At 45.7% G+C, this 256,328-nt stretch overlaps 7 protein-coding genes across 8 annotated transcripts in view; 6 read left to right on the top strand and 1 right to left on the bottom strand.

Annotated features, from left to right (window-relative positions):
• Positions 1–17,188: 17,188 nt before the first annotated feature.
• Positions 17,189–49,185, top strand: DNMT3B (DNA methyltransferase 3 beta; the record flags this gene model as incomplete). The annotated part of the gene is made up of 20 exons (XM_081948138.1): positions 17,189–17,345; positions 18,954–19,036; positions 19,715–19,867; positions 21,279–21,407; positions 23,390–23,548; positions 25,028–25,135; positions 26,747–26,888; positions 28,136–28,276; positions 28,502–28,546; positions 29,869–29,948; positions 30,303–30,415; positions 32,460–32,643; positions 34,892–34,976; positions 36,788–36,933; positions 39,587–39,677; positions 39,792–39,940; positions 41,969–42,054; positions 44,768–44,837; positions 46,031–46,149; positions 48,638–49,185. The coding sequence occupies 20 exons, from the start codon at positions 17,189–17,191 to the stop codon at positions 48,777–48,779; spliced, it is 2,382 nt and encodes a 793-aa protein (XP_081804264.1). The 3' UTR covers positions 48,780–49,185.
• A 5,772-nt stretch (positions 49,186–54,957) lies between these two features.
• On the top strand, positions 54,958–82,032 carry MAPRE1 (microtubule associated protein RP/EB family member 1). Its single transcript, XM_081948130.1, has 9 exons — positions 54,958–55,112; positions 60,631–60,754; positions 65,626–65,771; positions 73,118–73,325; positions 75,786–75,866; positions 76,140–76,255; positions 78,683–78,835; positions 80,215–80,940; positions 81,039–82,032. The coding sequence occupies exons 2-8, from the start codon at positions 60,634–60,636 to the stop codon at positions 80,269–80,271; spliced, it is 882 nt and encodes a 293-aa protein (XP_081804256.1). The 5' UTR covers positions 54,958–55,112; positions 60,631–60,633; the 3' UTR covers positions 80,272–80,940; positions 81,039–82,032.
• Positions 82,033–91,475: 9,443 nt separating this feature from the next.
• Positions 91,476–152,977, top strand: EFCAB8 (EF-hand calcium binding domain 8; the record flags this gene model as incomplete). Its single annotated transcript, XM_081949192.1, has 27 exons — positions 91,476–91,543; positions 96,177–96,240; positions 97,989–98,166; positions 99,439–99,557; positions 99,897–100,000; positions 100,784–100,967; positions 103,705–103,810; positions 105,174–105,258; positions 106,024–106,136; positions 107,655–107,728; positions 115,007–115,137; positions 116,845–116,912; positions 117,670–117,818; positions 118,806–118,943; positions 119,812–119,907; positions 121,735–121,962; positions 124,888–124,958; positions 125,974–126,181; positions 127,419–127,646; positions 129,367–129,501; positions 134,883–135,110; positions 137,168–137,326; positions 146,136–146,304; positions 147,572–147,704; positions 148,742–148,943; positions 150,912–151,010; positions 152,765–152,977. 27 exons carry the CDS (start codon positions 91,476–91,478, stop codon positions 152,975–152,977), a joined length of 3,750 nt encoding a protein of 1,249 aa, XP_081805318.1.
• Positions 152,978–159,648: 6,671 nt separating this feature from the next.
• LOC309389576 (uncharacterized protein) lies at positions 159,649–202,909 on the top strand. Its single transcript, XM_081948126.1, has 16 exons — positions 159,649–159,702; positions 163,680–163,800; positions 165,469–165,559; positions 167,933–168,037; positions 170,497–170,625; positions 176,508–176,556; positions 178,637–178,697; positions 181,170–181,252; positions 183,003–183,170; positions 184,757–184,798; positions 187,880–188,041; positions 192,053–192,126; positions 192,839–192,887; positions 193,669–193,726; positions 195,222–195,301; positions 202,772–202,909. Exons 2-16 carry the CDS (start codon positions 163,698–163,700, stop codon positions 202,811–202,813), a joined length of 1,296 nt encoding a protein of 431 aa, XP_081804252.1. The 5' UTR covers positions 159,649–159,702; positions 163,680–163,697; the 3' UTR covers positions 202,814–202,909.
• Positions 202,910–218,757: 15,848 nt separating this feature from the next.
• On the top strand, positions 218,758–240,848 carry LOC309390113 (uncharacterized protein; the record flags this gene model as incomplete). The annotated part of the gene is made up of 14 exons (XM_081949193.1): positions 218,758–218,863; positions 220,171–220,279; positions 223,138–223,245; positions 224,401–224,553; positions 227,733–227,796; positions 229,489–229,552; positions 230,179–230,270; positions 230,409–230,588; positions 233,154–233,174; positions 233,276–233,422; positions 233,936–234,003; positions 236,422–236,464; positions 236,548–236,611; positions 240,730–240,848. The coding sequence occupies 14 exons, from the start codon at positions 218,758–218,760 to the stop codon at positions 240,846–240,848; spliced, it is 1,338 nt and encodes a 445-aa protein (XP_081805319.1).
• Positions 240,849–241,230: 382 nt separating this feature from the next.
• Positions 241,231–256,328, top strand: part of LOC309389571 (BPI fold-containing family B member 6-like) — a 71,287-nt gene continuing 56,189 nt past the window's right edge. Inside the window, exon 1 of one of the 2 annotated variants that reach the window (XM_081948112.1) lies at positions 241,231–241,306. In XM_081948112.1, coding sequence (XP_081804238.1) covers positions 241,290–241,306 — 17 coding nt within the window. In that variant the 5' untranslated portion in view covers positions 241,231–241,289. Of the gene's footprint in view, positions 241,307–252,780; positions 252,804–256,328 lie in introns of those variants that run through there. The other variant, XM_081948114.1, reaches the window with a different exon arrangement.
• On the bottom strand, positions 248,925–254,081 carry LOC309389602 (uncharacterized protein; the record flags this gene model as incomplete). Its single annotated transcript, XM_081948154.1, has 5 exons — positions 254,044–254,081; positions 251,810–251,977; positions 249,870–249,937; positions 249,653–249,695; positions 248,925–249,014 (listed from the first exon to the last, which is right to left on the bottom strand). The coding sequence occupies exons 2-5, from the start codon at positions 251,942–251,944 to the stop codon at positions 248,925–248,927; spliced, it is 336 nt and encodes a 111-aa protein (XP_081804280.1). The 5' UTR covers positions 251,945–251,977; positions 254,044–254,081.

The raw sequence follows: 256,328 nt of genomic DNA on the forward strand, positions 1-256,328 counted from the left end.
AGAAAGGAGGAGAAAGACAAGAAGAGAAAGAGAAAAGGAAACAAGGGGAAGGAAAAAGAAGGGAAGGAGAAAGACAAGAGGAGGAGAAGGAGGTGGAGAAGGAGAAAAGGAAACAAGGGGAATGAGAAAAAGGGAAAGGAGAAAGGGAAGGAGAAAGGATAAAGGAAAAACAGAAAGAGGGTGGGGAAAAAAGGAGACAGACAAGAAGAGGACTAGAAGGAGATGGAGAAAAGGAAAGAAGAGGAAGGAGAAAGAAATGAGGAAAAGAGAAGGGAAAGGTGAAAGAGAAAGAAAGGAAAGGAAAAGGAGAAAGAAAAAGAAAGGGAAGGAGAAAGAGAAGGAGTGGGATTTACGTTTTGCAAACCTATGGCTTTTGCATGAGTTAAATCAATCCCCCTTTTTGTCTAGCAAGGAAGAAACCCAAGTAGGACTTTGCCACCCCCTCCTTCCTCCCCCCTTTGCAACCTGCCTGACTGCAAGTCCCAGGGGGGGAGGGCTAAAGGGGGAGGAGGGGGAGCCCTAATTGTGGGAAGTGACCTTGAGGCTGCTTTGTCAGGCAAAAGACCCTCATTAAGTGGAGAAAGCCACCCTTGGGGGGGCCTGGAAACGCCTCTTGCAATGCCAGAGTGGGATGAAGGACACCTCCCCCCAATCCCCTCACCCAAAGGGAGCGAGGGAGGGGCTGCTGTTGCCCAAAGGCTGGCACAGTTGGCCTGCAAGGGGCACCGCCTGAGGGCCAGGCCAAGGGGCTAATCTCTCCTACAGGGCCTTTATTTATTTGTTGATTAAATGTAAGCACCTTCCATCTCCATGTCCTGCAGGGGAAAAAGTTGCTTGAGAATTTTAAATATTTGGCTTGCAGGTTCCTGGGGCCTCCATCACCTCTAGGCCTCACTGCTTGTTTCATTTCAACCCTTTCTCCCCTGGTCTGTAGGGTCTTTTCTTCCTCCTCCTCCTCCTGTGCTCTTTCTCCTCTCCCTTCTTCCTTTTTCTCCTTCCCCTCACCTTCTGATGTTCTTTTGTTTTCTTCTCTTTGTCATTCTTCTCTTTTCCACTCCTCTTTGTCCTTCTCTTCTTCCTCCATCTCTCCTTCTATTTCTCTCCTCCTTCTGTGCTCTTTCACTTTTTCTCTCCTTTTCCTTTTTCTTCTCCTTCTGATGTTCTTTCATTTTCTTCTCTCTTCGTCATTCTTCTCTTCCCCTTCTTCCTTCTCACATTCTATTTTTCCCCTCTTCCTCTTTTTCTTAGCCACCTTTTTCTCCTCTCCTCTGTCTACACTCCTTCTTTTTCCATCTCCTTGTCTTTCTGTTCTTTTGCTTCTTTGCCTCCACTCCTTCTCCTCTCTTTTTCCCTCTCACATTCCCCTATTCCTCCTATCTTTCTTGTCCTTCATTTTCTCCTCTTCCTTCTTCCCTGCTTTCCTCCTCCTCCTTTTTCACCTCCTCTCTCGTCCTCCTCTCCTTTTTAATCTTTTTACCACTCATTCTTTCTCTTCTTCATCCTCCCCTCCTTATCTCCTCCTCCTCCCTTCTTCACCCCTTTCCTCCCCCTTTTTCTCCTCTCCTTCTCTCCTTTTTCTTCTTTTCCTCCACTCCTTCTCCTTTCTCTTCCCCCCCCCCCTCCTCCTCCTCCTCCTCCTCCTCCTCCTCCTCCTCATCCAGGCTGGCCTCCCTTACAGAGCTGTTGTGGCAGAGATGTAGAGGAACTGTTTGAAAAGAGAAAGGAATGCAGTTTCAAGAGTAGACATGATATGGATTTTTAAAAGTCTTCTGAATATATTTCCAAAAGTTGACACCTAAATCTTTCTCTGACCATAATCCAGTTATTTTGGTACTTAGAAAAAAGATCCTTTAATGAGTTTGGGATGCCAGTAAAGCCATCTTGATAGCTCTTTTATACAATATTATGGTCCAAAGAAGATGAAATTCCAGGAAAAGATGCCAGAGAGATTGAATTAAATCAGAAAGAAAGAAACAGAATTGCAAAAGGCACCACTGAATTCTAAAATTTTACATCCAATTAAACAGTTACTTCATCAGTTGTCTAGCTTAACAATTAAAGAAACAGAAACAAACTGAATCATGCAAAACAAAAACATTTTGAGTTTGCAAATACACCAGGAAGATGGCTGGCATACAAATTAAGAAAGGAAGAAGAGAGTGAAAATGAGAATATGCAATTGAGAATATCCGTGAAGGTGACAAAGTAATAAAAGATAATGATCTTATTAAAAAGTCCTGTCACAATTTTTACTCCAGTCTTTACAATGTGCAAGAACTTGATATGCATAAAACAGATGATTATCTGCAAAGACAACATTTACTTAAACTTTCATAAGCCCTGTTGATTTGTGAGAAAAGAAGGACCAATGTCCTCAGGGGGTCTCTACCTCTAGGTTTTGCCTCACGAGCCCCCAAACATACTACCCTTCCTGTGTGGGGGTAGATGTGTGTTTGGAAAGAATTTGGTTGTGCTCCGAAAACCTGCTCAGTTAGGCCCCGAAAGGTGCTTTGGACAACGGAACAGAATAAGAGAGTTGGAAGGGGACTTTGGAGGTCATCTAGTTCAACCTCCTGCTCAAGGCAGGAGACATTATACTATCCTGGTCAAATGGTACTCTTGTTTATTTTTGAAAACCTCCAGCAACCAGGAGCACCCACAACTTCTAGTGGCAAGCAGTTCCACTGGTAGTTCTGTCAGCAAATTTCTCCTTACTTCTAGGCATACAGAATAATAGAGTTGAAAGGGACCTTGGAGGTCTTCTAGTCCAACCCCCTACTTAGGCAGGAAACCCTATAGTACTTCAAACAAATGGTTATCCAACATCTTCTTAAAAACCTCCAGTGATTGAGCACCCCTAATTTCTGGTGGCAAGCAGTTCCACTGGTTAATTGTCCTCACTGTCATGAAATTTCTCCTGAATTCTAGGTTGTTTCTCTCCTTGACTAATTTCCAACTTTTATTTCTTCTCCTGCCTTCTGGTGCTTTGGAGAAGAAGTTTGACCCCTCTTCCTTGTGGCAGCCCCTCAAATATTGGAATACTGCTATCATGCACACATCTTCTGAATCAATCATTTAATGAGAATAGAGCTGGAAGGGATCTTGGAGGTCTTCTAGTCCAACCCCCTGCTCAAGCAGGAGGCCCTAGACCATTTCAGATAAATGGTTCTCCAATCTCTTCTTAAAAACCTCCAGTGATGAAGCAACAATAACTTCTGGAGGCAACTTCTGTTCCACTGGTTAATTGTCCTCCCTGTTAGGAAGTTTTTCCTTAATTCCAGGTTGCTTCTCTTTTTGGTTAATTTCCATCTGTTGCTTCTTGTCCTGCCTTCAGCAGCTTTGGAAAATAAGTTGACCCCCTCCTCTTTGTGGCAGCCTCTCAAATATTAAAATACTGCTATCGTGTCACCCCCTATTCTTTTGTGAACTGTGAACTTCTTTTCATTAAACTAGATGTACCCAATTACTGCAACTGTTGTTCTCCAGACTCATCACCACAATCTTCAAATGAAATTAATTTACATCAGAAATGGGTGAGACAAAACACGCATCAGGCAGGACTATATCCTACATGCCAGGAGGTCATCATGGAAACAAAGTGGATTGCATGGCTCATTTCCATTCCTTCCCTCCCCCCCCCCATCCAAATATCTAAGGTGGTGGAAAAATACAGGTGACCCTTGGCTTACAACTACAATTGTGCCCAAAATTCTGATTTTTTAAAAGTCAGTTTTGCCCCATTTTAGGACTTTTCTTGACACATTTGTTTGCAGTTGTTAAATTGGTAGCACAGTTGTTGAGTGAATCTGGTTTTTTCTTTGCTTGTCGGGATGTCGCAAAAGTGGATCATGTGACCCTGGGACACTACGACCGTCATAAATGTGAGTCAGTTGTCAAGCATCCGAACGTAAATGGCGTGACGCTGGGAATCCTGCCGCCGTCGTGTGAAAAATGGTCCCGAGTCACTTTTTAAATTGCCGTTGTAACTTTGTGGGGTCCCTGAGGAAGTTGTTGTAAAACAGGGGTATCCAAACTTGGCAACTTTAAGACTTGTGGACTTCAACTCCCAGAATTCCCCAGCCAAGTTGCCAAGTTTGGACACCCCTGTTGTAAAAGGACTACCTGTATGTCCCCAAATTTGTTTTCCCAAATTGAGAGGGTGGGATAAACTGACAGCGAGTGGATAAATGAGGTTTGGGGCAAAAATCAAGTGGATTCGAACCATGTAGATCAAGCTAAACAAAAGCTGACATTAGGAATCCTGATTGCTTTGCTTGTTTTCTTGCAGAAGTTTCACGACTCAACTAGGGAACATCGTCAGTGCTAATAAGAAGTGGAGAAGACTCCTGTGAGTCCCTTGGACTGCAAGGCCATCCAACCGGTCAGTCCTAGAGGAGGTCAACCCTGGCTGCTCTTTAGAAGGCCAGATCCTGAAGGGGAAACTCAAAAGGTTTGGCCATCTAATGAGAAGGAAGGACTCCCTGGAGAAGAGCCTCATGCTGGGAACGATGGAGGGCAAAAGAAGAAGGGGACGGCAGAGAAGGAGGTGGCTGGATGGAGTCACCGAAGCAGCAGGCGTGAGCTTCAATAGACTCCAGAGGATGGGAGAGGACAGGAAGGCCTGGAGCAGGGGTCCCCAAACTTGGCAACTTTAACACTTGTGGACTTCAAGCTGGCTGGAGAATTCTGGGAGTTGAAGTCCACAAGTCTTAAAGTTGCCAAGTTTGAAGACCTCTGGCCTGGGGCAAAGTTGTTCATGGGGTGGCGATGGGTCAGACACCACTTCGCAACTAACAACAACAGCAAGCTCAAAGAGCATCAAGACCCCCTCAGTGTCAACCCTGAGCTACAGATATTCTCCTTTATTCAAAGCTGACATGTTTGTAGGAGTCAGAGAGCACCGAAATGTCTGGATTTTAATCATATCGGTTCCTTTGCAGAAGGCTGCTGCAGATTTCCCGATTCCGGCTTTCTTGCAATCGTGAGAATCCAGCTTTCCTCCTTCGGCTGTGCAAACCAGACCTTGCCCTGGGTGATTCCTATCCATTGGGCAGCCCCCTCCCCTTTCAGCCCCAGGCCCGGGGAGCTAATTGGGAATGTGGAATTTTTACAAAACACGGAGGTGCATTTATATACCGCCTGCTGGAAGAAGACAAGAAGGCTGGTTCCAGGCCTTTTGCTTGTCAGGCACACTGGATCTGGAGATCCAAAGAGGATTGCAGGGGGATCCCAGAGAGAGATAGACTCTCAAGGTCCTTCCATAGACTCCCCCAGCCTCCCTGCCGCTGCTCCCCTTGGTTACAACTTTCGGTTTCGACTTTGCAACTTGGTGGGCCTAGCTACCATTGAATATTGGGTGAGGACTTTGTGGGTTTCCATTCTCTTTTTTTGGGGGGGGGGTCGCCCAAATATTCGCTTTTCTGCCATCTGCGGTGCAAAGGAACACCTCCCTCCTATCTAAACAGCCAAGGAACACAACCACTCCCGCTTGCAATTTGCACCCCAAAACTTCACCTGGAGTAAAACGTCTCCAAAGTGTGTGGGGAGAGGCCCCTTTCCTGGATTGTGAAACAACCCCCCCCTGCTCCCAGGGACCCTCTCTGCCCAAGTCCTGGGGGGGTAGGGAGGGAGAGAGGAAGGCCTCCAGGCAAATCAGGGGGGAGTGCCACTTTCTTAATGCAAATCTGCCCCTTTGCTTTTACTTAAATCCTGCCTTCCCCCCCACCCTCCAGGCTATTTGGGGGGAGGTGGGGGGAGAGAAAGGAAGCCTGACCCGGGCCGGCAACTCCTTCCTCTCCTGCCCCCCCCCCTCCAGCAGGGAAAGGCATTCACCTGGAGATCCGCCTTTTTGTCCTTGCCCGGACCAGGCAGGATTACAGAGCTGGTGGGGTGAGGGGAGGGAGGGAGGGGAAGCGAAGGGAGGGGCGTGCTTTGCCATCCGATCCCCTCCTCCCCCTGGAGGGGTCGCCCAACCACCCAGGCCCCGGCTGGGCTTTGGCGCAAGGCGGGCGCAGTGCGCGGAGGGTTAACTCGCCGCCCAGGTCGCCCGGCGGGTTGGGCTTCGGCCGCTTCCGATTCGAAACCCGGGAAAAAAAAGAGGCACGCCTGGCAGCGGCGGAGCGGCGAGCAGGTAGGCAGGGCGGCGGGAGCGGCAGCAGAGCCAACCTGGCCGGCAGAGGGAAAAGGCAGCGCTGCGGAGCGGAGCTGGGCAGCGGAGGAAGCTTTCCAGCCGGGGTTGCTTTGTCTGGGCTGGGGGCGGGGGGGGGCAAGGACCGGTTTTGGGCTCGGTGCCAGCTTTGGATCCCACTCCCCACGCGCCCCTTTGGATCCGGCGGGCGCCTGCTTGGCTGTGCCCTGCAGAGAGAGAGAGAGAGGAGGGGGCTGAAGGAAATGATATGAAGTTACTACTTTTAATCAAACGTGAAAAGGTTACTTTTGTAGTCTGACAATGTTACATGTTTATAAGGCTCTGGGGAGGACCTCTGCCCCCTCCCTTCCTGCATAGCCCCCCCTCCCCTCCTTGCCCCCCACCCCCCACTCCCAGGCTGCTTTCCCGGGGCTGCGAAGGGGCGGACAAGCACCTGGGCTGGCCAGGCATCCCCGGCTCCGCTCAGCGCATCCCGGAGGTGGGAATTGGGGCGGGGGGCGAGCTGATTCCCGCCCGGCCGGTGGACATAGAGGGAGAGCCCCGACAACCCTGCCAGGTAGGTCTCCGGAGGGGAGGGGGGGTTTGCTAAAGGAGAGGAGGGGGCAATTCAGTGGGAAAGGGGTGAGCACGCTACGGAGCCTTCCGGCATGCCTTGGGGGTCTTTTCCCCTCGGCCCCCAGCCCCATTTCCTGCTGGAGCCCCTGTGGGAGGAATCAAAAGGTAGCCCCCCACCCTTCGCAGGCGGAAGGGGGGGCGCCTGGCCGTCTCCCCCCCAAGGATGTCCACCCCGCCCAGTAAGAAGCCTCGAAGGCTGATCCATGGCCAGAGGTGCGGGTGGGGAGGGGGCGGCCCGTGTCCACGCTGGTCCCGCTCCTTTCCACGCGCCCCCTTCGTCCGGCTAGCCGAAACTGGACTCGCATCACGTGCTGGCGGGCCGGAGGGTGAGAGAACGTGCTCCGAGCCTCGTTTTACGACTCCTCCAAGTCTCCTGCTCGGTCGCTTCAGGTGGGCGAGCTGGAGGGTTGCGCTGTTAGGGGGTCGCTCCCCCCTCCCCCAGGCAAGAATGATGGGAGTTGTAGTCCATCCACCAACAAAGAGCCTCGTGATTTTGGGAGGATGATGGATACTAGTCCACCAAGGAGGTTGTGTGTTTTGTGTTGTGGCTTTTGTGCCCTTTTGTGCATCCTTTTGGGCTAGGGGGAAGGGATTGCAGCAGCCAAAAAGGCTAATACGATCCTCTCGGTTGTATAAACAGAAACAGAGAATCAAAATCACGTGAAGTGCTAGTACCGCTTTGTAAAGCCTTAGTAAGGCCACACTTGGAATCCAGCATGCAGTTTTGGTCCCCACATTGCAAAAGAGATGTTGAGACTTTGGAAAAAGTGCAGAGAAGAGCAACTAAGAGGATTAGGGGACTGGAGACTAAAACATATATTGCGGGAATTGGGTATGGCTAGTTTAGGGAAAAGAAGGTCTAGGGGAGATATGATAGCAGGATTTCAGTATTTGAGGAGCTGCCCTCAAACTATTCTCCAAAGCACCTGAAGGCAGGACAAAAAACAATGGATGGAAACTAACCAAGGAGAGAAACAATTTAGAATTAAGGAGAAATTTCCTAAAAGTGAGGACAATCAACCAGTGGAACTGCTTACTACCAGAAGTTGCGGCCACTCGACCACTGGAGGTTTTTTAATCAGAGACTGGACAACCACTTATCTGAAATTGTATAGGCTCTCCTGCCTGAGCAAGGGGCTGGACTAGAAGACCTCCTAGGTCCCTTCCAGCTCTTGTTATTCTGTAATTCTGTAAGGGTCTCCTGCCTGAACAGGGGGCTGGACTAGAAGACCTCTGAGGTCCCTTGCAGCCCTATTCGGATTGATGAGGGAAGGGAGAGGTCTAGCCAACTTCTCTGCTTTTCCCAGAAATGTACAACAATTCCCATGCTCCTGGCCACAAACACAGGGAGCCCCCTAGACTTACAATCATTCATTTACTGACCGTTAGAAGTTGCATCACTGAAAAAAAGTGACTTATGAACAGTTTTCACAGTATAACCACGGAAGCATCTCCCCCACGTGATCAAAATTCAGCCCATGAAAACTAGGATGTATTTAGGATAGTCATGTGATCACAACATCCGTAGCTTTCCCAGCCACCTTCCAACCAAGTCAATGGGGGAAGCCAGATTCACTTAATGACTGCATGATTCCTTTAGCAACTGCAGTGATTCGTTTAACAACTTGTGATAAAGGGGCTCTTAAAATGGGCCAAAGGTCACTGGTCAACTACCCGGCTTAACAGTGGACATTTTGGGCTTAATTGTGGCTGTAAGTCAGGGGTGTCCAAACTTGGCAACTTTAAGACTTGTGGACTTCAACTCCCAGAATTCCCCAGCCAGCTGGCTGGGGAATTCTGGGAGTTGAAGTCCACAAGTCTTAAAGTTGCCAAGTTTGGACACCCCTGCTGTAAGTCAAGGATTACCTGAGCAGGTACTCCTCAAATTACGACCACTGTTGAGCCCCAAATTTATGTTGCTAAGTGACAGTTGTTAAGTGAGTTTTGCCTCATTTTATGGCTTTTTGCCACTGTTAAGTGAATCACTGCAGCTAATAAGTCATCTGTGAAGTTTGTTAAGTGAGATTTGCCTCGTTTTATGACCTTCTTTACCTCTTTTGTTAAGTGAATCGCTGCAGTTGATAAGTTAGTCACCTGAGATATTTCTTAAGTGAGTTTTGCCTCATTTTATGACCTTCTTTACCTCTTTTGTTAAGTGAATCGCTGCAGTTGATAAGTTAGTCACCTGAGATATTTCTTAAGTGAGTTTTGCCTCATTTTATGACCTTTTTTTGCCACGGTCGTTAAGTGCAGTTGATAAGTGAGTAACCCGGTTGTTAAGTGGATCTGGCTTCCTCGTTGAGTTTGCTGGTCAGATGGTTGCAAACGTGGATCACACAACCTTGGGACATAGCAACGGTCATAAGTATGAAACAATTGCCAAGGATTAGAAATTGGATCACATTTGTTCTCTGCAAAGGTCTTGTGTGAAAAATGGTTGTAAGTCACTTTTTTCCAGTGCTGTTGTAACTTCGAACAGTCACTAAATGAACTGTTGTAAATCGAGGACTACCTGGATCGATAGAACTGCCATTAGCAACTCAAAACGAAATGAATAAAAATTGCAAAACGTCTTTGCCGCTACAAAGTGGTTTATTTGCACGTTTAGCGCATAAAAGCCACATTATGCCTATCACTTCTGGGCCCATGGCCTTTATGGGCAGTCCTCGACTTACAACCGTCCATTTAGCGACCGTTCAAAGTTATGAAGGCATTGAAAAAAGTGACTTGGGACCTTTTTTCACACGACCGTCGTGATCAAAATTCAGATGCTCAGCAACTGATTCAAACTTATGACGGTCACAGCATCCTGGGGTGGGTCAGGTGATCCCCTCTGGTGACCTTTATTGGCAAGTGAAGTCCACAGGGAAGCCGGATTCGCTTAACAACCAGGTGACTCACTTAACAACTGCTTTGATTCGCTTTACAACTGTGGCAAAATTCAAGTGCTTAGCAACTGATTCATACTTATGACGGGTCGTAGCATCCCGAGTGTGTGTGTCACGTGATGTCCTTTGGTGACCTTCATGGACAAGCGAAGTCCATGGGAAAGCCGGATTCGCTTAACAACCGGACGACTCACTTAACAAGTGCTGTAAGTTCACTTAACAACTGTGACAAGAAAGTTGTAAACTGGGTAAAACTGTCTCGTTTAGCCACAGAAATTTTGGGTAAACTGGCATCCTGGGGTGACTTCAGACAGTTTTTTGCTTTTGTATAAAACATCTTAACTAACACACCTCCCCAAATCTGGTGCTCTAGGAGCAGGGGATTATGGGAACTGAAGTCCAGACTTGCAAGGACCATTCAGACTATAGAAAGCAAGCTTTGTATGAACTTCTTAGTTACGGCTAGTCCTTGACTTTATGACAACAATTGGGATCAGGATTTCCATAATTAAACAACACAGTTGTTAAGCGAGCCACGCCCGATTTTATGACCTCTTTTTGGCCACAGTTGTTAAAGCAAACCACCGCAGCCATTAAGCGAACCACGCAGTCATTAAGCGAATTTGGCTTACGTCGCTAGTCAGAAACTGGCTAAGAAGGTGCCAGATGTTGATGGTATGAGCCCGCGATTCCGGTCGCAGGATCTGCTACAATGGTTGTAAGTGTGAGGACTTTTCCCCCAGGGCTGCCGTAACTTGGAATGCTGGGTAAATGTCGGTTGTAAGTTGAGGACTAACTAAAGAGAGAGTTTTGCAGAATAGTGCATGGTTGAGCGTCTTTCTTTTGGTTTCTGTTTTTTTCTTTCTGCCCCTTGCCTTCCTCTGCACCCCTTTCGCATTCTGTCCATCTTTCCTCAAGTCTGGGCCACAAAAAGGTTGTGAGACAGTTGAAGATCTAATCAAAGCCATGTCAAGACACACACACATTTAGAAAGTCTGCTTCTCTTCGATGCGCCCCCCCCCCCAATTACAACATGGCTGACTCATTCAGCTTATGGTCACCTATAACTTCAAGATTTTTATTTTGCCTGCAAGCTTTATTGGTGCATCTGATTTGCTGTTCTGCAAGGGAAGAATGTCCCCTTTCTTGAGTGTCCCATTGTTCCTTTCAGGCTGTTTCCCCAAACTTTCCCAGATAACCCTTTATCTGTCTTCTAAAGCAGCAGATAAATCTCTTTGTCTAAGCGGGAGGGGCTCTAGGATTGATAAGATAACCTTTATTGTCATTTTTTTTTACTATGAGCACCCTGGCCCCCACTGAAATGAAATTTTCCTCCTCTTTTTCTTCCTTCTTCTTCTTTTTCCTCTCCTCCTCCTCCTCCTCCTCCTCCTCCTCCTCCTCCTCCTCCTCCTCCTCCTCCTCTTCCTCCTCCTCCTCTTTCCTCCTCCTCCATTTTTCTCTCCTCTCCTCTTTTACACTCTCCTCTTCTTCCTCCTTCTCTACCTCCCCCCCAAACCCTCACTCCCTTCTAGCACTGATGATGCTCCCTAGTTGGGTCATGAAACGTTTACAAAAAGATAATCAAGCTTAGAGAGGACCAAGGACCCTACAGTCATCTCCTTCTCCTCCTCTTCCTTCTCATCCTCCTCCTCTTTCCTCCTCCATTTTTTCTCTCCTCTCCTCCTCCTCCTCTTCCTCTTCCTTCTCCTTCTCCTCTTTCCTCCTCCATTTTTTTCTCTCCTCTCCTCCTCCTCTGCCTCCCCCCCTAGACCTCTCTCCTTTCTAGCACTGATGATGTTACCTAGTTGGGTCAGGAAATGTTTACAAAAAGATAATCAAGCTCAGAGAGCACCAAGGACCCTACAGTTGTCTTCTCCTTCTTTTTCTTCTTCCTCCTCCTCTTTCCTCATTCATTTTTTCTCTTCTCTTCTCCTCCTCTGCCTCCCCCCCCCCCAGACCTCACTCCCTTCTAGCACTGATGACATTACCTAGTAGGGTCATGAAATGTTTACAAAAAAGATAAGCTTAGAAAGGACCAAGGACCCTACAGTCATCTTCCTCCTCCTCCTCCTCCTCCTCCTCCTCCTCCTCCTCCTCCTCCTCCTCCTCCTCCTCCTCCTCCTCCTCCTCCTCCTCCTCCTCCTCTTCCTCCATAGCATATTCCCCCAGGTGCAGAGTCTGCTTTTTGGATCATTGAATGCTACTGTGCACGGTCAGCTGAGTCTCTGGGGCATCAGGTCACCTCTGTTTTGGACACCCGCGAGGCCATTGGCTTCTAGTTGGTAGGCCGTCTTGGCCACCACAGTGGAAGGTCTGCTCTTGGGCAGGTCCATACCAGCGGAGTCGCCCTTCTCTCATCTTCTCTATAACTGGTGCCACACCAAAATGCTGCCAAATGGTGTCATTTGTGTGTGGTCAAGAAGGGAGGTGCCCGATATCCAACGGAGCCTTCCTGTTTCCATGGCACGGAGAGAGCTTTCGGTCCCTGTTGTTGCTGCCCATCATTCAGTGCCATGCAGTGTGACGGGGCAGATGGTTGTCTTGTAAATCTTAGATTTAAGTCTGGTGGCTCCTTGTCTGTCCCATGGCACACCCGTGAGTTCTCGCCAATGCATCCAGGCTGCTTTCGCCATATATAGCTACCATAGCCGTACCTAACACACATATATACATACACATGTGAATGGCATGGAATGGAATAGAATAGAGAATAGAATAGGACAAGAGAGGACCTTGAGGTCTTCTAGTCCAGCCCCCTGCTCAAGCAGGAGAACCTATAGCCGTGATGACGAACGCCAGCTGTTGCCCTAGATCAGCTGCAGTGCTCATGCGCGTGCCAGCCAACTGATTTCCGGCCTTTGAAGGCTCTCCGGAGGTCCGGGGAGGCCGTTTTTGCCCTCCCCAGGCTTCAGGAAAGCCTCTGAAGCCTGGGGAGGGTGAAAAACGGGCCTACCTTTGAGTCATAGCTTCAGAGGCCAGAGGCTTCAGTGCGGCTCCAAAACAGGGCAGGGGGTGGTGGTTCGTGCATGGGGGTGCTTGGAGGGGATTGAATTATGGGTGTGGGCACGCATGGACATGCTGTCACACCCGAGCCAAAAAAAGGTTATCCATCACGGATCTATTCCACTTCCGATAAGTGACTGTCTAATCTCTTCTTAAAAATTTCCAGTGATAAACACACACACACCACACACACACACACACACCACAAACACACACACACACACACACTTGTGGGCCCTGCTCAAGCATCCCTTCCATGCCCTGTCCTGGATAGAAGGGAGTGAACTGCCGATAATCTTTTTCTGCCGTCCTCACCACTCTCTGCACTGCCTTCTCCTCCCGAAGCAGTGAATGCTTCCAAAGCAGACGGTCGTGCCGTAGGACAGGATGCTCTCCATCGACCCTCTATCGAAAGTGATAAGGACGGGGGGGGGGGGGAGGTACTTTTCTCAGGTGATGCAGAAAATGCTGGCTTCTCTCAACGTCACGCTGGGAGACCAAGCGAGCAAGCCAGCCTATTTCTTAGCTGCGCTCCCAGAAATTGGATGCTGCTAACCACCTCCGCAGGTGAAATATTAATCTGCAGAGGTGTGTGGCTGTGCCCTGCCGTTTCCAAAATCAACGGCTCTCTCTTTAGTTTTTCCTATGTTTAAAAGGAGGCTGTTTTTGTTATACCAATACAATACAATATGGCAGAGTTGGAAGGGACCTTGGAGGTCTTCTAGTCCAACCCCCTGCCTAGGCAGGAAACCCTACACCGTTTCAGACAAATGGCTATCCAACTTCTTCTTAAAGACTTCCAATGTTGGGGCATTCACAACTTCTGGAGGCAACTTCTGTTCCACTGATTCATTGTTCTCACTGTCAGGAAATTTCTCCTCAGTTCTAAGTTGCTTCTCTCCTTGATTAGTTTCCACCCATTGCTTCTTGTTCTGTCCTCAGGTGCCTTGGAGAATAGCTTGACTCCCTCTTCTTTGTGGCAAACCCTGAGATATTGGAAGATATCTGCTATCCTGTCTCCCCTCGTCCTTCTTTCTCTTAAGCTAAACATACCCAGTTCCTGCAACTGTTCTTCATATGTTTTAGTCTCCAGTCCCCTAATCATCTTTGTTGCTCTTCTCTGCACTCTTTCTAGAGTCTCCACATCTTTTCTACATCGTGGTGACCAGTTCACCAAACCCTCTTCAGAGTGGAATTTAGGGACCAGAAGTGATGTGATCTCTTTCGAGGGGATCTTGTGGTGAAGAACCATCAGTGAGCATCAAGCCAGGCATAGATCTACTTAAGTCTTTCCATCCCATATGCATGTCAGTTTGTGTGGTTTGCTCACAGACCTTCTCTAGGCTGCCTTTATGCTCTCCCAACTGGGTTGTTTTCTTGCAGACGTTTCATTGCCCAGACTAGGTTACATCATCAGTGCTAGAAGGGAGTGGGGTTTACTCCCTATTTATATACTAGAGACTTGCCCTGTCCATCTTGGTGGGAGTGTTATTTTAGCCTGCCTTTTATTATTCTTTACAAATAACTCAAGGGGGCTTTGGCTAATATTTTTTTTAACTCCTCTTGGTGGTTTTCTTGCAGACATTTCATAACCAGACTTTGCCCCAAAGGCACTTTTCAAAGGACAACTTTCCTGGGTTTTCTTTCCTTGAAGACATTTCACTTCTCCTCTGAAGAACTGAAGGTTCTTGGGGGAGAAAGGAAACATTTTCAAGGAAAGAAAACCCAAGAAAGTCCAGTTGAGTCTTAAAGGAAAAGGTTCTCTCACACGTGCGGGCTATTTGTTCCTGACTCTAGGGGGCGGTGCTCCTCTCTGTTTCAAAGCCAAAGACAGCCAGCACTGTCCGAAGAGGTCTCCGTGTTCATGTGGCCGGCATGACTCAATGTCGAAGGTGCACAGAAACGCTGTTCCCTTCCCACCAAAGGTGGTTCCTATTTTCCGACTTGCATTTTTTACCTGCTTTCAAACTGCTAGGTTGGTGGAAGCTGAGACAAGGAACGGGAGCTCACTCTGTTACGCGGCGCTAGGGATTCGAACCGCCGAACTGCCGATCTTTCTGATCGACAAGCTCAGCGTCTTAGCCACTGAGCCACCCTAACCCTACCAGTTGATTCTTGAAAAGCTCTTTTGGGACAACTGAGCTGGATGATTGAGAATCTCCATAGACCAGCTAGGTAACATCAACCTTTTGCCCTTCTGCCACTGATGAAGTTATGTAGCTGGGTCATGAAATGTCTCCAGGAAAACCACCAAACTCAGCTGCTCAAATAAATGCATGAATCCAAAGATGGCAGCTCTCATAAAGGGGGTGACATTCCTCCCTCTCCCATCCCAACTTGGGGCTCAGAATCATTTCAATGATGCCAACAACAGTTTCTCTTGCGTTCGTCAAAAAGAAAACGTCTTAAATACCCAGTGCATTCTGACATCTTTATCAAAAAGACAGCTCACAGAATTACAGAGCTGGAAGGGGCCTTGAAGGTCTTCTAGTCCAACCCCCTGCTCAGGCAGGAAACCCTACACCACTCCAGACAAATGGCTATCCAACATCTTCTTAAAAACTTCCAGCGTTGGAGCATTCACAACATCTGGAGGCAAGCAGTTTCGCTGATTAATTGTTCCAAATTTCAGGAAGTTTCTCCTTAATTCTAAGTTGTTTCTCTCCTTGGTTAGTTTCCACCCGTTGCTTCTTGTCCTGCCTTCTGGTGCTTTGGAGAATAGCTTGACTCCCTCTTCTTTGGGGCAGCCCCTCAAATACTGGAAGGTTGCTATCATGTCACCCTCAGACCTTCTTTTCTCTGGACTGGCCAAACCTAAATTCTGCAACCGCTCCTCATATATTTTAGTTTCCAGGCCTTTAATCCTCTTAGTTGCTCTTCTCTGCACTCTTTCTAGAGTCCCAACCTCTTTTTTTATATCGTTGCAAAGGTAATGGGTTAGATAAAGTCATGTTAAATCCCTTTTCCCTCTAAGCTGGCCCATTTCCAGAGACCCTGCCACAATCCCTTTAAAGGGGAAGGGTCTTGAGTAAATTGCAATTTGGATGCAGAGAGTGCAGACCCTTCTTCCTAAGTGAAGGGAAGCTGGGAAATTGCTAAGTTGGAAAACAGACGTTTCCTGTTGCCGGAGACCTTCCGGTGATAATGTGGTTATATCGAGGAAAGTGGGAAGGAAGGCTGGAGGAGGGAGGAGAGAGAGACATCCAGCCACTTCCTCTGCTTGGAGGAACTGAGTGAAGCATTCTGGGAACTGGGGTTTTTTTTTCGGGGGGGGGGGGGAGGAGGGGAGAAGTGTGGATGAATCCAGGAAAATGCCCCCAAATTTAGGACTTCCAGTTTTCCAAAGCTGGATATGTATCGGCCTCTTTGGGGACAAGCAGTTCTCAACTTGCAACCGTTTCGTTTAGGGACCGATCCTCGCAGTTACGCATTGCAGCGTCACATAATGAAAATTTGGTTGCTTAGCAACCGGCATGAATTTATGCCATCCCGGCTCATGGGGTTGTCATTGGCGACCCTGCTTCAGACAAGCCAAGTCAATGAGGGAAGCTGGATTCGCTTAATGACCACCTGATTCGCTTAACAACCACAGCGATTTGCTTAGACGCTGTGGCAAAAAGGTCGTAGATCCGTGCCGTTGTTAAATGAATCATCCATGGATTGTTGGAAGTCATCTTGTTTTAAGATGAGACCACTTCCACTCCCAGAATTCCCCAGCCAGCCATAGGTTGAAGTCCATATATTTTACAGTGGCCAAGGTCGGAAACACGGGTCTAACTAGGCCTGAAAAAAAGGGAGATTTTTCTGAAACGCACCCATCTTAAAGCATGCCGAGTAGGGAATTCTGGAAGTTGAAGTCCCCCCATCCTAAAGCAAGATGGATGGGGAATTCTGGGAGTTGAAGTTCCCCCATCTTAAAGCCTGCTGAGTGAGGAATTCTGGGAGTTGAAGTCCCCCCATCCTAAAGCAAGATGGATGGGGAATTCTGGGAGTTGAAGTTCCCCCATCTTAAAGCCTGCTGAGTGAGGAATTCTGGGAGTTGAAGTCCCCCCATCCTAAAGCAAGATGGATGTGGAATTCTGGGAGTTGAAGTCCCCCCATCTTAAAGCCTGCTGAGTGAGGAATTCTGGGAGTTGAAGTCCCCCCATCCTAAAGCAAGATGGATGGGGAATTCTGGGAGTTGAAGTTCCCCCATCTTAAAGCCTGCTGAGTGAGGAATTCTGGGAGTTGAAGTCCCCCCATCTTAAAGCAAGATGGATGGGGAATTCTGGGAGTTGAAGTCCCCCCATCTTAAAGCCTGCTGAGTGAGGAATTCTGGGAGTTGAAGTCCCCCCATCCTAAAGCAAGATGGATGGGGAATTCTGGGAGTTGAAGTTCCCCCATCTTAAAGCGTCCTGGCTGGGGAATTTTAGAAGTTAAAATTTGACTCAACTTGCAAAAAACTCTTAAAATGGGAACATTGCAGCTGTGGGGCAAATGTTCTCATTTGCGGCCCAAGAAAACGGGAGCTCTTCACAGGGATGGGTATCACGGGATGAAATTTGGTTTGGCTCAAGGTTGTCTTCCTGGAAAATCTCTCCTGCAGGTTAAGATGAAAAGAGAAAAGAACCTCAGCTGGACGATGGATCGGTCCTTGGTCAATGGGGACTGCAGCGACTCAGACCCTGCCACCGAGGAGAACGAGGCTGCAGGTACCTTGGCACCCAAGGGGTCATCAGATTTTGGGGCAGCCTGGAGCCCCCTCTTTGACCGTGGGATCATCAGTCAGGTTCTAGGAAATGGGTGGGCTTGCCTTGTTTGGGAGCTTGGACTGGATGGTGGGGACTGGAAGGATTTATACTCCTTGCAGACTTCCTCCCCCCCCCCCATCCACTCAGAGCTGAAGAAGCTTCTTGGATAAGAAGCGAAACTTCTTCAAAGAAAAAAACCCAAAAGTCCAATTGCCTCTTGAAAAAGCACCTTTGCGACAACCAGGACCTGTGCGACTGAAAATCTCCAGAGAGGAAGAGAGAGAAGGAAGGAAGGATAAAGAGGAAGGAAGGAGGAAGAAAGGAATGAGAAAGGGAGGATGTAGAAGGAATGAGGGAGGAAGAAAGGAGAAGGGAAAGAGGGATGGAAGGCTGAAAGGAAGGAGGATGGAGGGAAGATAAAGGAGAAGAAAGGAAGAAGGAGAGGGAGAGAAGGGAGGAAGAAGGAGGGGAGAGTAAAAAGGAAGGACAGAAAGGAAGGAGAAGAGACGGAGGGAGGATAAAGAAGGAAGGAGGGAGGAAGAAAAGAGAAGGGAAGGAAGTATGGAAGAAAAGAGAACAGAGGGAGGATAAAAAAATGAGGGAAGGAGGAGGGGAGGGAGAATAAAGGAAGGAGAAGAGAGGGAGAATAAAGAGTGGAAGAAAGGAGAAGGAAGGGAGGATAAGGAGGAAGGGAGGGAGTATAAAGGAGGGAGGAAGAAAAGAAGGAAAGGAGGTATGGAAGGAGGAGGAGGAAGGAAAGAAGGGAGGGAGGGGAGATAAAGAGGAAGAAAGGAAGGAGGAGAAAGGGAGAACGAAGGAAGGAGGGAGAGAGTAAAGAGAGAGGAAGGAACAAAAGAAGGAACAAAAGAAGGAAGGAGGAGAGGAGGTTGGGGGTGGAGCATGTGTACCATTTCAGGTGTCCTCTTAGAAGAAGCTCTTGGGTCAAAGAAGGAGACCTCTTGATGGTCTCCAGATCCACTTGGTTAGGAAAGGAGACTCTGAAGAAATATCTCCCAAGCTTGACAACTGGAAGACAAGCTGCCTGGGGGGATTCTGGGAATTGAAGTCCACCCATCACCAAGGTTCAGAGATGCTACTCTGGAGGCTCCCAGCATGGACGAATCATTGGCCTGTGAGGTGGTCCTTGACATACGACCACAGTTGGGACCAGACCTTTCAGTGAGATGGTTATTAACTGAGTCACACCCAATTTCACAACCTTTCTTTGCTTAACGACCGCCGCATTAAAAGGTTATGCAATCGGGTGCAACTCCGATAACGACCATCTCCCCCTTAGCGATGGATGTGGTCGTAAGTCGAGGACTGCCTGAATTTTGTGAACCTGGGAATGGCCGTTCTTGCTTGGCCAGGTGCCCGCAGGGAGTTGGAGGCCCGTGGGGCTTCTGACGGGCTTCAGAACTAAACATCTGCAGCTGCAGAGAGGTTGAAGAGAAGGGTGGGAGACCATCAGGAGATCTTTGGGTGCTGGGCTGGGCCTCAACCAGGCAGGTGTGGGTGTCAAACCCCAGGCCCACCTCCCTCTTAGTGACGGACGCTTCCTTTGCACAGATGCCAGCCAGGTGGCAAGTGTGACCTACAAGATAAAAGAGGAAGAGGAGGAGGCTGATGACATCCCCAAGAAAGCCCAAAAGGTGAGCGAAGAACAGGAAGCGCTAGTTTGGCCTAGTGGTTAAGGCACCAGGCTAGAAAGAGGGAGTCGGTGAGTTCTAGTACTGCCCTAGGGACAAAAGCCGGTTGTGTGAATTTCGGCCTCTTGGTAGGACATGGTGAGCTCTAGGAGATGGGGAGTTCTAGTCCCGCCTTAGGCGTGAAAGTCACTTGGCTGACTTTGGCCCAATCACCAGGAGACGGTGAGTTCTAGTCCCGCCTTAGGCGTGAAAGCCACCTGGCTGACTTTAGGCCAATCACCAGGAGACGGTGAGTTCTAGTCCCGCCTTAGGCGTGAAAGCCAACTGGATGACTTTGGGCCAATCACCAGGAGACGGTGAGTTCTAGTCCCGCCTTAGGCGTGAAAGCCACCTGGCTGACTTTAGGCCAATCACCAGGAGACGGTGAGTTCTAGTCCCGCCTAGAGGGGATACTAAAGGTGGGGTATAAATTAAATAAAGAAATATGTCTGTAGCGAATGGATTTGGGGAGCAGTGGACAATGCATTTCTCCCCTGGGGGGGTGATGGAGGACGGTTTTGGGCGCTCAACCTTTCCCTTTCTGATGAGGGGCGGGGTAGCGTTTAAAACAGGTCCGGGGGTCCTTGGGGAAGAAATGGACCCTCGGATCCTAACGCTTTTCTCCCCTCGGGGGGGTCCCAGGTCCCGGTGCGAGGAAACGCTGGCTGGGAGAACAGCCTGAGGCAGAAACCGGCCCCCCGGATCGTCTTCCAGGCCGGCCCCGCCTCGCAGGAGAAGAAAGTCAAAGACGACGTGGAAAGCATCGAAGGTTTCAAGGAACGTCACAAAATCAGGGTAGGAAGTCTTCTTTTTTCCTTTTTTAAAATTCAAACATTGCAAAAAAGCAAAATATAGGCAGTTCTCGACTTATGGCAGTTCATTTAGCGACCGTCCAAAGTTACAGCAGGCGCTGGGGGGAAAAAGGACCATTTTTCACACTTAACGACCCTCGCAGGGTCCCCGTGGTCATATGATCAAAATTCAGACGCTAGGCAACACTTGTCTCGTCTTTACGACGGTTGCAGTGTTCCCTTGATCCCCTTTTGCGAACTCCTGACGAGCCAAGCCAACGGGGGAAAGCTGGATTCGCTTAAGGACCATGTGACTGACTTAACAACCACCGGTATTCACTTAACACCTGTGGTAAGGAAGGTCGTTAAAATGGAGCGGAGCTCGCTTCGCAAAAATGTCTCTCTTAGCCACATAAATTTTGGGCTCCCATTTGGTCGTAAGTCGAGGACTACCTCAACCCAATAAGATTACCTGCATGCAGAATGAGAAAAAGGGAAGGACTCAAGGTAGTTTTCCTGAAAACTAAAAAAAAAAACGGGGAAAAAACACTGGAAGGAAAAGTTGAGGTAGTCCTTAACTTATGACCGTTCACTTAGTGACCATTTGAAGTTGTAATAGGCTGATCTGGGGGGGGGAATCGCAAACGGGATTCCCTAACCCCTCCCCCCACATTCATGATTACATTTTACGAAGGTTTTGCCTAAAGCCAGAAATAAATGCTGCTCATAGCAAAAAATTGGTTCGCTTAACGACTGTTAAAAACCGTCACAAAAAAGGTCATAGAACGTGGTTTGATCACGTCACCAACCTGCTCTCCAACTGCCATGAATTACGACCACGATGGGCAGGTTCCATTATGGTTGTAAGTCGAGGACTATCTGTGTGAGCCAATCGCCAGGAGACAGTGAGTTCTAGTCCCGCCTTAGTCGTGAAAGCTGGCTGGGTGGCTTTGGGCCAATCAACAGGAGACGGTGAGTTCTAGTCCCGCCTTAGTCGTGAAAGCTGGCTGGGTGGCTTTGGGCCAATCAACAGGAGACGGTGAGTTCTAGTCCTGCCATAGAAACCAAAGCCAGCTGGGTGACTCTGGGCCGGTCACCAGGAGACGGTGAGTTCTAGTCCTGCCATAGAAACCAAAGCCAGCTGGGTGACTCTGGGCCGGTCACCAGGAGACGGTGAGTTCTAGTCCTGCCATAGAAACCAAAGCCAGCTGGGTGACTCTGGGCTGGTCACCAGGAGACGGTGAGTTCTAGTTCTAGCACGGCTGGCATGGAAATTCTGGGAGCTGAAGTCCCTAGGGCCCAAAGCTGCTGCGGCTGGAGTTTTCTCGGTGTCTGCAAGGACTGTCTGTTTCTTGGTTTGAGATCCTCTCCTTCTGCATGTGGGGTGGGGGTCTCAGTTTCCCCTTCTTTTCCAGCACTCCAAAAGACTTTCTGGATGTATCCAGATAAACTACTCCGAAGAGGAGAATTCCAGACAGCAGGAAAAGGCCGAGGTCCCAAATGGCTGTGACTACCGAACAGCTAGAAGGATGGCAGAATATCAGGTGGGAGAGGGACTCTGGGGGCGGGGGGGAGGGGGGGGACTTCGGCAGCTAATTTAAAAGTTTTTAAAGGAGACATTAAGTTACTCTTCCACTGCTATTGCTAGAAATGGGTGCCCTCCGAAATAGTTTCAAGATTTTAAGTTTGAGCCAAAAATCCATTCCTTATAATGGATAGGTAAAGCTTCCTCTCGCACATATGTACTAGTCGTTCCTGACTCTAGGGGGCAGTGCTCATCTCTGTTTCAAAGCCGAAGAGCCAGTGCTGTCCGAAGACGTCTCCGTGGTCATGACTCAACGCCGAAGGTGCACGGAGCGCTATTCCCTTCCCACCAAAGGCGGTCCCTATTTTTCTACTTGCATTTTTTACCTGCTTTCGAACTGCTGGGTTGGCAGAAGCTGGGACAAGGAACGGGAGCTCACTCCGTTAGGCGGTGCTAGGGATTCGAACTGCCGACCTTTCTGATCGACAAGCTCAGCATCTTAGCCCCTGAGCCACCGTGTCCCTTTTATAATGGATAAACCATCCTAAACGTCCAATTTTAAAAAATGGAGAACTCAGATTTGCACCAGTCTTCAAGGGTCCTTATATTGTTCCAAGAAGAGATTTTAAGATATATTTTGTCTGCTGCTGCATTCCCCCAGTCAACTTAAATAAGTTATCTTGTTAAAAAATAATAATAAGATGGCCTTTGCTCTTGACAAATTCACGTTGCCTTGTGAATTTCTGCCTTATTTCCAAGGAAGGGGAAATTGGTTGACGTCTGTATGATCTATTGTAAAATCTTCCCAAGGGTTGACAAAGAGAATCAGTTTGGGCTAGTGGTTTAGGCACTACGCTAGAAAGAGGGAGACGGTGAGTTCTAGTCCTGCCATAGGCACGAAAGCTGGCTGCGTGACTTTGGGCCAATTTCCCGGAGACAGTGAGTTCTAGTCCTGCCTTAGGCATGAAAGCCCATTAGGTGACTTTAGGCCAATCACCAGGAGATAGTGAGTTCTAGTCTTACCTTAGGCATGAAAGCTGGCTGGGTGACTTTGGGCCAATCACCAGGAGACGGTGAGTTCTAGTGCTGCTTTAGACATGAAAGCCAGCTGAGTAATTTTGGGCCAATGACCGGGGAAAGGTGAGTTCTAGTTTTGCCTTCGCAAAAGCCAGAGGAATGACTTTGGGCCAGCCCCCCCTTCTCTCTCAGTCCAGCCCACCTCACAGGGTTGTTGTATTGAGGAAGATAGGAGGAAGAAGGAGTATTGTGTGCATTTGCTTCCTTGAGTTATTTGTAAAAATAATAAAAGAGGGAACTGAATACAATAAATAACAAATACAATAAATAGCAAGCAAGCAGCAAAATAACAACAAAATAAGAAACAAGTAACAAAATAAATAACAAGTAAAAAGTAACAAAGTAAATAAAGAAGAAAATGAATAAATAAGAAAATAAATAAGAAAATGAATAAATAAGAAAATAAATAAATGAGAAAATAAATAACTAACATAACAAATAACAAATAAAAAATAAATAACAAGTAGCAAGTAACAAAATAAACAAGAAAATAAATAAAAAATAGATCACAAAATAACATAATAAATAACAAATAAAAATAAGAAAATAAATACATTACAAAATAAGAAAAACAAATAACAAATGAAAATAACAATAAATAACAAATAAGAAAATTAAAAAAAATTAAAAAAATAACCTGATGCTCCATTCTTGGTCAAAACTTGGCCCATCATTTTTTTTTACCAAGGCTGAAGTCCTTGCTCACCATCTTTTGCTCTGGGGAGTTTGCTTCTTTTATTTACTGATTAAATTTACACGCCACTCATCACACTGTCCAGTTGCATCCGGAAGATGCTGGCCCCTAACCCAGGGGTGTCCTAACTGAATTCTGGGAGTTGAAGTCCACAAGTCTTAAAAGTTCCCAAGTTTGGAGACCCCTGCCCTAACCCTAACTGACCCCTCTCGTTTCTCTTTGACTCGCAGGACGGGAAAGGATTCGGAATCGGGGAACTGGTCTGGGGGAAGATCAAAGGTTTCTCGTGGTGGCCAGCCATTGTGGTGTCCTGGAAGACCACCTCCAACCGCCAGGCGGCCCCCGGCATGCGCTGGTTGAAATGGTTTGGGGATGGAAAGTTTTCGGAGGTGAGGGGCAAGGCAGGGGAGGGGGATGGCTGAGAAAAGGAGCTGCCTCTTTGCCTCTCCTGTCTTACTCATCTATCATTTTCTTAGCTGTAGTTTGTGGAATCAAAGGCAACTACCTGGGTTCAGACACATTAAACCACGAATGATCGCTTACAGATCACTGCGGAGACCAACTTAAAGCAGTTTTGCAACTTAGATGTATTTTAAATATATTTTCAAGAAAGCTTGCAGTCAAATTTATTTCCTGGTTCACGATTTGATGATAAATTCTATGGAAAGGTGTTTTTTTCCCCCCAAGTCAGTGTAGGAGTCCACTTAACGGGTGGGCTCTGTTGTTTGGGGCAGCCTCAGCCCCCTCCCCAGTCCTCCCAAGTCTTTTGTGCTGTCTACAGGAGCATGGAATATACATGGCCTTTTGACTAACTGAAAAGTTTGAACAAATGACCAGTGGAATGGCTTGCCACTAGAGATTGGGGCAGATGAAATCTGCTTTTTTTGCAGTTTTCAAACCCAACGGTTAAAAAAAAAAGGATGGCAAAAAACTGCCTTTGCTAGGTAATTTATTCATTTGTTAAATTTGTCATCTGTCTCACTGTGGGGCCACTCTAAGTGGCTTGCAATGATAAAAGGGAGGAAAAATGAAAGCTGGCTGGGGAATTCTGGGAGCTGAAGTCCACCCATCTTCAATTGGTCCCAGATTTGGGCAGTTGAGGATGCTGCCCCAGGGAGGGGGTCTTTTGGGGGACGGCTGGGACAAAGAGGCGAAGATCTGAGAGGTTGGGTTGAGTCCCTTTCTCCTTGTTGAGCCGTGGTGGCGCAGTACTGCAGGCTACTTCTGCTGACTGCCGACTGCCTGCAATTTGACAGTTCGATTCTCACCGGATCCAGGTTGACTCAGCTTTCCGTCCTTCCGAGGTCGGGTAAAATGAGGACCCAGATTGTTGGGGGCAAGAGGCTGACTCTGTAAACTGCTTGGGGGGGGGGAAGAGGTATATAAGTAAGGGCTATTGCTTGTGAAGGAAAGAAAAAGGAAGGAAGGAGAAAAGCAAGTTGGAAAGGAAAGGAAGGAAAAAGGAAAGAAAGAAGGAAGTCGGGAAGGAAGGAAAGAAGGAAGGAAGGAAGGAAAGAAGGAAGGAAGGAAGGAAAGAAGGAAGGAAGGAAAGAAGGAAGGCATGGTGACCCAGTGGTTAGAATGCCTTATTGCATGTTAACTCTGCCAACAGCCAGCAGTTTGATCTTGACTGGCTCAAGGTTAGAGCGCAGCACTGCAGGCTTCTTCTGCTGGCTGAAATTTGGCAGTTTGATCCTCACCAGGCTCAAGGTTGACTCAGCCTTCCGTCCTTCCGAGGTGGGTAAAATGAGGACCCAGATTGTTGGGGGCAAATATGCTGACTCTGTAAACCGCTTAGAGAGGGCTGTAAAGCACTGTAAAGCAGTATATAAGTCTAAGGGCTATTATTATTATTGCTATTGTTACAGATCTCCGCTGACAAGCTGGTGGGGCTGGTATATTTCCAGGAACATTTCAACCGCACCACGTTTCAGAAGTTGGTGTCCTACCAACAATCCATTCTCCATGTTTTGGAGGTAAGAAGGGGGCTGGGTGGAAAGATGGCAGAGAAGATGGTGGGGTTGGCATGTGGAAAAGACAGGCGGGGATGCCCATCAGGGTGACAGCATGGGTAGCTGGAAGGCAGTTGGCACCAAGGGAGCCTCTGTGGGGTCATTTTTGCTCTCTGGTTCTCTTGCAGGCGTTTCATGACCCAACTAGGGAATATCATCAGTGCTGGGAGGGAGCGGGATATGTGTAATGCAGGGAGGGGGGAGAGGAGGAGGAGAGGGACGTTGGTGATTTCTGAGCTTGGCTGTTTTCTTGTAGACGTTTCATGACCCAACTACGGGATATCATCAGTGCTGGGAGGAGAGGGATATTGGTGCTTTTTGAGCTTGGTGGTATTCTTGCAGACGTTTCATGACCCAACCAGATAATTGATGGCAAGAAAGAGGAGGAAAAAAATACTAGGAAAATCTCCCTTGAGTTATTTGTAAAAATAATAAAAGGCGGGATTCAAATAAATAAAAATAAAAATAACAGTCCCACCAAGATGGACAGGACAAGGTCTCTAGTTTGGTATATAAAAAGGAAGCAAACCCCACTCCCTTCAAGCACTGATGATGTTATCTAGTTGGGTTATGAAATGTCTGCAAGAAAACAGGAGACCACCAATCATCTCACAGTTGCCCCATTCCACTCCTCCTCCTCCCTGCAACTCCCCCCCCCCCACCTCTTTCACAACTGATGATGTTCCCTAGTTGGGTCAAGAAACGTCTGCCAGAAAACTACCAAGCTCAGAGAGCACCAAGGACCCCACAGTCCTCTTCCTCCTCCTCCTCCTCTTCCTCTTCCTCCTCCTCCTCCTCCTCCTCCTCCTCCTCCTCCTCCTCCTCCTCCTCCTCCTCCTCCTCCTCCTCCTCCTCCTCTCTGCAAACTCCCCTCTCTTCTAGCACTGATGTCGTTCCCTAGTTGGGTCATGAAACGTCTGCCAGAAAACTACCAAGCTCAGAGAACACCAAGGACCCCACAGTCCTCCTCCTCCTCCTCCTCCTCCTCCTCCTCCTCCTCCTCCTCCTCCTCCTCCTCCTCCTCCTCTCTGCAAACTCCCCTCTCTTCTAGCACTGATGTCGTTCCCTAGTTGGGTCTGCCAAAAAACATTCAAGCTCAGAGACCACCGAGGACCCCACATTTTAACCCAAAGCTACAGTCCATGGCTGCAGTAAAATCGCCCTTGATTACCCCTGAATGGACATTCCTTCCCCTCATTTATTGATATCTTTTTGTGAGATTTTGTGCGTGTGTGTAGAAATGCCAAATCCAAACCCCTCCAACGCTTCAAAACCCACTCGTGCCTCTTAAAAGAAAAGAGGCTGGGAGGCTTCCCTGGGTGGGATTGGGACTGATCCACCAAAGATCCACCTTTGCACTGTCAATGGGTTGTTGGACAACCATTTGTCTGAAGTGGTGTAGGTTTGAAGTGGTGTAGGGGTTGGACTAGAAGACCTCCAAGGTCCCTTCCAACTCTGCTATTCTATTCTATTCTATTGGCAGGGTGAGTGGGGAGGGGGCTTCTGGGCATTTCCTCCAGCTCTATTCCACGCCCACCGCAATCCTTCTGTGACCAATCTTCTTGTGGGTGGCAGGTTGCAAGCAGCCGAGCCGGGAAAACTTTCCCCAGCGTGGCTGGGGAGTCGCTGGAGGAGAAGCTGAAGCCCATGCTGGATTGGGCCAACCAGGGATTCAAGCCCGCTGGAGAGAAGGGGCTAAGGCCCCCCAAGACTTTAGGTAAGACCCACCCCAACCCCAGCAAAGGGCATCCGGGTTGTTGGCTGTGACCACACAGGGCTTATTATCCAGGGAGATCTTATTTCCAGGGAAACGGGGTAGGTGAATGAATTCTGGTCGCCACGATGTAAAAAAGATGTGGAGACTCTAGAAAGAGTGCAGAGAAGAGAAACAAAGATGATTAGGGGACTGGAGACTAAAACATGAAGAACGGTTGCAGGAACTGGGTATGTTTAGCTTATTATTATTATTATTTTATTCACATTTCTAAACCGCCCCCTCTCCCAAAAAGGGACTCGGGGCGAGCTTAAGAGAAAGAAGGACTAGGGGAGACATGATAGCAGTCTTCCAATATCTCAGGGGTTGCCACAAAGAAGAGGGAGTCAAGCTATTCTCCAATGCACCTGAGGGCAGAACAAGAAGCAATGGGTGGAAACTAATCAAGGAGAGAAGCAACTTAGAACTGAGGAGAAACTTCCTGACAGAACAATTAATCAGTGGAACAGAAGTTGCCTCCAGAAGTTGTGAATGTCTCAACACTGGAAGTCTTTAAGAAGATGTTGGATAGCCATTTGTCTGAAACGGTATAGGGTTTCCTGCCTAGGCAGGGGGTTGGACTAGAGGACCTCCAAGGTCCCTTCCAACTCTGCTATTGTATTGTATTATTATTATTATATTGTATTATAATTATAGGTGAGACTGGGGATTGATTATCGGTGTCTCTAGGGCAGAGTTCTCAACCTTGGCCACTTGAAGATGTCCGGACTTCAACTCCCAGAATTCCCCAGCCAGCGAATGCTGGCTGGGGAATTCTGGGAGTTGAAATCCGGACATCTTCAAGTGGCCAAGGTTGAGAAACTCTGCTCTAGGGCAGAGGGGTGAAACAATTTCTTCCAAATGCCATTTATCCTGGACCCTACTTGAGCTCCAAACACCCTTCCCCAAGCGTTAGCGCATTTATTGCAAATAACACGGCTGGCTCGCTTGTGGGCGCCCTTCGCACCTGTGATGGGTATGCGCTGTGGGCGCATGCATCATTCAACAGAAATCGTTTCTGTGCATGCGCAGAACTCAAAAATATGACGGTGGCAACTGGGGCACCTGTTCGGGGGCGTGGCCAGCCTGGGTCGCTGCTGGTTCTGTGAGCCAGCCAGCTTGCCGCTACTGATCCAGCCAAAGCGGGCCGAAACGGTAGGAAACCCCCTCCCCTCCCCAGGGCTACCTACCTACTTATCTATTTTTTGCAGACATTAAACCGTTTCCCGCCATCATCATAGAGGACTCGAGCCCCCCCGATCTTGCGCCCCCACCCAAGCGATCTAGGACCAATGGGTCCAGCAGTACCAGCAGCACCAGCAGTAAGGAAGCGCCGGAGAACCGATCCAGAGGTGTGTGTGTGTGTGTCACTTCAACAAGGAGGGTGGGGGCGGGGAGGCTGGGATGGGGGCCTGGCATTTGTGGGGTCTTTGGGGTAAAGATTCGGTGTGTGTGTTTCACCCGGCAATTCTGGGGGGCTCCTTTAAAGCTTCCCCTTTTTTTGGTGGGGGAAGAGTCCTTTCTGTACCTATCTCTTCTCGGTTGCTCACGAAACGATTTTTGTGATCCTTTTGCAGAACGGATGGTTTCTGAAGCCAAAAATAACAGAAAGACTTTAGAAGGTAAGGAGCTTGCAACTACTCCTTTAATGACCATTCCAAGTTACAACGGCGCCGGGAAAAAAGTGCCTTAGAAACTCCTTTCCACGCAACAGTGGCAACATTCCTGCCATCACGTGATCAGAATCCACCTGCTTGGCCACCGACTCGTATTTACGACCGTTGCAGCATTTAGGGGTCACGTGATTCCCCCTTCTGCCACCTTCTGGTGAGCCAGGGGAAGCCAGTTTCGCTTAACAACCGGGTTACCAACTTAACAACTGCAGGGTTTCGCTTAACAACTTTGGCAAGAAAGATGGCAAAAAATGGGGCAACCTTCATTCAACTAACTGTCTCTCTTAGCAACGGAAATGTTGGGCTCTGTTGTGGTCGTAAGTCGAGGACTGCCTGTATTGGGTGGATTTGTGTTGGGCTGGGGGGTGAAGTCCCATGGCAAATGCTCCCTTCTTGGAGATGTGGCCAATCAGAAGTTCAGCCATATGTCTGAGTCATTTATCCAACTGCTAATTTGCATCTTCTGGACGCTGAGTTTTGAAGTCCCTTCCCTCCTTTTTGGAAGGTGGAAATCAATTTCTTTCTTGGCATCTGGGCTCAAGTGAATGGACTATTCCCGTGTTTTGATAATGGGCAACATCTAAGTCAGGGTCTCTCAAATTTGGGCCCTTTAAGACAGGTGGACTTCAACTCCCATAATTCCCCAGCCAGCTTCTCTTCTGGGAGCTATAGAATTCTGAGAGATGAAGTCCATGCATCTTGTGGTGACTTGAAAATACTAATGGCTGGGGAGTTCTGGGAGTTGAAGTCTATCCATCTTAAGGAGGTTTGAGAAACACTGGTGGAGGCAGATGTCTGGGGGATTCTGGGAGTTGAAGCCCACAAAGCTTAAAAAATGTTTGAGAAACAAATGGTTTAGGAGCAGCTCATTATACAGCCTGGGGGGACTCTGGGAGTTGGAAGTCCACCTACCTCAAAGGGGTTTGAGAAATCCACGTGTAAGCTAGGGAATTCTGGGAGTCGGAACTTAAAGGGGTCAACTTTGAACTGAACTACACGGTCAACACCTATTTCTCCAGGTCTGTTTAGTTTTGGGGAGCAGGCAGGAGATGGGGGGTTGGGGGGGGGGGGAAGAGGTGATGTGTGGCTGTTGTCCCGAAAGGCCTCAGAACCCCAATTCTCCAAAATGAATGGAATGGATTTTAAGTTCCTTTCCCTGGCTGGTGCTGGAGCCTGGTGGATTCTGGGAACTGAAGTCCAGAACATCTGGAGGCTGCCTATAGGATTGCTTATGGGGGGGGAGGTGTCTATCCTGAACTCTCTTTCAACAGACAGCTGCCTGTCCTGTGGAAAGAAGAATCCAGTCACCGACCACCCGCTGTTTGAAGGGAGACTCTGCAGCACGTGCCAGGTAAGTTGGGCATGAGGCGGGCAAGGGCTCTGCTTTTACCTGGCATCAGGTAAATCCCTTCACCTGGCCGAGGCAGGGCTGGGATGGTTTACCTTTCCTCAGTTGCAGCTCATCTCAATAGGATGATGATGATGAGGCTTCTTCGGCAGGAAAATTCTAAATAGCCAAGAATCCTTTCCTAAGATTTTGGTTTTTAGAGGCCATCGGACTGGCCTCTTGAAGCTTCTTTGACTGTTGTTTCAATCTAATTTGCTGCCCATCTCAAATGTTTAGGGAAGACTACTTTGCAGTGACACGGGTAAACTTGGACAGAAAATGACAGTTTTCTTCATGTGACATGTGATTTTCTCCTAGGACCGGTTTCTGGAACTTTTCTACATGTATGACGAAGACGGGTACCAGACGTACTGCACCATCTGCTGTGAAGGAAGCGAGTTACTTCTCTGCGACACTGCCAGTTGCTTCAGGTGGGCAATTCCTCCACTGGGCACTGGCCATTAAGGAAGGAGAGAGCTAGCTGGATAATGGATGGATAGACAGATAGTTGATATGATAGGTTTATAGATAAAGATATGGATGGGTGGGTGGTTTGATGGATAGATAGATAGGATAGAATAGGATAGGATATATATTGTTGATATGCTAAGATAGATTGATAGAGATATGGATGGATGAATAGATAGATAGATAGTTGATATGATTAGATAGATGGATGGATGGATGGATGGATGGATGGATGGATGGATAGATGGATAGATAGATATGATAGACAGACAGACAGACAGATATAGCTAGATGGATGGATAGCTAGAGATAAATTGTTGATATGATAACAGATTGATAGAGATATGGATGGATGGATATATAGATATATAGTTGATATGATTAGATAGATAGATAGATAGATAGATAGATAGATAGATAGATGATAGATAGATAGATAGATAGATAGATAGATAGATAGATAGATAGATAGATAGATGATATAGATAGATAGATAGATAGATAGATGATAGATAGATAGATAGATAGATAGATAGATAGATAGATGATAGATAGGTGATAGATAGATAGACGATAGATGATAGATAGATAGATAGATAGATAGATAGATAGATAGATAGATAGATAGATAGATAGATAGATAGTTGATATGATAGATAGACAGACAGACAGATATGGCTAGATGGATGGATAGCTAGAGATAAATTGATATGATAACAGATTGATAGAGATATGGATGGATAGATAGTTGATATAATTAGATAGATAGTTGATATGATAAATTGATAGATAGAAATATGGCTGGATGGATGGATTGTTGATATGATAAGAAATTGATAGAGATATGGTTAGATGGATGGATAGGTGATGTGATGATAGATATAGAGATATGGATATATACATAATGGATAGATGATAGAGTCATAGATAGAGATAGATAGATAGAGAGCGAGAGAGAGATACATTATGTAGAATAGGTAGGTGGGTAGATATAGGATGGATAGACAGATTGATAGTTGATATCATAAGATAGATACATAGATAAACAGATTAGATCAGGGGTAGTGGTCCCGACCCACAGGTTGAGAACCACTGGATTAGATAGATGATAGATAGACAGATAATGGATAGATGATAGAAATATAGAGATATAGAGATATAGAGATATAGAGATATGGATATGTATGTGTGTGTGTGTGTGTGTGTGTGTGTGTGTGTGTGTGTATATATATATATATATATATATATATATATATATATATATATATATATATATATATATATATATATATATATATATATATATATATATATAAAAGCTGGTTTTGTTGTATTCGGGTCTTTTCCCGTGTAAGGTTGAGATTGTCTTTGCAACGTTTCGGCAGGATCACACCTGCCATCTTCAAGCTGTGGGCTTAAAATATATATATACATACACACAGATACATACACACACATAATGGATAGATGATAGAGATAAAGATACATTATGTAAAATAGGTAGGTAGGTTGGATAGACAGATCGACATGGATAATAGTTGATGGGATAAGATAGATACATATAGACAGACAGACAGAGACAGAGAGTGTGTTAGATATAGATAGACAGATAGACAGACAGCCTTTGCTGTTGAAGTTAGCTTGGAAACAGGTAGTGACTTACAACCATAATTAAGCCTGTAATTAAGCTTGCCTTTATGACGATTGCCGTTTCCCGGGGTCATGTGATCCCCCTTTGTGACTTTCTGACAAGCCAATAGGGGATCTCAGATTCGCTTTGCAACCATGTGACCTTCTTAGCAACTGTCATGATTCTCTTAACGCTGATGTCAAGAAAGATTGCAAAACGGGCCAAAGCTCCCTTAACGACCGTCTCACTTGGCAATGGAGATTGGTGGGCTCAACTGCGGTCATCAGCCAAGGACGGCTGCGGCCTTGCAATGGGGGGGAGGGGCTACGACATTGTGACTTCATTGTGGCTTCTACGATTTCCCATGTCTTTTGCAGCTGCTTTTGCGTGGACTGTTTGAACACGTTGGTGGGACGGGGCTCGGCGGAAGCCGCACGGAAGGAGGAGCCATGGAGCTGCTACATGTGCCGGCCGCCACAGCGCTATGGCCTTCTGCTCCGACGGCGGGATTGGAATACACGCCTGAAGGAGTTCTTCACCAGCGAGGAAGGGCAGGAATATGTAAGGAATGGAGTTGGGGGGGGAGGGAAGGGGAGATAAGCTTAGCTGCCCCCCTCCAGCCATTGAAAAGAGGGTGTCCCCTCCTCCTTGCCAGCTTTTCCAGAAAGTAAGGCATTTGATAAGGTAGACCATAACCTACTACTAGATAAAGTAGAAGAATGTGGGTTGGACAGCATCACCACCAGATGGATTCATAACTGGCTGACCAACCGCACTCAACGTGTAGTCCTCAATGGAACTGCATCTACATGGAGGGAGGTATGCAGTGGAGTACCTCAAGGCTCTGTTTTAGGCCCAGTACTCTTCAACATCTTCATCAATGATTTGGATGAGGGAATAAATGGGGAACTCATCAAATTTGCAGATGACACCAAGCTGGCAGGAATAGCCAACACTCCAGAAGATAGGCTTAAGATACAGAAGGATCTTGACAAACTTGAACATTGGGCACTATCTAATAAAATGAAATTCAATGGTGAAAAGAGTAAGGTTCTACATTTAGGCAACAAAAACGGAATGCACAGGTACAGTATAGGTGGTAGTAACTGTGAAAGGGACCTTGGAGTCCTAGTGAACAAGCATTTAAATAGGAGCCAGCCGTGGGCAGCAGCTGCCAAAAAAGCCAACACAGTTCTAGGCTGCATCAACAGAGGAATAGAATCAAGATCACGTGAAGTGTTGATACCACTTTATAAGTCCTTGGTAAGGCCACACTTGGAATCCTGCATTCAGTTTTGGTCGCCACGATGTAGAAAAGATGTGGAGACTCTAGAAAGAGTGCAGAGAAGAGCAAGAAAGAGGATTAGGGGACTGGAGACTAAAACATATGAAGAACGGTTGCAGGAACTGGGTATGTTTAGCTTAAGAGAAAGAAGGACTAGGGGAGACATGATAGCATTGTTCCAATATCTCAGAGGTTGCCACAAAGAAGAGGGAGTCAAACTATTCTCCAAGGCACCCGAGGGTAGAACAAGAAGCAATGGGTGGAAACTAATCAAGGAGAGAAGCAACCTAGAACTGAGGAGAAATTTCCTGAGAGTTAGAACAATTAATCAGTGGAACAGAAGTTGCCTCCAGAAGTTGTGAATGCCCCAACACTGGAAGTCTTTAAGAAGATGTTGGATAGACATCTGCCTGAAACGGTATAGGGTTTCCTGCCTAGGCAGGGGGTTGGACTAGAAGACCTCCAAGGTCCCTTTCAACTCTGTTATTCTGTTACAAAAATCCACGCAGTCAATCATAAGGGATGGTCTTCACCCAGCCGCCTTAAGAAGAAATCACTGTTTTTTTTGGAGAGATTTGTACAAAATTCAACCATCCGGCAGCTTTTTGGCTTTTGAGGCTGGGGAAAACTTATTTTCCTGATTATTATTATTTTTAATCCAAAACACGGGAAGTGTATTTGGTGTTTTGCAGCTTTATTTTTCCAGCCCAGCCTTCCTTTCCCTTTTGAAGAGGGGAGCTGCCTGCCCCCCATTCCCCATTTTAGTAGGTACAGACAGCCCCTGAGTTACAACCAATCATTTAGTGACCATTCAAAATTACAACAGTGCTGAAAAAAATAACTTGGAGGACCCTGCTTCATACGTATGACTGTTGCAGCATCCCTGGGGTCATAGGATCAAAATTCAGAGACGCTTGTCATCTGATTCATAGTTACGACGGTTGCAGTGTCCCAAGGCCACATGATCTCCTTTTGTGACCTTCTGACCAGCAAAGGCAATGGGGGAAGGCAGATTCACTTAATGACCGTGTGACTAACTTCACAACTGCAGTGATTCACTTAACAAATGTGGCAAGAAAGGTTGCAAAATGGGACAAACCCCACTAAACCCCTGTCTCGCTTATCAACTTACATTTTGGGCACCATTGTGGTTGTAAGTTTTACAACCTGTAGTTCTTTTGCTTAAAAGACTGCTTAACGACTGCTTCGAGTCACTTAACGACTGCAAGAGGGAGACAGTGGGGATTGGGATTGTTTGACGGTCGCCTAGGTGTCTTGCTTAATGACTGCAATGTCTTACAATCTAAATTCCAGACTCAGTTATAGCCGTAAAGCGAGGACTACCAGTATTATATTCCCTCCTCCTTGAATCGGAGTAGCGAAATGAATAATTCTCCAGACTTAGGAGAGGGACGGAGGCTAACGTTGGTGGTGCCAAACTGACCCACCTAACAGCTGCTAGTGTGGGTTTTTGTGTGTCTCACACATGCCTCTTTTTTTTTTTGTCCTCTCACCCCATCAAAGGAGGCACCCAAAATCTACCCTGCCATCCCAGCTGCAAAACGGCAGGCCATCCGGGTGTTATCACTCTTCGACGGCATCGCTACAGGTGAGTCCTTGCTCAGGTGTAACGTATTAATGCCCTCCAAGGTCCTTTCCAGCTCTACTCTGATTGATTGATTGAGCAGGGGGCTGGACTAGAAGACCTCCAAGGTCCTTTCCAGCTCTATTCTGATTGATGGATGGATTGAGCAGGGGGCTGGACTAGAAGACCTCCAAGGTCCTTTCCAGCTCTACTATGATTGATTGATTGAGCAGGGGGTTGGACTAGAAGACCTCCAAGGTCCCTTCCAGTTCTATTCTGATTGATGGATAGATTGAGCAGGGGGCTGGACTAGAAGACCTCCAAGGTCCTTTCCAGCTCTATTCTGATTGATGGATGGATTGAGCAGGGGGCTGGACTAGAAGACCTCCAAGGTCCTTTCCAGCTCTACTCTGATTGATTGATTGAGCAGGGGGTTGGACTAGAAGACCTCCAAGGTCCCTTCCAGTTCTATTCTGATTGATGGATAGATTGAGCAGGGGGCTGGACTAGAAGACCTCCAAGGTCCTTTCCAGCTCTATTCTGATTGATTGATTGAGCAGGGGGCTGGACTAGAAGACCTCCAAGGTCCCTTCCAGCTCTATTCTGATTGAGTCACATATTGACTATATAATGGCAGCAATTCACTTAACAACTGGACAAGAAAAGTTGTAAAACGGGGGCAAAAGCTCACTTAACAGATGTCGGGTTCCCTTACAGAAATTTCACACTCCATTGTGTGAAAGAAGAGAGGGAAGAATTTCCTGTCTGCTCATGGAGAAAGTGATTGTGATGTGCTTTTTAACATTTTTTTGTCACACTCTAAATAAATAAACCCCCTTAGCAGCGATGCCTTCAGGAAAACTGGCAGTGTCGTAAAGCAGGGAGAAATGTGCGGCTCTACCACGTCAAGCCGCTGTGAGGAAAATGGCAAGACCCACCGTAATTTCTACTACCATCTTCCTCCACAAAGTTTCCGTCTTGGCACAAAATTGGGGAGAATCAGTTTCCTTCTTTAAAGCTCTCTATCGCTTCTTCTTCGTCCTTTTATCAAAAGATTTTTTTTTCCTTCCTGTAACTCACTCCTTTTTATTGGCAACCATTCCACTTGGCGTGTGTGAGTAGTCCTCGAGTTACGGTGGTTTGTTTAGTGACCGTTCGAAGTTACAACGGCATTGAAAAAAAGGAAATCATGACCGTTTCACACTTACGACTGTTCCAGCGTCCCCCGGGGTCACCTGATCAAAATCCTTGGCAACTGATGCACATTTATGATGGGGTCTCGGGGGTGGGGTCACGTAATCCCCTTTTGCGACCTTCTGACGATCAAAGTCAACGGCGGAGACAGATTCACTTAGCAACCGCGTGACTAACTTAACCACTGCAGGGATTCGCTTAGCAAAAAAGGGGCAAGAAGGGATGCAAAATGGGGCAGAAATTCATTTAACAGCCATCTCGCTTAGCAATGTAAATGCTGGGCTCAATTGTGGTCGTAAACCGAGGACTAGCTGTGCACTTATGTACTGGAAAAAGTACACAAGTGACACAAAAGTACACAAACACTTGTTTTATAAGCACAAATATTGTTTTATAAGCACAAATATTATTGTTTTATAAGCACAAATATGATTGTTTTATAAGCACAGATATGATTGTTTTATAAGCACAAATATGATTGTTTTATAAGCACAAATATTACAGGGTGTCCATTTGAAATGGGAGGGTTGCACATCCTTTTTCCCCAGCGACACAAGGTGGATTTTTCCCGGGCTGCCTGCTCCTCACCCACCCCTCCCAAAAGGATCCTCTTCCCATCCCTGACCTTTCTGCTTTCCTAGGTTACCTGGTTCTGCGGGATCTGGGCATCCAGGTGGACAAATACATCGCTTCGGAGATCTGCGAGGACTCCATCTCGGTGGGGACCGTGCGCCACGAAGGGAACATCCGATACGTGCATGACGTCCGGAACATCACCAAGAGACACGTAAGGAATCCGGCGTTCGGGAGGGAAATGCCTCAAGGCAGGCCATTTATTGGAGGGTTAGTGGTGGGAGTCAAAAGAGGCAGCAGCCTAGCATCCCTTTCCAAAGCCAGCCCAGCAGGCTTTGATGTCTTTGGGGATTCTCAGCCATGCAGGCCCTGGTTGTCCCAAAGGTGCTTTTTTCTTTTCTTTTTAAATAGATTTTTATTGTGTCCCCCCCCCCCCCAATCTATAAATCTATAACAACATTCAATCATCACGTTAACATTGCTGTGTCATCGTATCTTATATCGCTTCTATATTTATATACATTCACAGTTCTATACATTTCTCTATTGCTTTTGGCTAAATTAACTTCATTTCTGTCATGCAACCATTTATACCAATTACCCCAAATTTCATAGCATTCGGACTCCTCCTTGTCCTTTAATCTTAATGTTAATTCGCCCATTTCTGCACAACCTAGAATTTTCCGAATCACTAATTCATCCGGGGGAATATTAGTCGTTGCGCAGGGGCCATGCTAATCTTCTCTCTGTATTGTTCCAATTTTAGTATATGTGCTGCCAAAGCGAGAACTCCAAAAGGTGCTTTTTTTCAAGAGGCAGCTGGACTTCCTGGCTCTTTCTTCCTGAAGAGGTTTCGCCTCTCATCCGAGAAGCTTCTTCAGTTCTCTGTTTATACTCCTTGCAGACAGCTGGTCATTTGCTTCCTTCTAGAGCAGGAGAGTCAACCTCAAGGCCTGGGGTGTGTGTGTCTGTCTGTGCGCTTAGTGGTGATATCTAATAACACCCCACCCACCCCAATCGGTTCTGTGGGCGTGGCTTGGTGGGAGGGGGGTCATGTGACTGGGTGGGCATGGCCAACTCCCCCCCCCCCACCACTTTCAGCAACTTTTTAAACTTTTTAAAGCATTTGGGTGAACCGGTAAGGAAAACATGCTTTAAAAAGCGGGAAAAAGCTTCTGCCAATCGCACGGCTCACAGCTGCTTTTTTTTTTTTTACTATCGGTTCATAGAACCAAAGGCAATCATCCCTACTGGTTCGGCCAAATCGGGCCAAACCGGGAGGATTTCACCCCTGGGCCCTGGAAACAGTGAAGGACCAGCCCACGGTGCCTCTGCCAGTGAAAATGGAGCTTGGGAGCATCCCTCCCAAGGTCCATTTTCGCTGGCAGAGATTTGCAGGAGGACGTTGCAGCCGAAAACGGAACTCGGGAGCCTGTCTTCACTGGTAGAGCACCCGGACAACCCCCCCCCCCATGTGCCCACAATACGAGTGATGTCAAGCTGTCAATGCCCACCCTGGCCACGTCCATCCCGGGCTCCCCGAGGTCAAACAACCCCTGAAGCTATTTGTCTGAAACGGTATAGGGTTTCCTGCCTAGGCAGGGGGTTGGACTAGAAGACCTCCAAGGTCCCTTCCAACTCTACTATTGTATTGTATTGTATTGATGCGGCCCTCAATGGAATCGAGTTTGACACCCCTTTTAGAGGATTGTTGAAAGACTTGAAACATTCCTCCAAGCGGACTCGACGACCCTCTAAAAAGGATGCAAAGGACCAGCTTTGTCTGCAAGGAGTATCCATCCTTCCCTTCCCCACCATCCAGTCAGAGCGGAAGAAGCTTCTGGGATGAGAAGCAAAACGTCTTCAAAAGAAAAAAAACAGGAAGTCCAGTTGCCTCTTGGGGGGGGAAAAAAAGCACCTTTGAGACAAGCAGACTAAGTCAAATCATTCTTTTTTAAAAACACACAAAAAAATATTGAACAGGTTTTTTTAAAAAAGAAAAAAATATGCATTTTTGCAAGGTAGAGATAAACATGTATAAATGGAAAGAAGGATTGTGAATTAAGGACTGTATATAATAGTATTATATGTATATAGACAAAGAGAAACGGAAATAAGGGGGGAGAAGTGCATTTACAATGGAGGTACACCGAGGTGGAAATGTTGTACAGAAGGAAATTGCAAAAAGTCAAATCATTTTTGTTTTCCCTGGAACTTTAATTCTGAGGACGCTTATTTGCACTGATGACGTTACCTAGTTTGAGTAATGAAACGTCTGCGAGAAAAACCAAGCCCTGATTTTCTTGCAGACTTTTCATCACCCAACAAGGGAATATCATCAGTGACAGAGGAACAGGTGGAGGAGGAGGAGGAAAAAAATTGTTGCTCTTGATGCTCTCTAAGCTGGGTGGTTTTCTCATAGACGTTTTGTGACCCAACTAGGTAACATCATCAGTACTAGGGGAGAATGGATAAGGGAGAAGGAGGAGAACTCTGGTGTCTTCATTGCTCTCAGAGTTTGCTTATTTCCTCACAGTCATTTCACGACAAACCTGCAGCACGCAGTTTCATGTGACTGTATCCTATGACTGTTTTTGACATAACCTGGAACTGCCTTCCAGTTTTCCGCAAAAAAACAGCCCCTATCGAACCCGTGGTTCGCATAGCAATGTCACGTTGGCCTAACGACGGCCCCAAAACACAGGTCATAACATTAGGTCGTCTGTACGGGCGACCCAATTTAGAGCCCAAAGACTTACGACCGTGATAACGTAAGCTCAGTTACCTTTCTAACACGAGGACTAGTTCCTTTTAAAAAGAAGGAAGCAGGGACGGGGGCCGCGCTGTAACGAGGGTCTCCCTTGCAGATTGACAAGTGGGGTCCCTTCGATTTGGTGATTGGCGGAAGCCCCTGCAATGATCTGTCCATGGTAAACCCCGCCAGAAAAGGTTTGTATGGTAAGCGGAGGGATTTGAAATCCGTTTTTGGGGGGGGGGGCTTGGATCGGATTCCGGGGCACCGAGCTCTTCTTTTAACCCCCCCACCCCTTCCTTGACCCTTCTGGCCAACAGAAGGGACCGGCCGGCTCTTCTTTGAGTTCTACCACCTCCTGAATTACACCCGTCCCAAAGTTGGAGAAGACCGTCCCTTCTTCTGGCTCTTCGAAAACGTGGTCTCCATGCGGGTCAACGACAAAAGGGATATCTGCCGATTCCTGGAGGTAAAAAACGGCCCTGGGTGGGCCAGAGACCAAGAAAATGGGGGGGGGGGCTTTGGGGGGCTGCCGTGAAGTTTTTGTCCTTTGCAGCCGGCAGGCGTCCTCCTGAGACGGGAACGTCAGAGGCTGCTTAGTGTAAATCAGGGGTGTCCAAACTTGGAAACTTTAAGACTTGTGGACTTCAACTCCCAGAATTCCCCAGCCAGGCTGGCTGGGGAATTCTGGGAGTTGAAGTCCACAAGTCTTAAAGTTCCCAAGTTTGGACACCCCTGGTGTAAACCAGGGTTAGCTGGGCAATTTTGGGAGCTGTGGTCCAGGCGGCTTAGGAGAGGGCAAATAAGAATAGAATAGAAATTAGAATAGAAATTAGAATAGAAATAAGAATAGAATAGAAATTATAGAATAGAATAGAAAGAATAGAACAGAATAGAAATAAGAATAGAATAGAAATTATAGAAAAGAATAGAATAGAAATTAGAATAGAATAGAAAGAATAGTATAGAAAGAATAGAAATTAGAATAGAATGGAATAGAAATAAGAACAGAATAGAAATAAGAATAGAAATAAGAATAGAATAGAAATTATAGAACAGAATAGAACAGAAATAAGAACAGAATAGAAATAAGAATAGAAATAAGAATAGAATAGAAATTATAGAAAAGAATAGAATAGAAATTAGAATAGAATAGAAAGAATAGTATAGAAAGAATAGAAATTAGAACAGAATGGAATAGAAATAAGAACAGAATAGAAATAAGAATAGAATAGAAATTATAGAACAGAATAGAACAGAAATAAGAACAGAATAGAAATTATAGAAAAGAATAGAACAGAAATAAGAACAGAATAGAAATAAGAATAGAATAGAAATTATAGAAAAGAATAAATAGAAATAAGAACAGAATAGAAATAAGAATAGAAATAAGAATAGAATAGAAATTATAGAAAAGAATAGAACAGAAATAAGAACAGAATAGAAATAAGAATAGAATAGAAATTATAGAAAAGAATAAATAGAAATAAGAACAGAGTAGAAATAAGAATAGAATAGAAATTATAGAAAAGAATAGAATAGAAATAAGAATAAAATAGAAATTATAGAATAGGATGGGAATAGAAAAAATAGAAAATACAATAGAGCTGGAAGGGAGCTTGGAGGTCTTCTAGACCAACCCTCTGCTCAAGCAGGAGACCCTCAGACCATTTCAGACCAGTAGCTATCCAGTCTCTTCTTGAAAGTCTCCAGCATTGGAGCACCCACAATTTATGGATGCAAACCATTCCTCTGGTTAATTGTCCTCACTGTTAGGAAGTTTCTCCTTAATTTCAGGTTGCTTCTCTCTTTGATTAGTTTCCACCTGTTGCTTCTTCTCTTCCCTTCTGGTGCTTTGGAGAACAGGTGGACCCCTCCCTCTTCTTTGGGGCAGCCTCTCAAATACTGGAGGACTCCTATCACGTCTCCTCTAATCCTTCTTTTCTCTGGACTGGCCAAATCCTGCAACTGTCCTTCGTATATCTTTTGTCTCCAGGCCTTTAATCCTCCTTGTTGCTCTTCTCTGCACTTTCTCCAAAGTCTCAACATCCTTTGTAATGTGGTGACCAAAACTGGATGCAGGATTTCAGGTGTGGCCTTACTAAAGCTTTACAAAGCAGTTCTAATCCTTCACCTGATTTTGATTCTATGCCTCTGTTTTATGCAACCAAGGATTGTATTGGCTTTTTTGGCTGCCGCCACACACAGCTGGCTCCTGTTTAAGGGATCGTCCACTAAGACTCCAAGATCCCCCTCACAGTGACTGCTTTTGAGCCAGGTTTCGCCTAATCTGTCCTGGTACCTTTGATTTTCCCCTGCCCAGGTGTAAAACCTGCCTTTGCTCCACCTTAAATTTCATTTTGCAGAGAGGAGGAGGAGGAGGAGGAGGACTGTGGGGTCCTTGGTACTCTCTGAGCCGAATAGTTTTCTTGCAGACCTTTCATGACCCAACTAGGTAACCTCATCAGTGCTAAACCGCCCTTTCTTTTCTCTCCAGTGCAATCCGGTGATGATCGATGCAGTCAAAGTATCTGCTGCGCACAGAGCCAGATATTTTTGGGGCAACCTGCCAGGAATGAACAGGTAAGAGAGAAGTGGACGCGAACGAGCCCTTGGCCTGCCAAAGAAGTTACAGGGTGAAGAAACTCCCTGTCAGGCGTGCCTCCCTTCAAAATCCCAAGAAAGGAAACCCCCAACTCCATGTTTGTTGAGAAGAGGCACTTTTACTGAGTTTGAAATGATAGCAACGAAAGAAAAGCGAGATCTGAAGCAAAAGGCGCTAACCCAAAATGGTGTCATGTGGGGGGCATCTTCAGGTGCTTTTGCCCATCTGGTATTCCAGGACGGTTGACCTTACGACCATTCAGCTGTGTAGTAGACCATGAGAACAATCCTCCCTTTTTGTTCACACAGGCTGCCTCCTCCAGCACACTTCCCCTCCCAAAAGCCAATCTTCTCCCCTCCCTGTTACTATGGCAGTCCAAATAGCAAGAAAGCAAGCAAGCATCAAAGAGGCTGACATTCGGCCCTCCTGCAGTAGAGGTGTTAGCCCTGAAAAAAACACACACCACAAAATAGACATCATAGAAACAAAAGAAACAACCGAAAATACAGGGGCATTTACATTAGTCACGTCAAGGCTTCCTGATTTGCAACTCCTGTCACCCATAGCAGATTGGAAAGGCTGGGGTGTACGTTGTACAAGCAGTCCTCGACTTACGACCAAAATATGAGCCCTAAGTTTATGTTGCTCGGCAAAACTTTTTGTTGTGAGTTTTGCCCCCATTTTATGACTTTTCTCACCACCGTTGTTAATTGACTCACTGAAGTTGTTTAGTTTGTGAGATGGTTGCTAAGCGAATCCAGATTCCCCAGTTTCTTGGCTTGTCAGAACGACGCAAAAGGGGAATCCCCTGGATGTTGCAACCCATCCTATGTCCATGCTTCCGAATTTGGATCGGGTGACCCCAGGAGGCAGCAGTGGTCCTAAAGTGTGAAAAGCGGTCCTTTTTTTCACTGCCGTTTTAAGTTTGAACGGCCACTAAACAAGCGGTTGTAAGTCGAGGATTACCTGTACACTTGTGAATTGGAGAGCGAGAGAGCAGGGACCCTTTCAGGGAAGACTGTGCCCACCTGGGAAAAGGAGGAGGATTTGCACACTCACAAAATGGCTCCTAAGCTGGGCATGATGTCTTTTTTACTACTTCCCCCAGGCAGCAGTGGGTGCGTGTGTGTGTGTTCCTTTGTCGTTTTTGTGTATGGAAACATCTTTCAGTGTTCCCCCCTCCCATGTAATAGACTCTCCCCCTTCTGTTTCCCTCTTTGTCTCTCTCTCCTCTTTCTCTCCCTCTGTCTTCCTCTCCCTCCCTCCCTCTCCTCCCCTCTTTCTCTCCCTCTGTGTGTCTCCACCTCTTTCTTCTCTCTTTCTCTCCCTCTCTGTCTTCCTTTCTTTCCCTCTCTCTCCTCACTTTCTGTCTGTCTCCCTCCCACTCTCTCCCTCTCTGCTTCTCCTCTCTCCCTCTCTGTTCTCCCTCTCTCTCTGTCTCCCTCCCCCTTCTCTCTTTCTCTCCATCTCCTTTCTCCCTCTCTGTCTCCCTCCCTCCCTCTCCTCCCCTCTTTCTCTCCCTCTCTGTCTCCCTCCCACTCTCCCTCTACGCCCCTCTCCTCTCCCCACTCTCTTTCTCTCCCTCTGTTTCTCCTCTCTCTCTTTGTCTCTCTCCCTCTCCTCCCCTCTTTCTCTCCCTGTCTCTCTCCCACTCTCTCCTTCTACGTCTTCCTTCCTCTCTTTCTCTCTTCCCCCCCTCTCTTTCTCTCCCTCTCTCCTTCTGTGCTTTCTCATTGCATGTGTATTTTTGACGTGATTTCCCGGGGAGCGTTCCCTGCACCCTACAAAGCGAGGTGGGAAGTAGATTTCTCAGTGGTTTACCCACCCACACATCCACCCACGCAAGAATGTCTGTGAGATTTTTTGAAATACAGATGTGCTGTTAGTCTGCGTTTGTGTGCTTGAAAGGAGGGATGTGTGTGGGGAGGAAGAAGGGGACAGGGGGGAGGAGGAGGAGGACAAGGAGGAGAAGCTTAGAGAGGGCGAAAGATTGCCCAATCCTCCTCCTCCAACCCTCCGCCTTTCTACCGCTAATGACATTACCTAGTTGGATCATGAAACGTCTGCAAGAAAAGAAAGCTCAGAGAGCATCAAAGACCCCACTGTGAATCACAGAGTCTCGTAAACCTTTTCTCTATGATTAAAAGCTAGAACAAGTGATAGAAAGAAGAGAAGGGGGAATATTTGAATTGAATATCAGAGTTGGAAGGGACCTTGGAGGTCTTCTAGTCCAGCCCCCTGCCTAGGCAGGAAACCCTATACCATGTCAGACAAACGGCTATCCATTTGTGTATCCATATTAGTGTATACCAGGGGTGTCTGGGAGTTGAAGTCCACAAGTCTTAAAGTTCCCAAGTTTGGACACCCCTGGTGTATACACTTTATAACAATACAAGTAATAACAAGATATAACATTGAATAATTGAATAATGATGGACCATAACCTAATATAAGCATTTATTGTTATTATTATTGTTATTGTTATTATTGTTATTATCATTAATAATAATATATACATAATTTGATTGAATGTAATAATTACAATTAATTTTATTAGCTTTATTTGTATCAGAATGTGTGACACCTCGGTGCCACACTATCCACCCATTGATTTGATTTATATATATATATATATATCAATATATAATTTAAAAACGTGAACATAAATCAAGACATCTTTCCTCTTCCCAGGCCCATGGTGCCCTCCAAGGGGGACAAGCTGGAGCTTCAGGATTGCTTGGAGTACAGTCGGAGGGCGAAGGTAACCCCGATTGTCCCCCCATTATTCTTGCCTGGGATAAAGGAGGGTGCGGAAGGTTTCCCGTCCGTGCATGCCAGCTGCCTCCGGATGTCGGGATTGCAAAGTGTGTGTGTGTGTGTTGGCCCCCCCTTTTTTTCTGGCCCAGGGTCCTCGGTCACCCTGATGCCCAAAGGGGGAAAGTAAGAGGCAGCCCTATACTTACAACGGTTACAAGGACCGTCCCAGGTGGCCGCAAAGAAAAATCAGCAGGCACCCCACCCCCCCCCAATTAGGAATGCTACCTGCGCTGACAATGCTCCCATTGTTTACCTGTCACTCAGAAACCACCGTGACGAGCTTTTGTGTGTGTGTTTTTTTCATTCGAGAGGGCAGCGATGGCGAACCTTTTTTGGCTCGTGTGCCATAAGTGGGGGGAGCGCAGGGGGGGGCATGTGCAGGTATGCCGCACCCATAATGCAATGCGCGACCCCACCCAGTGCACATGCGCGCACTAGAGGCGCGACCCCCCCATTTTATGCATGCTTTTTTCACCCTCCCCAGGCTCCAGAGCCTTTATAGGAGCCTGGGGAAGGTGAAAAGAGCCCCCCTCGCTCCCCCTGGAAGCCCTCTGGAGGCTTCAGGGACCTTCAGGACGCTTCCCTGAAGCCTCCGGAGCAGTCAAAACGAACCTCTGAGCAAACTGGAAGTCCCGAACTTCCGGTTTGCCCGTAGAGCTGGTTTTTTGCGCTCCGGAGGCTTCAGGGAAGCTCCTGAAGCCTCCGGAGGACCTCGGGGAGGGGGGGGCTCTTTTCGCCCTCCCCATGCTCCCATAAAGCCTCTGGAGCCTGGGGAGGGAGAAAAATGGCTTTAAAAAGGGGTGAACTCTGACAAATGGCTCCGCGTGCCACACAGGTTCGCCATCTCTGCGATAGGGCATTTATAATCTTAATAGATTTATAAATCTATTGGGAAATCTTTGCTAAATAGAATTAACATCACCAGGGCTGGATGCCATTTGCCATCATTTGCATTTTTTAAAGAAAGAAAGTTGTCAATGCTTACGTTGCCCCACATAAATAAAATTTCAAATGCAAAAAAAAAAGGGGGGGGGAAAGGAATGCTACCTGTGCCGACATCCTTGGTCGCTCGGGAACCTCTGACCTCCCCCCCCCCCCCCCGGAATGGCCGTCTTCATCTCCGCTTTCCTTCCGCAGATGAAGAAAATACGGACCATCACGACAAAGACCAACTCCATCCGGCAGGGGAAGGGGCAGACCCTGCCCGTCTCCATGAACGGGAAGGACGATGATTTGTGGTGCACCGAGTTGGAAAAGTGAGGAGTGGGCAGGGTGAGGGAGCCCCCCGTGATGGGGAGGAGGGAGGGAGGAAGTGGTGGGAAAACACGTCAGTCCTGGAAGGGCTCCCATAGGGAAGACTCTATGGCAGCTTTACGAGAGCTTCAACTCCCAGAATTCCCCACTCGGCATGCTTTAAGATGGGAGGACTTCAACTCCCAGAATTCCCCACTCGGCATGCTTTAAGATGGGAGGACTTCAACTCCCAGAATTCCCCAGCCAGGGTGTGCTTAATGACAGCAGTGTTTGTTTTATGACCACTGCATTCACTTAACAACCTTGCACAAAATGTTTGGAAAATCAGGTCCTCCTTGGTGATCTTCACAACTCTCACGACGGACATTGCTGGCTCAATGACCGTCATAAGTCAAGTCGCGTCTGTGCCTTGTACTTGGCAAAGAGAATGAATCGATTATTCTGCATTTATTCTACAAGTTGGAGACTCCCAAGAGTTTTCCCCAACCCGTTGCTCAGATAGATTGGTGTTCACACGTTCTCATACAGACCCAGGTTTGAAGAGACGCTCATTGCCATTTTCTGATCGTTTTCTAGTCTTGCAAAACTTCCTTCGGCTCTTGTTTCCCTCTTTCATGTTCTTGAGATGTTTGGGAATCTCCTCGGCATTTTCTTCTTGGTGTTGTTTTACAGCCTGCAGAGGGGTAACCCATTTCTCTGTGACTGTGAGTAATGCTCTCATTTCCCAGCATGAAATGTCAAAAAAGCAGACATCCCCTTGAAATGTAACACAACCCTAAAATTCTGGGGTCCTTGGGGCTCTCTAAGCTGGGTGATTTTCTTGCAGACGTTTCATGACCCAACTAGGTAACACTATCAGTGCTGAAATGGGGGGAGTTTGTAGGGAGGAGGAGGAGGAAGACTGTGGGGTCCTCGGTGCTCTCTGAGCTGGGTGGTTTTCCTACAGACATTTCATGACCCTACTACGTAACATCATCAGTGCTGCGTTGCCTGTTAGTATTACAATACAATACAATACAATAGTACAGTTGGAAGGGACCTTGGAGGTCCTCTAGCCCAACCCCCTGCCTAGGCAGGAATCCCTATACTGGTTTCAGACAAATGTTTATCCAGCATCTTCTTAAAGACTTCCAGTGTTGGGGCATTCACAACTTCTGGAGGCAACTTCTGTTCCACTGATTCATTGTTCTCACTGTCAGGAAGTTGGTGGGAAACGTCTTGGTACCATGTTTCCCCCCAAAATAAGACAGGATCTTATTTTCTTTGGACGCCTGAAATAAACTCTTGGCCTTATTTTTGGGGAGGTCTTATTATTTTTGAGGTGCAGTTCCTCACTTGGGTTGTTGTTTACTTTTAGCTTGTTTGGTAGCTCTTGATTGGGGTGTTGTAAGTTACAACCGTGTTAAAAACAGTGACTTATGACTATTTTTCACACTCATGACCGTTGATTAAAGGCAATCTTGGGAATTTGTTATAGGCAATTATAGGCACTAGTAATTACAGATAGTCTTCGACTTACAACGGTTTGTTTAGTGACCATAACGGCAATGAAAAAAGTGAGTGATGACCATTTTTCACACTTAACGACCGTCGCAGCATCCCAGAGTCACGTGATCCCTTTTGCGATCACCTGACAAGCCAAGTTTAAGCCAGATTCACTTAACAACCATGTTCCTAACTTTAGCAACCACATTGATTCACTTAACAACTCTTCCAAGAAAGGTCGTAAAACAGCGTCCAGCTCACTAAACCCTTCCCAGCCGGTTTCGGACAAGCGACGTCAATGAGAGAAGCCGGATTCTCTTTTTAATGAGTGCATGATTCACTTAATGACTGCAGTGATGTAACAACCGTGATGTCAGGATCCCAATCAGCATCCAAAAGGAAATCAGAGTCTGAGGCAAAGTATCCCTCAAACTTCCAATTGATGAAAAGAGCCATGTTGGCCCATCTGGGGAAACCCGAATCTGAAATCTTCCCGGTTTTTCCCCGCCAGTTGAAAGCTCAAGATCTTTCCCCCCACCCCCACCAGTCCATCCCATGGTCCAATCTCCCACTGCCACGCTGGCAGCTTCCACCCATCCAGTACCGGTCAGGTGCAGAGACAAAGGATGACCTTGGCTTTCTAGAAAGGAATGTTGTTATGGCTGCTTATCATCTAACTCCCTACAATCCCCCCTCCCGTTTTCCCACCATAGAAAATGCCTAGTAGAAGAATGGAAAGTGTGGCAGGCCAAAGACCCACAAGAAAAGATGGCTGCAGGCCTGACACGTGTGGGAAGAAGAGGGGAAAATTGGGCACGATTCATTTAATGACTGCCTTGTTTAGCAATAGAACATTTGGTCGTAAGCCGAGGACCAGCTGTATTCGTCTTTTGGGCCAACTGTGTGGGAGGTCCAAAGAGAGTCCCCCTCTTTGTGGGGAGGGGGGAGTCCCAACTCTCTCCTTGCAGATTGGGCAGAGGGGCTAATGGTCTGTTCTCCCCACAGGATCTTTGGCTTCCCCCTCCACTACACCGACGTGTCCAACATGGGGCGCCTGGCACGCCAGAAGCTGCTTGGGCGGTCGTGGAGTGTCCCCGTCATCCGCCATCTCTTTGCCCCCCTGAAGGATTATTTCTCCTGCGATTAGGCTGCAGGGGGTCCTGTGGTCTCCCGGGTGGAAGGAGAAGAGCCGAGACCCCCCGTAAAGGAGACCTTCTCTGCAGAAAAATTCTTTCCATCCACGACTTTCTTCCATGCTCGCCAGACTTTTTGCGTTCCTGTTGTGCCAAAACAAAAAAAACAAAAACAAAACACCGCAAAACCAACACAGATTTTGGGGGAGCTGCAGAGAGGTACCATTCCCCCCTTGGCGTGTGCGGACGGGGAAACTGAGGCTCCTCGAATGAAGAGTCGTCTTCCCACCGGCCGCGAGCAACAAAGCGAAAACTTGAAAACGGGAAAACTGTAGGATGCAATCCCAAAGTGCCCCGTCTGTCTGTAGCAATGAGCCAGTTTGACTTGGGTTTCTCTCCCGCTGTTCGCACTGTGGGGGGGGGGGGGGGGGGAAGTAGTAGGAAAATTTCTTTTTTTTTCTTTTTCAATTTTTGTTTTAAAGAACGTAAAACTTGGGGGGTGGGGATAGACTTTTGCAGCCATTTTGCAGCCGGATGTGAAAATTCCTAGAGAGGAAAAATTCCTAGAGAGGAATTTTGGGCTAGATGCAAAGCGGGCGATAATCCTACTACACGGAGCCAAAATGGGGGTGGGGTGGGGGTGGGGAGATAAAAAAAACGAACCGTGCCATACGCTGTTTTACTTTTAAAATTACACAATGCCTTAAATGCAGAGAAAAATGCACTGCGGGGTATTTTAGTGCAAAGAACGCTTCTTCGACCCATTTCAATATTCGCTGGGTGTTTCTTATTTTTTTAAAGAGCTTTGCGAAGAGCCTTTGCCACCACTATGGTCTTTCAGAGGCAGGGAAATTCCCAGTGGGCCGAAATCCACCACATCCCCCCCCCTGAAAAAAAAAGACAATCTACAAATGTTTACCATGGTTTAAAAGCTGCTACGAGATTCTCAACCCTGTAGCTGCCTTTCTGTGCTTGGACCCCCCATGGACTTCAATCCTCACCAATGCTGCTGCTATTTTCATCCGTTTGGTTGTTTTCCTTGACTGTCCGTTCTTCAAACCCTGATTTCAATAGACCAGGATAAGGCTTGGATGGGGTGGAAGCCACTCCCGGGGGGTGGGGGGGTGGGATGGGGATAAAGGCACTGGAGACCTTGAAGGGTCTTTCTGCTCGTTCGTTTCCTAATCTGAAACTTTGCGTTCCCACGTTCGCCTCGGCGGGCAGGTAGGTGAGCCTTACTTGATGCTTTACTCCAGACTTCCCGGTGTTTGTATGAACCAAATTTGCAGAGTTGCAGGAGACAAGTTGCAATCCTTCTTGTTCTCTGCAACAAAGACGCCTGCCAAAAAAATCAAGATTATTTTTTTTCTCCAGATGACGCAAACCCTCTTTTGACACACTGGCAGAAACAGGGGTGCCCGTGTTGCTCTTGAACCAACTTCCAACTTGCCATCCGAGATAGGGGGTGGGGGCAGCGGGGGGGGGGGGCTTGGCTTGGATGTCAAGATTGCCAAAGTTCCTCAGGGGACAAGCCTTTGGATTGCAGACGTTCGATCTGTTAAGGAAAGTTTTCTTAAGTCGGCCGCAGAGGAAGTTGGGAATATTGTCCACTGCTCCAGTTTGGTAACATTTTTCCCCTGCGGGCAAACGGGCGCTGTTGGGGTGGGGGGTTATCTCTCTTCCTTGTCAGTATTTGAGGTTGCCAAAGGAATGCCACTTGGCATTATCTGACGACGCAGTTTCTGCGCACTCCAGATGGTGTTGCCCCAATGGGGAGTGTGCAAAAGGCGTCCAGCTCTCGTCAGTTCTGTGCCAAGAGGATTGCCCACGTCTGGCTCTCTGCCCACCACTTTTGCCAGTCTTTCCTTTGCCCAATGCCCGCTGGCAATTCTCCAGCGGCTGCAGGCATCCCAATGGATCCTACTCCGGTAGGAATGACGGGTCTCAGGGACGATCGAGTGCCACTCAAAATGGATGCCAGGAATTTCAGGGCAGAAGGAGAGATTCCTTTCAGTGTGTGTTGTGTCGTGTTCCTGAGCCACTGAAATCCCTGCCCGAGTTGGGTGAAGTGTGTTTTTGTGAATCCGTGCGTGTGTGCGAATGCGGTGGGTGATACCTCCGGAATGTGAGACAATCATTACTGTATTATATCTTAGGTGTGTTTGCTGGTTTGTGAACTGAATCCTGTGAATGTAGTTTGCATGGCACAAGCGAAACGAATGAGGTCAAATGGGAATTCTGCAGGACCCCCCCGACTTGGGGGGCTGTTTAGGGCATAGGGGTGAAAGTGTGGGTGCTTGTAACTAGACATTTGATGTGCCTTCTCCTTGTCTCTCCTCTTTCATCCCCTTTGAAGAGTAGCAAATCTTCCATCTTTAGTCTCTGGCATTATTTTCTATTTGATCCCTTCTGGTTTTCAAGAGAATATTAAAATATAAATAAGAGTTCTTGCGTCCCCAAAATGTAGCGCCCTTTTACGGCATTTTTAAGGGGGAACATTTCAGAAATGTCATTTCCAAGATGTTCAAAGGGCCTCTTACGTTGGTGCTATGTTTTTCTTAATACTTTTCTAATGTCAAAATGTGCTTTTATATACTCTTTTAAAAAAAATAAAACTATCTTTTTTTCTTTCTTTCCTTTTTATTTTTTTAAAAAAGAGCTTCATGGGACTGAAGCTCGACCCCAAAAAGGACGGCTGCAAGTGAGCCTTAGCGAGTGGGGTGGGTGGGGGGCAACGGCCCACTTTTTTTCCTTTGGTCTTCTTCGTGCTGGAAACAAAACGGTTTTGACACACGTTTGCCTTAAACATTTATCACAGTTTAATTAAAGTCAGTGTTCTTCTATAACAGAGCATAGCCCGTTGTTTTTATTTTGGGGGGGGGGTTGTATTCGTAAACGGCCCAGCAGATACGGAGGGTGGGTTGTTCAACCACTTTTGAAGACAGATGAGGTCAAAGCGTGACTAAAACTGTCAACTTTACGAGGTGTGGACTTCAACTCCCAGAATTCCCGAGCCAGCCATACATGGCTGGCTCAGGAATTCTGGGAGTTGAAGTCCACACCTCATAAAGTTGCTATAGCTGTGTCAGAGTTTGTTGCAGCAATCACATCCAGAAAGCACACACAGGTAACTGTTTCAGCAGGATTCATTAATTTCTCTTTACATATAATATAACACGTGAAATAAGTATACAATACCCAAAACAGGTTTTTCCCAACATGGTAGCAATTACAAGCAACACGGGCAGAGGAGAGAACAGTTTCAGTTCAGAGCAGCAGACTGGACTTTTGAGCTCAGCACAGACTCAGAGCTACAGAGCTAAGCCGTGCCCTGGCTCCTAGCTGTCTTGTTGCTCACACAAGAAATACTGTTTCAGTTTCCAAACAGCCCTCATTGGCTGACTTAGTTACTAAGCCCTATTCCAGTTCATGAATATTGGACTGACAAGGTGTTTATCTCTTGCTTAGGAGGCAGCATTGCCCAATTCTATCCTTCCTAAATTTGTGTTATGAGATCTTTACGAAGGTCCACTTTTTTCTTCAGTGGGTGGAAAGGATGCAATTAGGGTGGAATGAGGTCTCTTCCCCATCTGTGATTTGCAGCTTTAAAAGGGCCTCCGGTCCATTTTAGGTATTTGAGAGGGGCTGTGTATTGAATATAAACTCCTGCAGGCAGGGATTTGAGAAGGGCTGCGTATTGAATATAGAATATTGGCCAAGTGGGATTAGACACACAAGGAAGTAGTTTCCAGTACATAAGATCTCCGTGTTACATGCAAAAAGCAAGAAGAGTATTTCCACACCTGGAATACTGCATCCAGTTTTGGTCACATTCCAAAAAAGATGCTAAGAAGGGTGTTGCTTTGAGTTCCGAGCTTGTCAATATGGTTGCAAGCATTTCGCCGCCATTTTTGGAGACATCATCAGTGTGTTTTGAGTTGACAAAAACCCAACTCACAATGTAATGATGATGTCTCCTCCAATGATGGGTGACGAAGACGGTTGCAGGATATGGGTTTGATTAGTCTAGGACGGATATGATAGCAATATTTCATTATTTGAGGGGCTGCCACAAAGAAGAGTGAGTTAATTTATTTTCCAAAGCACTGGAGGGCAAGACAAGAAATGGATGGAAACTCATTAAGGAGAGAAGCAACCCGGAATGAAGGAGAAACTTCCTAACAGGGAGGACAATTAACCAGTGGAACTGCTTGTCTCTATAAGTTGTGGGTGCTTCATCACTGGAGTTTTTGAAGAGGAGATTGGACAGCCATTTATTTGGAATTTGCTTTGAGCAGGGGATGGACTAGAAGACCTCCAAGGTCCCTTCCAACTCTTGTTATTCTGTTCTCTTAGTTTAAAGAAAAGAGGACTGGGGGGGACATGATAGCACCTTCCAATATTTGAGGGGCTGCCACAGAAAAGAGGAGAGGGCCAAAGCACCCGAAGGCAGGAAAAGAAGCAACGGATGGAAACTAATCAAGGAGAGAAGCAACCTGGAATGAAGGAGAAACTTCCTAAGACTGAGACCAATTAACCAGTGGAACTGCTTGCCTCCAGAAGTTGTATGTATCACTGGATGTTTTCAAGAAGAGACTGGACAATCAGTTGTCTGAAATGGTAGAGGGTATCCTGCTTGAGAAGGGGGCTGGACTAGAAGACATCCAAGATCCCTTCCAACTCTATTCTGATTCTAATGATAACCATAATGATACAGTGCTCATCAGAGAAAGTAGTAGCAAAGATGAGAAGATAATAGCAACACAGCCCTACTACAGGGGTAAATATCCTTGGGAATAAGACAGTGCTGTGGGAATTAGGTGTTGACAGAGTGATGGCACAAGGGGAAAAAATTGTTTTGGTGTGTAATGCCCAAGTCATAGATGACACCAAGCTATTCACTACGGGAAAGAATTAGGGAGTGGAAGTGAGGGAATTCTCCAACCCGGGTGTTTGTGTGTACCAGAATCAAAATAAATTTGAGGAAAAGGCACTTTTTCAGTTTTCCAGTTCAACTAGTTCATACCTATTACTAAATTGTAGGAAGTTAGCATCCACCCCTATATTTCCCTCTACACACAAAAGAAGGGCAAAACAATGCCTGATATAGAATTAAGCCCCTGGTCCTTTTGCTCCTATAGGAAGTTCAAAACCCACCCCTCTCCTAGAAAAATGAAATATCCTGGAAAATGTTGAAAAAGGCAGAATATTATAATTTCCCTGGATCAGAAATGGAGAAACGTGTTTTTAGGCAGGAAGCAGACTCGCTCTTAATAGCCCCCACCTTTGTCAATGGGCCATTAAAAGGCCTGGGCCAGTCTATTCTACATATCAAGGATATCCCCCTTTCAGCTCCAGGGTGATGGGATTAACATGCATGGAAAAATTCAAAAGAGCTGCTTGTTTGTTCAACAAGCTGAATCTAATCAAAATGAACTTCAACATAAATTCAAAATAAGGCAATTTCTGCTAAGTGAGTATTAAGCGAAACCATCCTTTGAAAAAAAATATGCAAACTTGGCTTGGTTTAAATTGCGGGGTTTATTTCCACCGCGTGGTCAAAGAGCTTAATATGTGACAGGAGGATAACTAAGGGTAAATAACCCAAAGGATTTGGATTTAATGCCCAGATTTAACCCTCTTAAAAAGTATCTTTGCAATCAAACGGCCTTCTCTGCCCTCTCAGCCTCCAAGAAAATGAGCCGGAGGGAAAGAGCTCCTCGGCAAGGCAAGGCCCCTCTAACACAGAACTCACTGCCCCGGCAGCGGCAGCCCAGCGGAAGCCTCTAAACCTCGATTGGCTGCTAAGGACTGGCCACGCCCACTCCCGCGAGCGCCGCCAATGGAAACGGGAGCTGATCAAGCGTTGCTCGGCCTCTTCCGGCCTGAAGGCCGAAATGTGGGCAGGGCGGGTCTGAGGGGCGGCTAGCGTTAACATTAGTAATAACTTACAATCATAATAATACTTTATTTTATTTAATAAATAATCTTTTTAATTTTTGAATAAACGAATAAATAGAGCGGAAGTCTACATATATTAAAAAAGCTAAGGTCGAGTAAACATTGAACGAGGCCTAAAGAAGCTGAAAGCCGCCCCCTGAAAAAGAGGGGAGTGGCCTATAGGGGAGGCGTGCCCTGTGGGAGGGGACGCGGCCTCAGCCGCAAGGCGGGCTCTTAGCAACGGCGCCAGCCCGAACCCCGCCCTCTAAGGGGCGTGGTCCGCCGTCGTCGACGCTTCTTCCTCTTCCGTTTTCCCGCGGGTGACGTCAGTGCGCCTGCCGGCCTGCGCGTGACGTCAGATCCCGGGCGAGGCGGGCGGGGCCGGGCGGAACGGCGGAGCCGCTGAGGTAACGCGAGGCGGGCGAGGCGAGGCGAGGCGGGAGGCCCCAAAATCGAGGCGGTGGCTCCCCGCTCGCTCCCTTCCCTTTCCCACGCCTCGGCCTAGGCGAAGGGCTAGGGGGTCCCATGCCAGTTGCGCCCCCCCCTCGCCTCGTGGGGGGAGGGGGAGAATGAGGGACGGTTGGGGAGGGGGGAGGGGTCGTGGCTCTGCCCGGCCGGGCTTCCCGTAACTAACCCGGTTAGTGGGCCAGGTTTTTTTTTTGCAAAGGATGGGGAGGGTCCGCCACCCGTCCCCCCCCCGCCCCATAAGGTGCCTGCCCTCCCTCCTTATGGGTTGGGAGGGGGCTGCTTGGGGTCTAAAGAGGGGCCCCCTCCCCACCCTACACGCTGCTTTTGAGGAGGGGTCTGCTCCCCTCCTCCCCCCTCCTCAGGCCCTGCTATTCCAGCCCTCCTCCTTGGGGGTGGGGGTGGGGGTGGGGTCCTTCCCCGGGAGGGGAGGGGGCTTCCCTGCACCTAAGTTACCTCCATGGGGTGTGTGGGGTCACCATGGGGGAGGGGGAGGCTTCTATAGGCTGCCCTGTCTGCAGAAAAGGGTGGGGAGGGGGCTGCTTTTATATATATATCATTTATTATTTTATGAAATTTCCACCCTGCCTTTCAATGACTTTCTTCTCTCCTTTCTGCCTTTTGGGGGGTTGGGGGAGAAAGTGCTGCTTTTTTCTTATTTTATTTTTTCCTAGATTTCCACTCTGCCTTTGAGAGAATTGTTCTGGGCACGTGCAGAATCCTCTCTGCTTTGTAGGTGGGGGTGGGTGGGCTTTTTTCTATTTTGTTTCATTCATAAATGGCCACCTTGCCTTTTAGGGAGTTGCTCTTGGGCATGTGCAGAGAGTCCTTGTTGTTTTGGGGTGGGGTTGGGCTGGGGCTGCTTTTTCTTTTCTTCTGACTTGTTTTAATTTATTTATTTAATCTTAAATTTCCATCATGTCTTTAACTGACTTGCTCGAGGCATGTGCAGAGTCCTCCCTCCTGGTGGGGGGAGGAAGGGAAACAGCTGCTATTTTTTCTTCAGAGTGTTTATTTTATTCTTAAATTTCCACTTTGCCTTTTCTCTGACTTGCTCCAGGCATGTGCAAAGAGTCCTTCCTGCTGGTGGGGGAAAAAGGGCTGCCCCCCCCCCTTTTATTCTTAAATTTCCACCTCTGCCTTTCAATGACTTGCTCTGGGCATGTGCAGAGTTTTCCCTCCTCCAGTCCCCCTCCCCCCCTTTCATAAGCCCAGTGAGAGAGAACGCCTGGCTCCCCAAACTCAGCTTATATTTAGGATGTATTTATTATATTCCATATTTATTAAATTCCATTTATTTTTCTTCATTTTGGGGGGCATTTTTACACCGCCCATCTCTCTTAAGGGACTCTTTGCATCCTCCTTGATACTGCTGGGAGAGGCCATATTCCCAATTCTCAGTTTGTGTTCCCAAACTGTGGGTCCCACCTTAGTCTTAATGGCAGAAAAGCTCTTCCATTTCAGAAGCAGGAAAGCTGGCTCCCGCTGGAAATTGCTGAGTTTGGTTTCCATTTCTCCCCCCCCCTTCACCGCCGGCTGGGAGGGGGCCGTTATCCGGCAGCATTTGGAGGACCGCAGTTATATGCCCTGTGGTGTGCCTCCCTCTCTTCTAATCTCCTTGCGCAAGGACTTTTATTTATCTGTTGCTATTTATAATAAAACTTATATACTGCCATCTCATGGTTTGGGGGGGGCCTCTAGGAATATCAACGGGTTAATAATAATAATAATAATTTATTAAATTTCTAGACCGCCCCCTCTCCCTGGGTTCCCTTAGACTTGGTAACAGGCATCCTAAAACTGCTCCAGTCGCCAGAATGGGAATCCTTCAAATCCTCCCTGTGCTCTTCTGCAGTGGTTTTTCAAATTCAGCAACTTCAAAACGTCTGGACTTCAACACCCAGAATTCCCATGCTTGAACAAAAGAGGGGTGGGGTGGGGGTTGGACTAAAAAACCTCCGAGGTCCCTTCCATATCTGTTATTCTGTTATCCACTGAATTGAAGGCCACAGTCTTCAAGCGGCTGTGAAAAACACCCCTCTAAAGCCTTTTTCTTAATATTAATTTTTCACATATCTGAACCGCTCATCTCCCTTTCCTCTAGCTGGCTGGGGAATTCTGGGAGTTGAAGTCCACAGGACTTAAAAGTCTCCAAGGTTGAGAAACACTGCTGTATAGTAAAGTATCACAATATTAAAATATACAGGTAGTCCTCGACTTACGACCACAATGGAGGCCAAAATTTCTGATGCTCAGCGAGACAGTGGTTCAGCCAATTTTGTCCCACTTTTCTTGCCACCATTGTTAAGTGAATCACTGCAGCTGTTAAGTGAGCCACGTGGTGGTTAAGGGAACCTGGCTTCCCCATTGACTTGGCTTGTCAGAAAGTTGCAAAAGGGGGATATGAGACCCCTGGGATGCTGCAGCTGTCATAAATATGAACCAGATGCCAAGTGTCTTCAGTTTTGGTCACTTGACCAATGTTGCAACCCTCGTAGGTGTGAAAACCCAAGTCACTTTTTTTCAGTGCTGTTGTAACTTTGAATGGTCACTAAATGAACTATCATACGTCAAGGTCCACTTGTATTAAAAAAAGTTAAGAAAGGAGGCAAGGATTATAAAACAATGTTCAAGCTAATTAAAATTTGAAGGGAGGGCTTTCAGGATACTAAAAATGGAATGGAATAGAATAGAATATAATAGACAGGGTTGGAAGGTACCTTGGAGGTCTTCTAGTCTAACCCCCTGCTTAGGCAGGAAACCCTACACCATTTCAGACAAATGGTTATCCAATATCTTCTTAAAAACGTTCAGTGTTGGGGCATTCACAACTTCTGGAGGCAAGTTCTAACTGTCAAGAAATGTTTCCTTAGTTCTAAGTTGCTTCTCTCCTTGATTAGTTTCCATCCATTGTTTCTTGTCCTGCCTTTGGGTGCTTTGGAGAATAGTTTGACTCCCTCTTCTTTGGGGCAGCCCCTGAGATATTGGAACAATGCTATCATGTCTCCTCTAGTCCTTCTTTCTATTAAACCAGACATGCCCAGTTCTGCAACCGTTCCTCATATGTTTTAGTCTCCAGTCCCCTAATCCTCTTTCTTGCTCTTCTCTGCACTCTTTCTAGAGTCTCCACATCTTTTCTACATCGTGGTGACCAAAACTGGATGCAAATATTCCAAGTGTGGCCTTACCAAGGCCTTATAAAGTGGTATTAACACTTCACGTGATCTTGATTCTCTCCCTCTGTTGATGCAGCCTAGAACTGTGTTGGCTTTTTTGGCAGCTGCTGCAAACGGCTGGCTCCTATTTAAATGGTTGTCCACTAGGACTCCAAGATCCCTTTCACAGTTACTACTGTTGAGCAAGGTACCACCTATACTGTACCTGTGTATTTCGTTTTTCTTGCCTAAATGCCTGCTTCTCTGAGCTTTCCATCCCGTGGGTTTTCATACCTTTCCAGAAGGCCAGGAGAGTTGGGGGCCTGGCCCACCTTTGGGGGGGGGAGGTGATACTGCCCAGGGCAGGGGCAACAGCAGAGGAGGCGCTCTTCCTGGACCCTTGCCAATTGGAGATGTTAGTTGATGGGCTCTGCAGCATGCCCTCCCTCCCTCCCTGACCAGGTGGGACAACCTGATGTAATGGGAGGAAGACAGTTGCCTAGGTAGCCCGGCCCTTTCCATTCTGATCACAATATCTCCAGCTTCTGCTCCTTGTAGGGGGCTTGATGCTGAAATAATCTCCTTCTCTGGCTTCTGTTTCCAATCATCTCTGTTTGCCAGGGGTCCCTGGTGCTCTCTGAGCTTGGTTGTTTTCTTGCAGACTTTTTTTACCCAGCTAGGTAACGTCATCAGCGCTAGAAGGGAGTGGAGGATGGAGGTTGAGGACTGTGGGGTCCTTGGTGCTCCCTGAGCTTGGTGATTTTCTTGCATATATAAAAATGAGAGCTAACCCCACTGCCTACTATCGGTAGCACTGATGACATTACCTAGCTGGGTAATGAAACGTCTGCAAGAAAACCACCAAGCTCAGAGAGCACCAAGGACCCCTCATTTCAACCCTGACCTTCAAATAGTTTCCTCAGTCTCTGTTATTAGCCATCATTGCTTCCTTCAGTTTGATCGTCATGCCTTCCGCTGTGTGGAATCTTTCCTTCTCAAGACCCAAACTTTCATTCCATAATATCTTCAACTGCCTTCAACTATCTCTGACCCCATTAATTTTCCTTTTCCCTCCCCGTTAACGTTAGTTCCTAGTCCTTTGGGTCTAAGGGTGTTAAATCTCGGATCCATTTGTCAGTTCCTGTGTGTGTGTGTGTGTGTGTGTGTGTGTGTGTGTGTGTGTGTGAAAACACCTCTGGCCTAGAGCGATTTCTATGCAAATGAGCAAATCACTTATCAGACCCCATGTCCCTCATAACAGAAAAGTGAATCACCTGCTAATGAGGCTGTTTTCCTCCTCTTTTCTGGTAGGCCATTATGCCTCTGTGTAAAATGGCAATAGCACTTAGAATTGTTCACTGCTTCACAGAGCTTTCCAGCCCTCTCTAAGCAGTTTACAGACTCAGCATATTTTCCCCATTAATCTGGGTCCTCATTTTACCCACCTTGGAAGGACGAAAGTCTGAGTCAACCTGGAGCCAGTCAAGATCGAACTACTGGCAGTTGGCAGAGTCATCCTGCAATGCTGCATTCTAACCACTACTCCATGACGGTCCGTCCTTCCTTCCTTCCTTCCTTCCTTCCTTCCTTCCTTCTTTCCTTCCCTCCCTCCCTCCCTCCCTCCCTCCCTCCCTCCCAGTGTCAACCTATGGCCCCCAACAATCCGGGTCCTCTAATTATAATATGTATGTATGTATGTATGTATGTATGTATGTATATGTATGTATATGTATATGTATATAGTATATGTATATGTATATGTATGTGTATGTATATACACGTGTGTGGCTGGTTTTGTTGTATTCGGGTCTATATATATATTGTATTTGTGCTGATAAATAAATAAAGGGAGACTAGTATAGATCTATTTCAAGCTATTTAGCTCTCATCAGCTAGCCATACCCTTACTGGGATTTGAACCTGGGCTGTATTACATATTAGGCAGATGTATTAGCCACTAAGCCACAGGCTCTCCTCCTTTATTTATATGCATACATACATACATACATACTTACATACATACATACATACATACTTTTTTTGGCATCCTTCAGTCTCAAAAGACTATGATATCGTGCTCTGGAAAGAGGTCCTAATGCAGCATCTGGGGTGTTTGTGTGTGTGCGTGTATATATGGGGGAATTCTGGGAATTGAGAATTAAAGTCCACCTTCACTTCTCTCTGGTAAAGTGAGCTTCATTAAGAGAGCGCCCTAAATGGACAATGACTCAGATGACGTCTAGAGACAGCTATGGCTCCGAACTCTGAGTAAAATCGTGTCCTTTCTCCATCGATTTTTCTTTAGAAAATGGCCGTGAACGTGTATTCCACCTCTGTGACGAGTGATAACTTAAGCCGCCATGACATGCTCGCCTGGATCAACGAGTCATTACAACTAACTTTAACCAAGATAGAGCAACTCTGTTCAGGTAAGAAGACCCCCCCCCCCTTGAGATCGGAAGACCCTCCGTTCAATGCCTTTGTTCATCACTGTTTCTCCTTTTCAGCAGTTGGGAAGGGTAATGGGCCCACTCTGGTGGGTAGTTGCTTGCATTCTGTCTTAAGTGTGCATTTATTTTATCAAACTTACATCTATCCAGCTCACCAAAGTACTGCCTTTGTATCAAGAAGCAATGGGTGGAAATTAATCAAGGAGAGAAGCAACTTAGAACTAAGGAGAAACTTCCCGACAGTTAGAACAATTAATCAGTGGAACAGAAGTTGCCTCCAGAAGTTGTGAATGCCCCAACACTGGAAGTCTTTAAGAAGATGTTGGATAGCCATTTGTCTGAAACGGTAGAGGGTTTCCTGCCTAGGCAGAGGGTTGGACTAGAAGACCTCCAAGGTCCCTTCCAACTCTACTATTGTATTGTATTGTATCATTGGCCCAGTCTTCTTGAAATTGCTACTTGGAATGCTTACTATATCTTCCTAGGGAGTAGAATGAGATTCTACCTGCACCACTTTTTTGGGGGGGGTGGGGGGTGGGATCTTAAGTGTGTCTTTAACTTTCTATGCAGTTGTGTGCTTTAAATGTCTCATTTGGGCAAAATGGTGGAGAGCTGAATAGCAATAGCCCTTAGACTTATATACTGCTTCACAAGTGCTTATTGCCCTCTCTAAGCTGTTTCCAGAGTCAGCCTCTTGCCCCCAACAATCTGGGTCCTCATTTTACCAATGTGGGAAAGATGGAAGGCTGAGAACCTACAGCCAGTCAGAATCAAACTGCTGGCAGTATGCAGAGTTTTCCTGCAATACTGCATTCTAACCACTGTGCCACTATGGCAAGGGAGGGAGGAAAGGAATGGAGGGATGAAGGAAGGAAGGAAGGTAGGTAGGTAGATATTGCAATAGCAATTGCACTTATATGCCATTTTACAGCCCACTCTTAAGTGGGTTACAGAGTCAGCCTCTTGCCCCCAACAATCTGGGTCCTCATTTTACTGACCGTGGAAAGATGGAAGGCTGAGTCAACCTTGAGCCAGTCAGGATCAAACCCCTGACCGAGAACCCCAGTTTGTCTGCAATACTTTTAATAGAATAGCAGAGTTGGAAGAGAGGTCTTCTAGTCCATCCCACTGCTTCTGCAGGAAACTCTACGATCCCAGACAAATGGCTGTCCAATCTCTTCTTAAAAGCCTCCAGCATCGGAGCATTCACAACTTCTGGTGGCAGGCTGTTCCACTGGTTGATTGTTCTGGCTGTCAGAAAACTTCTCCTTAATTCCAGGTTGCTTCTCTCCTTGATTAGTTTCCATCTGTTGCTTCTTGCTTCCTGGTGCTTTGGAAAATAGGTTGAACCCCCCCCCCCTTTTGTGGCAGCCCCTCAAATACTGGACGGCTGGTATCCTGTGTCCCCCTAGTCCTTCTTTTCTCTAGACTGGCCCTGCCCAATTCCTGCCACCGTTTTTCGTATGTTTTAGCTTTCAGTCTCCTACTGGCGGCTAAACATCTTTGTTGCTCTTCTCTGCGCTTCTCATTTCTGTCCTGTATCTGAATATTTGGAAACTCTTTATAAAACGGAGCCTCGAACTACGCAGAAGGAAAGGCTGTGGGAGCCCTTGTTTTGCACTGGTCCCGGTGGAAGGCCGCTAGTGTTTGTCCTACTGAGGGAGCCTTCTTCCTTGCGATGAAACCTCGGAGGAAATGAGCCTGCAGTAGCCACAGTAACCTTGCAGACTTTTTAAATCTATTGTTTTAAAATACAATGCAGAAAGGATTACAGGTCGTCCTCGGCTTACGACCACAATTGAGCTTAAGCAAAACGATTGTTAAGTGGGTTTTGCTCCGTTTTACGACTTTTCTTGCCACGCCTGTTAAGCGAATCCCTGCAGTTGTTAATGACACGGTCGTTAAGCGAATCTGGCTTCTCCCTTGACCTTGCTTGTCAGGAGGTCGCAAAAGGGGATCACGTGACCCCTAGGGCACTGTGACCGTCATAAATATGAGTCCATTATCAATCGCCTAAATTTTGATCATGTGACCTCGGGGATGCTGCAATGGTTATAGGTGTGAAAAACGGTCATAAGTCACTTTTTCCAGTGCCGTTGTTAACTTCAGACGGTCACTAAATGAACCGTTGTAAGTCAAAGACACTGTAGTCCTAAAAGAAAAAAAAAATCAGTTTTCAGTTTTAGGTTCTGCACTGCAACACAAATCGGATCCCAAATATTTCTTTGCTTTATCACAAGTCCGCCCAAAAGTTACATTCCCAATGGTGAACGGTCACTAAATGAATGGTTGTAGGTCAAGGACTCCCTGCGATCCATAGGGGTGCGCAAACTGTGTTGCCCTGAACTCTTTTGAGCACTTCACTTCCAGTGAAGGTGTCTGTGGAGATTCTCGGTCATCCAGGTCACGGTTGTCCCAAAGATGCTTTTTCCAGCTGGACTTTCTAGGTTTTTCCTGGAAGACTTTTTGCTTCTCATCCCAGAAGCTTCTTCAGTTCTGCCTGAATGGGGGCGGATGCAAGGATTTATATTCCTTGTGGTCATCTGGTCGTTATCTCTCTCTCTGAGGGCTTATCTGTGCCCTCAGGGGTCACCTGTATCAGCGTTCAAATGGGTGTGCAACCTCCTTGGAACTTCACTTTTCAATGAAGCATCCTCCCTCATTGTGAAACTGGTGTTTCGAGTTTCACGCTTGCAATTCCAAGCATTTTGAAAGCGTTTAAGCTAAAAACCCTTCCAACTCGCTCTCAAAACAGCCTGATTTGCAAAATAAGATGTGGAGGCTCTAGAAAGACTGCAGAGAAGAGCATTGGACGGGGATTGGAGGCTAAAACGTACGAAGAACGGTTGCAGGAACTGGACCTGGCTAGTCTAGTGAAGAGAAGGACCAGGGGAGACAGGAGAACAGTCTTCCAATATTTGAGGGGCTCCCACAGAGAGCAGTGGGGGGGGGGGGTCAAGCTCTTTTCCAAAGCACCCAAAGGCCAGACAAAGAATCATGGAATGAAACTTGAAATGAGGAGAAATTCCCTGACAGGGAGAACAGTCAACCGATGGAACAGAAGTTGCCTTCGGACGTTGTGGGAGCTTCATCCCTGGAGGCTTTCAAGAAGAGACTGGACTGCCATCTGTCAGAAATGGTGTAGGGTCTCCTGCTTGGGCTGGGGGGGATTGGGGTTGGACTAGATGACCTCCAAAGTCCCTTCCAACTCTGTTATTCAATCTGTCTCGGAGCCCTTTCCGGTTCCTTTTCTGCAGTTAAAACTTGAGTGACCAGATCCCTGATGTTCCATTGTAATCAGCTTCCTTTTAATTAATCATCAGGAGCTGTTTGTTTTTTTAAAAAAGACACCTAACCCCTTGCACAAAGCCAAGACCTGACATGTGATGTCCTAAGGCAGGGGTGTCCAAACTTGGCAACTTTAAGACTTGTGGACTTCAACTCCCAGCTCTGCTGGCTGGGGAATTCTGGGAGTTGAAGTCCACAAGTCTTAAAGTTGCCAAGTTTGGACACCCCTGTCCTAAGGAAAACACACCGGTATTTTCTGTTAGTACACTGGAAAAACCTAATGCAGGTAGTCCTTGAATTACAGCAGTTCATTTAGTGACTGCTCAAAGTTACAACATCATGGTAAAAAGCGATGACAACTGTTGCAGCATCCTCGTGGCCGTGTGATCAAAATTCAGATGCTTGGCAGCTAATTCACACTTACGACTGTTGCATTTTCCCCCGTGATCCCCTTTTGGGACCTTTTGACGAGCAAAGTCCATGGGGAAGACAGATAACGTGTTACTCACTTCGGAGCGATTCCCTTAACAACGGTGGCAAGAAAGGTCGTAAAATGGGGCAAAACTCCCTCCCCAAACGCCTTAACCACAGGAAATGGGGGCTCAATTCAGGCCCTTCGACTTACGACCTGAATTGAGCTCCAAAATTTCTGTACAGGTAGTCCTCGAATTACGACCACAATCGGTCCCAAAATTTCCAGTGCTAAGTAACATAGTCGTTCAGTGGGTTTTGCTCCATTTTAGGTGCAGATGTAACTGGGAAAAGATGGTCCTTCAAATAACTGGGAGGAAGCCACGTTGGAGAAGGCCCTTCTTCTTGGTCCCACCAGATGGACGTCCTTAAGTGAGGGGAGCTCCCATTTTGGTTGTATCTTGGTCTCATAACATCCTTTGTCTCCCCACTCTGGAGGGTTGGGTAGATGTAGCTGGGAAAAGATTGTCACTGTAGATATATTCATGAACTGGAATAGGGCTTAGTAACTGGGTCAGCCAATGAGGGCTGTTTGGAAACTGAAACAGCATTTGCTTGTGTGAGCAACGAAGAGGCAGCAAGGAGCCTGGGCGTGGCTTAGCTGTTCTGTACTAAAGCTCTGAGTCTGTGCTGAGTTCTAAACTAGTCGTCTGCTCTGAACTGGAACTCCTCTCCTCTGCTTGTGTTTTGCTTGTGTTTCGTTGGAAAAGCTGCTTTTGGGATTGTATATTTACTTCATGTGTTTCATATATAAAGATAAGTTAATGAATCCTGCTGAATCAGTTACCTCTGTGTGTTCTTTCTGGATTTGATTGCCTGCAACAAACTGGCTCCTTCCCTGCTGTGTGAAGAGTAAGGCAGATAAAAGAACAGAATGGTGTCTCTCCTCCTCCAGATACTTTCCCACCCCACTGTTTGAATCCAGTTCCTCCCACAGATTTCTCCTGCCACGCAGCCTCCCACAGAAAACAGGATTGGCAGCCACCAAGGAAGTCCTCAGAGAATTCTGGTCTTTTGCCCCAAATGCCTTTGCTAAGATCTGACGTTCACCACAATGTTTCTCTCTCCCTCCCTCTCTCTCTCTTGGCCAGGTGCTGCTTATTGTCAGTTTATGGACATGCTGTTCCCAGGTTCCGTCACGCTCAAGAAAGTGAAATTCCAAGCAAAGCTGGAGCACGAATACATTCAGAATTACAAGGTCCTACAAGCAGGTTTTAAGCGAATGGGCGTTGACAAAGTAAGCGCTTCAGGAATAGATGTTCACGTTGATTTATTTTGAATATTTACTCATTCATTTGTTTTGAATATCGGTCAGAGGCTAGCATTCCCCCATTCTCAAATTGATACTTAGTGCAGGGGTGTCCAAACTTGGCAACTTTAAGACTTGTGGACTTCAACTCCCAGAATTCCCCAGCCAGCAGAGCTGGCTGGGGAATTCTGGGAGTTGAAGTCCACAAGTCTTAAAGTTGCCAAGTTTGGACACCCCTGACTTAGTGGCTCGGACGCTGAGCTTGTTGATCAGAAAGGTCGGCATTTCAGTGGTTTGTATCCCTAGCGCCTTGTAACGGAGGGAGCTCCCGTTCCTTGTCCCAGCTTCTGCCAACCTAGCAGTTCGAAAGCACGTAAAATTGCAAGTAGAAAAATAGGGTCCACCTTTGCTGGGGAGGTACCAAGGTTTCTGTGCGCCTTTGGTGTTTAGTCATGCCGGCCACATGACCACGGAGACGTCTTCGGACAGCGCTGGCTCTTCGGCTTTGAAACGGAGATGAGCACCGCCCCCTAGAGGCGGGAACGACTAGCACATATGTGCGAGGGGAACCTTTACCTTAATACTGGAATGGTTTCCCCCCCAGTCTTGTTCAATTTAAAGCAGATATATTTCTTTCGACAAAACTGGAATAGTTTTTCAGCTTTATGATGTACCTTTTCCAGGAAAAGCAGCACTTGGTATTTTGTTTTTTTAACATTGTGTAGCTGAGGTGCCAATCACCTGTATTGCTCAATATAATAAGGTGGGATTTTTATTTTATGAAGTAGGAAAGTATTTTTCTTGTCAAGTTGCAGTTTGTGCCATTTATGCCTGCACTGATTGTGGCTCAAAACCAGAGAAGTTAAAAGTTCCTGATTTTTTTTTTTTGGGGGGGGGGGGGAGGTTTTAATCTTTGTCAAGATATGACTAATAATAAACCTCATGAAATACTTTTCTATTCCCAGATACTTTGTGCCTGAGTTAAGAGCTTCTGCTTGGCCAGTCTCCTTTTCTGTGGAAAGATATTTATCTGAATTTTCAGAAGGTTTATAGCATGTAAATTTAAATTTAGGAGCATTCAGCTGTGCTTGCCTCCTTTTAAAATTTTAAATCTGATGTACTCTTTTTATATTCTCATGTTTTATTGTACACCACCTACAGCAGGGGTCTCCAACCATGGCAACTTTTAAGACGTGTGGACTGCAACTCCAATCCACACGTCTTAAAAGTTGCCAAGGTTGGAGACTCCTGGCCTAGAGAGTCCCTCTTTGAGTGATTCAAAAATGTGAAATACAAGTCCATAGTTAAATTGTGGGAGTAAAAGAATGCTTAAATTGCTGCACTTGAATTACTGGAAAGGCAGAAGGAATGTGGGTTTTGATATGCTAATTTCCCCATGAATAGTTTTGACTCACTGCTGTCTTTCACATGCAAATTGGATTTGGGATTTCTGTAAGTCCACTGCAGCCTTTCTCAAACATTGGAAGATGGGCAGAGTTCAACTCCCAGAATTCCCCCAGCCAGGATCTTGGAATTGCCACGGTTGAGCGGGATTCAGCGGTGATATTGCCAAGTTCATGGACTCCACAACTGACCCCGGAAATTTCTGTTGGCAAAAAAAGAGAGTGGTTAAATGAATTTTGTCCTGTTTTATGACCTTCCTTGCCACGGCTGTTAAGTGAATCCCTGCAGTTAAATTAGTCGTTTTGCTCGCCACGATGTAAAAAAAATGTGGAGACTCTAGAAAGAGTGCAGAGAAGAGCAACAAAGACGATTAGGAGGCTAAAACATATGAAGAACGGTTGCAGGAACTGGGTATGTCTAGCTTAAGAGAAAAAAGGACCAGGGGAGACATGATAGCAATGTTCCAATATCTCAGGGGTTGCCACAAAGAAGAGGGAGTCAAGCTATTCTCCAAGGCACCTGAGGGCAGAACAAGAAGCAATGGGTGGAAACTAATCAAGGAGAGAAGCAACTTAGAACTGAGGAGAAACTCCCTGACAGTTAGAACAATTAATCAGTGGAACAGAAGTTGCCTCCAGAAGTTGTGAATGCCCCAACACTGGAAGTCTTTAAGAAGAAGTTGGATAGCCATTTGTCTGAAACGGTATAGGGTTTCCTGCCTAGGCAGGGGGTTGGACTAGAAGACCTCCAAGGTCCCTTCCCACTCTGTTATTCCATTCGTTTCTGTTTCTGTTCTATTCTATTCACGTGGTTGTTAAGTGAATCTGGCTCCCCCATTGTCTTTTGCTTATCAGAAGGTGGCGAAGGGGGAATCTCCTGACCTCAGGACACTGCAACCGTCATAAGTACATGCCAGTTGCCAAGCCTCTGAATTTTGATCACGTGATAAAAAAAAATCATGCAATTCAAGCATGCAGCAATGGTTGTAGGTGTGAAAAATGACCCCAAGTCCCTTTTTTCAGTGCTGATGTAATTCTGAACGGTCACTGTTGTAAGTCAAGGACTTTCATTTCTAACCAGGATATCAGAGTTACAAAAAAAACCCTGCAGAATACCCTTTATGTTTCTTGACTGTATTGGAGTGTTGGGAGAAACGTCCTTCTGGGTTCAGTTCCAAGTGGGGGAAAAAGACACTGGAGACACGGAGGCTCCTTGGAAAGTTGGTTTAATGGTGGACAGGATCACATGGCTTCAGCTCCTGGACAGAAAAGGAGGATCACATCCTTCCAGATGTTGGGTGAAGAAGAAAAGAGAAGCAGAGAGGCTGAAAGTCCCTGGTTTTATGCCCTCTCTGGCCTTTGATCTTCAGCTTGTATTCTGATTGGTTGTCAGACTCCCATGGGGACATGCAGGGGCAACTCTGTAGGGTGTGAGTCTATGTTTGGTTGAGCATGGCTTCTTCCCAGGTGCCCTGGGGTGAGATGGGTCAAGAGCTAATGCTATCATGCCTTAACCCTTGAGCTGAAGGGGGAGATCTTTGTTATGTAGAATAGACTGACCCAGGCCTTTTAATGGCCCATTGAGAAAGGTGGGGGCGATTAAGAGCGAGTCTGCTTCCTGCCTAAAAACATGTTTCTCCATTTCTGATCCAAGGAAATGATAATATTCTTCCTTTTTCAGCATTTCCCAGGATATTTCATTTTTCTAGGAGAGGGGTGGGTTTACTTCCTACAGGAGTAAAAGGGCCAGGGGCTTAATTCTATATCAGGCATTGTTTTGCCCTTCTTTTGTCTGTCTTTTTTCTCCTCTCTTGGGGGACATTGTTGTTGTGAGGCCTAGGTGGGGACTCACATCAGGTTGACAGTTGACCTGAAAGGTTGTGTCCTCAGCTGTTGGAGAAACAGGCTGCTCTCTAGATATCCCACTCTCCCTCTTGTTAAAGAAGAACTAAGGGGAATCTTCAAATCCACAGTTGTCCACCATCTAAATTTTGTCCAAACATAACTCTGGAGGGCAGAACTGGATCACATTGACTCTATTCATTGGACGTTTCACCATTTGTCTAGATCTCAAGTCAGTTTTAATAAGCCTTGGCAGCTTTAAGATGCGTGGACTTCAATTTCCAGGAGGCTGGGTGGGTCTTCAAATGAAGAAAAACCCCAGAAAGTCCAGTTGCCTCCTGTAAAAGCCCCTTTGGGACAAGCGTGACCTGGATGATGACGGAGAATCTCTACAGACCTTTAGCTGTACAATTTGGGATGAAGACCCTTGGAATGGGGTGGGAGGAGGAACGGATTTCCAGAAAAAGTGCAGACTGCAGGAACCATTTGCCCCACTCAGGTGACCCTGAGGACACAGATAAACCCCCAAGAGCTTCAATGACCCTCCAAAAGGATGCAAATAACCAGCTGTCTGCAAGGAATATAAATCCTTCCCCTCCCCACCCTCCAAGTCAGAACTGAAGAAGCTTCTGGGATGAGAAGCGAAACGTCTTCAAAGAAAAAGCCAGAAAGTCCAGTGGCCTCTTGGGAAAAAAAGCACCTTTGGGACAACCACGGATGACAGAGACTCCCACCCACCTTGAATTGAGACCCTCCGCTTTAAGTGGTTCAACCTCATTTCATGGCCAGAGGGGAGATTTTACCAAGCAAACAGCAGCCTTGTAACTGTCTTTCCAAGTTAGTTTGGGGAAACAGCGATGATGTGAGTTAACCCCCTTGGTTTAGTTGGGCCCAGTTAGTTTGCTGTGAAAAGACCAGTGCTTTCGAGGCAGGCGAATGCAAGATCATTACCCCCCCCCCCCCCAAGTAACATGAATTTCTGTTACCAAAAAAATAATAATAAAAGGAAACCACTTTTAGCTGTTTCGCTTTGTAGGAATAATAACACCCCAAGCCTGTAATAGGCAAGACACTTTACTTGCACCCAAGAAAAGAATGTGCGTGCTTTCACGTTCTCCAAGGAAGTTTTTGTAGGCTAGATGTTACAAAAAGCGTATGTGTTTCTAAATAGCCGTGGATTGCAAGACCTTGGGCTGAGTAAATACCAAGATTAGCAGCTTTCTCGCTTCTAAGGAAGTTTGTAGCAATTGAAGATTGAATTAAGTAACAGGAAGTTTGGGCGAACCTTGGAATGTACACAATGCCTGGGTTGTGGGGTTTTTTTGTGTGGTCCTTCCCCCAAATACAGATGATGGGGTAGAAATTGGACAACCATTTGTCTGAAATGGTTTAGGGCTTCCTGCCTAAGCAGGGGGTTGGACTAGAAGACCTCCAAGGCCCCTTCCAACTCCGTCATTCTGTTCAGTGTCTGAATTATTTCCAATATTTTGACACCTTAGGAAATGAAGAAGCAGATCATCTAAAGAAAATTGCAGAACAAAAGAGGTGGAAGAAGCCTTAAAATGGCTGAAGTTGAGAAATACGGTTCCTTTGAGTTTCCACCATGTGATCTGGCCTATACCAAGGTCAATCAATCAGTATAGAGCTGGAAGGGACCCTGGAGGCCCTCTAGTCCAACCCCCTGCTGAAGCAGGAAACCCTATGCCATTCCATACTAATGGCTGGCCAGTCTCTTCTTAAAAACCTCCAGTGATGGAGTATTTACAACTTCTGGAAGCGAGTTGTTTCACCGATTAATTGTTCTCACTGTCAGGAAATTCCTCCTTAATTCCAGGTTGCTTCTCACTTTGATTAGTTTTCATCCATTGCTTCTTCTCCTACCTTCAGGGGCTTTGGAGAATAAACCATCATCCTACCTTTTCTTGGCTAACCAAATGCCAGGATCCTGAGGGAAGAAATGCAATTTGGTCTTTCAGTGGCGTGTTGTAAAAAATCCTTTTTTTCTGGAGGAATATATAATTTCCACATCATTCAAAGATGATGTGTCTCTCTCTCCCTGCCTAAGGGCAGAGGTGTAGGGTGGACTAGAAGCCCTCCTAGGTCCCTTCCAGCCCCATAATTCTATGTCTATTTCTATTCCACTTAAAAAAGGGTCAGGGAAGGACAGAGAAGATGATCAGAGGATTAAGAACTAAGCTGTAGGAAGAGAGATTAAAAGGTTTAAGAGTCTGTTACTTCAACCCAAGAGAGATGGGATAACACTCTTAAATATTGGCAAGGAATTCAAACATAATTTCAGAACGTTCTTTAGGATCCTATCCTGCGCGGCATAGGACAATGAATTTAAGAACCAGGAAGCTATAGGCAGTCCTTGACTTATGACCACATTTAGAATAGAATAGCAGAGTTGGAAGGGACCTTGGAGGTCTTCTAGTCCAACCCCCTGCCTAGGCAGGAAACCCTATACCGTTCCAGACAAATGGTTATCCAATCTCTTCTTCAAAACTTCCAGTATTGGAGCATTCATAAATTATAGAGGCAACTTCTGTTCCACTGATTAATTGTTCTCACTGTCAGGAAGTTTCTCCTTAGTTCTAAGTTGCTTCTCTCCTTGATTAGTTTCCACCCATTGATTCAGGTGCCTTGGAAAACAGTTTGACTCCCTCTTCTTTGTGGCAACCCCTGAGATATTGGAAGACTGCTAGCATGTCTCCCTTAGTCCTTCTTTTCATTAAACTAGACATGCCCAGTTCCTGCAACCGTTCTTCATATGTTTTAGTCTCCACTCCCCTAATCATCTTTGTTGCTCTTCTCTGCACTTTCCAGAGTCTCCACATCTTTTTTACATCGTGGTGACCAGAACTGAATGCAGTATTCCAAGGGTGGCCTTACTAAGGCATTATAAAGTGGTATTAACCCTTCACGTGATCTTGATTCTATCCCTCTGTTGATGCAGCCTAGAACTGTGTTGGCTTTTTTGGCAGCTGCTGCACACGGCTGGCTCCTATTTAAATGGTTGTCCACTAGGACTCCAAGATCCCTTTCACAGTTACTACTATTGAGCAAGGCACCACCTATACTGTACCTGTGCATTCCGTTTTTGTTGCCTAAATGTAGAACCTGCTTTTTTTCACCATTGAATTTCAGCCCAATTAAGCCCAAAATTCTCCCCCCTTCCGGGATTTCAGCAGGATTTGAACAGACAAATCCTGTCCGCCTGTTTTGCTTTGGACTCCTGCCCTGAGCAGGGTGGGTGGGTGGGTGCTGGAAGGGCTAGGACATCCACTTCCCACTCTTAAGATTTTATGAATTACAATGATTCGGCCATATGAATAGTCTTCTGTAAAGCTTTTGTCGATGCTTAAGTTTTACATAATAAGATCTGGAAATAAAAACAAAATACTGACTTTTAAATGTTTTGTGCTTCACTTCAAAAGTGTAACTTAAACATCACAATCACCTTTGTTTTTGCAGTTTTCTATGTTTGTGTGCGGGGGGAAAACCTTCATATTTTGTGATGTTTTAAAACCTTCATCCCGGTGGTTTGGGACCAGCTCCTGGTGCCAGGTCAACAAGGCTATTTTAGTTCAGAAACAAAGTAAACCCCTAACTCCCATTTCTGCACGAACCAAGGAATTTTTTGTAGTCTTCAAAAAGGAGCCTGCCTATCACAGTTATAATTCGTGACAGTTGTCAATTTTATGACCTTTCTTTCTGGCCGTTGCTAAATACACCAGTGGTTTTTTTCATGGTGTGCTTTTGCGGCAAACCTGATTTAAATGCCAGGGTTTTTTTGCATTCGTAAAAATGCAAAGTTGTGTCATAAAACCGAGACACATGACTGCAGGGCGCTGCAAATGGAACATAGATGTGGTACCGACATGCGTCACAGGACTGAGGGGGAGACCATAAGACCTTTGAATTTTGGGTCATAGGTACTCTCCCAGGTACTTCCGTCAGAGTTTCAAATGGTCACTAAGGTGCTGGTCGTAAGTCGAGGACTACCTGTTTTGCTTTTAGAAACCTCTCTGCTAGAATTCTGGAATGCATTTCTCGTCTGGACTAAAGATCTTCATCCTCTCTCCTCAGATAATTCCTGTGGACAAATTAGTGAAAGGGAAATTCCAAGACAATTTCGAATTTGTTCAGTGGTTCAAGAAATTCTTTGATGCCAATTATGACGGAAAGGACTACGACCCCGTGGCAGCTCGGCAAGGCCAGGAGACGTGCCCCGCCCCCACTCTGGTGGTCCCGCTGCTGAACAAACCTAAGAAGAACCTTGGTTCTGGTGGCACAGGTAAGAGAGAGACTTTGCGTCAGGCACTGTGGGTGCTTGGAAGTTCTAGTGCTCTGCCCTGGGCCGGCTCTGCTCTTTGGGGATGATGGGAGAAGGAGTCCCAATGGCAGGGTTCCAAATAGCATCCAAAATTAAATCGGCAAAGGATTGCCCAAAGTTCCAATTGATGAAGAGAGCCACGTTGGCCCATCTGGGAAAACCCGAATCTGAAGGCTTCCTGGTCCCCCCCCCCCCCCCCAGTTGAAAGTTCTAGATCTTGCCCCCACACCCACAAGTCCATCCCATGGTCCAATCTCTCACTGCCACGCTGGCAGCTTCCACCCATCCAGTTCTGGTCGGGTGCAGAGACAAAGGATGACCTTGGCTTTCTAGAGTTTTTTTTTTGTTATGGCTACATAGCATCTCGCTCCGTACAATTTTCCCACCATAGAAAATGCACAGCAGAAGAATAGAAAGTGTGGCAGGCCAAAGACCCACAAGAAAAGAGGGCTGCAGGCCTGAAACCCAACATCCGGGGAGGCCCAGGAAGGGAACATCCCTGTTGCCATAGGCAGCATATCAGGGCTTCTTTGTGCCGTAGCATGTGTTTGGTGGCGTCGCTCGCCAGATTTCAAGCGATGCTTAACGTGGCAAAATGTGCAGGCTTATCCTGACAGAGGTGAGGTGGTGATTTGATTGAAAGGCCACATCTGTCAGACTTGCGACCGCTTAAGCCTCCACATGGAAATGATCCTTGGCTCCTTTTGTTGAGAAAGATGTGTCCTGTTTCCCCAAAAATAAGACCTATTGTGAAAATAACACCCCCCGTGTGTGCCGAATATAAGCCATGCCCCCCCCAAATAAGCCCTACTTAAGAGCTGGCACATCTGCCCACCCACCCATTCCATCCGGTTGCTGGCGGTGCCATTGGCATGAGGTGGGGTAGTGGTGGAGCTGCCCCATGCGCCCTGCAAATGCCTTAGCTCAGGGCCTCCGCAGCCTGGCCATCCACCAGCAGCCATGCGCAGCAGGAGCCCACGTGAGCCCTGAGCCACATCTTCTGCTTCCTCGTGGCCACAACGGAGCAGGAAGCCGAGTGGTGCGTTGGTGCTGTGGCCGCATGAGGTCAGGGCATGGATGGGCCTGGCTGTGGGGGCCCTGAGGTAAAGCAGTGCGGGGCATGTGGGGCAGCTCCGAGCGACGGTGGCACTAGCACTCTCACGGACTCCTGCTCTGCCACGAGCAAGCAGAAGTGTCCCTCCAGCACATGGGAAAACATAAGACACCCCCCCCCCCAAATAAGCCCTACTGTTTATTTTGGAGCCCAAAAGAAAATTAAGATCCGGTTTTATTGTTGGGGGAAAAACGGGTAGTTTTATCAGAAGTCCAAGCGTATTTACAGTATAACACATAGCCAGAATTGAGCGTGTGCCACAATCCCAAAATCCAACGTTTCCCTCCGTTACCTGCCTCCTGTCACCGGCCCCTCCACGCCCATCAGATTCAAGCAAGAATGTGTTCAGAAGCCACTTCAGGCAGAGCTTGGTGTGCGGCTGCCTCCCTCTCCCAGCTGAGTGACCTTGAAGCACTGTCTTGGGGAGATACGGCAGTTATCTGTATCTCCCCAAGATACAGATAACTGCTGTATCTTGCAGATAAGGGTGGGGGAGTGTCCACCCTTCCTCCCCAGAGCTCATGGCAAAACTCTCACCCCATGCTTGCTTGTGTGAAGCAAGAGCCCTCCACTGTTTATCGGAGGGATCCCACAATTAAGACCCCAAGGGAAGAGAATATTTGTAGGTCGAGGTTGAACTCTGGCGTCCTTGGATCTCTCTGAGCTTGGAGGTTGTCTTGCAGATGTTTTATGACCCAGCTAGGTAACATCATTTGTACTAGAAGGGAGTGGGGTTAGTGGAGGAGGGGGAGGAGGGCTTGTAGGGTCCTTGGTTGCTCTCTGAGCTGGGTAGTTTTCATGCAGGCGTCTCATTCCATAACTAGGTAACGTCATCAGTGGGAGAAGGGAAATGGGGTTTGCTCTTCGTTTATAAGCTTGTGGCTTGTCCGTGGGGAGTGGTCTTGTTTGTTCCTTAACATCAAGATTAACACTAGACCAGGGGTGTCCAAACTTGGAAACTTTAAGACTTGTCTTAAAGTTTCCAAGTTTGGACACCCCTGCACTAGACCAACAATCAAGCTGTGCAGTGCTTTCACAATCTAGCCAGTGCAGCCTTCTTAAAATGCAGGGCGCTTGGACCCTTGCCCGGTGAGCAATGAGAATGTATCTGCTGAACAAAACTCCGCACTGGAGACATGAAGGGCATCCGGCCATTCAACACTCTGCTAGCTCCGTTCGGTTGCCCAGCCTCCACCCCGCAAGAGATTACGGGGTCATTAAAAGACAACGACGATCCGAGGTCTTGTAATTGCGAAGTGCTTTTGTGTTTGTGCATCCCAGTTAGAAGAAAACTTCTCTTTTTGTAGATAACAGTTTTGTGGGGACTTCGGACCTGAAGGCGGCCAGAGCTGAGTCTCCCCTTTCCTTAAAGAAAACCGCTGCAATCGGTACTAAGTGGGTGGGAGGAGCAACACCTGCCTCTCTCTCTCTCTCTCTCTCTCTCTCTCTCTCTCTCTCTCTCTCCCTCTCTCCCTCCCTCTCTCTCTCTCCCTCTCTCCCTCCCTCCCTCCCTCCCTCCCTCCCTCCCTCTCCTTTTGGGCTCTTTTGTAGCACACACCGGGTTGCACGCTTCGGGTGTCGTTCACTTTGGTTGGCAGCCGTGCCGAGGCCCTGCGCCCCACTGCAGAGCATGGCTAATGCGCTTCCTCTCTCCTTCACAGCCCCGAGGCCCATGGTCGCGCAGCGAACAACGGTGGCGAATAAACCCGGGCCTCCCATGATCAAAAAGGCCCCTGGGGGAATTGGAGAGGACGAATCGGCCGAATTGATACAGCAGGTGAGTTTCGGGAGTGGGTGCCGGGCGCCTGTCAGCAGCGATAAATCGAATCTAAGCAGATGAACACAGTTGGAGGTCATCTAGTCCAACCCCGCCCCTCCCAAGCAAGAGACCCTAGAGCAGTGTTGGGGGACCTTTTTGGCACCGAGTGCCAAAACAGGAGGTTGAGCATGTGCCGGAAATTGGAAGAGCGGCCGCTTAGTGTGCATGCGTGCGCCAGAAAGATGATCTTCCAATTTATGGTGCTTGCATGTGCACCGGCCTTCTGGCATACATGCACACGTGAAGAGCAGGTGGCCGGTGCACACGCAAGCGCCGTAAACTGGAAGAGCAACTGCCTGGCATGCGCATGGACACTGGCCGGCTACTCTTGCGGTTTGGCGCACTTGAAGACCAGCTGGCCTGCGCGCCGGAACCCAGAAGAGCAACGGGCGATGGCTCACTTGGCCGGAGAGATGACTCTACCCCCGTGCCGCAGGTTCCCTCTCGTGGCCCAACACCGTTTCTGACCGGGGGCAGCCCAGCCTTCTCGTCTTGGAGGCCTCCAGGGACGAAGCTCCCACAACCTCCGAAGGCAACTGGACTGTGATGTTTCCTGATGGAAATGTCGAAGCCCTTCATGCTGGATTTAAACCACACGGGTCTCCAAAAGGGTCCGGGGGTGGGGGAGTGTCTGTTAGCCCCTCTTGGACCTCCATGTCATGGTCCGTTCGTAACTGGGCCATGGAGCCAGTGACCGCGGCCACACAGCTCCACTTGTGTAAGTGGTGAGTGCTCACGGTCCCAGCTCCAAGCTCCATTTGTGCGAGCATTTGCCGCTTATGCAAATGGAGTGCCTCACACACACACACACACACACACACACACACACACACACACGGGGGAGAGAGAGAGACAGAGAAATGCCTGCATTCTAACCACTGCGCCACCAGGGCTCAGAGAAAGGAAAAAGAAAGGAGAAGGAGAACGAAAGAAGGAAAAGAAGGAAGGAAAATGTTTCAGTTGCAGTAGCACTTATATACCTCTTCACAGTGCTTAACAGTAAGTGGTTTTACAGCCAGCATATCACCTCCAACCATCTGGGTCCTCATTTTACTGACCGTGGAAGGATGGAAGGCTGAGCTGATGTTGGTCAGGATTGAACTACTGGCAGTGAGCAGAGTCAGCCCGCAATCCTGCGTTCTAAGAACTGGGAGGGAGGAAGGAAGGAAAGTATTTCAATAGCAATCTATATATATGAAAGCCAAATAATAAATATATATATATATAATTACTTTATTGTCACAGTATGCCCATACAACAAAATTCACATACACCCGGAGACCAGGCCCAACACACATGACAATCCCCAAACACCCCCACCCCCCAAAATTCCCCACCCCTCAACCCCCCAAGCATCCACACAACAGACCAAGCAATGCTGTCCAACAGCTCCCTGATGTTGTCCCTTCAGTTCATTGTTGAGTGCAATTATAGCTCTGGGATAAATACCACTCACATCACGAAATCTCCAGAACTGTAAAGCCTACTTGAAATTCGGTGGGTATGTTCGTCTTGGCATCTAGGTGCTCGCTAAAAAGGATTTTTTCCAAAATAACCACCAGATCATCAGTATTTCTTACGCAGTATTATTTTAACACACGTCGATACTAAGGAGTTAGACGTTCTACTCCCCCTCCCCACCTGAAGGGAACTCTGTTCCAACTGCCAGTTGTCTTATATGGGCGTGGCCAGCGCTTCACTCATCCAGCCTGCGGGAGGGAGGGAAAGAAGGAAGGAAAGTATTTCAATAGCACTTATATACCGCTTCACAGTGTTTTACAGTACAGGATAGGTCAATGATGCTGAACCTTTTCAGCACTGAGTTCCGAAACCAGAATGTGCATGCATGCGCATGCTTGAAGCACCGGAAATTGGAAGACCAGCTGGCTGGCACGCGCATGCCTGTTCTTTGGCTGTTTTGGGCTGTTTTTCAGACCATTTTGGAGCCGTTTTTGGGACAAAAATGGCCAGATAATGTTCTTAAAACCAGCCCAAAAATGGCCTGAAAATGGCCTAAAAACGACATGAAAAACAACCTACAAATGGCCCAAAACAGCCTGAAAAGCCTGAAAACAGCATGAAAAACAGCCTGAAAATGGCCCAAAAATGGGCTGAAAAACAGCCTGTTTTTGGGCCATTTTCAGGGCCTTTTCCGGCGCTCCGGCACCTGTGAATAGCAGCTGGCAATGGCGCACATGCCCATAGAGAGGGCTCTGTGTGCCACCTCTGGCACGCATGCCATAGGTTCGCCATCACGGGTACAGGTGATAGTCGAATTGCTGGCAGTGAGCAGAGTCAGCCTGCAATGCTGCATTCCCCCCCCCCCCCCAGCGCCACCAGCGTCCTTTGTGCGACTTTGTTTTCACATGAAGTGTTCTTTGTCAGATCAATGCGTTAAAGATGACTGTGGAAGACTTAGAAAAGGAACGAGATTTCTACTTCGGGAAGCTGAGGAACATCGAGCTGATCTGCCAGGAGAACGAAGGCGAAAGTGACCCGGTCCTCCAGAGAATCGTGGAAATCCTTTATGCCACAGATGTAAGTATAGATGGGATCTGTTTTGGGGCATAGCTGGGGCATGACTATGCGGCCAGCTATTCCTTCTGCGCACCCTTTCCCAGGAGGTTCACCTGCATTGAATGGGCTAACCTGCATGGTCATTTTTCCATACACAATGGCAGGCATTAAAATGAAATTCTGATGCACCTCTCTCAGAAGAGAGAAAACACACACACACACACACAAACACACACCATGTCACCGTCCCAAACATGATGATAATGTCCCAAAGAGGCTTTTACATGAGGCCACTGAACCTTCTTGTTTTTTCTTTGAAGATGTTTCGCTTTTCAAAGCTTCTTCAGCTCTGACTGGACGGAGGGGAATGGAAGGGATTTCTACTCCTTGGAGAAAAGCTGGTCATTTGCATCCTTTTCGAGCAGGGGTGTCCAAACTTGGGAACTTTAAGACTTGTGGACTTCAACTCCCAGAATTCCCCAGCCATGCTGGCTGGGGAATTCTGGGAGTTGGAAGTCCACAAGTCTTAAAGTTCCCAAGTTTGGACACCCCTGTTTTAGAGGGTCCTTGAGGCCACTTGGAGGTTTTATCTGTGTCCTCAGGGCCACCCGAGTGGTGCAAATGGTTCCTGTAGTCTGAAATTCTTATAGAAATCCGTTCCTGCTCCCACCCCATTCCAAGGGTCTTCACCCCAAGTTGTATAGCTAAAAGTCTGTAGAGATTCTCAGCCATCCAGGAGTAGGAACGGATTTCCAGAGAAAAAGATTGCAGACTGCAGGAACCATTTGCACCACTCAAGTCACCCTGAGGACACAGATAAAACCTCCAAGTGGCCTCAATGACCCTCAGAAAGGATGCAAACGTCCAGCTGTCTGCAAGGAAACTATTTTCCAAGGCACCTGAGGGTAGAACAAGAAGCAATGGGTGGAAACTAATCAAGGAGAGAAGCAACTTAGAACTGAGGAGAAACTTCCTGACAGTTAGAACAATGAATCAGTGGAACAGAAGTTGCCTCCAGAAGTTGTGAATGCCCCAACACTGGAAGCCTTTAAGAAGATGTTGGATAGCCATTTGTCTGGAACGGTATAGGGTTTCCTGCCTAGGCAGCGGGTTGGACTAGAAGACCTCCAAGGTCCCTTCCCGCTCTGTTATTCCATTCATTTCTATTCTGTTCTATTCAACCTCCTGCTCAAACAGGAGAGCCTATACTATTTCAGACGAGTGGCTGTCCAGTCTCTTCTTGAAAGCCTCCAGGGATGGAATCACCCACCACTTCTGGAGGCAACTTCTCTTCCACTGATTGTTTACATGCCATGTTTCCCTCCGCTACCCGCACAAACATCCTCCTGCGCAGCCGCGCTTCCTCACATTTTCCCATCCCGATTCTGCTTCTCTCGCAGGAAGGCTTCGTGATACCCGACGAAGGAGCCCCACCGGAGGATCAGGAGGAGTATTAACGGCCCCACCGACATCGACCAGCCGAGCAGCAGAGTCAGAAGTCCGAAAATCTTTGCCCCAATCATGTGCTTATCTGTAAAATACTCTCGTTTTATTCTTAGAGGACTTTAACTGGTTTCTTTTTGAGAAGTAAAACAAAACAAAACAAAAAAAAGAGTACCTCTTCAAGTGCACTTTGCGTAAGTTTTACTACTACTTTTCCCCCTCCCCTCCCCCCACCCTTCTGCTTCCGATGGGTGTGTTTGTGTGTGTTTATTTTATATTATTTTTTTGGTTTCTTTTTCTTTTTGGAGAGCTCTTTTGCCACTTTTCATAGCGGGACGATGTGATCAACATCCTTTTGGTGTTGTTTGGAAGCAAGAGGCCGCAGACTCGGGGCTACGCGGGGCTCGCTCGGTCGGGCCCTTCCATGACGGAGGATTGGCAGTGCGTCGTGTTTGGGGAGGGGGGAGGGTGGGGAAGCAGGAGAGGCTGCCTACGGAGGGGCAAGGGTGGTCTTTCCACCAGGCTCCCTGTGGGGGAGAGGAAGGGGAGATTAGAGCTTTCCTGGCTTAGATTGATCGGGGCTGCGAGTCCGGGAGGTCAGAGGCCGTGTGGAAGTGGGCCCAGCGTGGCTGAGGATGTGGCAGGAGAATGGACTTTGTAGTCGGCTCGGTGGCAAGGAAGGTGTGAAGCAGGCGTGCCCGAAATCGGCTTCTGTGTTTGGTGTAACCTCCAGTAAGACCAGGGCTCTCCATTCTTGGCAACTTTTCAACCCTTGTGGGAGTTGAAGTCCCACAAGGGTTGAAAAGTTGCAAAAGTTGGACATGCCTGAATAAGAATCTCCTCCTCCACCCCTTGGCTCCATCTCTGCCCCCCCCCCCCCCCAAAATATGGGGCCAGTCTCTTCCTCTCTGCCCCCCCTTCCCTCTGCTTCCAAACCAACCCTGTTATCCTCAACAAACAAACTCCGTTTTGGGATGCAATTCTCACCAAACTAAGATAGTTTAAACAGGGATGCTGGATCCGAAAGCATCGGAGAAGGTTGTAACACTCCACTCTTACTCGACTGGACTCGCTAGTCGGTTTTTGCCGCCTGCGTCGAGAGACGCCTGGGTGGGCACCACACCTCCTTTGCAGGGCCTCCCCTCAAGTTACCTGTGCAGGTGCGTGCAGAGGACTGGTGGAAAAAAAAAAAAGAGAGAAATTGTGTATTAAATAGGCGAGCCGAAGTTGCCGGAGATAATCAGAGCGTTCTGGTGAATTTTGATGATTGCAGTATTCTGTGTTTGACCCTCTCCCCCTCCCTCCTCTCCCCAATGGCTGCTCCTTGGGGAGGGGGCTTTCGGAGGTTTGGGACTCCCCCCTCCCCCAATCCCACCCCATATTCCCTCCCCTCGCCACAGCAAAGACTAAGCTTTCGGCTTGGTGCGTTCCTTTTGTCCGTTTGCTTCCGGTTGTTGTGTGTGTCTCGATGTGTGTAGAAAAGCAGAGTTAACGGTAACTTGTTGTGTAGTGCATGATTTCCTTATGACAATTCGGCGGGAGACCTACGTTTTGGACGAATGCCAAAAAAAAAAGAAAAAAGGAAAGAAGGGAAAGAAAGAAAGAAAGAAAAAAAGAAAGCCATTATTTAAAACATCAGAGGTGCTGTTTCTCTTGTGTGGCCTTCTAAAATGCCTGTTTTGCCCTACAACGATAATTCAAAACCAGACTCCTTTTGACAGGGTTTTTTTCTACTTTTAAAACGGTTTCTAAATAAAGTTCTGTTATTTCAAGAAGGCGGCGTCTCCTGGAGTGTTGTGTCCTTGCAGGGGGTGTTTCTTTTGTTTTGTTTTGTTTGTTTTTATTGGATTTATATGCCGCCCTTCTCCCAAAGGACCCAGGGCGGCGTACAACATCAAAAAACACACATCCCGAAAGTTAAAAAGAAATTAAATACATATCAAAACAGACAAACAAACCCAATTTATAGGACAATACATTTAAAAATGAGTTAAAATTAACAGGCCAGGCCGGCTTGCTGGAAAAGCCAACTTTTTAGGGCGCGCCAGAAGGACCGGAGGTCGGGGATTATGCGAAGCTCTGGGGGCAGCTCATTCCAGAGGGAAGGCACTCCCACAGAGAAGGCTCTCCCCCTGGGGGTCACCAGCCGACACTGTCTGGTCGACGGCACCCTGAGGAGGCCAACTCTGTGGGATCGTACTGGACGGTGGGAGGCTACTGGTGGCAGTAGGTGGTCTCGCAGGTACCCTGGGCCTAAGCCATGGAGCGCTTTAAAGGTCATAATACCTTGAATCGCACCCAGAAAACAACCGGCAACCAGTGCAGGCTGCCTAAAAGGGGCCTGCACCCCCCCCCCGAGTCGTCACAGTAGGATACCATGGTCGATGGTATCGGAAGCCGCCGAGAGGTCTAATAGGACCAGGACAGAGGAGCAGCCCCTGTCCCGGGCCCGCCAGAGATCATCCACCAACGCGTCCAATGCCGTCTTCGTGCTGTACCCGGGCCTGAAACCCGACTGAAACGGATCCAGGTAGACAGCTTCATCCAGGTACTGGGAAAGCTGACGTGCTACCACACTCTCGACAACCTTCGCTACAAAGCGAAGGTTGGAGGCCGGACGATAGTTGTCTAAAGAAGCTGGGTCCAGGGAAGGCTTCTTGAGGAGGGGCCTCACCACCGCCTCCTTCAAGGCGGTGGGAAAGAGCCCCTCTCTCAATGAAGCGTTGGTAATCGCCTGGAGCCAGCCTCGTGTCACCTCCCGGGAAGCCGAAACTAACCAAGAGGGACACGGGTCCAGCACACAAGCGGCAGCACTGAGTCTCCCCATAATCCTGTCCATGCCTTCGGGGGTCACAGGGTCAAACCCATCCCAGATTGTCTCCTCAAGATTCATCCCTGTCGGCTCGCCCGAATCTACCCAGTCAGAGTCCAAGCCTGTCCGGATCTGAGCGATTTTATCCTGCAGATACTGAACAAATTCTTCAGCCCTACCCTGCAAGGGGTCTTCCCCAGTTCCTTGGTTAAGTAAGGAGCGGGTCACCCTAAACAGGGCGGCTGGGCAGTTATCTGCGGACGCGACAAGAGCGGAAAAATATTGTCGTTTTGCCACTTCTATCGCCACTAAGTAGGATTTAATATGAATTCTTACTAGTGTTCGATCAGATTCGGACCGGCTGGCCCTCCAGCCACTCTCTAGGCGTTTTTTCCGGCGTTTCATCTCCCGAAGCTCCTCGGTAAACCAGGGAGCCACCCGGGATCGACACCGGGTCAGAGGCTGCAAAGGCACAACGCGATCCAAGGCCCCAGCGGCAGCCCTATCCCAGGCTCCCACTTGGGCTTCGATCGGGTTGTGAGCAAGGGATTCAGGAAAAGTCCCAAGCTCCATCAGGAACCTTTCGGGGTCCATCAGGTGCCTGGGGCGGAACCATCTTGTCAGTTCCACCTCCCTGCGGCGAGGGGTAGCGGTATGGAAGTCAAGCCTGATGAGGAAATGATCAGACCATGACAAGGGTTGAATAGAAATATCCCCTAAATCTAGATCATTCATCCACTGCCCAGAGACAAAAATCAGGTCGAGCGTGTGTCCCCCATTATGGGTGGGGTCTTGAATTAACTGAGTTACGTCCATAGCTGTCATGGAAGCCATGAACTCCTGAGCTGACTCGGATGTCTCGCAAATGGAAGGCAGATTAAAATCCCCCAGGACCATAAACCTGGGGAAATCAACCCCCAATCCAGCTAATATATGTAGCAGGGCCGATGAAACGTAGCAGGGAGACAGGTACATAACAAAAAGGCCCACCTGAGCTCCAAGGCCCCACTTCACAAAGGGACTCACACCCGCCTATCTGAGGCACAGTGACCTCCTGAGGTCTGAGACTTTCCCAAATAACCACCGCCCCCCCGCCCCTGCCCTGGGCTCTCGGCTGGTGAAACGCCCGGAAGCCTGGTGGGCATAGTTCGCTAAGAGGCACACCCCGCTCATGGCCCAACCAGGTCTCCGCAATGCACGCCAGGTCCGCTCTACCCTCTTGTATGAGGTCGTAAATGAGAGGAGCCTTATGTACCACGGACCTGGCGTTAAGCGACACCAGCCGGAGACCAGGGTCCTGTAATCCCGAGCACCCGGGGATGCGAGAAGGGTGATGAGGGTCGGAACGCGCGATCGCTCTTAAACAGCAAACCCACGCCCTCCGAACATCATTTGGCCCTCGGCCCCCACCATATTTGCCTCTCCCACAAACAGTAGAGATGGTGAACCCCCCAATGGAATGGCTTAATGTCTCCCCCAGAATCCCAACCCTTCTTAGCCCTCCCAACCCACACCCATTAGTTAGCTCTGGCCTGTGCCCTGGCAGACCCCCCCCAAGCCTGTCTGAGCCATCCGAATCAACCCCCCCCTTAAAATTTGGTTTAAAAGCCCCTGTAAAAAACCCCTAAGAAGTCTCTTCTTCGCATGCCACCTCTCGGGATCCCAAGATCCGTCATTAAGGAAGCGTCTTGATAGGCCAGAAGGCCATCCCCGGGAAAGGGGGAGTTCCCGGAGGGAGTAAAGTTCTGTCGCAGTATAGCATAGAGGAGAGTGTGGCATCAACCAAACGGGATGACATCATGGGGAGATGGAACGAGGAGATGACATGTCCATGGAGGGGGCGGGGCAGCCGGCAGTGTTCAAGGGGGTAGCAGGAAGCTTATGTCCATCATAAAAATAGTCGGTGTTGGGGACAATATGTAAGGGTAACGGACAGCTGTCCAAAATCGCAGCAGATGCTAGCTTGCGAGGTGGTAAAGCGGCCAGTGATGGTTGCAACGAGGACAGCGGCGGCATCGGCGGCTGCTCCAACTTTTATTTCTCCACCAGGCCCTTTTTCTTGTAACGTCCAAGTTCTCCGTCCGTTTTGTTCACGTCACCCTTGGTTTGCTGTGTTTTCGCCCTGCCTGGGGTTATAGTTCGCATCGGGATGCGTGGTCCAGCAGCTTTGGGGTGGATTCGGAGCCCCTTTGGTCCCCTCTCAAAGGCACCCAGTTAGAAAGTGGGAGACGGTGAGCTCAGCCCTGAAAGCCAGTTGGGTGATTGGGCCAATCCCTGGGGACTGGGAGTTCTAGTCCCATCTTGGCATGTAAGACAGCTGGGTCGCTTTGGGCCAATCACCAGGAGACTGTGAGTTCTAGTCCTGCCTTAGGCCTGTGAGCAGGGGTGGGAACAAAAGAGGGGCGAATGGGGAGGGGGCTTTTGCAGGAAACAATTCGTTCCTTCAGTTGTTTCAAGAGTGGAAAGTTCTGTTTGTGACTCCAAGAGACTCTGTGCCAAGTGTTGCCTTGCCCTGCCTTTGGAAACTAATTACCTGGCAGCTCTTCAGACGAGATAAGGTTCGTGTGGATAAACATTCCTCGGAAAGGCTGTTTGCTAAGCCTGGCCGACTGTGAGTGAAAGGAATTCTCAGTCGTGTAAATGAAAGGGGTTTTTCTGGACTTTACTTCTGGTCACTGAGAGTGACGGATGTGTGCGTCCGCCCTGTGCTTTCTTGGTGGGCTCCCCTTGGCTTGGGGGGAGCACAGGGTGCCTCGTAGGGGTGCCCTGCCTTAGGGGCGGCTTGCTGGGGTCCCCTGGATCGGCGGCGGCTGCGGGGGGGTGTCTCCGGCTTTGCCCCAGGAGCCGAGAAGCGAGGGGGTGCGCGACGGAGCTCTGACAGCCTTTGCTACGAGGCGGCTGGATGATCGGCAATCTGAAGGCTACAGCTGAAGTGCGGTGAGATGGGAACCCTCCCCAACTCTCTTTTTGACATAGTTAAATGAAAGAATATCAGTTTTCATAAGACTTTCAATCTCTTTTTGGGAAGTGTGATTGGAGGGGGGGGGATTACCCCTCCCTCGGAAAAGCGGCTTTGGACTTATCTCCTCTCTCTCGGAGGAGAGAGGGAGAGTTTTAAAAAAGAATCCCACTCTTTATAAGCAATGGCAAAATGACTTTCTTAATGCAATTGTGAAAGAAAAGTGGTGATCTGACTCCTTTGAAAACTTTTGATCTGTTGCTTCCTGATCTCCGGTGCTGGCAGAGCAAGATGGCACACTTCCTCTTTCTTCATGCTTTTTGAAATCAGACTCCTCCTTTGAAAAATCTTGCTGGCACTGTACTTATACCTCTGTGACTCCTAGAAGCATCTCTTGTCACATAGTATCTTGGATTTGGAATGATTTAATTGATTGGATCTGAACTATACAGAAGGTCTTTATTCCTGTCTCGTGGCCTCTCTTGGTTGTGCTTTTCCACAGTCGCCATTTCCTTGTATGGACATAAATATCTCTGAGTTTTTATGATGGCCCCGAAGAAACCACCGCCTGGGAAGCCAGGATCCGCTCCAACATCTTCAACATCCAGCTCAATTGGACAACAGTCACTGACTTCATTTTTACAACCAAAAGCCCCCGAAGGGGACTCAGTAACTCACCAGATGCTTCAAAAGATCTTAAAAGGGCAGGAAGAATTGAAAAAACAATTGACAGAAATGAATGAACAACTCAGAGAAAATCAAAATCAAATTGCACAAAATAAACAAAGAATAGACGTTCTGGAGGAGGGGGCAACTGAGATGAGGGGGGAGGTGAAGGTGGTTCAGAGAGGAAATTTAGAACTTGAAAACCACATGATAAAGATGGAATTTGAAAGGATGTCTTTTTTCCTTAGATTTCAAAACGTAATTGAGACTGACAATGAAGATTTGAAGGACATTATGACAACAATGTTAGCTGAATATATTAAAAAAGACAAACAACAGTTCGGGTGGGATATTGATTTGGTTCATAGAGTTAATTCAGCTTATGCTAGAACGCACAATGTTCCAAGAGAGGTTCACATCAAATTTCTTAGAAAGGCTACAAGAGATGAGATTCTGGGGGTACAAAGGGGGGAAACATTAAAATACAAGGACAAAGAGATAACCATCCTGAAACAGATCCCGAAGAAAGTAAGAGACAAGAGGAAAAAATATTCCTCTTTAGCAAAAAAACTATTTGATAAGGGATTTTGGTTCAGGTGGCTATTGCCAGAAGGTATGTTGATTTTCTGGGAGGGCAGCAGAGTTAGAATTAATCCAATTATGGAAGCAGAGGCCTTCATGGAAAAAAACAAAGCACTCCTAGACAAAATAGAGGACAGTACACAAAATATGAAGGAGGGAGGGGCCGAGGCTTTGCTGGCAGGCGGGGAGGGGGGGAGGAGGGGAGAAGACTCAGATCACAAAAGTAAGCTGGAAAAATATTGCAATTGTTGATACAATGAATTTTTTGTTAGATACAAAGTAAATGATTGAAACTACTGAAAGATATAATGTAAAAATAAGCTGTCAAGATTTATTTAAGCAATAATATTTTGTTTATTATTTTGTAAAAGTTATGAGACTTGGGGGGAATACCATTTTCTGCACCATGTAGCTGTCAAAAATTTTTTCCCATACCTATTACCTTTTCCCTTAAAATTCTGTAAAAACCAATAAAAAGCTTAAAAGAAAAAAAGAAAGGGGTTTTTCTGGACTTTGCTTCTTGCTTGTTAAGGAAGCCTGGCTCAGAACATTGAATAAGGCAAAAATAAACCCATTACATCTTAGAGTAAGATCGATTGTAGAGGTCGCCCAGGGGGCTCCAAATAATCCAGGTTCTGTATCGCTGATTTAAAAACATCAAGATTTGCAATGGCAGCAACTTGTAAATAAGTCAAGCAGAGCTACAGGTAATCCTCGACTTAACAGCCACAATAGAGCCCAAAATTTCTGTTGCTAAGCGAGACAAGTGAATTTTGCCCCCATTTTGCTGGCCATGGTTATTAAGTGAAGCAATGCAGTTATTAACACGCTTGCTAAATTTTGCTTCTCGGTGGGCTCACGTGGCCCCGGGATGTTGCAACCGTCATAAGTACATGCCAGTTGCCATGCCTCCGAAGTTTGATTGTGTGACCACGGGGAAGCTGCAGTGGTCGTAAGTGTGAAAAATGGCCGTAAGTCAATCTTCTTTTCAGTGCTGTCACCAGATGACTGTTGTAAGTTGTACGTGGTGAAAAGACAGAGGAGAAATTGGTTTCAAGATGGAGAAGGAGGTCCCATATTCTGACCAATAAACACAGCAATGAGTTGGAAGGGGACCTCACATCGAGAGCATCCTGCAAACTCCACTCCCCTTTCCAATTTTGTTGTATTTAAGTACAATGACAATAAAGATTATACTTACACTTTCGCTCTTCTTTATTCCCTATGGGAGGGGCCCTTCACCATCCACCTGTGCCTTTACTCCCGAGTCGGCCCTTGTTCCTCAACTCTTCCCTTCTCCTGGCAGCTCTGCGCATGTGCACACTAGGCTCCCCCCACTGTTCTGACCCAGGCTTCCCAAGAGCATGAAGTGAACTCCTTGTCCTGACAAAAAAGCCCTTTTATTAATTGACTCTGAATTCTGCTCCTTCACATCCAGCAGAGTCTTTCAAGGGAGGATTTGCAGTCACAGACCTTATCTGGCTTGGAGAGCTGCCAGGCCGATCTCTGCAGAACTTGGCCAGGAGCCTCGGAGAGTCATGAACCAATTAAGCGAACTAATTGTTTCCTGCAAACTCCTCTCCCCTTTTGCTCCTCTTTTATTTCCTCTGGGAGTAGCCATTCATCATCCACCCGTAGCCTTACTCCCAAGTCGACCTCTGTTCTTTAGCTGTTCCATTCGTCGGGCAGCTCTGCACAAGCGCACACTGGGAACAGGCTCCAGCTGTTCATCTGCCTCACCGATGTCTGACTCTCAAGGCAGCTGATAACTGGCATACGGCTCTGGCCCCCTCTCTGCCTCCAACACAGAACCCTCATCCGAGCCTTCCCCAGACTCCAGGACTGGCCCAGGTTCCTCCCCAACCTCCTCACTCTCCGAATCTGCTGCCAGTTCTGCGGGGCCGCGACGGGGGTGGGGGAGGCAGGGGGGTCTACCAGCCACCCTGAGATCCTGGTGGCCAAAAGACTAAAAAATGGGAAGCTACCAGAGATGTTACTTGATCCGACGACACCGAGGAGGCCTGGCCACACAGAGGAGAAGAGGTGGAGATTCACAGGAGAAGGTCAGCTGGTGAAAGGTGGACAGATGGGGTCATTATGGGTCACTTGACAACATAAGTGTTCTCCAAAGTGAGACACAATGAAGTAAAGGCTTGATGCCCTGAGATGAGGCCACCACGGGGATGGTGGTAGTTATTCATGGCCCTAATGAATGAAAGGCAAGATGGCCCTACAGGCCCAGGGGGAGATTCTCCATCCTCCAGATCAGGGTTGTCCCAAAGGTGTTTTTTTCAAGAGGCAACTGGACTTTCTGCTTTGATCTTCGAAGACGTTTCGCTTCTCATCCAAGGAGCTTCTTCAGCTCTTGGCTGGATGGTGGGGAAGGAAAGGATGGATACTCCTTGCAGACAGCTGGTCATTTGCAGCCATTTAGAGGGTCCTTGAGGCCACCTGGAGGTTTGTCTGTGTCCTCGGGGTCAAATGGGTGCAGAGTCTTCTTGGAACTACTGAAAGGACCGTGTTGCAGACTGGAGATGGGTGGTGTGGTACCCCTCCCCCTCTGTCAGGAGAGGGTCTGTTCAATTTGGACCTAGATGGCCTCTTTGACCCCTCTTCCAAGCCAGCAGTCCTCTCTCCCCAAAATGTGGACTTTGCTGTCTTCAAAAGAGCAGCCGTTGTCTTTGAAATGCAGATGGACTGCTGAATCTAGTCCTGATGGGTTTGTTCTCCTATGTCGCGCCATGCGTTTGTGAAGTGGTTGTTTTGTTCCCCCAATGTACAGATCTGCACATGTCTCACTGCATTGTACTGCCTGTACCACGTTGCTCGGTTTGTGTCTGGGTGTTTTGTCCTTGGGGTAAACAGTACAATGCCATTGAGTCATGTGCAGATCTGAAGAAGGCCCCACACCCATTTGCACCACTGAGGTGACCCTGAGGACACAGGCAAACCTCCAAGAGGCCTCAAAGACTCTCCAAAAGGATGCAAATGACCAGCTGTCTGCAAGGAGTATCAATCCTTCCATTTCACCACCAACCACTCAGAGCAGAAGAAGCTTCTTGGATGAGAAGCAAAACGTCTTCTAAAAAAACCCGGACAGTCCAGTTGCCTCTTGAAAAAAGCACCTTTGGGACATGATGGCCCTACATGCTTCTTCTCACTCCTCCCGAATTAGCCATTTTTATTTGTTCAACCCAAGAGTATGCCCAACTCATAAGAGGTGAAAGGATTGGGGGATCTAGAGATGGGAAACCACTTCATGGAGCTCCATACCTCCATGTTTTGAGGGTCCTTTCCTTGCTTTCTGCCAAGGTCTGAGATCCATCTCATCTTGGCAAGCATTGGTAGGACTGATAGACCTGGGATACGGATCCTTGGTTAGTGTTGGCTTGCAATGTAGGATGTGGAGGAGGTGTGCGTTGTGAACTAATTGTCAGGGCTCCAAATAGCATCCAAAATTAAATCAGAGTCCAAGGCAAAGTGTTGCTTAAAGTTCCCATTTATGAAGAGGGTCATGTTGGCACATCTGGGAAAACCCGAATCTGAAAGCTTCCCGTTTTCCCCACCCAGTTGAAAGTTCAAGATTTTGCCCCCACACCCACCAGTCCATCCCATGGTCCAATCTCCCACTGCCATGCTGGCAGCTTCCACCCATCGAGTTCCGGTCAGGTGCAGAGGTTCAAAGACAAAGGATGACCTTGGCTTTCTAGAAAGAATGTTGTTATGGCTACCTATCATCTAACTCCTTACAATCCCCCCTCCCATTTCCCCACCATAGAAAATGCATAGTAGAAGAATAGAAAGGGTGGCAGGCCTGAGACCCAAAAGAAAAGATGGCTGCAGGCCTGACACGGGGGCCATCAGTCTTTGGAGCGGTGTTCAGGTTGGTTTCCCAAAGGAGATGAGAAGATGCTCACTGTCCCAAGAGTTTGGATGATGACACGCGCGAAAGACTTCACCATGACTAGAAAACCTGAGTAGGGAAGGGGACCTCCTAGATCAGCCCAGCTGAGCAGGAACTCCAGATGTTCTGGGAAGTGAGATCACAGTTCCAAAGTTTGACATCACAGTTGAGTTTGTGGGGAGCCAAGAAGTGGAGGAGGTTCAGGTTGGATCTCCTGAATCGGCACCTCAGCATGCAACAGGAGTCCTACATTCGAAACTTTACCCCTTCGCTTGGGAGGACCGCAACCTCTACCATGAGTTCGGGGAATGAATCTCAAGTCAGCACTGCAGGAAAGCTGAGTCTCTATGCCTCGGTCACATGGTGAGTGGCGCTTTCTGGGAGGTGAGATGTTCTTCTACCAGAGACAGCAAATGAAAGGATGTTGAGAGTCTAGACCAGAGGTCTTCAAACTTGGCCACTTTAAGACTTGTGGACTTCAACTCTCAGAATTACCAATGCCTTGGTAAGGCCACACTTGGAATCCTGCATTCAGTTCTGGTCGCCACGATGTAAAAAAGATGTGGAGACTCTAAAAAGAGTGCAGAGAAGAGCAAGAAAGAGGATTAGGGGACTGGAGGCTAAAACATATGAAGAACGGTTGCAGGAACTGGGCATGTCTAGCTTAAGAGAAAGAAGACATGATAGCAGTCTCCCAATATCTCAAGGGTTTCCACAAAGAAAAGGGAGTCAAACTATTCTCCAAGGCACCTGAGGGCAGAACAAGAAGTAATGGGTGGAAACTAATCAAGGAGAGAAGCAACTTAGAACCGAGGAGAAACTTCCTGACAGTGAGAACAATTAATCAGTGGAACAGAAGTTGCCTCCAGAAGTTGTGAATGCTCCAACACTGGAAGTCTTTAAGAAGATGTTGGATAGCCATTTGTCTGGAACGGTATAGGGTTTCCTGCCTAGGCAGGGGGTTGGACTAGAAGATCTCCAAGGTCCCTTCCAACTCTACTATTGTATTGTATTGTATTGTATTGTATTGAATTCTGGTCTAGAAAGAATGCAGAGAAGAGCCAGAAAGCTGGAGGCTAAAACATACAAGGAATGGTTGCAAGAACTGGGCATGGCTAGTCTAGTGGAGAGAAGGACCAGGGGTGACATGATCTGGAACAAAGAACCGGGGGGGGGGGGGAGGGTTTGTCTACCGATTCCTCAAACCATCTGAAGGCAGGAGAAGAAGCAATGGATGGAAACTAATCAAGGAGAGAAGCAACCTAGAACTCAGGAGAAACTTCCTGACAGAGAGGACAATTAACCAGCGGGACAACTTGCCTCCAGAAGTTGTAAGTGCTCCATCACTGGAGGTTTTAAAGAAGAGACCGGACAAACATTTGTCTGAAATGTAGAGGGTCTCCTGCTTGAGCAGAGGGTTGGACTAGAAGACCACTAAGTCCCACCTGTTAAAAGGAGTAGATGATTTCCCTCTCTCTGCTTGTCATCCATGGTTAATGTTGAGTTAATTCAAAGATTTCTTCAATCACAGCTTCTTCCACACATTGCAGTTGGCTTGAACAACACACTAGGCTTATATGGTCGGCCAACCACAATACCTGAAGATGTGAGATTAATATTCTTTGGTTACATTCACACAATACGTTGTGTGAAAGGCTGACATGAGTGTTGGACAGCTTAGGGATTCTAGGGCATCCAACCAGGATTATAGAGCAGTGTTTCTCAACTTTGGTGACTTGAAGATGGGTGAACATCAATTCCCAGAGTTCCAGGTAAAGGAAACCATGTTAGCATGGAGTGGGAACTTTGGTTTCAGCATAGATTTGGACAATTGGCAAGACGTATGGGAAAGAAACAGAAAGTTAACTTAAGCCACCTCATATAAGGAAATGCAAGATGTTCTACAGGTGGCACATCCCACCCACAAGATTAGCTAAAATTAACAAAAACTTATCGCCACGATGTTGGAAATGTAATGCTGCACTAGGGACCTTCTACCATATGTGGTGGGAGTGCTCAAAAGCTCGGGCTTTTTGGCACCAGATAAGAAAGTAGTTGGAAGAGATGCTAAATCAAAGGATGGGGTTAAGGCCAGAATTATTTCTACTAGGGATCATAAAAGAAAAATATGGCAAAGGTGGACTATATTTAATGCTGCATTCTTTAGCAGTGGCGAGAATAGTTTGTTGCACAAAAATGGAAAAATAAGGAGACTCCCTCGGAACAAGAAATAATAAATAAGATACTGGTGTGCCCAGAGATGGACAGGCTGACTCTAGAGCTCAGAGACGAGGGGGAGACGGAATATCACAAAATCTGGGACAAATGGTACCAGTGGTTAGAAAGGAGAGAAAAAGGCCGGGACAGAAAAACACAGACAAGCTAAGAATTGGAAAATAGGGTATTAAGAATGGTATTTAGATCCTAAAAAATTATCATGTATGTACCCAAATGTTCAACCAAAATGTTGGAGATGCGGGTGTCTAGATGCTACCTTTTTTCATGTATGGTGGACTTGCAATAAGGTTAAAGCTTTTGGGATAAAAATATGGTGGGTCATGCAAAATGTACTGAAAAAAAGAATACAATTTATTCCGCAAATGTTTTTACTGGGTATAACTAAGGATTTTACTAAAGGGGAAACAAAATTGGTTTTGTATATGGTTACAGCAGCTAGGTTGTTGATTGCGCAACATTGGAAAAAAGATTTTTTACCAACAATTGATCAATGGATTCAGAAAGTGGCGGGGTTTGCCGAAATGGCAAAAATCTCAGCTTTCTTAAAAGCTCAGAAGCAGGAGAATTATACACAGGAATGGGTAAAATGGATTGATTATATACAGAATAAATATCAGACTAGGAAGTACTATGTAGCCCTTAGGTAAGAATGTTCAGATTGACAGATGATCAGAGTAAATAATATATGGGATCCTTGGAATTGTTAGAGTGGTGTATAGAGGAAGTCAGGGGGGGGGGGGCTTTGAGTGGGAGGTGGGGGAGGGTTAGGGTGGAGGGTGGGGAAATATATATGCATAATAAATTTAGAAGATGGGATTAATGAGATATTGCTACTTTAAGAGAAACCTATATTATGATTTATATATGTTTAATTAATTTAGATGATGGGGTTATTGGGCTATTGTTACTTTAAAAGAATCTTATACTATGATTGTTGGGAGGTGAGGGGGCACAATATTTGAATGAGAAACCTATTTTAAGACAAGGGGAGGGGGTACAGTATTTGTATGTGATTTACATTATATGGTGGTGGGGGGGGTAAAAAAAAAGGGGAAAATTTGTTTGTATAAAACTTTTTTAATAAAAAAAAAGAAAAAAAAAGAATGTGTGACAGGAATCGGATATATATTTGTATGGTTAGTAATTATATAAAAGAAGGGATCAACGGACAGGTAATCTGACCAACTACATACAACTACGTAATAGAGATACTGTAAAATGTAATTGTTGTGAGATCCAAAAACTATATGGAAATGTTTATGAAGAAATGTCGCACTATGTCCAATGTTTTTAATGTTACTCTAATAAAAAACTTTTTAAAAATTAAAACAAAATCCCCAGAATTCCACAGCCCGCCATGTCCGCAAGTCCACATATGTTGCTAAGGTTGAGAAACTGCTCGGGATTGTGTTACATTCATTCATGCATTCAGCCCCTTCTAATCATCTTCAGGATTGACCTTGACTGGAGATGGACCTTCCAAAGGATCTTGCGTGGAGGTCCACTCTATGCCACCCACGAATAGCGGGAGCATACAAGGATAAGCCATTGGTATCTTGAGGGCTCCTTGGTGCTTGGTGGCTTTCTTGCAGACATCACCAGTGCTAGTCACCACTACTAACACTAGCACTGAGGTCTCCTAGTTGGGTCGTGAAACATACACAAGAGAACAACCAAACTCCGAGAGCAACAAGGACCCCACAGTTCTCCTCCTCTTCCTCCACCCCCACTTCTAGCATTGAAGATGTTCCCTAGTTGGTCACATCTGGAAACATTTGTAAGAAAACAACCAAGCTCAGAAGGGACCAAAGACCCCCACAGTTCTCCCCCGCCCCCTCCTCCCCCTCCTTTCCTCAATGCAAGCACCATTCCCTTCTAGCACTGATGATGTTGCCTAGCTGGGTCATGAAATGTCTGCAAGAAAGCAACCAAGCTCAGAAAGCACCAAGGACCCCACAGTCCTCCTCCTCCTCCTCCTCCTCCTCCTCCTCCTCCTCCTCTTCCTCCTCCTCAACCCAATTCTCTTCTATCACTGAAGATGTTCCCAGAAAGCATTTGAGACCCCAACCTCCTGCTCTTCCTCCCTGCAAACACTACTCCCTTCTAGCACTGATGACGTTGCCTAGCTGGGTCATGAAATGTCTGCAAGCAAACAACCAAGCTCAGAGAGGACCAGGCACCCCATCCTCCTCCTCCTCCCCCCTACAAACCCCACTCATTTCTAGACTGATGATTTGAGCCACCTGCAAGGGAAGAACCCAGGAGCTGAGAGTTCAACCTGAGCTACAACTCCTCCTCTCCTTTCCCCCCCAGTCCTGGACTGAATCCTGCATCTGGATTCTCACCTGGGCTCTGCTGGTCCCAGGCTAGCATTGATGGTCTTACAGCTATAGCATTATAGAATAGCAGAGTTGGAGGGGACCTTGGAGGTCTTCTAGTCCAACCCCCTGCTCAGGCAGGAAACTCTTCACCACTTCAGACAAATGGTTGTCCAATCTCTTCTTAAAGACTTCCAGTGTTGGGCATTCACAACTTCTGGTGTTGAGCTGTTCCACTGATTAATTGTTCTAACTGTCAGGAGATTTCTCTTTAATTCCTCCTCAATTCTAGGTTGCTTCTCTCCTTGATTAGTTTCCACCCATTGCTTCTTGTCCTGCCCTCAGGTGCCTTGGAGAATAGCTTGACTCCCTCTTCTTTGGGGCAACCCCTGAGATATTGGAAGACTGATGATGATCTTGGCTTGTCTCTCTTTTCACAGGGGAGACATGGATTCTGACGCAGATTTGGTCTTTAAACAAGGAACACAGGCTCCACCCTCTGCAGTGAGTACCTGCTTCCCCCTCCCACCTCTGCGTGTCCCAAGGAGCTCCCGGAAAAGGGCCGCAGGGGGCCTAGTGGTCATCTCCTCGGGTGTTGCTCCTCTTCTCCTCCTCCAGCTTTGCTCCAAGTGGCTGGGTTGGTCTGGGACCCTCCTCCCAAACGTAGCCTGCATTTTCTTTAAAGACCACCGGTAGTCCTCGAGTTACGACCACAACGGAGCCCAGAATTTCTGTGTGGTGAAGTGCGACCTTTGTTTTACCCATTTTGCGACTTTACTTGCCACCGTTGTTAAGTGAATCCCTGCAGATGATAAGCTAGCAACATGGTTGTTGAGTGAATTCCGCTTCCCGACGGACTTGGCTTGTCAGAAGGTCATAAAAGGGGACCACGTCACCCCCCACGGACGCTGCGACCGTCATAAATATGAGTCCGTTGCCAAGCGTCTGAATGCAGATCATGTGACCACAGTCGTAAGTGCAACGGTCGTAAGTGTGAAAAATAACCACCAGTCCCCTTTTTCATTGCCGTTGTGACTTCAAACGGTCACTAAACGAACCGTCGAGGACTGCCTGCATTCTTCATTCTGTTCAGATATACAATAGTCCTCAACTTAAAACCACAACGGGGCCCAACATTTTCATTGCTAAGCGAGACAGTTGTTACATGAGTTTTTCCCCATTTTACGATCCTTTGTGCCACCGTTGTTAAGCGAATCCTTGCAGTGGTTAAGTGAGTAACATGGTTGTTAAGTGAATCTGGCTCCCCCCCCCATGGACTTGGCTTGTCAGGAGGTCACAAAACAGGATCGTGCAACCACTGCAACTGTCATAAGTACATGCCAGTTGCCAAGCCTCTGAATTTTGATCATGTGATGGTCGTAAATGTGAAAAGGGTCATAAATTACTTTTTCTTAGTGCTGCTGTAACTTCAGTCACTAAATGAATCGTTGTACTTCAAGGACTACCTGCGTTTATGATGGTTGCAGAGTCCCGAAGTCACATAAAGGCCGTTTGCAACCTTCCCTTCTGGCGTCTGACAAGCAAAGACATTGGAGAAGCCAGATTTGCTCAATGACCTCATGATTCACTTAACAACGGCAGAGATTCGCTCAACAACCTTGGCCAAGAAGGCTGTAAAACTGTGTGTGACTCACTTAACGGCCTTCTTTGGCAGCCAAACCTTTGCGCGTAAATTGTGGTTGTAATTAGGAAACATCCTGTCCAGGTAGTCTTCGACTTACGACAGTTCACTTAGTGACCATCCAAAGTTACAACCGCCCTGGAAAAAGGGACTTATGACCATTTTTCACACCTACGACCGCTGCAGCACTCCCCATGGCCACATGATAAAAAATTCAGACCCTTGGCAACTGACTCATAGTTATGACGGCTGCAATGTCTGGGGGGGGGTCATATGATCCCTTTGGTGACCTTCTGACGAGCCAAGTCATGGGGGTAAGCCAGATTCACTTAACGACCATGTCACTAACAGACTCATATTTATGACGGTTGCAATGACACAGGATCACTGGTTCTGCTTTTGTGACCAGCCAGGTCATGGGGGTAAGTCAGATTCACTTAACAACCGCTTCCCTAATTTAAACACTGCAACAATTCACAACTCCGCCAAGGAAGTTTGTCAAGTGGGCAGTTGACCAATTTCTCGCTTAGCGGCAGTCCTTTTGGGTTCAATTGTGGACGTAAGTGGAGGACGAGCCCAAGGACAAGGGATGTTCTGGCCCTTCTCCCAGATGAGGCTTCCGGGCATCCTGAGCAAAGCCGGGCGCCTCTGCTCCTCCCACCGGCAGCTGATGAAGTTTTCGGAGGTCTATGATGAAGGCCGCTGCAAACAGCTGGAAGAACAGATCAACTACGACCACTTGCAAAAACTGGAGCGGACCTTCCGGGAAGCAGATGTGGATGGGGAAGGTGAGGCCTGGTGGGCGGAAAGAGCGGGACTCGCCCTGGGCTCTGAAGAGAGCCCCAAGCTCTTGAGATCCCAAGGGTGCTTTTTTCCCTAAGAGGATTTCCTTTCTTTTTTTCTTTTGAAGACGTTTCGCTTCTCATCCAAGGAGCTTCTTCAGCTCTGACTGGATGGTGGGGAAGGGAAGGACGGATACTCCTTGCAGGCAGCTGGTCCTTTGCATTCTTTTGGAGGGTGGTTGACGGACGCGGTGGCTCAGGGGCTAAGATGCTGAGCTTGTCGATCAGAAAGGTTGGCTGTTCGGAGGTTCGAATCCCTAGCATCGCATAACAGAGTGAGCTCCCATTACTTGTCCCAGCTTCTGCCAACCTAGCAGTCCGAAAGCACGTAAAAAATGCAAATAGAAAAATAGAGACCACCTTTGGTGTGAACAGCGTTCCGTGCGCCTTTGGCATTGAGTCATGCCGGCCACATGACCACGGAGACGTCTTCGGACAGCGCTGGCTCTTTGGCTTTGAAATGGAAATGAGCACCGCCCACTAGACTCAGGAATGACTAGTACACATTTGCAAGGAGAACCTTTACCTTCAGAGGGTCATTGAGGCCACTTGGAGGTTTACCTGTGTCCTCAGGGTCACCTGAGTAACTCTCCTGGTTCCTGTAGTCTGCAATTTTTCTGGAAATCTGTTCCTACTCCCAGACCATCCACAGGGTGATCTTCAAAGAAAAAGCAGGAAGTCCAGTTGCCTCCAGGAGAAGCACCTTTGGCACAGCCGTGGATGACTGAGAATTTCTATAGACTTTCAGCTGTACAATTTGGGATGAAGACCCTTGGAACGGGGTGGGAGTAGGAACGGATTTCCAGAGGGAAAAATCACAGACTACAGGAAACTTTTGCACCACTCGGTGACTCTGAGGACAGAGATAAACCTCCAAGTGGCCTCAGGGACCCTCTAAAAGGATGCAAATGACCAGCTGTCTGCAAGGAATATAAATCCTTCCATTCCTCACCATCCAGTCAGAGCTGAAGAAGCTTCTCAGATGAGAAGCAAAACGTCTTCAAAGAAAAAGCCAGAAAGTCCAGTGGCCTCTTGAAAAAAAGCACCTTTGGGGCAACCAGGATCTGGATGATGACGGAGAATCTCTAGAGACTTGTAACCACTTGAGATCTTCTCCCAGTCCTGGAAACTCCAAGATAAAAACCCTCCATTCTTGGGGTCTCCAGGGCCTGGGAGAAGGTCTCACCACAAATGGCTTCTCTTTTTGGTTCTTGTTAGGTCTTAACATGGAACGATTCCGGAAAGCGATCAAGAAGATCCTGGGAGAACTTTCTGATGAAGACGTGGACGTCATTTTCATGAAGGTGGACGCCAACTGTGATGGCTCTGTGGACTGGGTAGGGGGCCTTCTTTTGACTACAAAGCCCCCTCCCCACTTTTCTCCAGCCCTTCCAAAGGGGCTTCTAATAAAGAGGGATGGACCATCCCAGTAGGTTGCCACTGTCTCCTCCAAAGGGAGACGCACCAGGTGTGTTGGACTACAAAGCCCCTCATCTTGCTTTCTCCATTGTTTCTTGGTTCCATCCTTCATCCCTTCCCTCCCGTTTCTCAGGCCCATCTCCCCGGGCTTGGATGGTGGCTTGAGGGCTCTTTTTTCCAGTCAGTTACTTTTGAGTTACGCCTCCCCAAGCACCTGGAGCAGAGGTGGCCTAACTAGAGGGAGCATCTCCTTGCAGGAGGAGTACCTGAATTACATGCTCCGGGAATATCGTGGGAAGGACGACATGCTGAAGAGCAAGTGGCTTCCAGAGTTCCAGACAAACATGAAAAGCATCTCCGTGTAAGGGAAGCCTGGAGGGTTACCTCCCTAAACCACTACCACTACCTCTTTCTTCTTCTTCTTCTTCTTCTTCTTCTTCTTCTTCTTCTTCTTCTTCTTCTTCTTCTTCTTCTTCTTCTTCTTCTTCTTCTTCTTCTTCTTCTTCTTCTTCTTCTTCTTCTTCTTCTCCTTCTCCTTCTCCTTCTCCTTCTCCTTCTCCTTCTCCTTCTCCTTCTTCTTCCTATTCTCCTCCTCCTCCTCCTCCTCCTCCTCCTCCTCCTCCTCCTCCTCCTCCTTCTCCTTCTCCTTCTTCTTCCTATTCTCCTCCCCCTCCTCCTCCCCCTTCTTCTTCTTCCTCTTCTTCCTCTTCCTCCTCCTCCTCCTCTTCTTCCTCTTCCTCTTCCTCCTTCTCTTCTTCCTCTTCGCCCTCCCCCTCCCTCTCCTCCTCCTCCTTCTCCCCCCCACTCCTCCCTCAGTTCCTTCCACCACTGATGGTATTCCCTAGCTGGGTTATGAAACATCTGCAAGAAAGCCACCAAGATCAGACAGCCCCAAGGACCACACAGTGCTCCTCCTCCCCCCCTCTTCCTCTCCTCCTCCTCCTCCTCCTCCTCCTCCTCCTTCTGCTTCCTCCTCCTCCCCCTTTCCCACCTTATTAGCAACGTGGGAATCTTCATCTAGCTGCCTCTTCCTCCCCCCCCCCCCAACCTGGCACTCTGCGACACCAATTGAAAAAGATCCCAAGAGACTCCCCACTTATGGGGCTGCCCCCCCCACTTGCTTTCCTCACCATCCTTCCTGCAGGTCCCACTCGGAGGACATTGTCCGGATCCAGTTCTTCCCGAGCCAGGCCCGGGGCATCATGGACCACAGGGACAAATCATGGAAAAGTAGCAGCCGGCCTCCCTCGGGACGATTCCTGACCGTGAGCAGAGACGGCATCCTCCATTACTGGACCGACGCCTTTAAGATGCTCCGGACGGTATATGTAGGTGACTCGGTTTCTTAAGTGGGAGGGTGGGTGGGTGGGGGTGTCCAGAATCCCCTTAGGAAGCCCCCCTTGGTATCCCTTGGCATTTATGGATGGACACCAACCAAGGAGAGAAGCAGCCTAGACTTAAGGATAAATTTCCTGACAGTGAGGACAATTAACCAGTGGAACTGCTTGCAACTGGAAGTTGTGCTTGCTCCATCCCTGGAGTCCCAAGGGTGCTTTTTTTCAAGAGGCACCTGGACTTTCTGGTTTTTTTCTTGGAAGACGTTTCGCTTCTCATCCAAGAAGCTTCTTCAGCTCTGACTGGAGGGTGGGGAATGGAAGGATTTATATTCCTTTCAGATGGCTGTATAAATCCTTAGGAATCCGTTAGGAAGTTTCTCATCAATTCCAGGTTGCTTCTCTCCTTGATGAGTTTCCATCCGTTGCTTCTTCTCCTGCCTTCGGGGGCTTTTGGGAACATGTAAACAGATCGTCCTTTGGGACAACCATGATGTGGATAATGGAGAATCTCCACAGACATTCCTCACCGGAGGTTTTAAAGAAGAGCATTGAACAAGCATTTGTCCAAAATGATATAGGGTCTCCTGCTCGGGCAGGGGGTTGGACTAGAAGACCTCCAAGGTCCCTTCCAACTCTGTCATTCTCTGTTCTGTGGTTGGGAGAAACGTCCTCCTGGGTTCAGCTCCAAGTGGGGAAAAAGACACTGGAAACATGGAGGCTGCTTGGAAAGATGGTTTTAATGATGGACAGGATCCCATGGTTTCAGCTCCTGAGCAGAAAAAGGGAATAGAATAGAATAGAATAGCAGAGTTGGAAGGGACCTTGGAGGTCTTCTAGTCCAACCCCCTGCCCGAGCAGGAGACCCTATATCATTTTGGATAAATACTTGTCCAATCTCTTCTTAAAAACCTCCAGTGATGAATGTCTATGGATATTCTCCACCAGTTATTCTCCATTAGTGCCCAATGTTCAAGTTTGTCAAGATCCTTCTATATCTTAAGCCTATCTTCTGGAGTGTTGGCTATTCCTGCCAGCTCGGTGTCATCTGCAGATTTTATGAGTTCCCCATTTATTCCCTCATCCAAATCATTGATGAAGATGTTGAAGAGTCCTGGGCCTAAAACAGAGCCTTGGGGTACTCCACTGCATACTTCCCTCCATGTAGATGCAGTTCCATTGAGAACTACACGTTGAGTGCGGTTCGTCAGCCAGTTACGAATCCATCTGGTGGTGATGCTGTCCAACCCACATTCTTCTACTTTATCTAGTAGTAGGTTATGGTCTACCTTATCAAAAGCCTTAGTGAAGTCCAAGTAAACTATATCAACGGCATTCCTCTGGTCCACTAATTTTGTCAACTTTGTCAAAGAATGCAATAAGATTAGTCTGGCATGATCTGTTTTTGACAAATCCATGTTGGCCTTTGGTTATTAGAGATGCTGAAAGTCCCTGGTTTTATGCCTTCTCTGGACCCCACCCCAGATCTTCCCATTCCTGTGTAAGAAATGCATTCTGATTGGTGGTCAGACTCCCAGGGGGCGGTGCAGGTGAGGGGTCTTCAGACTTGGCAACTTGAAGACTTGTGGACTTCAACTCTGGAGAATTCTGGGAGTTGAAGTCCACAAGTCTTAAAGTTGCCCAGTTTGGGGACCTCTGCTGTAGGCTGCCTCCCAGGCGTGCTTGACTTGCTGGGTGATGACGTAATCTTCCCAGTTGCCCTGTGGTGAGATGAGTAAAGGGTCAATACTATCATGTCCTGAGGCCCATGCCTTAATCCCATCATCACCCTGGAGCTGAAGGGGGGATCTTTGTTATGTGGAATAGATGGCCGCAGGCCTTTTAATGGCCCATTGACAAAGATGGGGGCAGCTAAGTTTCTGCCTCTCTTGCGTTTCTTTTTTTTTATTATTATAAATTTTATTTTATTTTTTCTTTAAAAAAGACAAAACAACACATACAGAACAAGAGCAAGGAGGAAAAAGAAAAAACACAATTTCATCAAGCATGTCGTTTGGTTACAAGTTTTTGTGCAACGGTTTTTACAATTAAGAATAAAGTCACTGATTATCCATTAAACATAATTAAATATTTCATCGAGCATTACCATTAATATTCTTTCATTTGTGACAACCCTTGTTTCCTTACATCCATAATTATCTACTACGTAACAATAAGTCTTTATAAAATTGTATCACCAATCTCTAAGAGATAAGAATAGGGATTAAGTCAAAGAATTCCCATTAATTCATATTACACATTTCTACTTTCCGTTAACCATAGAATTTCCGGTCATCCACAACTCCAAATATAGTTTTCCATTATTAATTGTCAATCCATGTGGTATTTCAATCTGTATTTATATCCATTATTCATTATATCATCGTTATTTCATTTTATATTATAAAATAGTCACCAGCTACAATCATACCTAACAATTTAAATCATCTCACTCTTATACATTAAATACATTACTATTCTTATATCGTATAAGTAAATAGTCTGTTTCATAGTAAAAGCTTAACATATATAGAAAGAGAAAAAAGAAAAAGAGATTTTTTCAAAACATTAAGTATAGCTTTCTATTATTATTACATATATATGCGTTTCTACTTCTCCTTTTTAGGGGAAATATTCTGCCTTTTAAAAACATTTCCTAATGTATTTCATTTTTCTCTAGGAGAGGGGCGGGTTTTAACTTCCAACACTATCCTCTCCTTCCTCCCCATAGCTGGACCAGACTAAGCGACGCCACAGCTTGAAGCTCTGGGTGATTGACATGTTATGCCTGCCCAACCTTAACCTTTTGGCGGTTTCCACCACAGACCAGGATATTGGTAAGCTAATTGCCACGCTGGGTGCTCGATTTGGGTCTCTTGGGTGTGCCCAGGTGCTAAAGGTACCCAGCTCTCCCTTGGAAGAAGGGTGGCATTCCTTCTAATAGACCAAGGGCGTCCAACCTTGGCAACTTCAAGACTTATGGACTTCCATTCGCAGAATTCCTCAGCCAGCGTGGTTGGAGGGGAGTTGAAGTCCACAAGCCTTAAAGGTGCCAAAGTTGGACCCCCGTGTAATGGACCATTGTTTGTGGAAGGTGGGGGCCGTTAAGAGGGAGTTTCCTGCCTCAAAACACATTTCTCCATGTCTGATCCAGGGAAATGATAATATTCTGCCTTTTTCAACGTTCCCCAGGATATTTCATTCTTCTAGGAGAGGGATGGGTTTTTAACTTCCTGTCCTTTCTTGCAATTTCACAATTTTAGGTTTCTCATATCCTGCTGGGGGCCTTTTGTGGATGGCTTCGCCCCATGAAGGAAGGCTTAGGAAGGGGGAAAATATTGGCCCCAAAGCAAAAGTCCTTCTCCCAGTGGGGAGGGCTGGGGGGCTATAGGGGGAGGAGGAGGAGGAGGAGGAGGAGGAGGAGGGGGAGGTAGCCTCTTAAGAGCCCTTTCCCAAGTCAGAGGAGTCCAGTGGAAGTGAGAGAGTCTTTTGTCCTTTAATTGCTAATTCCAGAGAAGAGGAATGCAGCTCCCTCCTCCATCTTGTGGGAAGGATGGGTTAGGTCTGGCATAAACCAGGAAGCTGGAAGGGACCTTGGAGGTCTTCTAGTCCAACCCCCTGCCCGAGGCAGGAGTCTTTATACCATCCGGGTCAAAAGGTTGCCTGGTCTACTTTTGAAAACCTCCAGTGATGTAGCTTCCACAACATCTGGAGGGAAGTCGTTCAATTGGTTGACTTTTTCTCACTGTTATGAAATTTCTCCTTAGTTTTAGGTAGGATCTCCCTCTAAGGAGCTTCCCCATATTGCCTCTTTCCTTCCTTCCTTCCTTCCTTCCTTCCTTCCTTCCTTCCTTCCTTCCTTCCTTCCTTCCTTCCTTTCCCCTCCCTCCCTCCCTCCCTCCCTCCCTTCCTTCCTTCCTTCCTATTTTTTTCCTTCCTTCCTTCCTTTTTTATATTTTTCTTTTCCTTCCCTTCCCTCTTTTATATTTCTCCTCCCTCCCTTCCTTCTTTTATATTTTTCCTTTCCTTTCCCCTTCTCCTCCCTCTCTCCCTACACCCCCCTCTCTCTCTCTCTACATCCACTCACCCATCTCTCTCTCTCTCTCTCTCTCTCTCTCTCTCTCTCTCTCTCTCTCTCTCTCGGGTGTGTTCCGTTGACAAGTGTGAAGTTGCCACAGCTGTCTTCTCTCTTTTCCCCAGAGTTCTTTGACATTGGAGGCAGCAAGTGCGACCGCCTCTTCTCCTTGGTCGATCTCGACGGATGTGCCACCGCCATGGACTACTGGTAGGTCCTGCGGGTGGGGGGTGGGGGGGCTGGTCTCACCCACGGTGACAAGGCAAGCCATCGTTGGTAGCCTGGACTAGTTGTTCTCTGAGGTCCCTTTCAACTCCATGATTCCCCAATTGTGGTTGAAGATCTCCCACTGATAATGTCCCCTAGTTGGGTCAGGAAACGTCTGCAAGAAAACAACCAAGTTCAGAGACCCCCCAAGGACCCCAAAGTCTTCCTCCTCCTCCTCCTGCTCCTCCTCCTCCTCCTCTCCCACTCCTTACTAGAACTGATGACAGTACCTAGTTTGGTAATGAAACATCTTCAAGGAACTGTCCTAGCTCAGGACACCAAGGATGCCACAGTTCTCCTCCTCTCCCCCCCCCCTCCTCCTCCTCCTCCTCCTCCTCCTCCTCCTCCTCCTCCTCTCCACAAACTCCCCTCCTTTCTAGCACTGATGGCGTTTCCAAGCTGGGTCAGGAAATGTCTGTGAGAAAGCAACCAATCTCAGAGAGCACCAAGGACTCCACAGTCTTCCTCCTCTTCTTCCTCCTCCTCCTCCCCCCCTGCCCCTCCCCCCCTCCCTCCAACTCCTTACTAGCACTGATGACAGTACCTAGTTTGGTAATGAAACATCTTCAAGGCAATGTCCGAGCACGGAGGCCACCAAGGCCACCATAGACCTTCTGGAGGCTGCCAACCAGCGGCCAGTCTCCCTCATGCCTTGCCAGGCTCGGTGCCCATGGCGGCATCTTTCTCCTTCCTTCCTTTTTGAACTAGGACAGATGGGTGCAAAGGGGTTTTCTGCGTGGGAGACCTGAAGGGCAACGTCCTGATTTTCACCTCCACGGATGTGGTCACCAACGGCCTCTTCAACGTCCGTAGCTACATAGGTGAGACCAGGGGTGAAATTTTAAATCCCCCCCCCCCACTATCGGTTATGTCAGGGGTGTCCAAACTTGGGAACTTTAAGACTTGCGGACTTCAACTCCCAGAATTCCCCAGCCAGCTGCTGGCTGGGGAATTCTGGAAGTTGAAGTCCGCAAGTCTTAAAGTTTCCAAGTTTGGACACCCCTGGGTTATGTGGGTGTGGCTTGGTGGGGTGTGGCTTGGTCATCATGTGATGAGGCGGGCGTGGCTTGGTGTCACAAGCAGGAACCTCACAGAGAGCTCAAAAACAAACTATCACACTTTACACAAAAATAACACAAAAGCTACTCTGTCAGATTTCCTAAGAATGCCCTAATTGATTCATAAGCATCGAGCCAAGTTTCCAATACAAAACCAGTCATTTATTAGGAGCAGCATTAGGCAAGGTCTGTTCGCAGCCAAGCCTCTGCCTTGTTTGATTTATCTCTGAACTTTACCCCTGTTCCTTCCCTCCCCTCAGTCTGTGTCACAAATCACATTAGCCTATAAGATGCACCCCTCCCAAGCCTGCTGCAGTAATCTGAGATCCAACTCCAGCCAAGAGTATGCATGGAAGGCACCCCCCCCCCCAATTCTGTCCCCATGACAACACTGAGAGTTGACACACAACTGACTCCCACACAATCTCCCACACGATCAGCTGGGACAATCCTCCCCGCGATCCTTGGAACCTTTAAAAAACTTTTTAACAGCATTTCTTTTCTTTTTTTACTACTGGTTACGTTCGCTTGGCACAGCTGATCATTGGAACTTTTTTCAAACTTTTAAAAAGCCTTTTTTTACTATCTATTTGCCAGAACTGGTAATATAAAAAATGCTAGAAAAAGTTGTTAAAAAGTTCTGATGATCAGCTGTGCTAAAAAGATCGCATGGCAAAGCTGGTTGTTGGGACCTATTTTTTACTTTTTAAAAGCATTTTTTTTTACTCCCGGGGTACCGTCCTGAACCGTTAGCCTGGGTGAGACACTGATTGGCAGCATGGAGGGGTGGGTGGGGGGGAAGCTGGGCCCTGGATCAGAAGCTCCTCCGTGTCTGGCAAGCTGGAGCAGGAAACTAATTCCACACCAAGACGAAAGCTACTTTTACCGGTAGTCCTCACCTTACAACAGTTCCTTTAGTGACCGCTCAAAGTTACGACCGCACTGAAAATGTGATCATGTGATTCCCCTGTTGCGACTTTTTGGCAAGCGAAGTCCATGTGTTCGGTCAATGATGGAATTATTCACTTAATAACTGCAGCGATTCACTTAACAACGGTGGCCAGAAAGGTAATGAAGTGGGGCGAAGCTCACTGAACAAATGTTTTGCTTAACGGTGGAAATGTTGGGCTCCACTGTGGTCGTAAGCCGAGGACTACCTGTATTTGGTACTCTGGGATCAGCTCCCAGGGTGGCTGCAATACCCAATGCCACACTATTTGGAGCAGGAGGAGGTGGGAATCTACTGGCTCACCAACAATTCCCTGGATCTCGTCCTCACAGGGGGCTTAGCCAGAGTTCCCGTCCATCTCCTGATGAAGGGGAAGACCCTCCTGTACCGGAATTTCACCGTATCAGTGAGTCTCTTTCTCCCTCCCCCCCCTCTCTCTGTGTCTTTCTCCCCCCCTCTCCCCATCTTTCCCTTGTGTCTCTCTTTCTCTTCCTTCCTCCCTCTCTTTCTCTCCCTCTCCCTCTCTCTTTCTATCTCTCTCCCCCCCTCTCTTTCTCTTTCTCTCCCCCTCTTTCTCTCTCCCTGTATCTCCATCTCCCTGTCTCTCCCTTTCTCTCTCTCTTTCTCTCTCTCTCTCCTTTTTTCTCTCTTTCTCCCCCCTCTCTTTCTCTTTCTCTCCCCCCTCTTTCTCTCTCCCTCTCTCTCCCTCTCCCTTTTCTCTCTTTCTCCCCCTCTCTTTCTCTCCCTCTCCCTCTCTCTTTCTCTCTCTCTCCCCCCCTCTCTTTCTCTCTCTCCCCCTCTCTCCCTCTCCCTGTCTCTCCCTTTTCTCTCTTTCTTTCTCTCCCCTTCTCTCTCTTTCTCCCCCTCTTTCTCTCTCCCTCTCCCTTTTTCTCTCTTTCTTCCCCCTCTCTTTCTCTTTCTCTCCCCCCTCTTTCTCTCTCCCTCTCCCTTTTTCTCTCTTTCTCTCTCCACCCCTCTCCCTCCCTCCCTCTCTCCTAGTCAGTCCGGAGTTAGGATGAATATTGTTGCTCTCAAAACCCACAATTTTCTTTACTAAACTGCCAGGAAGAATTTATCCAGCGTCAACCAGTCATCGGAGACCTTAACGTGTCACTTCTTGACTTGGTGGTCACCTCGTAATGGCCAAATTCTGTTGAGAACCACAATACTCCCCTTCCAGAGATCGGGTGGCCCTGATCCTGCTGGACTTTTATGGGGTGCTAAAGACCAGTTCAGGGACCCCAACTGTGTGCGGAGACCCATTTCTTGCTTGTGCAGGTCACAATGAGGTGGGATAGTTCACGGCTGTCTACTTTTCATTTTGTATGTCGTTTCAGTGAAGCCACTTGCCTTCAAAGGGTGCGCCATCACTGGAGATCTTTCAGAAGAGATTGGGCAGCGGAATAGAATGGAATGGGATAAGGTAGAATAGAATAGAATAGAATAGAACAGAATAGAATAGGCTAGAGATGTGAAATGGAATGGAATGGAATAGAATAAGAATAGGAATAGGAATAGGATAGAATAGAATATTAGATTAGAATAGAAAAAATAGGATAGAATAAGGAATAGAATAGAGATATGATATGGAATGGAATGGAATTGAGTAGGATAGGAAAGGGTAGGATAGAATAAGGAATAGAATAGAATATTAGAATAGAATAGAACAGAATAGGCTAGAGATATGAAATGGAATGGAATGGAATAGAATAGGAATAGGAATAGGATAGAATAGAATATTAGAATAGAATAGAAAAAAATAGGATAGAATAAGGAATAGAATAGAGATATGAAATGGAATGGAATGGAATAGAGTAGGATAGGAAAGGGTAGGATAGAATAAGGAATAGAATAGAATAGAATAGAATATTAGAATAGAATAGAATAGAATAGGCTAGAGATATGAAATGGAATGGAATGGAATAGAATAGGAATAGGAATAGGATAGAATAGAATATTAGAATAGAATAGAAAAAAATAGGATAGAATAAGGAATAGAATAGAGATATGAAATGGAATGGAATGGAATAGAGTAGGATAGGAAAGGGTAGGATAGAATAAGGAATAGAATAGAATATTAGAATAGAATAGAACAGAATAGAATAGAATAGAATAGGCTAGAGATATGAAATGGAATGGAATAGAATAGGAATAGGAATAGGAATAGAAATAGGATAGACTAGAATATTAGAATAGAATAGAAAAAAATAGGATAGAATAAGGAATAGAATAGAGATATGAAATGGAATGGAATGGAATAGAGTAGGATAGGAAAGGGTAGGATAGAATAAGGAATAGAATAGAATAGAATAGAATATTAGAATAGAATAGAATAGAATAGGCTAGAGATATGAAATGGAATGGAATAGAATAGGAATAGGAATAGGAATAGAAATAGGATAGACTAGAATATTAGAATAGAATAGAAAAAAATAGGATAGAATAAGGAATAGAATAGAGATATGAAATGGAATGGAATGGAATAGAGTAGGATAGGAAAGGGTAGGATAGAATAAGGAATAGAATAGAATATTAGAATAGAATAGAATAGAACAGAACAGAATAGAATAGAATAGAATAGAATAGAATAGGCTAGAGATATGAAATGGAATGGAATGGAATAGAATAGGAATAGGAATAGGATAGAATAGAATATTAGAATAGAATAGAAAAAATAGGATAGAATAAGGAATAGAATAGAGATATGAAATGGAATGGAATGGAATAGAGTAGGATAGGAAAGGGTAGGATAGAATAAGGAATAGAATAGAATATTAGAATAGAATAGAATAGAACAGAACAGAATAGAATAGAATAGAATAGAATAGAATAGGCTAGAGATGTGAAATGGAATGGAATAGAATAGGAATAGGATAGAATAGAATATTAGAATAGAATAGAAAAAATAGGATAGAATAAGGAATAGAATAGAGATATGAAATGGAATGGAATGGAATAGAGTAGGATAGGAAAGGGTAGGATAGAATAAGGAATAGAATAGAATATTAGAATAGAATAGAACAGAATAGAATAGAATAGAATAGGCTAGAGATATGAAATGGAATGGAATAGAATAGGAATAGGAATAGAAATAGGATAGACTAGAATATTAGAATAGAATAGAAAAAAATAGGATAGAATAAGGAATAGAATAGAGATATGAAATGGAATGGAATGGAATAGAGTAGGATAGGAAAGGGTAGGATAGAATAAGGAATAGAATAGAATAGAATAGAATATTAGAATAGAATAGAATAGAATAGGCTAGAGATATGAAATGGAATGGAATAGAATAGGAATAGGAATAGGAATAGAAATAGGATAGACTAGAATATTAGAATAGAATAGAAAAAAATAGGATAGAATAAGGAATAGAATAGAGATATGAAATGGAATGGAATGGAATAGAGTAGGATAGGAAAGGGTAGGATAGAATAAGGAATAGAATAGAATATTAGAATAGAATAGAATATTAGAATAGAATAGAACAGAATAGAATAGAATAGAATAGGCTAGAGATATGAAATGGAATGGAATAGAATAGGAATAGGAATAGAAATAGGATAGACTAGAATATTAGAATAGAATAGAAAAAAATAGGATAGAATAAGGAATAGAATAGAGATATGAAATGGAATGGAATGGAATAGAGTAGGATAGGAAAGGGTAGGATAGAATAAGGAATAGAATAGAATATTAGAATAGAATAGAACAGAATAGAATAGAATAGAATAGGCTAGAGATATGAAATGGAATGGAATAGAATAGGAATAGGAATAGAAATAGGATAGACTAGAATATTAGAATAGAATAGAAAAAAATAGGATAGAATAAGGAATAGAATAGAGATATGAAATGGAATGGAATGGAATAGAGTAGGATAGGAAAGGGTAGGATAGAATAAGGAATAGAATAGAATATTAGAATAGAATAGAACAGAATAGAATAGAATAGAATAGGCTAGAGATATGAAATGGAATGGAATAGAATAGGAATAGGAATAGAAATAGGATAGACTAGAATATTAGAATAGAATAGAAAAAAATAGGATAGAATAAGGAATAGAATAGAGATATGAAATGGAATGGAATGGAATAGAGTAGGATAGGAAAGGGTAGGATAGAATAAGGAATAGAATAGAATAGAATAGAATATTAGAATAGAATAGAATAGAATAGGCTAGAGATATGAAATGGAATGGAATAGAATAGGAATAGGAATAGGAATAGAAATAGGATAGACTAGAATATTAGAATAGAATAGAAAAAAATAGGATAGAATAAGGAATAGAATAGAGATATGAAATGGAATGGAATGGAATAGAGTAGGATAGGAAAGGGTAGGATAGAATAAGGAATAGAATAGAATATTAGAATAGAATAGAATATTAGAATAGAATAGAACAGAATAGAATAGAATAGAATAGGCTAGAGATATGAAATGGAATGGAATAGAATAGGAATAGGAATAGGAATAGGATAGAATAGAATATTAGAATAGAATAGAAAAAAATAGGATAGAATAAGGAATAGAATAGAGATATGAAATGGAATGGAATGGAATAGAGTAGGATAGGAAAGGGTAGGATAGAATAAGGAATAGAATAGAATATTAGAATAGAATAGAACAGAATAGAATAGAATAGAATAGGCTAGAGATATGAAATGGAATGGAATAGAATAGGAATAGGAATAGAAATAGGATAGACTAGAATATTAGAATAGAATAGAAAAAAATAGGATAGAATAAGGAATAGAATAGAGATATGAAATGGAATGGAATGGAATAGAGTAGGATAGGAAAGGGTAGGATAGAATAAGGAATAGAATAGAATAGAATAGAATATTAGAATAGAATAGAATAGAATAGGCTAGAGATATGAAATGGAATGGAATAGAATAGGAATAGGAATAGGAATAGAAATAGGATAGACTAGAATATTAGAATAGAATAGAAAAAAATAGGATAGAATAAGGAATAGAATAGAGATATGAAATGGAATGGAATGGAATAGAGTAGGATAGGAAAGGGTAGGATAGAATAAGGAATAGAATAGAATATTAGAATAGAATAGAATAGAACAGAACAGAATAGAATAGAATAGAATAGAATAGAATAGGCTAGAGATATGAAATGGAATGGAATGGAATAGAATAGGAATAGGAATAGGATAGAATAGAATATTAGAATAGAATAGAAAAAATAGGATAGAATAAGGAATAGAATAGAGATATGAAATGGAATGGAATGGAATAGAGTAGGATAGGAAAGGGTAGGATAGAATAAGGAATAGAATAGAATATTAGAATAGAATAGAATAGAACAGAACAGAATAGAATAGAATAGAATAGAATAGAATAGGCTAGAGATGTGAAATGGAATGGAATAGAATAGGAATAGGATAGAATAGAATATTAGAATAGAATAGAAAAAATAGGATAGAATAAGGAATAGAATAGAGATATGAAATGGAATGGAATGGAATAGAGTAGGATAGGAAAGGGTAGGATAGAATAAGGAATAGAATAGAATATTAGAATAGAATAGAACAGAATAGAATAGAATAGAATAGGCTAGAGATATGAAATGGAATGGAATAGAATAGGAATAGGAATAGAAATAGGATAGACTAGAATATTAGAATAGAATAGAAAAAAATAGGATAGAATAAGGAATAGAATAGAGATATGAAATGGAATGGAATGGAATAGAGTAGGATAGGAAAGGGTAGGATAGAATAAGGAATAGAATAGAATAGAATAGAATATTAGAATAGAATAGAATAGAATAGGCTAGAGATATGAAATGGAATGGAATAGAATAGGAATAGGAATAGGAATAGAAATAGGATAGACTAGAATATTAGAATAGAATAGAAAAAAATAGGATAGAATAAGGAATAGAATAGAGATATGAAATGGAATGGAATGGAATAGAGTAGGATAGGAAAGGGTAGGATAGAATAAGGAATAGAATAGAATATTAGAATAGAATAGAATATTAGAATAGAATAGAACAGAATAGAATAGAATAGAATAGGCTAGAGATATGAAATGGAATGGAATAGAATAGGAATAGGAATAGAAATAGGATAGACTAGAATATTAGAATAGAATAGAAAAAAATAGGATAGAATAAGGAATAGAATAGAGATATGAAATGGAATGGAATGGAATAGAGTAGGATAGGAAAGGATAGGATAGAATAAGGAATAGAATAGAATAAAGTAGAAAATATGGAATGGAATGAAATGGAATAGAGTAGAATATCAGAATATAATAGAATAGAATAGGATAAGGAATAGAAGAGAAGAGAACTGAACCAAACTGAACCGAGCTGAAACGTGCTGGTAAACCTATGGCATACGAGCCGAAAGTGGCACATGGAGCCATGTTGCCTGGCACATGTGGCGTCACCCCTTCTTCTTCCAGGTTTCTGGCGCTCATGTGCGCACGGGTCGATCAGCCGGCTTTTGCCCAGGTGCCAGGGCTGGAAACCGGAAGACCCGGCCGTTCCTTTTCCAGTGTGAGCATGCGCACCGGCCAGCTGATTGGCGCTTGTGCATGTGGGGCAGTAACGGGAAGACATGCTGGCTGGCAGCTCCTCTTCTTGGTTGTGGCCCAGACGAGCGTGAAGTGCTCCCCTTTTTTTGGCATTTGGTGCCGAAAAGGTTTGCCACCACTGGAACAGAATAAATTTATTGTCACTTTAAATGCACACTAATCGGCATCCATTCAAGTGAAATTTCATTGCATGCAGCTCTCAAAGGGACGCCACCTCCTAGATACACCGCATAATAAGTAAATAAATACAGATAAATACAGAATTGTGCATCTACCCACATATATTATATGTCACAGGGAAACATCACAGTCTACTTTGGATGTATGCAAGTACATGGGGTGGAAAGCGAATCTTGTGAGTTTGCCAGACGGATGGCCTAGGGAACCAGGCTGTTCCAGAATCTGGAAGTCCTGCTACAAATACTTCGAAACCCCCTCCCAAAGAGGAGCAACTGAAACAGACCGTGAAGTGGGTGTGTGGGATCTCTAACCATGCTTTGAGCTCTAAGGGCACATAGCTTATAAGCAGCATCCTGAATAACAGGAAGCCAGCTTCCTATGATCTTCTCTGCTGTCCTCACCACTCTCTGTAGGGGCTGTCTATCTCAGGCGCTGCTGCCATCAAACCAAACAAAGATGCAGTTTGTTAAAACGCTCTCAGTCGTGCACCTGTAAAAAGTGGCCTGGACAGAAGAAGAAAGATGTGCTACCCCTCATCTGATGCAGGAAATGCAGAGGCTGGTTTGCACGCTTCACTAAGGATGACGTGTGGAGAGACCAGTTCAGATTGTTGGATATCTTAGAGAGTATCAAGGACCCCACACTCCTCCTCCTCCTCCTCCTTTTCTGCTTCCTCCCCTTTCCCCCTCCTTCTCCTCTTCCTCTTTTTTCTCCTCCTCTTCCCCTGTCCTCCTCTTCCTCTCCACAAACCCCAATCCCTTCTAGCACTGATGATGTTACCTAGTTGGGTCATGAAATGTCTGCCAGAAGACAACCAAGCTCAGAGAGCATCAAGGACCCCACTGTCTCTCTGAATTGTCAAGGCCCAGACATTGCTGGTGCAAAGTTGACCCCTTCCTCCACCTCCTGTCCCCTCTTCTCCCCCTCCCCAACTTCTGCAGGCTGTGCACGGAGACTGGTGTCAACAGGTCATGTACATCCCCCAGCTCAATTTGGTGGCTTCCTGCACACCGGCTGAGAAGTCTGCCATGGCTTTGACCTCGCTCCCCCTGCATAACATTGGAAAAATCCAGTAAGAAAGGGTATAGTTTCTTTTTGCGTGAAGACGGATGCAAATAATGAATTAAGCATCTCTGCTTTCTCCCTACTTCCTGTTACTTCTCTGCCATCTCCTCTCTTTAGTGGACCGAGTGTTTCTTTGACTTTTTTCCCTTATTAATATGTTGAAAGAAACTTTTTAAAATTATCTTTGACTCACAAAGCAGAGTTGTGAGAGGGATCTCGGAGTCCTAGTGGACAATCACTTATATATGAGCCAGCCTTGTGCTGCAGCTACCAAAAAAGCCAACACAGTTCTAGGCTGAATTAATAGAAGGAAAAAATCAAAATCACAGGAAGGGTTAATACCACTTTATAAGGCCTTGGGAAGGCCACACTTGGAATCCTGCATCCAGTTTTGGTCGTTGTGATGTAGTTTAATGAAGAGAAGGATCAGGGGAGACATGATAGCATTGTTCCAATATCTCAGGAGTTGCCACAAAGAAGAGGGAGTCAAACTATTCTCCAAAGCACCTGGGGGTAGAACAAGAAGCAATGGGTGGAAACTAATCAAGGAGAGAAGCAACTTAGAACTGAGGAGAAATTTCCTGATAGTCAGGACAATTAATCAGTGGAACAGAAGTTGCCTCCAGAAGATGTGAATGCCCCAACACTGGAGGTTTTCAAGAAGAGACTGGACAGCCACTTGTCTGGAATGGTAGTGGGTTTCCTGCTTGAGCAGGGGGCTGGACTAGAAGACCTCCAAGGTCCCTCCCAACTCTGTTATTCTGTATTCTTCCATTCTTGATGGAGAAAGTCATCAGCCCCACAATGAGCCATTTCCTGAACAGACTATGTTTGGCCGGGTTTGTCTTCCGGCAGATGTCAGTCAAGGTAATTTAAATCCTCCATCCTGCAATTTCATGCATCTTTGAAAATTTTGCAATTCAGTTTCAGAACACATCATCCATGTTTGCTGCTGGAAGTTTTTTTTTGGGGGGGATGACGACGACAATAATAGACATCACAAGTAGCAGACCTTTTTCCTTCTAAGATCGTATCTCCTTCTATCCTTACAACATTGCCAAGTTCATACATTTAGATTAAAAGTTTATATTACCAATTGCAAGAATCCCACGTTGCAGTATGGGAGATTGGGCAGCAGGTGGCAGTGTTGCTTATTGTATAAATAGAACATGGAGCATGAAATAATATAATTTTTCTTTTTTTCTTCCTTTTTTCCTTCCTTCCTTCCTTCTTTCCTTCCTTTCCTCTCCTTTCTGTCTCTTTCTTTTTTCTTTTCTATCTCTCTTATTTATTTCTCCCTCTTTTCTTCCTTCTTTTCCTTTCCTTCCTTCCTTCTTTCTTTTCTTTCTTCCTTCCTTCCTTCTTTCCTTTTTCTCTTCTTTCTTTTTCTTTTCTATCTCTCTTTTCTTTCTTTCTCCCTCTCTTTTCTTCCTTCCGTTCCTTCCTTCTTTCTTTCTTTCTCTCCTTCCTTCCTTCCTTCCTTCCTTCCTTCCTTCCTTCCTTCCTTCCTTCTTGCCTTCCTTCCTTCTCCCGATTCCTCCCTCCTTTCCTCCTTCTATTACTTTACACATAACTCAAGGTGCTCACCCTCAAGAGCTTTTCCGATCACCTGGTTCTACAAATACAAAGACCAGGTTGGTTTATCACAATTTTAAAACCCTCAGAGGCCACTTAAGAAACCAAATTAAATCAAGACTTCTTCCTGTTTTCCCAGGTCAGCTTTGATTGTCCTGCGGAAGGGGATTCTGTGCTTCGACTACTCTCCCGAAATGAACGTTGTGGGTAGGTGTTCCCCAGGTGTTCCCTTTGAAAGTCCTTCGCTCACCTGAGGCCTCCCAAGAGATGCGTTTTGGGTGCATTTAGGTGTTCCCTAATCACACAAAACATCTTTAGGGGACTGGAGGCTAAAGCATACGATGAATGGAGGAATGATTTCGGTTTGGCTAGTTTTATGAAAAGACGGGCTTTTCATTAAAATGGGTGGAAACGAATCAAGGAGAGAAGCAACCTAGAACTAAGGAGAAACTTCCTAGCAGCTAGAACAATTCACCAGTTCAATTTTTCAGATCAACAGAGTTGGGACGGATCTTGTGGGTCATCTAGTCCAGCCCAGGCAGGAGACCCTACTCCGTTTCTGACAGATGGCAGTCCAGCCTCTTCTTGAAAGCTTTACACAGGTTTCTTTTTGAAGCCAGTTGGAACTGCTTGCCACTAGAAGTTGTGGGTGCTCCATCACTGGAGGTCTTCAAGAAGAGACTGGAATGGTATTAGGGTCAATCTTGGGAACTTTAAGACTTGTGGAGTTCAGCTCTCAGGAGTCCACAAGTCTTAAAGTTCTCAAGGTTGGACGACCTTGCTCTAGGTCTCCTGCTTGAGCAGGGGGCTGGACTAGAAGACCTCCAAGGTCCCTTCCAACTCTGTTCTTCTCCTGAGCTGAGTGAGGCTTCCTCAAGTGGGCTGGGACTTCATTCTTCCTATCTTGGCATTTCAGAAGAACTGAGGTTTTAAACCATGGTTTATTTTGGTCTTCTCCTGTCAGTGACAGGAGGCTATGATCCCCTGATCCGAATCTGGAATCCGTACGTCACCAACAGTCCCATCACTCACCTGAAGGGCCACTTGACAGCTGTCACTCACATCATGATCAACGGGCAGAAGAAAACCATCGTCAGCATCTCAAAGGACAAGGTGAGGCAGAGAGAGAGAGAGAGAGGCCCCGACTTACGACGTTTCGTTTAATGACAGTTCAAAGTTAGGATGGGCTTGGGAGAAGCGATTTACGGCCCGTCCTTGCACTTATGACCGTCACAACAATCTCATAGCCCCACAATCACAATTTGGCCATCTGGCAATCATTATTATTATTATTATTATTATTATTATTATTATTATTATTATTATTAATAATAATAATAATAATAATAATAATAATAATAATAATAATAATAATAATAATAATAATAATAATAATAATAATAATAATAATAATAATAAAAATAAAAAATAACGTCAACCAGGGAGAGTGGATTCGCTTAGTGGCCGTGGTCATGAAATCAGGTCTGGTCGTGCGATGACTTGCTTTCTGACCATCCTGACTTAAAGCAGAAAATTCTGGACCCAATTGTGATTCTATATTGAGCAGTCCTCGACTTATGACCCCAATTAGGAGCTGCTTCTATTCATTCTTCTACGTCAACATTTGGGGATCACACGGAACATCAACATTCCCCACAAGAAGTCCTCGACTTACGACCACAGCCGAGCCCCAAATTCTGCTCGTAAGCGAGAGACCGTTGTGAAGAACATTTTGCCTCATTTTACAACCTTTTGGTTGTTAAATGAATCACTGCAGTTGTTACATTAATGACACACGGTCGTTAAGTGAATCTGCTTCCCTGTTGACCTGGCTTGTCGGAAGGTCACAAAATGGCCGTGACCCTCGGTTACGGCGGCTGTCATAAGTATGAACCAGTGGGCCAAGCCCCTGAATTCTGATGATGTGACCACAGGGATGACGCAACCGTCGTAAGTGTGAAAAATGCCCCAAGTCATTTTTTCCCAAGTAACTTTGAATGGCCACTAAGTGAAGTGTTGCAAGTCGAGGATTCTTGGCTGGTGATCCTGGCTTGAGGACTGGAGGCTTCCCTTTGAGATCTCCCCTCCTCCCCTCCCCAGAATATCCGTGTCTGGGATCTACTGGATCACTTCTGCCTGCAGTCGATCCATGGCCGGAATGTCCCGCTGGGCAACTGCCCCATCTCCTCCGTCTACTATCACCGACATCAGAACCTCTTGATCTGCGCCACTTACAAGGTGAGGGCTGGCTAGGCGGGGAGAAGGTCAGCTGGCTGGTCTGAGTTGGTCACGGGAAGCCACCAAGGGCAGCCCCACGGACATTCACAGGGCAAGACCCTCGGCTGTACACTGAGAGCAAGCCCCCCTCCCTTCTAGCACTGATGGCGGTTCCTAGCTGGGCCATGAAATGTCTCCAAGACAGAGCACCAAGCTCAGGGAACACCAAGGACCCCACAGTCCTCCTCCCTCCTCCTCCTCTCTCCCTCTTCCTTCTCCTCTTCCCCCCCAACCCTGCAAATTCTCCTGCCTTCTAGCACTGATGGTGTTACCTAGTTGGGCCATGAAATGTCACCAAGACAGAGCACCAAGCTCAGAGAACACCAAGGACCTCACAGTCCCCCTCCTTCTCCTCCAACCCCACTTGCTTCTAGCACTGATGATATTACTTAGTTTGGTCATGAAATGTTTGCAAGAAAACCACCAAGCTCAGACAGCACCAAAGAATCGACAGTTCCACCACCACCACCTCCTCCTCCTCCTCCTCCTCCTCCTCCTCCTCCTCCTCCTCCTCCTCCTCCTCCTCCTCCTCCTCCTCCTCCTCCTCCTTCTCTCTCCATGTTCCTTCCCTCTTCTCCTTCTACTTTCTCCTTCCTTCTTTCTCCATCTTCCTTCTCCTTCTCCTCTCTAAACATTCCATTATAGCTTTAGTCTGCAAGATTCTGTCCTCTAGATGTGGACTAATAAAGAATTGGACTCAGAGAACGCAGAACACAGAATAATACAATTGGAAGGGACCTTGGAGGTCTTCTAGTCCACCCCCTCCGGATTCGATTGGGTCTCGCTGTCTTAGGCTTCAGCGTGACACCTTTTACTCATTTTACTCCAGATCGGATTATTCTTTGGGGCTGAATTCACCGAGACGGAACAGAAGACCCAAGAGCCTCTGCTGTGTTGTGCCCTCTACAACAAGATCTTCAAACAGGTGACAAATTCGACCTGGGTGGATTGTTGCATCCAGCCTGTTTTTCCAAGCGAAGGAGATTTTTGAAATGCAGAATCAAAGAACTTGACGGAATGTCCCAAAGGTGCTTTTTCCACCTTCTCGGCTTCTTTTTCTTGGTTTCCTTCTTTCAAAACATTTTGCTTCTCATCTGAGGAGAACCGAAGAAGCTTCTGGGATGAGAAGCGAAACCTTTTCAAAATTAAACAGTGTTTCTCAAACTTGGCGACTTTAAGTCCTGTGGACTTCAACTCCCAGAATTCCCCAGCCAGCTATGCTGGCTGGGGGATTCTGGGAGTTGAAGTCCACAGGACTTAAAGTCGCCAAGTTTGAGAAACACTGCTCTAGAAAGAGTCCAGAGAAGAACAACAAAAATGACGAAGGGATTAGAGGATAAAACACATGAAAAACGGTTGCACGAATTGGGTATGTTTAGATTAATGAAAAGACGGACTAGGGATGACATGATAGCATCTTCCAATATCTGAGGGGCTGTCCGCCATTTTGTAAGTTACCTCAGACCAGAGGTGGGTTGCCAATTTCTTTACTACCAGTTCGGTGGTGCTTCCATGCACGCTTGTGTACGCGACACTCCTGCACATGCGCAGAAGAGTCCGGGTGAGTGGGCGGAGCCTCCTGCCACTGCTACTACCAGTTCGGCTGATCCAGGCTGAACTGGCAGCAATCCACCTCTGCCTCAGACAGCTGGGTTGTTTCACTTACCGTATTTTTCAGACTATATGACGCACGGGAGTATAAGCCAAAAACTTAGTTTTGGGGGAGGAAAATAAGAGAAAAAAATATTCTGCCTCTGCCTACTAGCATCCATGGTATTCATCTGGCTAGCATCCTGTTAGTGTGTGAGAGAGTTGAGGGCTGTTTGGAAACAAGCAGTATTTGCTGTGTGAGCAGCAAGGAAGGAGACAGCGAGGAGCCTGGGCGTGGCTTCTTCTGTACTAAACCTACATGCTGATACCTGAAACTAAAACTGAAAGTGAAACTTCTCTGCTGAACGACCACATTGGAAAACCTGCTTTTGGGACTGTATACTTACTTCATGTGTTATATTGTATATAAAGAGACGTTATTGAATCCTGCTGAACCAGTGACTTGTGTGTGTGCTTTCTGGATGTGATTGCTGCTGCAATGCTCTGACATGTCCTTGCGGCAAATAGCGATCAGCCAGGTCAGCTTCAGCACATTGGTGCAGCCCGATATCAGCATGAACAGCTGATTGGCAGGTGGATCGGCCTCCCTGAATACCCCTAATCAGCTGTTCCAGGATGCAGGAATTGCCACAGACCATCGCCTCCTCTGTGCCTCACGTTTTTGGCTACATTCGGTGTATAAGACGCACCCTCTTTTAGCGGGGTAAAAGTGTGTCTTATATTCTGAAAAATGCGGTAAATATTAAGTAGGTAAACATGGAGTAGCGTTACAAGAGTGGGTTCAAATTTCACACTTCAGAAGAGAATAACAGGATTGGTGCTTTTTTCAAGAGGCAACTGGACTTTCTTGTTTTTCTTGGAAGACATTTCACTTCTCATCCAAGGAGCTTCTTCAGCTCTGACTGGATGGTGGGGAAGGATTCATCCACCATTCAGTCAGAGCCGAAGAAGCTTCTTGGATGAGAAGCGAAACGTCTTCCAAGAAAAACAAGAAAGTCCAGTTGCCTCTTGAAAAAAAAAAAGCACCTTTGGGACAACCGTGACTTGGGTGATGGAGAATCCCCATCAACAACAGAATTGGAAGGGACCTTGGAGGTCTTCTAGTCCAACCCCAGCTGATCCAGGGAAATCTCCCCCACAGGCAGTCAGCGGCTATTACAACGGGATGGTCACTGTTTGGGATGTCATGACAGGACAGAAGATTATGGAGTTCTCCACCACCTCAGACCAAGCCCTGGAGATGACGGCTATGATCTTTGATCCACCAGAACGGCGACTTATCACCGCTCTGAAAAATGGGATGATCAAACTATGGAACTTCAACAACGGGGCTTGCTTGATGGAGATTCCCTTTGAGCAGAAGACTGAGGTGGGTGGAAGGACCAAGGCTGCTCTAGTATGATCCAAGGTCCCAAAGGTGCTTTTTTTTCCAATTTTTATTTATTTATAAACAAACAAACATAAAGAAACATAAAACATAAAAACCATCCTCCAGTTACATACATGTCGATTGGTTACAAAGCTTTTGTTCACAGTCTTCGCTTACAATTTATATAGAATCTCGTATTATCAGTCTAATATATATGCATACAATTATTATCACTATTAAACATTTATTTGACTGCAACCATTATTACTTCTTTTTATGTGAGATGTTCTCAGTTTATAATAAATTTAAATTCTGGCATTTCATCACATCATCCCCAAACCATTCAGTAATATTACATCTTTAAATTGTATTCTGTATAAAATTGTTTATCTTTGGTTACAAAACTTTTATGCTTCCTCTCCATAGTCCTCACAATTTATATAAAATTTCATGTTGTCAATATGTTGTGTTTGTGCCGATAAATAAATAAAGGGAGACTAGTATAGATCTATTTCAAGCTATTTAGCTCTCATCAGCTAGCCATACCCTTACTGGGATTTGAACCAGGGCTGTATTACATATTAGGCAGTTGTATTAGCCACTAAGCCACAGGCTCTCCTCCTTATCAGCTGAGCCAGGGAAATAGGTATGTATTTGTGTTACAACCCCTTGTATGCCTAAATATGGGAGGAAGGTCACTACTCCCTCTTTCTGTCCTTCGGCTTCATCACAGAAGACCATGCAGGCAGAAAACCATATTTTTATTTTTAATGTTGCCTTTTTATATTTGTGTTGTATTTGTGCTGATAAATAAATAAAGGGAGACTAGTATAGATCTATTTCAAGCTATTTAGCTCTCATCAGTTAGCCATACCCTTACTGGGATTTGAACATGGGCTGTATTACATACTAGGCAGATGTATTAACCACTAAGCCACAGGCTCTCCTCCTTATCATCTGAGCCAGGGAAATAGGTATGTATGTAGTGTTCCCGCCCATATTTGGGCATACCAGGGGTTGTGACACAATATATATATTTAAGCCCACAGCTTGAAGATGGCAGGTGAGATCCTGCCGAAACGTTGCAAAGACAATCTCAACCTTACACGGGAAAAGACCCGAATACAACAAAACCAGCATACCTACACCCGTGAAAATCTACGAAAACAAATATATATATATATATATATATATATATATATATATATATATATATATATATATATATATATATATATATATATATATATATATATATATATATATATATATATATATATATATATATATATGTATGTATGTATGTATATATATTTGTGTTACAACCCCTGGTATGCCTAAATATGGGAGGAAGTTCACACTCCCTCTTTCTGTCCTTCGGCTTCATCACAGAAGACCATGCAGGCAGAAAACCATATTTTTTATTTTTAATGTTGCCTTTTATATTTGTGTTGTATTTGTACTGATAAATAAATATATATACATACATAATATATACATAAGTGCAATCTTATATCTCTTGCCCTTTGTAGTATTTGTGTTCTAATTGCTTTCTTGGTAGACCTTCTAGGGACTTCTCTTGGCAACTTGTTTTTCACTGCATATCTTGTAAAGACTCGAAACCCTCCGTCTGTTACCCAAAGGTGCTTTTTTTCAGGAGGCAACTGGACTTTCTGGTTTTTCTTTGAAGACGTTTCTCTTCTCACCCAAGAAGCTTCTTCAGCTCTGACTGGGGGGGGGAGGGGATGGAAGGGTTGATACTCCTTGCAGACAAAGCTGGTCATTTGCATGCTTTGAGAGGGTCCTTGAGGCCACTTGGAGGTTTTATCTCTGTCAGTGATGGCTAACCTTTTTGTCGTTGCGTGCCCACACCTATGCGCGCAACACCCTCTCTGTGTGCCCCACGCCCCCTGCACATGCGCCCCCCCCATGCTCCGTTTTGGGCTTAGTAGGCCTCCTGCAGCCTACTGGGAGCAAAAACGGGCCACGGGAGGGGGAAGGCACTGCATCCATCTGCCCCCCATTTTGGGCTTAGTAGGCCTGCCTGCAGCCTCCTAGGACCAAAAACTAGGAGTGCCTCACCCCCACTCTATCCTGGCGCATGCATGTGGGACTCCCCCAGCTTTGTACATGTGTGTGCGACCCTGCCTCAGCCCCTCTCCGCATGTGCGTGCATCTCCCGCATGTGCCACCAAAATTAGCTGGCTGGTGGGAGGCATGTGCATGAGTGGTGGAGTTGATCCAGGGCGACGGCTCGCGTGCCCTAGGTTTGCCATCACGGATCTATGTCTTCAGGACCATCTGTGTTGTGCCAATGGGTGCACAACTGCATTGGAACTGCTGAAAGGACTGTGTTGTAGACTAGAGATGGGCGGTGTGGTATCCAGTTTGACACCCCTGGTGCAGGGTCTCCTGCTTGAGCAGACGGCTGGACTAGAAGACCTCCCAGGTCCCTTCCAACTCTTGTTATTCTGTAATTCCATAAGGGTCTCCTGCTTGAGCAGGGGGCTGGACTAGAAGACCTCTGAGGTCCCTTCCAACTCTTGTTATTCTGTAATTCCATAAGGGTCTCCTGCTTGAGCAGGGGGCTGGACTAGAAGACCTCCAAGGTCCCTTCCAACTCTTGTTATTCTGTAATTCCATAAGGGTCTCCTGCTTGAGCAGGGGGCTGGACTAGAAGACCTCTGAGGTCCCTTCCAACTCTTGTTATTCTGTAAGGGTCTCCTGCTTGAGCAGGGGGCTAGACTAGAAGACCTCCAAGGTCCCTTCCAATTCTGTGACTCTGTAATTCCGTAGGGGTCTCCTGCTTGAGCAGGGGGCTGGACTAGAAGACCTCCAAGGTCCCTTCCAGCCCTATTCTGATTCATTGATGGATGGACATCACTTCCTACCCTCCTCCTTCTCTTTTTGTTCTCTTTCCAATAGACCAACTGCATCTTTTACATGAACCACAGGATTTTTATCACAGATTGGACCAAGAGAGTGACGTGGTACCGGTAAGTCAAAGCCAACTTGGGTGAACTTTTCTGTGCTCAGATGGGGAGGGAGGAAACAGTGAGGTGGAGGAGGAGGAGAACCATTGGGTTGGGTGATACGGCCTCTGCTCCCCTCTCCCCCTGAGCTCCGGCGGTCAAATACTCCAGGAACAGGGTGGGAAGAAGGCGCCCATCTGGGGTCACCATAAGATGCTGAGAAGAACTAAGAACCTTGGAGATGGCTTTCCCTGAACCAGGAACGACCAATACTTGTAACTGAGAGTGGAGTATTTCCCAGATATTTCCCAGAGTTGTCCTAGGTAGCATCATCAGTGCTGGAAGGGAGTGGGGGTTGCAGGAAGGAGGAGGAGGAGGAGGAGGACAATGACTGTGGGGTCCTTGCTGTTCTCTCAACAGCTTGGTTGATTTCTTGCAGACATTCCATGAACCAACTAGGGAACATTATCAGTGCTAGAAGGGGGTGGGGTTTATAGAAACAAGAAAGATGGGGAAGGGGAAGAGGAAAAGGAAAAAGAGGAGGAGGACTGTGGGGTCCTTGGTGCTCTCTGAGCTTGGTTGTTTTCTTGACCCAACTAGGGAACATCATCAGTGCTAGAAGCGGAGTTGCAGGAGGGGAGGAGGAGGAGGATGAGGATTATGGGGTCCTTGCTGTTCCCTCAGCTTGCTTGTTTTCTTGTAGACATTCCATAACCCAACTAGAGAACATCATCGGGGATAGAAGAGAAGGGGGCTTTAGAGAGGAGGAGGAGGAGGAGGAGGTAGAAGAGGAGGAGGAGGACTATGAGATCCTTGTTGCTCTCTGAGCTTGGTGGTTTTCTTGCAGACATTCCATAACCCAACTAGAAAGGCGTTGGGTTTGTGGAGAGGAGAAAGATGAAGACAGAGGGGAGGGTAGAAACTGAGAAGAGGGGTTGGGTTGGGTGGCTCTCCTGTCTTCCTCTTGAGGGGAGAGATACCAGGTCCTTCCCCTTTTTTTACCCCAGCGGTGATGAGGTTGTCTCTTCCTTCTTGGCAGAGACTCCAAAGATGAGAACAACGTGATTGAGTGCAAGCACTGGAAGTCCTACCACGCGGAGGACATCCTCTCCATGGATGGGTATGCCAATAAGCTTCTGGTCACCTCCTCCAGCAACGGAGACATTGTCCTCTGGTACGTCAACTCTGGGCAAGCCTTCTGCCGCTTCAACGCCTCCGAGAGTCCTCTGGCACTCGTCCCCAAACGGGTAGGTGCAGAGAGCCTCCATGGCGGGGATCTTTTGGCCCCTGCCCAAGAGCTGGGCTTCCGTTGCTACCTCAAGGGCCCTCTTCCTCCAGGACACAGTGGAAGCCAATAGGATGGGATATTTTTAGTTCGGGATTGAACTGTGGGGTCCTTGATGCTCTTCGAACTTGGTGGTTTTTCTGCAGACGCTTCATGACCCAACTAGGGAACATCATCAGTGATGGAAGGGAATGGAGTTGGCATAGTGCAGGAAGAAGAGGAGAAGAAGAAGAAGAAGGAAAAGGAGGAGGAGGATTGTAGGGTCCTTGGTGCTCTCTGAGCTTGGTGGTTTTCATGCAGACGCTTCATGACCCAACTAGTTAACACCATCACTGCTTGAAGGGAAGAGGGTTTGTGGAAAGGAAGAGGAAGAGGAAGAAGAGGAGGAGGTGGAGGAAGAGGAGGAGGAAGTGGACTGTGGGGTCTTTGATGGTCTCTGAGCTTGGTGGGTTTCTTGGACATTTCATGACCCAACTAAGAAACATCATCAGTGTTAGAAGGGAGTGGGGTTTGTGGAGAAGGAGGGGGAAGGACGATGATGATGTTTACAGGGTCCTTGATGCTCCCTGAACTTGTCTTTTCTTTCTTTTCTTTTCTTTTCTTTTCTTTCTTTTCTTTCTTTTCTTTCTTTTCTTTCTTTCTTTTTCTTTCTTTTCTTTCTCTCTCTCTCTCTCTCTCTTTCTTTCTTTCTTTCTTTCTTACTCTCTCTTTTCCTTCCTTCCTTCCTTCCTTCCTTCCTTCCTTCCTTCCTTCCTTCCTTCCTTCCTTCCTTCCTTCCTTCCTTCCTTCCTTCCTTCCTTCCTTTCCCCAACTCCCTTAAGCAACTGTGGGCAGTTTTCACAACATAATAAAGCAATATAAAAGGCACAAGTAAAAAGTACAATTAATAGCAGAATTAAGGTTAAACTGTCTCTTTAAACTAGGCTAGGAGTTAAAATGAAAGATTAGGAGATTCCACGCGGCAGCCATTTTTCTGTAAGGAGGCTGCAACGGTCAGGCTGGTCCTAAGTCTCCTTTGCTCAGGGCCATCATAACAATGAACGATTGGTCGTAACCCAAGGACTACCCCCAATTAAGGCATCCAGTGCAGAAATAAAGTCTAAACGCCCAGTATGAAGAAGTCTATTGTGCCAAATACCTTTTTTTGGGGGGAGCTTTTGTCAGTCTTGAAAATTAAACACTCTCCCTTCTCAATCTAGGAGTTTGCCATGAGTGCAGAGCCCCCTCCCCAGAGTGGTGAGGTCAAGAAGGTGGAGTCCCAACCGAGTGAGAATGAGAAGAAGTATTGGGCCTACCCAAGGATGCAGAGTTCCTTCAAATCTACCCACATGACGCGACCCACCAGCGCAAAAACTCTTGTGGTATCTTCTAGTCCCACCAAGCGTCCCTCTTCGGCTGTATTTGGAAGCCGGACCACAAGGCCTCAGGTATGGCTGGTCCTGGGAGATGGAGGGGTGGAGGGAGGTCTTGGACGTGAGCCTTCCCAGGCTGCTGGTTGACCTTAAAACCAGGAGACCCGTTGGGAGCTCTTGGGGTGGCTCCTGGGATTGTGTTTGTCTTATCTCATATTGTCCCATTGCGGGTGGGTTTGTGATTTCTCCTTCCTGGAACGTGGGGCTGAAACCTCTCCCACAATTTGGGTGTGCGTAATATATTGAGTGATGAATGGACCCTACAGCAGACACAGGGAAAGCTTCGTGCTCTTCTCTTCTGCCTAAATTGGACAGGGATTATTTTTCTAAACACAATCCTTACAGATTAGACTAGAGAAAGAACAATAGAATAGAGTAAAACAGAACAGAACAGCAGAATTGTTCTGACCGAGGCTTCCCAAGAGCATGAAGCAAACTCTGACAAAACCCCCTTTTATTAATTGACTGTGAATTCTGCTCCTTCACATCCAGCAAAGTCTTTCAAGGGGGGATTTACGGTCACAGAACTTATCTGGCTTGGAGAGCTGCCAGGCCGATATCTACAGAACTTGGCCAGGAGTCTCGGAGAGTCACAAACCAATTAAGCGAACTCATGGTCTCCTGCAAACTCCACTCCCCTTTCGCTCCCCTTTTATTTCCTAATTTCCTATTCACCGTCCATCTGTGATTTTACTCTGGAATTGGCCCTTGTTCCTTAACTGTTCCCTTCTCCTGGCAACTCTGCGCATGCGCACACTGGAAACAGGCTCCAGCTGTTCGTCTGCCTCACTGATGTCTGACTCCGAAGGTAGCTGATAACTGGCATACGGCTCTGGCCCCCTCTCTGCCTCCGACACAGAGCCCTCATCAGAGCCTTCCCCAGACTCCAGGACTGGCCCAGGTTCCTCCCCAACCTCCTCACTGTCTGAATCTGCTGCCAGCTCCACTAGCTGCTGGAGGGCAACAACAAGAATAGATTACAAAATAGAATAAAATACAGAACAACAGATTACAGAATAAAGTAGAATAGATTAGAACGGAGCAGAACAACAGAATAGATTAGAGCAGAATAGAAAAGAACAAAAATGCAGAATAGAATAGATTACAAAACATAATCGAATGCAAAACAGAACGGATTACAGAATAAAATAGAATAGATTACAGAAGAGAACAACAGATTACGACAGAACATAATACATTACAAAATAGAATAGAATTATTAATCACCAAGCAGGCTGCAAAGGATATTTTAAATTATGGTCTTTTGAATCCATAGAGTAGATGTGGAGGCCGAGAAGAGCAAGGCATGGTCTTCGAAGAAGAAGAGGCAAGGGGAAGGATAGTGCGTGCAACCTGGGGTCCTCACAAAAGTAACTGGATTTTCTTGGGGTTTTTTTTCCCCTTGAAAACTTTTCACTTCTCATTCAAGAAGCTTCTTCAGTTCTGACTGGCTGGAGGGAAATGGAAGGATTTATATTCTTTGCAGTCCTCTGGCCATTAGTGCTCTCTCTGAGAATCATTGAGGCCACTTGGATACAGGATACAGAGAAACCTCCAAGTGGCCTCAATGACACTCTAAAAGGATCAATCAATCCTTCCGTTCCCCACCCTTCCAGACAGAGCCGAAGAAGCTTCTTGGGTGAGAAGCGAAATCTCTTCAAGGGAAAACAAAATCCAGTGCCCTCTTGAAAAAAGCAGAGATTCTCCATAAACCTTGGATCTCGTGTCTTAACAGGCAGCTTGGAGCTCCAAGGACTTCATGAAGAGTAAGAACCTAATCCATCCCCCGGCCATGGAGAGTTCCTTCTTGAGGAAGGGGAGCCTGTCATGGCAAGAAGAGATCAAGGCTTCCCAACGATCGGTAGAGAAGGTCAGTTTTCAAATGAGGGTCTCGTCAATCCACAGAGTAGATGTGGAGGCCGAGCAAAGCAGTGGGTGGTCTTGGAAGAATTGGAGGTGATGGGTGTGTGTGTGTGTGTGATGTTGTGTGAGACCTTTGTTTTCAACCAATGTTCTGACCCGGGCTTCCTTAACAAGCATGAAGCAAAGTTTTGATCCCGGCAAAACCCCTTTTATTTTATTTTTACTTATTTTTATTCGTACTTAAATACGAATAATAATAAATAAATAAATTTTTAATTTTTTTTTCATTTGAACTTTCCTGTGGCTGGTGATTGGAGCTGCTGGCTGGAAGGGGGGAAGCAGAGAGGCAAAGAGGAGTAGGTAGAATCCTATGTCCATAAACCAAAATAGTAATAATACATTCTGGATTAGTGCACTTGAAATTGTGATTTTATTTATTTCAAAATGACCCGTTTGGTTCAATGTAATAGCTCTCTTGCACCTGTCTTTCGCAGGACTCTTTTCAAATTTGGATACTGTCCCCTTTGTAAACAAATTACTAGTCTACATAGACAGATTACCTAACTAGAATCTGTAATCTGTGCTCTCCAAGCAGAAATTCGGTGTCTACTTCAGCCATTCCACATTATGGAGATGCCATGCTATCAGCCCACTCTGCCACAAAGATCTTGCAGGAGAAGAGCAGTCTGGACAACCATGGGATGTGGCAGGGTGAGAGCTGTGAACCATAAACACAAAGCTTTTGCTGTGACCCAGCATAACAGATATAGCGCCTTTGCTGACCTTAATGGGGACACTAAAGAGACAGGTCAAGGTAGTTGTGATAATGATGACTCAAATAAGCAGGGGATCGTGGTCCAAAATGAAGAACTTACTTCGGAAAGACGAAATGGGAAACCAGGTATCACATATCAGTCGCACAAGAAGAGCAAGGTATGCAAAAAGAGAAGTCACCTTCTGGTTGTTGATTCAATCATAAGGGATGTAAATTTAGGAAAGGATATTGAGGTTTTAAAAGAGGTCAGGTGTCTGCCAGGTGCTACTGCCAGCAGAGACAAGAGGCGTATTCTTAAGATAGTCAAGAATGCAAGTAAGGACTGTGATGTTGATGCTATTATACATCTTGGCACAATTGATCTGTCCCAAAAAGATGTACTTTCTGTGAAGAATGATTTCCAGAGCTTGGGGTTTCTACCCTATATTTAATAGTATAGGTTGTAGGCTTATCTTCTCAGAGGTTTTACCAGTATATAAGAAACAAAAAAGGGAAGGGCCAGTGTGTAGCAGAGTTTAATGTGTGGCTAAAGGAGTGGTGTAAAAGGGAAGGCTTTGGTTTTATTAGTCATGATGTCTGCAGCTGGTCCAATGAAAAACTGTACAAAAGAGATGGTTTGCACCCATCCAAGAAAGGGACTGAGTTACTTGCCATTAAATTCACAGATTTTCTGGATAAACATTTAAACTGAACAGCGGGGACAGAGAATTAATTGATACATTTCTGTCCCCAGCAATCTAAAATTCAGAGGGTTATCAGTGCATGTAACACAGATGTTTGTGCTGGTAAGATTACAGGCCACCCAACCAAGCAGAGGAAGTAGATGAACTTTTTGCTAGTCAGCTAACTAAGGTATGTGGGAAGCACACCACAATAGTAATGGGAGATTTTAACTACCCTGACATCAACTGGGAAACAAACTCTGCACCAAGTGGAAGATCCAACAGGTTCCTAACAAACCTAGCAGGCAACTTTGTTTCCCAAAAGGTAGAGAAGAGGATCAGTCATATTGGACTTAATTCTCACTAACAAAGAGGAAATGATAGAAGGCGTTGAAGACATAGGAACCCTGGGGGCAAGTGACCATGCAATATTGGAATTCAACATTATGCAAATACAAGTAGTAGAACAAAGTGAAACCAGAGTCTTGGACTTTAAGAGAGCTAATTTCAATAAACTTAGAGAGAGCTTGGGAAAAATTCCATGAATGAGAATCCTCAAGGGGAAAACAACTCAAGAAGCTTGGGAAATTTTGAAAAATGAGATTACAAAAGCCCAGTCTAGCACAATACCAATGAAGAAGAAAAATAACAGATCTCAAAAGAAACCAGCATGGCTGCATAAAGAACTCTCTGACAAATTGAAAGACAAAAAAGATAAGTACAAAAAGTGGAAGGGGGGGGGGACATAACTAAGGCAGAATATCAGCAAATAGCCCGAGCATGTAAAGATGAAGTGAGGAAAGTTAAGGCTCACAATGAAGAAAGGCTTGCCACAAAAGTAAAAAATAACAAAAAAGCTTCTTCCAACATGTTAAAAACAAGAAAAGAGTTAAGGAAACAATTGGTCCATTGCTGGGAGAAAGTGACAAGAAGGTGACAAGCAACAGGGAGAAAGCAGAACTATTTAACTCATGTTTTGCATCTGTCTTTACACAAAGGGACAAAACAGTCCTACCTATCAAAAACAGCACCACAAAAATCAGATTAGGAACACAAGTTGAAATAGGGAAAAAATGGTAAGTGTCTACCCTAGACGAGTTCAAATCACCAGGACCAGATGGATTACACCCCAGGATTCTGAAGGAACTGGCAGACGAGATCTCAGAACCACTGAACTATATCTTTCAGAGATCCTGGAGCACCAGAGAACTACCAGAGGACTGGAAAAGAGCTGATGTGGTTGCCATCTTCAAAAAAGGGGAAAAAAACAGATCCAGGAAACTACAGACCTATCAGCCTGACCTCAATACCAGGAAAGATTCTGGAAAAGATAATCAAGCAACGAATTTGCGAACACCTAGAAGCAAACAAAGTAATAGCCAAAAGCCAACATGGATTTGTCAAAAACAGATCATGCCAGACTAATCTTATTGCATTCTTTGATAATGTGACAAAATTAGTGGACCAGAGGAATGCCGTCGATATAGTTTACTTGGACTTCAGTAAGGCTTTTGATAAGGTAGACCATAACCTACTACTAGATAAAGTAGAAGAATGTGGGTTGGACAGCATCACCACCAGATGGATTCCTAACTGGCTGACCAACCGCACTCAACGTGTAGTCCTCAATGGAACTGCATCTACATGGAGGGAAGTATGCAGTGGAGTACCCCAAGGCTCTGTTTTAGGCCCAGTACTCTTCAACATCTTCATCAATGATTTGGATGAGGGAATAAATGGGGAACTCATCAAATTTGCAGATGTCACCAAGCTGGCAGGAATAGCCAACACTCCAGAAGATAGGCTTAAGATACAGAAGGATCTTGACAAACTTGAACATTGGGCACTATCTAATAAAATGAAATTCAATGGTGAAAAGAGTAAGGTTCTACATTTAGGCAACAAAAACGGAATGCACAGGTACAGTATAGGTGATACCTTACTCAGTAGTAGTAACTGTGAAAGGGATCTTGGAGTCCTAGTGGACAACCATTTAAATATGAGCCAGCAGTGTGCAGCAGCTGCCAAAAAAGCCAACACAGTTCTAGGCTGCATAAATAGAGGGATAGAATCAAGATCACGTGAAGTGTTAATACCACTTTATAATGCCTTGGTAATAATGCCAAACTTGGAATACGGTATTCAGTTTTGGTCACCACGATGTAAAAAAGATGTGGAGACTCTAGAAAGAGTGCAGAGAAGAGCAACAAAGAGGATTAGGGGACTGGAGACTAAAACATATGAAGAACGGTTGCAGGAACTGGGTATGTTTAGCTTAAGAGAAAGAAGGACTAGGGGAGACATGATAGCAATGTTCCAATATCTCAGGGGTTGCCACAAAGAAGAGGGAGTCAAGCTATTCTCCAAGGCACCTGAGAGTAGAACAAGAAGCAATGGGTGGAAACTAATCAAGGAGAGAAGCAACTTAGAACTGAGGAGAAATCTCCTGACAGTTAGAACAATGAATCAGTGGAACAGAAGTTGCCTCCAGAAGTTGTGAATGCCCCAACACTGGAAGTCTTTAAGAAGATGTTGGATAGCCATCTGTCTGAAACGGTATAGGGTTTCCTGCCTAGGCAGGGGGTTGGACTAGAAGACCTCCAAGGTCCCTTCCAACTCTACCATTGTATTGTATTATGTAGATTAAATGTTCAAAGAAAACAAGAAAAACAATGTTTCCAAGCCTCCAAGCCTCTAAGTGGCAGTGTTACTTCTTTTCCTCTGCTTTTACTCCCCTCTTTATATTCCAAACTTAAGGAAAAAAGTTCTTAGAAAAAAAAATTCAATAGAGTGTTGAAAAGAGAGAAAGTCTTAATCAATAAGTATTAAAAAAAGAAAAATAGAAGAAGAAAATAAAAACAGGTCCACTTTAAAAAGTAAAAATCATTTGTAAAAATTCCATCCATAAGAAAAATATTAAAGAAAGATAATACACTAAATTTGACTCAGGGTTAATCTCACCGCTTGACCTCTTCTGTCTTAAATTTTAACTTTACTTTGAATCTTTAGGTTGTTTTCTTCTCTGATAATAAAATTTATCTCACCAATTCGACACACTTTCTCTCCCGCTTTTCTTCCATTCTGGAGCTGTCCCAACTTTCAGCAGATTCAATCGCTGCTTCTCTGTGGCCGGAAAAAAGAGCTTCTCCTGGATCTCCCGGGGACTTTGCGATGTCCCTGGGATCCACAGGATGTGCCCTTCTCTATCACTGTGTCTACGGGACAGTTTAGGTCCAAAAGGACCGTTCAGCGGCAGAGATATCGACGGCGATCCTGGAGCTCCAAGATGGCACTTTATATTGTCGTGACATCAGCTCCCCCTCCCTCTTTTGTTTCCTATGGGAGGGGCCAATCACCTCCAAGGTGTGTCTTTACTCCAAGTCGACCCTGCTTTCTTAGTTGTTCTTGTCTTCTGGCAGCTCTGCGCATGCGCACACTGGGAACAGGCTCCAGCTGTTCCTCTGCCTCACTGCTTTCTCACTCTGAAGGCAGCTGATAACTGCCATACAGCCCTGTCCCCCCCCCCCTCTTGTTTGTTTTCCTGCAGATTTTTCATGACCCAAGTAGGGAACATCTTCAGTACTACCGTAGAAGGGAGTGGGGGTTTGCAGAGTGGAGAAAGAGCAGAAAAAGGGGAGGAGGAGCAAGAGGAGGGGGAGAGGGAGGGGGGAGGGGGAGGACAATGACTGTGAAGTCCTTGATGGTCTCTGACCTTGTTTGTTTTCTTGCAGACATTTCATGACCCAACTAGGGAACATCATCAGGACTAGAAGGTTGCATAGAACCTAGTTGGGTCATGAAATATCCACAAGCTGAAAGAAAACCACCAAGCTCAGAGGGGACCCCAGAACCAGAAGAGTCGTCTTCTCCTTATCTGAGAAGATGAGGGGCAGCCATGGGGCTGTGGGGGAGTCTCTGTCATCTTCAGCCACCATATTTTGACCTCTGCAGGTCCTCTTCCTGAAGACTCGGGAGCGAAAGCCCAACGTGGCTGTTTTGCTCACCAGTTGCATGGACGGCTTCGTTTATGCCTGGTCGGTGGAAAATAAAGGAGGGATGTTGGGCAAATTCCGAGGTAGCCATAGCAGCACCAGTGGCCGGGACTCTGTGGTCTGCACCATGTCCACTGATGACAAGGAGTTAATCCTCTTGACCGGTGATTCCTTGGGTTACATCAAGGTCAGTATGATTCTTCTTCTTCTTCTTCTTCTTCTTCTTCTTCTTCTTCTTCTTCTTCTTCTTCTTCTTCTTCTTCTTCTTCTTCTTCTTCTTCTTCTTCTTCTTCTTCTTCTTCTTCTTCTTCTTCTTCTTCTTCTTCTCCTCCTCCTCCTCCTCCTCCTCCTCCTCCTCCCCCTCCTCTACTTCTCCTCCTCTACTTCTCCTCCTTCTCCTCCCACTTCCTCCTCCTCCTCTTCTCCTCCTCCTCTTCTTCTCCTCCTCCCCTCCCCCTTCTCCTCCTTCCACTCCCCCTCTTCCTCTTCTTCTCCTCCTCCTCCCCTCTTCCTCCTCCTCCTCCTCCTCTCCTCCTCCTCCTCTCCTCCTCCTCATCCATTTTTCTCTTCCCTTCTCCTCCTCTCCTCTCTTATTCCTTTCCTTCTCTTCCTTCTCCTTCCCCCTCCTCTTTCCTCCTCCTCCACTTCTTCTCTTCTCTTCCTTTCCTCTTCTCCTTTCCCCTCACTCCTTCTTCTGCTTCTTCTTCTTCTCTTTCTCTTCTCCTCCTTCTGTTTTTCTCCTCCTCCTCCCTTTATGTTTGAAGAGTGTGAAAGAGGGACTCAGTCTAAAAAAAGACATCCTCCCTTTAATTAAACTGTCCGTGTTGTTTCTGGAGGTGACACTCTGTGAAGTTACATCTTGCCTTTTGACTTGTTTTATGTCCTTGGAAAAGTGGACCATAAATCTGCACCAGCATTAATAAAGAAAGGGTGTTATGTAAAGCTCCCCATTTGCTCAAAACCTGCCAACTCCTATGAGTAGATACTGGGCACTATTACGAGAAAAGCCAATAGATCTCAATTTGCTTGTCACTCTTCCAATGGGCAATCTAGAAATGGATGACTATAATGTATTTTTAGGACAAGGCGGTATTATCTACGCATTATTTTTACAGACAAGCGTTGATGGATTGCCGAAGTAGATTGAAAAGACATGTTATTCCAGGAAAACTGCCAGCTAAGGCATCAATTTCCATTCTCCCAAAGTCAGGATGGTTCAGAATTGAGAACAAGAGGCAAGGGCCAGCAGTTGACTCTCAGATTTCCTTTTAGTAAGCAGGAAAGCTGCTGAGTAAGCTTGGTCTTATTTTACGACCTCCCTTGCCACAGTTGATAAGCGAATCACTGCGGTTGTTAAGCGAACAACAGGGCTGTGGTTAATTGACTCTAGCTTCTGCATTGACTTTGCTTGTTAATGTCAAGGTCACAAAAGGAAATTAAGCTCTGTCTTAAACCAAGGACTTACCTGTATTGAGTTTGAAAAGGCAAAACTTCTGAAAGGGCTGGTCTTTGGAGACTCTCCATCATCCAGTTTGTCCCAAAGGTGCTTTTTTTCAGGAGGCAACTGGACTTTCTTGTTTTTCTTGGAGACGTTTCGCTTCTCATCCCAGAAGCTTCTTCAGCTCTGACCGGATGGTGGGGAAGGGAAGGATTTATACTCCTTGCAGACAGCTGGTCATTTTAGCATCCTTTTTAGATGGTCGTCAAGGCCACTTGGAGGTTTATCTGAGTGGTGCAAATGGGTGTGGGGCCTTCTTCAGATTTGCACATGTCTCACTGCATTGTCTTGTGTACCCCAAGGAGAAAACACTCAGACACAAACTCAGCAATGTGGTACAGACAGTACAATGCAGTGAGACATGTGCAGATCTGTACATTGGGGAAACAAAACAGCCACTGCACAAACGCATGGCACAACATGGGAGAACAAACCCATCAGGACAAGATTCAGCAGTCCATCTGCATTTAAAAGACAAGGGCTGCTCTTTTGAAGACAGCAAAGTCCACATTTTGGAGAGAGAGGATTGCTGGTTTGGAAGAGGGGGTCAAAGAGGCCATCTAGGTCCAAATTGAGCGACCATCCTTCAACAGAGGGGGAGGGGTACAACATCATCTATCTCCAGTCTACAAAACGGTCCTTTCAGCAGTTCCAAGAAGGTCTTGAATTCATGCCAGGGAAAATGTAAGGAAGTGAAAAATGGACCAGAAGTGAATCTACTTCTCCATAATGTCTTTTTTCTCCAGATCTGGGACATCATGGATTACTGCACAGGACCCGAAGTACAAGCTTCCAGATTAGATCTGGCTGAAGACATTCTGCCCAAGAGGAACTCCTTCCGTGACTTAATCCCTAATTACTGCAGAATTGCTTCGACTTTCTCAGAAGACAGCGCAATCCAACAGGTTAGCAGAATAACAGAGGTGTTGGGAGGGACCTAGGAGGTCTTCTAGTCCAACCCCCTGCCTAGACAGGAAACCCTATACCGTTCCAGACAAATGGCTATCCAACCTCTTCTTAAAGACTTCCAGTGTTGGGGCATTCACAACTTCTGGAGGCAACTTCTGTTCCACTGATTAATTGTCCTCACTGTGGGGAAGTTTCTCCTCAGTTCTAAGTTGCTTCTCTCCTTGATTAGTTTCCACCCATTGCTTCTTGTTCTACCCTCAGGTGCCTTGGAGAATAGTTTGACTCCCTCTTCTTTGGGGCAACCCCTGAGATATTGGAACAATGCTATCATGTCTCCCTTAGTCCTTCTTTTTTTTTGTGTAGAAGTTTTTTTATTTTTAAACAAACAAAAACAAACGTACATATAACATAAAAATATCATCAATTACGTATGTGTTTAGCATGTCATTTGGTCACAAACATTTGTGTGTCACCGCTTTCAATTGTGTATAAAATCAGCAATTATCAACCCAATATACATGAGTACATTGTTATCATTGTAAATCATATATTCAGTTTACTCTTATAATTCCTTATTTTAGACATCTGTTCTAAGAATTAAATTCATATGTATGCCAACTATCTGTTACATCATTATAAATCTATTTAATAATAACATATCTTTATAGTATCATCTATCTTATTCTGGTATTTCTTGCAGTATATATAAAAAAGGTTCACCAAAATTTTATATTTGTGTATCGTTACTTTTAGTTGTATGTAAAATCATAAAATATCAATCAAATGTATAGAAATACATCTTTATCATTGTGTCTCATATATTCAACTATAATTATTATTTCTTCATTTTAAACAAGATATTCTAAATATTCAATTCATATATATATATACACCAATATTCCATTACATTGTTATAAATCTATATAATCTATATGATAGTAATATGTCTTTATGGTATCTCCTATCACATTCTATTATTACAATTAAAGATTGTGATAATTGTATCCATTGATAGAACAAGTCCCAGATCTTATAAAATTGTTCATTTTCTTGTTCTCTAATTTCAAATGTCAATTTACTCATTTCAGCACATTCCATTGTTTTTGGAATAACTTCCTCCTGCGTTGGTATTTTTTCATTTTTCCAATTTTTTGCAAATATAATTCTAGCTGCCGTTAAAATATTTACAATCAAATATTTCAAGTCTTTATTGTATGTATCTGGTATAATACCCAATAAAAAGTCTCTGGTTTAAAGTCTATGCGTTCTTTTTTTTCCATATTTTTTTCAAATTTTTAAACATAAAAGACAACATTAAAAAATTTTCATCCATTACATACAGCATGTCGTTTGGTTACAAGTGTTTTTGCATCCGTATTTTCGATTACATATACAATCACAGATTTTTCCATCTAATATAACTAAATACCTCACTTTCATTGTACAACATATATTCAATTACGATTAATGTTTCTTTCTTTTCAATAAACCTAATTCTCTTACATTCTTGATTGTCTGCTTAATAACAACGTACTTACAATACAATAGTAGAGTTGGAAGGGACCTTGGAGGTCTTCTAGTCCAACCCCCTGCCTAGGCAGGAAACCCTATACCGTTTCAGACAAATAGCTATCCAACATCTTCTTAAAGACTTCCAGTGTTGGGGCATTCACAACTTCTGGAGGCAAGCTGTTCCACTGATTAATTGTTCTCACTGTCAGGAAATTCCTCCTCAGTTCTAAATTGCTTCTCTCCTTGATTAGTTTCCACCCATTGCTTCTTGTTCTACCCTCAGGTGCTTTGGAGAATAGTTTGACTCCCTCTTCTTTGTGGCAACCTCTGAGATATTGGAATAATGCTATCATGTCTCCCCTAGTCCTTCTTTCTCTTAAGCTAAACATACCCAGTTCCTGCAACTGTTCTTCGTATGTTTTAGTCTCCAGTCCCCTAATCATCTTTGTTGCTCTTCTCTGCACTCTTTCTAGAGTCTCCACATCTTTTTTACATCGTGGCGACCAGAACTGAATGCAGTATTCCAAGTGTGGCCTTACCAAGGCATTATAAAGTGGTATTAACACTTCACGTGATCTTGATTCTATCCCTCTGTTGATGCAGCCTAGAACTGTGTTGGCTTTTTTGGCAGCTGCTGCACACTGCTGGCTCATATTTAAATGGTTGTCCACTAGGACTCCAAGATCCCTTTCACAGTTACTACTACTGAGTAAGGTATCACCTATACTGTACCTGTGCATTCCGTTTTTGTTGCCTAAATGTAGAACCTTACTCTTTTCACCATTGAATTTCATTTTATTAGATAGTGCCCAATGTTCAAGTTTGTCAAGATCCTTCTGTATCTTAAGCCTATCTTCTGGAGTGTTGGCTATTCCTGCCAGCTTGGTATCATCTGCAAATTTGATGAGTTCCCCATTTATTCCCTCATCCAAATCATTGATGAAGATGTTGAAGAGTACTGGGCCTAAAACAGAGCCTTGGGGTACTCCACTGCATACTTCCCTCCATGTAGATGCAGTTCCATTGAGAACTACACGTTGAGTGCGGTTGGTCAGCCAGTTACCAATCCATCTGGTGGTGATGCTGTCTAACCCACATTCTTCTACTTTATCTAGTAGTAGGTTATGGTCTACCTTATCAAAAGCCTTACTGAAGTCCAAGTAAACTATATCAACGGCATTCCTCTGGTCCACTAATTTTGTCACATTATCAAAGAATGCAATAAGATTAGTCTGGCATGATCTGTTTTTGACAAATCCATGTTGGCTTTTGGCTATTACTTTGTTTGCTTCTAGGTGTTCGCAAATTCGTTGCTTGATTATTTTTTCCAGAATCTTTCCTGATATTGAGGTTAGGCTGATAGGTCTGTAGTTTCCTGGATCTAATTTTTTCCCTTTTTTGAAGATGGGAACCACATCAGCTCTTTTCCAGTCCTCTGGTAGTTCCCCGGTGTTCCAGGATCTCTGAAAGATATAATTCAGTGGTTCTGAGATCTCGTCTGCTAGTTCCTTCAGAACTCTGGGGTGTAATCCATCCGGTCCTGGTGATTTGAACTCATCTAGGGTAGACAGGTGCTCACTTACCATTTTCTTCCCTATTTCAATTTGTGTTCCTAATTTTGTGGTGCTGCTTTTGATAGGTTGGACTGTTTTATCCCTTTGTGTAAAGACAGATGCAAAACATGAGTTAAATAGTTCTGCTTTCTCCCTGTTGCTTGTCACTTTCTTGCCACTTTCTCCTAGCAATGGACCAATTGTTTCCTTAACTTTTTTCTTGTTTTTAACATGTTGGAAGAAGCTTTTTTTGTTAATTTTTACTTTTGTGGCAAGCCTTTCTTCATTGTGAGCCTTAGCTTTCCTCACTTCATCTTTACAGGCTCGGGCTATTTGCTGATATTCTGCCTTAGTTATGTCCCCCTCCTTCCACTTTTTATACTTACTTTTTTTGTCTTTCAGTTTGTCAGATAGTTGTTTATGCAGCCATGCTGGTTTCTTTTGGGAGCTGTTGTTTTTCTTCTTCATTGGTATTGTGTTAGACTGGGCTTTTCTAATCTCATTTTTCAAAATTTCCCAAGCTTCTTGAGTTGTTTTCCCCTCGAGGATTCTCATCCATGGAATTTTTCCCAAGCTCTCTCTAAGTTTATTGAAATTAGCTTTCTTAAAGTCCAAGACTCTAGTTTGACTTTGTTCTACTACTTGTGTTTGGATAATGTTGAATTCCAATATTGCATGGTCACTTGCCCCCAGGGTTCCTATGGCTTCAACACCTTCTATCATTTCCTCTCTGTTAGTGAGAATTAAGTCCAGTATGGCTGATCCCCTTGTTTCCTTCTCTACTTTTTGGAAAACAAAGTTGTCTGCTAGGTTTGTTAGGAACCTGTTGGATCTTCCACTTGGTGCAGAGTTTGTTTCCCAGTTGATGTCAGGGTAGTTAAAATCTCCCATTACTATTGTGGTGTGCTTCCTACATACCTTAGTTAGCTGACTAGCAAAAAGTTCATCTTCTTCCTCTGCTTGGTTGGGTGGCCTGTAGTATAGACCTATGGCAATGTCATTTCCCCCACAACCTTTAATATTGACCCAAATGCATTCAAGATAGTTCTCATTATTGTTGTGCTCTATTTCTGTAGAGACATAGTTATTTCTTATATATAGTGCAACTCCACCTCCTCTTTTATTTGGTCTATTTCTTTTAAATAATTTAAATCCTTCTAGCTGTATGTTCCATTTGTCAGTTTCATCCCACCAAGTTTCTGTAATGGCAATAATATCATATCTGCCCTCTTTTACTTGAATTTCTAATTCTCCCTGTTTATTCCTCATACTCTGTGCATTGGTATATAGACATTTGAGTCCATTTTGATTGACCTTGTGTTTACTGTCTACATAACCTGTATTATGCCTGACTGCCCCTATTTTCTTGCCACTTGTGTGATTCATGCACATGGTATGACAATCACTATTACATGCTTGGTTTTGCTTGACAGCAGGAGTGATAATCTTACCCACACACACATCTATGTTACATGCATTTATAACCCTATGAATTTTAGTTTGCTGGGGACAGAGATGTTCTGTAACTTTTCTGTATCACTTTTATGTAATCATTGTCTCATTTTAAATATTTTTACAGTATAAAAGAATTTACCAAGTATTTATGTTTATATATCTATCACTATTTTCAACAGGATATCTTTATAGTATGCACTTAGAGTTATATATTATATTACCAATCCTCTATCAAATGTACATAAATTCATTATTATCTTTGTCCTTCATTTTATAACAAAAAATTCTAAATTATTCATATATATGTCAGTGTTTCATTGTATTATTATTAGTCTATTTAACAACGTTATTGTATTTTCACTTTTCTCCTTCAATTAAAACATTGTATTGTTATTAGTCTATTTAACAACATTATTGTATTCTCACTTTTCTCCTTCAATTAAAACATAAGTAAAACATTTTTCATTTCCAGGTTCTTTTTTCCAGCCACTGATAAAACAAATCTCATATCTTATAAAATTGCTCGTCTTCAGCACTACAATCTCCTTCCCCTTATATTCCAATTTTCTATCTCTTGTTTTCTGTAGAATTTGTGATTTAATTATTTTCTTGGTAAATCTTACGTGAACTTCCCTCGGGAGTCTATTTCTCACTGCATATCTTGTGTAGATTCGAAACACCTCATCTATGCCATCTATCATCTTCTCTTGAGTTATCTCTAACACATTTTTCAATAATTCTGATATTATTTGTGCCAAGTTCTCACCTTTTTCTTCTTCTATACTTTGGAATCTTAAAAAGAATTCTGACCGATCCATCTCCCATCCCAGTATTTTTCTGTTATCTTTTTCCACTGTGTTCAATCTACTGTCAATATTCTCCATTTTCTTCTCTCTTTCTTCATACCTTTCTTCGATTTTTGTAGTCTATCTTCCTCTGCACGATATATGGTGCTATCTTGATTATTGCTCTGTACGTCGCCCCGAGTCCCTGTGGGGAGAGGGGGCGACTAATAAGTTCAATAAAATAAATAAATAAATAAATAAATATTTCATCATCCATTGTTGAATAGTTTCATTTTTTCTTCTGTTTTGCCTGTCTTTTGTTCTATATTTTCTATTCATTGTTCTATTGCTTCCATCCTCTTTTCCATATTCTCCGTTCTTTTTTCAATGATTTCCGATCTCTTATCAATACTCTCTCCTCTTGCTTCTAGTTTTTGTATTCCTTGCATAATTGCCTCTAATGTTACACCCTTGTCTTTTTCCTTTTCCTGTTGAAGCATCATCTGTATTGATCTCTGCCCTCCTGCAGGTGAAGAGGAGGGGGTTGTTGTTGCGGAGCCAACAGTTGCTATTTTTTTTCCTCATCTTCCTTTTTGTGTTTTTGTTTTTAACCATGAGGGGACAAAGAATAAAACAATAAAACAATAACTAACAATTAAGACAGCAATAAAAAAGGCCAAAAAGAAGAAAAAGGGGAAGGGAAAAATATGCAATAATATGGGAAACCAAAAATCAGGAAGGAAAAAATAAAAATAAAAAATAAAAATGAAAATTCTTATTTGTAAAAAGTTATGAAAAGAAGAAAGGGAAAGAGAAAATTAAAAATGTTGAAATTTCCCTTAGTCCAGCACCCTTGAAACACTCTGACAAAGAGGAAAAAAAATCAAAACAGAAAAAGTAGACAGAGTGAAACCACAGTTTCCAATACAAGGTAAGATAAAAACTGCCATCAAAAGGAGCAAAAAAAAAAGGAAAAGTTCAAAATCTTTATAAGGTGAAAACCTTTCCAAGGTCACTCTAAGCTTCCCCTTTAAAAAGAAAGATTTTTATTTATTCTTTCAAAGTAAATTTCCAGCTGTTGATAGTTTCCCAAGAAACACTTGCGTTCCTCTCACTATCATATCTAGCTGAATAACCTTGAAGAGCTTCTCTCCAAACATTCATGCAAGAATAAAAAACATTGTTCCAAATCCACTAGCTGGCAGTGATACTTACAATACAATACAATAGTAGAGTTGGAAGGGACCTTGGAGGTCTTCTAGTCCAACCCCCTGCCTAGGCAGGAAACCCTATACCGTTTCAGACAAATAGCTATCCAACATCTTCTTAGAGACTTCCAGTGTTGGGGCATTCACAACTTCTGGAGGCAAGCTGTTCCACTGATTAATTGTTCTAACTGTCAGGAAATTTCTCCTCAGTTCTAAGTTGCTTCTCTCCTTGATTAGTTTCCACCCATTGCTTCTTGTTCTATCCTCAGGTGCTTTGGAGAATAGTTTGACTCCCTCTTCTTTGTGGCAACCTCTGAGATATTGGAACAATACTATCATGTCTCCCTTAGTCCTTCTTTCTCTTACTTGTTTCAATCTCAATCCTTGTTACACTGTTACACTCTGCCTTTAACTTTCTCTTTAAAAAAAAAAAGATATGGTAAATAAAAAGAGAAAAAATTCTAGGTCAGTTCCAACTTAATTGTAGCAATAATTCCAAGAAATCCAACAAAGTAAGAAGAGAAGCACAATGAGCTAGTCCAAATTAAAATCAAATTGCCTTGTGCGTCCAGTCAGGCTTCCAGCATTAAAAAAAAAAAAAAGGGGGGGGGGGCAAAAGGAAATCTTCAATTAACTATTTCTTAAGTTCGCCGCTTATTCTCTTATCGGTCTTTCTTTCTTTTAAGAAAAATCTACAGGTTTTAGGGTATTCTCCCTAAAAAAGAAAAGAATTAAAACTCTCACCAAATCGACATGCTTCTTTCCAGCACTTGCGTTTTGGGGCGGTCTGCAGTTTCAGCAGCCAAAAGGCTGACTCTTAGTTGCTGGCAAAAAGGGCTTTTTCCCAGATCGCCAGAGACTTTGTGGGTGTCTCTGGGATAGATAGGGTGTACCCCTACCTGTCACTGTCTCTACGGGACAGTTTAGGTCCGAATGGACCGTCCAATGACCAGAGTTTGGCAGTGATCCCGGTACCCCAGGAAAATCCGACCGTTTCACCGCGACGGCACGCCCCTTCTTTTCATCAAACTAGACAAACTCAATTCCTGCAACTGTTCTTCATATATTTTGGTCTCCAGGCCTTTAATCATCTTTGTTGCAATATGGTAGAAGGAACCCAATCCTAGTTTTCAGGGCCCAGTGCAGAATTGAGCTGGTGTGCTAAACAATACCAGTAGTTCCTGATTTACAAACGTCTTTTTAATGACAGTTCAAAATGACACTGGTGATAAAAACATGATTTTACGCATTCTCATAGAGGCCACACACTCAGAATTAGGTGCTTGGCAACCAGCATGTACAGGTAGTGCTGGACTTGCAACCACAATTGAGCCCAAGATTTCGGTTGCTAAGCGAGGCAGTGGTTCTGTCAGCTTTACGACCTTTCTTGCCACGGTTGTGAAGTGAACCACTGCGGTTGTTAAGCTCGGCATGTGGTTGTGAAGTGAATCCGACTTCCCATGGACTTCACTGGTCAGGAGGTCGCCAAAGGGGATCACGTGACCATGGGATGCTGCAACTGTCATAAGTACATGCCAGTTGCCAAGCCTCTGAATTTGGATCACGTGAACCATGGGGCTTCGGGAACAGACATAAGTGTGCAAAAGCCACTTTTCGCAGTGCTGTTTGCCACTTCCAGCAGCCACTAAGTGAACCGTTGTATGTTGAGGATGGAACTATATTTACGATGGTTGCATCACCTCATTTTGTTCTGACCCAGCTCTCCAAACACGATAAAATTTCTGAGGTGAAGTCAAAAGATTCCTTTATTTAGGAGTGCCGGCAGCCCCAGCAAAAAGGTTCTCTCGCACTGCAGCCTAAGAAGTCCTGTTGGCCGGAAGATGAATAGTTGTCGGCCACACCTATTCATCTCCGCCCCCTGCCTTCGATCCCCAGAGCTAGGGAAGGACTTCACTAGCAGCGGTGGCTCTTCCGTCCCAAGGACCGGCCCATAAATTTCCACTGCTCTCCTCTCCTCTGCCTTCTGCACATCTGTGCATCAGGCACTGAATCCAGCTGTCCTCTTCCTCATCAGCCACCTCCAGACCTGTCGACTCTCCATCTGAGGGCTGACGGACGGCCTAGGCTCCCCTCTGTCTCTATCTCTGCCAGCTCCATTTCCTCTTCCCCCTTGGAGCTTTCAGGTTGCCTTGATTCCGACCCTGACTTCCACACTTCCTCCTCCTCCTCCTCCGGCCAACAAGCCACAAGACATTTTCCTCTTTTTCTCCAAGTTTTTGTGGACGGCTCTGCTTCCCCACAATGCGCTCCAGCCTCTCTCTTTCTCCGCAGGAACACGAAGGCTGGGTGACCACCCTGATCCCTCCCGCCTGCCTGAGTTCTTGGCGGGGACACATGAAAAATGTGATCAGCCTCCGATACGTGGAGAAGTTCAAAGCTGTCCTCACCGCCAGCCAAGATGGCACCATTAAGCTCTGGCTCTTGACCGGCAGGCACATGGGTAGGTCAGGCATTCTCAGGGGCCTTGGGTGGGAAACGGGGGTGCTCACTCGGGGTGGGCCAGGGGGAGGAGGGCTTTCCCCCCAGAGGAGCATTCTCTGAGCTGGTACATTTTGGCTGTGGTGGCCTACCTCAGTTTCCCTTGGGTGAATTTTCCTGGAAGGTGGTGTTAATAGGTCCTCTGCTCTACCTACCATTAAATGTGTTATAGATTGCTGGTGATGTTATCTAGTTCCTCCTCCTCTCTGCAAACCCCACTGCCTTCTAGCACTGATGATGTTATTTAGATGGATAATGAAAGGTCTGCAAGAAAACCAGCAAGCTCAGAGAGCACCAAGGACCCCACAGTCCTCCTCCTTCCTCCTCCTCTTTCTCTTCTTCCTCTCCTCTCCCCTTCTCCTCTACCTCCTCATCACAGACCCCTCTGGCTTCTTTATCTGCAATAAAACCACCAAGCTCAGAGAGCACCAAGGACTTCACAAACCTTCTCTTCCTCTTCTTTTTCTTCCTCCTCTCATCTCCCCCTCCTCTTCCTTGCAAACCCCACATCCTTCTAACACTGATAATGTTACTTAGTTGGGTCAGGAAACATCTTCAAAAAAACCACCAAGCTCAGAGAGCACCAAGGACCCCACAGTCTTCCTCCTCCTCCTCTTCCCCCTCCTCCTCTCTCTTCTCTTCTCCTTCCTCTTCCCCTTCCTCTTCTCCTCTTCATCCTCTCTACAAATCCCACTCCCTTCTAGCATTGATGATGTTCCCTAGTTGGGTCAGGAAACATCTGCAAGAAAAACACTAAGATCAGAGAGCATCAAGGACCCCACGGTTTCTTTTACTTTCTCCTCCTCCTCCTCCTCCTCCTCCTCCTCCTCCTCCTCCTCCTCCTCCTCCTCCTCCTCCTCCTCCTCCTCCTCTTCCCCTTCTTCTCTTCCTCCTCCTCCTCCTCTCTGCAAATCCCACTCCCTTCCAGCATTGATAGTGCTACCTATTTTGCATCATGAAATTCTGATTTGGGTTTTACCGATTCGATTGAAAGATCGTTACAGAAATGGCTGGTTGATATTATTATGGAAAAGCAAAAAGTGGTGATTTAATGGTAAATGCCTTATTTTACTGCAACAGAGAAAGTTGGATGTCAATATTTACCCTTTCTCACTTCTCTTCCCCCCCACCGTTTTCCTTTTTATTTTTTGTATTTTGCATCTTATTTTATAAGCCGATAAAAATGTTAAGCTCGAAAAAAAGAAGTTTGTTTGTTGGTTGACTCCCAGGGACCTTCGGACAGTCGTTATGGAGTTTGGGAATATCCCACTTAATTCCAGCAGAAGTCCCCGAGGAAATCCGTCAAGTGGCATCTCTGCACACACTCAAGGTCCTCAATGAGGGCCAGCAACCCCATTGGGAGTGAGTAAATGGACCACTTGGCTCATAATGCATACGTCTATAAATGTACAAGTACAGTATAGGTCAGAGGTCTTCAAACTGGGCAACTTTAAGACTTGTGAGTTTGGTATAGGTAGTATCTTGCTCAATAGTAGTAACTGTGAGAGAGATCTTGGAGTCCTAGTGGACAACCACTTAAATGGGAGCCAGCTGTGTGCAGCAACTGCCAAAAAAGCCAACATAGGTTGTAGGCTGCATTAACAGAGGGATAGAATCAAGATCAGGTGAAGGGTTAATACCACTTTATAAGGCTTTGGTAAGGCCACACTTGGAATATTTGCATTCAGTTTTACCCGCCACGATGTAGAAAAGATGTGGAGACTCTAGAAAGAGTGCAGAGAAGAGCAACAAAGAGGATTAGGGGACTGGAGGCTCAAACATATGAAGAACGGCTGCAGGAACTGGGCATGGCTGGTCTAGTGAAGAGAAGGACTAGGGGAGACATGATAGCAGTCTTCCAATATCTCAGGGGTTGCCACAAAGAAGAGGGAGCCAAACTATTCTCCAAGGCACCTGAGGGTAGAACAAGAAGCAATGGGTGGAAACTAATCAAGGAGAGAAGCAACCTAGAATTAAGGAGAGAATTCCTGAAATTAGAACAATTAACCAGTGGAAGGACTTGCCTTAAGAAGTTGTGGGTGCTCCATTATTGGAGCTTTTTAAGAAGAGACTGGACAACTATTTGTCTAAGGTAGTATGGCATCTCCTGCTTGGGCAGGGGGTTGGACTAGAAGACCTCCAAGGTCTCTTCCAACTCTGTTATTTAGTGGAACATCTTTCCTCCAGAAGTTATGGGTTCTCCATCACTGGAGGTTTTCAAGAAGAGATTGGATCACCAATTGACCTGAATGGTATAATGTCTCCTGCCTTGAGCAGAGAGGTTGGATTAGAAGACTTCTGAGGGCCCTTCTGGCCCTAGGACTAGAAGTTCTAAAATTCCATGGGACCTTCTTGGGGCGCTCATGGGGCATTCCTCCCGTCTTCTTGGCCTCCCTTAGGAGCACCCGCAAAATCGTGAAGACCCTGAGCCAGCAGAAGAGACAGCAGTCCTTCCTGATGGACTTGATGAGCCCCAAGCCCTCCTACAGCACCGATGCTGTGGAGAAGATGCACGATCTCATCCAGAAAGAGACACGGATGACCTGGTATAATGACGAGCAGATCGAGGCTACCTTCCAGAAGTGGGAGGAGTCTGGGAAGGTGCGTCTCTCTCACTCCATCTCTCTAAATCTAAATCTAAATCTATCCATCTCTCTCTCTTTCTCTCTATAACTATCTATCATCTTGTCTGTCTGTCTGTCTGTCTGTCTGTCTATCTATCTCCATTCATCCATCCATCTCTCTCTCTCTTCTATCTATCTGTCATCTATCTATCTATCTATCTATCTATCTATCTATCTATCTATCTATCTATCTATCTCTTATCCTATCCTATCCTATCCTACCCTACCCCACCCCACCCTACCCTACCCTATCCTACCCTACCCTATCCTAACCTATCTTACCTTACCTTACCTTACCTTACCTTACCTTGCCTTGCCTTGCCTTGCCTTGCCTTGCCTTACCCTACCCTACCTGCCTGCCTGCCTACCTACCTACCTAATTTCTCTATATTATCTATCTATCTCTATCTAATTGTGTCAATTGTTATTTGAGAAGATTCCTGCGCATCGCCACAATTAGCAATGAATCAGTTTAATTGGGTCTTCACGTGGGTACCTGATATTTCACATCTGACACCAGAAAAGTCACACTCGTATGTGCATGAGTTCTACCAGCACCCTAATACAGTTTGGGAGAGGAAGATCAAGACTTTTAGAACATCACTAGGGTGAGCGGTTTCAAGAAGATGTTGGAGATCACCAACGGAGAAGATTAGGAGAAAACTGGTGGTGGGTCTGAATTACAGAAGATCAATCAATCAGAATAGAACTGGAAGGGACCTTGGAGGTCTTCTAGTGCAGCCCCTTGATCAAGCAAGAGACACTATTCCATTTCAGACAAATGGCAGTCCAGTCTCTTCTTGAAAGCCTCCAGTGTTGGGGCTTTCACAACTTCTGAAGGCAACTTCTGTTCCACTGGTTAATTGTCCTCACTCTTAGAAAGTTTCTCCTTAGTTCCAGATTGCTTCTCTCCTTGATTAGTTTCCATCCCTTGTTTCTTGTCTTCCTTCTGGTGCTTTGGAGAATAGGTTGACCCTTTCAAATACTGGAAGATGCTATAATGTCCCCCCTAGTCCTTCTTTTCTCTAGACTGGCCAAATCCAAATCCTGCAAACATTCTTCATACATTTTAGTCCTCCGGCTTTTAATCATCTTAGTTGCTCTCCTCTGCACTTTTTCCAAAGTCTCCACATCTTTTTTGTAATGTGGTAAGTACTGTATTTTTCAGAGTATAAGACATTCCAATGTATAAGATGCACTTAGCTTTTGGGGAGGAAAAGAAGAGGAAAAAAAATCTGCCTCTGCCTCCCAGCCATTTGCCTCCTTGCAGCAAACAGCAAACAGTACAGACGATATAAACTGTTTGTGGTGTTAACATTTAAGACTATACTTGTACAGATGCTGTTAAAATTGATGTGGCTTTCTGGAAGTATACCTTATTCTCTGCTGTTTAAAAGAAGATACAATAGCACTGGGCCTCTTCGGATCAAGCATTTATTTTAAAAAGCTTCTTCATTTTGTTAAGTTGTCTAGAACAATAATAAGGGCAGTCTTTAAAAAATAAGTCTAATAATTTGATCATTCTATAGGAATTTATAGTTATTGACTTATCTCCTTGCAGCAAACAATCTGTTTCAGTTTAGCCTGATTAGAAGAAAATTTTTTGCCTCTGCCTCCCAGCAATTCACCTGGTTGCAGCAAACAGCAAGTTTCACTTTCATTTTCAATTTCAGCATGGGTCTCCAGATCATCAGCTGTTTCAGGCTGCAGGGATTGCCATAGTCTATTGCCGCTTCCGCAAGCCCCATTTCCCCCATTTGCTGCAAGGAGGTAAATTGCTGGGAAGTAGAGGTCAGAGGGTAGGGGCCGGTGGGTAGATGGGGCTACATTCGGTATATAAGATGCCCCCAAATTTTCACCCTCTTTTAGTGGGGGAAAAGGTGCCTCTTATACTCTGAAAAATACGGTAATGAGTAACATCCCTGGTTTGTCCGTCCACCTGCAGAAAAGCGACATCCTGGGCTACGCCTACAAGCAGAAAGCCCGCCGGCCTTTGTTGAAGCAGCTTCCGGAGGTGAAGGCCTCAGTGGCCAACAAGGACCAGGTGAGCAGAGCCAAGGGAGCTTTGAATGAAGATGGAGACTTCAGAACCTCTCCTGGAGGGTCCACATGAGCCAACTCCTGGAGTGGGTGGGGAGTTCACTGATGTTCCTGGTCCCACCATCTGCTAAGGGTTCCAGAGATCATTTCTGGTTTAAGGTTTAGAGTTTTGGGTTTTGTTGTCACGGAATGGAAGGTTTGTGATAGAAGTTTGGAATCCTTGGTGCTCTCTGATCTTGGCTGGTTTTTTTTTTTGCAGATGTTTTCTTACCATACTAGATAACATCATCAGTGCTACAAGGGAGAGAGGGTTGTGGGGAAGAGGAGGAGGAGGGAGGAGGAAGAGAATGGTTGGGTTCTTAGTGCCCTCTGAGGTTGGACCTTTCCTTGAAGATGTTTCATTACCAAACTAGGTATTGTCATCAGTGTCAGTAAGAAGTGGTTGAGGAGGAGGAGGAGGAGGAGGATAACTGTGGGGTCCTTGAGGCTCTCTGAGCTTGGCTTTCTTGCAGACTTTTCTCCCAAAGGGGCTTTTTCAAGAGGCAACTGGACTTTCTGTTTTTTCTTTGAAGACATTTCACTTTTTACCTAAGAAGCTTCTTCAGCTCTGACCAGATAATAGGGAAAGGAAGGATTTATACTCCTTGCAGACTGCTGGTCATTTGCATCCCTTTAGAGGGTCCTTGAGGCCACTTGGAGGTTTATATGTGTCTTCAGAGTCACCTGAGTGGTGCAAATGGGTGTGGAGCCTTCTTGGAACTGAAGAAAGGTCCTTGTTGCAGACTGGAGATAGATGATGTCGTACCCCTCCCCCTCTGTTGAGAGAGGGCTGGTCAATTTGGACATAGATGGCCTCTTTGACCACTCCTCCAAACTAGCAGTCCTCTCTGTCCAAAAGGTGGACTTTGCTGTCTTCAAAAGAGGGGCCTTTGCCTTCTAAATGCAGATGGATGGCCGAATCTAGTCCTCTGTCGTCCTGGTTCTCCTGTGTTGTGCCATGCGTTTGTGAAGTGGATGTTTTGTTTCCCCAATGTACCGATCTGCACATGTCTCACTGCATTGTACTGCACATACCAGGTGGCTCAGCACAGGGTTTGGGACCAAGTTATTTGAAGGACCATCTTTTCCGTCATATCTATCAGACTGAGGACTGTTAAATTTGGACCTAGATGGCCTCTTTGACCCTTCTTTCAAGCCAGTGGTCCCCTCTGTCCAAAAGGTGGACTTTGCTGTCTTCAAAAGAGGGGACTTTGTCTTCTAAATGCAGATGGATGGCCAAATCTAGTCCTCTATCATCCTGGTTCTCCTGTGTTGTGCCATGCGTTTGTGAAGTGGATGTTTTGTTTCCCCAATGTACTGATCTGCACATGTCTCACTGCATTGTACTGTCTGTACCACATTGCTGAGTTTGTGTCTGAGTGTTTTCTCCTTGGGGTACACAAGACAATGCCAGTGAGACATGTGCTGATATGAAGAAGGCCCCACACCCATTTGCACCACTCAGATAAACCTCCAAGTGCCCTCAACGACCATCTAAAAGGATGCAAATGACCAGCTTTATCTGCAAGGAGTATAAATCCTTCCCTTCCCCACCATCCAGTCAGAGCTGAAGAAGCTTTTGGGATGAGAAGCGAAACGTCTTCAAAGAAAAGCCAGAAAGTCCAGTGGCCTCCTGAAAAAAAAATGCAGCTTTGGCTTTAGAGGTTTAAGTTGCTGCAAGTCTGACCGTGCAGGTTTAACCACATCTTCTTTCCTCAGCCTCGGATCTACCACTGTATCCAGTACACGGACCTTCACCCGTTGATCAGTCCTCAAATCCCTGATGTTTTGGCGGAAGCCCAACAGATGCAGGCTTTGGCCGACATCAAAGGTCTCCGGAAGGGCAAACGATGGATGGCCTTGACCGGTGTCATGAAGCCCACGGTGAAGAACATGATGGTACGCAGGAATGCCCTCGTTGTCAAGGAGTGAACCCACGACCCAAAGGTTCAGGAGCTCAAACTCGCAAGTCTTTCCAGGCCCGATCCGTCCCCGTCCCCGCATCCCTGCAGAGGATTTTTTGCAAAAGGGTTTTAAGCGGCCGAAGCGTGAAAATAAACAGAAGTTGTCAGAGTTTTGGGCAGTGTGGCTAGCTGTATGCGATACACCCAGGAGCAATAACATAGCACACACAGCTTTAAGACAATTAGCAGTGGTTTATTTGCAACTATATACAGGCAAACACATGCAGAAGGTAAAATCCCTTACCGTCCACTTACAGACACAAGGAGAGAACTGAATACACGTCGAGAAGAAGAAAACACCCTCTTATAGCCACCTATATATAGACTTGTGTGGCCCTCCCATCAGAGTCTTTTTTTTGAAAAGTTTTTTTAAATTTTTTAAACAAAGACAAACAAAAACATAAACATATACAACCTTCTGCCATTTCATATAGTGTGTCGTTTGGTTACAAAATTTTGTGCGCCCTTTCCATGGTCACCACTTATAATTATATATCAAATCACAACTTGTTCAATAGATAAACATAAGTACCTTATTGTTATATATCAATTCTTCAACTATAATTATTATTCCTTAATTTTAAATAGAATATTCTAAATATTGAATTCATGCATACAACATCATTCCATTGCATCATTCTAATCTGTTTAACAATGCGCTAAACCCTTATAGTATTGCATATATCATTCTATTATTCTTAAAATATAAAAAAATTCTTCAATATTTTCTGTTACCATGATTTTTTATCCAACCATTGATAAAACAAATCCCAAACCTTATAAAATTGTTCATCTTCTTGTTCTCCAATTTCAAATGTCAATTTACTCATTTCCGCACATTCCATTATTTTTGGGATAGTTTCCTCCTGCGTTGATATTTTCTCATTTTTCCAATTTTTTGCAAATACAACCATCAGAGTCTTAAAAGGGCTATACCATAGCTGCAATGAATCATCCTCATTTCATCAGTCTAGCGTTCAGCTTACAAATGACATCTTACAACCTGACATCATCTGGCAGCTATTAAATCCTCAGGGCCTTGACCGAAGTCCTGGAAGTCCCATGGCTCTTGGCCCAAAGGAGGATGGAGGAGGGTCCCCCCTGGAGAAGGCAATTCTGGCAGTGGTGAAATCTATTTTTTTTTCTACCGGTTCTGTGGGCATGTCTTGGTGGTGGTGGGTCATGTGACTGGGTGGGTGTGGCTATGTAGTCATGTGACCGGGGGATCAAAAGATAGAAACTTACTTTAACAATGTCCTGCTGGAGCAGGGTTGGACTAGATGACCTCCAGGTCCCTTCCAGCCCTGGATAATCCTCTGAAGCTGCATCTAGGGTTTGTAGTCCTTCCTTCCTCTCCTTTTTCTCTCCCTCCCTCCCTCCCTTTCTTTCTCTTTTCTTTCTTTCTTTCTTTCTTTCTTTCTTTCTTTCTTTCTTTCTTTCTTTCCTTCCTTCCTTCCTTCCTTCCTTCCTTCCTTCCTTTCACTCTCTCTTTTCCTTCCATCTTTTTTCTTCCTTCTTTCCTTTCTTTCTCTTTCTTTTCCTTCTTTCTTTTCCCTCCCACCCTCCCTCCCTCCCTTCCTCTTTCTTTCTTTCTTTCTTTCTTTCTTTCTTTCTTTCTTTCTTTCTTTCTTCCTTCCTTCCCTCCCTCCCTCCCTCCCTCCCTCCCTCCCTCCCTCCCTCCCTCCCTCCCTCCCTCCCTCCCTCCCTCTTTCTTTCTTTCTTTCTTTCTTTCTTTCTTTCTTTCTTTCTTTCTTTCTTTCTTTCTTTCTTTCTTTCTTTCTTTCTTTCTTTCTTTCTTTCTTTCTTTGAAGCCTGCTGGGAGCAAAAACAGATTCCCCCACCTCCACGTTTCTGGAGAACCTGTAGTAAAAAAATGCTTAAAAAGTAAAAAAATTAAAGTTCTGAAGTTCAGCTGTGTGATGTGCGATCATCGGAACAGTTTTTAAAATACTTTTTAAAGCATTTTTTTTACTGCCGGTTCTGTAAACCAATAGCATTTTGGTAGCAATTCACCCCTGCATTCTGGGCTGATGAATAAGCTACCCCGTCAGAGATTCTAGAGCAGGTTTTTAGAGGGGCTTCTGGTCAGCGGTGGGTTTGCCACACACCAAAAATGTGGGTGCGTGTGCGGCTTTCCCGTATGTGCTTTGCTTGAGCGCACGGCTTGCACACATACACGTGGCTCAGAAAACGTGGACAAATAGGGCAGCATAGTGCCGGGGCAGGTGGAGTGGCCCACCCACAGGAGGTCAGTACTGGTTCCCCTGAACTGGTCTGGGCCAACTGAATCTCACCAGTACTTAGGATCCATTTTGAAGGGAAGATGGGCTGGTCGGCTTTGCTTACGGTTTCAAAGTTGTCTTAGTTTATCACAGGGGTGTCCAAACTTGGGAACTTTAAGACTTGTGGACTTCAACTCCCAGAATTCCCCAGCCAGCATGGCTGGCTGGGGAATTCTAGGAGTTGAAATCCACAAGTCTTAAAGTTCCCAAGTTTGGACACCCCTGGTTTATCAGAATATAAAATATCGGTAGTCCTCAGAATGACAAAGTTGGAATGGACCTTAGAGGTCTTCTAGTCCAACTTCCCTCCCCTCCCCCTCCCTCCCTGTCCCCTCCTTCTCCTCCTTCTCCCCCCTCTCCTCTCTTCTGCTTCTCTTCCCCCTTTTCTATTTCCTTCCCCTACTTTTCCTTCCGCCTCCTCCTCTTCCTCCCCTTACCTATTTAGTGCCCTCCCCTCCTCTCCTCTCCTTCCCTGATTATGGCTAGACCGGGGATAGCTTGTCATGTGCCAAAAGTGGGGGGAGCGCGGGGGGTCATACCCGCTCGTGCCCATACCCATAATTCTATGCACCCTCCCCCCACAAATGCGCATGCGACACCCCCCCCAATGCTCCCCTGCTTTTGGCATGTGATGGCATGGGGGACCCACTTTTTGCCCTCCCCAGGCTCCAGACCAGTGGTGGGTTGCAGGCGGTATGCCCTGGTAGGGCCGTACTGGAGCCTGCCCAGAGCACCGGATACCGTTCTGATACGGTGTTCCGGATGGCCCACCTGCCCGCCAGAGCTCCTTACCTCTCCTTTAAGCCTTTGGCGCTTCCGCGCATGTGCATGCTGCGTACGACACCTGAGTGATGCTCCCCCGAGCAGCTGGAGCATCGCAGAGGCTTGCAGAGGCATCACAGGCAGGTACGATACATGCATGCACCATGCACATGTGCGCAGGTGCTGCTCTCATCCATGTGGGCGACGCCGGGCCCGTTCCAACTGTACTGGTTGGAACGGGATCCGGAACCCACCACTGCTCCAAACTCTTTCTAGGAGCCTGGGGAGGGTGAAAAAGCCCTTCCCCCGGAAGCTCTCCGGAGGCTGAAAACGGCCCATTTGCCAACTGCGGTCCGTTTTTTGCTCTCGCCAGGCTCCAGAGCTTTTCTAGGAGCCTGGGGAGGGCGAAAACAATTTGTTTCCCAACTTCTGGTGGGTCCAGAAGGGCCAGAAATTAGCTGGCTGGAGCTGAGCTCACATGCCCACTGATACGGCTCTGTGTGCCCCCTGCGCCATGCGTGCCATACGTTCGCCATCACGGGGCCAGATCCTAACAGTCACAGCTTGTAAAGACAGGTTGTCCATTCTCAGGTGTGTGCAAATAATGGACAGCCAAGATCAGGTGAAGTGTTAATACCACTTCATAAGGCCTTGGGAAGGCCACACTTGGAATATTTGCATCCAGTTTTGGTCAGCACGATGTAGAAAAGATGTGGAGACTCTAGAAAGAGTGCAGAGAGGAGCAACAAAGAGGATTAGGGGACTGGAGGCTAAAACATATGAAGAACGGTTGCAGGAACTGGATATGTCTAGCTTAAGAGAAAGAAGGACTAGGGGAGACATGATAGCATTATTCCAATATCTCAGGGGTTGCCACAAAGAAGAGGGAGTCAAACTATTCTCCAAAGCACCTGAGTGTAAAACAAGAAGCAATGGGTGGAAACTAATCAAGGAGAGAATCAACCAAGAACTGAGGAGAAATTTCCTGACAGTTAGAACAATTAGTGAGTGGAACAGAAGTTGCCATAAAATTTTCCAATTCTATATTCCCCTTCTGGACTGCCTTAACCTCCTCCCCCAGCCCAGCTGCTTCCTCCTCCAGCACACCAATTCTCTGTTTATTTTCTTTTATTTGTTGCTGCACACTTTTAAGCTCTTCTCTAAAATCTGCTACCTCCTTTTTCAACTCATTTTGACCCTGCATTAGAGCTTGAAACATTTGAGTAACAGATAAATCTTTTGAACTCTCTCCAGTCCTTTCTTGTGAAAATGATGAAATTTTTTTCTGTTGAATCGTTGGACTGGATGCAGTAGAAGTCGGTGCCGAGGCTGCTTTGCCTGTAGGTGGTTTTCTGGGCCCCATTGTCTAAGTTCAGAAAAAGTATAAATCTTTTGCAAAAGAAATTGCGTCTGTGAAGCTCGCAGCCGAGCGAGTCCGAGAAGACAGGCAAATCCAAAAGTGAAAATTAACTCTCTGTCACAGTTCCAAACCAAGAAGTCACACACACACACACACACACACACACACACACACACACAAGAAATCAAATAATCCAAATCCAGAAAGACCAATTAACAGGAGAGGCTCCAAGAGTCCTTCAGGGGGGATAATATAAAGCCAGACTTTCTTCAAAGGTAGTTTCAAAAGGCAGACTTCATTTATAAGTGCGAAGAAGAAGAAGGAAGCAGGCCATCTTGGCTCCTCCTCGGAATCAGGAGTAGAACATTAAAAACTTCCATAAAGCTTTCAAAACAACTCAGCAATCAGCTCTTGCAGTTATGATATAAATCTTTTCACATAGTTAGTTTAAGTGGCTAATTCAACTTTTTGCTCTCTCTCTCTATTCCGAGATTGAGAGACAGTCCAAATGCCGCTTTGCCTGAGAGGGGTAGAAGAAAAAAAACAAACCCCCCTCCAATCTTCCTACTTCAAACAGATTGAATCCACAACTTATAAAAAAGCCGCTGCTCATCAGTTGAAAGCAATTAAGGAGATTGGAGCGAATTTCTCACCTCCAGCACTTTAGCCGCTGCATGTAGTTAACTCTTTCCTTCCGGAATCCATTCAGCGAAGGTGCTGTTATGCACCCCCTATGCTCCCCAGCTCCTGAGGTGAAACTGGAGACCCCCCCATGGCTGCTGCCTATCTGGGGGGTTCCAGCAAGCCGCCCTATGGCAGGTGGTCCCTCCAAGACTGCCTGTGCTCCTAAAAGGAGCCCACTGGAGAAGCGAACAGCGGACCAATGTCCATCGCCTTTGGAAACCGGAAGTGATCTGAGTGCTGATTCCTCTTGAGGGATGCCCAGAGCTCTTTGGTGAGGGACCGGTGGTCAATGAAGATGCATTTGGGAGGGGGGGGCAGGCAAGAGATGTTACCTCATGTTTGTTTGTTTTGTTTGTCTTGTTTTATTGGATTTATATGCCGCCCTTCTCCCAAAGGACTCAGGGCAGCGTACAGCATTATAAAAACACATATTACAAAAGTTAAAAGGAAATTAGAAACAATCCAAAAAAACAAACCCAATTAATATAACAAGAACATTTTAAAAATTAGATAAAATTAACAGGCCAGGCTGGCTTGCTGGAAAAGCCAACTTTTTAGGGTGCGTCGGAAGGACCAGAGGTCAGGGATTATGCGGAGCTCCGGAGGCAGCTCATTCCAGAGGGAAGGCGCTCCCACAGAGAAGGCTCTCCCCCTGGGGGTCACCAGCCGACACTGTCTGGCCGACGGCACCCTGAGGAGGCCAACTCTGTGGGATCGTACTGGACGGTGGGAGGCTACTGGTGGCCGTAGGTGGTCTCGCAGGTACCCTGGGCCTAAGCCACGGAGCGCTTTAAAGGTCATAATACCTTGAATTGCACCCGGAAAACAACTGGCAACCAGTGCAGGCCGCCTAAAAGGGGTGTGACATGGGAGCACCTAGATACCGCCATGACAACCCGCGCAGCTGCATTCTGGACCAGCTGAAGCCTCCGGGTGCTCTTCAAGGGCAGCCCCATGCAGAGAGCGTTGCAGTAGCGAGAAAGGACGAGGGCCTGAGTGACTGTGCACAGAGCATCCCGATCCAGGAAGGGGCGCAACTGGCATACCAGGCGAATCTGGTAAAAAGCCTCCCTGGTCACGGCCGTCAGGTGTTCTTCTAATCCTGTCCATTCCCATAATCCTGTCCATGCAGGATGGATGTTCTGTGCAAGAAGTATGCTCCTGAAGGAGCAACGGATGGAAAGTCATCAAGGAGAGAAGCAACCTAGAACTAAGGAGACACTTCCCAATAGTGAGAAGAACAAACCAGTGGAACTGCTTGCCACCAGAAGTTGTGGGGGCTCCATCACTGGAGGATTTTAAGAAGAGATTGGACCACTATTTGTCCAAGGTAATAGGGCATCTGCTGCTTGGGCAGGGGGTCAGACTAGAAGACCTCCAAGCCCCCCCCCCCCCTGTTACCCTCTGTTCTGCTCTGATCTTCTCCGGAGCGAGGCTCTGTCATCCCCCACACGAGCGAGGGCTTCTCTTAGGCACGCCTCCCGCATTGTTGGCTCCATTCTCCGGCTCCTTTGTGCTTTATAAGGACACTTTGTTCCTGGCTGGGCGAGGTCTGGGGAAGGCAGCTGCCGACGGTCCGATCTAGATCAAACAGGCCTGCAAGAGGTAAGGTGCAAGGAAGGGGTCAAGAGGGGGCCTCTGGAGGCAGAACCCCCCCCCCGATCTACACTTTCCCACCCCAAGGTTGAACATATGAGGTGAAGGTCCTGCCTGCCCCACCCGTTGTGGACAATGGGTCCCTCTTTGACTTGGAAGGAGTGATGCTGCTGCCCGTATCTATTCCTCATTTCTTTTGGCTGCTTTGTGGGGGCTTCCTCTTCCAATCTGTGTGTGTGTGTGTGTGTGTGTGTGTGTGTTTGTGTGTGTGTGTGTTATTCGTACAGGTAGTCCATTGACTGAATTGAATAGAATAGGAATAGGAATAGAATAATAATAGAATACAATAGAGTAGAGTAAATAAGTAAGTAAGAAATAGGATAGGATAGGATAGGGTAGTGTAGGATAGAACAGAAAAGGAACAGAACAGAATAGAGAATAGAATAGAAATAAGAATGAAGGAATAGAATAGAAACAAGAACGAAAGAATAGAATAGAATAGAGTAGAGCAGAATAGAATAGAATAGGAATAGAATGGAATAAGAACAGAATAGAGTAGAAATAAGAATGAAAGAATAGAATAGAAATAAGAATGAAAGAATGGAATAGAGTAGAGTAGAATAGAATAGAATAGGAATGGAATGGAATGGAATAAGAATAGAATATAAATAAGAATGAAAGAATAGAATAGAATAGAATAGAGTAGAATAGAATAGAGTAGAATAGAATAGAGTAGAATAGGAATGGAATGGAATAAGAATAGAACAGAATAGAAATAAGAACAAAAGAATAGAATAGAATAGGAATAAGAACGAAAGAATAGAATAGAAATAAGAACGAAAGAATAGAATAGAATAGAATAGAATAGAAATAAGAACGAAAGAATAGAATAGAAATAAGAATGAAAGAATAGAATAGAATAGAAATAAGAACGAAAGAATAGAATAGAATAGAAATAAGAACGAAAGAATAGAATAGAAATAAGAATGAAAGAATAGAATAGAATAGGAATAAGAACGAAAGAATAGAATAGAAATAAGAACGAAAGAATAGAATAGAAATAAGAACGAAAGAATAGAATAGAAATAAGAACGAAAGAATAGAATAGAAATAAGAATGAAAGAATAGAATAGAATAGAATAGGAATAAGAACAAAAGAATAGAATAGAAATAAGAATGAAAGAATAGAATAGAACAGGAACAGGAATAGAGTAGAGTAGAGTAGAGCAGAATGGAATAACAGAGTGGGAAGGGACCTTGGAGGTCTTCTAGTCCAACCCCCTCCATAGGCAGGAAGTCCTACACCACTTCAGACACATGGTTATCCTCAACTTACAACAGTTGGTTTAATGACCCACGTACAACAGCTCATTTAATTTGGATGCTTGGCAACAGACTCGCATTTGTGACGGTTGTGATGTCCTGGGGGTCTCGTGATCCTCTTTTGTGTCGTTTTGACGAGCCACGTCAATGGGGAAGTTGGCCTCGTGTCACAACCTACTTTAGCAACTGCAGTGATTCACTTAACAATTGTGGCAAGAAAAGTCATAAAACAGGACAAAACTCACCAAACCAATGTCTTGCTTAGTAACAGAATTTTTGGGGGCTGGATTGTGGTCGTAAGCCGATGACTAGCTCTATCCCACCTTTATTAGAGTCAACAGGAGCGAGAGGGGTGGCACATAAACTTAACAAATAATTTTTACAAACAACTCCAGGCTGCAAACGTATCTAAGACGCCTTCCTACTGTTTAACTTGCAACACCCACCCTGGGAGTATGGCCGAAAAGAATGAGGACCCTGGCTGTGACAGTTAATCAAACTTCCACCTGCCCCCACCCATCAAAAACAGGCAGTTTTAGACAGTAACTGCAAATGCAGAATGAGCCCTTCGTTTGTGTAATTTTATCTTGTATTGCACACAGCATACAAAGGATGTTGTATTTTTTTAAGGAAGAAAGTCTTTGTCCTGGATCAGTTAAGTTGACCTGGTATTTTAGCAATGAAGAATAGAAGATAAGATTTCTAGACACTGGGCACATACTATCACATGTGGTGGATGTGTGTGAAAGCAAAGGATTCTTGGATAAAAATACATACATGGTTAGAAAAAATGGTTCTTTTCAACTTACAAAAGTTTCTTTGATTTTTATTCTCCATACACACATTCACAAATATACATTCTCACAGTTATTAATATTGTGTGTGTATCTTTTAACATTATAACAATTCTTGTAACCAGGTCCACATTTCGGCCCAAAATAAGTTGGGGTGTGTGTGTTAAAAATATAATTGCTATATATACATACTTTTTTTTTTCAAAAAAAGAGGAAGGAGGATATATGTTAAAATTAAAGATGTTTATTAAAATGGAATTATAAAGACCATCAACATAAAATGGAGCTTGCTCAGAGGCTGAAATACACCATGCAAATGAGATGAAGGGTGGGGAAGAAAGAAGAGAGATAAGAGGAGGAAGAGAGAGGGTTAGGAGAGAGGGTGTCGGGGGGAGAGGAGGAGAGAAAGAGGAAGTGGAAAGAGGAGAGAGGAGAAGAAGAGAGGAAGGGGAAGTAGAGAAGAGAAAGATGATAGAGGGAAGAAAGGAGGTAGAGGAGGGGAGGAGAGAGGGAGAGGAAAGTGATGGTTAGGGTCCAAATATGGTGTATGGAGAGCAGAAGAGCCAATAATAGTTTTTGGGTGTTGATGGTAAGACGAATTGACGTAAATATTTAATAATACAAAATAATGTTGGTTATGTAACAGTATACATGTGGTTATTTGTATGAAAATTAAAAAAACATTATAAAAAACATTTATAGCAATTCTTTTCTCCATCTAAAAAATTTAATATATAGTGGTAATCGGGACGGCTCTTCCTACCATCCCATTCGTCCATCTTATTTTACCACAAACCTACTTTTCCTTCCCTCTCCTTCTCTCCTTCCCTCCCTTCTTATCTACTTTCTTATTTCCTCCTCTCCTTTCCCTTTTCTTCTTCCCCTTCCTCTTCCCTACTCCTCCCCTCTTCCTCCCCTTCCTGCTCTCTCTCCTACTCTTACTCCCCCTCCACGTCTTCCTCTCCTTTCCCCTTTCTTCTTTCCTTCTCCTTCTCCTTCGTATCTTTCCCTCTCCTCTTGCTGCCTTTCCTTCCTCTCTCCCTTCCCTCTTTCCGCTGTTGTGATTACTTCAATCTGATGTATTTTTGGGATGACATTCAGGGCAGACCAGGTTCTTTATTTACATAACCCACTTAAGTTCCCTCTTCATGGCCAGAAAAAATCTTAAAGCTGCCTATAGATTATAAGCCAGAAATATTTTTGTTAGGCATAATACCAGAAAAATATAATAAGGGGAATTTGTATTTAATATTGCATGTTTAGACGGCACAAGAATTGTATAGTATTGGAAAAACGAGGAAACGCTGAGAGAAGAAGATGTAATTAAAAAAATATTAGATTGCACAGAAATGGAGACTAACATTAAAAGAAAAGGAAGATATGGAGTATTTTCAAACAGGGGATTTGTTTTGTAAATGATTTGATAATAGAGGCAGAAATTAGGAGCTTGGAAAACATTCTTATGTAAGCATTTGACCCAGACAATACACTGTTCACAAAGCAGAATAGAATGAATGAGCTGGAAGGGACCTTGGAGGTCTTCTAGTCCAGCCCCCTGCTCAAGCAGAAGAATCTCTTATGCATGTTAAGTGAAAATGCACAAATAAACTATTGTTTAAAACAGGGGTGTCCAATCGTGGGAACTTTAAGACTTGTGGACTTCAACTCCAGAATTCCCCAGCCAGCAGAGCTGGCTGGTGAATTCTGGGAGTTGAAGTCCACAAGTCTTAAAGTTCCCAAGTTTGGACACCCCTAGTCTAAAATACAAGAAGGTAAGATGTTTAGTTGCATCGCCTCAACAACTGAAGGGCTAGAGACAAGGGCAAGTACATTCTAAGAATTAATCCAGACCTTCTTCTCTGTCTCTAGGTTCCTCCAAGTGCCAGCATGGCCATGCTTCTCCTTCTGAGTGTCCTGCTCACCGGTATCTCCTATCATGGGACGTTGGCTAACACTGGATGTATAATCTCCAAAGGCGCATTGGAAAATTGTAAGGGGGCTCAGATACAAGGTTGACTTCTGCTCCTTAATTGATGGGTTTTGTCTTTCTCTCAGTGGGCTATTGCTGTGTCTCCACAATGAACTTCACCGTGGACCTAATAGGATAACGGTGTTGGATGAGACCTTGGAGGCCTTCTAGTCCGAGCTATGCTCCAACAGGAAAGCTTATACCCATGATGGCGAACCTATGGCAGAGGTGGCACGCACAGCCCTCTCTGTGGGCACGTGCGCTGTCACAAGCTACTCTTCTGTTTTTTTGTTTTTTTGTTTTGTTTTATTGGATTCATATGCCGCCCTTCTCCCAAAGGACTCAAGGCGGCGTACAGCGTTAAAAAACACATATTACAAAAGTTAAAAGGAAATTAGAAACAATCCAAAAAACAAAACCAATTAATATAACACTAACATTTAAAAATGAGATAAAATTAACAGGCCAGGCTGGCTTGCTGGAAAAGCCAACTTTTTAGGGCGCGTCAGAAGGACCGGAGGTCAGGGATTATGCAAAGCTCCGGGGGCAGCTCATTCCAGAGGGAAGGCGCTCCCACAGAGAAGGGTCTCCCCCTGGGGGTCACCAGCCGACACTGTTTGGCCGACGGCACCCTGAGGAGGCCAACTCTGTGGGATCGCACTGGACGGTGGGAGGCTACTGGTGGCAGTAGGTGGTCTCGCAGGTACCCTGGACCTAAGCCATGCTTTCCAGTGTGCATGTGGCCGTTTTTGGGGTGTTTTTCAGGCCCTTTTTATGGCCTGAAAAATGGTCTGAAAGTGCCCCGAAAAACACCCTAGAAAAGGACCCGAAAAACAGTCTAAAAAGCCCCCCAAAACAGCCAAAAAACAAGCATGCAGTGCACCAGCAGCTGGTCTTCGGGTTTCCCGTTCTCCGGTACACGCACATACATGCCCATGCACATGGGTCCTGGTTTGGGTACTCGGTGCCGAAAAGTTTCGCCATCACTGGCTTACACCATTTCAGACAAACGGTTGCCCTATCTCTTCTTAAAAGCCTCCAATGATGGAGGAGCCACCAACCTCTGGAGGCAACTTCTGTTCCACTGCCTCCCTGTTAAGTGGGTTCCCCTTAGTTCTAGATTGCTTCTCTCCTTGATTAGTTTCCGTCGAATGATTCTCCATCGAGTCCATTCCCATCAATTGAGTTATTGGAAGCTAGTTGTGATATGAGGCCAGTGGGGGGGGGGGGGGGGAATAAGCTATTCTCCAAGGCACCTGAGGGCAGGACAAGAAGCAACGGGTGGAAACTAATCAAGGAGAGAAGCAACTTAGAACCGAGGAGGAATTTCCTGACAGTTAGAAGAATGAATCAGTGGAACAGAAGTTTCCTCCAGAAGTTGTGAATGCCCCAACACTGGAAGTCTTTAAGAAGATGTTGGACAGTTACTTGTGTGAAGTGGTGTAGGGTTTCCAGCCTGAGAAGCGGGTTGGACTAGAAGACCTCCAAGGTCCCTCCCAACTCTGTTATTCTATTTCATACATCTTCAAGCTTGCACCCAACTAATACTCATGGTTGAGGGTCTTCTTTTCCTAAGGCTGAAGGTCAAAGAGATGGGGAAGGGGATCAGCTGCCTCCTCTCAACTCCACTTTTGATGAAGTTGGCCAAGATATTTGCTGATTGTGCTCTGCCTTTCTTCTGCTTTCCAGTTTACCATTCCTCCAAAGATGCTTTCCAATCAAGACTGGAAATTGACCTAAAGGCTTTGGTTCCCTTAACTGTGCCTGAACACTTCATTCGGTGAGTACCACGGTGCCCCCATCAATTAAAAAGGGAAGGTAAAAGTAAAAGTTTCCCTGGCACATATGTGCTAGTGGTTCCCGACTCTAAGGGGGGCGGTGCTCATCTCCGTTTCAAAGCCGAAGAGCCAGCGCTGTCTGAAGACGTCTCCGTGGTCATGTGGCTGGCATGACTCAATGCTGAAGGCGCATGGAACGCTGTTCCCTTCCCACCAAAGGTGGTTCCTATTTTCCTACTTGCATTTTTTCCATGCTTTCGAACTGCTAGGTTTGCAGAAACTGGGACAAGTCACAGGAGCTCATTCGGTTACGCGGCGCTAGGGATTCGAACTGCCAAACTGCCGACCTTTCTGCTTGACAAGCTCAGCGTCGTAGCCCCTGAGCCACCGCGTCCCTCAAAAAAAGGGGAAGCCCAAAGGTCAAAGGGCATGTCCGTGTGGGGCGAATTTTGAAGTGGGCAGGATCGAATTGATAGAAAAGCTATAACTTGTGTCAGCTTCACACAGCGTGAAACTAATTTGATTTTATCGATCGAATTTATATGCTGCCCCTCTAACAATCGAGCGACTTTGGGTGACCTACCAGAAGATGAAAACGGCAATTTAAAACTTTTGTTTATTTTATTTGTTATTGTAATTTCATTTTCAGACAATTTGTGACCCAACTAGGTAACATTATCAGTGCCAGAAAGGAATGACGTTTGTTCTCTTTATATACAAGTAACTTATCCTAACAGTATTGCTGGGAGAGGCCTTGATGGCTCCTTGATTAGGCTGTGGTTTATTGTTTGATTGTGTGTCTAAATTGGTAGTTCCTTTGTTGCGGTATTATTTACTAGCGTTAATTAAGTCTAGAGTTGGTCTAGAGTTAATCTTGGTGTTGATCTCCCACAAGGGGGTGTTTTGATCTTTTTGTTTTCCTTTTGATTGTTTCTTTTGAATGGTAGGTCACTGTTGTTTACCTTCATGTGCCTGTTGATGGCTGCTTTGTCCCGAGTGCCAGAGGAATTCTCTAGCATTTTTGTACTTGGTTTAGTCTAAGATGCTCACAGCTAGTCTCGCTGTCCGTTGTGTAATGGTTTTCAGCCTGTCTTCTGACTGCTAGTGGGTGATCACTCACCTCTCTCACCAACGCTGACAGGGCTAACCACCATATTTAAACGAAGACCAAACCTCACCCCCTTCTAACACTGATGACGTTACCTAGCTGGGTCATGAAATGTCTGCAAGAAAACAAGCAAGCTCAGAGAGCACTAAGGACCCCACAGTCTTCCTTCCTTCCTTCCTTCCTTCCTTCTTTCCTTCCTTCCTTCCTTCCTTCCTTCCTTCCTTCCTTCCTTCCTTCCTTCCTTCCTTCCTTTCTTGATGAGGTTCTCTAGTTGGGTCATAAAACACCTGCAAGAAAACAAGCAAGCTCAGAGAGCACTAAGGACCCCACAGTCTTCCTTCCTTCCTTCCTTCTTTCCTTCCTTCTTTCCTTCCTTCCTTCCTTCCTTCCTTCCTTCCTTGATGAGGTTCTCTAGTTGGGTCATAAAACACCTGCAAGAAAACAAGCAAGCTCAGAGAGCACTAAGGACCCCACAGTCTTCCTTCCTTCCTTCCTTCCTTCTTTCCTTCCTTCCTTTCCTTCCTTCCTTCCTTCCTTCTTTCCTCCCTCCCTCCCTCCCTCCCTCCCTCCCTCACTTCCTTCTTTCCTTCCCTCCTTCCTTCCTGATGTTACTTAGCTGGGTCATGAAATGTCTTCAAGAAAACAACCAAGCTCAGAGAGCATCAAGGACCCCACAGTCTTCCTTCCTTCCTTCCTTCCTTCCTTCCTTCCTTCCTTCCTTCCTTCCTTCCTTCCTTCCTTTCCTTCCTTCCTTCCTTCTTTCCTCCCTCCCTCCCTCCCTCCCTCCCTCATTTCCTTCTCTCCTTCCCTCCTTCCTTCCTGATGTTACTTAGCTGGGTCATGAAATGTCTTCAAGAAAACAAGCAAGCTCAGAGAGCATCAAGGACCCCACAGTCTTCCTTCCTTCCTTCCTTCCTTCCTTCCTTCCTTCCTTCCTTCCTTCCTTCCTTCCTTCCTTCCTTCCTTCTTTCTTTCCTTCCTTCTTTCCTTCATTCCTTCTTCCCTCCCTTCCTCCCTTCCTCCCCTCCTTCCTTCCTGATGTTACCTAGCTGGGTCATGAAATGTCTGCCAAGTTCAGAGACCACCAAGGACTCCGTCATCCCATTCCGAACCACAAATATTCTCTTTTATTGGTGCTTTGGGTCAGACGTGCCTTCTTTGAAGTTTTCAGTCAGCCGTTGGCGTTGGGGCAGGGAAGGAAGGGAAGGGGAGGGAGGGAGGAGGCTGAAAAGGTTTAATTTTGAACTCCCATCTTCCACTTCTGCAGGCTCACCGTCGCTGCTGTGGCTGTGACCAAAGTGGAAGTGACCCTGCTACCTGCTTTGGGCCTCCGTGTTACCACTTGTGCATCGATTCGCCTCCACTGTGTGACGTGCGTATCCTCGCCGATGTTTGTGGTGTGGGTCCTGTGCCACTTGGGTTTAGGGCCACGGGGGACACCTGTGCCACATTGACCTGCAAGCTGAGGGAGGGGGAGGCCTTCTGGGTGAGGACAACAACATTGTGGTGGCCATCCATGACAAAAGAAGCATTCAACAAATTAACAGAGTTCTAAGTGACCTTGGAGGTCTTCTAGTCCAACCCCCTGCTCAAGCAGGAGATCCTATGCCCATGATGGCGAACCTATGGCACGCAGAGCCATTTGTTAGGGTACGCAAGGCGCTGCCCTGTCAGCTGGCCACCTGACTTTGGCCTTCTTTTGAGGAGGCTTTTTTGCCCTCCGGAGGCTTCCCTGAAGCCTCTGGAGTGCGAAAAACCGGCTCTATGGGCAAACCGGAAGTTCGGGAACGGACTTCCAGTTTCCTCGTAGGACCGTTTTTCAGCCTCCGGAGCCTTCAGGGGTCTTTTGGAGGCTTTCCTGAAGGCTCCGGAGGTTGAAAATCAGCCCTAAGGACAAACCGGAAGTCAACATTCCCAAACTTCTAGGTTCCACGTAGGTCCGTTTTTCACCCTCTGGAGCCTTCAGGGAAGCTCCTGAGGCCTCTGGAGGGTGTCCGGGGGAGTGGGGGGAGGGGGGAGGCTAGAAAGCCGCTGAAGCCTGGGGAGGGTGAAAAACTGCGCCAAAAGTGGAGGGGGTCACACGCATAGCATTTTGATTGTGGCATGCCCACGCACGACCCCCTTGTGCTCCCCCCGCTTTTGGCACGGGAGCCAAAGAAGATTCGCCATCCCTGCTCTAATTCTGGACAAATGTCATTAAATGGGAGAAAACCTTCTTAACAAAACGTCTCACTTAGCAAGAGACATTTTGGGTTCTACAGGGGTCGTAAGTCGAGGGCTTCCTCTACAAGTAGCTCTCCGCTTACGACCATTCTTTTAGCGGCTGTTCAAAGTCATGGCAGTGCTGAAAGTAGTCCAGTCCCTACACATATGACAGGTCCTCAGACTTACAACCATGGCATGATGTCATCTCCATAGTCACACAATTGTATGTCAGTTGCTTATACCAACCAACTTGCATTTACGGCTGGTTGCAGAATCCCACAGTTTCATTATCCCAATTTGCAAACTTTTTTCTGGCAGATTTGCATTTGCGACCTCAACATTTGCTTAACAAGCATACGTGGGCTCAGTGATCACAGCAGCTCACTTAACAACCATCGTGAAACACACGGTCATAACATCGGGTGCAATTTGACCACAATGGACTCACAGCAGAAATTATTCAATTTCTCTCCATTGTGGTCATAAGACACGGTCATAAAATCGGGCCCACTCGTGTTACAACCGCAGTGCCTTACGTTGTCAATTCCTGTCCTGGTTCCGGTCGTAAGATGAGGACTGTCCATAACCTATTTTATTCCTTTGTTCCTTTTGAATAAGATGCTAGAGAACTCCTGTTTGCTAAGTTAAATATGAGCCAGCAAAAAAGCCAATGCAATCCTAAATTGCATTAACAGAAGGATACAATCAAGATCAAGGGAGGTACTAATACCACTCTGTAAAGACCTTAGTAAGGCCACACCTGGAATCCTGCATCCAGTTTTGTCACCACACTATGAAAAAAATGTGGAGACTCTAGAAAGAGTGCAGAGAAGAGCAACAAAGAGGATTAGGGGACTGGAGACTAAAACATATGAAGAACGGTTGCAGGAACTGGGTATGTCTAGTTTAATGAAGAGAAGGACCAAGGGAGACAGGAGAGCATCTTCCAAGATTTGAGGGGCTGCCCCAGAGAGGAGGAAGGGGGTCAAGCTATTCTCCAAGGCACCTGAAGGTCAGACAAGGAACAATGGATGGAAACCGACCAAGGAGAGATTCAACTTGGAAATAGGGAGAAATTTTCTGAAGGTGAGAACAATCAACCCATGGAACAGGAGTTGCCTTCAGAAGTTATGGGAGCTTCATCCCTGGAGGCTTTCAAGGAGAGACTGGACTTTCCTCTATCAAAGATGGTGTAGGGTCTCCTGCTTGGGCGGAGGGTTGGACTAGATGACCTACAAGCTCCCTTCCAACTCTGTTAATTTGTTGAATGCTTCTTTTGTCTGGGTTGTTAATCAATTCCGCTTTTAGCAAAACCCCTGGCTACAGACCCTTCCGTCAGACTTCAATGAGCTGCTGAAGGATGAACCAGCCCAGTAAAATTGCAGGACACCCGACTGAGGACATGTAGTCGGACTAGATGACCTCTAAGGTCCCTTACCCACTCTGTACATCTGTATAAAGTTCATGGCGGTTTCAAAACCGCAATCTTGGATCAAAATGGATTTTAACTCTGGCTCTTGTACTCTCATTCATTCATTCATTCATTCATTCATTCATTCATTCATTCATTCTTATTTATTTATTGTCTCTTCTCTCCCCCCTACAACCCCCCTTCCCCAAATGCAGGCTGGACTTGCTGAGGGTGACCTTGATTGCCGACGTCTGCATCACTGTCCGGCTGAAAGTGGTCGCTGTGGAGCTGGTCATTGATGACTGCAGCCCTGTGTTCGGAGACATCCAGCTTGATCTGCTCAGGTGGAGGCCGTGTTTCCCTGTTTCCCTGGGCAGTAGAGGGCGGGGGAGTGGCGGGTCACCTCGGACCATCTCTCTCTCTCTCTGCGATGCCATACCTGCCATTGGGTGGGACACTGCGGTGGGGCATGGGGTCCTGGAGAGAGATCTTCCAATGGCCGGACGTTGGGAGGGATGCGCGAACTGTCCTGGAAGACAGGCAGGCAATGGACCCCTGAATGCGAAGGGAGGGGTGGGCCACACCTAGAATCCTGCATCCAGTTTTGGTCACCACACTGTAAAAAAGATGTGGAGACTCTAGAAAGAGTGCAGAGAAGAGCAAGAAAGAGGATTAGGGAACTGGAGACTAAAACATACGATGAAGAACGGTTGCAGGAACTGGGTATGTCTAGTCTAGTGAAAAGAAGGTCTTTTGGAGAATAGGTTGAAACCCCCCCCCCCTCTTCTCTGGGGCAGCGCCTCAAATATTAGAACACTGCTCTTAAGTCACTCTTAGACCTTCTTTTCATTAATCTTTTTTTTTTTTTTTTTTTTCAAGAAGTTTTATTGGTTTTTTTAAAAACATTTATGCGGAAAAGGGTAAGTGGAATAGTTACAAATTTTGGCAGTTGCAAGTATGGCAGACGCCCCCTCCCTCCAGACTCCTAGGTTACATCAAAATATCAAACCTTATTACATAGTCATAAAAAAAATCAGCATATTAATTCTAGAAAAAATACTTTTCAATCAGTTTATATAATTATAATATATAGTCTAGTTGTAAATTCATTAATACTTTCGGTCTGTTTATAACATTGTGGTTTTCTTATTTATTTTTGTGATCTGAGCTTTCTTGGTGTTGCCCCTTCACCCCCCGCTGGCAGAGCTCCGGCCCCTCCCGTGTCCTGCATAACCGTTGTAGTGTCATCTGTTTTTTCTAGGTTCGCTTTGTTTTTTTCCATAAAGGCCTGTGCCTCTATGGGTGTGTTGATTCTGATTCTTGTCTCCTCCCAGAATATCAGCATACCTTCAGGCATCAACCATCTAAACCACACCCCCTTCTGGTATAATTTATTCGCCAATTGCGAATAGCTTTTCCTTTTTTCCCTAATTTTTTTGGGAATCTGCTTTAGAATGGTTATCTCCCTATCGTGGTATGTCAGTGTTTGCCCCCTTTGTACACCCAGAATTTCATCTCTTGTGGTTTTCCTAAGAAATTTAATATGAACCTCCCTGGGTACATTATGTGTTCTGGCATATGCTGAATTCACTCTATAAGCTAGATCTATCTCCCATTCCATCTGCTGTTTATCTTTGTGTATGTATTCAGCTAAAATGTTAGTCATAATGTCCCTTATATTTTCCCCATCTGCTTCTATTACATTTTGAAATCTAAGATAAAAGGACATTCTTTCAAACTCTGCTTTCATTTGTTGGATGTCAAGTTCTTTGTTCCCCTTCTGTAAGGCCTCTACCCCCCCCCTCGCCTCCGCCACCCCACCCTCCACAAGGTCCAGTCTCTGTGAGTTCTTAAAGATTTGGGCTTGATTCTGTTTAATTTCATCTTTCATTTCCCTTAACTGTTTCTTAATTTCCTCCTGGCCTTGTAAAATTTGTTGAAGCATTTGTTGGAAGTCTATCTCTGTAGTCTTGGGTTGCATCAGTTCTGATATCTTTGACTGTGTAGCTGGACTAGACGTTGCAGACGTTGGAGCAGAAGTAGCAAAGCCAGGCTTTCCAGGAGGTGGTCTTTTTGGAGACATGGTTTATGAAGCAAGGAGATCAGTCAAAGTAGAGACTGGGCAGCTGGAGAGGTAGAGCAGGCAGGCGAATTCAGAAGGCAGAGGATCCAAACAGATGGGGATTTCTTTAGTCACTCTAGCAGTAGATGAAAGTTTTTTTTCTCCAAAGAGTTCAGAAAGTAGCAATCCACAAGAAATTCCTCTGGGTGACTCGGAGACAAAGACCGGAAGCCTGAATTTTAAAGGTGGAGTCAGGTTTCACAATTCATGAAGACAACGGAAGTGTGCCATCTTGCCCTGCCAGCTTTGGGCTCAGAGGCATAGTAAAATTTTTAAAAGTTCAAAAAGTTCTCAGTTCATCCATTAGTTCTGGAGCTAGGTCGAATGAAAATCACTTTTATAGGGGTGAGGCATCATTAGTTGGCTCTCCCCCCTCCTCCTCTCTGGGGATGGAAGGAAAGTCTTTTCAAGCCGCTTGTCCAGGGGAGGGGGGGAAATCCCCCTCCCTCTAGCCGCACCTCTAGCAGGGATCCGAAAGTTTAACTTTTTAAAAGTGCTGAAAAGTTCATCAATTCAAAAGCGAAGGAATGCAGAAAGGAAGCCTCTCACCATACTGCCGCTGCTTCGTTCGGAAGTGTGTTCTCCGATCGGCATGGGGCGAGACGCGTGCGCACGCACGTCCTCCAAAACTGCTCCCCGATGCCTAGAACGAAGCGGAGGAGCCCCCGCCAGCCGCCGCCGACGCCAGGACCCTCCGCGAGCCGTTCCTTCGGCAAGACGCCCCTCCAAGGCGTCTTGTGCCCCCCCAGAAGCGGGGGAAGCCCACCGGGAGAGCTGGAGCAGGCAGCGATCTGCCTGTCGCCGTAGCCGCCGGAACCGGAAGTCTACTTTTCATTAATCTTAAGGTAAAAGTTCCTCTCGCACATATGTTGCTGGTCGTTCCCGACTCTAGGGGGCAGTGCTCATCTCCGTTTCAAAGCCGAAGAGCGAGAGCTGTTCGAAGACGTCTCCGTGGTCATATTGCTGGCATGACTCAATGCTGAAGGTGCACGGAACGCTGTTCCCTTCCCACCAAATCCTATTTTTCTACTTGCATTTTTTACATGCTTACGAACTGCTAGGTTGGCAGAAGCTGGGACAAGGAACGGGAGCTCCCTCTGTTACACGGCACTAGGGATTCGAACGGCCCAACTGCCGACCTTTCTTAGCCACCGTGTCCCTTCATTAATCTTGATATACCCAATCCTTGTAACTATTCATTGTAGAGTTTAACCCCCACTCCTTATCTTTATAGAAGTAGTCTGGTGTTTTATGGAGGGTACGAAATAACCAAGTTGGAAGAGACCTTGGAAGTCTTCTAGTCCAACCCCGTGCTCAAACAGGAGACCCTTGTGGAATTACAGAATAGCAAGAGTTGGAAGGGACCTTGGAGGTCTTCTAGTCCAGCCCCCTGCTCAAGCAGGAGACCCTTATGGAATTACAGAATAACAGAATTGGAAGGGACCTTGGAGGTCTTCTAGTCCAACCCCCTGCTCAAACAGGAGACCCTTATGGAATTACAGAATAGCAAGAGTTGGAAGGGACCTTGGAGGTCTTCTAGTCCAGCCCCCTGCTCAAGCAGGAGACCCTTATGGAATTACAGAATAACAGAATTGGAAGGGACCTTGGAGGTCTTCTAGTCCAGCCCCCTGCTCAAGCAGGAGACCCTTATGGAATTACAGAATAGCAAGAGTTGGAAGGGACCTTGAAGGTCTTCTAGTCCAACCCCGTGCTCAAACAGGAGACCCTTATGGAATTACAGAATAACCAGAGTTGGAAGAGACCTTGGAGGTCTTCTAGTCCAACCCCGTGCTCAAACAGGAGACCCTTGTGGAATTACAGAATAACCAGAGTTGGAAGGGACCTTGGAGGTCTTCTAGTCCAGCCCCCTGCTCAAGCAGGAGACCCTTATGGAATTACAGAATAGCAAGAGTTGGAAGGGACCTTGGAGGTCTTCTAGTCCAGCCCCCTGCTCAAGCAGGGAATCCTTACGGAATTACAGAATAAAAGAGTTGGAAGGGACCTTGGAGGTCTTCTAGTCCAGCCCCCTGCTCAAGCAGGAGACCCTTATGGAATTACAGAATAACAGAGTTGGAAGGGACCTTGGAGGTCTTCTAGTCCAGCCCCCTGCTCAAGCAGGAGACCCTTATGGAATTACAGAATAGCAAGAGTTGGAAGGGACCTTGGAGGTCTTCTAGTCCAACCCCATGCTCAAGCAGGAGACCCTAGACCATCCCAAACTCTCTGATGTCTTCTTAAAAGTCTCCAGTGATGGAGGCAAGTTGTTCCTCTGGTTAATTGTTCTCACTGTCAGGAAATTCCTCCTTAGTTCCAGGTTGCTTCTCTCCTTGATTAGTTTCCACCCATTGCTTGTCCTGCCCTCAGGGGCTTTGGAGAATAGCTTGACTCCCTCTTCTTTGGGGCAGCCCCTGATATATTGGAAGACTGCTATCATGTCACCATTGGTCTTCGTTTGATTAAACTAGACCTACCCAGTTCCTGCAACCGTTCTTCATATTAGCCTCCGGTCGTTTAATCAGAATACAGAATGCCAGAGTTGGAAGGGACCTTGGAGGCCTTCTAGTCCAACCCCCTGTTCAGGCAGGAAAGCCTATACCATTTCAGACAAATGGCTGTCTAATCTCTTCTTGAAAACCTCCAATTTTGAAGCATTTGCAACTTCTGGAGGCAACTTCTGTTCCTCTGGTTAATTGTTCTCACTGTCAGGAAATTTCTCCTTAGTTCTAGGTTGCTTCTGTCCTTGATTAGTTTCCACCCATTGCTTCTTGTCTTGCCTTCAGGGGCTTTGGAGACTAGGGTGACCCCTCCCTCTTCTTTGTGCAGCCCCTCATATGTTGGAAGACAGCTATCATGTCATCCTTAGATCTTTTTTTCATTAAACTAGACCTACCCAACTGTTTTAGGTTTTAGGTTTTAGCTTTGCAGTTCAAAAACATGCAAATGCGAGTAGATAAACAGATAGCATCGTTCCTTGCGCCTTGGCATACAGTCATGCTGGCTTAGCTAACGAACTATGATGATCACGGGAATGGGACAACTCGCCACAGTCAATTCACTGTGGCCAACTTGTTGTGGGACAATTTACCACTTCTACTTAATTATTTTAAATACATAAACATTATTTTAATTTTGGCCATTCCCATCTCATTCCGTCCCTCCTTTTGCATCCTTTCTTTAATGATTCCATTTCTCTGATATTAGCCTAAGTCTTCTCCTGCAGCTAGTTGGTCATGACGAGCTTGGAGCGGATTTAACAGATTATCAGAGTTGGAAGGAAGGGGCCTTGTAGGTCATCTAGTCAGCCCCCCCTGCCCAAGCAGGAGACCCCACACCATTTCTGACTAAATGGCTGTCCAATCTCTTCTTAAATACCTCCAGTGACGAAGTACCCACAACTGCTGCCTGCAAGTCCTTCCGCTGATTTGAATAACAGAGTTGTGTTAGAATATTCATGACTGGGAGAGACATGGGAACAAGGTCAGCCAATGAATAGGCATAGCAACTAAGTCAGCCCCGGGGAGCTTAAACAGATCTGAGTCTGTGTTGAGAATCGAAACTGAAACTGTCTGCTCTGAACTCTGAGATGAAGCTGTTCTCTCCTGCTTGTGTTCTGCTTGTAACTACTACTAGGTTGGAGAGAACCTATATTGGTACTGTACATTTATCTTCATGTATTAATATGTATATAAAGAAGTTAATGAATCCAGCTGAATCAGTTATCGGTGTGTGCTTTCTGGAAGTGATTTTCTGCAACAAACTCTGACAAGTCGGAAGGAGGGGACCTTGTAGAACATCTAGTCCAACCCCTTGCCCAAGCAGGAGACCCTACACCATTTCTGACAAATGGCAGTCCAATCTGAATCAGAGGTGACAATCTGAATTGCCACAGACCCGATGAGGACTGACTCCTAGAATCAGACACGACTGGACAGGTGAAATCGTTACTTGTATTGCTAGCTTGGGATTTACTTGCCTGTAGTAGAATCAGCATAAAGTGAGCTGAAAGTTGGCTGTCCCAATATCATGCATTGGGGACCTCGGTTCCTCTGTGTCCATCCCGGGAACCCCAACCTAGGTGTCATCCGTGTCTCTCTTTCCTTCCAGCCTAACGGAAGTGCCCAGGACTGCGCTGATTGCTGTTTTAGGCGGTCCGGTGAGTATTACACTAGGTTTCCACATCCCATTGCAATATTTCTCAGTTTTAACCACCCTAAGGCAGCTGGACTACAACTCACAGAATCCCATAGCCAGGAAGAGGGGGAAAATAGGGGAGAAAATAATAATAATATATAAGTATATATTCAAAAGTAAGATACAAAGGGGGAAAAACATAATCAGGATAGATTTGAGAAGGAAAGGGAACAAGAAGTAGAAATGTCTTATATGAAGCAATGAGTTTTTTTTTCTTTGACTTAATCTTTATTCTTATCTTTTAGAGAATGGTGATGTAATTTTATAAAGACTTATTGTTACCTAGTATATAATTATGGATGTAAAGAAACAAGGGTTGTCACAAAAGAAAGAATATTAATGGTAATTTGAACACACAATGCTCAATGAAATATTTGACTATGTTTAATGGATAATTAGTGACCTTATTCTTAATTGTAAAAACCACTGCACAAAAACTTGTAACCAAACGACATGCTTGATGAAATTGTGTGCTTTTTTTTATTTACTTCCCTGCTCTTGTTCTGTATGTGTTGTTTTGTCTTTTTTAAAAGAAAAATAAATAAAACTTATATATATAAAAGAAATTATATTTAACTATTTTTGGGTCTGCAGAAATACCACCCCAAGAAAATAAAAATTAAGAGCTGGAAGAGACACCTACAACCATAGAAAAAGAAAGGAAGAGAGGAGGAGAGGAGAGGAGACGCAGAGAAGGGAAGGGAGATAGAAGTGAGAAGTTGAAGATGGAAGGGAGAAGGAGAGAGGGTAGGAAGGGGAAGAGGAAGAGAGGAGTAGGGGAGAGGGAAGGGAAGAAGGAAGGGAAAGGAGAGGAGGAAGGAAGAAAGCAGAGAAGGGAGGGAGAGAGAAAAGAAAGGGAAAAGAAGTGGTGTCAAAACAGATGAGGGATGGTAAACAAAGCAACCCAAACAATATGTTATAACCCTGTAAATGGAATGACAAATGTATAAAGAAGGTAAAAAAGAATAATAACTATGTGAATATATACCTATAATAGTATATAGAGAACAAAAAATAATAAAAAAAACTTTTCAGAATTCCCCAGCCAGCCTCGTTAGGAAACGGCTTCTGGAATTTTCTGGAATAAAATCAAAACCTTTGATTTTAGCTTTGGATGAATGGAAGAGATTTTGTACTAGGCTCCTGCCCTGGCATGCATAGACCCCAATAGTCCTCGATGTCAGGTTTCCTAAGAATGCCCTAATTGATTCATAGGCATTGAGTCAAGTTTTCAATACAAAACCAGTGATTTATTAGGAGCACCATTAGGCAAGATCTGTTCGCAGCCAAGCCTCTGCCTTGTTTGATTTATCTCTGAACTTTACCCCTGTTCCTTCCCTCCCCTCAGTCTGTGTCACAAATCACATTAGCCTATAAGATGCACCCCTCCCAATCCTGCTGCAGTAATCTGAGATCCAACTCCAGCCAAGAGTATGCATGGAATGCACCCCCCCAATTCTGTCCTCATGACAACACTGAGAGTTGACACACAACTGACTCCCACACAATCTCCCACACGATCAGCTGTTACAATCAAAACTGACTCACACTTACGACAATCGCAGCTTCTCAGAGTCACATGATCCCCTTTTGCGACCTTCTGACCAGCCAAGTCAAGGGGGAAGTTAACGACACTTAACACTTATAGTCATTTAAATGAACTTCACGGAATGTTGGCATAAAAATTTAGGATGCTAATGAGGGGGGAAAAACCCTCATAAGGTTATTTAGAGTCTGCGAAGGAACAAACCAGATGCCAATTTAACACTAACAGATATTTGTCAAGGGCCACAATACTACAAAGTCTATGTTGTGTGGCCCTCAAATGAGATGAACGTAACGTAAACGTTGGAGGTGGTATTATTTTGATCAGGGGTGTCCAAACTTGGGAACTTTAAGACTCGTGGACTTCAACTCCCAGAATTCCCCAGCCGGCCCTTCCTTGTTTTTTCTAACTTTCCTTTCTTTAATAAGCATTTTTATACTTTGCAAACGAAAGCTCATCGTGTCGCTCGGTTCCCCCTTTCTGCCTTTCCCTGCAGATTTGCCAGGCCCACACGGAGGTGTGCAGGAAGCTGAATTTTCCGCTCCTGGTTGATTTGGGTAAGCAATCCTCTTTTGCATCCAGACAAGCATTTATAGCTAACCAGGAAGCGGGTCTGTATTCCTATTATCTTTCTAATCATCTTTCCTATGACCTGCTCCCATTGGTCTCTTAGGAGGATCCCTTTGTTGGTTTGGATCTTAGGATTCGTGGTTTTTGATTTATTGCTTTGTTGCTGAGACTCTCTCATTCTGCCTGTTAGGTTTATGCAATGGAGAAAAATTCCTTGTGTGTCCTGTTATTATTCCATCTATTCTCTTCTGTTCTATTTTTCTCTATCCTATTCCCTATTCTCTATACTATACCCTGTTATGTTCTATTGTATTGTATTGTCTACTCTACTCTACTCTACTCTACTCTACTCTACTCTACTCTACTCTACTCTACTCTATTCTATTCTATTGTAGTCTAGTCTATATTCCATTCCATTCTATTCCATTCCATATCTTCTAATCTATTCTATTCCATTTCATTCTATTCCATTCCATTCCATTCCATTCCATTCCATTCCATTCCATTCCATTCCATTCCATTCCATTCCATTCTATTCTATTCTATTCTATTCTATTCTATTCTATTCTATTGTTATTCCGTTCCATTTCTGTCCTTGTCCTTGTCCTTGTCCTTGTTCCTGTTCCTGTTCCTATTCGTGTTCCTGTTCTGCTCTGCTCTGCTCTGCTCTGCTCTACTCTACTCTACTCCACTCCACTCCACTCCACTCCACTCCATTCCATTCCTATTCTACTCCATTTCATTCCATTTCATTCCATTCCTATTCCATTCCATTCCATTCCATTCCATTCCATTCCAATTCTATTCTATTCTATTCTATTCTATTGTTATTCCGTTCCGTCCCTGTCCTTGTCCTTGTTCCTGTTCCTATTCGTGTTCTTGTTCTGCTCTACTCTACTCTATTCCATTCCTATTCTACTCCATTTCATTCCACTCCACTCCACTCCACTCCATTCTATTCTATTCTACTTTACTCTACTCTATTCTATTCTTATTCCATTCCTATTCTATTCTATTCTATTCCATTCCATTCCATTCTACTCCATTCCTTCTTTTCTATTCTATTCTATTCCATTCCATTCCTATTCTATTCTATTCTATTCTATTCTATTCTATTCTATTCTATTCTATTCTATTCCTATTCTATTCTATTCCTATTCCATTCCATTCTATTCCATTCCTATTCCATTCCTATTCCATTCCTATTCTATTCTATTCTTATTCCATTCCTATTCTATTCCATTCCATTCTACTCCATTCCTTCTATTCTATTCTATTCTATTCTATTCTATTCTATTCTATTCTATTCTATTCTATTCTATTCTATTCCATTCCTATTCTATTCTATTCCTATTCCATTCTATTCTATTCCATTCCTATTCCATTCCTATTCCATTCCTATTCCATTCCTATTCCATTCCTATTCCATTCCTATTCCATTCCTATTCTATTCTATTCTTATTCCATTCCTATTCTATTCCATTCCATTCTACTCCATTCCTTCTATTCTATTCTATTCTATTCTATTCTATTCTATTCTATTCTATTCTATTCTATTCTATTCTATTCCATTTCATTCTATTCCATTCCATTCCATAAATTCTATTCTATTTTAAACAACCATTTAAATAGGAGCCAGCTGTGTGCAGCAGCTGCCAAAAAAGCCAACACAGTCCTAGGCTGCGTTAACAGAGGGATAGACTCAAGATCATGTGAAGTGTTAATACCCCTTGATAATGCCTTGGTATGGCCACACTTGGAATATGGCATTCAGTTCTGGTCACCATGATGTAGAAAAGATGTGGAGACTCTAGAAAGAGTGCAGAGAAGAGCAACAAAGAGGATTAGGGGACTGGAGGCTAAAACATATGAAGAACGGTTGCAGGAACTGGGTAGGTCTAGTTTAATGAAAAGAAGGACCAGGGGAGACATGATAGCAGTCTTCCAGTATCTCAGGGGTTGCCACAAAGAAGAGGCAGTCAAACTATTCTCCAAGGCACCTGAGGGCAGAACAAGAAGCAATGGGTGGAAACTAATCAAGGAGAGAAGCAACTTAGAACTGAGGAGAAACTTCCTGACAGTGAGAACAATTAATCAGTGGAACAGAAATTGCCTCCAGAAGTTGTGAATGCCCCAACACTGGAAGTCTTTAAGAAGATGTTGGATAGCCATTTGTCTGAAACGGTATAGGGTTTCCTGCCTAGGCAGGGGGTTGGACTAGAAGACCTCTAAGGTCCCTTCCAACTCGGTTTATTCTATTCTATTCTATTCTATTCTATTCTATTCTATTCTATTCTATTCTATTCTATTCTATTCTATTCTATTCTATTCTATTCTATTCTATTCTATTCTACTCTACTCTACTCTATTCTATTCTATTCAGCCAGTGCAGATTCTGGTTTGTTTTAAACCAGGTTGCCACCATTATTCAAATTTATTTTTGTTGGTTTACTTTGCAGCTCTAATTTCCATGCCGACTGGCTGCAGGTATGATCCATTCTCTCCCAGGATCACCGCTTCGTTGCTCGAATTGCCTTTTGCCGTGAGTGATTTGCTGGGCGTTTTTTTTGTGGGGGGGGGGGAGCTGGTCTCAGTCCAGGGGTTCCTCCTTGCTGTGTGCAAAAGCCTAGTGTCTAAATGTGAACTTTAAGCCTCGGAGTCTTCTAAGGTCTGCTTTCCAAGTGACACCCCCAACGAAAGAAGACTCCAAGGCTTGAAGTTCCATTTTATTAGAGATGTTCTATTGGCACATCTGGGAAAACCTGAATCTGAAAGCTCCCAGGTTTTGCCCACCCAAAAGAAAGTCCAGTCCCCTGTCCAGCACCCACAGGAACCATCACATGGTCCAATCAATGCACCACCCCAACTGGAGATGCTTCCCAGTCACGCACCTCCAGGTGCAGAGCCTGGTGCCCTTGACTCTCGGAGAAAGGAATGTTATTATGACTATATATCCCCCCAGCTCCATACAATCCCCCACCCTTCCAGTTTCCCATTGCACTAAATGTGGCGGGGCTAAAGATCCAATGTCCAAGACGGCTTCCAGGTCTGACACCTGGAGCTTCTGCAGCTGTTAAGCCTGGAGTTCTGACCGAGGCTTTCTGAGAGCCTGAAGCAAACTCCTGGTCCCGACAAAAAACCCTTTTATGCATTTCACATCCAGCAAAGTCTCTCAAGGGAGGATTTACAGTCACAGACCTTATCTAGCTTGGAGTGCTGCCAGGTCAATATCTGCAAAACTTGGCAAGGAGTCTCGGAGAGTCACGAACCAATGAAGCAAACTCATGGTCTCCTGCAAACTCCACTCCCCTGGCGCTCCTCTTTTATTTCCTCTGGGAGGGGCCATTCATCGTCCACCTGTGGCCTTACTCCCAAGTCGACCCCTGTTATTTAGCTGTTCCCTTCGTCGGGCAGCTCTGCACATCCGCACACTGGGAACAGGCTCCAGCTGTTCTTCTGCCCCATTGATCTCCGACTCCGAAGGCAGCTGCTAATTGGCATATGGCTCTGGCCCCCTCTCTGCCTCCGACACAGAGCCCTCATCACAGCCTTCCCCAGACTCCAGGAATGGCCAAGGTTCCTCCCCAACCTCTTCACTGTCCGAATCTGTTGCCAGCTCCACTAGCCATTGGCGGGCCACAAGCCCAGAGGTATGTGTGTAAGCAACAATGGCCACTTTACAACATGTGGACTTCAATTCCCAGAATTCCTGAGCCAACCATGGCTGGCTCAGGAATTCTGGGAGTTGAAGTCCACTGGTTCCAAAATAGCCATCGTTCTACATCCTTCCGCTAGGCGAGATGCCGGCCATGTTATCCTCTGCACGGACAGTGGTGGGGTCCCCACCCAGTGCCTTTCTTGCATGCATGTGCACACGCATGTGTTAGGAAGGCTGCAGCTCATCCTTGCAGAGGTGGGTTGCTCCCGGTGTTACTACCGATTTGCTTTGTGTGTGCTTTATGCAGTGTAACACACTTTGCTGCATGCATGCACAGTTCAATGTAAATTGTTCTTGTGCGCAGAACAATTTACAGTGAATTGCGCATGCGCACTATTAAACAACATGCCAACAACTGCAGCAGCGACCAGGGGACCGATTCAGGGGCGTGGCCAGCCTGGATCGCTGCCGGTTCTGCGACCCAGGCCAAAATACCACTACCGGTTCAGCTGAACTGGGCCAAACTGGGAGCAACCCACCTCTGCATCCTTGCCATGGATGGCTGGAGCATTGTTTGCTTGATACGTTTGCAGACCACTGCAGTTTCCACGCCTCGCCCCTTTGTGTCTTGCAGGCTTCCTGCACGGGGGTCTCCAAGCCGGAGTCCCCTGTTCTCCGCTGCGGCCGCTCGTATCGCGGAGTGCTGGACAACAACTTCGTGCATTACACCAGCGCGGAGGACGTGACTTGTTTGCTAACCGCTCTGCTGAACGCAAAAGACTTGGACAGGGAGATCACCCTGGTGAGTAGCGAGCAAGGAACGCAGAGTGCAATTCAAGGGGTCTGTTCCAGTGGTGGGATTCAGCCAGTTCGCACCTATTCGGGAGTTAACTTTCTAAGCAGTTGTGAGAACCGGTTGTTGGAAGAAAACTCATTTGGTTTCCCCCCGCTTTCCAGGGCTAATCCTGTACGGAAGGCAGGAAGGAAACATTCTGGTGTTGTTTCTAGCCTCATCTTTATTGCCCTGCTTACAGAAACTGCCTCTCCCGTTAACCTTTATTACATTGTCACAGCTAAGGCGAAGCGCCCATCGACGTGCGTGACGTTGAGTTGGCCACGCCCACCCAGTCACATGACCACCGAGCCCCGCCTGCCCAGCTGGTCATTAGGGCAGAGAATCGGTTGTTAAATTATCTGAATCCCACCACAGGTCTTTTCCTGTGCCCCCCCCAGCCCCCCACTGTATGTGTGTGTGGGGTCTCACCCGGGTAATCCAAAGACAGAATACCTGGTCCAATTCGGTGAAAGAGCTCCGAGGGAAGTCCTCTTTGTTGGAAGAAACCATGGAACGTTTGTCTTTGCCAGTGATGGCAAATCTTTTAGACACCGAGTGCCCAAACTGTGTGTGCACCTGCCTGAACTGAAAGGTAGACGTACACCAATATGTGCATGCACATGTGCAACATGCGCAAGTGTGGACATGGGCATGCATGGGCATCCCAGCACCAGCGGCGCAGCAAGAGGTCAGATCTCTTTCTTTCCGTGAGCTTTTGTTTCGTCGTTTGCAGGGAAAAAAGAAGCTCCCGAAAGAAACGCCACGGAGCTCTGACCTGGGGCGATGGAGCATATGTTTGCCATCAGGGGTATAGGTTATTCTGCTTGAGCTGGGGCTGGACTAGAAGACCTCCAAGGCCCCTTCCAGCTCTATTCTATTCTTAACAAAACAAACGAAAACAAAGTCCAGTTGCCTTTTCAAAAAAAGAAACAAGAAGCCTCTTTGGGACAAGAAGCCTTTGGGTATAACCTCGTTTGACACCTGGGGATGGGGTTCCTGGTTCAGACACAGGGTGGAGCTTGGCTTCCAAAGAGACCCACCACGAGGAGAAGATCCCAAGGATCTATTTTTAGTTTAGCTTACTGCAGCTTACTTTACTTTTCTCCATCATGCAGGCCATGGTTGCCCCCAAGATGCTTTTTCAAAAGGCAACTGGATTTCCTTGGCTTTTCCTTCTAAGACGTTTCGCTTCTCATCCAAGAAGCTTCTTCACTTCTGACTGAATGGTGGGGAATGGGAGGATTTATATCCTTTGCGATCCTCTGGTCATTCGTATTCTTTCTGAGAATACAGGATACCCACTTGGATACAGGATACAGATACATTTTTTCTTTGAAAACATTTTGCTTTTCATCCAAGAAGCTTCTTCAGTTCAAAATGTTTTCAAGGCAAAAAAACCCTGAGAAAGTCCAGTTGTCCAGTTGGAAAAGCACCAGCAGAAGCTCACTGGGAAATTGCTTTCCGCCATGTTCTCCTGGTTTCCTCCATTGGTGGGTCAGATCACTTGATGGACTCTTGCAACCAGAATAAGGACCATGTTCCTCTTTTTGCAGGCGGCTATAACCACAACAACCATCTTGGACAACTTCCCACAGGTACGTCCTCTTTTCAAGCCTTCTCAGGTTGGTTAGATGTTCCTTCTTGGGAAGCAACCGATGGAGGCCTCCTGAGATCGGCAGCCTCAGCTTCCTCCCAGCAATGGAAAAGGGGAAGGAGGAAGGGTCTTCTTCTCCTTATGAGGTGAGGCAAGGGGGCCTTTTTGGAGAGGCCTCTGTCCTATGGAGCAGAAATAAGTTTTGTTTTTCCGAGGACAAATTATGAGGAGTCGGATTCAGGTGAGAATGTGGACAAAGGGGTCCATTGATTTCATGTCAAGATAGACATGGGCACTCCTTCCCGTCGAAATCTCTGATTTGCTGCCCTTTTGGGGGTTAAAAGTGGGACGGATCAGGGGGGTCTATGGGGAGGAGCTTGCATGTCAAAAAGAGGTGTGGCTTGCAGGCCAGAAGGGGTGGGGATTCAATTCTGTCTTGACCCTAACCCTATAAGCCACTGCTTCTCCATCATGAGCACTTTAAGACCTGTGGGCTTCAACTCCCAGAATCCCCCATCCAGGGTGGACTTCAACTCCCAGAATCCTCCAGCCAGGGTGGACTTAAACTCCCAGAATCCCCCATCCAAGATGGACTTCAACTCCCAGAATCCTCCAGCCAGGGTGGACTTCAACTCCCAGAATCCCCCATCCAGGATGACTTCAACTCCCAGAATTCCCTAGCCAGGATGGACTTCAATTCCCAGAATCCCGTAGCCAGGGTGGACTTCAACTCCCAGAATTCCCCAGCCAGTGTGGACTTCAACTCCCCAAATTCTGGGAGTTGAAATCCACCCGCCTTAAAGTGCCCAAGGTTGGGAAGAGCTTGGACACTCTTGGGTGAGATTCTCATCCCATTGACGGAGGATAAACCATGAACAAACCTTCATAACAATGGAGCCAACCAAACCAAGGTTAATTGACTCCCTTGACTCAAAGTTGAAACTGGGAAGAAACGGCCCAGCTCAGCTGGCGTTCCAGGAGTTTCCAACCTGGCTAGCCCGAGGGTAAGTAGTTTTGTTCAGGCTGAGGGTGACAGACACATCGGGAGGGTCTCTGAGAATTAGGCTGTCTGTGGACCCCCAACCCGTGGTGGGTTTCAAAAATTTCCATCCCTGGTTTGGGCGAACCAGTGAGAACTGACTGAATGCCACCTCTGCCCCCAAACACGGCTCTCTTGGAGTTGGGCGGTGTATGAATTCCATCCTGCGTAAATGAATGATTGGATATCGATAGCAAGGGAGTCAAAAAAGTCACGATATGACTCGTGGCCCCTCGGTGGAGGCGAAAGACAAATGTGGATGGCACCCTTGTGGACGCCATCTTGATTTTCGTGAGTCCCCCATGGATGCTTCTGTCCACCCGCCCAACAAATTCTAACTACCCTTCCAAATCCCGATTCCTTATTATTTTCTGGCAGGAAATGCATGAGAACGGTTTCACAGGGGGTCCTCAGAGTTACGACTACAATTAAGCCCAGGTTTTGCACTGCTAAGGAAGACAGTTGCGAAGTGAATTTCATCCCACTGTACGTCCTTCATTGCCACGGTTGCTAAGCGAATCACTGCAGATGTTAAGGGAGTCACACGCTTGTTAAGTGGATCTGGCCTCCCCATGGATTTTGCTTGTCACAAGGTCGCAAAAGGGAATCACGTGACACTCCCCCCCAAGACACAGTGACTGTCATAAATATGAGTCAGTTGCCAAGCATCTGAATTTTGCTCACGTGACCAAGGGGATTGCGAAAAGGTCATAACTGTGAAAAATGGTTGTAAGCCTCTTTCCCCAGTGCTACTGTAACTTTGGTCACTAAACGAACCGTTGTAAGTCAAGGACTGCCTGTAACAGCTTTCCCCTTTTGCAAAGCAAAATTTCTAAGCTTCCACCTGTCATAGGAAAGGAAAGGAAAAAAAAAAAAAGTAAATAACAGGTTAGATAAAAATTTTAAACGCCCATCGTCCTTAGGATGAAATTACAATAAAGCAATTTTTGTGCTTAACACCAGATTGGACTCCAAAGGGTCCTGGTGCAAACGGATCACCTTGTTGTGGCCCGCCAGTGGCCAGCAGAGCAGGCAGCAAATTTGGAGAGTGAGAAGGTTGGGGAGGAAGATGGGCCAGTCCTGGAGTCTGGGGAAGGCTCTGATGAGGGCTCTGTGTCAGAGGCAGAGAGGGGGCCAGGGCCATCTGACAGCTATCAGCTGCCTTCAGAGTCAGACATCAGGGAGGCAGAAGAATAGCTGGAGCCTGTTCCCAGTATGCCCATGCGCAGAGTTGCCAGGAGAAGGGAACAGTTAAGGAACAAGGGCCAAATCCAGAGTAAAATCACAGATGGACGGTGAATGGCCCCTCCCTTAGGAAATAAAAGGGGAGCGAAAGGGGAGTGGAGTTTGCAGGAGACTTCGCTTAATTAGTGTGAAAATTGGTTTCTGATTCTTAGAGACTCCTTGCCAAGTATTTTCTTGTACAGAAGATATCGGCTTGGCACAGGGATGGGTTCCTGCTGGCATTAATGCCGGTTCAGCACACAAAAAAATGTAAACAAAAAAATTAGGTTCAAATGTGCGCGCATTTGAACCTAAAAAGGTCCGTGTTAGAAAAGGGGGGGGGGGGGAAATCAAATTTTTGCAACGAAGATTGTTCTGCGCATGCGCCGGACCAAAAATCAAGATGGCGCCGCCGATGATAGAACCGGTTCGGGGGCGGGGCAGGCCGAGTTACTACCAGCCAAACCAGTCCAAACCGGCAGGAACACACCTCTGGCCTGGCAGCTCTCCAAGCCTGATAAGGTCTGTGTTTGTAAATTCATCCTTGAAAGATGGTTTGCCAGGACTTTGCTGGATGTGAAGGAGAAGAATTCACATGAGTTTAATAAAAAGGGATTTGGTGAAGCCTAGGTCAGAACACGCATCTCTTGCACGCACACACACACATCTAATTGGGTGGGGTTGGCTTTGAAGATGCTCCATGTGCCTGAAGCAGGGGGTTGGACTAGAAGACTTCGAAGGTCCCTTGCAACTCTTGTTATTCTCTAATTTCACACTCTCCCTGAGCAGGCGGAAGTAACCTCTCTTTAACTTCTGCAGGTCCGCGGCCCAAGGGATTTGTCTGTAGTTGTCCGGATTGTGTGCACGGGTGTTAAAGCTGTGATTGGGCGGTCTGGAATCTCTATTAATTTCAACTTCGCGGCCACCATCGGATACGTCCCACCCGGGGGAGGATATGTCCCCATTCTGCGTTTTGTTCTGGTAAGTGTGAGATAAATACCCAATTATTAAATCCTCACAACACAGAGACAAGTCTGGTTCACAATTCAAAAAGGTTTATTTACAGAAAAATAAAAAGCGTTTGCAAAGGCAGCCTCTACGTCTCTTCCCAACTGGATTGAGAACAAGGAAAGCAAAGAATAGCATTCAAACAATAACTCATTTTATAGACTCTACTCCTAAGAAACTCTCCCTCTCCTGCTCATCCATTTATGTCGTTTCTTTCATCATCCCATACTCTAAAGCTGCAATGGCAAACTGTGGCATACGTGCTACGGGTGGCACACGGAGCCATTTGTTAGAGCACGCCAGGCACTGTCCTGTTAACTGACTTCAGCCTTGTTTTGAGGCCTTTTTTCACCCTCTGGAGGCTTCCTTGAAGCCTCCGGAGCGCGAAAAACTGGCCCTGCGAGCAAACCGGAAGTTCAGGAACAGACTTACAGTTTGCTCTTAGGACCATTTTTCACTCTCCGGAGCCTTCAGGAGGCTTTCTTGAAGGCCCCAGAGGGCGAAAAACGGACCTAAGGGGAACCCGGAAGTTTGGGAATTGTGACTTCCGGTTTGCTCCTAGGGCCAATTTCTGGAGGTCAAAAGCCGGCCCTATGGACAAATCGGAAGTCACAATTCCCGAAGTTCTGGGTACCCTGCAGGTCCATTTTTCGCCATCCGGAGCCTTCAGGGGCCTTCAGGAGGCTTCTCTGAAGGCTGCGGAGTGCAAAAGCCAGCCCTATGAGCAAATTGGAAGTGACTTCCAGTTTGTCCGTAGGGCCGATTTTAGACCTCCGGAGCCTTCAGGGGCCTTCAGGAGGCTTCTATGAGCAAACTGGAAGTCACAATTCCCAAACTTCTGGGTTCCCCGTAGGTCCATTTTTCGCCCTCCGGAGGCTTCAAGGATGTCCAGGAGGGTGGGGGAGGCTGTTTTCTCCCTCCCCAGGCTCCTAAAAAGCCTCTGGAGCCTGGGGAGGGCAAAAAAACCCATGCCAAAAGCGTGTGTGTGTGTGTCATATGCATAGCATTATGGATATGGCGCACTCATGCATGACCCCCCCCTGCACTCCCCCCGCTTTTGGTACGGGAGCCAAAAAAGGTTCACCATCACTGCTCTAAAGGCTCAACTTGGCAATTTCTTGAGAGGCCCCTATCTCTTATTTGGATTTTTTTTTTCTGTTACCTTTTGTCTGAGCAGATGGCTTCCTATCTAACTTGTACGTAGATGCCTGCAAACAGCTTGGAATAACAAAAGTTATCTTGTCATGTTTATTGAACACGTTTTAGCAAAAGCACAGTAACTTATTACACATTTTAGGCAAGAATAACAATTGCTTATACATTTAACATTGTAAAAGAATGCAAAAATAACCTTTCAACGGTTTATAAAAGAGTAACTTAATATCATTTCCTTCATAAGCAAGCCACACAACTGTCCAGCCAACTTTGGGAAAGTTCAGCTTTAATCCATGGCAGACTTATCTGGTGGTAACTCAGTAGTAGTAACTGTGAGAGGGATCTTGGAGTCCTAGTGGACAATCACTTAAGTGTGAGCTTGGGGTGTGTTCAGCTACCAAAATTTGGGGACCCCTGATTTAAATGATTAAACTACATAATCTCAGGGGCGCTGCTGCTCTCCAAAATCTGAATGATGTAGCTATCTGGCCATCTGTAGTTTAATTTGTACACAATTTAATTTTATCCGCACGTTGATTCATCATCCATATGGCGTGTTTTTAAAATGATTCACTGTCCTGGGTGTTTTATGTTTTGATACACATTTTATACACATGTTTGATACAGACCGTGGGGCAGGATGGGTCAGAAATTAAAGACCCCGACCTTGTCAGCGGGAGAGTTGACAGCCCGGGGCTCAAGTGCTGTACCACGGGGTGAGCTCCCATTCCTTGCCTCAGCTCCTGCCCACCTAGCAGTTCAAAAGCATGCAAATGCGAGTAGATTAAGAGGTACCATTTGGGTGTGAAGGTAACAGCATCCCATGTGCTTCTGCTTATAATCATGCTGGCCACATGGCCCACCGGTGGTATACCCTTACCTTCCCTATGTCAGGTTTCCAAATAACATCCAAAATTAAACCAGAGTCCAAAGCAAAGTATTGCTCAAAGTTCCAATTGATTAAGGGAGCCATGTTGGCACATCTGGGAAAACCCGAATCTGAAAACTTCCCGGTTTTTCCCCCCCAGTTGAAAGTTCAGGATCTTTCCCCCCACACCCACAAATCCATCCCATGGTCCAATCTCCCACTGCCACGCTGGCAGCTTCCACCCATCCAGTTCCGGTCAGGTGCAGAGACAAAGGATGACCTTGGCTTTCTAAAAGAATTTTGTTATGGCTACATCACATCTCACGCCGTACAATCCCCCCTCCCATTTCCCCACCATAGAGAATGCCTAGTAGAATAATAGAAAGTGTGGCAGGCCAAAGACCCAAAAGAAAAGATGGCTGCAGGCCTGACACCCTATCAGTTTGCAAATGTGAGTGCCCGTGTGCACATTCTCTCTTTGCTCCCACATCGTTCCTTCCGGACATGTGCTTTGGCAAAAAAAAATGGCCTAAATGGGATGCCATAGCGCTGGGCATGGGTGGGCGGAGCCACCCGCAATTTCTGCTCTTGGTTCAGGCGATCTGGTCTGAACTGGTAAAATGCCACCTCTGACACAGCCACAGAAATTTTTTGCAGACAATGCTGGCTCCCTCGGCCAAAAAATGGAGATGAACATCGCACCCTAGAGTTAGACGTTACTGGACAAAAGACATCTTTTTTTTTTCACATTTTATATCTTGTTTTTGTGAGTTTTAAGCATTAATGTGTTTATGCTGTATTCTGTTATATTATACTAAATAGCCAAATGACTAAGGATCTAACTAAGTAACTAAATACCTAAATCACTAAGTAACTAAATGCCTAGAGTAAATAACTAAGTAACTAAATACCTAAATCACTAAGTAACTAAATGCCTAGAGTAAATAACTAAGTAACTAAATAATTAGGGTAACTAAATACCTAAATCACTAAGTAACTAAATGCCTAGAGTAAATAACTAAGTAACTAAATAATTAGGGTAACTAAATACCTAAATCACTAAGTAACTAAATGCCTAGAGTAAATAACTAAGTAACTAAATAATTAGGGTAACTAAATACCTAAATCGCTAAGTAACTAAATGCCTAGAGTAAATAACTAAGTAACTAAATAATTAGGGTAACTAAATACCTAAATCACTAAGTAACTAAATACCTACAGTAAGTAACTAAGTAACTGAATCACTAAGTAACTAAATCACTAACTAAATGCCTACAGTAAATAACTAAGTAACTAAATAACTAGGGTAAATAAATATCTAAATCACTAAGTAACTAAATCACTAACTAAATGCCTACAGTAAATAACTAAGTAACTAAATAACTAGGGTAACTAAATATCTAAATCACTAAGTAACTAAATACCTAAATAACTAAGTAACTGAATACCTAAATCGCTAAGTAGCTAAATGCCTACAGTAAATAACTAAGTAACTAAATAATTAGGGTAACTAAATACCTACATCACTAAGTAATCAAATACCTACTGTAAGTAACTAAGTAATTAAATCACTAAGTAACTAAATACCTACAGTAATAACTAAGTAACTAAATAACTAGGGTAACTAAGTATCTAAATAACTAAGTAACTAAATACATAAATAACTAAATACCTAAATACCTCAATAAGTACCCAAATAACTATCTAAAGGCCTAAATAACTAGTAATTAAATGCCTAAATTACTCATAAATACCTAAATAAATGACTAAATGCCTAAATAATTAAGTAGCTAAATAACTAGGCAACTAAATAACCAACTAAATAACTAAATGCCTAAATATCTAAATAACTACCTGAGTAACTAAATACCTAAATAACTATCTAAGTAACTAAATAGCTAAACATGGACTTTGACCATATTTGGTAGAATTCTTGATGTTTTTTTCTTCTCCATTTGTAGACAGGAAGGTTTGGTAGTGAGACTACCATTAACTGCCCAAGGAGATTAATCCTGGTCACAGTGACTGTATTAAGGTAATGGGTCCAAACTTGAATGGTCATGATTGGATTGGATTATCTGGAAGTTGTAGGCAAGAAGGAATTTGCGTCAGGAAGAGGGCCAATATAATGGTATGTGAGAAAAACCTTGAGGGACAGTGTAGAAATGATGCCTAAGGAACAGTTAGAAAAGAGATGGCTTAGCCCTCAGCTTTATCACAGGTAGAGAGAGTCACTCAGAAAAAGCCCTCTCTAGTCTCTCAGTTGTAAAGTCGACAGCGGGAGATTTCTACTTTCAGACTTTCAAGGTCTTTGCAGTAGGCGGGAAAGACCTTGGGAGACTGGGAAAAGAAACCTAGCCAAGGGAATGGTCAGATAAGAGTCAGCTGAGCCTGCAGCTGGATAATGGGTGGAGAAAGAAACCCTCCCTAGTTTCTCAGGCTGTAAAGGAGACGGTGGGAAATTTCTGCTTTCAGACTTCCAAGATTCCATTAATGTCACTTTACAATCAAATAGAATTAGCTCACCTCATTGTGTTTCCTGTCTGGTTTTCCTGAGATGGCTGACCACAAGAGAGGTGTATCTACACCATCTTGAATTTCAGGAGGAAACCTGGGGTAGAAAGCTAGATAATAACTTAGGCTGTAGTAATTCTCCGGGAAAGGCTGGGAGATGTCTTAGGATCGGAGGAGGGACTGGATAAGATGCGGATTACATCTTGGGTCATGATGGCTTGTTTCTCCCCCAGGTCTTTCAGCATTGAGGGTTCCTGTGAAACGGGGCTGTGTGACATTGATGTGAGTATGTGGCAAGGGGTAAATGAGGACAAGGGCAGGAGGCCTTGAACCCCATTTTTAAAACATTAATAAAAGTTTCTCCCTCTCTCCCTAGAGAATCAAAAAGTTGTAGAATTGGTTCAGTTGAGATCTTGATTTCAGCTAAGAGCTAGTTAAATATCGTGGTTAAAATGCTAGCTTAGAAACAGGAGATTAACAGAGAAATAGAATCAAGATCACGCGAAGTGTTAATATCACTTTACAAGGCCTTGGTAAGGCCACACTTGGAATTCTGCATTCGGTTTTGGTCGCCACAATATGAAAATATGTTGAGACTCTGGAAAGAGTGCAGAGAAGAGCAACCAGGATGATTAGGGGACTGGAGGCTAAAACATACGATGAACTGTTGCAGGAACTGGATATGTCTAATTTAATGGAAAGAAGGACCAGGGGAGACATGATAGCAGTCTTTCAATATCTCAGGGGTTGCCCCAAAGAAGAGGGAGTCAAGCTATTCTCCAAAGCACTTGAGTGTAGAACAAGAAGCAATGGGTGGAAACTAATCAAAGAGAGAAGCAACTTAGAACTGAGGAGGAATTTCTTAAGGGTGAGAACAATTAACCAGTGGAACTGTTTGCCTCTAGAAGTTGTGTGTGCTCCAATACTAGAGACTTTTAAGAAGAGATTGGACAGACATTTGGGTGAAATGGTATAGGGCTTCCTGCCTGAGCAGGGGGTTGGACTAGAAGACCCCCGGGGTCCCTTCCAACTCAGTTATTCAGTTATTCTTTCTCTTTTGCAGAATGCTGTAGCAGAAAGAGTCTTCCCACTGAGAACATGGTGTAAAGATATATTGAGTGGTGGGTATTGCTGGCCTTTGCACCAACCACTGGTCGAATTATACCAGTAGTCCTCGATTTAGTTCATTTAGTGACCGTTCAAAGTTACAACATCACTGCAAAAAGTGACTTATGGCCGTTTTCTCACACTTACGACCTTTGCAGCCTCTCTGCAGTCGCGTGTCTTACACTCGGATGCTTGACAGCTGACTCACATTTATGACCGTTGCCGTGTCCAGGAGTCACCTGATTTCCCCTTTTGCGACCTTCGGACAAGCAAAACCGATGGGGAAAGGCCCTGACTCACTTCACAAGCATCTTATTCATGTAACAGCTGCAGCGATTCACTTAGCAACGGCAGTGAAAAAAGACTGCTTCTTGCTTTCTAAGGAAGCCTGGGTCAGAAGAGGGAGTCCCCATGTAGCACAAGAGCAGGTAAGAGCTGGGATGGTGGTGGAGTTAAACGGATTCATGTCAGGCGCAAAGAAGCAGCATGGAAAAATGTATTAAAGTTTATACAGGGAGTCCGCAACGTACGACCACAATTGATTCCCACGCTAAATGAAACATTTCTTAAGAGCCGCGGTGGCGCAGTGGTTAGAGTGCAGTACTGCAGGTTACTTCTGCTGCCTGCCGGCTGCCTGCGGTTTGGCAGTTCGATCTTGACCGGCTCAAGGTTGACTCAGCCTTCCAACCTTCCGAGGTCGGTAAAATGAGGGCCCAGATTGTTGTGGGACAAGAGGCTGACTCTGTAAACCGCTTAGAGAGGGCCGTAAAATCACTGTAAAGCAGTATATAAGGGCTACTGCTAAATGAGTTTTTCTCTACTTTACAACTGTTCTTGCCACTGTTATGAAGTGAATCACCCCATTTGTTAAGTTAGCATCACGGTCGTTAAGTGAATCTGGCTTCCCCAGGGACTTTGCTCGTCGGAGGTTTTCAAAAGGGGATCATGTGACCCCGGGACACTGCAGCCGTCATAAAGGTATGCCAGTTGCCAAGCATCTGAATTTTGATCACATGACCTAAATAACTTTTTTTCAGTGTCGTCGTAACTTTGAATGGCCAACTAAACAAATGGTTGTAAGTTGAGAACTTCCTGTACATGTCCTTGTGTCCGACAATAGATGACGCAGGATTAAAATCTCTTTCATTCTTTTTTTGTCAGAGTTTGTTGCAGAAAAATCAAATCCAGAAACACACACAGATAACTGATTTGGCTGGATTCATTAATTTCTTTATATACATAATAACAAATGAATGCATGTACAATACCAGTAGTAGATTCTTCCAACATGGAAGAAGTTACAAGCAGAACACAAGTAGGAGAGAACAGTCAGTTTCATTTCATTTCAGAGATGTCTTGTTTCAGTTTCAATTCTCAGCACAGCACAGACTCAATTCTGTCTAAGCTCCCATTGGCTGACTTAGTTGCTATGCCCATTCATTGGCTGACCTTGTTACCATGTCTCTCCCAGTCATGAATATTCTAACATTTTTTGAATTCTCTCTCTAGTTAACCTGAAAGAAAGATTCCACTTATTGTTACCAGCCCAGTTTTCCTGTGAGTCATGCAGCACCAGCGTCTACCGACGGGTGAGAGATAAATTTCTGTTTCCAAGGGCTGGCTTGGTTTTATTCTAATCTGTTTATTTTAATTTATACATTTCTCGGCTGCCTCAACCACCGAGGTAGATGTCCCATTGCTAGCCTGGGAAAATGCCAACCAAGAACTGGGAGAGGACCAACCGTGGGTGGCACGAAAAGAAATCTACATTTCTATCTGGGCTGGGATGTTACACACCTGGCTGTAAGGGGCGGGGCTTCTGCAGTGATGTCACAGGGCACGTTTGATTACTTGGTCCAGAACATAGTTTACTAGCATGATGGTGAATCTATGGCACGCGTGCCCGAAGTGGCATGCATGGCTTTGCCTGTTTGTCTTCCAGGTTTCTGGCAAGCATGCACACGTGAAGATCAGCTGTCTTTTGCACGCGGGGCAGTGACAAAAACCAGTGTAAGCATGTGCGCCACACAGCTGATTGCCAGGTGCGCATGTGCGCCAGAAGCTGGAACTTTGTTTTTGATGGAGCGTTATCTCTTCACATGTGTGGCAGTTCTGAAAAACGGCCTGCGCAAGCCCGCGGCCCAGCTGATGGTTGGGTGTGCGATAGAACCTGGAAATTTGGCTTTTACGGAGCATCTCCCTGACGAGCAAGCATGATGTTTCTGCCGAACCTTTTTGGTACTCACTGCCGAAAAGATTCACCATCACTGGTTTACTACGTTGTTTTTATTTTTTACCGTTTTAAAATGTGTTAATTTATAATATAAAATACAAAAGAAAATAGAAGGACAATAAGGGAGGGAGAAGGGAAGGGAAAAGTGTAGGAAAAAGTGGAAAAAGGCATTGATTTCCAACTTCTTTTGATGCAGTCGAGTAAAATTATAGCATCCAATCTCAACTTTTTAACTTTTACATAACAGTATAAACTAGCTGTTTCTATAACAACAAACCTGTCTAATTGGTAAAATCGAAGTTTCCGTTTTCTGCCCCATGTCAAGCACAAAGTCCAGGAGTGGTTTCCAAGGACAAAAATAATTGTGTGTTTTTTTAAAAATCAAAGCAGTTGATTTAGCCTTCTCTGCTAGCTCCGTCAGCTTTTGCAGCCATTTGTCCATAGTGGGGATCAAAGTGTCCTTCCATTTTTGTGCATAAATTAATCTTGCCACCAACCTATATAACATCAAAGCTTTATTGCAGATGGCTCCTGGTCACCAATTTCCCTGTGGGTCAGTCCTTGCCACAAGCACAATTTGTGCAGCAATGGCAACACCCGTGCTTTCTGGTTTTCATGCTTCCTTTTTAATTATTTATTATTTTTTTTATTTTCAAAACAAACACAACACATAAAATCTTCTTTTTTTGCATCCTGTAGAAAGTGTATCAGTTGGTTACAAAAGGCTTTCGTGCATCTCTTCCACAGTCATCAAACATAATTCATATTAACTCAAATATTTTAACTGAGATATTTATACATGTTACCATCATCATACCTCCATTTACATTTGACTATAATTGTTTAAACGTCCTTCATCATAAAATATACCAAGATTTAATGCATAACCACATACTGGCATTTCATTTGCTATTTCTAAAACCCTCCAATAACACTGAATCTTTATGTCCTATTCTAGCTAAACATCCATAATATTCAATAACAAAATTTTCTAATCCTTCTTTCCAAACCATTATTTGCAATTTACATCCAATTTCCTTATGTTGTACCCATACCTATATATGCCTTATTATCATTATCCCTCCTTTATTTAACTATATCCTGTATCATAACATTTCCCCCCTAATATTCAAAACTTAACTATATCTAACTTGGTTCTTTTTTTTAATTAATCTTTATATATAATCCAAGAGGATTTCTAATCTTCCTTTCATGGGTACCATTCAATATTATATCCCATTATTGTTTATCATGACACTACACATTGTATACATTATTATCATTATCAATTATTTGTTTAACTTTATCTATTATCACTAAATTTCACTACGTTTAGCTAGTTTTAATTTATACCCTTCCATCTATCAACCTGTATCTTTCCAGTAACAAAATAGTCTCATATCTTCTGCTGTTTGTGGTATCAGTCCTCTTATCTTCTCTTTAATCAACTTTATATGGACTCCTCTTAGCAACTCTTTGCTTATAAAATCTCTCATGTAATTTCGATGCCCTTCTTCTGTTTCCTTAATCCGCTTATCTTTAATTGTCGGTGATGTTATCAAAACTATTGCTAATAAAATTTCTCTCTTTAGATGCATAAATTCTTTTATTTTTCTTCTTCTGTATCTTGCCATCTGAAGTAAGTTTCCCCTCCATTTAATTCCTCTTTTAATATTCCACTCTTTCCATTTTCAGAGACAAACCAATCACCATAAATATAAGGAGTTTTAGTTGCTTTATATTCATTTTCCTCTTCGGTTTTTTGAATTTTAACTGCCCCTTTATCCATTTGATAAACATATTTAACTTCTCCGTCATATTTTGCTGTTAATTGTACTAAGTCATCCAACTTCTTCTCAATCCTCTCATGTGTATTTGATAATTTCTGTATTTCTAAGAATATATTTTGCAGACTTAAAGCCTCTTTCTTTTGCTGGAATTGTGCCATTGTTTTCAACTAATAAACACTGCTATTCTAGCTTAGACGTTTTTAGCAAAGGTTAGTCTTCAATTCACAATAATAATTTCATCTTCACCTCTCTCTGGTTAGAAATACCTCAAAGGAACATCTGTGTACTTTTCTTCTTATCGCTCTCTGTAAACAAGCAGTAAGACCTTGAAGTGCCGAGCCAAGATGAGTGAGAGAAAGTAAAGTATTTCGTTTCCAATGCACAAAGTTCTAGCTTCCGAAGTAGCAGTGCTGTTGTTACAATGTTGCAATTTTTTAAAAAAATGTCTTTTTTGTATTTCAAATGGAAAAGAAAGTCCAATTCTTAAATGAGTTAGAAAAACACCCACAGTAATGAAAGAGGAGAATTTTGCACCATAGGCTACAGAGAGTAATGAAAAGAAAGGAAAATAGAAGAAGAAGGCTTATTCCGTTTGCTTTAAAGGTCTTACATAAATTATGTCCGTGAAGATAGCATTCAAAAAAAAGAAAAGAAAGATAACCCCTTGTCAAAAACCATTCCAAATTTATTTCTGCTGCTTATTTCTTCTGTTCTCCAATTTGAATTTATTTTAAGTTTTTTATAGGCAGTCACTCTTTATTCTTAAAATTGTTAATAAATTTTACAATTATCACTCCCCTTATCCTTCCCTCTTCCCACCCTCCCTCCCGACCTCCCATACGCTAACATAAGCTAACTAATTTTAACATGTTACTATTCTTGTGCTTTAACTCCCCCTTTATTAAACTAGCTTTGAATAAATTGTAACATTCCTTATGCCTTCATTCATAAACTAACTGAAATTTTTTAGTCCGGTATTTGTTTTGAATATAGTCAATCCATCTTCTCCAGTCCAGCTTGTACTTCTCATCTGAGTAGTCCTTCAGATACACTGAAATTTTAGCCATCTCTGCTAAGTTTACTACTTTTAACGTCCATTCTTGGATAGTGGGCAACTCTTCCTTCTTCCAATATTGCGCCACCAACAATCTTGCTGCCGTCGTTAGGTTCAAAATCAAATTAGTCTCTATAACAGTACAATCTGAAACTATGCCTAACAAAAACAACTGTGGTGTGAACTTTATCCTTTTTTTCAAAATATTTTGAATAACCCACCATATTTTTATCCAAAATGCTTTAACTTTTTTACAAGTCCACCAAATATGGTAATACGTGGCACCAACACAGTCACATCTCCAACATTTAGATTGTAGATTCGGATACATACATACAGGCTAGCCTTTTTGGATCTAAATGCCATCGGTACAGCATCTTGTAAATATAGGCAGTCACTCTTAATGCAATAACATTTCCTCACCAGCTGGAAACACCTTTTCTTTCCATATCCTTCCATTTTGCAGCCGTCCTAACTTCGTCAGCCAAATGGCTGGATTTTTTGTCACCGGCTTGAAGAACTTTCTCTTGAATCGATCAGGGACTTTGCGAATGTCCCTGAGATCAGCAAGACGTACTCTTCCTGTTCACCATCTCTGTGGGACGATTTAGGTCCATTTGGACCACCCAGTGGCAAAAGTGTCGAATGCGATCTCAGAGCATTGAGATCGCACGTCGTATTGTCGCAACTTTGGCTCCTCCCCCTGGTTTTCTTTCTTCTGTTGTTTCACAACAATCCCCTGACTCACACGTCCATCATCCCCTTCTCCAACAACTTAACTATCAGGCCGATCCTATTTCCAATCAGAGGCCACTTTCCAATCAGAGGCCACTTTCTTTTAACGATCCCCCATAATCGCTTGCGGGGTGGCGTCTGGGCAACTGAATGCAGCTGAGTGTTTTATGGCCAGATGCCCTTCCTGTCGCCAATGCGGAGTTTTGTTCAGCAGATACATTCTCACTGTTCCTTGAGAGAGAAATATCAGCCTCTACCTAGGATCGAACTCACAGTGAGGCGAGAACTCCACCTCTAGGCCATCGCACCACGCATATTTCCAATCGGAGATAATGCAAAGATATTCCTGTCTTTATCGGCTAGTTCAGGTGTGGTTCCAAAGGTGCTTTTTCAAAAGGCGACTGAACTTTTTTTTTTCTTTGAAAATGTTTCACTTCTCGTCCAAGAAGCTTCTTCAATTCTCAGTTCTTCAGCTTTCAAGGACAAGAAAACCCAAGGAAGTCTGATTGCCTTTTGAAAAAGCACCTTTGGGGCAACCATGACCTGGATGTTATGAATCTCCATAGAGGTTCAGATGGGATGCAAGAAGGACCTAGGGAAGGAACAGTCTTTCCTGCTGGAGCAGGGGGTTGGACTAGAAGACCTCCAAGGTCCCTTCCAACTCTTCTTCTGTTATAAGCCATGGCAGGAATCTGTTTGGGCAAGGGCTTGGTGTTAGTCCTGTTTTCATCTTCTCCAGAGGCTACTCTTGACTTGCCCTTAGCCCCTGTGTGAGGTGGGCTTTGGTTATTCTCTGAAATCAAATGCAGGACCCCAAAACCGATAGTCAGGTGTCACTGAAATGTCCCAAAGGTGCTTTTTTTTCAAGAGGCAACTGGACTCTCTTGCTTTTTTTCTTGGAAGACGTTTCGCTTCTCATCCAAGAAGCTTCTTCAGCTCTGACAGGACAGTGGGGAAGGGAAGGATTCGTATTCCTTGCAGACAGCTAGTCATTTGCATCCTTTTAGAGGGTTGTTGAGGCCACTTGGGGGTTTATCTCTGTCCTCAGGGTTCCAGTGGCCTCAACGACCCTCTAAAAGGATGCAAATGACTAGCTGTCTGCAAGGAATATAAACCCTTCTTTTCCCTACCATCCAATTATTAGACTTATTTTTTAAAGACTGTCCTTATGATTGTTCCAGACAACTTAAGGAAATGAAGAAGCTTTTAAAAATAAGTGCTTGATCTGAAGAGGCCCGGTGCTACTGTATCTTCTTTTAAATAGCAGAGAATAACGTATACTTCCAGAAAGCCACATCAATTTTAACAGCATCTGTACAAGTGTAGTCTGAAATGTAACACCACAAACAGCGTATATCGTATGTACTGCTTGCTGTTTGCTGTCATGGGGGTTCCTAGGTGCTCCCATGTTACACCCCTTTTAGGCAGCCTGCACTGGTTGCCGGTTGTTTTCCGGGTGCGATTCAAGGTATTAATTATGACCTTTAAAGCGCTCCATGGCTTAGGCCCAGGGTACCTGCGAGACCACCTACTGCCACCAGTAGCCTCCCACCGTCCAATACGATCCCACAGAGTTGGCCTCCTCAGGGTGCCGTCGGCCAGACAGTGTTGGCTGGTGACCCCCAGGGGGAGAGCCTTCTCTGTGGGAGTGCCTTCCCTCTGGAATGAGCTGCCCCCGGAGCTTTGCATCATCCCCGACCTCTGGTCCTTCCGACTAAAAAGTTGGCTTTTCCAGCAAGCCGGCCTGGCCTGTTAATTTTAACTCATTTTTAAATGTATTGTCTTATAAATTCGGTTTGGTTTTTTTGGATATGTATTTAATTTCTTTTTAACTTTTGGGATGTGTGTTTTTTAATGTTGTACGCCGCCCTGAGTCCTTTGGGAAAGGGCGGCATATAAATCCAATAAAAACAAAACAAACAAACAAAACAAGGAGGCAAATGAGTAAGGTTCTACATTTAGGCAACAAAAATAAAATGCACAGGTACAGTATACGTGGTACCTTGCTCAATGGTAGTAATTGTGAAAGGGATCTTGGAGTCCTAGTGGACAACCATTTAAATAGGAGCCAGCCGTGTGCAGCAGCTGCCAAAAAAGCCAACGCAGTTCTAGGCTGCATCAACGGAGGGATAGAATCAAGATCACGTGAAGGGTTAATACCACTTTATAAGGCCTTGGTAAGGCCACACTTGGAATACAGCATCCAGTTCTGGTCACCACGATGTAGAAAAGATGTGGAGACTCTAGAAAGAGTGCAGAGAAGAGCAACAAAGAGGATTAGGGGACTGGAGACTAAAACATATGAAGAACGGTTGCAGGAACTGGGTATGTCTAGTTTAATAGAAAGAAGGACTAGGGGAGACATGATAGCAGTGTTCCAATATCTCAGGGGTTGCCACAAAGAAGAGGGATTCAAGCTATTCTCCAAGGCACCTGAGGGTAGAACAAGAAGCAATGGGTGGAAACTAATCAAGGAGAGAAGCAACTTAGAACCGAGGAGAAATTTCCTGACAGTGAGAACAATTAATCAGTGGAACAGAAGTTGCCCCCAGAAGTTGTGAATGCCCCAACACTGGAAGTCTTTAAGAAGATGTTGGATAACCATTTGTCTAGAAAGATATAGGGTTTCCTGCCTAGGCAGGGGGTTGGACTAGAAGACCTCCACGGTCCCTTCCAACTCTGCTATTGTATTGTAAATGGCTGGGAGGCAGAGGCAGATTTCCCTCCTCCCTGCTTTTCCTCCCCAAAAGCTAGATGTGTCTTATACTTTGGAGCGTCTTATACTCCAAAAAATACGGTATGTTCCTTGCAGTCATCTGGTCGTTAGTAGTCTCTCTGAGAGTTATTAAAGCCACTTGGAGGCTTATCTGTGCCCTCGGAGGGGCCACCTGAACCAGGGTGTAAATGCACGCCTTTCAGCCGTTCCAAGAAGGTTCCACACCCATTTGCACTATTCAGGTGACATTAAATACAGATAAACAGATAAACCTCCAAGGGGCCTCAACAATTCTCAGAGGGAGCGTTAACGACCAGATGACTGCAAGAAATATAAACCTTTCCATCCTCCCTCATTCAGCCAGAACTGAAGAAGCTTCTTGGATGAGAAGTGAAATGTCTTCAAAGAAAAACCAGAAAGTCCAGGTGGCCTCTTGGGAAAAAAAAAGTGCCATTGGGTTTTAAGAGAAAGAAACTTATCAGTTATGTTTGAAACCAAGCGTGCCCCCGCTTCCTTCCTCTTGTCCTTTAGGGATGTGCCTACATCTCCTGCAAGCCGGTCATCGTCTGGTAGATGTTGGGCCGGAGAAGAACGTCCCAAGAGGGTTTGCTTGCTCTCCTTTGGAGCCTGGAAGGAGACACGTGATGGAGGTCCCTTGGAGACTCACGCAATAAAGGCTTGAAATGTTTGCCTTGGTTTCTTTCCTTCAGGGTGGGGAGTTCCAACCTTTGAGGATCCAAAGAAGAGAATTTGGTTCAAGCATCTTTACGGTGGACTAGTGCTGAGAACTTGGCGTTGCCCGGGTATTTATTTATAGAGGGGGAAATGTCCGGACCAAACGTAATTTCTAATGTTGGATTTTCCCCCTTACCAGAGGGAGCCCCCTCGTGGAGTATGGTGAAGCCGTTACCATGGCAACTCCACTGCGCTGCACAGTAGAAGCCATTTTAGGGCACGACAGGCTGTATCGTAACAGAACACCCCTCCCGAGTATTTGTTTCCAGAGAGTAAGTCATCTGTGTACCATTTGGTTGAAATTGCTCAAGGCATTCCAGAGTTATGCTGGAACATACACACACACAGAGCCATATATATGTGTGTGTGTGTGTGTGTGTGTGTGTGTGTGTGTTGTATTTGTGCTGATAAATAAATAAAGGGAGACTTGTATAGATCTATTTCAAGCTATTTAGCTCTCATCAGCTAGCCATACCCTTACTGGGATTTGAACCTGGGCTGTATTACATATTAGGCAGGAGTCTTAGCCACTAAGCCACAGGCTCTCCTCCGTATCAACTAAGCCAGGGAAATAGGTATGTATTTGTGTTACAACCCCTGGTATGCCCAAATATGGGCGGGAGCTCACTATCCCCCTTTCTGTCCTTCGGCTCATTACAGAAAACCATCCAGGCAGTAATGTAATGAGCCGTTCAAATCCCAGTAAGGGTATGGCTAGCTGATGAGAGCTAAATAGCTTGAAATAGATCTATACTAGTCTCCCTTTATTTATTTATCAGCACAAGCACAACACAAATATAAAAAGGCAACATTAAAAATAAAAATATGGTTTTCTGCCTGGATGGTCTTCTTTAATGAGCCGAAGGACAGAAAGGGGGAGTAGTGAGCTCCCTCCCATATTTGGGCATACCAGGGGTTGTAACACAAATACATATAGATAGATAGATAGATAGATAGATAGATAGATAGATAGATAGATAGATAGATAGATAGATAAGATAGATTTTGGAGTATCTTCGGTCTTTTAGTTTAAAAAAAGGGCTCATTGGGGCTCTCTGAGCTTGATTGTTTTCTTGCAGACGTTTCGCAACCCAAAAAGGGAACATCATCAGTGCTAGAAGGGAGTGGGGTTTATGGAGAGGAGGAGGAGGAAGAGGAGAAATATAGGGTCTTTAGTGCTGAGCTTGGTTGTTGTTTTGTGTCTTGTAGATATTTCATGACCCAATTAGTTAACGTCAGCAGTGTTAGAAGGGAGGGAGTCTGGAGAGAAGGAGAGGAGGAGGAGGAGGACTGTGGGGTCCTTGGTGCTCACTGACTTTGGTTGTTTTGTTGCAGACGTTTCATGACCCAACTAAGGAACATCATCAGTGCTAGAAGGGGGTTGGGTTTGCAGAGAGGAGGGAAACTGTTTTGGGTGCTGAACTTAGTTGTTGTCATGTGTCTTGCAGACGTTTCCTGACCCAACTAGGGAACATCATCAGTGCTAGAAGAGAGCGGGGTCAGGTGGAGGAGGAAGAAGAGAGGGAGCAGGAGGAGCAGGAGGCGGAAGAGGAGGAGGGGAGGAGGAAGAGGAAGAGCAGGAGAGGGAGGAGGAGGAGGACTGTGGGGTCCTTGGTGCTCTCTGACCAGGAAAGTTTTCTTGCAGACGTTTCATGACCCAACGACGTAACATCATCAGTGCCAAGAGGGTGAGGGGTATTTGCTCCCTGTTTCTGTACAAGTGGTTTGACCTGTTGGGGGTTGTTGGGGGTGTGTGTTTTTAATGTTTTATCCACTAGAAACAAAACCTTTCCTTGTCTGAGAGTCTTTTTCATCGGCCAACATCTGACAGCCATCCAGTCCGTTGCCATCCATCACTCCTGTTTTATGGAGCGACACCTGGCAGTCTTATGGCAGAACAAATCTGATTTCCAATTATGATTTCATAGCTTTGCATATATTCCTCAACTGCTCCTGAATCACCCCAGAGCCTCTGTCCTTCAGATTATCTCTCCATTATTTTTCAGGCCCTTTCATCTGTTCCCGTTCCGCTCAGCTCCATTTCACTGCAAAATGGGCCCTTAAGTGCCTCCGGTTAGTTGCCATTATTTTGCCCATATTTTTATTACACGAGAGGATATATCAGCTGAGCTAAAAAAAGGAACGCTGCGAGTTAGACTTCGACACTCCTGCTCTTCGTGCATATCCAACAAACCTTCCTACTCCTCTTCTCCCCACAACAACCCTGCGAGGTGGGCTGGGCTGAGGGAGAGAAGTTTGCCCAAAGTCACCTAGGCTAAGGTGGGACTAGAACTCACTGTCTCCTAGTGATTGGCCTAAACTCACACAGTGCCTTCCATGCCAAAGGCGGGACTAGAACTCATAGCCTCCTGGTCATTGGCCCATAATTAACCAGTGGCTTTCCTGCCTAAAACGGGATTAGGATTCGCTGTCTCCTGTTCATTGGTCCAAAGTCACACAATGGCTTTCATGCCTAATCCAGAACTAGAACTCACAGCCGCTTGGTCATTGGCCCATGGGCCCAAATTCAGCCAGTGGATTTCCTCCCTAAGGTGGAACTAGAACTCACAGTCTCCGAGTGATTGGCCCAAAGTGCCTTTCCTGCCTAAGGCGAGACTAGAACTCCCCATCTCCTGGTGATTGGCCCACAGTCACCCAGCTGCCTTTGATGCCTAAAGCAGGATTAGAACTCACAGCCACATGGTCATTGGCCCCAAATTAAGACTTAATCCGTGGAACTATCTAGATAAAAGAAGGACCAGGGGGGCACAGGATAGCAGTCTTCCAGTATGTGGTAAGGCCACACTTGGAATACAGCATCCAGTTCTGGTCGCCACGATGCAAAAAAGATGTGGAGACTCTAGAAAGAGTGCAGCGAAGAGCAACAAAGAGGATGAGGGGACTGGAGACTAAAACATATGAAGAACGGCTGCAGGAACTGGGTATGTTTAGCTTAAGAGAAAGAAGGACCAGGGGAGACATAATAGCAGTCTTCCAATATCTCAGGGGTTGCCCCAAAGAAGAGGGAGTCCAGCTATTCCCCAAAGCACCTGAGGGCAGCAGAAGAAGCAATGGGTGGAAACTAATCAAGGAGAGAAGCAACTTAGAACTGAGGAGAAACTTCCTGACAGTGAGAACAATCAATCAGTGGAACAGCTTGCCTCCAGAAGTTGTGAATGCCCCAACACTGGAAGTCTTTAAGAAGATGTTGGATAGCCATTTGTCTGGAACAGTATGGGTTTCCTGCCTAGGCAGGGGGTTGGACTAGAAGACCTCCAAGGTCCCTTCCAACTCTACTATTGTATTGTATTGTATAAACTCTAGAAAGAGTGCAGAGAAGAGCAACAAAGAGGATTAGGGGACTGGAGACTAAAACATATGAAGAACGGTTGCAGGAACTGGGTATGTTTAGCTTAAGAGAAAGAAGGACTAGGGGAGACATGATAGCAGTCTTCCAATATCTCAGGGGTTGCCCCAAAGAAGAGGGAGTCAAACTATTCTCCAAGGCACCTGAGGGTAGAACAAGAAGCAATGGGTGGAAACTAATCAAGGAGAGAAGCAACTTAGAACTGAGGAGAAACTTCCTGAACAGTTAGAACAATTAATCAGTGGAACAGCTTGCCTCCAGAAGTTGTGAATGCCCCAACACTGGAAGTCTTTAAGAAGATGTTGGATAGCCATTTGTCTGGAACAGTATAGGGTTTCCTGCCTAGGCAGGGGGTTGGACTAGATGGCCTCTAAGGTCCCTTCCAACTCTACTATTGTATTGTATTGTATTGTATTATAGAAGCCTCCAAGGTCCATTCCAGCTCTATTCTGATTGATTTTGCAGAATGTATTAGGGGCCATTTGCTTGCTCAAATCACGCAGGGTTTCTTAGCCTTATTTATCCGGCAAAGCGAGCATTTCTGATGCATTTTAAAAAGCCTCTTTTCTTCCAATCTGTTTCTCCTTCGCACGAGCTCTGCGCCATGAATCACTCCTCATTTTCAGCGAGTGGCTCTGCTTTGGGTTGTAAAATTTCCCATTAGTGTCAAGGCCTGCTAAATAGCCGGCAGCATCTACCGGCCTTTTGTCATTCCGAAAACTCGGCTTCCTTTAATGGAGGAGAACCAGGCGCGGCCGAACATCCTGACCTATGCAGCTCACGCAGAAGAGATGTGGTTTAATGCGCAAAGCGTCAGTTTAGCAAAACCGTAGCTACATGGAGAAAGTGGCTTTCAGAGGAGGAAAACCAGTGTCCCTTTTTCTGTGGCTGAGTGACGTGGCCTTTTGGTAGGTCACCGGCAAGGAAGTTGGCGTAGTAGCTGAAGATCAAACATGGCTTTTTAGCTCCATGCATATTTTCCAGTGAGATAAACTGAGAAAGGAATAGAATAGAATAACAGTTGGAAGAGACCTTGGAGGTCTTCTAGTCCAACCCTCTGCTTAGGCAGGAAACCCTATACCACTTCAAACAAATGGCTATCCAACATCTTCTTAAAGACTTCCAGTGTTGGGGCATTCACAACTTCTGGAGGCAACTTCCACTGATTAATTGTTTTAACCGTTAGGAAATTTCTCCTTAGTTCCAGGTTGCTTCTCTCCTTGATTAGTTTCCACCCATTGCTTCTTGTTCTGCCCTCAGGTGCCTTGGAGAATAGTTTGACTCCCTCTTCTTTGGGGCAACCCCTGAGATATTGGAACACTGCTATCATGTCTCCCCTGGTCCTTCTTTTCATTCAACTAGACCCACCCAGTTCCTGCAACCGTTCTTCGTATGTTTTAGTCTCCAGTCTCCTCATCCTCTTTGTTGCTCTTCTCTGTACTGTTTCTAGAGTCTCCACATCTTTTTTACATCGTGGCGACCAAAACTGGATGCTGTATTCCAAATGTGGTTTCCAGCCCTCTGCCCTAAAGGTGCTTTTTTCAAGAGGCAACTGGACTTTGATCCCTCTTTATGAGGTCATTGATGTCCAAATTGAACCGCCTTCTCTCAACAAAGGGGGAGGGATATGATATCATCTATCTCCAGTTTACAACACAGTCCTTTCAGCAGTTCCAAGGCTCCACACACATTTGCACCACTCAGTCAATCCTGAGGACACAGATAAACCTCCACGGCCTCAATGTCCCTCCAAAAGGATGCAAATGACCAGCTGTCTGCAAGGAGTATCAATCCTTCCATCCTCCACCATTCAGTCAGATGTTTCTCATTCTTGGATGAGAAGCAAAACATCTTCAAAGAAAAAATGAGAAAGTCCAGTTGCCTCTTGAAAAAGCACATTTGGAACCACCGGGACCTGAATGATTGAGAATCTCCATAGGCATTTACAGCTCTTTGATTCCCTGTGTCAGGGTTCCAAATAACATCTAAAATTAAATCAGAGTCCAAGGCAAAGCATTGCTCAAAGTTCCAATTTATGAAGGGAGCCATTTTGGCCCATCTGGGAAAACCCGAATCTAAAGGCTTCCCAGTTTTCCCACCTAGATGAAAGTTCAGGATCTTTCCCCCACACCCCCAAGTCCATCCCATGGTCCAATCTTCCCCTGCCATGCAGGCAGCTTCCACCCATCCAGTTCTGGTCAGGTGCAGAGACAAAGGATGACCTTGGCTTTCTAGAAAGAATGTTGTTATGGCTGCATGTCATCTAACTCCGAACAATCCCCCCTCCCATTTTCCCACAAATGCATAGTAGAAGAATAGAAAGGGTGGCAGGCCAAAGACCCATAAGAAAAGAGGGCTGCAGGACTGACACCATGTTTCAAGGGGAGATACAATAAACCAGGATTTTTCAAACTTAGCAATGTTACGTTATGTAGGACCAGTTCCCAGATGAAGTCCATGTATTTTAACATTGCTGAGGTCAAGCGACATTGCCATAAACCCTGAGCAGAAATGGCTCAGAGAAACTATTGCTTCGCTCTTCAATTCTCCCGTGAAACTACTCCATCTTACTACCAGTAGGGTGCACTAACACCCAAGAGAAGCCGGCTTTGCTCCTCACTTAACCCCAAAACTCATTTCTTTTGAAGACCCCGTTAAATTCTGCAAGTCTGCTGGCTGCCAGAATGAGCTGAAGCTATCACTTTTCTCCAAAATTAATTCTTCCACGACTGCAGTGCGAGGATAAAAAAGGAGATTTTTTTAGCACACAGAGAGGAATAAACTCTTCCCCAGTCAGAGGGAGGTTCTCCCAGGGCATCCGATTCAGACACCCCAGGTCCCTTTGGAAAAATTAATAATAGAAAATAAAAATGAGCCGGAATGAGTGGTGAAATGTAAAAAAAATTTGCCACCGGTTCTCTGGGTGTGGCTTGGTGGGTGTGGCTTGGTGGGTGTGGCTTGGTGGGCAGGTTATGTGACTGGCTGGGCGTGGCCAAAGATTTTTAAAGCATTTTTTTACTAACTATTCGCCCGAACTGGTAGTAAAAAATGCTTTAAAAAGTGGGGAAATTGCGTGGCTCACAGCTCAGCTGCGCAATCCTTGGAAGCTTTTTTTGCTTTACTACCAGTTTGTCTACTGGCCAGAATGAATGGCTCCGAATGTTTTGGGCAGCCGTTGGATTGCCTTGGTCCCCGTAATCTCTCATCAGAAGACTTGGTCATCCTGTATTTCTAGGTGTTCCTTATATATGATGTCGTTCTTTTTCTGTCTTCATCAGCTGCCAAATAGCTTGTTGGGCCAGATATCCAAAGTGTCACCTTGAGATCTCGCCACCCCAAGAGAACTGCGCCCTAAAAGGAAAGTGCAGGGGTTATGATTGCATTATCTAGAGAAATATCGTAATTTACCTAAGTGCAGAGCACTGATGAGGTTACCTACTTTGGTAATGAAACGTCTTCAAGGTATCTGCAACGTCATCCAAGGTCGGAGGGCACCAAAGACCCCACAGTTGTCCTCTTCCTCCTTCTCCTCCTCTCCATAAATCCCAGATGCTTCTGACACTGATGATATTACCTAGTTGGGTCATGAAACACGAAGCAAGAAAACTGCCAAGCTCAGAGAGCACCAAGGACCTCAGAATCTTTTCTTCTTCCTCTTCTTCCCTTTCTTCCTCCTCTTCCTCCTCCTCTTCTTTTCCCTTTTCTCCTTCTCTTTCTTCTCCCTCTCCATCTCTCTTCTAACAGTGCCCCATGTTATCTGTCACCTAGTTGGGTCATGAAATGTCTCCAGACACCCCCCCCCCCCGAGGTCAGAGAACACCAAGGATCCCACCCTTCTCCTTTTTTCTGCAAACCTCATTCACTTCTAGATCTGATGATGTTACCTAGCTGGGTGATGAAACATCTGCAAGAAAAAACCCCAAGCTCAGAGAGCACCAAGGGCCCCTCATTTCAACCCTGAGCTACAATTAAACTGGGATAGGGTTTCCTGCCTAGGCAGGGGGTTGGACTAGAAGACCTCCAAGGTCCCTTCCAACTCAGTTATTCTATTCTGTTCTGTTCTGTTCTGTTCTGTTCTATTCTATTCTATTCTATTCTATTCTATTCTATTCTATTCTATTCTATTCTATTCTATTGGTGCACCAGTATAGTTTTCAGAGCCTGGTCAGCCCAATCCTGAAACATAAACACGGTAGCTGTTGGGTGTCCCCCCCCCCCCCCACACACTTGGGAAACGCATTAGTAGTTCAGCCGGGTTGCAAAGCCAAGAATATTTGATTTCCCCACTTGAGTGGATCGGCGTGTCCTTCTCATTTGCTGGCCAAGCAAATCCTGACACGACACCCGAGTCACTTGTGCCCAGCTGTCACAATCTATCAGCTCTCGTGGGCCTGAGCCCCCCGCGCAGCAAAAGCCAGGGACGGCCGCCGTCCGTGGGCTCAGCTGCTTCCATCAGGAGCTGTCTCTCTCCTGGCAAACCGATTTATTAGCCTCCGCGGCGAGTAAATGGGATTTGGTTCATCGGTATTAATATGTCGTTGGACAAATTCATTCTCTCCTGCTTTTAAGTTTCTTTTCTGACAGGCAACCAAAAACCCTGAGCAGCTTTTTTTTTTTGCTGAGCCCTGGCAGGGATTCAAACACAATACATCCCTTCCCTTCGCAGCAAATTCACATTTCTGATGGAAAACATTAGGGGAATTTGGAGGTGTTATGAACAGGTGGTAAGTTCTATCCAAGCAGGGAGGTAGCATAAAGAAAGAGAACCGCTCTCTTGGGCCTTTCAGCAAAATAACTTCTTGGATTCTTTTCTATGCTTGATGTTGAGCTTTAGGAAACATGCAGGTTGACCCCTGTGCCCCAAATAATCCAGGTGTGGCATCAAGGAATGACCAACTGAGACAAACAAACTAACAATAAACAACAGCCCAATGAAGGAACAACCAAGAGGAAGACAGCCTTCTTTCCTTCTGGATCTTTGGATCTTTTCTATTCTTCTACTAGGCATTTTCTATGGTGGGAAAACGGGAGCGGGGATTGTACAGAGTGAGATGATAGGTAGCCATAACAACATTCCTTTCTAGAAAGCCAAGGTCATCCTTTGTCTCTGCACCTGACTGGAACTAGATGGGTGGAAGCTGCCAGCGTGGCAGTGGGAGATGGGACCATGGGATGGGCTTGTGGGTGTGTGGGGGAAAGATCTTGAACTTTCAACTGGGGGTGGGGGAAACCGGGAAGCTTTCAGATTCAGGTTTTCCCAGATGTGCCAACATGGCTCTCTTCATCAATTGGAACTTTGAGGAATCCTTTGCCTCGGACTCTGATTTACTTTTGGATGCTATTTGGAACCCTGACAGACAGCTGATACAGACAGGACAAGCCACTAGTATATGAAAAGACAACCAATCCCACTGCCTACTAGCCCTGATGATGTTACATAGCTGGGTCATGAAATGTTCTACACGAAAACCACCAAGCTCAGAGAGGAACAAGGATCCCCCAGTCTCCTATTCCTCCCCCTCCCCCCATTCTCTACTCCATCAATCCCACTTCTTTCTAGCACTGATGATGTTCCCTATTTGGGTCATGAAACGTCTACAAGAAAACCACCCAGCTCAGAGTGTACAAAAGGACCCACAATCCAGGAACAGCCTTCTCAACTTTCTTCCTGCCTCTTTCCTCCTTTTAAGACTTAAGTTAGTGTTTATTTATGTTCTTACCCACTCTTGACTCTTATCGCTTTAATTCTTATTGCGTTTCCTTCTGGCGGCTAATCCTCTTTGGTGACTGGCAGTTGCTCTTTTATTATTATTTTTTTTTTTTCCAGAAAGCTTTTTTTGTCAAAGCGAAAACAGGGAAAAGGAGAGAGGCGGAATTAGAGAGGCTGAGAACAGGTTAGGCAAGTTTTTCCAGGCTGTCAAAGCCAACATTGAGCAGGCAAACAGCTCAGCGCTAAAATGGGTAGGTATAATTCAATCCCGGAGACAGCTGAACTCTATGTAGAAGGGGGAAAAATCAATGATGGGTGTAATTTGAAAAGACAACCACAGCAGGGAAAAGTGGGGTAGGCTGGAAGGAAGGAAGGAAGGAAGGGAGGGAGGGAGGGAGGGAGTCAGCAGTCAATCACCTCAGAAGGCACCATGCCTTGTCTTTGGCCTTGGGCTGCCCTATGGGGAGGAACAGGCCCAGATTTAACCCTGGGAAGACCAGGTCACGGTGGATTCAAGGGTTATTTGCCGTTGAAGGTTTTCCTTCCTTGTTTCTGGGAGGGATGCCGACAATCACTTAAAGATCAGATGCTGCAGCTGCCAAAAAAGCCAACACAGGTTAATACCACTTCATAAGGCCTTGGTAAGGCCACACCTGGGATCCTGCATCCAGTTTGATCGCTATGATGTAAAAAATGTTGAGACTTTGGAAAGAGTGCAGAAAACAGCAGCTAAGATGATTAGGGGACTGGAGGCTAAAATATACGAAGAACGGTTGCAGGAACTGGGTAGGTCTAGTTGAATGAAAGAAGGACTAGGGGAGACAGGATAGCAGTCTTCCAATGAAGAGGGAGTCAAGCTATCCTCCAAAGCACCTGTAGGCAGGACAAGAAACAATGGATGGAAACTTATCAAGGAGAGAAGCAACCTGGAAGTAGAATAGAATAGAATAGAGAAGAGAATAGAGAATAGAGAATAGAATAGAGAAGAGAATAGAGAATAAAATAGAGAAGAGAAGAGAAAATAGAATAGAATAGAATGGAATGGAATAGAATAACTTTATTGTCACTTTGAATGTACACTAATCGGCATAGATTTATAATTAGATTTCATTGCTTACAGCTCTCAAAGAGTCACCACCACCAATTTTACACTACATAAACATGACAAGATAAATAAATAAATAAATACAAAATCATGTATATACCCCCATAGATGATATTACACACAGAGACAACATTGTCTAGTTATACATGTTTATGGCGAGAAAAACGAATCTTGTGAGCTTAAGCAGACGGATGGCTGAGGGAACAAAGCTGTTCCAGAATCTGGAAGTCCTGCTAACTGAGGGATTGATCACGTGAAGTTTTGGTTGCCACAATATATATATTGAGCCACCTGCAAGGAAAAAAAAACCCCAGCCTCAGAGAGCATCAAGGAGCCCTAAATCCCCTAAATCCGTGAAGATCTAAACTTCTCCCAAGCGAAGAGATATTCCTTATCGACGCGTCGGTCAATTACACGTTTCGGTGGAGCCGCTCCATCTAGTTATGAAACCAGTTTAAGAGAACGAAGAAGCAGGAAGCTCTTTTACGAGAGCCAAGAGGTTGAGCCAATGAATGCAAGGATTTAACATTCACGCTTGCATTGTTAGCGTTCCACAAAATCCGCAACTACCAACGGGATCGTGGCACTGCTGGTTTTGTGAATGCACCAAGGAAGAATCCTAACTGTTAGATCCTTGTTTCAACTACAGTGGTTTCCACCAGGGTCCTCCGTTCCGGTGGGAACAGAGGTTTAATCCCATTGGTCGAAGGGTCTGAGAGCTCCCTATAAAAGGGCTGCTGTCAGACTCAACCTTGGCCGGATGGTTCTCACTTGTTGTACTTTAATAAAGAGCGGCTGTTGCCTTGTATGCCTTTCCATTACTCGATCTAACACTAACTCCGTGTCCTGCACTCCCCGCTATTGACTGAGTCAGACCTTTCCCAAAACAGACCGAACAAGATTCCTGCCATGCTGGAGGTTGAGAGATCTGCCTGGCCCTGCTTGGGAGAAGAAGATTGAAGGAGAGATTGACTCTGTTGGAGACCCGTCGGGTGAAGCTGCAGCCTACGGGGGGCTGAAAACAGAATGGAGCAGGACGTCATCCTTTCATGAACCTCTTCCATGGATCACTGGCTCAAGTTTTGAGAGCTTCCCCTGCCTCTCTTCTGAATCTAGATGTATTGATAATGGTTGCAGCCTTCTGGAGCAGCGGTCACCAACTGGGGGTCTGTGGACCACCGGTGGTCTGGGAGAAAATTGCTGTGGCCCGCAGAAAAATTATTTGCATTTTTTATATTGCACTAAATCAGGGGTCCTCAAACTACGGCCCCTGGGATGAATACGTGCAATGAATGCTTAATAATAATAATAATAATAATAATAATAATAATAATAATAATAATAATAATGATAATAAATTTAAATTTATTAGCCGTTCCCTCTCCAGACAGGACTCGGGGCGGCGTACAATAAAACATATAAAACATAAAACGTGCAAACACATAGACATCCAAATACACACATATACTAAGACATACATGCACGGACATACATGCACGGAGGAGGTAACAGATTACATCACATTTAGACAATTAAAAGTCACCATTAAAATACCCCATTGGAAATACCACAATTTAAAATTTAAAAGGACTGTCAGGAGGAATAAGAAAAAATTTACGGTTGAGCCAGGCCAGATAATTGAAAGAGGTGGGTCTTCAACTGTACACGGAAGGAGCGGAGATCGGAAGTAATCCTGATGTCATGGGGGAGGTCATTCCACAGGGCTGGGCCCATCACAGAGAAGGCTCTGCTCCTGGGTGTCGCCCCCCGACACTGTTTAGCGGACGGCACCCGAAGAAGTCCCTCTCTGTGTGAGCGGATTGGTCGTAGGGATGTATGGGGCAGGATGCGATCCTGCATATAACTAGGTCCTGTGCCATGAAGCGCTTTAAAGATCATAATCCAAACCTTGAAACGCACTCGGTAGACTACAGGAAGCCAGTGCAGCTCGCGCAGGAGAGGTGTTACGGGGGAGTATCTAGTCCTCCCCATAATCACCCGCGCGGCCGCGTTCTGGACCAACTGCAGTCTCCGAGTGCATCTCAAGGGAAGCCCCATGTAGAGAGCATTGCAGTAGTCCAGGCGAGACGTCACCAGCGCATGGGTGACTGTGCGTAGGGCATCCCGGTCCAATAAGGGGCGCAATTGGCGCATCAGGAGAACCTGATGGAACGCCCCCCTTGCCACGGCTGTTACATGGTCATCCATGGACAGCCGGGCATCCAGGAGGACGCCCAAATTGCGCACCCGTTCCATGGGGGCCAGTTGCTCGCCCCTGATGGCCAGTGATGGGAGTAACTGGTTGAACCGGGAGGCCGGAAGCCACAGCCACTCCGTCTTGGAAGGGTTGAGTTTTAGTTGGTTGCCATCCATCCAGACCCGTACGGCCTCCAAACACCGGGACATCATTTCAACGGCCTCGTTGGGGTGGTTCGGGGTGGAAATGTATAGCTGAGTATCATCAGCATACAGATGGTATCCCACCCCAAAACCACAGATGATCTCGCCCAGCGGTTTCATGTATGTGTTGAACAGGAGAGGCGAGAGCACCGATCCCTGTGGCACTCCACATGTGAGTGACCTCCGGGTCGATCTCTGCTCCCCTGCCAACACACGTTGCGTCTGGTCAGAGAGGTAGGAGCCAAACCACCGTAAAACGGTGCCCCTGACTCCCAGCCCCTCCAGCCGGTGCAACAGGATACCATGGTCGATGGTATCGAACGCCGCCGAGAGATCTAATAGGACCAGGATAGAGGAACAGCCCCTATCTCTGGCCCTCCAGAGATCATCAACCAACGCGACCAAGGCCGTCTCTGTGCTGTGCCCGGGTCGGAAGCCGGACTGGCGCGGGTCTAGATAATGTGTTGCTTGTGTTGCTGCAGAGACTCTCCCCTTTGGGGTCTTTTTGTGGGGGTCAGAAATTCCGACTTGGGGTCTGCTTCGGCCTCCTGGTGGGGGGCTTTGGGCGAAGGCTGGAGGGAAGTGACTCTGGTGGCAAAGAGCCAGAGGGCCTCGTTCCAGTGGGACTGCATCATGGCCTGGAACTTACTGACCCCCTCAGCCCGCTGAGCCTTGCACTCCTGCAGGTCTTCCCTCTGCTTGGAAAGCCCATGCTGGTAGTCCTCAGTGAGGTGCTTCTGCTGAGCCTCCCTCTCGGTCTGATCCAATTTGAACTGAGCCAGATGTTCTGTTTACTCACTACAATAAAAATTGTTCTGCGCATGTGCAGAAGCGAAAAAAGCAAGATGGTGGTGGAGAACCAGTTCGGGGCTGTGGCAGTCCTGGGTTGCTGCCAGTTCCACTGACCCAGGCCACCAAACCACTACCGGTTTGGCCGAACTGGTCCGAGCTAGTAGGAACCCACCACTGTTGCTCGGTTCAAACATGGTGTAGGTAAGGCAGGCATTATCAGGTGAGGTGGACTAGAAGACCCCCAAGGTCACTTCCATGAGATCCAGCATGTTGACGGACAGGTAAAACTGGCAGGATGGGATTGTCTAGATAACCCAAGTTCACAGGGATGATAAACTATGGATATCCACCTTTAGGGGTGACTTCAAGAGTTGAGGGAAGAAATGGTTAGCCAATAAAAAGGTTCATTCTTTGGTTATCTTCCGAAGTGATTTAACCTCCCTTCCTCCCTCAAGAGTTCATAAAAGCCAAGGGAGAGCAGACATTTGCATAAGTTTTCCTCATTCTTGGATAGGGGCTCAGCATATAAAGATGGCCTTCTCCGGGCTGCTTAAGGGAGGAGCAGAAGGACAAGGAGGCCTCCATCAGCAGAGTCATTAGACAGGTGCTGCAGGTATTTCTCTGGACAATTTCCCACCTCTGGTAGGTCTTAATCCACGGATGGGCTAGACTGAAGGTCTGGGGTGCCTTTTGCCACATTAGGACATTCCTTAACTTCAGGAAAGCTAAGCCAGCATTCTGTTGCGTGCAAATGATGTTCCTAAGCGGTAAAGGAAAGAAAGTCTCCTCTTCTTCCTCCTCTTCCATCTACCTCCTCCTCATCCCTTTCCTCTTCTCCTTCTCCTTCTCTTCCTCCTCCTCTCCTCCTCCTCTTCTTTGCATTCTCTTCCTCCTCTCCTTCTCCTTTTGTTTACATTTTCTTCTTCTTCCTCCTCCTCTCCTCTTCTTCTTTGCATTCTCTTCCTCCTCTCCTTCTCCTTTTGTTTACATTTTCTTCTTCTTCCTCCTCTTCTCATCTTCTTCTTTGCATTCTCTTCCTCCTCTTCTTCTCCTCTTCTTTGCATTCTCTTCCTCCTTCTCATCCTCTCTTCCTCCTTCTCTTCTTTGCATTATCTTCCTCCTCTCCTCCTCTTCTTTGCATTCTCCTCCTCCTCTCCTTCTCCTTCTCTTCTTTGCATTCTTCTCCTCCTCCTCTCCTCCTCCTCCTCTTTGCATTCTCTTCCTCCTCTTCTTCTCCTCTTCTTTGCATTCTATTCCTTGTCCTCCTCCTCTCCTCCTCCTCTTCTTTGCCTTCTCCTCCTTCTCCTCCTCTTCTTTGCATTCTCTTCCTCCTCCTCCTCCTCCTCCTCCTCCTCCTCCTCCTCCTCCTCCTCCTCCTCCTCCTCCTCACTTTCTCCTCCTCCTCTTCTCCCTCTCCTTCTCTTTCTCTTTTTCCTCCTTCTCCTATCATTTTCTCCTCCTCCTTCTCTTCTTCTGCTTTCCCTTTTCTTTCCCTTTTTCTTTTTCACCTTCACCTTCTCTCTCTCTCTCTCTCCCTCCCTCCCTCACACCTTCCTCTCCTTCCTGCTCCTTCTCCTATTTTGTATTTTGTTTGCAAATATTACCATCCAAATCCTCAATGGGTGAGTATGAAGGACTGTTTTGAGGTTTTAATTGGGGGCGTGTGTGCTTGGTGCTTTCTGGACTTGGTTGATTTCCTGCAGATGTTGCATCAGCCAATTTGGTTCCATCATCAGTGCCAGTGGAGGTGGCAGAGAAAAGGAAGAGGAGGAGGAGGAGGAGGGTGAATGTGGGGTGCTTGGTACTCTCTGACTTTGGTTGTCTTCTTACAGATGTTTCATGACCCAACTAGGGAACACCATTGGTGCTATGAGGGAGTGGGGTTTACAGAGAGGAGAAGAAGGAGGAGGTGGAGGAGGAGGAAGAAGAAGAAGAGGAGGAGGAGAAGGAAGAGGTGGAGGAGGAAGAGGAGGAGGAGGAAGAGGAGGAGGAGGAGGAAGAGGAGGAGGAGGAGAAGGTGGAGATGGAGGAGGAAGAAGAAGAAGAGGAGGAGGACTGTGGAGTCTTTAGTGCTCTCTGACCTTGTTTTCTTGCAGACGTTTCATTACCCAACTAGCGAACATCATCAATGCTAGAAGGGGGTGTGAGGTTTTCTCTCTAAATACAAGTGGTTCTTCCTATCGGTGATAGGTCATAAAAACATTTCCAGAAAGCCACCAAGCACCCGAAACCCCACAGATCAACCCTGGACTACAAATATCCCCCCTCCCCACTGACTCATTCTTTCAACCACTCGTAGGGGTCTGGCAACCCACTCTACCAACTTTCTGCCGCGTAGAAAAACGGAGGGAAAAATTGAGTTTGGAGGAGTGACTTTTGCTTTCAACACTAGGTGTGACCACAGGACGATGTGGAAAATTCTGGGCCTTGTCCTCTTCGGGACCCTGCTCAACTTTTCAGAAGGAAAGAAAGTGGGCATCATCTCCATAATGAATTTTCCTGAATACGAAGCAAGTAAGAAATTCGATTCTCAGCCATTTTCCTCCAAAGGGACATATTTGAAGTCATTCCACGGTGGTAACTATGGCAGAAATGCAGGTCGTTCTCAATTCCGACAATTCGTTTAGTGACTATTTGAACAGCACTGAAAAAAAGGGATTTTAGACTGTTTTTCAGACTGAAGACCCTTTCCGGTGCTGTGGTAACTAAACGAATGGATGTAACCCAAGGACCACCTGTATTTCTAAACCATGCATTTCCCTCAAAGAGGGAATTTATTTATCTATTTATTTAGTAGCACTAGCGCTAGCAATACCACTTAGACTTCTATACCTCTTCACAGTCCTTTTACGGCCCCCTCTAAGCGGTTTACAGAGTCAGCCTCTTGCCCCCCCAACAATCTGGGTCCTCATTTTACTGACCTTGGAAGGATGGAAGGATGAGTCAACCTTGAGCCAGTCAGGATCGAACTGCTGGAAGTTGGCAGAATTAGCCTACAAGACTGCTGGCAGTGGGCAAAGTTAACTTGCAATGATGCATTTTAGTCACAACTCAGAAGGAAGGCAGGAATAGTAACAACATTTAGACTTGTATACTGCTTCCCAGGGTTTTACAGCCCTCTCTAAGCGGTTTACAGAGTCAGCCTCTTGCCCCCCAACAATCTGGGTCCTCATTTTACCCACTTCGGAAGGACGGAAGGCTGAATCAGCCTTGAGCCTGGTGAGTTTTGAACTGCCAAATTGCAGGCAGTCAGCAGAAGTAGCCTGCAGTACTGCACTCTGACCACTGGAGATGATGGATGGGAAAGAAGGAAGGAAGGCAGGCAGGAAGGAAATGGGAAAGGCAGGAAGGTGGCAATAACACTTAGACTTATATACTGCTTCTCATTGCTTTTACATCCATCTCTAAGCGGTTTACATAGTCAGCCTCTTGCCCCCCAACAAGCTGGATCCCCGTTTTACCCACCTTGGAAGGATGGAAGGCTGAGTCAACCTGGAGCCTGCTGGGATTTGAACTGCCAAACTGCAGTCAGGCGGCAGTCAGCAGAAGTAACCTGCAGTACTGCACTCTAACTATTGGGGCACCACGGCTCATATTACATTTCTATTTGCTCCCCTCCAAGGTGACTCATTCTATGCTTAGTCATCCTTCCCAGGGGGACTATCCCGTCTTGTGAAGCCATGCCAGATATGGCCTTCAACCCCAAATATAGTTCATTTTTGCCTTGAGTAGTTACTACCCGTGGAAGGTGAGGAGTAAGTTCTGCTTTAAGGATGGAGAATAACAAACTTGTTCTCATGGACGGGCTGATTGTCTTCTAGTTGTGGGCAATCAACTGAAACTGGACGGGCTTCTCCAGAACCACCTGAAGAAGATGGTCTTTGCAGATATTCCGCTTCCAGGACTTCTTGGGTTGCTGAAGATCACCAGGTAGGTGGCCATCAAGAAGGGAGATGTTTTGCACAAAGGGCTTTTGAGGAACATTTGGATTCAGCTTGGAAAGGAAACACTGGAGGTGCTAGGACTGCTCTATATCACACTAGTGAGACCACACTTGAAATACTGGGTCCAGTTTTGGTCACCATGATGTAAAAAAGATGTGGAGACTCTAGAAAGTGCAGAGAAGAGCAACAAAGAGGATTAGGGGACTGGAGACTAACACATATGAAGAACGGTTTCAGGAACTGGGTCTGTCTAGTTTAATGAAAAGAAGGACTAGGGGAGACATGATAGCATTGTTCCAATATCTCAGAGGTTGCCACAAAGAAGAGGGAGTCAAACTATTCTCCAAGGCACCTGAGGGTAGAACAAGAAGCAATGGGTGGAAACTAATCAAGGAGAGAAGAAACCTGGAATTAAGGAGAAGCTTCCTAACATGAGGACAATTAGCCAGTGGAATGACTTGCGTTCATAAGTTGTGGGTGCTTCATCACTGGAGGTTTTCAAGAAGAGACTAGACAGTCACTTGTCTGAAATGGTATAGGTCCGTGATGGCGAACGTATGGCACGCGTGCCACAAGTGGCACGCGGAGCCATGTGTCAGGGCACGCGAGGCGCTGCCCTGTCAGCTGGCCAGCGCGCATGCGTGCGCTGGCCAGCTGAGTTCACCTTTTTAAAAGCTATTTTTCGCCTTCCCCAGGCTCCAGAGGCTTTATAGGAAGTCTCCGGTTTGCTCGGAGGGTGGTTTTAAGCGCTCCGAAGGCTTCAGGGACTGTCCGAGGCTTCTCTGATGCCTTCGGAGCGCTTAAAACGACCCTCGGAGGGTGGTTTGAAGCGCTCCGAAGGCTTCAGGGAAGCCTCTGGACAGTCCCTGAAGCCTCTGGAGGGCCTCCAGGGGGTCGGGGGAGGCTCTTTTCGCCCTCCCCAGGCTCCTATAAAGCCCCTGGAGCCTGGGGAGGGCAAAAAAAATGTAAAAATGGGGGGGGGGTGTCGCGCGTTCTGCGCACATGCGCACTGGGGGGTCGCGCGTTGCATTATGGGTGCGGCACGCCCGCACTCGACCCCCCTGCGCTCCCCCCACTTGTGGCACGCGAGCCAAAAAAGGTTCGCCATCACTGGTATAGGTTCTCCTGCTTGAGCAGAGGGCTGGACTAGAAGACCTCTTAGGTCCCTTCCAGCTGTATTCTAGTCTCATTTAGGGAACTGGAGGATAAACCATATGAAGGACGGTTGCAGGATTAGGATACGCCTAGTCTAATGAAAAAGAAGGACTAGGGGGGACATGATAGCAGTCTTCCAACATTTGAGGCTATCACAAGGAAGATCTCCAAATCACCTGAGGACAGGACAAGAAGCAACAGGTGGAAATTAAATCAAGGAGAGAACCGCCATAGAAGTAAGAAAAAATTCGTAAAAGTGGGAACAATTAATTAATGGAAGGACTTGCCTCTAAGAATTGTGGGTGCTCCATCACTGGAGGTTTTCAAGAAGAGATTGGACAGGCATTTGTCAGGAATGATATAGGAAAAGGCGGGGCTGATGTCGCGACGATACGACGTGCGATCTTGAAGCTCCAAGATCGCCGCTGATATCTCTGCTGCTGGATGGTCCTTTTGGACCTAAACCGTCCCGTAGAAACAGTGATCGACACATCCTGTTGATCCCGGGGACATCGCAAAGTCCCCGGTAGATCCAGGACAAGCTCTTTTTTCCGGCCACAGAGAAGCAGCGATTGAATCTGCTGAAAGTTGGGACAGCTCCAGAACGGAAGAAAAGCGGGAGAGAAAGTGTGTCGAATTGGTGAGATAAATTTTATTATCAGAAAAGAAAACACCCCAAAGATTCAAAGTAAAGTTAAAATTGAAGACAGAAGAGGTCAAGCAGTGAGATTAAGCCTGAGTCAAACTTAGTGTGTTATTTTTCTTTAATCTTTTTATTGATGGAATTTTTACAAATGCTTCTTATTTTTTAAACTGGACTGGTTTTTCTTCTTCTTTTATTTCCCTTTTTTAAATAATACTTATTGATTAAGACTTTTTTTCTTTTTCTTTGTTCAACGCTCTATTGCATTTTCTTTTTAAGAATTTTTCTCTTTTCCCCCTAAGTTTGGAATATAAAGAGGGAAGTAAAAGGAGAGGAAAAGAAGTAACACTGCCACTTAGAGGCTTGGAGGCTTGGAAACATTGATTTTCTTTTCTTCTTTTGAGCATTTGATCTACATTTCAAGGTCTGAGCTAGTGAGGACTATGGGGAGAATGCACAAAAATAATAATGCTTGTAGTCAAATAAATTGTTTAATAATGATAATAATTGTATGCATATCTAGTTTGGATTGATAATATGAGATTTTATATATAAATTGTAAGTGAGGACTGTGGTGAGGAGGCATAGAAGTTTTGTAACCAATTGACACACTGTGTGTAACTGGAGGATGGTTTTTATGTTTGTTTACGTTTGTTTGTTTAAAAATAAAATAAAAATTAAAAGAAAAGGAATGATATAGGGTTCTCCTGCTTGAGCAAGGGGTTGGACTAGAAGACCTCCAAGGTCCCTTCCAACTCTGCTATTCTGTCAAATGGGAAGCAGATCAGAGAAGATCTGTGAAGATGACCAAGGGACCAATTATGAGGAGAATATAAGGAGCTGAATATGGAAAGGCTAATGGATTCAGTGAATGGGAGTGAGCAAGAGGTTATGTATCAGCCGAGCCACAAGGTGCTTGATGGCTGTGTCATGTGCAAGTGGTGGCAGCTATCTGTTTTTAATCTCCTACAGTAGATTTTCCTTCTTTTTATTTTGAGACCAACCTTCGCTCTCCAATCTCTCTGACTTTCACCTTCTCTCTTCAGGCTCAATATTGCGGATGTGGAGATCACACTACACAAGGTGAATTACATTCCAGGACTCAAAGGAGCTGAAATAATTAACGGGATTCGCTTGACCCTCGGGGGCTCTCTGTGAGTAGGACCTTTTCAACGTCCACCTCTTAAAGCTGCTGGGGACTAGAACCATGCTGCTAAAATCTTTAAAATAAGTGGACTGAAATTAAAGCCTTCTTGTAGAGCAGAGGTCTTCAAACTTGGCAACTTTAAGGCTTGTGGACTTCAACTCCCAGAATTCTCCAGCCAGCTATGCGCCACAAGTCCACAAGTTTTAAAAGTTGCCAAGTTTGGGGACCCCTGTTTTAGAGCGTGATGCAGAAGGAAGTGAAAGAGAGATCCAACCTAAGGAGGAATTTCTTGACCCTGAGAACAATTAATCAGCGGAACAGAAGTTGCCTCCAGAAGTTGTTAAGGTTTTTAAGAAGATGTTGGACTGCCATTTGTCTGTGATGGTCTAGGTCTAGGGTCTCCTGCTTGAGCAAGGGGTTGGACTAGAAGACCTCCAAGGTCCCTTCCAACTCTATTATTTATGTCTTTTGATCAGTGGAAGAGGTGATCAATGGCTTGCCTCTAAAGGTTGTGGGTACTCCCACACTGGAGGTTTTTATGAAAAGATTGGACAATCATTTGACCAGGATAGTATAGGGCTAAGATGGTGAACCTATGGCATGTGTGACCAAAGCAGCATGTGAAGCTATGGCCTTGCCTGTTTGTCATCTGGGTATCTGGCGCACATGTGTGCGTGACAATCAGCTTTCCTTCGCATGCGCAGCAGTGCTGGTGGGTGCATGTGCGCCACCCAGCTGATTGTCAGGTGCACAAGCGCACCAGAACCCAGAGGTCCAGCTTTCCAGAGCGCGATCCCTTTGTGTGCACGGCAGTGCTGAAAACTGCCCTGTGCATGCATGCTGGCCAGCCAATACAAAGAGAAATTTAGCTAAAACGCGCTGTTATTTTACTGTTATTATCCACTCTCTCCCTCTCTCCCGCTCTCTCTCTCACCCCCACCCCCACCCCTGACAATGCACTGTATTCAAAATATTTATGAATGAAATAATAAAACTTGGGGAAAAAAAGATATTCAGCCAGCACATGGCAGGGGAATGCTGGGAGTTGAAGTCCACCCATCTTGAAGGGGCCAAGGTTGAGGGCACACACTGTGTTAGCCTACATCATGAACAAGACAATGATGGAGCATGTATGCCTCTTGTGTGTGTGTGTCACGTCTAGGTTGGCTGGAATCCCGTCTGTGATCCAAATCTCCCTGGAATTTCAATTCGCTGTCAAATATGAACTCGTAGATTTTCAGGCAGGATATCTCAATTTGATCTTCCGGGAATGCATTACGTCGTTTGGAGATATTACCATCCAAGTTCTCAGTGTGTGAGTATGCAGGACTATTTTGAGGTTTTAGTTGTGGGGGCGGCGGTGAGGGGAGGGAGGGAGGATGTCCTTGGTGTTTGCTGGACCTGGTTGTTTTCTTGCAGACATTTCATGACCCAACTAGGGAACATCATCAGTGGTAGACTGGAGTTTGCAGAGAGGAGGAGGGGGAGATGTTAGGAGAAGAATTTAATTTAATTTAATTTTAATTTAATTAGCACTTCTAGACCGCCCCCTCTCCCAAAAGGGACTCGGGGCGGTGTACAGTCCATATCAAAAACATCATAAATACAATTTAAACAATTAAAATTATTAAATGGATAAATACATAAATAAGAGGAGGATAAAAATAGACAGAACTGTAATTGCTAAATGAATAATTTAAAATATACAGAATTTAAAACCCCAGTGTCCTATAAAATTAAGTCCCCTAAAAAACCAGTAAGAAATATATATGCCAGGAGGTAGACGTTAAAAATTATGCCAGGCCAGCCAGTCGGAACAGGTGGGTCTTCAGTTTCTGCCGGAAGGAGCGGAAGTCAGTGGTGGTTCTAATGTCGGGGGGGGAGGTCATTCCAGAGGGTTGGGCCCATCACAGAGGGGGGGGTCATTCCAGAGGGTTGGGCCCATCACAGAGAAGGCCCTACTCCTTGGTGTCGCCCGTTGGCATTGCCTAGTGGACGGCACCAGGAGAAGCCCCTCCCTGTGAGAGCGAATTGGCCGCAGGGATGTGTGTGGGAGGATGCGATCCCGCAGGTAACTAGGCCCTATGCCATGGAGCGCTTTAAAGATGGTAGTCAAAACCTTGAAACGCACCCGAAAGACCACAGGTAGCCAGTGCAGCTTGCGCAGGAGCGGTGTTACGTGGGAGTACCTAGTACTCCCCATGACTGCCCGCGCGGCTGCGTTCTGGACTAGCTGCAGTCTTCGTGCGCGTCCCAAGGGAAGCCCCATGTAGAGAGCATTACAGTAGTCCAGGCGAGACGTCACCAGTGCATGAGTGACCGTGCGTAGGGCATCCCGGTCCAGAAGGGGGCGCAATTGGCGCACCAGGCGAACCTGGTGGAACGCCCCCCTTGCCACGGCTGCCACATGGTCGTCCATTGACAGCCGGGCATCTAGGAGGACGCCCAAATTGCGCGCCCGTTCCACAGGGGGCAGTTGTTCGCCCCCTATGGCCAGCGTTGGAGTCAGCTGACTGAACCGAGGTGCCGGTAGCCACAGCCACTCAGTCTTGGAGGGGTTGAGTTTGAGTCTGTTGTCCCCCATCCAGACCCCGACGGCTTCCAAACACCGGGACATCACTTCGACAGCCTCGCTGGGGTGATTTGGGGTTGAAACGTACAGCTGAGTATCATCAGCGTACAGATGGTATTCAACCCCAAAACCACGGATGATCTCCCCCAGCGGCTTCACATATGTGTTGAACAGGAGGGGTGAGAGGACCGACCCCTGTGGCACCCCACAAGTGAGTGACCTCAGGGTCGACCTCTGCCCCCCTGTCAACACACATTGCGACCGGTCGGAGAGGTAGGAGCCGAACCACCGTAAAACGGTGCCTCCGACTCCCATCCCCTCCAGCCGGCGCAATAGGATACCATGGTCGATGGTATCAAAAGCCGCTGAGAGGTCTAATAGGACCAGGATAGAGGAACAACCTCTATCTCTGGCCCTCCAGAGATCATCAACCAGCGCGACCAAGGCTGTCTCTGTGCTGTGCCCGGGTCGGAAGCCGGACTGGCGTGGGTCTAGATATTCGGATTCGTCAAGGTGTCGTGGAAATTGCTGTGCCACCACATTCTCAACAACCTTCGCTAAAAGGGGAAGGTTGGAGACTGGACGATAATTAGCCAGCTCCATTGGGTCCAGTGAAGGCCCCTTGAGTAAGGGCCTCACCACCGCCTCTTTCAAGGCAGTTGGTAAGAAGCCCTCACCCAACGAGGCGTTCACCAGGCCCAGAAGCCAGCCTCGTGTCACCTCCCAGGATGCCAGTACCAGCCAGGAGGGACACGGGTCCATTAAACATGTGGTGGGTCGCAGCCGTCCACGCAACCTGTCCAAATTCCTCCCAGAATGGTCTCACAAGACTCACTGTTGACGGCTCGTCCGGCCCACTGGAGGGGGCCCATCCGCTCCGGATCTGAGCGACTTTGTCCTGCAGATATTCCCCAAACTCCTCTGCTCTACCCTGCAAGGGTGCCCCCCGCGTCCCCTGTGACAGGAGAGAGCGGGTCACCCTAAACAGGGCAGCAGGGCGGTTATCCGCGGATGCAATAAGAGCGGCACAATGTCTACGTTTGGCCGCTCTCAATGCCACAAGGTAGGTCCGTAAATAGGCTCTTACCTGTGTTCGATCAGACTCGGAGCGTGAGGATCTCCACCTGCTCTCTAGACATCTCCTATGGCGCTTCATCACCCTCAGCTCCTCGGTATACCAAGGAGCTCGGGTGGATCGCTGCCGCAGGAGAGGTCACAAAGGCGCAACCCGGTCCAAGGCCCCAGCCACCGCCGTATTCCAGGCAGCCACTAGGTCCTCCGACCGAGCGCGGGTCAGGGCTACAGGTAGTGGCCCAAGTTCCGTCTGGAACCTATCCGGTTCCATCAGGTGCTTGGGGCGGTACCAGCTTGGACAGGCTGGCTCCGCCTCCTCGCGGTGGGGGGTAGCGGCAGGGAAGTCGAGCCGGAGACATGAGTGATCTGACCATGACAGGGGAGTAATAACTAAGTCCCCTATTCCCAGATCACTCGTCCACTGTTCAGATACAAAAATAAGGTCCAGTGTGTGACCGCCCTCGTGTGTGGGGCCCTGAATTAATTGGGTCAGGCCCATTGGGCCCTGAATTAATTGGGTCAGAAGGAAGAGGGGGAGGGGAAACAGGAGGATGAAGAAGAGGAGATGGAGAACTGTGGGGTCCTGGATGTTCTCTGAGCATGGTTGTTTTCTTACAGACATTTCATGACCCAACTAGGGAACATCATCAGTGGTAGAGAGAGTGGGGTTTGCAGGAAGGAGGAGGAGGACACTGTGTGGTCCTTGTTGCTCTCAGAGTTTGATGGTTTTCTTGCAGACATTTCATGACTCAACTATGTAACATCATCAGTGCTACGTCCATTCAACAATAGTTCAACTCTGGGCTACAATATTCTCTTCTGTCTGTACTTTTTCATTTATTTTACAGGAATCTTACACCAACAGCCCTTAACACCATCAAGAACTCAATATTCAGCAGCATCAGCCTACAGGTAAGCCCTCTTCCAACAGCAAACAATGTAGGAAACTCAACAAGGCAAAAACATCAATATATTTAGGAAAAGACCATCATGGTTTGTCTTAACCACCACCACATGGACTGGGGGTTGGACTAGAAGATCTCCGAGGTCTTTGGCACACCCATTTCTGTGCTTTCTTCACATTTTTCTTGCTGGTTGCTGTGCATTTCCTTTGAGGCAGGGGTGAAATCCAGCAGGTTCTGACAGGTTCTGTAGAACTGGTAGTGAAAATTTTGAGTAGTTCAGAGAACCAGCAGCTGAAATTTTGAGTAGTTTGGAGAACCGGCAGTGGAAATTTTGAGTAGTTTGGAGAACTGGCAAATGCCACCTCTGACTGGCTCCACAGCGGGGTGGGAATGGAGATTTTGAAGTATCCATCCCTGCCATGCCCACCAATCCACGCCCAGAACCCTGTCATTCTGATCATGTCCATCAGGGGTGTCAATCAAAAAGTCCGCGGGCCGGATTTGGCCCATAATGTGGTCCGATTCGGCCCATATGGACATCCTGGGAAATGTCAGGGGCCGGCCCACATTGCTTCGGCCCGGTCTATCCAATGTGGAGAGGAAACATGCCAGCATTTGGGGAGTGGCGTTAAGCTGGCCACGCCCACCCAGTCAGCCACGCCCACCCAGCCCCCTGGGGTCAACCACAGCCCTGATACAGCGCTCAATGAAATTGAGTTTGAGACCCCTGATGTGGATCATTGAAGACCATTGATAGAGGGAACAATCTCAGACTGTCTCCCGTGGACCTCATCCCCATTCCTAAGAGGTCCGTAAAGGGGGCGTGCGTTCCATCCCTCTCCTACGGTCCCCATTTATTTATTATTCATTTCTTTTGTTCAAGTCCATGTTTATACTTATGCCTGTTACCTTGTTTGACAACCCAAATAAACACATTAAAAAACATGGAGTAGACAAAGAATTCTGAACCAGGCGTGAAATCCATATTTTTTTACTACTGGCTCTGTGGGCGTTTCTTGGTGGGTGTGGCTTAATGGGGGGTTCATGTGACTGGGTGGGCGTGGCTATACAGTCATGTAACTGGGGGATCAAAAGACAGAAACTCACATGTCTGCTGGAGTAGGGTTGGACTAGATGTCCCTTCCAGTCCTGGATTATCCTCTGAAGCTGCGTCTAGTGCCAGGTTTGTAGTCCTTCCTTCCTTCCTTCCTTCCTTCCTTCCTTCCTTCCTTCCTTCCTTCCTTCCTTCCTTCCTTCCTTCCTTCCTCTTTCTCTCTCTTTCCCTTTCCATCTTTCTTTCCATCCTTCTTTCTTTCTTTCTTTCTTTCTTTCTTTCTTTCTTTCTTTCTTTCTTTCTTTCTTTCTTTCTTTCTTTCTTTCTTTCTTTCTTTCTTTCTTTCCCCCCCACCCCTGCATTTTTGGAGAACCTGTAGTAAAAAAAATGCTTAAAAAGTAAAAAAAACAGTTCCAAAGATCGGTTGTGTGACGTACGATTGTCATAATGTCTTTTAAAAAACTTTTTTTTAGCGTTTTTTACTACCGGTTTGGGTGAAGTGGCCCGAACTGGTAGCATTTCAATGCTGGTCTTCAGTCTCTTGGCTTCCTCTATGGCACTATGGTCACGTTGAGGCCTAAGCAAGAATGAGGCAGAGTTATGGCCCTCCAGCCCACTGATTCTCCAACTGTCTTCATCCTGCAGATTTGTAAAATCCTGTCTGTCCCCTTTGATGTGGTGAAAGATAGGCTGTTGGACACGCTGAACGGTGAGCTTCCGTGGCCGGTTACCTTGCGGATGTCCTCCCTGAGATCCATCCCAGTAGAATATCTTCTGCTTTCCTTAGGGGGAGCTGAAATGTTGGCTGTGGGTGGTGCTTGGTGGGTTGGATTGGGTTGGGTTGGGATGGTATACAGCTCCTGTCTTGAGCAGAGGGCTGGATTAGAAGACCTCAGAGGTTCTGAAGAGGATGGTTGAGTTGGATAGACAAGGGATGGTATACGGCTCCTGTCTTGAGCAGAGGGCTGGATTAGAAGACCTCAGAGGTTCTGAAGAGGATGGTTGAGTTGGATAGACAAGGGATGGTATATGGCTCCTGTCTTGAGCAGAGGGCTGGATTAGAAGACCTCAGAGGTTCTGAAGAGGATGGTTGAGTTGGATAGACAAGGGATGGTATACGGCTCCTGTCTTGAGCAGAGGGCTGGATTAGAAGACCTCAGAGGTTCTGAAGAGGATGGTTGAGTTGGATAGACAAGGGATGGTATACGGCTCCTGTCTTGAGCAGAGGGCTGGATTAGAAGACCTCAGAGGTTCTGAAGAGGATGGTTGAGTTGGATAGACAAGGGATGGTATATGGCTCCTGTCTTGAGCAGAGGCCCCTGATTTTCTCCACAGTGGTCATCCCCTTTGAGCCCTTCGGGAGCGTGAGGTGTCAGCTGGCCAACTTGCCTTACACAGCCAATGGCCTCTTCTGGTTTCATTTCTTTGTAAGTATCCTAAGTAGCCCCCTCCAAAGAATCATTGGCTTTGGTGTGGGTCCTTGGGGGGGGGGGATTATCTCTCCTATGACCCCAACCTCCCATGCTTTGTTCTTGATGCTGGGAAGGGTCTCCTCTGGTTTCTAGGTTGACTTTGATATCAAGGACCAAGGTCTCCTCTCCATCCCTGATTCAGCCCCCGATATAATCCTGCCCTCGCTGGACAAATATCGCCATTGCCAGTGTGTCCATGTCTCCCTACTCAACATCTTCCTTTCGGTGGTCCTCAGGATACAACCTCAGGAGTTCAGCTGCACGCCCAATGTGGTAAGGAAACACAGATCTTGTTGTGGCCCACCAGCTGCCAGCGGAGCTGGTGGAAGACTCGGACGATGAGTAGGTTGGGGAGGAACCTGAGCCAGTTCTGTAGCCTGGGGAAGGCTCTGATGGATGCTCTGCGTCGGATACAGAGAGAGAGCCGGGACCGTCCGGCATTTCCCAGCCACTGGAGAGGCAGATGCCATTGGAAGCTGAGATGAGTGGGGAGGAAGAACAGCTGGGGCCTGTTCCAGATGCACATATGCACAGAGCAGTTAGGAGAGGTGAACAACGGAGGACAAGGAGTCGACTCAGGAAGCAAAGCAAACGTAGACGCTGAATGGCCCCTCCCTGGCTGGGGAATAAATAGAAGGAAAGGGGAATGGTCGTAGGAGACAACAGTTCGTATTTCTGAAGATTTTGCTCATGGTGTTTCGTGCCTCAAAGACTGCTTGCCAGAACTTAATTTGCAGCCTTTAGGCTGGGAGCTCAGGGCCTGGCAATTATCGCAAGGAACTGATAAGGTCTGTACTACAGTTAACTCCTTGCAGGCCTCTTGCTTGGACTTTTCGGTGGGTGAATGCCATTAATTCACCAGAGGAAAATAAAGAGGGCCTTGGGGCGTTAATTTACATATTTTCCTTGGTGATGCGTTCTTTTTAAAGACCCTTTCCATTGAAAATAAAAATGGATTTTTATTTATTTGAAGTAAAATGTAGAAAAATGAAGGTAAAACGAAGGTGTCTTTTCACCTTTGCATGGATCGATAATTCCTGAAGGGACAGAATTTGTGCCCCACGTAACGACAGTAAAGGCTACTAGGCAGAGTAAGATAGAAAAATGTGGACATTTGTGAGCTTAATGCCAACATCTCCACTGTATTGTTGGCCGAGAAGGAAAACAAAAAAGGAAGAAAAAAACAAGAAGCCACCCCTAAAAACAACATGGGTAATGTATTTAATTTTTTACTTTCCCCGTCTTTGCTCTCCAGTTTGCAGCACAGAGATACGTTGTGTAGTAGTAGAACCTTCCCATATTAATTCTGTATGATGCTTAATATGACTGAAGGCTGAAAATCTAGAGTTTACATGCTGAGGATGCAGGTATTCGAATCATTAATCCTTTCCTTCTCTCATGCCTCCCCTTCTTCCCTCTTCCTTTCTTCTTTGTTTCCTCTATCCCTCCCTTCTACCCTTCTTCCCTCTCTCTTCCTTCCTTCCTCTCTCCCTCCTTCCCTTCCTTCTTTCCTCCTCCTTTCCCTCTCTTCTCCTTACTTCCTCGCTCCCTCCTTTCTTTCCTTCCTTCCTTCCCTCCCTCTCTCCTGCTTCCTTCCTTGCTTCCTCCCTTCTTTCTTTCCTCCTCCTCCCTCTCTTCTCCTTCCTTCCCCCTTCTTTCCTTCCTTCCTCCCCTCCCTGCCTCCTCTCTCCCTTCTTTCATCCCTCCCTTGTTTCTTTCCCCCCTCCCTCTCTTCTCCTTCCTTCCTTCTTCTTTCCTTCCTTCCTCCATGTCTCCTCCTTCTGCCTGCCTTCTTTCCTTGCTCCCTCCCTCCCCTCTATCTCTTCTTCTTTCCTTGCTTTTACTCTCCCTCCCTCCCTTCTTTCCCTCCCTCCCTCCCTCCTTCCTTTGTTCGTTCATTCATTCATTCATTCATTCATTCATTCATTCATTCATTCATTCTTTCTTTCCTTCCTCTCTCCCTCCTTCCCTTCGTTCCTCAGTTTTCTGGAGCTGATCAACTGCGAGCCGCTATCTTAGCTTTGATTCCAGATGTAAGTATGACTCAAAAATATTTTCTTACCAAACTTTTCTGATAACCAGGCTTAAGAAAGGAACGACAGAATTTCAGTTTGAAGAGAGAACATTACAGAGAAATACAAATCATGGGAAGTGTTAGTATCGCTTTATACTGCACTAGTGAGACACACTTGAAATACTGAAGTCAGTTTTGGTCACCACACTATAAAAAAGAGGTTGAGACTCTAGAAAGAGTGCAGAGAAGAGCAACAAAGATGATTAGGGGATTGGAGGCTAAAACATATGACAAACGATTGCAGGAACTGGGCCTGGCTAGTCTAGGGAAGAGAAGGACCAGGGGAGACAGGAGAGCATCTTCCAATAATTTGAGGGGCTGCCACAGAGAGGAGGGTGACAAGCTATTTTCCAAGGCCAGACAAGGAATCATGGATGGAAACTGAATCAGGAGAGATTCAACCTAGAAATAAGGAGGAACTTTCTGACAGTGAGAACCATCAAATGATGGAACAGAAGTTGCCTTCAGAAGTTATGGGAGCTTCATCCCTGGAGGCTTTCCAGAAGAGACTGGACTGCCATCTGTCAGAAATGGTGTCGGGTCTACTGCTTGAGCAGGGGGCTGGACTAGAGGACCTCCAAGGTCCCTTCAAGCTCTATTCTAATTGATTAGATTATTGCTCATGGATCATGTTTGAGATACAAGGGGTTGCCTGCTCGAGCAGGGGATTGGATAGAAGACCTCCAAGGTCCCTTCCACCTCTGTTATTGTATGTTTCCGTCCTCCGAATGCCGTACTGAGATTTTCCTTCTCTTTCTTTACAGCCACCTCCCTTCCTCGCCTCGGTAAGTAACATCCCTGCAGGACTCTGCCCAGAACATGGGGATCATGTTTGGGCTTCCCTTCCTCTGTCTGTTTTCATTTTGACCACCCCGTTTTCCTCCAGGCCATCCTGCACTTCCGGATCAGCGTTTTGAAAAGTCCCGTGCTTCAACTTGGAGATGGTTTTGCCATCGTTGCATGTACGGTCCAAATTGAATTCTTTGTCAAGAACATTGATGGCTCAACGACTTCCATAGTCATTCTGCAAGAGGTCAGCCAACAACCCCACCACCTCCAATGAGCCCCAAAAGTTTCAGGTTGGCTTCCCAGGATGACCATTGACCTTTAGGAGATGTTCTATCTGTGGCTATCTAATGCAGGGGTGTCCAACTTTGACAACCTGAAGACTTGTGGACTTCAACTCCCAGAATTCTAGAAGTTGAAGTCCACAAATCTTCAAGTGGAAAAGCTTGGACAACCCTCGTTTAGATGCTCTTCAGTTCTGGGAGTTGAAGTCCAGAAGTCTTCAAGTGGTTGAAGTTGGACAACCCTCGTTTAGATGCTCTTCATTTCTGTTGAATTGAAGTCCAGAAGTCTTAAAATTGCCAAGGTTGGGCATCCCTGGTTTAGATCCTATTCAATTCTGGGAGTTGCAATCCACAAATTTTAAAGTTGCCAGAGTTGGATAACCCTGGTTTAAATCAATTATAGGAGTTGATGTCCAGAAGTCTTTAAGATGGTCAAGGTTTAATGGATCTCTCCTCTCTCCATTGTCTACCTGCAGAGTCTCAGTCTGAGCGCAACCTTCACGGTGACCAACGGCTATCTATATGCTTCCTTGTCCATCCAAGGGTGAGAGTTAGTTCTCTTCTTACCAGACCACCAAGGTCCTCTAAGGAAGCTTCATTATGAAGAAGATCTGTTGCCCATCTGCCTTGGGAAGCACGAGCTGGGTTTTCATACTATAGGATACCCCTTTGCCCCCATGTAGATGCCATGATTGATTGCTCAGTGGCTAAGAGGCTGAGCTTGTCGATCAGAAAGATCGGCAGTTTGGAAGTTCGAATCCCTAGCGCTACATAACGGAGTGAGCTCCCATGACTTGTCCCAGCTTCTGCCAACCTAGCAGTTCGAAAGCACGTAAAAAATGCAAGTAGAAAAATAGGAACCACCTTTGATGGGAAGGGAACAGCATTCTGTGCGCCTTCGGTGTTGAGTCATGCTTGCCACATGACCCCGGAGACATTTTTGGACAGCGCTGGCTCTTCGGCTTTGAAACGGAGATGAGCACCGGCCCCTAGAGTCATGAACGACTGGCACATACATGTGAGGGGAACCTTTACCTTTATCTAGATGCCATGATGGCTTTCATGGATGCCCACAGAGATGACCCAAAAGTTCAACATGGCAATGGTGCAGTTGATGATCTGCTCATTTTTCATGGTCTTGCATCATCTCCACCTTGACCTGTTGGACCATATGCTGTGGGCCACCCTTGAGGGCCTTCTTCCTGCCGCAGGCAATTTCTAGACCATGATGGATTTATGTGGTAGGTGTTAGAGTTCCAATCAGCATCCAAAATTAAATCAGAGTCTGAGGCAAAGGATTCCTCAAAGTTCCAATTTATTAAGAGCCACGTTGGTACATCTGGGAAAACCCGAATCTGAAATCTTCCCGGTTTCCCCCACCCAGTTGAAAGTTCAAGATCTTGCCCCCCACACCCACAAGTCCATCCCATGGTCCAATCTCCAACTGCCACGCGGGCAGCTTCCACCCATCCAGTTCCAGTCAGGTGCAGAGACAAAGGATGACCTTGGATTTTTAGAGGGAATGTTGTTATGGCTACATGTCATCTACCTCCATACAGTCCCCCCTCCCATTTTTTCCACAGTAGAAAAAGGCATAGTAGAGTAATAGAAAGTGTGGCAGGCCAAAGACCCAAAAGAAAACTGGAGGCCTGACAAATGGTTGGTTGCCTCAAAAGAGGGTAAGCTCAAACTTCTTACCCTTAGTTTAGCCCAGGGGTGTCCAAACTTGAGAACTTTAAGACTTGTGGACTTCAATTCCCAGAATTCCCCAGCCAGCTCTGCTGGCTGGGGAATTCTGGGAGTTGAAGTCCACAAGTCTTAAAGTTCCCAAGTTTGGACACCCCTGGTTTAGCCCAATCAAGGCGCTGTAGGAACCAAGCCATTATTAAACGGGGCTTCCTCCACATGACCTGGAATCAAAATCCCACCCCGAACCTGCTAAGAAACTGATTTCTGTGAAAGGAAAGCCACTGTCAAGATGATATTGTGGAATTTGTATAAACCGAGGCACAGAATCGAAATCACGTGAAGTATTAGTACCGCTTTATAAGAAAAGCTTAGTAATCCTGCATCCAGTTTTGATCACCACTTTACAAAAAAAAGAAGTTGGGACTTTGGGAAAAGTGCAGAGAGGAGCAGTTAGGATTTGGGCATGTTTATTTATTTATTTTTATTTACATTTCGCCTTTCATCATTTTTACAAAAAACCCGAGATGATGACACATCTTCCTCCTCCTATTTCCCCCGCAATAACAATCCTGTGGGATGGGTTGGGCTGAGGCAGGATGGCTGGTCCAAGGTCACCCAGCTAGCTTTCATGCCTAAGGCAGGACTAGAACTCCCAGTCGCCTGGGGATTGGCTCAAAAGTCACCCAGCCAGCTTTCATGCCTAAGACAGGACTAGAACTCCTAGTCTCCTGGTGAATGGCCCAAAGTCACCCAGCCAGCTTTTATGCCTAAGGCAGGACTAGAACTCCCAGTCTCTTGGTGAATGGCCCAAGGTCACCCAGCCAGCTTTCATGCCTAAGGCAGGACTAGAACTCACAGTCTCCTGGTGATTGGCCCAAAGTCACCCAGCCAGTTTTCATGCCTAAGACAGGACTAGAACTCACGGTCTCCCAGTTTCTAGCCTGATGCGTTCACCACTAGACCAAGCTACCTTAATAGATCACAGGTTACTTCCTTCCATTGTTGAGCAGCCTTGCTATTTACAAAGAAGGATGCTCTTAATTAGAAGAAACGTTTTTTGCATCTTGGGATTGAGAGGTTGCCACGGAAACCTTCCAATAAAACTTACCTTGGACCCCGTGAACTGCAAGGCCATTTCCCTTGGCCGACTCAACGGTCTCATTCATCTAAAAACTGATTTTCTACACAGTGTGGCCAGAAAGTTTCAGAGGAAATTTTGCGACTTCCTTTTGGGACGATGATTAAATTCTGGGGTTTTTTTTTTGCCTTTCAGCCAGAAAGTCGCTTTGATTTCTTCAGCTTTGGGCATTACGGATGTAAGTGGATTTCTCTTGCAATATTACTCCATTCTCTTTCGGCCAAAGATTTCTGCTGACTTCCTTTTCTCTTCCTCTTTCAGGTCAGCAGCCTGGAGCCTCACTTTGGCAACCTGATGGGTGAAACCTTTTTGGTTTCCCTCAATGGTAAGATATTCTGCAAAATCAGGGCTGGGGGGCTGAGGTGGGACCTGTTTGCACTTTGGGCATTGTAGGACAGTGCTGTCAAGATCTGATGGCTAAAAGGGTCTAATTTGGTGGGCACAATTTTCTATGGGCTCTCTCTGCTTTGTGGTTTTCTGGTAGACGTCTCATGACCCAGCTAGGGAACATCATCAGTGATAGAAGGGATGGCGATTGGCAGGGAGGAGGAGGAGGAGGAGAACTGTGGTGCTCTTTGAGCTTGGATGTTTTCTTGAAGACGTCTCATGACCCAGCTAGGGAACATCATCAGTGATAGAAGGGATGGCGATTGGCAGGGAGGAGGAAGAGGAGGAGAACTGTGGTGCTCTTTGAGCTTGGATGTTTTCTTGAAGACGTCTCATGACCCAGCTAGGGAACATCATCAGTGGTAGAAGGGATGGCGATTGGCAGGGAGGAGGAGGAGGAGGAGGAGAACTGTGGTGCTCTTTGAGCTTGGATGTTTTCTTGAAGACGTCTCATGACCCAGCTAGGGAACATCATCAGTGGTAGAATGGATGACGATTGGCAGGGAGGAGGAGGAGGAGGAGGAGGAGGAGGAGAACTGTGGTGCTCTTTGAGCTTGGATGTTTTCTTGAAGACGTCTCATGACCCAGCTAGGGAACATCATCAGTGGTAGAATGGATGACGATTGGCAGGGAGGAGGAGGAGGAGGAGGAGGAGGAGGAGGAGAACTGTGGTGCTCTTTGAGCTTGGATGTTTTCTTGAAGACGTCTCATGACCCAGCTAGGGAACATCATCAGTGATAGAAGGGATGGCGATTGGCAGGGAGGAGGAGGAGGAGGAGAACTGTGGTGCTCTTTGAGCTTGGATGTTTTCTTGAAGACATCTCATGACCCAGCTAGGGAACATCATCAGTGGTAGAAGGGATGGCGATTGGCAGGGAGGAGGAGGAGGAGGAGAACTGTGGTGCTCTTTGAGCTTGGATGTTTTCTTGAAGACGTCTCATGACCCAGCTAGGGAACATCATCAGTGGTAGAATGGATGACGATTGGTAGGGAGGAGGAGGAGGAGGAGGAGGAGGAGGAGAACTGTGGTGCTCTTTGAGCTTGGATGTTTTCTTGAAGACGTCTCATGACCCAGCTAGGGAACATCATCAGTGGTAGAATGGATGACGATTGGCAGGGAGGAGGAGGAGGAGGAGGAGGAGGAGGAGGAGGAGGAGAACTGTGGTGCTCTTTGAGCTTGGATGTTTTCTTGAAGACGTCTCATGACCCAGCTAGGGAACATCATCAGTGGTAGAATGGATGACGATTGGCAGGGAGGAGGAGGAGGAGGAGGAGGAGGAGAACTGTGGTGCTCTTTGAGCTTGGATGTTTTCTTGAAGACGTCTCATGACCCAGCTAGGGAACATCATCAGTGATAGAAGGGATGGCGATTGGCAGGGAGGAGGAGGAGGAGGAGAACTGTGGTGCTCTTTGAGCTTGGATGTTTTCTTGAAGACGTCTCATGACCCAGCTAGGGAACATCATCAGTGGTAGAAGGGATGGCGATTGGCAGGGAGGAGGAGGAGGAGGAGGAGGAGGAGGAGAACTGTGGTGCTCTTTGAGCTTGGATGTTTTCTTGAAGACGTCTCATGACCCAGCTAGGGAACATCATCAGTGGTAGAATGGATGACGATTGGCAGGGAGGAGGAGGAGGAGGAGGAGGAGGAGGAGGAGGAGAACTGTGGTGCTCTTTGAGCTTGGATGTTTTCTTGAAGATGTCTCATGACCCAGCTAGGGAACATCATCAGTGGTAGAATGGATGACGATTGGCAGGGAGGAGGAGGAGGAGGAGGAGGAGAAGGAGAACTGTGGTGCTCTTTGAGCTTGGATGTTTTCTTGAAGATGTTTCACGACCCAACTAGGAAACATTATCATTGCTAGAAGGGAGTGGGGTTTGCAGAGAGGAAGAGGAGGAGGAGGACTGTGGAGTCCTTGGTGCTCTCTGAACTTGGATGTTTTCTTTCAGACATTTCATAACCCAACAAGGGAACCTCATCAGTGCTAGAAGGGGGTGGGGTTTGCTCTCTGTTTATATATTAGTGTTGTTGAATGACATTAGAAATTACTTTGATGGGTTGGATCCCAATCCATTTCAATGCGCCATAGTCAGTGGTGGGTTCCTACCAGTTCGAACTGGTTCAGCCAAACCAATAGTGGTTTGGTGTCCCGGGTCGCTGGAACCGGCAGTGACCCAGCCCTGCCATGTTTCTGAACTGGTTCATCTTGTTTTTTGCCTCTGGGCATGCACAGACCGATTTTCATGGTACTGTGAATGTGCATGCCCACCCGCATAGCAAGCCCACAAGCAGACCGGCAGTAGTGGCTGCCAGAAACCATCCCTGACCATAGTTATGGTCAACTCCCAACTTTGCCACCTGGGAATTGAAGTCCACCCAACTCTGCTGTGGATGTTGTGTCCAGCAGTTGCCTCTCTTCCTATCAGTCTCACTCATCGGAGGAATTTTTCCCCCTCGCAGCATTCCTCAAGGTCGCAATCCGTCTGCCTTCCATCCTGACTGCTGTCCTGGATAAAGTTTTAATCCAGTTTATTGAGGTAAGTTCCAAGCAGGTCAAAGGAAGAACTCATGCTTCCTTTCCTTGGGCTTGAATTCAGCACCCCTGCTTTCCCCCCGTTTCCCCCAGAAATGTCACTCAGACCATCCTGATGGAGGCTGGTTGTGTGGCACCCAAATGAAGTCACATGACTGGGGGAGGGGAGGGCCGCCCTTTGTACCTCCAGAATGGGATCCATAATTTTGGGAAAGTCCATCGTTCGTAAGTTGAAGACTGCCTCGCTATGAAAAATCTGTACAAAAGCTTACCAAATGAACTCTCCAAGACGCGTTAAAATATAGTATTTGAAAAAAAAATAAGTAAAAGAATTGACACAAATGCTTGTTTGGAAAAAAAATTAGGGAATCTGCGTGTGGAAGAAAAAGTGAATTCGGCTGAGGAGCAGAAGTGAACGCATACAATAGTTGCAAAACGGGGGTGGGGTGGGGTGAGTAAAGTTGGTAGGACGCAGCATGGACAATTTAATCCAATTTGGAAGCGGTTTTTTTTAAGGCCAAGGTGTGCAACCTTGCCCATTTGAAGATCCGTGGACTTCAAATCCCAGAATTCTTAGCTGGCTGGAAAATTCTGGGAGTTGAAGCCCACAGGTTTTAAAGTGGCCAAGGTTGGACACCTCTAGTTTAAGGGAAGAACAGATGTTCTGGTTGTGATAAGGATATGCCCAGAAAGGAAAAATGTTCAGAGTTTCTTCAAGATGTGGTCAAAACCTCCAGACAACCACGAGAAGGTAACCATGGCTTTCCAGCAACTGTGAGAAGTGATCAAAGGAGAATCTGGGTTTTTTTGGAATGGGTTACTCATGAACTTTCTATCACAGTGTCCTGGCTGCCATAGTGGGTTTATTTTGTGGCCCGCCAGCGGCCATTGGAGCTGGCAGCAGATTCGGACAGTGGGGAGGTTGGGGAGGAACCTGGGCCAGTCCTGGAGTCTGGGGAAGGCTCGGATGGGGGCTTTGCATCGGAGGCAGAGAGCGGGCCAGAGCCGTATGCCAGTTATCAGCTGCCTTCAGAGTCAGACATCAATGAGGCAGAAGAGCAGCTGGAGCCTGTTCCCAGTGTGTGGATGTGCAGAGCTGCCAGACGAAGGGAAGAGCCAAAGAACAGGGGTAGACTTGGGAGTAAGGCCACAGGTGGAGGATGAATGGCCCCTCCCAGAGGAAATAAAAGAGGAGTGAAAGGGGAGGGGAGTTTGCAGGAGACTATTAGTTCACTTAATTGGTTCGTGACTCTCCGAGACTCCTGGCCAAGTTCTTCAGAGATCGCCCTGTCAGCTCTCCAAGCCAGAGAAGGTCTGTGACTGTAAATCCTCCCCTGAAAGACTTTGCTGGATGTGAATGATCAGAATTCACAGTCAATTAATAAAAGGGTTTGTTGTCGGGACCAGGAGTTTGCTTCGTGCTCTCAGGAAGCCTCGGTCAGGACAGTTTTTTTAACGGATCCCACCCTGCAGATCCTACTGGAAATGCTTCAGCTGATACATCTGCCTTTCTCTTTCCTTGCTCAGCACGGTCTCCTCCTGTGTATCTGAGCCAGAGGAACAATCCTGCCCAGAGGTCTTCTTCAGAGCAAGAGGGAGAAAGTGGGACCAGCAGGGGCGAACATCGGATGTGCTTCCTTCTTTGATGCTCTTGACTTGAGTCCAACTGTTTCTTAATTCATGCAATTCTTCTAATAAAGTTGGTTTTCCAGGGCAACCTGAATTATCCTCTTTCTAAAAAAAGAGTATACACCTGGGCACTTGGAGTGGGTATGTAAAGCCTCACCTCTGGTGGGTGATTTAATTAAAAATACTTTGGGGGTGTGTGTGGGTCAACAGTTTTTTCCCCACTTGAAATGTCTCAAAGTTTCACCAAGGAAACTCAGCGAGCTCGCTGCTCGCTGAGGCGCCTGGACTCCCGGTGACGGATGGGGTCCTTCAGGCACTTAGCTTGGCCGCCTCTTTAGTAGCTCCAGGCCCTCCCTCTGGGCGCATGGTCAGAGCTGCCTTGGGTTTTTGCCTCCACCGAACTGGGATATCCTAAAAGTATCATATTTGGACCACACGAAGGCCTTCCCATCCATCCGATGAGCACGTCAAATTGGTAAGGAAATGCACTCCATGCCTCCAAGTCTTCATATATCTAAATAAATATTGGTGTCCTCTACTGACGTTTCCTCCGCGTTGTAGATAAATATCCATTGTCCTGCAATTCGCCACAGGTGAACAGAAACCGATTAACAAAAATTAGGTGACTCAAAGTAGCTATGAAGAGATTCCAGGTTCTCATAAAAGTTTGGTTGCTGGGTGAATTTTCCCGAGAACTTAAAAAGTCGCGCTAATGAATTGTCTTAATGACACGTCAAGCAAGGTTGGTCAAAGGACAGGGGAGAAATGGAGAAGGCGTCACTTAATATACCAACCAACAAAGAATAAACACTCTTTGTTGGTTTAGCAGGAAGCTTTGGTTCTTCTTCTGTGTTCACAACTTCTCGGCCCCGACTTGTGGTTTGGAAGAGAATTAATTTTCAAGAGAGCATGAAATGACCAACTTTCCTTCCTTCCTTTCTCAAGACCTTCATTCTTGAGGTTTTATCCCAAGGAAGGATGTTATTTTATATTTTGCTCTCAATGGGTGTGGAAATACAACATCGGTTTTGTTGATCACACGGCGGTTGGGAGCTGCCCAGAGTTAGGGTGGCCTTATAAATCTTTTAGATAAATAATTTAAGCAACCTAGAAGGAAGGAGAAATTTAAGGAGAAACTTGCTAAAAACAAGAACAATTAACCAGTGGAATGACTTGCTTCCAGATGTTGTGGGTCAAACCTCACTGGAGGTTTTTAAGAAGATATTGGACAGCCACTTGTCTGAAATGCTTGAGCAGAGGGCTGGACTAGAAGATCTCCAAGGTCCCTTCCAACTCTGTTTATTCTGTTCGGTTCTGTTCTGTTCTGTTCTATTCTATTCTATTCTATTCTATTCTATTCTATTCTATTCTTGGAGGGCAGATGTGCAGATAGAAATGTAATATGAGCCAGGCAGTACAGTGGTTAGAGTGCAGTACTGCAGGCTACTTCCGGCTGCCTGCAATTTAGCAATTCAAATCCCACCAGGCTCAAGGTTGACTCAGCCTTCCGTCCTTCCGAGGTGGGTAAAATGAGGACTCAAATTGTTGGGGGCAAGAGGCTGACTCTGCAAAACCGCTTAGAGAGGGCTGTAAAACTATGTGAAGTAGTATATAAGTCTAAGTGCTATTGCTATTAGGAGCCCTGGTGGTGCAGTGGTTAGAATGCAGTCTTGTAGACTAATTCTGCCAACTTCCAGCAGTTCGATCCTGACTGGCTCAAGGTTGACTCATCCTTCCATCCTTCCAAGGTCAGTAAAATGAGGACCCAGATTGTTGGGGGCAAGAGGCTGACTCTGTGAGGGCTTAGAGAGGGCTGTAAAAGCACTGTGAAGCGGTATATAAGTCTAAGTGCTATTGCCACCTTCCTGCCTTTCCCATTTCTTTCTTTCCTTCCTTCCTTCTCCTCATTCCCATCTCCTTCCTTCCTTCTTTCCTTCCTTCCTTCCTTCCTTCCTTCCTTCCTTCCTCCTTTCATTCTCCTTCCTTCTCCTCATTCCCATTTCCTTCCTTCCTTCCTTCCTTCCTTCCCATTCATCATCTCCAGTGGTTAGAAGGCAGTACTGCAGTATACTGCAGGGTTTCCTGCCTAAGCAGGGGGTTGGACTAGAAGACCTCTAAGGTACCTTGCTATTCTATTCTATTCTATTCTATTCTATTCTATTCTATTCTATTCTATTCTATTCTAGTCTAGTCTAGTCTAGTCTAGTCTAGTCTAGTCCAGTCCAGTCCAGTCCAGTCCAGTCCAGTCACCTCATCAGTACTAGAAGGAATGGGATTTGCTGATGAAGTTCCCTGGACATTTACTTTTTATCCATTTATTAATCCTCTTTGGAGCCCTTTGTGTTGGTTGAGACCAAACTTTGTTGAAACTTCTACCAATGGGGGAAGGCATTGTGGGAAATCCAAGGAAATCCTGGGAAACGCTTCCAAATGCAGACACACTTCGGCAGTTCCCAAAGCAAATAGGTTTATTGTGAAACAGAAACATCGGTCCAAGAACCCTTTTTTCCAACCCGGTCTCCAAGTTAGTGGACTATTTTTTCCTCTGCAAAGCAATTTCTACAATCAACAGGAATACGGAACTATCTGTTTCCCTTCCCACTACCATGAAATTCCCTCTTCCCCACACAGAGAAAGGTAGCATTTAAGGAAGACCCTGCCTTTCAGGGGTTTCCAAGCGAGGACATTTAGCTAAGGAAGAAGAGAAAGGCTGCAGTCTAGCAAAGCCACCCCTCAATTTAATCTACACTCACTTCCTAACGTGGTCCTTGGGATCATTTTTAATTTGTTTGGCCTTATCTCTGCAAACACAGGTAGTAGGCCTACCTGCCTGCTGAAACCTGAAACAACGGCACAAGTAAAGTCCTCAGCTTACAACCACAAAATGGAGGCCGACATTTCAGTTGCTAAGTGAGACAGTGGTGATGTGAATTTTGCCCATTTTACGTCCTTCCTTGCCGCAGTTGTTAAATGAATCATTTGCAGTTGGTCACAAGTCACTTTTTTTCTGGTGCCATAACTAAACAGGTCATTAAACGAACCATTGCAAATCAAGGACTGCCTGTATTAAATCAAGAAGCAGGTAATCAATGGACGGGTGGGCTGGACTAGATGACCTACAAGGTCCCTTCCAGCTCTTGTCAATCTGCCTTTGTTGTTGTTAGTTGCAAAGTCTTGTCCGACCCGTCGCGACCCCGTGGACAACGTTCCTCCAGGCCTTAATCTGCTAAATATCTGTTAATCTGCTAATTGATCTGCTAATTAAACTGTTAATTTGCTAAAGAGATGGAAAATTAGTGAAAGAGCTTCTTGCAGTCTTATCAATTGTTCTGATTTTCGTTTTTCTTTCTTTCCTGGAGATGTCACTTTTCTAGTTCCAAAAAAGGAAAGAAAAAGGAAGGCTGGAAGGATGAACTAGCTACAGGTTGTTGTTTTTTCTGGCCCCGCAATTAATCCCGCGTCTGAAGATGAAAGGTGGCTAGCCCAGGTACACAGAATGCCTAACTTTCCCCCCGCCCCCCACCCAAAAAGTGTTAAATAAGGTTAGGGAGATAAAAGCTAGGAGAGCAGTGGGTTTTTCCGTCGTGCCGTGATGTCCCTCTGGGTGGGTCAGGCTGAGCATCTCTGGCCTGCGAGGTGAGCTGCTGCTTCACACACAGAACACAATCATCCCCTGTGCAAAAGATCAGAAAAGATCACAAAAATGTTAGCGTGGAGGGTCTCAGAAAGCCAACAGTTGGCAGCCCTCTTTTCTTTCAGATCTTTTGCCCTGCCACACTTTCTATTCTTCTACTATGCATTTTCTATGGTGGGAAGATGGGATTGTATGGAGTTAGATGATAGGTAGCCATAACAACATTCTTTCTAGAAAGCCAAGGTCATTCTTCATCTCTGCACCTCTGCACCTGGCTAGAACTGGATGGGTGGAACTGCCACCGTGGCAGTGGGAGATTGGACCATGGGATGGACTGGTGGGTGTGGGGGCAAGATCGTGAACTTTCAAGTGGGCGGAGAAACCTAGGAAGCCTTCAGATTCAGGTTTTTCAGGAACTTTGAGCAATCTTTTGCCTCGGACTCTGATTTAATTTTGGATGCTATTTGGAACCCTGACACAGTTCAATTGAGGTCTTTGGTGCTCTCTGAGCTTGGTTGTGTTCTCGTCTTTGTAGGAACTCCTCAAATACTGGAAGACGGCAATCACATCTCCCTTAGTCCTTCTTTTCTTTAGGCTAGACATACCCAATTCCTGCAACCGTTCTTCATTATGTTTTAACCTCCAGCCCCCTAATCATCCTTGTTGCTCTTCTCTGCACTCTTTCCATGGTGAGGTTACCTAGTTGGGTAATGAAATGTTTTCAAGAAACCCACCAAGCTCAGAATGTCAACTTGGAAAGCATTTCCATGCCTATTATCAAGTTGACATTGGAGGAGAGCAGGGAGAGAATTCCCCTGATACTTTTCTCCAGCAGGCGTGTTAGGTGCGAAATTTTACAACCTGCTGCAGCACTTTGTTGGTGGATGTGATTTATGACACAGAGTGAGAGGAGGGGAGACACAGGGGTAAAGTTCAGCCACCATTAAACAGATATCAGATCTGACTCCATGGCAGGCATTGCCAAAAATGTTGCTCCTAATAAATGACTGGATTTCTTTTGAACTTTGTCTCGAGGCTCATAAATTAATTAGGGCATCTTTTGGAAACCTGACACAGAGAGCGCCAAGGACCCCTCCTTTCAACCCTGAACTACAAATATTCTCCTTTAAGGCCAACCAGAATGAGTGTTTAGGAAAGGAGACATTTTCGCTGGTGGTCTTACCTGTAAAATCTGAATCACAGGATAATCCATCCTAACGTGGACCAGGTTAGGCAGTGGAATGCCAATGTTCAGGCAGTCTGAAATGGCAAATGAAATAATGTCAGGTAATGAGGATTTCATAGCTGCCAGCTGATGTAAGGTTGTAAGCTGTAAACTATAAGCTGATGCAACAAGGATGATTCGGCATTACATGTATCACCTATTTAGGACTCTGGTGGGGTCCACACAAGTCATTTACCCTTTTAAGAGGTGTCTATATATAGGTGGCCATTTGAGGGTGTTTCTCTCTCTCTTCGTATATCTCATTTCTCTCCTTGTGTCCGTAGCTGAGTGGTAAGGGATTTACCTACCGTCTGTATGTCTGTATATATATACTATCTATCTCTATCTCTATCTCTATCTCTATCTCTATCTCTATCTCTATCTCTATCTCTATCTCTATCTCTATCTCTATCTCTATCTCTATCTCTACCTACCTACCTACCTACCTATATGTGTTACAACCCCTGGTATGCCCAAATATGGGAGGGAGCTCACTACTCCCCCTTTCTGTCCTTCGGCTCATTATAGAAGACCATCCAGGCAGAAAACCATATTTTTATTTTTAATGTTGCCTTTGCTATGTTTGTGTTGTATTTGTGCTGATAAATAAATAAAGGGAGACTAGTATAGATCTATTTCAAGCTATTTAGCCCTCATCAGCTAGCCATACCCTTACTGGGATTGGCTTAGTGGCTAACACATCTGCCTAATATGTAATACAGCCGAGGTTCAAATCCCAGTAAGGGTATGGCTAGCTGATGAGAGCTAAATAGCTTGAAATAGATCTATACTAGTCTCCCTTTATTTATTTATCAGCACAAATACAACACACACACACACACACACACGTATATATATCACGCTTTAAGCCCCCAAACCAGCCTGAAGATGGCGAGTGAGACTTCGCTGAAACGTCCCGAGTCCCTTTTGGGAGAGGGGGCGGTATAAAAGTCTAAAATAAAGTAAAGTAAAGTAAAGTTCCCAAGACAATCCCAATCTTACACGGGAAAAGACCCGAATACAACAAGACCAGCATACGTACACCCGTGAAAATCTACAAATGTATGTATGTATGTATGTATGTATGTATGTATGTATGTATGTATGTATCATTATAATAGTCACACTGCTAAAACTCTGACAAATAAGATGCAGCCCTCTTTCCTTTTGGGTCTTTGGCCTGCCACACTTTCTATTCTTCTACTATGCATTTTCCATTGTGGGAAAATGGGAGGGGGGATTGTATGGAGTTAGATGCTATGTAGCCATAACAACATTCTTTCTAGAAAGCCAAGGTCATCCTTTGTCTCTGCAGCTCTGCACCTGACCAGAACTGGATGGGTGGAAGCTGCCCGCATGGCAGTGAGAGATCTTGAACTTTCAACTAGGTGGGGAAAACTGGGAAGCCTTCAGATTCGGTGCAAATATGGCTCTCTTAATAAATTGAAACTTTGAGGAATTCTTTGCCTCGGACTCTGATTTAATTTTGGATGCTATTTGGAACCCTGACATAAGAGCTTTGAACTGTCTTTATGTTGACCTAAAACCTTCAGTGCTCAACACTTGGGAAATTCCCAGCAAGGCAGGAAGTAGTGGGGTCAAATGGGGAACTAGCTTTGAATCCTTGCATAGCCGCAAGTGGCTTCAAACTGACTCAACACAAGTCCCACGAAACCTTATCTGGGCAGGCAAGCAGTCTTGGGAGGGTCTTGTACTATAGGTAGACCACAATAAAGTACTTGAATATAAGACTCAACCCTAAAATAAGCCCTAGCATCATTTTTCAAGATGTTCGTAATAGAAGCCCTACCTCCCAAAATAAGCCCCAGTTAAGATCTTCAGCCAGACATTCAGTACCGTATTTCCCCCCAAATAAGACATCACCTGAAAATAAACCCTAATTCGTCTTTTGGAGCAAAAATTAAGATAAGACCTGGTCCTATTTTCGGGGGAAGACGGTAGTTGACTTGGCCCTTTCATGAGTGATTTGGCTGCTTGTGAATGACACCACCAGCCCCTGTGGGAATGTGGCCTTCCCCACCTGTTAAGCAGTGCTGATGTTATGGTGTTTCCTGCCCACAGAGAGACTGAAGCGATCTTACCATTAACAGAATAGCAGACTTGGAAGAGACCCTGAAGGTCCTCTAGTCCAACCCCCTGCTTCAGCAGGAGACCCTATATCAGTGATGGAGAACATTTTCGGCACCGAGTGCCCAAACCAGAACATGCATGCATGTGTGTGCGTGTGTGCATGCCAGAGCACTGGAAGCCTGAAGACCAGCTGGCTGGTGCGCATGCCTATTTTGGGGGCATTTTTCAGGCAATTTTCATGCTGTTTTCAGCCATTTTCAGGCTGATTTTTGGGGCATTTTCAGGCCGTTTTCAGGTCATTTTTGTGCTGTTTTCAGGCTGTTTTTTGTGCCAATTTCACACTGTTTTTGTGCCATTTTCACACCATTTTCCACGCCACTTTCAGGCAGTTTTCAGGCCATTTTTGTACTGTTTTCAGCCTGTTTTTTGGGCCGTTTTCAGGCTGTTTTCCGGTTATTTTTGTATTATTTTCAGGCTGCTTTCATGCTATATTCAGGCTGTTTTTCGGGCCATTTTCAGGCTGTTTTCAAGCCATTTTTGTGCTGTTTTTAGGCCATTTTTCGGTTCATCTTCACGCCATTTTTTAGTGCTCCGCCGCCCGCAAAGATCAGCTGGTGCACTGGAAACCAGGAGAGCAGCTGGCGATGGCACACATGCCCACAGAGAGCTCTCTGCATGCCACCCCGCCATCACGTCCCTATACCATGTCAAGCAGTGGCTGCTCAACCTCTTCCTAAAAACCTCCCATGATGGAGGACTGACAACCTCTGGAGGCAGGTGTAAAATAGGAAGAAGACGAGGAAAGCGTACCATTGATATGAGGCAAGTAGGTTTCTGTCAGGAACAGTTTGACCCACCTCGCTAGACCAGAGACCTGAAAGGAAAAAAAGGGTGTGACCTTCTGTGGAAAGTGATTGGGGGAATTCAGTCTGGATGGTGTACCTGCATGAGGTAGAAGGCGTCCCATCTCCACTTTCATGCTTATTTATTCATTAAATAGATTTATACGGCCGCCCATTTCACAGATGTGACTCTGGGCCACCAACCACTTATTTAAAGACCAACACATTGCAAAATAGTCCACCACCGTCCTTGAGAATAAATCCAAATAAACGCTCAACATCACGAGAGCATCTCCGTTCCTCAGCTATCTAATTGTCCAAACTCCCTGGCCTGGATCACCTTCACATCGTCAATGCTTCCTGTGAGAAGCTGGCACAAGGTTGGGGCCAACTAATTTTGGGGTCAAACAGCAACAGGTTAACCAACACCAACAGGTGCTATGGGATACTTTGTAGACATGACCTTAACATCTAGCCCCACGGTGGCGCAGTGGTTAGAATGCAGTACTGCAGGCTACTTCTGCTGACTGCCGGCTGCCTGCAATTTAGCAGTTCATATCTCACCAGGCTCAAAGTTGACTCAACTTTCTGTCCTTCCGAAGTGGGTAAAATTATCCCAGGTTGTCGGGGGCAAGAGGCTGACTCTAAATCCACGAGAGAGGGCTGGAAAGCACCGTAAAGTGGCATATAAGTGTAAAGGCTATTGCTGGTGAAGGAAAGAAAAAGGAAGGAAGGAGAGAAGGAAGCAAGGAAAGGAGGAGGGAGGGAAGGCAGGCAGGCAGGGTATCCCAGTGGTTAGAATGACGTATTGTAGGTTAACTCTGCTGACTGCCAGCAGTTCGATCTTGACTGGCTCGAGGTTGACTCAGCCTTCCGTCCTTCCAAGGTGGGTAAAATGAGGAGCCAGATTGTTGGGGAAAATATGCTGAGTCTGTAAACCGCTTAGAGAGGGCTGGAAAGCTCTGTGAAGCGGTAAAGAAGTCTAAGTGCTATTGCTTTCTACAAGTCCCCAAGCAAAGAAGAACTTACTTCGATGTGTCCAAATTCTGAAGAAGCCAGGATGAGGTCCAAACTGTAGAAAGAGTTATAGGACAAAAGAGTCAAGTAAGAAGAATTTCCTTGACTGACAGCTCATGGATAGGGTTGGTGTGAGAATTCAGAGGTAAGCATTACTCGGGAAGCCATTCCTCTGATGTGTAAGGACACACAGGTTGTTGAACGGATGTGTGGAAAGGAAGTAGGATACCTGGTCATTGTGGAGGAGAACACCAGCTTGTTGTCATTGACTGTAGCATGAAGCCCGAGGGCCAGGTTCTGAAATCAGACAAATGGAGAACAGAACATAAGCAGAGCTCTGGGGCTGGATTAGACTATTAGTCCTTCAGAGAAGGCCTTCTACATCGGCCAGTGTTCAATGGAGACATCTGGGAAGGTCAGAAACTGAGCTGGAAGAATCTTCTTCTAGTCTCACTTCCCAGCTGTTGCTTAGGATTCACAGGTACAATATAATTGTAACACAATAGCAGAGTTGGAAGGGACCTTGGAGATCTTCTAGTCCAACCCCCTCCCTAGGCAGAAAACCCTACACCACTTCAGACAAATGGTTGTCCAATCTCTTCTTAAAGACTTCCAGTGTTGGAGCATTTACAACTTCTGGTGGCAACTTTTGTTCCACTGATTAATTGTTCTCACTGTCAGAAAATTTCTCCTCAGTTCTAAGTTGCTTCTCTCTTTGATTAGTTTCCACCCATTGCTTCTTGTTCTACCCTCAGGTGCCTTGGAGAATACTTTGACTCCCTCTTCCTTGTGGCAACCCCTGAGATATTGGAACAATGCTATCCTGTCTCCCCTAGTCCTTCTTTCTCTTAAGCTAAACATACCCAGTTCCTGCAACCATTCTTCATCTGTTTTACCCTCCAATCCCCTAATTCTCTTTCTTGCTCTTCTCTGCACTCTTTCTAGAGTCTTCACATCTTTTCTACATCGTGGCGACCAGAACTGAATGCAAATATTCCAAGTGTGGCCTTACCAAGGCCTTATAAAGTGGTATCAACACTTCACGTGATCTTGATTCTATCCCTCTGTTGATGCAGCCTAGGACTGTGTTGGCTTTTTTGGCAGCTGCTGCACACGGCTGGCTCCTATTTAAATGGTTGTCCACTAGGACTCCAAGATCCCTCTCACAGTTACTACCGTTGAGCAACCAGTGAAGGTGAATCTTTTTCTTATGGCGTGCCAAAATTGTGCCCTCGTGCCCACACCAATTAAATCCTCCCACCCACCTACACATGCATGCGCGACCCCTCCCCAGACTCCAGAGTCTTTCCTGAAGCCTGGGGAGGACAAAAACAGCCCCCCCCAGCCCTCTGGAAGCTGGAAACGGATCATTTCTGAACTTCCAGTTGGCCTGTTGGGGCCGTTTCTTGCCCTTCCCAGCTTCCAGAGTCTTTCCTGAAGCCTGGGGGGGGGGGAGGGCAAAAAAGGCATCCCCCGGCTCTCCAGAAGGGCAAAAATCAGCTGGTGGCATGCCCATGTGCGCCAGAGCTGAAAGCTGGTGTGCCAGCAAATATAAGTCCATGTGCCACCTGTGGCATGTGTGCCATAGGTTCTCAATCACAGATCTATCCTGTACCTGTGCATTTGGTTTTTCTTGCCTAAGCACAAACCTTACTTTTCTCACTGTTGAATTTCATTTTCTTTATTTATAAAGTTTTTTTTTTTCATTTTCATAACAAATAACCACATGGATACTATTACACAACCAACATTATATTATATTGTTAAATGTTTACGTCAATTCGTCTTGCCATCAACTCCCAAAAACGATTATCGGCTCTTCTGCTCTCCATACACCATATTTGTACCTTACCCATCACTTTCTTCTCCCTTTCTCCTCCCCTCCTCTACCTCCTTTCTTCCCTCTGTCACCCTTCTTTTCTCTACTTCCCCTTCCTCTCTCCTTCTCCTCTCTCCCCTTTCCACTCCTTCTTTCTCTCCTCCTCTCCCCGCTCTCCCCCCTCTCCTATCCCTCTCTTCTTCCCTTCCCTCTCTCCTCTACTTCATACTCTTCATCTCATTTACTTGGCGTATTCCAGCTTCTGAGCAAGCTCCATTTTATGTTGATGGTGTTTATAATACCATTGAATCTCATCTCGTTAGGTGGAGACCCCTTGCTCCTATACTTACAGCCGTCAAAACGAAGAGTCCGTGGGGAGCTCCAGAATGACTCATGCCCAAGACAGATATCTGGACCGAGAGGTGAAGGATGATCAAGTCAGGCTGAAGGATGAGCCTCTTCATTCCAACTAAAGTGGTGACCATTTTCAGCGGCGACCTGACCGGGCACGTCGGACACTGCAAAAAAAAGGGAGGCACAAGCCAAGCTCAGAAGTGTCTGAGTTCCCCAACTGGCTTGGGTGGAAAGTTGTGGTTCTTCCTAGATGGAATCCCAGAACCTGGAGCAGATTCTCACCCCCGAGGAACCATAATAAGAATAACAAGTGCTCTTCCATGAAGGACGATAACCACAACAAATTAATGCAACAAATAAAAGAAGATTTAGAGAACTGGAAAAATCTGCAATTATTGGACGCATTGCTGCTATTAAAATGAACATATTGCCGAGATTATTATTCTTATTCCAAGTAGCCCCAATAAAACCATTTTTTCAAGATTTAAACAAACTAACGATGAAATATATTTGGCAGGGGGGGAAAAATCCAGGATTAAATTGAAATTATTACAGGACAGCAAAGAAGGAGGAGGGCTAGCGCTCCCAGATTGGGAATTGTACCACCAGGCAGCAGCGCTAACCTGGATTGGGGTCTCCTCAGTGCTCGCTTATGCTCTCCCTCCCCAAGTGTAGTGACTCCCTTCCCAGGCCCCCATCCATTTCTCCCCTCCCCACACAGCTGGATAAAACTATATAAAAATCCAGCCCAGCTTCACTGATTACAAGTTTGAAAAGGCAACGTGGCTCCACCTGCAATCAAACTACACTTGGGGAGGGAGAGCACAAGCAAGCACTGAGGAGACCACAGGAGGAGGCAGGAAGCCAGGCAAAGAGCCATGCTGTAGCACACACACTTTCCCCCAGCCTCTTTCTTTTGGAAGGCTCGGATCGGCTTCCTTCCGGCTTCTCTGCCTCTCCTCTCACCCCAGCCTGCCGGCAGGTGAATGGGTGAGCTTTATTGCACTCCAGGCATTTCCCACCCAGACAGCAGGCTGCATTTGCAATGGGGGAGGTGTTTGGGGAAGGCAGCGGGGGAATCGGGGTGGGGATGGCAGAGGAGCTGCTTTCAAGCCACTGGAAAAGATATCCAATCCAGCTTTTGTGTGTGGGTGTGTTTGTTTGAGAGAGAGAGAGTGAGTGAGAGAGGGAAGGGGGTAGGAGAGATAGTCCAATCCAACTTCTCTCTGTGTGTGTGTGTGTTTGAGAGAGGGGGAGAGGGAGGGAGAGAGGGAGGAAGGAGGGGAAGGGAGAAGAAAAAGAAAGAAGGAAACTTCTTTTGCAAAGGAGAAAAACAAATGCTGTCGCTTTAAATCGGAACTGAGGATGCCTGGCTGTGGAATTCTGGGAGTTGAAGTCCACAAGTCCTAATAATTTTAAATTGAAAAGATGCAGGAAAGAACAACTTGGTTATATGTTATATGGTTTTATGTTTTTGAAGTTTTGGGGTTTGTGCAATATGAGCATTTTGTTTCTAAAAGGCTTGTGAATGGAGCCAAAGTTTCTCTAGGGTCATTATCTCATTATCTCTATCTGGCAGGCATGTGGAATGAGCCTCAGGCAGGTTTCTTTGTTAGCAGAAAGAAAGAAAAACAGCAGAGCAATTTAGGGCTAGAAGGCTACTAGGAGGTCATCTAGTCCAACCCCCTGCTGCAGCAGGAAACCTTACATTGTATGGATTATTTTGGTGCCTCTAACAGAGAGGAAAATTGCCAGAAAGGAGAAATAGTTTACTAGGATAAGGCTGCCACACAGAGGAAGGCAGAGATGGTCCTTGAGTTATGACTACAATTGAGCCCAAAATTTTGGTTGCTAAGCAATAGCGTTTTTAAATGAGCTTCACCACATTTTACCCAATCCATGACATCTCCTGGTGAGTGACATCAAGTTGGCCACACCCACCCAGTCACATGACTGCCAAGCCACTTCCACAAAACAGGCCACACCTAGAGAATAGGTTCTAAAAAAAATTGAAACCCACCACTGAATAGCTTGCTATTCAGCTCTGCCAATGGTGTGTGTGTGTGTGTGTGTGTGTGTGTTTTACCCTTTGGTAATTTCTTGATTAAGTTATTGTTTCCTGCTTGGTTGTTGTCTGGCATTAATCCCTGCTTATCTGGGTGTTGGTTTATGGAAACGACGTGTTCTGGTCTTTTTGTTTCATACTTGGCTACTCTGAAATGTCACTTACCTTTCGATGTGAAAAAAGATTGGTAATAACATATATCAGCTCAGTGGCGCCAGAAAACTGTTGGGACAAAATGTCATTGTAATTAAAGGAGGCAATTCACATTTTTAAAAAAACAAACAAACAAAGCAGGAAACCCTACAGCACTTCAGACAAATGGTTGTCCAACATCTTCTTAAAAGCTTCCAAGTGTTGGAGCATTTACAACTTCTGGAAGAAAGTTGATCCACTGATTAATTGTTCTCACTGTCAGGAAGTTTCTCCTCAGTTCTAAGTTGCTTCTCTCCTTGATTAGTTTCCACCCATTGCTTCTTGTCCTACCCTCAGGTGCCTTGGAGAATACTTTGACTCCCTCTTCTTTGTGGCAGTCCCTGAAATATTGGAAACTGCTATCATGTCTCCCCTAGTCCTTCTTTCTCTTAAGCTAAACATACCCAGTTCCTGCAACCGTTCTTTGTATGTTTTAGTCTCCAGTCCCCTAATCATCTTTGTTGCTCTTCTCTGCACTCTTTCTAGAGTCTCCACATCTTTTCTACATCGTGGTGACCAGAACTGAATGCAGGATTCCAAGTGTGGCCTTACCAAGGCCTTATAAAGTGGTATTAACCCTTCACGTGATCTTGATTCTCTCCCTCTGTTGATGCAGCCTAGGACTGTGTTGGCTTTTTTGGCAGCTGCAGCTCACTGGCTGTGTTCTTTCGCACCCAGGATAACCCCACTGGCTCTTGTTCATGTCTTACCTAGATGCAGATGAATGTTTGAAGCAGCACATGTTGAGGAAGAGGTCCAGAAGAGGCCTCTTGAGTCCTTCCAGTTGAGTTGCCAGGAGCCCCAAACCATTTTTTCTTCCTACTCCCTACTTGTGATCCCTTACTCACCGCTTCCTTGGTGCAGATCAACTCTTGTTTTGGGATCTGAAGGAGGACTCCCAAGATCACATTTAGGCTGTCTTGAGTGAGGCCCAGGCTGACGGCGTTGTCCCTCAGCGAGGGCAGCGGGATGGGGGATGGGCTTAAAGGAATGGTCAAGAAGTGATTTTTGGTGCGAAGAATCATCTGCAAAGAGAAGAAGGAAGAAGCGTGGCCGAGGGGAGTCATGGCAAACGGAAACTCTCTACCGTTGTAGCGATGGCACATCATAGAAACATGGGGTTGGAAGGGACCATGGAGGTCTTCTAGTCCAACCCCCTGCTCAAACAGGAGACCCTACATCCTTCTGGACAAAAAGCTGGCCAGTCTTTTCTTGAGGGCCTTCAGTGAGGGAGCACCCACAACTTCTGAAGTCAACTTCTGTTCCACTGGTTTATTGTTCTTATGGTCAGAAAAGTTTCCATCCATTACTTCCTGCCTGCCTTCAGGTGCTTTGGAGAATAGGTTGACTCCCCCCACCTCTTCTTTGTGGCAGACCCTCAAATACTGGAATGCTGCTATCCTGTCATCCCTGGTCCTCCTCTTGGACGAGCTAGGATTATGATGGAGGAGTCAACTGCCTCTCCCCACATTTCCTATAGAGTGGGTCAGGTTGAAGTAGGTCAGGGTGTCAAACTCCATTTCATCAGGCCGCATCAGGGTTGTCTTTGATGTCATAGGGCTGGGTGTGGGCGTGGTCATGGTGTGTGTGTGTCTGGGTGTAGGCGTGGTCACGGTGGGTGTGTCTGGGTGTGGGCGTGGCTATGGTGGGTATTTGACACAGGCTCAAGATGCATTTTCCCCCTTTCTCTTTTTTCTTTCCACACTTCCTTACTATAACCATTTTCCTATCTCTTCTAAAGATATTTCTGGCAAAAATTTATTACCTATTCTTAATACTCCCCTAAACTTTTTATTTCTAAATTTGTACCCCATTGTTTAATAGTAAACTACTTTTCCAGGCAGAAAAGCTATTTATGCTATTGGATTTTTATTATTCAACTATTAATAAAAATACAATAGCACAAATCGCCTGATAACACAGGATCTAACAGCAAAGGTAAATTTCCAGGATAGTAAATAGAAATGGCTGTCGATTATAGAGGGTTGATTGCTGATGAAATGGACCTACAGTATGTAAAATCTGGCATTAAACGGTAGCATTAATATAGGATGTTGCTTGTTTTTCTATCCAGATCAGACACTTACTTGGGGCCACATAATTGTAGCCCATTCCAAGTCAGTCCTCTTGCAGCACACTGTCGGCTGAAAACGCAGAGGCTCCCCGCAGCCCATTTTGGCCGGCAGAGTCACCACTGGCCGTTCCTTTGATATTTCAAGGCTGCCCTCGCAGGCCAGATTTAAGCACCTTGTGGGCTG

The sequence above is a fragment of the Natrix helvetica genome, assembly GCF_964273705.1.
Source record: "Natrix helvetica genome assembly, chromosome: 3".
NCBI classification, from domain to species: Eukaryota; Metazoa; Chordata; class Lepidosauria; order Squamata; family Natricidae; genus Natrix; species Natrix helvetica.

Excerpts from the sequence above, each read along its gene's own strand:
- MAPRE1 (XM_081948130.1), top strand. The coding sequence starts at position 60,634 with ATGGCCGTGAACGTGTATTCCACCTCTGTGACGAGTGATAACTTAAGC. Across the intron at positions 65,772-73,117 it reads AGCGAATGGGCGTTGACAAA|ATAATTCCTGTGGACAAATT; the intron begins GTAAGCGCTTCA and ends CTCTCTCCTCAG. Across the intron at positions 76,256-78,682 it reads CGGCCGAATTGATACAGCAG|ATCAATGCGTTAAAGATGAC; the intron begins GTGAGTTTCGGG and ends GTTCTTTGTCAG.
- LOC309389576 (XM_081948126.1), top strand. The coding sequence starts at position 163,698 with ATGGCCATGCTTCTCCTTCTGAGTGTCCTGCTCACCGGTATCTCCTAT. Across the intron at positions 170,626-176,507 it reads ATCCAGCTTGATCTGCTCAG|CCTAACGGAAGTGCCCAGGA; the intron begins GTGGAGGCCGTG and ends CTTTCCTTCCAG. Across the intron at positions 176,557-178,636 it reads TTGCTGTTTTAGGCGGTCCG|ATTTGCCAGGCCCACACGGA; the intron begins GTGAGTATTACA and ends CTTTCCCTGCAG.